Here is a 288,358-nt window from a genome sequence, read left to right as displayed (position 1 = left end):
GTACCAAAACGATTCACTGAAAAATCTTCAATTACATATTTCAAATATTGCTAGTCTAATGTTTCAGCGATAGCTCGGAAAACGACAGACATTAGCTTATTTTGTCGAATAAATTTATTTAGTTTTGCTAGGATTTTTCCATATTATGTAGGTACTAGCGCAGATCCACGATAAATCACGAGATATTATACTTTATTTATTTTTATGTGACACCTTACAAGAGCGCCAGAATTGAAATAAAATAAATACACATTTCAAATATAGAATTATTATTAAATAAAGGTTACTTTATCGCTTGGTTCCCACAATCAGTTCCAATTTTGAATTTCGTAATATTTCACATCCTCATTTACAACCGTGAAATTAAATTTAGCTTGTTTAATTTTACAAATTTGCATGAATTCGACAAATTAAAATTTTGTCACAGTTGTCGGGAAACTATGACCATGTTCTTAATATTTGGTCATAAATTAACAAAAAAATCATAGAAGTTGTATATAGTCAACGGTTTCCATGGTCGAGAAGTAAAGCACTCGACTAGCAAGCTGGAGGTTTCGGGTTCAAATCCTGGCGTGCGCAAGTAAATTTTATTTGATTAATTTGTGTTATTTCACAATTTACTCATTTCAAATAATACATTCCATATTTGCGACATGTTCCAGAGTGTAAGATACTCTAAGTATCGTCCTGGTGTAGGACCATCATTCAGAATTTAAATATTGCTTGAAATGGCTTTAGCTGGGATTTGGTGACCAGAACTGAATAGCCAGGTACTTTCCTCCCTGAAATGATATATAATTTCCTCCTTACGTGTCCTCCTCCTCGCCCACTACCTTCAGCCTCACAATATACCCCAATTGGTGGATACCATAGTCTCACTGGCTCAGACGGTTGGGAGCAGTTGGGACTCTTGTGCGGTTTCACATAAAAAAAATATATAATTGTACATATATTTTTATTCTTTAAACTTTTGCGAGACATAATTTCTTAAAATTCTTGAACAGGAAAGAAATATTTTGTTGAATACGTAAATATTGTTTTATTTGTTGCTATAGTGGGGAATACAGATTTTTAAATGAAATGGGGTAGATACCCACAGACATACTTTTTTATTGATCATTCTATAATCTGGATTGATTGGATTCATTGGATTCTTTGAATTTTATAGCATTGTAAAAGTAGCATATTCTAGGCGGTGAGGGATGCTAAAATAGACATTCAATGTATAATTCATCTGCTGTATATGTTATGTGTAGTTGAGTAAAATAGCAAATATTATTTCAGTATTCAGTACAAAGAAACCATCCATTTTTACGAGTCATAACCAATTTAGACTGGTTCTACTTTCAGTACACAGTCCACGTACAGTTCGAAAGTACTATCTATAACATTAATACTTTCCCGATGAACTTGAAACTATCGCTTAAACTTTTCAGCTTTTCGCAAGACAGTGCTGAAATAACTCAAAATCAATTCAGAAAACAAAATCCAATAATGGGCAGAATTAATTCAATTCCCATCCGCGAGGAATTAAGGCAATCAAAGGAGAGGGTTGTTGGGAGGGTGGATTGGGGATCACTATGGGTAAGTCCGTTGGTAGGATGCAGGTATGGGTACGAGTACGAGTGGGAAGGTTTCTCAAAGCTGTGGATATTTTCGTGCAGGTTTAATATGCAGTCCAGGTCCAGACAGATGCAAATGGATGCTGGGAATCAATTAAAACAATGGAGAAAACCTGCGGGATATTTCAAAAGCTGTGCAAATGGGACTGGGTGTGACGTCAAGATTCTTCCTAGAATTAGCACTTGAATTACTGCATGGAAATATTAATTGAAAGCGTTGACGTGTAAATATTCCTATTTTCCGTGCTTAACTTTTACACTTCAATGGTTTACGTTCGATAACGTGTTCGAGTAGGTATTCAGTTTTGTTTTGTCCGGATATTTATTAATAAACTTTCGTTTTTATCTTATTTCGGGCTTAAAGTAACAGATATTAAAAAAAAATATTATTTACAATTTTTGTTTTATTACTAAACTAATGACCGGTTGTTACACAGAATTTGAACAATTCATCAAATCTGAAAGTTAATATTAACTTATGTAAAAGTTCCATTCAACTGTGTTATTATTTCATTTTTTACATTTTGATTCATAGAATTTGAACAATTCATCAAATTTAAAATATGTTTTTCAAGTATTGTGAAGATTCCGTTCAAGTTCTGTTATTATATTATTATTGGCAAGTTATTTCACAAAACTGAAATAATGACAGAACTTGAATAGAACCTTCACAGAACTTTGAAATCAACTCGTAGTTATAAATTTTAACGGTATTTTGGTCTTCAGTGATTTTTTCAGTTGTTTTAATTCACCTAAAGGCAACAAAAAAATCAATAGGTATTAGATAATTAGGATTGGGTGGGGGGAGAGCGTGGTCCATTTAATCGGATGAACGTCCAGTAACAACATGTGAAATAATAATAAATAAATATAAACAATAAAAATACTTTTTGCTCCAAATAACGTCAGGAATCCCTTGTTAAAGTTCGTCAAGTAAGTCCCTTAACACGTATGTTATCTGTATATTAATTTGGTTTGCAGGTAATATTTTTTTTATTTTTTTTATTTGCCAGAGTTAAAATCTAATTACTGCACATATTACTATGTTATGTTTTAAATCTGTGTTTGTTTATACTGCACGTTTAATTTTGTCAATTCTTATTTCAGGTCATTAACAAATTAAGCTACTGAAATAAAGTACCTTGGTGTAATTACACACCAACATATAAAATGGAACAAACACATATATGTGAACATTTTATGCGCATTATGAAATGTATGTACATATTTATTAGATTCAGAAAGTTAGATAATTTACAAAAAATTATATTACGCGCCAGTGCAGTCAATAATTCAGTATGGAATTATTGGAGAGTACATATGAAAAAATTGTAAACTCTGTAAAGGTGGTACAAAAACTAATTATTAAAATTATTTTGGAAAAACAACCTACATTCCCTTCAGCAACATTGTTCAAAATTTTCCGAAAGAGTGCCGAAAAAACATCTATAAAAAAGACTCATTATTACAAGTATTCAAACAGAATACATTGAAGCAATTAAAACTTAATCATCAGTACACAAATATAATACTCTGTTTTCTACACAAAAAATATAATTACAAAGGGATAAAATATTTTAATAGTCTTCCCGAAGAATAAAAAAAATTAACAGATTTGATATTATTTAAGAAAAAACAATTCAATTTAAAAAAACTGAACACGATTAACATCATTAATGAAATGCAGTTACTTCATGTCGAAGTATATTTATATTTTATAATGTTATAAACTCTATGATATTACTTTTTACTCCTACACCAAACTCAAGAGCTAGTTCTGTTCACTGGTGTAGAAATACTGAAAAAAATTATTTATCACTATTTTGATCTTATGCCATTCACTGTGTATTTTTGTAACAATATTATTTTTTTATGTTATGTATTTTAAGAGAATCAATAGGGAATTCTCTTCACACCAAAAAATCACTTATTATTAATTATTCATATGTAGAAACACTTCAGACACAAGAATACATAGTTTTTATACTTTTCAAAAATCATTTATTAACGTTATAATGACTTTAAAAACAGGCGCTAACGAAATATTTCAATGCAGCTAAGAACGCCCGGTGATTGGTCAAGCGTTCAAGGGCGAACGATGACGTTGCGGTTGACCGGCCTGAGTAGATCCTGCAAACCTATTCGCTTTAGCTGTGTTTCGCCATTAGGAAATCGTACCGTCATCTTCTCGCTTTATTTTCGTTCCCATTTTGCTGTTAACAATCAGTCTTTATCAAGACTTCTTTTATTAGTTCCGTGTAGGTCTCTTTTTGATATTTCATTCGTTATCATTTAGCCTAGTTTATTAGTAGAGACGATTTGTCCCGTATTATTGTTGTGCGTGCAGCGTGCTAGCTAGATTTGCGATGCCGAAGGCCGAGCAAGGATTTCAGAATGCTACGACCTACACGTATTACACGCAACAAAATAGCTGTGCAGTATAGATTGACTTCGTGTTGCTTCCAATAAAAAACTAGGTCTTTACACACATTCTTTGCTTCATTCACATTCATACATCGTATCTCACGTTTTATATGTTTTTTTTATGTAGAGTATTTTGTTCACTTGATTGTGTCATGACTTCCTCAAACGTCCCCGACTTCTTTACCATTCATATTCACGTCATATATTCGCTTTACACTCCTTTCTTTGTTCATTCGCACTACATATCTAAACTATCATATCTAAAGCATCCCTTTTTATTTGCTTTCATCATCAGCCTTGCATTCTTTACAAAAAAGTTATGGTATTTGTTGACGCTAAAATTTGTGCAAATATTCCTATCAAAATAATTACGCGACGAACCACTTTATTTTTAGTTATAAAATTTTGAAATTTGTACCCAAGTTCAAACTGCGCATATATATATATGGTTATTGGTTATGTAAGAAATTTTTCGTTTTGATAGACTCTGATAGACTTTAATCCACGCTTTCCTTCTCTTGATATCCACTGGCACATGTACAAAGTGTTTCTCTGGAGTAGATACAGTTGTATTTGTACACAACGGTACAAAACACCACCTCTTAGGAATCCGTTTATTTACATCTACAATCTACATCCATTGCGAATGAATGACAGCTAACGTCATGTAAGGTAGGTTGGGTCAACACATTTGTTTATTTACTTTTATACATATAATACAATATTTAACTGCAACTTGAGGTCAAAAAGTGGTAAAATAAATAGTAATAACTATGTGGATTGTAAATATACCACAAACACAACGAATAACACTTAAAAGGGAGAATAATGCGAGATGCAATTCATCAATGCGTTGATCCCCTTGGTTTAACCAGCAACAAGCAAGACAGGCGGCGATGGCGGCAAAGGTGTGACGTAGCACTTGTGACGTAGCGGTCAAGATGGCGCATGACCGTTTTCAGAGCCGAAATAGCACGCAATTTTTAAAACAACTACAAAAAATTGAAAATGCATTTAAAAAAAAAAGAAAAAAAAGAGGCACATAATAAAATAATTATCTTTATTGAAATAAATTATTTACAAAATGCACGAGAATTCCCTATTGTGAATAAATAATAAATTCGAATACTTTTTCGAAATAAAAAATAAATTTAAAAAATATTATTGGAGCCCATGATTTGGTTGGAAAATTTACTGCAGCAAATTATTTTCATATGGTAAAAACTCATAGCAGTCACCTTCCTTCCTAAAAGAGTAATCGTGTAATATTTTGTTTGTTATTTCATCATAGAACAGAACGAAACGTTTTGTTGCCATCCATTAATTTTTGTTTTGTGGTTTCGGAATCGACAAGATTTCATGGATTGAATGTGACTCTTTTATGTCATAGTTATTAAATTTAACTGTTTTTCAAAAAACCACGATATTCCTGAGGTCGCTAGTAACAAATGATTTACATTATGAATGCACAAGAAAATTTAATAAATGATATTTTTTTTATAAAAACAAAAATAAATTGTATTTTCTAACTTTTCGCAAAAAAGATGGCGTTTTAAATAAATACATAGAAACAATCTAATGTACATTAGGGTTCCTAGATATTAATTTTAGGCACTCTTTATTCTATGATTTTAGGTATGTATATTAAACAAAATAAAAACACTTGTTTAACTTTTAAAACTTCAAAATATGAAACGAAGTTGCTAAAATAACCGAGGATGGTTTTCTCCCGTGTCGCTATTTGGGACGACTAGAGACATCTAGCGGTGAAAATACCTACCTATACTCTCAGAAGAAAACTTCGATACTTCTGAAAGAACATGATTTCCAAAACTTTTGTAGGAAAAGTTATATCGGCTGCTTGTTGGGATAATATTTAACTTTACGGACTTTGATACAAACATAGATAAATTTCTCTAAATCCTTACACATTTAAGGGAGGCTTTAATAACGAGCTTAATAAAATACGTGTATTTCAATATTCAAACCTAAATATTTCACTATTCAAAAAATATTTAATTTACGATATATGTTAATGATTATGACCGTAAGAAATTCGAGCCTAAAATAATAAATATACTTAAATTGTAACATTATACAATCCCAGCACTCATTAGTTCTAAAACGAGCGTGATAGCTCAAAATAGATAATTAAATTGAAACAAACTTTTATAAATTAAATCACTTGTTACGACTAAAATTATATTTTATTAAATATAAAATTAATATTTCAGTAGCAACCACTGAACAGATAAGCCGATAGAAGTGTGCAGCGGGCGTCCCCGTGAGCCGGAAGTAAGCAAAATTAGCCCTTACTTCTGTTGAAATCGATGAATATTTTCCAATAACGAAATTCTTTTTTGATCAGATAATCATTTTAATATGCCTTTTTCCAGGGGTTTGGGAATCGAAAAGACTTCCGTAAATTAGCTATAACAGTTTATTTTGCAAATCAGTATAAATTACGCTTCTTATAATTATGCGTTCAGTGCTAGCAACACATTTGCAACAACCGGCCATCCCGCCTAATAGTGAAACAGCAATGGCGTCCGTCCGGCACGGTCCGGCACGGTCCGGCGCGGCGCTGACTGGCCCGGCATATTGTATTTAAGTCCGATGGGAATGAAGACATTCAGCGCCGTGTTATTGAAGTTTTCCCGCCAAATGCGCGCGTATACCCCATAGACACATTCGTGGAAAATGTTATGATTGGGTAACTGAAAAGGCCGCAGAATACAGATGAAATTTGTTCAAAATTGCTTCAAAATCACCTCACTGAAACTGGCTTTTCAGAATTGAATCAACGAATTGTTCAATTTTTAATCAAACATTTAAGATTTTAAAGATTTTTAGTGTCTTCTTATCAAAATATATTATATTCAAATAACGTGAAAGTTTTTATTTTTCTCTTTTATTTTGTTCAAATGTTTTAAATATCATAAGACAACGTTTTCAGAACGAGATTATTATTTTTTATTGTAGTATAATTATGAGTTACATTTTACACATGTTATTTACTACACAAAATATTACATTTAAGTGCATTCTTGGGCACATCAGAAAAGGGGAGATGTTGTGTCTGATCAGGGGAGCCACGAGTCTTACATTGGTAAGTAGATAATTTTGCTAATTTTTGTTATTTGTTTTTGGGGTGCTATGCCGTGTTGCGCTAACTCCTTCTTTAGCCAACGTTTCGGACAGCATTGCAGTGTCCATCATCAGGGCTAAAGAAGGAGTTAGCGCAACACGGCATAACACCCCAAAAACAAATAACAAAAATACTTTTGGCCGTGAAAATCTTAAATCAATTTTGCTAATACTTATTTATAAATGTTACAAAGTTATAAGTTTTCCTTTTTTAAATTTAAAAATGTGAATTTTACTTAAAAATGATAATTCCTATCACTTTAATCATTTTAGTAAGCTTACAATGGGCCAATTTCATTGTATATGCGTTTTTCGAAAAAAAAAACTCTGAAGCGCTATTTCTCCCGATTTAAGTTTTGGTCTGTTAGATAAAAACGAACTAGAGCGAGTACCATGAATTACCAGTTTGTAAAACAAAGATAGGTTCTACAAAGCAGTTTTGCAGGTGAGTTATGAAATCACCTTCGATGATTTCTACGTGTGATATCCAATCCTCGGTGATATTTTCATCGTTTCCCGTAGTCAATAGTCATGTTGGTAAGTACAGCATAGCCCTATTTCCTCGTGGGTCGTGAGTATCATTTTGTTATTTGTATATTTGTACACAGCTAGTAAAACGCACCGGTGACGGCCACAGATGTATTTAGGAGCAAACGGTCAGGAAAAGATAGGCGAGGTGGATTCTACTCCTGAATTATAATGAATTATATTTGTAATAGGAGAATATGACCGAGACTCCGATATTTCATACAATATATTTAAGTTTACAGCATAAAAAAATTATATACCGGAAACCTTAGAAAATAGGTACAGAATCTATTTGTAGTAGAAGTATACAAATTGTGTATTATTGAGTGCTGACCCTGACAAATCTCGAAAGTGGCAGTCACTTAAACATGCAGATTTTTATGGAAATTAATATCGCCAGTGACAAAATTAGAAACATTTATTTATTTTCAAAATCTAAAGACGAGTTGTTTCACAAAATTTGAACAATTCATCAAATTTCAAAGATAATTTAGCCATGTGAAAGTGCTGTTATTATGCCATTATGGGCCAGTTGCTTCAGGAAAACTGAAATAATAACCGAACTTGAATAGAACTTTCGCCGAATTTGAATAATAACTTTGAAATTTGATGAATTGTTCAACTTTCATTTTCAGGTCCTGTGAAAGTCCTATTCAAGTACTGTTATTTTATAATTATAGGCTAACTAGCCTAAACTGCTTGACAGAACTGAAATAAAAACGGAACTAGAAAAAATATTTCGCAGAACTTGAAAATGAAATTTGATGAATTGTTCAAATTCTCCGAAATAACCGATGTTTATTAATTTTAAAGTACACTTTGCCTCAGTGTTCCAAGTTTAAATTAATATTTAATAAAATGCGTGAGTATATAGATAATTCTAAAATTCAGGTTAGTTTTAAAGTATCTATTCTTCGAAGTTCTCAGTCTTCATTTTACAAGTTATCCGAATTGCTTCACTGTCGACATTCGTGGCTCTCGTCAAAGGCGTAAGTAGATATTTCTTAAAAAGCTGAGCCTGACGGACATTTCCCGGCAAATGAAACGTGGCAAACTGGAAAACTTTTAATTTAAGTATCCAAGTAATATTATCTAAAACATTGAGCCACTAATAACGTTCAAATAATAAAGTCTTTCCCCCGCGCGATAGCGGGTCACTTCTGATTAAATTAACTGGAAAAATTTGTACAGTTCTCGACTCTGTCATAATGCAAAACTTTATCTCGCCGTCAGAGCTTTTCCAGGAAGCTTCTAGGTGGCTTCTCTGGGCTATAATATAGGTAGCTACTGAAGCTACTGTAGCTAGATGGAAGGGTGGAGATCTACTCACCTAGATGGCAACATCGCTACATGGCTAGATGGAAGGTTGTAAAATTCAGGAATATAGACTCACCTACAGCTTTGAAGCGGAAATGTGTACAGGTTGGGGCGAAACGTTTGAAAACCTCTTGAAATTGTATAGAAAATTAAAAACTATATATTTAAAAATGCATTTTTTGTATGGTCGGTTACAAATTTACCATGAAAATTTTATGATGTTTTTAGATTTTATATCAAATAATCGAGACATCTGACCCATAAATTATATTTTATTAAGATATTTACAGAGGATATATTTAAATACAGGGTGCCTGGGGTAAAGTAATAGTACAAGTAAAAACGATTAAGAAAACATTTTTCGAAATTCCAATGTTTTGATGTGGTTTTTAGGCAAAAAAAGTTGGATTGTTTATACGGGAAAATAAACATTGGAATTCAGAAAAAAGATACATCCATTTTTACTTATACCATCATGTTGAATCGCCTCACGAAGTTAGCGCACTTTACCTCCGGACTCCCGTATTAAATCATCATATTAGGCGACTGCCTGTTTGATGGTAACCAATGGAATATAGTTATTTTGTTTGAAATCCATAGTAAACATATGGATTAAATATATAAACATGCTGAAAATTGGAAAAATTATAATATTAAGTAGAAAAGACATTCATAAGGATTAGATTACATAAATACACTAAATATATTTTTTAGTTTTTCCAATATTCCCGGTACACTAACGTATATACACACATACACAAACACACACGAATATGATCTCCATATATAGTTAGTAATAACATAGATCATTGTAGAAATTTATTATATATTTGTACAGCGCCCTTGAGGTGATTTTGCACAAAAACGGCGCTATACAAATCATCCAAATATTATTATTAATATTATACTCCCACATACGTACGCACACATAATACATATATACGTAGTCTTTTAGCGTAATCCATTTTCAAACTAAAGATGTGCATAATATGTTGCTATTTAATTTTAACCAATGTTAACCTTTTGCCTGTTAACATGCTTTAATATCAAATATTGTCTAAAAATCATAGACAATATTATATTTCGAAGCCGTCAGAGTTAGTTTCTAAACCGATATTTAGCGCGAGCAATTTCTGACCTTGTTTTCATACAGTTCCTTTATACATGAAGGTTAAAATCGCTTGAAAATCCACGTTGTTTAACATAGCACAGTTGACAGGAAGGCTTTTCTTAAGATGGTTGAATCCATCGAGATATTTTGAAAAAAAAAGGATATTTTTTTTTTTTTTTACAGTATTACCGCACAAGAGTCCCAACTGCTCCCGTCTGGAGCCAGTGAGACATGGCAGTATGGCATCCCCAATTGGGGTATGATGTGAGGCTGAGGGTATTGGGGAGGGGAGGGAGATGGGGAAGAGGAAGGTGGGGAAGTACCTGGCTATTCAGATCTGGTCACCAAACACGGCTAAAGCCATTTCAAGCAACGTTTCAATTCTGAATGGTGGTCTTACACCAGGGCGATACTGAGAGTATCTTCCACTCTGGAACGTGCCGCAAATATACTATATATTATTTTAAATTAATTAATTGTGAAATAACACAAATTAATCAAATAAAATTTATTTGCGCACGCCGGGTTCGAACCCGCGACCTTCGGATCTGTAGTCAAAAGCGTATACCACTAGACCACGCCGGCCGTCTATGGCCGTCTATGGCCGTCTATGGCCGTCTATGGCCGTCTATGGCCGTCTATGGCCGGATATGGCAATTTTTTAAAGTAAAACTAATTGGAAAATCTTTCCACTTTTAAAACAGTTCACATCTTGTGTACCAGTCATTTTAATTATGTTTGTTTCTAAAATAATGAAAGTAAATAACATCTGGAAATCAAAATATTGACATTCAAGATTTAATAAATAAAGCTAAAAAAGACAAATTTATTTGAATTTATAACTTAATCAATCGGACTATAAAATTGAGTCTTCTTTTCTGGAAATTTGTATAATTTGTGCCCCCGTGTACACAATGTAGGTGAAATGGAGGTGGAAGACGAAAAAATGTAGGCGGTAGAGTTGTGACGGAGCCCCATCAGCCGGGCAGCAGTTTGTATGCTAATGTGGCCCCACGGCGAGGGGGCCCCCATCCCCTCCCCATCACAAGGAGTGCAGGGGTACAAAACAAAGAGATTTGTTACATCGTAGGGTATTGTAAGTAATCTTAATTATTTTTGTCCTGGAGCGTAATTTGAGAATATTGTAGTAAACAAATTTGCAGTTTCGCGTGAAACAATATTGATAATAAAAAAAACTCATATTGATTTACATATTTTCTTACAGTAGAATGTGAATAAGATATAGAGTTATTTGGCGTCTTTCCTCTCTGCCTTAGTTATTTAGTTAAGTATACATATAAAATCCTTATGCTACGTATACATACGCGAGCCGAACTGAACCTCAACTTATGGGAAAGGAATAAAGCAACCGCAAATGGCGCGAAACGCCGCTTGCAGTTGCTTCGTTCCTTTCCCGTAATTCTTGGCTCAGTCGGCGTTTCGGTTCGCAAATGTATACTTATAATAAGAGAGCCTGTTGTGTTGGGGGGACTAGGTTTTGGACAGAGACTTCTATACCTCCACTTTACGTTTTTAAGTAGGGTTTTTTCAGTAACTTCTAAGACGATGTTTATAATACCAGTCAGTTCTTTTTCCAATAATTCCTTAAGCCAAGATTTAATGGACTTAGTAGTTTTTTTTTAAAATAAGTTTGATACTGGGTGGAATTTTTTTCAAAAAATCAAACGACTTTATATAGAGTTATTCCTTTACGTTACACAAAATGGTTAATTGTCTTCCAATAATTTATTGAAGTTGGTTAGTTACCACTTTCCCAGGGCACAATTCTAAGGATTTAAAATTTTCTGAGTTTGTTCTTAGGATACTTATTTTAAGCACTAAGTGGATTTTTTCTATTTATTTACTTTATTTAAACTAGAAAAAAGTTAACTTGTTTATAACATTTTTCGTTTCTTGTATTTATTCCTATTTTTAAAACAATATTGCCATTCAATTTAAACCTTTCACAATTTTAATATTTACCCATCTACCAGAATTTTTCGTTAATTCCTTTATTTTTTAATACAATCTGTTTAAACAATTTTACTCTTTACTTTTTTAATGTCTTACAAAATATTTTAAAGATAATGATATTTATATTTGTACACCGTTAGCGAGCCAACTGGAGAATGCATTCAATGAAATAATTTAGCCCGACACTCCAAGACAAATATGAAAGAATTTTTACGGTGCATTATTTTTCAGAAAACGAGCAATTTAGGAGGAAATAAACAAATAAAATTTCGAATTAACTAAATTTTATTTGAGTCCGCAGTGCGATCTCTAGCGGCATGTTTATAAAGTAAAAATTAATGTTAATTTAATTGCTGCGAGAATTGCCTGCGAGACGCAAATGCAAACATCTTTCAAAACGCAAACATTCCTTTAAAAATTCAAACCGATCTCGCTCCGGGCATAATCCGCATTTATACTCCCGCTCTCCCTCTGTTCTCCCGGCCCCATAGCCGTGACGCAAACCGCCATCAAGGGCGCAAACCGCTCCGGATGGATGTATGGAGAATTGCTTAGATACAGACAAAACGGAGCAATAAAAGTGGAAAGTTATGTCTTTTGGCTAAATGAAAAACAATATTTTAACGAAGAAAAAGAGATAAGTTCACACAGGGACTGTGCGGGTAACCGCGGTGAGGGAGACGCAAGAGGAAGCTGTTTCCATCTCTGTCTTTGGCTTGCGCTAAGCCAACAGTACCAACCTACTGGGATTGGAAGTGGGGGTGGGAGTGGGAGTTATCCGAACACATTGTGACATATTTACTATTGCTGGAAATTTCCAAATTGGCTGGATACATTTTATACATCCGTTGTTAAATTAAAATATTTTCATTTCATGTGTGAAAATGTCGTGTAAAAACCTGAAAAGCTTAAAAAATATCAAATATAGATAATATACACAGACATAGGAATTAATAGACGAGAAGATAAGGGCGAGGGGTAAAATCAACTGTTGAAGAACGAAGGGGGTTAAGCTGACTGTGATTCGTCAATAAATCAATCTGACAGTAAATAGGCATCTCGCATTATAATATCACCATTTAGTTCTTAAAAGTAAAATCTGCCTTTGAATGAATAGACATTTTTACATGGGAGCGCAAATTACTCGCCACGTTATGAACTAATTTGCGAAGTCCAAATTCGGCAAAGTAAATTTCTTCTGTTTGCAGAGTCGTAGTTAGTTTCAGAGTATTTAGTTAAGACACTTTTATAAATGTTCATAATTTACTTCCCAGCAACCCACCAGCTTTGTGTTTCGCGTCCAGACGTTTCTCGATGTGATAGTAACAACTGATTCATATTATACGATGTGAATATGCTTAAAATAAAGTAAAATAATGCTTATATATGGAATGTAATACGACAATTGGGTTTATTCTCTTTTTCACATCTATTTTTACAAGTTTTCATAGTACAAGTCAACATTTTGCCGTGTTATTTCGTAAAATGAACCGATGATGCCTCGACCATAGTTCGCACAAGAATGATGACGTCACGTTTTCAAATTTCACTTGAGGCCATATGCGAGCCCAGCCGGCTCAATGGAACCGGTATGGGGAGTGGGGATAATACGCTTTTAATCACTTAGGGCAGGTCTACTAATATTCATATGTCTATGATAATATATGTTAAATTCAACAGGCATAGTTTGCCTTATTGGTATTATTTATTTATTTTTTGGAATAAATTAGTGAGTAAAACTTCAAATTATAACATTTAAAAAACATAAAAATCAGAAAAAGATGCGGTCAAATCTAGGACTTGAACGCAAGACCCTTATCTTGCCCCGGCAATCCGCTAATATTATCTTCGATAATTAATATATTATTTGTAGTTACCTAGCACTTTCAGTTTCAGTATGTTTTTTTTGCAGAAAAGAAAAACACTTTATTACGTACATATAAATTTAGCTAAAAAACTGATTTGCCAAAGAATACTGTTTGTGGATAGGTGCCACACTTACCTAACAACTTTATTATTCAAATAGAAAATTACAACCAACAGTATTCTATGAAAGACCAAAATTGCAAAAATTAAAGAATTTTTTTTTTAATATTCTTGATTTATTATTTTATTGAAACTTTTTTTTACATATTATTACAATTTACAAGAACTCTCTCGACTATCATATATAATATTTTAGGATCTTCCAAGTATCATGGTAGTCGTACGTGGATTATAAAAATGTAATAACTATAATAATAATATTACGTAGAAACAAAAAAAAACTAATACGTTAATCATAATAAAAATTAAATAGAAATTCAACTGAATAATTACAATACATATTTTATAGAAAATAGAAATAAAAGCATTTTAGTAATACTTATTAAAAAGTAACTGTATCAGACGTAATCGTGACACACAAGACTGTAGATAGGGCCGGTGATCCCAATCTGTGGAGGCGTAAGATGTCTTCCTTCAGTGGCGTGGAGGGGTAGAACGGGGCCGTCTCTGATGCCGTTGTAGCTGGTCCGAATGCTGTTTTTGCGTCCTTGATGCTGAGTCCGGGTCTGGTCCGAAGGAGTAGGCAAGTCCGTGGTCCAGGGTGAAGCGGGGGTCAGAGTGAAAGAAGGCGAGTAGAAGCAGAAGACGGAGCGAGGTAGAAGGCAGAGCAGAGAGAGAGGTGTTGAGCTGGTGGTGGTTGCTGGCTATCTGACGTTTTGAGGGCATGTTGCACGTTTTATAGGGCACCGGCGGGCGCGCGGACGCTCACACGGGCCCACTTTCTCTTTGATTCCTGGAATCCGTGAGCCGTGTAGCGACGCTATCGCGGCGCCCCCCGGGCCGTCTACCGCCGCTCGGCCGGTAGTTTCGGTTTCGGTAGTTTCTTTGTTTGGGCACGATCCTCAGAACCGTGCCCGTGGGACGTAATGACGGCGTACCACCGGTCATTTGTGACGCTATGACGGCGCATGGCGCACGGCGCGGCTTCCCACTACGTTTTGGCACGGTTCTAACAATCGTGCCCGAATTAAATTATGATTTTACCAGCTCTCACAATACTTCTCTGCCCGTATACCTCTAGCCAAGCTCCGACGTTCATTTATTATAAGATCACAAAAACATTTTACATCATTTTACAAACATTTTTCACACATCAGCATTTTACATTCTTCAATTTAACAACAGGGCATATATAAAATTTTAATATGGGGCGACTGCGGCCGAGCCCGGAGCAGTACGTCCGTTACACTCCCCCCGTGGAGCTCGGCTACACCCTTTTTCGGGAGGCGTGCTGCGACTTGCGGGCGCGGCGTGGTCCCTGGCGTCCGGTCCCTCTGGCGAGTATGTCTCGGTGGCGAGTTCGGTGGGGCGGCGTCGGGACAGGTCCCCGGTGGCATGGTCCCCGGCGGCATGGTCCCCGCTGGCACGGTCCCCGGTGGCATGGTCCCCGGTGGCATGGTCCCCGGTGGCATGGTCCCGGGCGTCGGCAGCGAGGCCGGTGGGGCGGCGTTCGGACAAGCCATCCTCAGCGTTGTCCCGGCGTCGGCGTCGCGCCGGGTGATTTGGCCGCTCTCTTCCTTCCGTACCTCCCGCGACACGATAAGCGGCGCGTTGTCTTGGCCGATCAGCAGCCTCGGCTTTACTGATCGACGGCCGGCCACTGTTTGCTGCGGGAGGTCTAGGTCTGTTACGGTGTGGGCCGTCACCGTGAACGCGTCTCCGTCGCCGCGCACCGACAGTTTCACCCGCCGGGACGTAGCATCGGACGAGAACATCCCGTTAGCGCCCCGAATTTGCAGGCCGCGTACCGGACCCGCGGCTCCAACGATGTCTGCAACATCTGCCTCGACTAGGGTTATTGCAGAGCCCTCGTCAAGCAGCGCGTGCACGGTCGCATGGCCTCCGGGGCCGCACAATGTCACGGGAATCACTTTCAGTTGCACGTTTCCCCCACTTTCCCAGGTGTTCGTGACTGTGGGCGTCTCGGGGTCACGAGTGTGTGCGTCATCATGCAGCAAGCGATGATGCGGGGCCCGACACGTGCCCACTCCGCAGTTGGTCCGGTACTCGCACCTTTTCGTCTGGGGCACACCATCCAGACACTTAAAACACAACCGTGCACTTTTTACAAGCTCCCAACGCGCACTGATTGTCTCTTCGGCGAATCGGGGACACTTGTAGAGTTTGTGTGAATCGTCTTTGCACAGTGTGCACCAAAATTCACTGCGGGGTTCCGGCCGCTCGTCGGTCACGTACACATTTTCACGATACGGGCGGGCGGCCCGCTGCTGTTCGACCGAGCTGCTCGGCCGCGCTGCTCGGCCATTGTCGGTAAGGCCCGACCGCGGCACCGCGTTGGTCAGCCGCTTCAGGAACGCGGCAAGCTGCACCACGGTGGCCGCGTGCGTCTGGTCGGCCACCTTACCCAACCACAAGAGGCGTAGGGCTAGCGGCATCTTCGAGGCGATTTCGCTGAGGAGGGCCGGGTTGGAGAGGTAACCACCTCGCAGATTTCCCAGCGAAGCCACGATGTTCTGCACCGTGCCCGAGAACTCAACCAGAGCCTCGGTCGATGCGTCCTCTTGTAGTCGGGTTAGCCGTTTTATCTTGTCGAACATGACAGTCGCGACAGAGTGCGCGCCCCCAAAGCGATGCTCCAGGACGTCCATGATTTCCGGCACCTGCGCCGGGTCCAGGAGGAGAGGGCTGACGGCTTCTCGTGCCTTTCCCTTCAGGGCACGCTGCAGCCGCATCAGGTTCTCGGCCGCCGTCATCCCGCAGGTGGCCGTCGACTGGAGGAATTGCGCCTTCCAGGCTTGCCACTCTATGGCGTCGCCAGCGTAGGGTGGCAAGTCCTTTGCGCTGGACTGCCGGGCGATGAGGGATGCCATCCGCTCATCTTCGGGATGGTAGCGAGGTGTGCCACCGGCCTGGGACTGCCGGAGGGCGTCGGCGAACATGGCCGTCACCTGGGCGAGAGGGACACTCCCTTGATGCACCCAGTCTCGTGTCTGCCTCGCTGCCTCATCCGCTCGGTTGCAGGCCCCGTATCCGTCAGCGGGGGGCTGCGAGTTTCCGCTCGGGGCAAATGCTGGAAACTGTGTAGTAGCTTGCGGAACAGTGGGCTCTCCCCCCACTGTGTAGGCAAGGCTGTGACAGGGGCCGCTAGAGGGCGCCGCAGTCTGTGGCAGGCCCACCCGTGGGCCAGTGGTTCGCGCCTCCGCTGCGTACCCCTGACTAGGTACGCCCGGGGGGGCCGGCGTCGGTCTGTAATCCAGCCGCGGCGCAGTGGTTCGCGCCTCCGCTGCATACCCGAAGCCATGGGTGAAGCCGCTAGATGGCGCCGCCGTCGGTTGGTATTCCGCCCGTGGTGTTGTAGCTTGCGGAACAGTGGGCTCTCCCCCCACTGTGTAGGCAAGGCTGTGACTGGGGCCGCTAGGGGGCGCCGCAGTCTGTGGAAGGCCAGTGGTTTGCGCCTCCGCTGCGTACCCCTGACTAGGTACGCCCGGAGGCGCCGGCGTCGGCGTCGGTAGGTATTCCACCCGTGGTTCTGTAGCTTGCAAAACAGTGGGCTCTCCCCCCACTGTGTAGGCAAGGCTGTGACTGGGGCCGCTAGAGGGCGCTGCAGTCTGTAGCAGGCCCACCCGTGGGCCAGTGGTTTGCGCCTCCGCTGCGTACCCCTGTCTAGGTACGCCCGGGGGCGCCGGCTTCAGCTGGTATTCCACCCGTAGAGCTGTAGCTTGCGGAACAGTGGGCTCTCCCCCCACTGTGTAGGCAAGGCTGTGACTAGGGCCGCTCGGGGGCGCCGCAGTCTGTGGAAGGCCCACCCATGGGCCAGTGGTTTGCGCCTCCGCTGCGTACCCCTGACTAGGTACGCCCGGAGGCGCCGGCGTCGGCGTCGGTAGGTATTCCACCCGTGGTTCTGTAGCTTGCAAAACAGTGGGCTCTCCCCCCACTGTGTAGGCAAGGCTGTGACTGGGGCCGCTCGGGGGCGCCGCAGTCTGTGGAAGACCCACCCGTGGTGCTGTAGCTTGCGAAACAGTGGGCTCTCCCCCCACTGTGTAGGCAAGGCTGTGACTGGGGCCGCTAGAGGGCGCCGCAGTCTGTGGCAGGCCCACCCGTGGGCCAGTGGTGTGCGCCTCGGGTGCGTAGCCCCAGCTTTGCCCGGGGCCGCTAGATGGCTGGCTTCCGGGATAGGCTCCGTCGGGTTGCCAGGCTGCAGGTGAAGCGGTCCGCGTGAGGCCCTTCAGCATGGCGACAAGTTCTGCCATCTGTCGGGCGTGGTCGTCCTGCAGCTTCTGGGTGCGCCGCCTCTCAGCTCTCAGCTCGAGCTGCGCCCGCCGGAGCGTGTCCTCGCTGGAAGCCTCGCTTCTTGACGAGACGTCGGCCGCGGCAGGGGGCGTCTGTGGTGGTGATGCGCCGGAAGGACCAGGCAGTAGGTCCGCTCGGGGATCAGAGGGGGCCAGGGGGGCGGTTGGCCGGAGTCCGGGGGGCGCGGCTGTGGCCGCCCCGGTTGGTGTGGGATCATCGCTTCCCTGCGATGAATCCCCGTCAGCGCTGTTCTTCCCAGAGCGCAGTGAAGGTGACATGATTTCCACAGAAAGATCCGGCGGCGAAGGACCACTTATGTATCAGACGTAATCGTGACACACAAGACTGTAGATAGGGCCGGTGATCCCAATCTGTGGAGGCGTAAGATGTCTTCCTTCAGTGGCGTGGAGGGGTAGAACGGGGCCGTCTCTGATGCCGTTGTAGCTGGTCCGAATGCTGTTTTTGCGTCCTTGATGCTGAGTCCGGGTCTGGTCCGAAGGAGTAGGCAAGTCCGTGGTCCAGGGTGAAGCGGGGGTCAGAGTGAAAGAAGGCGAGTAGAAGCAGAAGACGGAGCGAGGTAGAAGGCAGAGCAGAGAGAGAGGTGTTGAGCTGGTGGTGGTTGCTGGCTATCTGACGTTTTGAGGGCATGTTGCACGTTTTATAGGGCACCGGCGGGCGCGCGGACGCTCACACGGGCCCACTTTCTCTTTGATTCCTGGAATCCGTGAGCCGTGTAGCGACGCTATCGCGGCGCCCCCCGGGCCGTCTACCGCCGCTCGGCCGGTAGTTTCGGTTTCGGTAGTTTCTTTGTTTGGGCACGATCCTCAGAACCGTGCCCGTGGGACGTAATGACGGCGTACCACCGGTCATTTGTGACGCTATGACGGCGCATGGCGCACGGCGCGGCTTCCCACTACGTTTTGGCACGGTTCTAACAATCGTGCCCGAATTAAATTATGATTTTACCAGCTCTCACAATACTTCTCTGCCCGTATACCTCTAGCCAAGCTCCGACGTTCATTTATTATAAGATCACAAAAACATTTTACATCATTTTACAAACATTTTTCACACATCAGCATTTTACATTCTTCAATTTAACAACAGGGCATATATAAAATTTTAATATGGGGCGACTGCGGCCGAGCCCGGAGCAGTACGTCCGTTACAGTAACAGTTTCAATATCGCCCTGGTGTAAGACCACCATTCAGAATTGAAACGTTGCTCCAAATGGCTTTAGCCGTGTTTAGTGACTAGATCTGAATAGCCAGGTACTTCCCCACCTTCCTCTTTCCCTTCCCCACTTACCTTCAGCCTCACAACATCCCCCAATTGGGGATGCCATAGTCTCACTGGCTCCAGACGGGAGCAGTTGGGACTCTTGTGAGGTATTCACTATAAAAAAAAAAAAAAAAAAAAAAGTTAAAATAATTGATAATTTAATCTCAAAACTTAATACAATCTACAGAAGAGTATTTATTTTTTCTAATATTTTTAATATTATCTGTGGAAAAATCTATTCACATGATTATTTCTAAGCCAGTTGAAAATGCACTGAAGAAGCTCGTGGCGTAGTTCTGTCGGTACATCCATCTTCTGCGTGAATAAAAACTAAGTACGAATCCATAACGGACATAATACAATACACAGTAAACACAAACAGTATAAGTACCAGACTAGATAGCAGAGGTCATCAGACAGATCGTCCCCCGTCTGACAAACATTGACAATAACAATAATACCATCGAGCAAGTTTCTCCATTCCGAATAATGTATAAAACATTAGAGGCCATTCGTCACATTTATTATCCGCACATTAAGGCATCCGAGATCCCGCATTAAAAAGCGTCTCAGTCCTGCACAGGGCATAAACTTTATGGCTTTATTACACTCTTTGATGAATCGCGCCGGGACTCTACTGGGGGCAGATTAAAAAGATTTTAAATATATCTCGTCGGGACTCCGCCTCCAGGAAGATTACATAAATATTGGAAAATACGCCGTTTCCTGTGTAGTAATAAATATACAGCGACAAATATTGTAATTGTTAAGAAGTATAACAACCAAGTTGTCCGAATCGGTAGGTACTGGCGATAAATAATCGGAAGCTAATTTCTAATTATAAATACCGATATTATCTCCAAAGCAATTTTTATCATTACGTAAAAATACATTAAGATGACATGTTCAAATTTACTAGTGTCTTATCCCCGCTTTTGCCCGAGATTAAACACACTTTTAGTGTCTTATCCCCGCTTTTACCCGAAATTAAACACACTTTTACAAGTGTCTTATCCCCGTTTTCGCCCTATATTAAACACACTTTTACTATCTTATCCCCGCTTTCGCCCGAGATTTAACACACTTTTACCTATCTTTATTCGGATTGAACAAGTATATAAAAATATATGAAACAAGCAGTATGACGTCTTTTGTTGTATGTATATGTAACTTAACACCAAACTTAACATAATTTATTTGTATACGCAACCAAGGACCACTCGACCACGACAGTTGTCATGATTTTACATTGGATGCCCAGCCGAACACCGCTTTATCTCAGAGATAGTCATGATTATACATTGGATCCGCAGTCAACAACCGCTTGAGGTAGTTATGATTACACATTGAATCTACAGCCAATGACCGCTCATAATTGGATGAATTGTATAAAGCCGTTTTTGTGCAAAATCACCTCAAGGGCGCTGTAAAAATTTATGTTGTCATGATTATCTATACATTGGATCCGCAGCCAAGGTCCGCTTGACAACGGAGATAGTCATTACTATCACGACAAACGCAGGTGCATGAACACGTGTTCCGATATATTATGAATGTACTAAAAGTTTATTAGGAAACGGCATGCTGACAGATTTTAATAAATCAGCAATACTAATTTTTCTCCATGCAGGGCTCGCTCGACCAAGGAGTTCATCATGATTATAAATTGGATCCGCGGTCAAGAAATGCGCGACCACGGTAGTCGTCATAATTATATTGATTATTTATTGTACAATTTGTATAGCGCCGCTTTTGTGAGATATCAGTGTATCATTGTGAGATATCACCTCAGGGGCGCTCAATCTTTTTTTCATTAAATAATTTACGAAAGTGAAAAACTTCAATAAAAACAAAAAAAATAAAACCAAGTTAATGTCCGCACATTGCCACCAACGTCACACATTCAACAAGATTATTGATAAAAATCATCGAAAATTCCCTCCCTTTCAGGGAACGCCATTGTCTGGAAAAGTAGGGACGAATGACGGAAGATTAGCGGAACATAACGACGATGCACACTATATCATGAAATCATTTATTTTATTTCAGAAAACAAGTTCACACATTTCCCACACGTCACACATTCACAAAGATTATTCCCCAAAAGTTCCGAAAATTCCCTTCCTTCCAGGGAATGCCATTATCAGGAAAGGTGAGGACGAAGAGTGACGGGAAATAACGACGGTCCCGGTCCCGGTCCCGGCGATATGTAACAATTTCCCCGGGCAGTTATCGCTGAATGATTCCGTGATACCGACGGAATATACCAGTATTTATTAAGGGTTTTTTCAGCTCACGGCATCACTACTGGTCACTGGTCGCTGGTCGCCGGTCATACTGACGACATTACATAAACTTGCTAGATTACAGCTGGGTACTGGGCAGAGAGGAGATATCACTTCGTTACAGGGAATTTAATTCTATACGTAGGAAGCTGTTCGTTTTTATATCTCTTTTTGATGACTCTAGTTGGAAATTTATTTCATTCAGATTGTGCGGAGGTTGAAATGTAAAAGTCCATCTTGAAAATATTACATCTTATGAGGTCGACCTAAACGCACTAATTGGCGAGAAAATAGTTTTTTATAATGATACCGAGTTTCAGTTGCTTCCCACTGTGCGAAGCCAGTGGAGCTATGGCATCCCAAATCTCAGTATGATGTGAGTATGAAAGGAGTGGGTAAGGGAAGGAGATAGGAAAAGTAAAGAGACAGGGAGGAAGAAGGTCGAGACATATCTAACTATTCAGATCTGGTATTTACCTCTGGAATGTGTGGCAAATATAATATATATTAATTCAATGTGAAACATAATAACATTAACGGTTTTTTTTAAACTAAAAAATAAATTCTTGAAAATATTCGTTTATGGAATACTGTCAATTTTGTATGCACTTGTATAAGTTTTAGACATGCGCACACTTCCCTGTCATCTCTGCGGGAATGGCGTAATGTTTAGCTCCTTAATTGGGTACCGAAATTCGGACACGAGAAACTAAAACTAAATAATGTTTTAGCAAATATATTATAATACCTCATCCTTCGTGGTAGGTAGATACCATATTCACCTAGTACATACGCAAGGCATCAAAAGAAAATAGCCAAAGATGATTGCCTCGCAGAAGGCCATAAGTCCATTACTAACCGGACAGGTCTAGAGAGAATTGATGGCAGTCGTCATCGCACCGTCACACCATCACATCATCACATCATCACACCATTACACTATTACACTATTACACCATTACACCATCACACCAACCCCAGTAATGCGGAGGATAGAGAAACCAACTGGGAGATATGATTGTATCGGTTCAAAAAAGATTTCATCCCAACGTCTTACGTTACAATTTTCTGGGAGCTTTGTCGCAATCGTCTCTATTTCTTTTTACAGGGTGTCGATTATTGGTAGCCAACTTATCCCATCATATTGTTAACCGCTCTTGTCTATTACGGTGGCTTAATAGTAAAATAAATAAAAAAAAGTTTAATTATATTCTATTTGGCATACATTTTAAAATTATTATTGTATGAGGAAGTTAAAAAAACGTTTCCAGTTTGTAAAACAATAAATACAACAAACAAACAAAACATTTTATTTCTTTATATTTTATGTTATTGATTTTATTATTAAGAAATAGTTACCATACTATGAAATATGAAATTTGCCTTTAAATTGACACTTTTACAAATCAGAACTTGTTGTTTCAAAAGAACTCGAGAAATTATCTTTATTTTTTATTCGACGGGTTAGAATCAATTACAACATCGGTATATATACATTTATATGGTATATTATTTATGTTTGATATCGCACAAGAGTCCCAAATGCTCTTAACTGTCTGGAGCCAGTGAGACTATGGCATCCTTAATTGAAGTATGTTAGGCTGAAGGCAGAGGGGAAGTTGTATTGTTATTGATTCAGTTCATATATTTTTTTTTATTTAATTCTTCTATTTTTTACAATAGATCAACAAGTTTTAGATGTTATACAGTGTTATAATGGAAAATAAAATATAGCCTTTCTTCGCCATAAAGAGAAAAGGCTCCTATTTTTGGTGAGGGAAGTCTAGCAAAATTATATAAAGTTATGTAAGTAAATAAACATAAAAATTGTAAATAAATAACAAAAAATACATGAAAGTCATAAAAAAATAGATTTAAAGGAAGGTTGTTAAAATAAGTTATTCCTAGATAAGGTAGGCATTTTGAATGTGCTTGGTGTTTAGTTTTGGGATTTTCATGTTTTTCTGATATCTTGCTTAACATATTTATTTATTTATTTATTTATAGAATACATGATAATACAATAATACATTTTCTTACATGTGATACATTAAATCACCACACTAGGCGACTGCCTGTCTCGTGGCGACCAATGGTATATAGTTAGTATGTGAGGTCTAGTGTAATTTAATGTATATGTAATTTAATTAACAGTTTTTATTTAAAAATGTGTTATCTTGAATATTTTTATATATATTTTGTCTATTGTAGATACACTAAATATTGTTAAAAAAATGTTATAAAATATAGATGGTTTTTCAAATCTTTGAACTACGGGTATTTTAGCTGGATTTAAAATGTCGCCATATGTATTATATTATTTAGTTTAATGAATTTTAGATCATTTATATCTTTATTATTTTTGTCATTTAATATAAATGCTGCAGACGTATTACTAGGGAGATATATATTGATTATTAATATTTTTTGAAATATAAGTACGTTTTAAACGTTCTGTGTGCGACTCATACAAATGAAAATTTATTTTTTTACACATTTTTCATTTTAATATAAATAATTTTGGGTTGGACCGAAAAATATGTTATTTTTATAACCTGTCATATAATAATGTGTTAACGATGATAATTATTTGCCAATAAAATAAATTTAATTAATAAGTCCTTTTTTTCAATAGAAAAGTAAAAGCAATATTTGAAAAAAAAATCGTTTTTGGGGTATACATATTCTATATTGCACAAATGTAAGACATTACCATCAATCAGAGTGAATGAACCCATTCTAGGAGTGCCTCCAATCCCTTCACACACATCTCGGAAACTCTGGCGATCCGTTCCGCGGATCCATTTCCTCGGGCGCCTGACAGGTGCGGGATTTAGTGCCCGCGTGGAGTGCTCGCCACCCGCGACCCGCACGTGCTCGCACCTCGCCTGCACCCCGCACCCCGCACTAACCACACACTAGGCGCTACTAAGAACATTATCAAATATGCAAGTATAGGGCACCTTGCTTGCGAGATGTACAGATATTTTACAGATCTTGGAAGCTATATATAGCATGATGATATCGGATTTGATGTAGGCAAATATAGGGTGCGCCATAAGTTTTCGCATTAATGAAAACTCAATAAAAATAAAACTACTAGACGTGTAAAATAGTACGCTTATTTTCGTAAAAGTAGATAAATAATGGTGTCTTCTAAATATTAACCATCGCACCGCTGGCATTCCTCGAATCTGAGAGAAAGATTTTTAAAAACTCTTTGGAACATGGCGCGCAGGTTGTCGGCGAAGAATATTGGTTTTAAGTTGAAGTGTTGTGGTTGGTTTATTTTTGTGAACCCGATTTTTGAGATAATCCCATAAAAATAGGACATATACGTGACATCCAAGTAAGGGCTGCGGGGAGGCTATTTTGATAACAAAGCCACCCAAACCATCACTTTTGAAAAACATGGAGACTTTGACGTTTGATTGTAGGGTTTTTCTTGCTCGACAATCTGCATTTTTTATTAACATAGCCGATCTGATGAAAATGGGCATCGTGTTTTGAGATAACACAAGATTTTGTAAAACTGGGGAACTTTTAAGCATTGCTTCATCAAATATTTTCCATAAAATCTAAATATTTGGTTCAATATAAATTAATAAAAAAATATTTCACCAACAAATGAAGATATAATATGTCTCGACACCATCTAGTGAGAAATTTAGCACTAACAAAACCTTTCCTACAAAAATAAAGTTGGTTGTTTACAGGTGGAAAAAATATAATAAGCAGTAATTGTTGATTGAGGTACTAGTACATATTGAATTATTTGGCAGGTTGGAAATAAACCGACATATCTCAGCGGTTTCAGAGCACCTGACCGGACATCAGAAGGTATGGGTTCAATTCCCGATGGCGGCATTTATTTTTAATCGGGAGATACTTTCAATTTGTATTGATATTTCAGGCGACTAATTATTGCTTATAATTATTTGTTATCCAAAATATTTGGTTTGAATCCTGAACAAATTAGATCTTGTAAGGGGTGTTATTATAAAACCTATTTTAACATTCGACCTAAAGATTCGGTTATCATCGCTCTGCCTGTTCTATTGCCGTCCTGTTTTTTCTCACTTTGGGTTGAACCGGTCGAATCGTCTCGAACTTACGGATTCATTTAATCAATAATGAACATGAAACAGGCGCCGAAAATCACGTGGGAACCGTTTTTCCTAATCTTTTTTACACTGAAAGCGCGGTGTTAGGTACTCCGTAAGTCAAAAAAAATCCAAGAACCGAGCAATTGCAAAAATTCATGGTACAAATCCTTTTGTAGCCGTTACATATCTAGTATCAAGATAAAATGTATGTATTTGTGCTTTTTGAGGCCGGTTAATAGAACTTAGTGTGTGTGTTTTTTTTAATAGTCATCAAAATCTTTTTTTTGTTACATTATTTCGTATTTTATAACAGATTTGTAACGTTATTGCTGTTTCAGCTATGAAGAACGTTTCAAATAGACAGTTTACTTTTTCAAAATAAAATTATCAACGTACTTGGAAAATAATGATAGTTCTATGCATGTTGACACCATTGGTTGTTAAATCTTTCCACACAGCGTTCGAGGCAGTTCACAACCATTCAAAAAATGTTGGCAAACATAATCAATTGTGACCTTAATAATATTTCGGGCTAATTTTTATTTATTTATTTATTTATAATGTATTACAAAAAACATGGTAAGTAACACATTATTCCCAATGAGTTGAGATAAAACTCTTTATATAAATATTACTCATAATATTTATATAAAGTTCACTCTAACAATATAGAAAGAGTTCAGCACAAATTTCTTAGGTACGTAAATTTTAAGCTCAGAATTCCAATTGATTATATTAATTATGACAGTATGATGAATCAATTGCATCTAATAACACTGTCTGACAGGAGAATTATTTCAGACCTGGTTGTGTTACACAGAGTCATTAACAACTTAATTGATAGTCCTGCCAAAATAGGACAAAATATAACTTTTTTTTGTATTTCTTGGGCATTAACTATGTAACAATTTCTAGACATTTTTGTTTTATTGAGTTTTATTTTTCAATGTATATTTGTTACTTAAATTTCTACTTCGCTACCGGTTTTGATACAACCGTGTCATTAACTAGCAATCTTAAAACTAACTTAAATATTATACAAGTACAGAAAGATTTAGATTTTATAAGGTGAGTGGGGTGATTTTGGGGGTCGGGGGAAGAGGGGGGGAGAAAGGTGGGAGGAGTCAAGAAAACAGGGAAACATTGTCAATAAAGGAGACTTACAGGGTGCTATAATCTTGTTAACTAAATTAATTTTTGAATTTATTTTTTTGTTGATTTCTAAGGTTTCTCAAGCGCACAAATTGAAATATGTATTAACGTTTGAATGTTTAAATTTAGTTTTTTCTTTGTTGAAGCTATTGCCTGTCTCTATTTAATGGTTAGTAAACTCCGAATAATAACACAAAATTTAACATTATTCTGCAATACATACACAACCAACTATCAGACACACTCACTGACCAGTAGGATGCATGATCTGGGCAACAAGTATGGGGGTACTATTTATATATTTATTGACTCCATTTATAGAATCAATCGTAATCTATACCAGCACTTTGTTGAATCTTACAAATTACAGTAGCGTCGGTAATGTAGTTTTAGTGATTTGTCTTATATGTAGTATTTTTCTAGGTTATCATATTGTATATTACTAATATTATTTTATATTCACAACCATAAAAATCAGTAAATAATTCAAACCTCTCAGGATTAATCTCTTAAATTTATTCGTAGTATATTTTATTCAAAATGATATCTGGCTTCACTTTTGCCTGTTTTGTCTAACAAAATCCGTCCATCCCCTAGTCACAGCACAGCACCTACCTTGGCAGCACTCAAAGGGTGCAAAGGTATCGCGTAATTATACACTTTGCCCAGTCCACTCCGTTAAAGGCCAACCAACCAAAGTAGATAATTATAAACCCTCATTCAAATAGACTCATACGAAACTGCTTGCGCCAACGTGTTTGTTAGCTTTTGGACTAAAAACTTTGGGGGCGCGGGTGCGATGTTTTTAATAAATATTTGTAAATAATTTAGATGGACTGTAATGCTTTTGGTTATACTTTAATACATTAAATATTATGTATAATTAATAATTATAATTATTAACAGATTGTCCAGATTATGTAGAATGGTCAACTCACGTCAAGATCTTGATTTTTTTGGTATAAGTCAGATTTTTTTTTGTCGCTCACTATGCAATTGAGGATATTTTGTATTACTTTAGTTTTAGCAAGGTCTTGACTTGACTTGACACTTCTTTTTTCATATGTTTTCCCTGTTTGACTCTGCCTTCATATACCATCCCTTACTCTTGCATTGTACATTGTCCCAAATCGCGTGTCGCTTTGTAATATATTGAACGTAAGTCCGTTAATTAATAAATAAATATAGGATATTGGAATCAACGACTACATCAATCAACGTAGGTACTCTCTACGCGTTTCACTGTCGGCATAACGGCGGAAAGGGAATTGTTAGTAGGATATGATCGACCAGGAAACAAATGAATTTGGTGAAATGTGGCTTTTCAATTGATTTTGAGATAATGCGAGATTGCGAATTGAACGATTAGACGAGCGGCGCACTTTTAGCGGTTTGATAGCGATAAGTAATTAGCAGTAAGCGGTGCGTTGCGGTTTTTAAGGAACTTTTGTTCTGGACGGCGACGTAAGATGAACTGGAGGTTAACAAAATACTTTCCTGACGTGTGACAAAAATCAAGTAAGTGCACCTAATTTGTGCAACTATACCTTTGTCATATCAACGTATGGACTTTTATCAATCTCAATAATGCATCTTTTTATTTTAACCTTACGCGTTACTACGCTTATACTCGTAAATACTAAATCTTATTGGAATAACTTTTTTAATTACTTTTGAAGGTTATATTTTATATATTACTCCAATGTAATTTTAATCATTGAAGAATAAGATAATACTAATAAATTTAAACGAAACGTAAAATGACACAGAAAATAAAAAAGGTAACGGTCAATAATGGGAATCGAACCAAGAATCTCTTTCTTACCGGGATAACGCAAAGATAAGAATTATTAAAAGATTTAATAAGACAGAGATCCTGGGTTTAATTTACAGTTGGACAGTTACCTTTTTTATTTTCTGATCTGTTTCATGTTCCGTTTACATTTATTACTTCAATGATTTATATGAATACGAGTCACATCACGTATATTATTAATTCAATTCAGTTTTACAAGAAAATCACAGGAAAACTTCTTAAAGGGTTTTTTGTAATAATATAATAAATTTTAAATAAATAAATTGCCATGATCGAGAATCAAACCTTGATCATCTGCTTAAAGGGCAACTACGCTGATCAATCCACCATCCTATTGCAAGAACGGCGGCCTAAATACATCGCATGTACTGAAAATAATAAGATGAATGTATTTACGTAAGTGCACACATCCGAAATTATATGTTGAATGTGTGAGATATTTGCATTTTTTTAAATACATATTTTAGCTATTGTTTTTTTTATTTTATTTGAGACACAAACAGGACATTTAAAGTACATTCTTGTGGTTAGTATAAAATAAATTTACATTTTATTTATTTATTTATTTATTATTATTACATTTATTACATACAAGATATACAAATAAAAAAGGAAGCTTTGACTGTCCAACTAGGAAGTTTCCCGTTTTAGGACAGTCAAATTGGCAGGTTGCGTGTACATAATTCCAGGTAGGTACATGTAAAATATAAAATAAAATTAAAATATAACATATAAATGCAAGAAAGAAAAATAGAAAGAAAATATTTTTTTTAGGAAAATACAATTTAGCAGTAATAAACAATAAAATCCAGATAGTTACATGTAAAATATAAAATTAAAATATAATATATCAATGTAAGAAAGAAAAATAAAAAAAATATTTTTTAGGTAAATACAAAATACAAAATCGAAGAAATCAACTCAGACTACGTTTTTTAATAATTTTTCGGAATCTGTCCTACCTAAGTCTAATAACCATTTAGTAATTTTAGTACCGAAGGCTGATAATTCACATAGTTTAAATTGAGAGGGGATTTTGTTGTATATTTTTGGTCCCAGGTATGAGAAAACTTTTTGATAAGCCGCAGTATTGCTAGTTGGAATAGAAAGGTCGTTTCTGCTCTTACTTCTGGTTTGATGATTATGATCGACTGTTATCGTTTTGTTTTAATAATATAAATGTCCCTAGACTAATGTGTCTGCAGCAATCACATTTGCACATTCACTGAAGGAAAAACAACAATATCAGTAAAAAAAATTTACAAATTACAAGACATAATAATTTAAAAAATATTTTTAAATTATGTATATAAAAGAAAATATTAAACCATCAAAAATCAACAAACAATATTTGTTTTTTTGGTACAGAAATTGTGGAGATATCTCTTCAAACAAATTATATTATTTACTAATATATCTATGCAAGCATGTGTTTTAGCAATATCGTTGTATGGGCGAGACATTTTAGATATAGGATTAAAATAACCAGTGTTATTGGTGAAAAATTTCGGTCCAAAATACGTTAAGGTTTCTAGTGAATTTGGGCCTGGCGTTTAACTTGATTTTATGGACTATGTTTCTATGAACTTGATTATTCACAATTTTGTAAAGCATTAAGAGGTCATTTATGTTTCGTCTTTTAACTAGACTCTCTAATTTGAAATATGTAAGTCTTTGTTCGAAACTGTCTAGTAGATGGTAGACACCTGATCGATAAGACAAAATCCGTGTAAATTTTCTTTGGACAGATTCAAGTCTAGATACCTGTGTGATATAATGTGGATTCCAGACTGTGGACCAATACTCAAGAACACTGCGGATTAACGAATTCAATAGAATTATTAGGCTATTAGAATTCTTGAACAGTTTAGTTGATCTTACAATAAAACCAAGTAATTTAAAACTATTGTTACGTTGTTGTGTATAAATGTTAGATTGGGTTTTTAATTCCTACATTAGCGTTCATTTTTGTTTAAACAAAATTATTCCGAATCAAGAGAAAATGGTTAGCGGGGGTTTGTAAATACGGGCCGCGGCGCTGGAGTAGAGTGTGGGAGTGGGCCGGGCTGGCCGCCCCAAGTAGCGATGCCGGTTCGGAGGAGATTCGTTTAACGCGCGCCGGCCCGCTATAAATTGTCGTTTAATTACCCCTGGCAAAGCGTCACATCAGCCGCGTGACAGTTTTATGACGATTTACGGCGGCATTTCGACGCTCCGGAGGATTGCTTCCCCTCGGCGAGGCGGCGAGGCTCGCGGACACGTCACACAACCTTTTTTTGCTCGATATTCTAATAACTTTTAACAACTCCCTCTTACAAATTTTCATAGGAAATATTTAGTTTTACTTTAGTGGGAGTTTTTCAAATGCAGCCTCATTATTTTGATGGACGGTCAAATCGGCAATCAGTACCATTTTGATTTTTTATTTGCGGTCGCCGTTTAATGTTCGCTCTGTTTGCATGATTTTTGCAATTCTACTCCTGGGTTTGGGTTTTCAATAATCAATGCAATACGAATAGGTATGGTATTTACATATGTATTTACGAATTAAAAGTTTTTATGTATTATTAAAAAAATATATGTAAAATGTCCTTTTTTCTCGTAAACTTGATCTCGAAGTTTTTTCTATCATCTTAAGCATGTGAAAAATCCTGAAAGTAGCAATTCAAACGCCTTAAAGTGTCACCTACAGTAAATAGTAGCAAGCGTCTCGACGTCCCACGCACGGCGTCGCGAGCCCAAGACGGCGCAGGGCTTGCGGCGTAATACCGCCATGACTGACGGACGAGCATGCATTCAAATGGCTTGCTTTAGCCGCGACAGGGCCGTATCTATCTGCCGGGGGGGCGTCTTACCACCCCCTCCTGCCGCCCAGTCAGGGGAAATAAGACCATTGTAAAAAGAACGGAATTTAATAGTAAGTCGACAATTTATGGATGAATCGGAAGAATTTCATATTAACTTTTAATGAAAAATTAGTTAGTGGGCAAATATGAACTGGAAGGAATTTGTGATTTGATTATATTTATTAATTTAATGCTTTTTTTCAAAGACGCCCAAATTTTCATACTTATAGGCTCTAGAAATCTTGTTTCTATAATACGCATGTATTTCAATCAAAGGTGCTCCGAAGAACTAGCATCACTAGGTTCCAGTGCACAGCTAGAAGACTCGCCAAACTGACGTCCAACGTTATAAATTTAACATTTCCCTCTAGGAACGTAGGAACGGGTCGTTTTAACCTTGGTGTTTTCTCTACTTACTAGGTACTCCTAGTGTTGTCTTTCCTTTTAAAAACATTTACATACATATATATTTTTAGTAGAAAGCAGTCACTCTGAGGTTTGACGTAATAATAAAAATAAAACAATTACTTCATAACTACGGCTTGTTATTTATTTAATATGAAAAAAAAAATAAACTTGTACCCTGAATATGCCTTTCTGCTAAGCGAAACCGGTCGGTAATAGCAAATTAAATTATAAAATTCATGGTTATAAACAAAGAAGTTGTTTTATTTTCGTACATATTTAATAATTTTCTCTATCTAATTATTAAGATCCTCCACAGGGCAGATCCGATTTTTGTATAGACCATATTACGCGCTAAGTGTACCTACATTACCTTAGGATGGAGATAATATAAAAATGAAAATTGATCCCCAAATGTCTCCTATTGACAAAAAAATAAATAAATACCTCAGCGTCAGTTCACATAAAAATCTTTTCTAATTTATGAAATTGTGTTACGTAAGGTATTCTTAAAATTTGTCTACTTTCTTTCCGTCGGACAATAGCCTGTAAAAAATCTTCACTTGCCCATTTAACAGCACGAAGACGTAGCCGTTTGTTTCTTTATTCCAGAGGAACGAGATACGCTGGCCACTTTATTTTCAAACCCCCTTTGCTCTCTATTCGCCTCAAATTTTCGAGCAACTCAGCCATGACCAAATTTGATGTCATCAGCAAAGGTTTCATAATTTAAACACAATTAACTTTAATGATTAGGGGGCCAAGATGCGAAAAAAACTGTAGAGAAAAATTGACTATTTTTAAGTCGGTCTTGTAAAGCAAGAAACGCGGATAATGAGTTACCCGAAAGCTCTTTATTTTAGGGCTGGTGTGTATTTTTCATGAAAAGCTGAAACACTTTTGTTTATTCTGCGGTCACACGGCCCGCTTTTCCCGGTACAAATTGATTTCGTGTAACGAACAGCAGCTACATCGTCATAATTTTTCGTCTCCCCTTTGTCATTTTGAAAATCTACTTTCTTTATACGTCGATATATTATAAATGATGTCGGGAGCTTTTGTGTCTAGTACTGTCGCAGGTGAGTTTTAAGGCTTGTATTTTGTTGTATTATTTATTTATTTACGGGGGATTCTTCAAATATGATAAGGGGCATCCCGCCCAAATCTGTAATCTCGCGTCTGCCGAACGCGCAATAAATTAAAATTATCTCCAGCCCACCCTTTCCATCGTGAGTGACATAAATCAGTCTTTATTGTACGGCTTGATGCATTTAAATTTTTATTACCTTTGTTGCATTATCGTAGTGTAGGGAGAGTTTGCAATTTGAATAGATTAGCCATTAAATGACTTATGTGCATTCAAATGACGGTATTCTTCCCATTAGCCATAAATAACGATACAAATTTCAAATGAGTTCGGGGGAATATTTTATCAATATTTTTTGAAATTTTAGGGAACTTTTAGCAAGGAGAATAAATATATGCGACTACTAGCGATAAGTATTATAATAGTATTCATAATATTTGTATTAACCTTATACCTAAATCGGTTATGTAATAATATGTATCTTCACACTGAAATTGAATGACTGTGCATTATTTACATTTAACGATTTGGAGAGACTAAGTTATGTAACTATTTAACTTTTCATAAATCACGAAATGGTCTTAATGAGTGGAAAAAATAAATTATACATACAATCTCGATCCGACGATAATGTCGCTACAAATTTCGCAGCAAAGAAGGCTTAGCCCCCTCAGGGGATGTTTTAAGGGGATGGCTTCGAATTCAGCTGACGGGGTGGAGCGGAGGAGTGGCGGGGGTGGTAGGAGGCGGGGGATGTGAAGCATTCCATTAAATAAGACACTGGGTAAATTATCCCCTCCCCCTCTCTCCTCACGTCAGGCCGGTTGATTTACTCGCGGGCACTAAATATCGTCCTCAGCGACAACCAGTCTTCCCATAAAGAAGGATCTGTTCCGGAGGGTTGATGGCGCTGGGGGTGTGGGCAGGAGGATGTGGGGTGGCGGATGGGGTGAGCTGTTTCATGGAAAAAATAATACTATAGTAGATTAAATTAGGATAACAATCGTAATTATTGCAGCGTAGGCAGTGTATTAGATAGTCGTTAAAAATCCATTTCATAGTATAAGTTATGTACAAACTTGTAAACCTCCTACTTTTTGATAACTGTACCCCATAAAAATAACAAACAAAATATATTTTTCACAATAATTACTTAATTCAAGTTCAGTTCGGTTTGATTTTTTCAAAAATCAAACCGAATTTTATTTGTAAAACCCAATTTTATTTACATAAAATTTGTAAAATTTTATTTAGTTTTATTTTATCTAGATTTCCAAAATCTACCGTGATGATAATTCGCAAAAAAAATATTTTCACACTAAAGAAGAAAATATTATAATCATTATCACGACAAGTTTATACTCATTATCACGAAAAGATTATACTCATTATCACGAAGAGATTATACTCACTATCACGAAAATATTATAGTCATTTTCACGAAAAAATTATACTCATTATCACGACAAGATTATACTTAATATCACGAAAATATTATACCCATTATCACGAAAAGATTATACTCATTATCACGAAAAGATTATACACATTATCACGAAAAGATTATACTCATTATCACGAAGCTTGTTATATTATTTGTGGGGCACAAAAGTAAAATTTCCAAATTTTTAACAAAAAATCATCATTAAAAATGTTAAGGAAATCTTATTACGAGTTATTCATTATTGAGCATTTAAATATTAACAGGCGTAAGAAAACCCTGAACGCCAAAGTTAATATACAATAAAGCACGTCAAATTTTAACATTAACCAGATTACGGCCTCTTTCGAACCGGCGTTTCCTATTTTTTCCAAATATTTACTCGTGGCAAAACGGCGGCGTCGTGAAAAAAAATACACAAAATGTTAATGTGAACAATTAAAGCCTTAACCCTCCATCCCCTCTCGGAGGGAGTAGTCTGGAGGGAGAGAGAGGCACCTTTTTCCTCTCCACCAGTCCTCAGTCCTCAGTCCTCATAGTGTACGATAATCGCGGCCCGAATCAGGGAAAATAGCTCCCGCCGCTTGATTTATATGTACAGTTTATTGTCGCTCATTCCGCCCAACTGACTTTTATGGATGTTTCTTTTTTCTCCGAAGGCCCATCCCCACCGCTCCAAAACCACCCAAAAATCCAGCAAGACTTCGGCACCGAAAAAATACAGTCCTTTTAACCATTCCTAGATATTTTACCGCTTTGAAGCAGGAAAAGTTTTGCTTTGCGCGCAACTGAGCTTGCTTTTCTATTTGTCTCGCAGAGAACGGGTTCTTTGTACGTTGTATATGTAGGTTCATCTTGGCCAGCCTTTTCGTCCTACCTATGTTTTACTTTTTCTTTTCGGGGTGGTTTGGGTGCAGGATTTATGGGAGTGGGAGGGGGGATGGGGGGAGGGGTGGATGGCGCTGGATGGATTTGGGACACGAGGATTTGAACAACGACCGTAGCCTAAATAAAAAGCAGTATTAACCGTTTCGGGCTATTGGCCGCATCCTCCTCCTACCCCCTGCCTCCTGCCCGCCTTCTTCGGGAGTAGAGATCAACATTGACATACTTCAAAAGAAAATTGAAAAAGTTTTGTCTAAGACAATAAATAGGTTGCTCTTATGTCAGAATTATTATTGTCTGCCTTTATATTTTTAGCTGTATTTCACATTTTCCATTGTTTTAGTTGCCGTCATAACACATCAACAGAAAGTGGGAAGATTTTATTTGTTAACAAAATGGTAAAATACAAATAGGTCAATTATTGAATTATTATATAATATAGGAGAGATTTTGCACACTCAATTATACAAAATACTGTTCATAAAAATTTTATCTTAGCTGAGCATCGTAAGAACATTAATTATAAATCATTATGATTAATATTTGTATTTTTGATAACCTCCAATTCATTCAAATTTTAAATGAAAGTTTAAAATTATACCTATCATATATCAAATAATTCAATAAACGGTTTTATATTAAATCCAACCGAGAAACAAGAAATGCAAATGTATCACTAAAATGTTAAATAATAATTGAATACGGTAAGGAAAATGCGTGTACACGTTCATTTTCTCATCTCGTCACAGTTAGTCAAAATGTCATCAATCATCTGTCTAAAAAACGCCGCTCCCGATTAAGAGCAGTGAAAGGAAAACAAAAAGCTAAACCTCGCGGGTAGGTGGGTAGGTAAGCACTCCTACTACTAGCTACGCTCGCGCTACAAGCTCTACGCTGCTCGCTCTACGCCAGTGTTCCCGGGCCAGGGGTAACTTGCGGGGCGCGGGCACCAAGGGGGCATTCCACAGGTGGCCCATAAACCAGACATTCGCATATCACTACACAGGATTGATAGACCTCCAATCTGACAGCCGAATAACGACCTCACGGAGACGTATCACAGAGGCGGTTTTCCCATACGCTCAACTCTCGGTGTCAGTCTAATGGGGTGAGAAACACCAGCCGTCTGTTGTGTCAAGTATCTGACAGTTTATAAAACTTGTTACGTCATTATGAAGTCGGGCGAATTGCTAAATTGTTTGTGATGTTAAATTTGACTTGTCGCTCCCCCCAGCGTCAACTTGTCGCTCACTAATAAATTATTCAGCTGTTCTCATGGTGTGATTTTATGCCCCGTCGCGTGATGAGCATGAACCGCGATAATGATTATGTTTGAATTTGTGAACAATACACCTCACTTATATCATTATAAAATAAACTAATAATGTTTTTAATAAAACTGAAGAAATAATTAATTCAATATTATTCACATTACTTGAAAATGTTTATTAAAGCTTATTTTAAACTTTTAAATTTACAATTGAATAAATTAGATATTTGAGGAATGATTTCGGCATAAGAAGTTGGGAGCTCTGAAAAGAAAAGTTTACATTGTTTAACAACTTACAATTATAATCTGAGTAATAATTCAATGGTTTTAACAGAATTAATTATTCCAAAGTAAACCCCTAAAACTAAACCATAACAGTAAATTCCGAAGGTAACATTACAAACCCATTCAAGCATTTAATAAGTTGAGGAAGATTATCTTGTAATAAGGCACTTAATTTCAAATACGGTTAAATAAATTAATGTTCTCGAGGAAGTAAAATCATATCTCATTATTACGGCCCATTTAATTTGCACATTTAAGAACACTCAGGTAATAAAAACTTTCGTGATTTAAGGCAGGGAGACCTCATAACCTCTCAGAGCACCGCCACTATTAGATATTATCTCCGTTCTCAGAATTATACTCTCGTTAATTAAGTCTCCTATTTTCTTTTGCAGCTTCCATCTTCCGCTCTCTCGTGTGGCCGCAAACATTGTTATTTCCAATATTCAAATATCAATTAATATAATAATGCTAAATCTAAGTTTTTTAATGGAATCGAATTCTCTCATTCAGTATTTTATATTTTAAAACGAGAAACTATATTAATGTATCACCTTTTTAAGAGATTGTTTGTATTACTAGGTAACGAATAAACTGACAATGTTGGAATTTGTCTAACCTTCATAACAATAATCGGAAAATGTTCCGCTTACAATAGCAGCAGAGGATTATTAACCAGTAGAAAAATGTATGAATGTAAATACTAGCTGAAGTGTACCCAGCGTTGCTCTGGTACACGTCATACATTCTTCTTACGGTAACCGGATAAATCATCACAATGATAATTCATCACATCTTTAAAAAGTTATATAAAGTCATGAAAAGTGATGAAACAAAAACTTTATTAACTGGGTTATGTTGGTTAGGTTAGGTTAGGTTAGATTAGGTTAGGTTAGCTTAGGTTAAAAAAAATTTCATCGTTTCTAATTACTTTATATCACTTTTTAAAAGTGTGTTGAATTGTCACTGTGTTGAGTTATCATGGAACCTCTTCTTACACCTCTATCTTCGTTCATCACGCACGCCTACTTTTATCGAACAAGGATTTGATTCACTTGGTCGTGCCATGCCTTCCTTTGGCGTTGCCCACTTCTTCAACCATTCACTTCCACGTCATACATTCTGCTTACATCATTAGCTTCCTTCATCACGTACGCCTAATTTTATCACAATTAATTAATATTTGATTCATGTCTCCTTCGGGCGTCCCCGACTTTTCTACCATTCGCTTCATATAGTATCATGAAATCAATATCGTTACTGCCAAAAAACTACACTGTTTATACTTTAATTAGGCCCAGTATCTTATTCCAGTGTAGAGATAATGCTTCTGATAAGTCTTCCTCTAGCGTCCCCGACTTCTGTTACCATAACATTCAAACCACTCTATTATAAACACTACTGGCACTAATAATCGAAATCTGTCCAGTAATGTTTGAGTCTACAATGCGCAGAATACGGACAATGTATTTTATTTATATAATGATTATAGTGGATAAAACAGAATACGATAAACTAATAGATTTTGTTAGGATAGTTTTGTTATTTTCATTTACTTTTGTTCAATGTTCTGTTTTGCATTATTTTTTGTCATGGAACCATTATTATGTAACTGGGGGACATTTTCCATGATTTTTCAATCTCCAAATTGTAGATCCGTATCAAGTCGGATAAAGCAGGGGCGGCTTACGGAATAAAAATAACAATGTGTCCTCGGGCGCCACACCGCCGCAGCCGCGGGCAACATTATAATAATTCATGCGCTAATAATGAGGTAGAGCAAACGCTAATTATGGCGTGAATTAGGCGGCGCTCCGTGTAACTGCCGTCTTGGGAAACGTTAAACGCTCCGCGCACAACCAACTTTATTATCTTCCCGGTTATATTTCATATCCAGAGACTTGGTCCGGACCTGCTTGGCTGCTTTCTGCTTACTACCGACCCACCCCTTAGGGTTGCAGGTTACAGACCCACTTTTGGCGATATCTCAAACTTGTCTCAAATCACAAACCTCTAAATTATATTAGGTAATTCATCCAATTTCATTTTTTTCTTAACTTTTTTTAAGTAGGTGCATATATATAACAATGTGGATTAGCAGGATATCAAACTACCAGTGAATTTTTTTTAACCATGCATAAATATTTAATTCACTTGACCGTGCCACTTAATAAGCTTTAAAATGATGAATACCCATAAACATATGAATATTAGTAGACCTGCCCTAAGTGATTAAAAGCGTATTATTCCTCACTCCCCATACCGGTTCCATTGGAGCCGGCTGGGCTCGCGTATGGCTTCCCGTGAATCTTGAGAATGTGACGTCATCATTCTTGTTCGAACTAGCGTCGAGCTATGGTCGAGGCATTTTACGAAATAACACGGCAAAATGGTTGCTTGTGCTATGAAAACTTGTAAAAATAGATGTGAAAAAGAGAATAAACCCAATTGTCGTATTACATTCCATATGTAAGCATTATTTTAAGCTTTTTCACATCGTATAATATGGATCAGTTGTAGAAACATATACTATCACATCGAGATACATCTGGACGCAAAATACAAAGCCGTTTGCATAAGAATCAGGGATGTGCCTTCGCCTTTTGCGCTTTAGGTACCACGTGTTAGGTACGCGCTTGTTTCGTATGTACGGTACTGCTGGAACGAGAAGGAGTGCATATCATGTAATGCGCTAGGTTATACCGAGTGGCGATGTGTGATAGAAAATCATGTTTTTTGTTTTTAATTGAAAAAGTGTCATCGGAACGCAAAATGATGTCCAATTTTTTACTCCAAATACTCTTAGGAATCGCTGTTAAAAACTGTGTGTATTATTTCATTTGTTTTTTTAGTTGTTTTACATTTCTTTCTTAAAGATTTCAATATTTTATTATTAATTGGAACATAGCGGTTGTGACAACCCTCCAAAATTGGTCGAATGTAGCTTTTCCCAAGTGTGCGCGTCGTTGTTACTGGGAAGTAAATTATGAACACTTATAAAAGTGTCTTAACTAAATACGTAAACAAAATATTCGACTCTGAAAATAGAAGAAATTTTTTTTGCCGAATTTGGACTTAGCAAATTTGTTCATAACGTGGCGAGTAATTTGCGCTCCCATGTAAAAATGTCTATTCATTCAAATGCAGATTTTACTTTTAAGAACTAAATGGTGATATTATAATGAGAGATGCCTATGTACTGTCAGATTGATTTATTGACGAATCACAGTCAGCTTAACCCCCTTCGTTCTTCAACAGTTGATTTTACCCTTCACCTTTAATTTCTAGTCTATATATTCATATGTCTGTGTGAATACCATTATAATACCATTATTCAATACCATTCATTCACGCACATTGTCATACCTGTTGTTTCTACATAATCTGCTAAATAATAAAATAGATAGTCCCGAATTGCTATCCGTCATTGGTTTAAATGTTCCAACGAGGCGTACCAGGCACACTACACTATTTCATATTGAAGCCAACAATACCAATGCAGCAAACAATTCAGTTATTACTCGCGCAATCACAACATACACCCATTACGAAAAATTACTACATTTAGACATCTTTCATGATTCCTTTCTAACATACAAAACTAACTTATTAAATTTCTTAGCATGACATATTTCAAAAATATTTTCACATCATTTTTCAAAACTCCTATTTATTAACAGTCAATTACAATTCGTGAGCTTATTATAATTCTTGTTTTTAATTCATTTATTATTTATTATTTTTATTATTATCCTCACACTTCCTTCCTTTTATAACAATCTCAGGCGAAATTACGTAATGATATTTTATGGACATACGTAATAGGTACTACAACTATGTAATAACTAAAAATATCTAATTGTATCTAATTGTACTGTGTATGTCTTAACAAATAAATAAATAAATAAATAAATTACCTTTATCCTCCTTACTCATTAAGAATAGCGTGTAGGCGCGACGCGACACGGCAGGGTAGAGCGACGTCATCATGGCAATGTCATCATTATTGACCAAACTATTATTAAAAAGTTATTTTTCACATTACTTCAAGTAAATTTTATAAAAAATCATTTCTGTTGGTAATTTTCTAATACATGTTTTAGTCTAGGAGATATAATGGCTTTAGTAGAACCCTACAATTTCAATATTTGGGTGGCACAGCGGGGGGAAGCAAGCGGGGAAGGAGTGGGGACTTTTGAGAAAATACTCCCTGTGGCAGGTACTATTCACCTGCAAAAATTCAGCTTACCCTAATTTGTTCCAGTTCAGTGCGTTCATTGACTGGGCTATAAGTAATCTCGCAATATCTTCCCAGCCTTCTTGTGTGCAAAGATACAAAAAAGTAATTTTCGTATGAAAAATACATACTAGCGGAGAGTGCACCATCCAATAAAATTTATTTTATAACTAGATATACCCCGCCACGCGTTTCTGTTGCTCAATCTGTCTGCGAAGATAGATAACAATAGCGCGTGTTGCATTAAGTCTAAAAGATGGCGCTATTTTTTTATAACTAACATTTTTTTAACTGTCACGGGTTACAAAAAGCATGTTCACAGGTGAAATCTATAAATAATATATGTATATATAAAAACACACGCGTATTTCAATGCAATATTGTGTCAAATTTTCAAAGCAATCGATGAAGAACTTTCGTTGATTTCACGTTGATTTTCGTTGAACAAGCGAACATTTACATTTCTACTTATGTAGAAGATAGATAGATAGATGACAACATACTGTAAACACAACGATTTTTTCTTTAGAAAACGTTGCTAGCTGTTTTTATCGAATATTTCAAAATAGCCAACTTATTATTATCTTCAGCTGATTGTTGTGGCCAACTGAATCTACGCGTACCATCGATGACGCGCATAATTCCTGGAAAACGAAAAAATTACGTCAAATATCTGTCGCGTTTTTTTCTATTTTCTTTTTATGGTTCGGTTTTCTTGGGGTAGGCACAGCTTTTTAGCATTCATGAAATGCACATCATTGTTTTTTCTTATTTTGCACATGCCTTACGTGTTTAGGTAGCTCAAGGCGCGAGCGGGAGCGGATTCCAGCGGTTTTTCAATTACTGACTACGCACTGGGTAGGCACTGCTAGTATGTAGTGTGTGTCTACTCCTACTACTATCGCTCGCTTTAAAATACTTCGTTTCAATTTCTGCATCTTTCCCGGCACACAGCAGTAATACAAACAAATAGCGAAGACGCTTTGCTCGATCCACTTTTGCCCGATAGGGGACGTCAAGATATAATTGGTTGCTTCACGAACAGATCACAATTTATTATTTCTTTGTTCTCGTTCGCTTCTATCTTTACATTAACTGTTTGATACAAAATTATTATTCAGAGGTAAGGAATGCAAGCGTTAGAGAGAATTATTATTTCACAAGGTATGATAATTATTATAATTGTTGCAGTTTTCTAAAAAAATGTATGTATTTTGCAGCATAATAATTAAGTATTATCTCTGTAAAACCTCATTTTACATAAATTGACAAGGTTTAAAAAAAATACTGATTTAAATTAAAATTTTCTTATGAATTTATACACATTGTAGAAAAAAATCTTCAAATAATTATTAATGTTGCAGTTTTCTCAAAAATTGTATGTATTTTGCAGCATAATAACAAACTAACTAACTAACCATCGCGCCGTTTCCCCGAAGGGGTAGAAAGAGAGGACGGACCTCATTCACATTCATACATCGTCTCATACATAATCTTCTATTATTCTGACTCTTGACATGGCCCGACTCAAGTATCTGATTCACTTGGTCGTGCCATGTCTTCCTGGGGAGTCCCCGACTTCTGCTACCATTCACATTTGCATCATATATTATCCCTACACTCCTTTCTTAGCTCATTCGCTATACATGTCCAAACCATCTAAGCGTCCATTCCTTGATCTTACCCATTACGCTTACATCAGCCTTGCATTCTTTGCGGATCTCTACATTTCTCACACGATCATACATGGTTTTACCACACATACGCCACGTATCTTTGTAAAACATCATTTTACATAAATTAACAAAGATTTTTTTTTTTTAAATTATTAAAATTAAAATATTCTCATGAATTTATACACATCGTCGAAAAAGTAATCAAACCGCTTATAGAATCCATATTATGTTTATTTATTTTTTTTTACATACGCCTAAAAAGACTTTTAACATAAAAGTGATATATTTATTTATTGTTTTTGTGTTTAATTCGTAGAACTCCATTTAATTTTTTTATAAATTTAATTTAGATTAAATTTGATAATATTATTATTAAGTTCTGCAAGTGTTTTAGTTTTTTATTATTGTGACAGCTGTTTCGGCTTACAAGGCCATTTTCAAACTGTGGTTAGTCCACATTGAGACGACGTTTTTATACTATTTCAAATGTAAATTTTGAAGGTGCATACATTGATTTATTACTGGTTACACCGATGACATGATCTATTGTTGGTTAAACCAATCTATGTTTTCCCCTCAGTAAATGGTAATGGGTTCTTAATTATTTACTAATGACTTTATTGCTATGAATTATTTGGGTGCATTATACTGCTTGGGTTTTGTGAAAATACTGAGAAGTGGTGAGTAAATTATTTTCCGTACTTTATTAATTAGTGTTAAATTTGGGTCATTCGTTCGTTTATTGATTTCTAATTGTTCAAGTAAATTTAATCTAATGCCCTTTTTTTCTATATGCAATGGTTTAGGACCCTTGTCTGAAAATGTGTTTGAAAATGGCCTTGTAAGCCGAAACAGCTGTCACAATAATAAAAAACTAAAACACTTGCAGAACTTAATAATAATATTATCAAATTTAATCTAAATTAAATTTATAAAAAAATAAAAGTGATACGTTAAATCATAAATATACAGTTAACATAGGAGAAAACCTATGTTATACATATAGGAAATAATAATTATATAGGAATTAGGAAGGTTTTTTTACATTAATCCCACACAGAAGGCCTTGAGGAAAATTATTTCCTTCAGGGCCTACGTCATTTTTGAGGATGGTGTGTGGGGGTATTTTTAAGGAAAAGGAGGAGAGGAAGTTCTGAGAAGGAAAAGGGTATGTAATTATAAAGTAGAAATAAAATAGGTAGGTACGAATTTACAAATATAGCTGAAGTGATACAATAGAGATTACATAACATTAAAATAAAAGATATACTAATGTAATGTAAAATAATAAAAAATCGACTTTAATTACCAAGGCTATGGAATCTGTTCTCTATGTGGACGAGTTAGAGGGAAAATTGATACGAAATAGTTCTTTACGAAATGGAACACTACTTCTTGTATTTCTAATGGGTATTTTGTGCATGTATTATTTTGTGCAAAAAGATTAGGGAGGTCGATAACAATATTGAAATATTGTGAAGAAATGTTTAAATGATACATCAAAAATTATTAAATTGAACAAGGTTATTTTGAGGAACTCTCTTTTCGGGTTCTACATAATAATAATAATAGTTGGATGATTTGTATAGCGCCTTTTTGCAAAATATCTCCTAAAGAGCGCTGTACTTAGGGTAGGTACACCCTCAAAACATATACTGCCTTACTAATAAAAACACATTTCCCAAACATTAAACGATGTTTTAGTTTCACGTTGAATGAAAACTGTACAATTTCTGTTTCGAACTTTTACTAATAAAAATATGTCTTTAACTGGCTGCGAAGGAGCTACGAGGATCCCGTCTTGAAAAAGTTAGCTTATTTCTGATTTATTATTTTTTCAATTGACTGGTACCTCTTAAATTTAACACGAATTTCGTGAAACTGATGTTTTTAATAACTTATCACGTTTAGGTAAATATAAAATCAAGAAAACAACGTTTAAATTCCGCTAACAATTAATCCAGTTAATTAAAATGTAATTTTTTGGTTATTCTCTGGGAATAATTTAATTTTTTTTTCATTGTATAGGTATACGAGATAAAAACTGAGGTGAAAGTTTTCTTGCATATTCAAAATGCAAGGAAAAGTGAAGTGAAAATGAAAGGAAAGTGTTTTCTAAATTTCGTATTTTCTACAATTTTTTACTTTTGGAGTGAAAATATGTGGTTTTTTCAACGTTTTGAAATTAAAATATTTCGATTTATAAATATTAATGTATATTTCAAATACCAAAATCTAAAACGTAATTTTTATCTACTTTATAAAATGATATTGGTTTTAACGACATCTTTAAAAAGAAGAAATACTTAGCATAGAACCTTCGAAATATTCTGAAATTCGATGAGAAATTTTTAGTTTATACAACAGACAAACAAACCTCTTTGGCTGTGTAAACAATGTATATGTACGTCCATGAACTATTTTACGTCCTTTTCTATTTTACCTTTCTATTAGTAAGGTTTTTACTTACACGGTTGTTTTTCAATTGTATATATTTATTCACCACGTTTATTAGTGTAAGGCTTATAATGTAATGCTTAGAGACACCCATTCAAAGCTTTAATTTTTAAGAAATGTAGCATTAATTATTGAAATTTTATAGCTTTAATTTTGCGTTTTATATCGTTTATAGCTAAATAGGATAACGTCAAGGAATGGGAGTCGGCAAGAGGGGAAAAACAATTAAATTAGCAAAATCACTTGAAACATGTTTATTGTATTATTGATATAAACTCAACGTGGCACATGTTTCCACAGTAGAGTATGTCATGTTCGTTCTACGACCTGTCAATACAAGATTATAGCGACTAAAAAATCTTTCTGCGTCAACACTATTCACAGGGGCCCACACAGTCATCAGAGCTGTCGCAGCAAATTCTCTGTGATTTTTACTAATGCTTTTTTTTTCTTTTTTTATATTTACTCCACACAGGAGGCCCTGAAGAAAATAATTTCCCTCAGGGCCTATGTCATCTTTGGGGATGCTGTGTGGAGGGTCTTTTTGTGGAGAGGAAGGAGTGAACATGGGTCTTGAAGAGTCCCATGTTGTAGGAGGGAGGAAACACAGAGGCCGGCAGTTCGTTCCACAGCCGAGCTGTTGAACTTAAGAACGAATCGTAGAAGCGACCCCTTCTCATGTGACAAGTGTCAACTGTGTACAAATGTTGGGCGCGCGTTTGGCGTGTATCCCGACTACGCACCGGTGCCGAAGGGATCAATGACGCTAGTTCCTCAGAGCATCTTCCATTGTAATTTTTATTTATTTATTTATTTTATATTATAGAAACAAACAGTACATGATTTACAGAGATGAAACAATATACAGGAATAAGATACTTCATGTTGTGTACCTATGATATGTTTCCTTGGAATGTCTGCTAAGTGGTATGTTTATTCCTTAATTACCAGGTGACTTGTGTAGTTTATAGGTGTGTGTGTGACGTGTATAATGTATGTGTGAGTGTTTGTGTGTGTGTGTGTGTCTGTAATAATATAACTGTCTAATACCGATAGAACAAGGACAGCATACCTACCTGACGCCTGTGCTCTAAAGATTGCAGTCCGTTTGTTAAGATTGGGGAATCTATCAAACGGACCGCCCGTTTCTGCACAGAGTCAAGGGTTTTTTTCAGGTATTTTGGGGCTCCAGACCAGAGATGGCTGCCAAATTCGACAGTAGGGCGCACTTGCGATTTGTACAGGGTGAGCAGTTGTGTACTATTAAAGTATCTGCGGGCCCTGTACAGTACGCCCAGCTTCTGAGATGCTACTCTTAAATAGCTTAATTATGTCTACAGTGACTCCATCCTTCACATGCTCTACAAGCTGTTTTTGAAAATAGCTGTTACCTTCCAGGAATTTACTGTCATCAACAGATTTGAATGTTGGTGCAAGCCTACTTTTACTTGCTAAAAGAATAGCGTCTGATTGCTGGACATTCCGACATACAATCGCAGGATTGAACATTTTGACTGCGTGCCCAAAAAATAGATTAGTGCTGTTGTCTTGACGATTCAGCATATGAGATACCAGTTTCACAGAACTCTTCTGACAACTCTCTCTTATTTGAGTTTAGACAACCTGGTTCTTTACCTCCTGCACAGCCTTTAAGGTTCGCTAAAAACACCATTTATCATAGTTAATGCTATGATTTATTTATACATTTTAGGAAAAGTTGACAGCAAATCTTTAATTATACAATGATACAATAATAATATAGTTAATTATGCCAATTATGAACTTTCCACTGATGAATAGTTAATGGTAAGGTGTACAATGTCATAGAGATGTTCTCTTAAATTAATTTCTTCTTTAGTTAGAAAATATTAAAATAAACGAGGGTGAGGGGGGAGGAGGAGGAAATATAGGATAAGGATTAAGGACGGGAATATATAGGAATTAAACTTCTAGTTTGAGTTTTGTTGATTATTGAGTTTTTGTTTTATGTCGCGTAAAGTAGAGTTAAAAATGTCAATATGGTAATAATTTAAGTTAAATGAATGTGTGGATCTATAGATAAATGAGTTTTGTTTGGAATTGGTCTTACACTGAGGGAGATTAAAAGTAAGCGACTGTCTGCTGTTGCGATTGGGAACATGGAATAATAGGCGTTGAAGAAGATCAGGACTATCGATTAAATTGTGTGTAATTTTAAATAACATTACCGAATCCGCTATATTTCTTCGGAAAGTTAACGTCTGTATATTGAAGAACTTTGCAGAGTCTTCATTACTAATATGAGATCGAAAAGAGCGGAAATTAAGGTATCTTAGAAATCTATTTTGAACACTTTCAATTCTATTTTTATGTATTGCATAGCCTGGGTTCCACACTTGTGATGCGTATTCAAGGATACTACGAACGTATGAGAAATACAGTGTTTTGAACATAGGTATGATTGGGTGTCTCTAGTAATGCTTAATGTAAAGGGAAAAGCCAATTTGTAGATATCGTTTTATATTCTTTAAATAATAGATACATACTGGTTACAAATAATAATATAATATACCTACAGCAACTGTTGTAAAGGCCACTACTGCAACCTTCTGCTTTTCGGTCTTCAATACTTACTTCTGCGAATATTCTATTTTGCCACTAATTTTATGCAATGACTTTTCAAGTCATAAAGTTTTTTGATGTTTTGGGAGAAATGCTTTCCTCTGTCGATTTAATACATTATTGAATTTTTCGCTTCATTTCAATGACATTCTAAAGACCATTGAATAAATAAATATGTATATGAAAAGAGTAGAATTAAATTATAGCTAAGCGCCTACATAATATGATAAATCTTTGCATGTTACCATGCAAAGCCAAATACTTATCTCGGTAAAATTAGTCTAGTTAGGACGTGATGGTGCTTGGATCTCTATTTATGCTGAAAAGAATTATTCGTTCCATGTATTACAAAATGTTACGCCTCCATGCATACACATCGAGGAAAATACTGTTATCTTTGCAGACATAAAATTCAAACGCGAGTGTAGGTTAACCCCGCGGGAGAAATCACGACCTCCTCACCTCGACTGCGGCCTACAGAGTGCCGCGCTTAAGTAGGGATGCACCCTGCCACCGCTACCGCCATGAGCCATTGCGGCACGGGGGCAAACCGGGGAAGCAACGGGAAGGGTTGTTCGCGCCAACGAGCCGGAGAGAACACCCTTTGCTGCGTGGGGGAGGCTAGATTCTTATCTCGAAACGACATTACGCAGTTAGCTAGGGAAAGCCCCACGGCACGGGCAGGAGGCAGAGCAGCTACACTCGGTTCCCATAACACGGAGAGCTCATCTCATGAAGGAATATATATGCGCGGAGCTACCCGGAGATAACGTCTAGGTTTTGAGTGACAGTGGCACCGCCATCTTGAGGTGAACGGGCCGAGCCTCGCATACGAATTGCCTGCTTTGCCTGCTTTCGGCGCTCGCTGCTCCGTACTGCGATACCAACTGTCAGCCCTGTGGATATTTATGGCCGAAAAACGAATTTGCAAGCACTACCACAACCCGCACCAAAACGGGGAATACCTAAATGAGTAAAATATTTTATGCGCATACACGTTATTTTTGTTCATCATGTTTGATATTGTTCGGGAATTTACGTTATGCCCAAGTATATATACATATATTTATGTATGACAATCTGAACGCTGGATGAAAATTTACACTTTTATATCTCTCTTATTCCCTCGCAGTATGCGCACGCTCCAATGCTTTAGGTAGGAATGTATAAATGTATATAAGTATAAACGTATCACTTAGATGCATTTAAAATCTCCTACTATCATCACAGTAAGCGGAAAATGTTGCTTGTGTCGTGATGTAGGACTAAGCCAGCCGAGGAATTGAACACTTGACCGACGCCTGGTCTAAAAAAAAAATTTATATGCAAATTTCATTATTACCTATTCGTCACAAGACAACGAAGAAACATAGTGCTATGACTAGTTTCTTACAAGCCCACAGGCTTATTTATTCTGAGCCGGCGATCTTTGGATACGATACATCATAATGTTTTTAACCAATAGCTATAATACCTACTGTGACCGCCGAAAATTCAATAATATTACATGAGAAAAAACTTAAAATAAACGAATATTAATAAATATGTAATTTTGTATTATATTTAGAGTAAATTCGGCTAATATGGCACACCATAAGCGTAATTGGTAATAAAACACGTTGTTTACGAAATCATAAAAATGTTACAATTTTTATCAGCAAACTAACTAATCAGTCATCAATTTGTATAAATAAAAGTAAATTATAATAAACAAAGAACAAAAAAAAATCATAGGAAAAAAAATGGTCGGGTATGTCGGGCCCGTCAGTGAGCCATATATATCGTTACTGAAATTAAATCAAATTACTTTACAATTATTTTCTTTAAACTCGCAAAAAAATATGTGTCTCTGCTCCAGCACGTTCTTCATTCATCCAGACTAGGGAATGCAATCCCGGTATACCGGGATCCCGAAATACCGAGATCCCGCAGACATTTAGCGGGACTAATCTCGGTCGAAAATTTTGCGGGATCCCGCTGGACTGGCGGGATTACAGAGAATCACCTTCAATTCACTTACAATGCGCTAATGACTATTGTGCCAACCAGCGTGGAAGCTGAAGGAGCTTTTTCAGCCGCTGGCTACCTTGTGTCCAATATCAGAAGCCGTTTATCAGATGACACAATTAATACTTTAACTTTTTTAGGAAGCTATTTCCAAAATAATGTTTAATTAAACTTATGATGCTCATTTTACAAGAATATTGTGTGAACGTTATTATTGAAATTTAAGTTTCAGTTTCAGTGCCGGCAACCGGGCGTTTATTTTATTGTCATTTGTGTACATAGATTTCTTTTGCCCACCTCACTAAACAAAGTCTGTTCCGAGGCGGGTATGTTATGTAAATTTATGTCTTATCTTATTCTTTGCCAAATTATGACTTAAACTTTACCTATGTCTGACTAAAGGTATACCTATTAATAAATCATTTAAAATGTCCCAAAGAACTTGTTTTATTATAGGTATAAATTTAAAACTCTAAAAACAAGGTTGGTAGATCAAGGTATTAGGTCTTTATTATACGCGTGACAGCTGTTTCGCCCTCTGAAGGCATTATCAAACTATACATTTATATTATTTGTAGATAGGTATTTAAATTTCAATTACTGATTTCTTAATTGATTTCTGAGTAAAATGTTAGAAATTATTGATGGTTATTACCCCAGTAAAGTTTCCCCAATTACTGTAATGTTTAAGTTTGACTGAATGTCTTTATGTTAGTTATTCCCAAACGATGATTCATAGGGTTATTTTAATAGCATAATTAAGTAATTCATAGTGCACTCATATTTGCACAGAAATGCACTCATATTTGCATAGAAATTAACAAAAACTCTAATAATCCGGAAGCTATTCTAATTAATGAACAAACAAATATAATTCGTTCACCCCTACTAGATATCTTCAAACCTAGTGCAAACCTACAAATAATATAAATTTATCGTCTGTAAGTGGGCTACCCACAGTTTGATAATGCCTTCAGAGGGCGAAACAGCTGTCACGCGTAATAATAATTACACTTTTGTTATATTTTAATGTCATTGCTTTTATTATACTTACTTCCACTGTAAAAAAGTGAATTAAAAAGGTAATTTAATGAATATTATGATGTACAGTACGTGCTCGAAAGGTGGGTGCTCTTAAAACGTATATCTGTTGGAAAATATTATTTTCGTACGTGACAAAAGTAGGAGTACGTAGGTAAACAAATCTAAACACAAAATGCTACAGGCAGAGTAGTATGCCAATGAAAGCGCCCACACACTATTAATATGTATTGCTACCTGGTTTACTTCCTAAATTTCTCTACTTTTAATTAAAAATACCGTATGAAAAGCAAACATGTAGATACCTACAAGATGTAGGCGGGGGTGTGGATGTGGGTGTGTAAGTGGGTAGGTAGGTGGGTGGCGGGTAGCTACCATCTCCCATGTCTGACGCTTCCTCTTTAGTTAACTGTTCATTATTTTATCAGCTCCAAACAATGTTTGATCTTAACGGCCACAAATCATTTCAATTTTTCCCCCCAGAGCCTCCCTTTCATCCGCCCGACAGGGTTGCCAGAAAGAAAAATATGGAAATGGAGCTTGCAAATAAACATTCTACTATAACAACCCTACAGATAACTCAACAACCTACTACGTAGAAAGGTACAAATATAACCTAAAAATTAGGAAAATGACTGCACTTTTATGCTAACGAATAAATTATCTAGAATATTATTGTCTTCTTTAAAATAATTTAATTTCTTTAATTAATGTTGGGTTTGCTCACATCATGGTGTATGCTAATAATTTTACAAACATAACAATTGACATTTTTAATTTGGCAAACAAATCTTTGAATATATATTTTTTTTAATTTATGTGCATTCGAATACAAAGACATACTTTGTTATTTTCTTTTTAAAATTAAGCATATTTTAATCGCAGTAATATTTTTTTCAGGATTATTTTATATGCCTACTTTAAATGTTATGTATCTTATCCGTCTGTATAATATGTTGCGCTTGAGTATTATTCGCATTGCTTTATTTTACAGTACTGCATTTTTTTTCCATTGCAGAAAAAAACAATATTTGTGAATATATCAAAGTGCCGCCAGGTACATTATTATTATCTTGGGCCGTGTATTGATTAAAAAATATCATTTAACATCCCCCCCCTACCCAAAACCTTCCCGAACCGGAATCCGGAACCAGTTTCTTTTTTTCTCAGAGAGTTTCTAGCCATAATTAGTAATGTAAATGAAAATTATGCATTTTTAATACGACCATCGGAATCCGGAAAAAGTCTTTAAATGTTCCAAGTATTTTGAACTGTACTACTCATTGGTACAAATACTTTATTGCTATCGTATAATACGTTCTACTCTACTGTCGAGGCAGGCGACAGCCCTAGCGGGATTAGGTATGCGATAGGGTGAGATGGGTAAGGGGATGGTCGGGAAGGATGGTTGAGGCGCAGAGCCGCTTGAAGGGCACTAAATTTTGTCACGTCTGAGACACTATCGCGTTATATCGAACATTTAGCTAATTTATGACTAGTAATTAAAGGGTAGAAGGCGACTTGTTCCATTGCATCGCTCTTTCTGGCTCGGATTTTGATCTGACCGTTCTATATTTTTATCCCTAGGTAGATGAGTACCTACCAGGGTTGTCGCCAGCAAGCTAGGGGGGGGCAGCTTAATTTTTTTACAGAGCTTACAGGGAAGGAACAAGGAGTCAGAATAAATTAGACATATTTAAATACAAGCTGACGTGTCGTGTGACCTGCCGTCATAAGATGTTATGAGTTATATATACACATACTGAGTTTGGACCCCCCTTTTGAAAGCTGTAAACCAGAAAACAACAAACAAATATTTGTATCTATTATTGTGTTGAGGGGTTCGTGGAAGATAGTGCTATGCCACCTAATTGTGATTTGACGATACATGAGCATTTAAAAGTGAAAATATATTTTTTAAATTGTGTATTACATCACGAAAACACACTTTTACAAATGAAAAAATCTTATAAAAATTAAATGTGTAAATTTATTATTAAAAAAACTTGTAGATTGCCTACAAAGATATTAAAACCGGATACATAACCGGAGTTAGTGACGAGAGCGAAGGGCGTGGAAAATTAATTATGACTCTTAAAAGGACACGGAAAAGCGCCGCAGGTGAAATATTTCTATGGTAGATGCTTACGTGGTGTGAGTGAAGGGAGCTAAATATGGGTTATTACATTCGCAAACACACAAAAAAGCACCACAGGCAAAAAATATTTTCTAGGTAGAAGGACGAACCAATTTTTTTAGAACCCTTTCGGTTTTTTATTTTTCGGAGAATCAGTATCCCAACAATATTTACACCAAAATCCCTTAGTATTTTGGTATCTTTTAAAATAGAAACCTTTAAAACATATCAGTTAGTAGCAGAGTGGACAAATGCGTCAGATTCCCACACAGGCGTCGCGAGTTCAGCTCCTCCATCATTGCACCATTGTCCTGTGTCCTTAATGCAGGGTCTGTGTAGGCGCAATTGGAGCCGTCGCGTCGTCTCAATTCATCTATATTATGTTGAATTGTTTCCGCAAATTTTCTTTAAAAAGTGCTTTGATTCCGACGATGTCCCTAAAATTCACGGTAATCTTTATCGTTGGCTCTCTTCTTATATCTCCAACCGTAGTCAAATAGTAGTGGTTGCTGGATTTAAATCCGACTCTGTTGCTGTTACATCAGGAGTTCCTCAAGGCAGCCTGTTAGGACCATTACTATTTAATATATATATCAATGATATAGGCCACTGCTTTTTATACTCGCAGACTATCCTATATGCAGATGACATGAAAATTTTCTCACCTATAAACTCAATCGAAGACTGTCACAAGCTGCAAAAGGACTTACAACGTTTAAACGCGTATGTTAATGCCCATTGTCTGGAATTAAATATATCCAAATGCTTCATCGTACGCTTTACTAGAAACAAAAACATATTTATACACGAATACTCAATTAATCATCAGCCTTTATCTACCACATCAAAAATTAAGGACCTTGGGGTTATACTTGATAGTAAACTGAATTTCAATAAACATACTGACCACGTAGTCACTGACGCATCTTCTATGCTGGGTTTCATAATCCGTTCCTGTAAACAATTCAAAGATATTACTACCTTCAAAACACTGTATTTCTCATACGTTCGTAGTATCCTTGAATACGCATCACAAGTGTGGAACCCAGGCTATGCAATACATAAAAATAGAATTGAAAGTGTTCAAAATAGATTTTTAAGGTACCTTAATTTCCGCTCTTTTCGATCTCATATTAGTAATGAAGACTCTGCAAAGTTCTTCAATATACAGACGTTAACTTTCCGAAGAAATATAGCAGATTCGGTAATGTTATTTAGAATTACACACAATTTAATCGATAGTCCTGATCTTCTTCAACGCCTATTATTCCATGTTCCCAATCGCAACAGCAGACAGTCGCTTACTTTTAATCTCCCTCATTGCAAGACCAATTCCAAACAAAACTCATTTATCTACAGATCCACACATTCATTTAACTTAAATTATTACCATATTGACATTTTTAACTCTACTTTACGCTACATAAAACAAAAACTCAATAATCAACAAAACTCAAACTAGAAGTTCAATTCCTATATATTCCCGTCCTTAACCCTTATCCTATATTTCCTCCTCCTCCCCCCTCACCATCCTTTATTTTAATATTTTCTAACTAAAGAAGAAATTAATTTAAGAGAACATCTCTATGACATTGTACACCTTACTATTAACTATTCATCTGTGGAAAGTTCATAATTGGCATAATTAACTATATTATTATTGTATCATTGTATAATTAAAGATTTGCTGTCAACTTTTCCTAAAATGTATAAATAAATAAATAAATAAAAGTGTACCATTTAAAGCAAAAGTTCTGAAAATACGGCAAGACTCCTGCATAATACATTACCAATATTTCTTCCTTCCACTTACAGTCCTAAGACATAACAGTCGTCGCATTGCATTTTCAGTCCGCCTATTGAAAGCATGATGGCCTGGCATAACCCAATGTACTGTCATATTGTGTTTTGCAAAAGATTCGAGTTCAGCTCTTTATAACCTCCCCTACGCCGATTTACACTAAATCAGTGAAGAACTTCTAGAATTTCAAGATGGCCGCCGATATTTCGTATTTTAACTATAGGTTCTAGATTTTCTGGAATCAAACTCACTCCTTTCACCTAACCAATATGGCTTTAGAACTAAACTAGGTACTGATGATGCTTTATTTAATTTAACCAAAAACATTTATTCTTACCTGGACTCAAACATTAAAACTTTAACCATTTTTTTAGATTTAAAGAAAGCCTTTGACACAGTCAACCATAGAACTCTCTTAAAGAAAATATCCAACATTGGAATTAAACATAATCGCACAACTCGCGCCTACCAAATTACGATCCTGCAATCTACACTACTTCTTAGCTAAGCAGCTAACCTGAACTCGAATTTTAAGGCGCAGTTGCTCGCGCCTACCAAAACACGATCCTGCAATCTACACTACTTCTTAGCTAAGCAGCTAACCTGAACTCGAATTTTAAGGCGCAATTTACGTGAGTAACACAACTATACCATAATTTTAAGGCGCAATTGCTCGCGCCTACCAAAACACGATCCTGCAATCTACACTACTTCTTAGCTAAGCAGCTAACCTGAACTAGAATTTTAAGGCGCAATTTACGTGAGTAACACAACTATACCATAATTTTAAGGCGCAATTGCTCGCGCCTACCAAAACACGATCCTGCAATCTACACTACTTCTTAGCTAAGCAGCTAACCTGAACTAGAATTTTAAGGCGCAATTTACGTTAGTAACACAACTATACCATAATTTTAAGGCGCAATTGCTCGCGCCTACCAAAACACGATCCTGCAATCTACACTACTTCTTAACTAAGCAGCTAACCTGAACTAGAATTTTAAGGCGCAATTTACGTTAGTAACACAACTATACCATAATTTTAAGGCGCAATTGCTCGCGCCTACCAAAACACGATCCTGCAATCTACACTACTTCTTAGCTAAGCAGCTAACCTGAACTAGAATTTTAAGGCGCAATCGACTCGCGCCTACCAAAACACGAACCAGAACTCGAATTTAAATCGCCAACAATGCACAAAAATTGGAGCATATTTGAGCAATTTTGATTTAGTAAAACATGTTGTACCACAAGGAACTGTATTGGGGCCGCTACTCTTTCTAATATATATAAATGACTTATGTAATATTAATATACCTGGTAAAATTTTCTCATTTGCTGGCGATACTGCAATAACAGTCCAAAGAAAATCATGGGATGATACAACTAATAAAGCTAACAAATGTATTACTATTGTCAAAGAGTGGCTAGATAGAAACCTATGTTATGATTCGCACATAGCAACAGCTTACTGCACAGTTGAATATATCTACACGTGGCCGGAAATCGAATCACGTACTAAAAACATGTCAACACACTAATACATACGCAGGAGTTCGCGACGTCTCTGCATGGCACGATCACGCGGGCTAACAACCAATCAAATGGCTAGACTGCAAAGCGTGTCCATATAAGGATATACCCCCACTACGCGCGAACAGTGGCAAACATGAAGGAGAAGCTCGCACCCAACGCGGAGCAAGTAATTGCCGCTAGCCACCCCCGCGCCAGTTCACCGCCGACCCCGTTGAGTTCAACACGATGGAGAGTTCCGAGTTAGCGTTTGCTGCCAATTGCGCCCGTAAATATGGACCGGCCTGATTATGTTTTATAATGTGCCGCATCTCTAGTCCCAGTTCACCACGTCAGGACAATCATCAGCCAACCACACCGTCATGGATATGATTGTGTCATATCCCTGGGCCGCGGCCCGTGCACCCGCCGCCGCCCACGTGGTTCCAACAACGGCCCAGGCCGCCTCTTGCCGCCTGACGCCTTTTGCCGAGAGCCGTCCAACAACGGCCCAGGCCGCCTCTTGCCGTCTCTGCGCCGCCCTTCGCCCTGAGCCGCCTACCGCATCCGCCCAGGCCGCCTCTGCCGTTGCCAGCCCGCCCACGGCCGCCCACGCTGTCTGCCTCCCCCTTGCCGTCCAGCGCGGTGAGCGATAGCTGCCGCCCTTCGCCCTGCATCCGCCTACCGCATCCGCCGTAATTTACACGTGAGCTAATAATGTACCTTTGTCAATCAGAGCCTATAGAGTCAGTAGATTGCTCTAGTATAACAGTCAGGCCTTAAAAAGCTATGTACCTTATGTATAACTGTCTGCTTATCCTTTATATGTAACAATAAACATGTTATATCTCAACAACCTATTTCATTTGGGAGACTGTCTAATATCCACCCCTGTAAGGTTATAGTTTCAAGCTCTACCGGCCACCTAGTATGGCGAGGGTTATTTGTATAACACGATCACTTGATAACATTAACCGTCCTAACTCACCTATGTACTATTTTATAGCTATAACAGTTATAAGGTACGTAACACTGGCGCCACTTGGGGCCTTTACTCACTTATAACTCACTTACTCACTTATAACTATCTAAGTTACGACATATACGGAAGGTATATGTAACACCTACTTACCCTAAATTATGATAAAACTATTTGTATTCCTTTCTATAACACACAGAAGTCGGCTCCTAAAACCAATCTTAATTTGAAACTTCATAACGTAAATTGTAACCCTAACACATTCTGTAACTCACAAGGGGATGAAATCTGGAAAACTTATTAAGTATTTAGGTGTAACTATAGATTGTCAACTTAAATGGACCAGCCATATTGAAAAAACTGTTAACAAATTGAGATACCTAAAATATATTTTTAAAAGAATTAGTAATGTAGTAAATATAAAAACCATGAAACTAGTTTATGACCATAGATATATGAATATTAGTAGACCTGCCCTAAGTGATTAAAAGCGTATTACTCCCCACTCCCCATACCGGTTCCATTGGAGCCGGCTGTGCTCGTGTATGGCCTCAAGTGAATTTAGAAAACGTGACGTCATCATTCTTGTGCGAACTATGGTCGAGGCATCATCGGTTCATTTTACGAAATAAGACGGCAAAATGGTGACTTGTACTATGAAAACTTGTAAAAATAGATGTGAAAAAGAGAATAAACCCAATTGCCGTATTACATTCCTTATATAAGCATTATTTTACTTTATTTTAAGCATATTCACATCGTATAATATGGATCAGTTGTAGAAACATATACTATCACATCGAGATACGTCTGGACGTGAAACACAAAGCTGGTTGGTTGCTGGGAAGTAAATTATGAACATTTATAACAGTGTCTTAACTAAATACATAAACGAAATATTCGACTCTGAAAATAGAAGAAATTTATTTTGCCGAATTTGGACTTCGCAAATTTGTTCATAACGTGGCGAGTAATTTGCGCTCCCATGTAAAAATGTCTATTCATTCAAAATCAGATTTTACTTTTAAGAACTAAATGGTGATATTATAAGGCGAGATGCCTATATACTATCAGATTGATTTATTGACGAATCACAGTCAGCTTTACACTCTTCGTTCTTCAACAGTTGATTTTACCCCTCATCCTTAATTTCTAGTCTATTAATATTCATATGTCTGTGTTTATGACTTACTAGTTCCTTCATCTCTTTCCTATGGAATGATTGGCTGGGGCGGAACATTCAACAATCATGTAAAACCACTAGAAATTGCCCAAAAATCAATTATTAAGACAATGTACCAAAAAACTAAATCCTATCCCTCTAAACAAAATTTCCAAGAAACTGAAATTTTGCACCTTAAGCAGACCTACAGTGCTCAATGTCTTAAATTTATTTACACGCGACCAAACAACTTTATTAAAAATTCAAATCGTGCCAGCCAACGACATGGCGCTTGTGAATATGCTGTTCCTCACTGCAAAACCAGGTTGGCCCAAAGGCATATTAGTTTTATTGCTCCAAAAATGTATAATTATTTATGTACAACCTTTAAAAGGGACACATGTGTAAACCTTCAATCTTTTAAAAAGTACATCAAATCTTGGCTAAAAAACACTGAACTAGATATTTTTCTCTTATAAGTTTTAGCAAAGCTATCTGTAGCATTTATATCCATGGAGAGATTATTTTTTTATCATTTCACATACATACAAAACAGCGGATATATTTTATTGTTTGTAATGCTTTGTCTGCTAATTCACTTTTTAAGATATCTTCTTTAAAAACTAGTATTTACCTTATTTTTTTGTGTTATATTAAAACTTTTACATATTTCATGATTTAGTTTCTTGTATTGCATCTCTACAGTAACTCTTTTACAATAACTTAAATTTATATTTGATATTGTATCTCCACTTAAACCATGGAAATAAGATAAAAATACTTATAATACCCACACTCAGGCTTCTCCTTCGTGGGATTTTTTTTTAATTATGTACATTTATTACAATATTTTTTATACATTTTTCAATGTTTTATGTAACTACCCATGTATGTATAAAAAAAAATTCAATAATAAATTGATAAAAAGTTCAGCTCCTTACTTATTTTTCCCGTAGGTACCAAATTTTAACCAAATCTACACAGAATTCTGGTAATTCGTAATTGTGCATTTTGCTTAGTATTAGAGGTCAGCTCCCCCTAACCTCCCATATGCCGATTTTGAACGGAGCAAAACAAAAGCGAATTTCAGGATGCTTGTGAATTGCAAGAAATTGAGAAATATATACTTTATTATATTAAGTCTATCAAATGAGTAATGGGTTTTATCAAAATTAGTTTCATGGATTTTTGAATATATTATGTATCGTAATACATTAATTTTTTTTTTTTAATTCATATTATGTTTCAAATTTTGATAAAATTTTATGTTTCTGCACATTTTCTTTTCTTTGCTTTTTGGGTTAAAGGTTTATAGATATTTTTCATATTCGAGGAAATTCCACTGAGCTTATTTAGGGAGAGAAGATGTAAACCTTGTTTACGCCTTTAAAGTCTTTGAAAGACCCGTGATATAAGATAGGGGAAACAAAAGTCCATGTTACATCCACATTTAGAATGTCTTCTGCATTGCACCGGTCAAGAAGGGATTAATGACGCTAGTAAAGTTCATCGATGCACATTTCACTGCAATACTGGTGAAACAAACACAGCATTTCCTCATGTCATCTCTGTTCCAAAGGTTGCAATCATATATATATCAATAAGTAAGGCTTAATTATGAACACCGACGTAAATTTAAGATTTTTTTCTTTTTAACGGTGTAGGTACCTAGATATCATATTTTAATTTCGTTTATTACAACATGAAGTGCTGCAAAGGGTTGCTTCTTTACAAATTCAGATAGAGTATAAACAGATTTTGTTATAAATTCCAATACAGTAGAAATAAAAATAAAAAGCTGTGTTAACAAATATATATTTTTTATTCGACATTCCTTATATGATAGCACATATTTACAAGAATTAAAACCTAGAAATTTGTATTGATTATTCAGAAAAATAAAAACAATTATTATACACTAGCACAGACCTGTGAATAAACACGTGAAAATAATAATAATAAGAACGGGTTGTTTCGGAGAATTTGAACAATTCATCAAATTTCAACGTTCATTTTCAAGATCTGTGAAAGATTTTTTGAAGTTCTGTTTTTATTTCAGTTTTGTCAAGCAACTAGCCTACAATGATATAATAACAGAACTTGAATAGGACTTTCACAGAACCCGAAAATGAACGTTGAAATTTGATGAATTGTTCAAATTCTCCGAAACAACCCGTCCTAAGAGTTTATTCCAGAATGTATGCAGGGGTAGTTCAATGCAATACATTCCATATTTTAAAATAACAGACAAATAATAAGAATACATAGATAGGAAAAAAAAAGGCGGAATAGAATTATAAAAATTATAAAAAAAGTGTGCAAGCAGCCGTTTATGGAGGATATTTGAACATCTCCCGTCTCCAGAGGGTCTATACACGGTGTCCGGAAACTCGTAGTACAAGCGGGAAACTGGAGAATCTACACCACATGGGGAACCCAAAAAAACATAAAGTTTTTTGATTTGAGCATTTTCAAAAAAAAAAAAAAAAAACCAAAAAAAAATATTTTTCGGCTATTTTAGGGTTAAAGTTTTTTCTGGTGTTTAGGGTTGAATAACAGATGTTTTAACCCTGCAGAGCAGAAATATTTTATGATTACACCGGGTTAAATGAAGGGTGATTTCAAAATAATGCTTCAAATCCGAGTTTCTTCATTTGTTTTACTTTCAAATAGTTTTAATTAGTTGGGTACTTTGATCTTCAGTAATAATTTATAAGAATTTGATTAAAAAAAAAAAAATAAAAATAAAAAAAATAAACTTCAAACTTGATTTACTCGATAACGAAAGCTCAAATAAAAAAAAAATATACTACAAAATCGACTCCAAATGTGATGTAGATTCACCAGTTTCCCGCTTGTACTACGAGTTTCCGGACACCCTGTATTACAATAATTGTAGATATGTGAAACTGAAAGTATTTATAAAATTTTACCTCAGAATCACATTGCCTTTCAAAACAAATATTGTTTATAATATAATTACATTTTTTGTTGACTAATTACATCAACTTCATAAATTGACCTATCGAATGAACACCATTAGTCAAAAATTTAAACAAACGAAATACACATTTTAAATATAGAATTATTATAAGTAAATAAAAAAATCTGATTACAGTTAGGTATCTACTTTATCGTTTCTCTGAGTCACAGTCACCAGTTCCAATTTAGAAAATTCCAAAGCTAATTTGAGTTCATTACGCAAGAATATTTCAGATCACAGAGAAACGAAATTAGTATATGTATTTAATAATATAAATAAGTAAAATTGAAAGTGAATCAAAACTTGAATAGGACTTTCACAGAACATAAATATTAACTTTGAAATTTTATGAATTGTTCAAAATCTGTGAAACTACCCTTCTTAAGATTTGTTAATAGTTAGTTACTTACAACTAAGGACGGGTTGTTTCGGAGAATTTGAACAATTCATAAAATTTCAACGTTCATTTTCAAGTTCTGTGAAAGATTTTTTCAAGTTCTGTTTTTATTTCAGTTTTGTCAAGCATCTAGCCTATAATGATATAAAAACAGAACTTGAATAGGACTTTCACAGAACCCGTAAATGAACGTTGAAATTTGATGAATTGTTCAAATTCTCCGAAACAACCCGTCCTTAGACAAGAACATAATTCTAAAAAAATTTCACTGACAGACTTGGCTGATCGCAATGACCAAGCGAAGAGCGAGTAAGCACAGAGTTGATTATGCAGGTGGAAGAGGTACCTACTCGACCAAGTCATTGGGCCTTACTTCTATCCACTGTCTCACCTGAATCCATCGCCCACTACTAGGCCATGTTCTGACTGTACTGATCACATCAGCCGAGCACTCGGTAGGTGTAATTCAGGCATTAGAAAATTACACTTACCTTAATTTTATCTGTACTCGTATGTGGCTTAAGTACGGGTAAGATTTAAAAAAAAAACTAATATTTTATTAATATAACTAAATTACTTTAAAAAGCTAACACAATTTTTAACTTATCTGATAATATGTCCCTTGGTAAAACAATTACAAATATTTATGTATTTTCATAATAGCTATTTAGTTATTACCTACTCAAAATAGCGTACGCATTACATCTGTAGACATTTCTGAAGTAAAAAAATCTGTCAAGGTCATAGGCAAAACGGTTCCATGATAACTCAACACAGTGACAATTCAACACACTTTTAAAAAGTGATATAAAGTCATTAGAAAGGATGAAAAAAAAATTTAACCTACTCAACCCAGTTAATAAAGTTTTTGTTTCATCACTTTCCATGACTTTATATAACTTTTTAAAGATGTGATGAATTATCATTTTGATGATTTATCCGGTCACCAGGCAAAACAGCGTTACCGCCACCATCTCGACAACTGGAGACATTCAAATAATTATAATTTCTGTATAGGCACCAAAGATTATTAATCATAATAATTAACCAAATTCCTTTTTGGATTCAATTGAGAAAATTATTTTTTAAAAACCTTATCCTGTATAATTTACTGATTGGTGCTTACGCTGTTCTGCAAATTATGGTTCGATATATATTTTCCACAAGCAGTTGGGAAAATTAGCTCTTCATAATTTAAAGCAAAATGTCTTTTAAGAAATGTTGTCTGTATTTACCTGCTGACAAACTGCAAAAGCAGTTTAGTAAGTTTAAATTGTAAAATAAATAAAATTCAAAAAAAGGATATGGGGAGGAATTCCAGTCTCATGACAGCCCAGATATGGGCATACATCTCTTGACTATCTTGCTAATTATTAAAATACCAAGTCTGTAACTGTACTGTAGTTCTGTAAAAGTACAACCACTTAAAAGATATCTGAAACAAAAACCAGAATTATGTTTTTATTTGTTTCATGCAATGATGTTCTGAAGAGATGGTTGAATAATTCGTAACACCAATATTCAGTTGAATATTTGCCAATACATAATCAAGAGAAAAAAAAGAAGCAATATGACAAATCAGGCGACGGTGCTTCTCAAAAAATAAAAAATGCTCAACGACCAGCATCAGTTTAACTTGTAACTTTACAGCGAACAGAGTCTTAAATTTGAGCGCTGGCGCGACATTGACCCCAGATCGGCATGTTCCCGAAATGATTTTTTTTTTACCAATGTGTTCTCAATTAATCACTGACATTAAAAAAACCATTGAAAATAACATCCGAAGCTTACTTACTCGGTAATTACGCACAGAACTGAAATGTTCGGGCGCGCAACTATGCTGCTGTATCTAGGCGAGTTTGAAGGCGTGCAAAATCAGGTTGTTTGTGTACTTATTTAACAAAAAAAGTATTTTTTAAAATCACTTAAGATATTCTTTAAGATATGTGCTTTATTTAAATAACTGAAAAAATATATTTCTTTCATAAATTATAACTGTTGCCTTGGTTCAAAGTTTACCTTTTTTTTCTAATTTTTTGCCTTTAATGGAGTAGGAATAAAAATCTTCACGCTAATTTTAATAGGATATTATTGCTGTCTTTTTTGTACACGGAAAAAAAAATCACCACCAACTTTAGCCAGCCACTCCAGTAATTGCATTTTTAAGAAATGATTGTACTTAATTTTCGTCAATTTTATTTCAGAATCCAATCTTTAACTCCTATATGTGAAAGAAAGATCAACTTAATGTAATATTTTGCTCTGCGTACCATCAAAAATAAAATTGAAAGTAATTAACCACTAAAAATATTGCTGTTATTTACATCCAGAGCGTAATTACGTTGGTTTATTTATATATTTGCATTTAGTTGCAGAAAACAGATATAAAAGAGGGAATTTCCCTCTTATTATTTAGTTGTATTTGAAGGTGTGCCGAGTTAAGTTCTTAATGTGTTTATCGTTGATTCAAAGTGAAAATTTAACCATGGATAATGTTCTTCAAGGTAAGTTATTTACAATGTATATTATTGTTAATATTTAAATACTTGCTCAAAGTTATAAACCCATATTTTTTATGCAGTTTATATTTCATTCGGTAAACCTTTAAGACTTTTTAACTGTTTCATCAGTTTTAGAAGTCATAATTAAAATAGTTTTGACCGAATATATAATGGAAAAAAATGTAAATTATTGAAAAAAATATCAAAGACGATCAACCTCAAATAGATTTATTTATCTTTTCAGAAAGCGGCGCTATCTCACGAAAGGAACTGTTTGATATCATCCGGGAGGAGGGGTTCTCTATTGCAAGACCATCTCAAGCAATGATTACACTATTAAATAAGTATGTTTGTGAAAAAGTGGGAATTTTCTGTGAATGTGATGTACTTGAAGTTTTCCTTAAAAGAATTAATGTCTTTGCCATGAATTTATCGACGCGGTGGAAATTGAGTCATTATGTTGCGAAACGCTTTTTAATCAAATTTTCCGATTGGCTTGATGCGGATTTCCGCACTCCAGATTCTAATGAATCAGAAGAATCATCAAGAACCCCATCACCTAAGCCGTTCGCCTCCATCACGACAAGACATAAACAAAGAAGAGTGAAACCATTAGTGCGTAAGTTTGGTGCACAGCAGCTGTCTTAGGCAGCATCAATGAGTTTGAATTAGTCAGGAAGACGGACTCTGGCTCAAGTGGTTAAACAAGAGATAACGAGCACACCAAAGACAATAAAGCGACTGAGAAGTGCTTTCAATTTAAAATCACACAAAAAAATTAAATCGTACACACCGGAGGAAGCACTTGCACTTATAGCGGATCTAAACCTAACCAAGCACCAGTATGTTGAACTTCAGAAGGGTGCTAAAGGTAGAAATAATCTGTTGTATCCTCCGTACTATAAAATAATTATTGAAAAAAAAATGCTATGCCAATAAAGTTGTGGTTACAGAAACATTGGCAGAAGTGAATCTTCAAGAACTTCTTGATCACACGACAAAGCGTCTCGCTCAAGCTAACGACGAAGTTTTAAGGCAACAGTCATCAGAGAAATTCAACATGAATTTTCACGATTTAAAAATTATTTATAAGTGGAGTGATGGAAGTGGTGGTCATAGTTTATATAAACAAAAATTTTATGAAGATGGGGCGGACAAGTGCTCTGACGCCGATATTTTGATGACATCCGTGGTTCCTCTTCAATTACATATCGAAGAAATTTCCACTGGAAATAAAACCGTGCTGTGGCAAAACCCTCGATCATCCTCCACAAAATTTTGCCGGCCTGTAAGATTCCGATTTACTCATGAAACTGCAGAGACCACGAGAGAAGAATTCGCTTACGTGGAATGGCAAATATCAGAACTTAGGCCTACAAAATTAACTGTTGGGCTTAATGAGTTCCTCGTTAACCACATGCTAATAAAAACAATGGTGGATGGGAAAGTTTGTAATTCATTAATGAACAATTCTTCAGCAGCAGTGTGCTACATATGTGGGGCTTCTCCAAAAACGATTTGGCAGGGGTCATGGCAAGACCTTGCAAAGAAGACGCATTCTATTTTGGATTATCAACTCTGCATGCTAGAATAAGATTTTTTGAATGCCTTTTGCACATATCGTATAGGTTAGATGTAAAGAAATGGCAGGTTCGACAAACTGGAGAAGAAAAGATGTTGTTCCAGGTCAGAAAACAAAAATTGTCGACAGGTTTCGTACAGAAATGGGTCTTTTGGTTGATATTCCTAAGCAAGGATCAGGAACAACAAATGATGGCAACACTTCCCGCAGGTTTTACGCAGATCCGGAAAAGTCTGCAGAAATAACGGGCATCGACAAAACCCTTATACAAAGGTTTTCTGTAATATTAGATGCAATTTCAAGCGGCTATGTAATGAATACGGTCGCATTTGGAGAATACGTTCTACAAACGGCAAAATTATATATAACTTTGTACAAATGGTTTTATATGCCAGGTAGTATTCATAAAATTTTAATACATGGGGCGGAAGCTATACAGAATGATTTTGCCCATTGGGCAATTATCAGAAGATGTGCAAGAGGCTAGACATAAAGATTATCGAGCTTACAGACAACACCATACGCGAAAAATCTCCCGAATTAAAACAAATGAAGACCTGCTTTACAGACTGATGATGACATCTGATCCGTTTATATTAAGTATAAGAAAGATAAGTAGAAAACAGTCATCATCACTCTCAAAGGAAGTCAGGGACTTATTAAAAACTTCGCAACCTAATATTGAAACATCTTTTAAAACGGGAGATTTTTCGGACACTGATAATTAGGTCATAATATTTACTGTATTTTCGGTTTAACCTATTATTTAATACTTGTGTTATTATATGCAAATATTATTTAAGGTACATGCATTACTGAACCATTCTATTTAGCTACTTTGTGTTTTCCTGTTATATTATTATTATGCATATGTCATTAAATGTCAATTATATCTTTAAGTACGTGCCGACTATAACATTTTCGTAAATGCATTCAATTTACTTTTACACATTATTAGCGGGAGTTAAAATATTAGTATAGGGCGAATTACGCTAATTACCCTCATTATTAAACTGTTATTCCCCACTGTCTGGAAAATCCTAAGTATTATTGCAAAATACATCAATTAATAATGTTGTGCCTAATGTTTGGGTTTCTCCTTCAATTTTTATCAGGTTCGGTGTCATTAGAGATTTCAATGATAGTAAGTTAAAGTTAATCACCTAAACAGTTTACCTAAATAATTATAAACATAGGATTACTACTGGAAATCACATTTTGTATTTATGTTAAATTAAGTAATAAATATTTAGTTTTCAATATATAATTTATCTGTTTTTTTCAAAGAATTATAATCCATAAAATTATTTAGTTTTCACTGTATTTTTATTACCTGTTTTATAAAGAATTATAATCTATAAAATAATTATTTAAAAATGTTATTATCTGTTTTTTTAAAGAATTATAATGTACAAAATTGTTTTTTATTATCTGTTTTCTTAAAGAATTATAATCTATAAAATACAAACTTAGCGCCCAAGTTACACGCTACTTTGTATAAAAGCATTAAAATCATTATCAACATTTCAACTAATAATAATTAACAAAAAATAAGTGGTATTCCTTATTAATACTTTAAAAAAACATCAATGATGCCAAATGGTCGAACGCCGAGAGCGATGTCGCGCCAAATCATCAAAATTGCCCACTGTGCAGCGGTCTGAAAATAATGATGTTTTTTTTCTATGAGGTGTTAAAGTTATATGCAATATTCTGGTTCCAATGAAGTTTTTACATAATTCAACTAAACCATTTAAAAGAACTCTGTAGCGCGCCGTTTTTACGCTTGCCACTACACCATCTCTTTCCCCCGTACAGCGCCATCCTGCTCACCCACCCCTAAGCAAACCCGGATGCGCCGACGCCTTCTGCGCATCTCCCACCCTCGAGCCGCTACACCAACCCCACCCCGCAACAAGGAATGGGCTATATAACAGGCTGCGCGCCCTAAATTAGTCAGTTCGTCTGCAGCTCGCTCTTGGCTAGTACGCTCTCTTAGTTGCGCTTCGTCCTCTGGCACGACCCTCTAAGGAGTATTCTACTACCATAAGTAAAGCCCCAACCAGACCCTCGACTGCTGCCTTAGTTGCGCTTCGTCCTATGGTACGACCCTCTAAGCAGAACCACAGTCAGTTTTTGTTGTTCCCAAAGCCTAACGGCAAGGTTCCCTCCGATCCCTTGCTCAGTTAATTAGTGAATTGATACATTGTGACTATTTTTACCATATTATGTGATCTGTGAACTTACTTACTTTAAATAAATAACCTTTTACCAACAATTGTGTTATAAAACTGGCGCCCAACTTAGTGGCCAGACACATAAAGTAAAAAAAAATTAAAATCAGTGCATCTACAAAAATTTCGTTGCTACCACGACGAAGTCCTCGTTTCACAATGCAGGCCAAGGAAAGTGCTGGCATCTGCTTCACGCAGGAGCAGTTCGCGGAACTAATGAACTCCATGAAGCGGATGCAGTCGGAACCAACACGTACGGGTACATTCACCACCTGTACGGCACGCTTCGATGGTACCAGAGACAGGAGTGCGGTCGAGAGTTTTATTGCCGCCGCATCCATCTTCAAGTGCGCCGAGAACATCGAAGACGCAAGCGCTCTGGAAGGATTACCACTGCTGCTTACGAAAGACGCCGCCGCTTGGTGGCTCGGCATAAAAGGAGAAGTACGAGACTGGGAGAGCGCAACGACCCTCCTCAGGCATGCTTTCGCCCCTAAGAAGCCAGCGTACAAAGTGTACACAGAGATATTTTTATGCAAGCAAGACGCATTAACGTCAACCGATGTGTTCATTGCTAAGCAGCGGATGTTACTCGCGGAGCTACCACCGCCCAGCCATCCAGAGAAGGTCCAGATAGACCTAATATTCGGACAACTGAATATCCGGATACGAGACAGAGTGCCGCGCGAAGCGATCAATACCTTCGCCGAACTACTACAAAAAGCCCGTGCAGCGGAAGAAAGCCTGTACGAGAGCATGAAGACCGTCCCACTACGCGCGATGGAAAACCGAACAGACGGCCGCCTACGCTGCACTAACTGCCGCAGATTTGGGCACCGTTCCGAGGAGTGCCGTTCCCGCTACGATACAGGAGCGCACGTAAAGTACACTCCTCCAGTCAAAAAGCTGGAGACACCCAGTGATGCGAAGTTCGCATGCTACGGTTGCGGTAAACCAGGCGTGGTAAGAAGCAAGTGCCCGCAATGCAGCCAAGGGAGAATAGACACCCCTCACCCACGAGCCGATTTTTGCTCGATACATGAAGTAGGCCTTCCCCGAGCGAGACCTATACTACACATCGGGATTGGAAACTTCCTGGGCACTGCTCACGTAGACACCGGAGCAAAATTGAGCGTAGCATCAGCTGAGCTACACCGGCGGCTAATCGCTCAAAATTTCAAAACCCAGCGAACCATCATGGACATCGTATTGGCAGATGGTGTCCCTAAACGTCAGGAGGTCGAGACAATAGCCGCTACCTTGACACTAAGAGGCCGACAGATACCCACCAGCTTCATCGTGCTCCCAGGAGGACACGAGAATCGAACACTCCTAGGCGTCGATTTTATCGAAGACGCGGGGATCGATATAAACATTCCCCAGCGCGCATGGGCATTCACGGACAGCCCCGAAGTACGGTATATGCTGCATATGGAAAATGACGCCATACCACCAAACCGAGGTATTCGACAACGTCAAAAGACTGGCGAGATAGGAGAAGTGAGAGCACACAAACTCCCTAAGGTTTGCCTACCCGCCCCACCAGTACAGGACAATGAATGCGAGATCTACGTGTCGCCGTTCATGAGTCCTCTCTCACAGACACCGCCTAAGGTTCGTCTGCCCGCTCCACCAGCACAGGACAATGAATGTGAGATCTACGTGCCACCGTTCATGAGCCCTCTCTCACAGACACCGCCTCGCACTAACATTTGGGCTAAGATGATAGCCCTGAATGAGCTGTTTCCCGAGGACGCGATGGAGGAAGACGCCCTAAGGGAGGTAATGATACGCTCCTATCGGCTCTTCGATGACTCCCCAAGAAAACCCAGAAATGAAGTGGAATTCTGTGCCTTGGACGCCGAAATACTAAGCCTCCGACCAGATGAAGCCACCCACCTTATACCTACCCAGAGGGACCAGCTGGACCGCCTGCTGTGCGACAACGCCACTGTCTTCTCGGCCACCCTGTCATCTACGACAAAAATTGAGCACCGAATCGAGACCGGACAACACCCGCCGATTTCAGTAGCCCCTTACAGGCTCTCGCCAGCCCGCCAAGCAGAACTCCGCGCCGAGATTAACAGTATGTTAACCCAAGGGATTATAGAAGAAGCAGATTCACCGTGGGCCGCACCTGTGGTTATGGTGCCCAAAAAAGACGGAAACAAGCGCATCTGCATTGATTTTCGCCTTCTCAATGCGATAACGGTACCAGACGTGTACCCCCTGCCCAGAATGGATGACCTGCTACACTCGGAAAAGCAGTCAAACTTTATGTCTACAGTAGACCTACGATCTGTCTACTGGCAGATCAAGATACTGGAGAAAGACCGTGACAAGACGGCCTTTATAACCCCATTCGGACTCTACCGCTTCTTGAAGATGCCATTTGGACTTCGCAATGCGCCCGGGACGTTCCAGCGCATGATTGACCGACTTAAGATCGAGCTAGATGAAGTCAATATCCTAGCATACCTGGACGATATAATCATACTTTCGCCCACCTTCGATAAACACCTCGCCGATCTACAACAGGTGTTCACCAAACTACGAGAATTTAATCTCACTGCAAATCGAGTTAAATGCCACTACTGCTGTCCAAGCATAAAATATCTAGGACACGTAATAACCCCCGGAGGAATCAGCACCAATCCGGAGAAGATAGAGGCGATCTCTAAAATGAAGGAGCCAAACAATGTCAAACAGCTACAGACATTTCTTCAGACATGCTCCTGGTATAGGCGATTTGTACCCGAGTTCGCCAAAACCGCCAAGCCACTCAGCGACTTGATAAAGAAAGACGCCACCTGGAAATGGAAATCCCCACAGCAGAATGCTTTCGACACCCTGAAAGCACTACTCACTAGCGCCCCCATACTACGACAAGCCGATGGAAGCAAGGAATTCATCATAAAGTCGGACGCAAGCAGCTACGCAATAGGAGCAGTTTTGGTCCAGGGGGAGGGACTAGAAGAACATCCGGTAGAATACGCGAGCCGCCATGCTACTACAGACCTGGATCTTCGACGGGACGTTCCTCGATCCAGAGGGGGAGGATGTAGCGCGCCGTTTTTACGCTTGCCACTACACCATCTCTTTCCCCCGTACAGCGCCATCCTGCTCACCCACCCCTAAGCAAACCCGGATGCGCCGACGCCTTCTGCGCATCTCCCACCCTCGAGCCGCTACACCAACCCCACCCCGCAACAAGGAATGGGCTATATAACAGGCTGCGCGCCCTAAATTAGTCAGTTCGTCTGCAGCTCGCTCTTGGCTAGTACGCTCTCTTAGTTGCGCTTCGTCCTCTGGCACGACCCTCTAAGGAGTATTCTACTACCATAAGTAAAGCCCCAACCAGACCCTCGACTGCTGCCTTAGTTGCGCTTCGTCCTATGGTACGACCCTCTAAGCAGAACCACAGTCAGTTTTTGTTGTTCCCAAAGCCTAACGGCAAGGTTCCCTCCGATCCCTTGCTCAGTTAATTAGTGAATTGATACATTGAGAATACAAAACCCACATTAGTTTTCCATGATTTTCTGTTGTCATAAAATTTTCAGAACATTGCAACTTTTCAATCGGGTCACTGTTTCAACCTTCCCCAGCATTTGAAACTTTAGCCACGTTAAGAGAAAATTTCAAGGTCATAATAATAATATACAGATGGTGAACAAACACCTCTGGGTAAAAGTCTGTAAAGATAACTTTACTGTTTTTATATGTGTAGTATACTTCTACTGCACAGATGACAGCGAAAATAGACGTATTTTCTATGAACGTTTAGACAATAAAGCCAATATATTATTAAATAAGAATATAATAATTTAGGGTGATTTCAACTTGAATAATAAACCCGAAGACGTCTTAACTGATTTTTCATATTTCACAAACTCGAATGGACTGACTCAGTACAATAAAGTGAAGAACAGTAGCGACAACATTCTTGATCTTATCCTTAGCAACATAAATGTGTGTGACGTGATGAGAAGCGAGGAACCACTGGTGAATGAAGACCAGCACCACCCGACGCTGGACATTTCCACGCGACTATCAAGAGCGGTTCGGTGCAGACAGCGACCCCGCCAAAACGTTCGCCGCGCACCCCGCGGGCCCCCGCCTTCGCTTCACAATTATAATTTCCACAAATTTAATTATAAGCGAGCAAGCATAGAACTGTGCAATAATATTCTATCGCATTTTGATTGGACATTCTTGTACACCATCAAATCTGTAGACGAAGCAGTGAAATATTTAAACAATGTACTGTTCAGTATTTTTGAATTATGTATACCCATTAATAAACCCAACATCACAAACAATGTATATCCGATATGGTTCAATAAGAGCATTATAGATAAACTGAAAAGAAAGGAATCGCTCCAAAAAAGATATCCATTGCACAAAAAGCAATCCTATTATCTAATATTTTCAGCGAGTAGATCCAAGCTAAAATCTGAAATCAATTTTGCTAAAAAACAATACATGAAAAATGTTCAGAATGGGATCAAAGACGACATAAAGTTTTTCTGGAACTATATTAGGTCACAAAAAGTTAACCCAACCTCACCAACATGCTTGATTAACTTTTACTAACCCTGACACAATTGTTAATAAGTTTGCTGACTACATATCTGTACCCGAGAAGCATACGGATGCAAGTCCAAAAAGCTAAATGTTCAGGAGAGCCAAAATACTTTTTTTTCTGTAAGTTTGGTCTCATAACTTCTGCGGATATTCATGATAATTGATTTTTATTTTTTATACTATTGAATCAATTAATTTTGTATTGAAAATGAGAAAATAAAATTATATATTTTATATGCAAAGCCTAAAAAAAATGTTTAAAAAAAAGCATTATGGACTCGAGTCCTTCTGCTTCAAAATGAAATTGAATATTTTGTTACGACACATGGTGTATTATAAAAGGATCAATGTTGAAAACTTCATTTGGAAGTAAAATAATAACTATACACGGTGTCCGGAAACTCGTAGTACAAGCGGGGAACTGGAGAATCTACACCACATGGGGAACCCAAAAAAACATAAAGTTTTTTTTTTTTGAGCATTTTCAAAAAAAAAAAAAAAAAACCAAAAAAAAATATTTTTCGGCTATTTTAGGGTTAAAGTTTTTTCTGGTGTTTAGGGTTGAATAACAGATGTTTTAACCCTGCAGAGCAGAAATATTTTATGATTACACCGGGTTAAATGAAGGGTGATTTCAAAATAATGCTTCAAATCCGAGTTTCTTCATTTGTTTTACTTTCAAATAGTTTTAAATAGTTGGGTACTTTGATCTTCAGTAATAATTTATAAGAATTTGATTAAAAAAAAATAAAAAAAAAAAAAAAAAAATCAACTTCAAACTCGATTTACTCGATAACGAAAGCTCAAATAAAAAAAAGTTATACTACAAAATCGACTCCAAATGTGATGTAGATTCACCAGTTTCCCGCTTGTACTACGAGTTTCCGGACACCCTGTATAACAGGTAAATATAAATATCTATTTTATTTAATTATTATTACAAATTATTGGTATTTTCCATATCTTCGTCATCTGACAGAAGATACTCTAGCATACTGGCCTTATGACTTAAGTTTTTGTAAAAAAAAAAAAGTGCAGTGGCTCTGGTACCCACTGTAACATCTTTTGTAGATCACCAAAATTTGGTGTATTTAATGCAATTGGATTTGTATTTACCTGGGGCAATACCTCCGGGGTAACACATCGACAATTCAACACACCTTTAAAAAGTGATATAAAGTCATTAGAAACGATGAAAAAAAAAATTAAACCTAACCTAACCTACTTAACCCAGTTAATAAAGTTTTTGTTTAATCACTTTTCGTGACTTTATATAACTTTTAAAAAATGTGATGAATTATCATTTTGATGATTTATCCGGTCATCGCTCAAAACACCTCTCCTTTTTCTTCTATTTTAAATTCAGTTTCCTGAAAACAATTTTTATACAGTAGCGTCTCCAACACATTTACGTCAGCTCGTAGCCATAATATCGTTGGTATTAGGAAACCCTCACCATTCATATTCTTCTTTCGATATACAAAAGGAGATTGTAAACCATTTTAAAGGGAATTTAAATATTTTAAATTGAGTGTACAATGTACTAGGAGTGAGCGTTATTTAACGTAACTAGATACAATAACTAGTTTCGTCGATGTAACGGAAATAACTAGTCTCGATAAAATTACAAGTAGTTATTTTTGTAAATGCGTTATTTGGTGTTGGGTGTGATGTAAAGTAGTTTCGGCCGTTTCGCATGCGACCGCGTTTCAGTAACGCCGCGTTTCGTAACGTAACGCGGTAGTCGGCGCCGTCGGCGGGACGGATTGTTATTTGTTATGCATATGTGAGACTAGTTTCGGTCGTTTCGCATGCGACCGCGTATTTCCAATCTCTGCCGCGTTTCAGTAACGCCGCGTTTCGTAATGTAACGCGGTAGTCGGCGGTATTGTTATGTTATGCATATAAATCACCATTAGTCCTCGTTTCAGTCGCCTACGCGTTTCGTTGCTCTATCTATAACACTTGTACACATTTTAATATTGACAGTTATTTTGAAATATTATTATGTTATTTTTGCTTATAAATGTATCTTATGTAATAAATAAATAAAAAATAAATCTGTTTGTATGAGGGTGACGACCGTAATTATAGAAGGGTAAGCAGAGAGGATAGACCGCTTTTATTACCTCCAATGTTTTGTTTTACATTGAAAATAATTAAATAATTTTAGCGCGACTGAAACGTGAAAGGGATTGGAAATACACCTCCCGGGCAGCCGAGCGAATACCGCACAAGAGTCCCAACTGCTCCCGTCTGGAGCCAGTGCGAAACAATTTATTTTTGGGGTATACCATGTAGCGCTACCCCCTTCTTTAGCCAACGTTTCGGACAGCGTTACAGTGTCCATCATCATACCGCACAAGAGTCCCAAAAGCTCCCGTCTGGAGCCAGTGCGACTATGGCACCCCCAATTGAGGTATGTTGTGAGTTGTGAGGCTGAAGGTAGTAGGGAGGGGAAGGAGATGGGGTAGATGAAGGTGGGGAAGTACCTGGCTATTCAGATCTGGTCACTAAACACGGCTAAAGCCATTTCAAGCAACGTTTCAATTCTGAATGGTGGTCTTACACCAGGGCGATACTGAGTGTATCTTCCTGTATAGATAATTTAATAGTACACAACTGCTGCCCCTGTACAAATGTCAAGTGCGCCACACTGTAGAATTTGGCAGCCACCTCGGGTTTGGAGCCCCAAAATACCTGAAAACAACCCTTGACTCTGTGCAGAAACGGGCGGTCCGTTTGATAGATTCCCCTATCTTAACAGAACGGATTGCAATCTTTAGAGCACAGACGTCAGGTTGGTATGCTGTCCTTGTTCTACCAGTATTTCAATGGAAGATGCTCCGAGGAACCAGCATCATTGATCCCTTCGGCACCGGTGAATAGTCGGGAAACACGCCAAACGCGGGCAAACACATGTAAGTACACGGATGACATTTGTCACGCGAGGACGGGTCGCTTCTACGAATCGTTATTTGGTACAACAGCTCGACTTTGGAACGGTTTGCCGGCCTCTGTGTCTCCTCCCTCCTATAACATGGGTATCTTCAAGGCCCATGTTCACTCCTTCCTTTCCTCAAAAAGACCCTCCACCCAGCATCCCCAAAGATGACATAGGCCCTGAGGGAAATTGCTTCCCTCCGGGCCTCCTGTGAGGAGTTAATATAAAATATATATAAATACATAATTTAAAAATTTCTCGAGTGAATTCTAGTACTTTACGGCCGGGCGAGCGAAAATTCCCGAAAAGCGGGAGTCCCCGTCTCTGGGAAGCGACAGCGAGTGACCCCTTTTTGAATTTAAAGTTAAAGTAAAATAATTAATAATTTAGTTTGTCTTGTCTCGTCGCAGTCGTTATACCTACTTGTGTATAATTTTGAGTACTTTCTTACGTTTATATGTTATTTTGGTGTTTTATGTAAATTTAATGTAACGTTTCTTTGTTATTATGTAAATATAATTAGTGTGGATTGTAATGAGTCTAAATAAAGTGTAAATATAGTGTAAATAAAGTGTAATATAGTATAAATAAAAACTTATAAAATCTCGAGTGAATTCTTGTACTTTACGCCTTTACGGCCGGCCGATCGAAAATTCCCGAAAAGCGGGAGTCCCCGTCTCTGGGAAGCGACAGCGAGCGACCGCTTTTTGAATTTAAAGATTTTAAAGTAAAATAATTTAGTTTGTCTTAGTTCATCGTTATTCATTATACCTACTTGTGTATAATTTTGAGTACTTTCTTACGTTTATATGTTATTTTGGTGTTTTATGTAAATTTAATGTTTCTTTGTTATTATGTAAATATAATTAGTGTGGATTGTAATAAGTCTAAATAAAGTGTAAATATAGTGTAAATAAAGTGCAATATAGTATAAAAAAAACTTGTCGATAGTATAAAAAAATAGTATAAAAAAAATGTCTCGAGTGAATTCTAGTACTTTATGGAACTTTTTTCAAAAACTAGATAATGAAAAAAAAGCGAAATGCAACAGTTGTGGTGAAGTTTATAGCTTCAAAAGTTCAACCGCGAATTTGAAAACACATTTGAAGCGAAAACACCTCCATGCGTATATAAGCATTTGTACCGCACAATCAACGGCAAGGACCCCAGAACAAAGTCGTGGGCAGGAACCCCCAGGCGATGTCCAACCTCAGCCCTCGTCATCCAGCTCCGATGCTGCGTCAGCTTCTACGTCCACTGCTGCAAGTACCATACCCATATACCGCGCTGCGCAACAGCGCATTGATAGCTACGTAATTGGAAAAAAAGTAACACTAACTAAAAAAAGACAAATTGATAATGACCTTGCTAATTTATTTATAGATAGTTATCACCCTTTTTCTTTAGTAGAAGAACGTGCTTTTAAAAAATTTGCCCGACACATACCTGGATACGAGTTACCATCTCGAAAAACTGTCTCTAACATTCTCATTCCCACATTATACCACCAAACAGTTCTACGAAAAAAAGAAGAAATAAACGATATTGAATTTCTATCTCTAACAACAGACTTATGGACGTCTCGGGTCAATGATGCTTACATAGCTGTAACGGGGCACTATATAACAAAAGATCTTGTTCTTAAAACATTTTTATTAAAATGTGCAGAGTTTAAAGATATGCACAGCGGTGCGAATATTCAAGCTGCATTGCTCGAAACGACCAACGAGTGGAATGTAACAAATAAGATAAATTTTATTGTTAGTGACAACGCAGCTAACGTCAAAAAAGCCATAGCTGATATAGGGTGGAAGCATTACGGATGCTATGGCCATACGTTGAACTTAATAGTGCAAGATGCCCTGAATTTAGTCCAAGCTTCTTTGGATAAAGTCAAAACTATCGTCCGACATTTTAAGACAAGTACAGCAGCGCTAGAAAAATTATTAAAAGTGCAATCACAGGAAAAGCCGGACGTGATACCAAAGCGCTTGATACAGGAAGTACCAACCAGGTGGAACTCTACGTTTGCTATGTTACAGCGATTTGTCGAACTAGAAAATCAAATATGTGCCACTGTTGCAATTCTTAAAAAAGATTTACCAATCTTAACTGTTGAGGAATGGACAATGTTTCACGAACTGTGCAAGGTTTTAAAACCTTTCGACGAAGCTACGAAAGCTATGAGTGGCGAAGATTATATGACAGCCAGTACCATCATAGTCATGACACGTTGTCTTAGAGAATCATGTAATCAACTGCTTCTGGAAGGCTTTACTCTAATTACAAACAATGTAATTACTGCACTTCGGACAGGCTTAGATAAAAGACTAGAAGGTGTTGAGAGAAGTCGAACATTCTCGATATGTACAATTTTAGACCCAAGGTACAAAATGAATGTATTCTCTGACACTAATGAGGCAGAAAAAGCAAAGAAAATGCTGGAAGAGATACTTGCAACTGATATAAGACGGCGACATGGAGAAAACCAACCGCAACCGCAACAATCCACTTCAACCTCAGCTTCCATACCGGTACGAGATAAATTTTCACCTTGGTCCATTTTAAGCAATATTGTCGGGACGCAGCAGCAGCAGCAAGTAGGCACACCTTTGTCGTGTGCCATCAAAGAAGTAAACTCTTATTTGAAAGACAATATTCTACCAATGTTTAACGACAGTGGGAAATTTAACTGTCCATTGCAATGGTGGCAACTTAACCGTCACATTTATCCCAACCTTGCTATACTTCTGCGCAAGTATGGCAACATAATGGCAACTTCAGTTCCGTGCGAGAGGATATTCAGCAAGACAGGGCTCACGATTAATAACCGCCGCACACAATTGAAGACAAACAAAGTTGCCCAATTGATGTATTTAAATGTTAATTTAGATCCAAAAAGATTTTTGTTAGAGTCATAAACTCTTTTAGTCATTAAATAAAAATAAAAATGTAAATAATTTTTATAATATTATAAGACTTACAAACTATGTGTAAATAGCCAAACAAACAAAACAAGTGTAATGAACAAACCAACCAAATAATTATACAGTGTAAATAATAAAAAAATATCAGTGAAAACGATGAAAAGGTGTAAATAAACAGTAAATATAACGTGCAAATAAACTGTAAATATCAATAACCATTGTATATTATTCGTGATTAGTCGGAACTAATTAATTAATTAGTCCGACTCGGGAGACACGCCAAACGCGGGGCCAACACATGTACATGGTTGACATTTGTCACGCGAGGACGGGTAAGTGAATGAAAATAACTAGTTACAAAAATAACCGTTTTGAAACAGGTTACGCCGACCAAGAAACTTGTTTCGTTACGTTTCTTGAAAATGACGTTACGACCCACGTCTACAATGTACTGATTATTAGTTTTGCAATATCTGATGAATTGTTCCCAGTCGTTCGGTAAAAATATTTAGAATAGGGTAGTTTTTTTTTGCCCTTTCAATCGCTGAATGGACAGAGTCTACTTCCAGGTTAGTGTGACCACGTAATACAAATTTATGATGAATGATCTTGAGGTTTTTAATTTTTTGTAAATCCAGCCATACGTAGGATATGGTTATCGTTATATTTCTATGTTGACCTGCACAGTTGTCAGACCTTACGGTTATTTCTTCAACATTATCCCCCATATCGCTGTATATCCACTTTAAGAGGCAAGAAGCTACTTCATTTACCCCCTGTTTTCCATCCCTATATAGTCCATTCAGTAGTATAATGATGAGGTAAGTTAAATGTAAGTAAATAAATAAATAAGTGACATGGTCAGGTCTTCAATAATAATATCACCACCTATGTTTCCATCAGTGTCTTCAGAACAATTCTGTTACTTGAGCCTCGTCATCCATTCATACACGGAAATACTCTTTTTCATAATTATTTATTGCTTTCCATACTAATGAATGACAGCTCTGAGCACTGGGATTGTTGTGTTTAGTTCCACAGAAAACAGAAATTAGAGGCAGAAGGACGCAAAATGGACTTGAGTCCACATTCGAATGTTTACTTCATGGAAAGCGTAGTAATGTTAGAGGCAGAAAGATACAAGTCCAATGTACATCTTTATGCTTCTACGATGTAATGGTTCTTGCATCCTTATATATTTTTGAAATTCCATAAATATTCAAGATAGGGCTTGCATCTTTCTGCCACTAATGAACATGATAATTTACTTCATGTCTTCATCAAAAACTCATTTCTTCAAATTTTGGACTTGCATCCGTATGCTTCTCGGGTACAGATATTTTCATTCCCTCTATAGTCAAGTAACCCCGAAACTTGAAACCAATTTCCCAACAGCATCACCCTGGAACGTTGGAGATATCTCACTCAGATTGACCAACATCCAGGAAATAGAAGCTTGTATCCGGAATCTCCGACCTGATAAGGCTACTGGTCCAGACGGTATTCCTCCTGAAAAGCAAAAGTTCTCCCAGACTCGTCTAACCGAGTCTGGCAAAAAAATATCCAAAATCACAAATTCAAGGCAAAAAGAAGGAAAATTCATTTTCCAAAGGTCACGTTGTCTTTCCTGCGCCCACCGACTCGTTCCGCCGAGCCTACCAGCCCAATACAGTCCACCACTACTGTGTACAATCCCTCCAATTACACTGGCGTCACAGCCTGCTGGAACCTACCTGCGCTCCCCGACCGCAACCATCCTACTCTGCCCAGCGACCTACCCGTGCTCCCCGCCCTACCCTGCCGCAACCCTCCTGACCAGCACAACCACCCACAGCTACATCTAACTTCTCCAACATGGAATCATATTTATTGGAGCTAGAGAAGTTAGATCCTCCGTTAGACGCCCTCCAGGCGTACATGAAAAACCGCTCCTGCACACTGACCAGTACCTATCCCCGAAAGGACCCTCGCTACCGCCAACCGCTTCCATTCCCTGGCCCCGCCCTCCTCTCAGTCAACAAACTCGGACACTGTAACAACTGACGGAGCAGACATCATCACAAACACCAACACCACCCCGACTCCCGCCCGACGTCCCGTAAAAATCCCGCCCATCATTCACTCAGAAAAAAATTGGAACACCCTCAGGAAGAAGCTGGAGAACGCCGGTGTGCGCATCTTCCACGCGAAAGCAATTCCGACGGGCGTCGTTGTCCACACCGCCGACTCCTCCAGCTTCAGATTGGCCACCAAGATATTAGAAGAAGTACAAACTGAGCTGCACGAGGACAAGACCACGAAAGCAGTTCTAAGGCCTCATTCTCACGGGAGGTTTTTAACGTCCGTTAAAAAGGCGTTCAAATAGAACAAACGCATTACCAAGTATATGTTCATACGTCAGCGCTTTTGAAACGCGACGCTTTTTTATCGAGCAGTGTTGCATTTTGAGCGCTGAGCGTTGGGCGTTAAAGGGAATAGATCATATGAAACTTCGTATTATTATTCACATGAGCGGTAAAAAAACACCGGTGCTTCACTCAGTACGCCACGCGCCCGCTCGGCAACCGGACATGTTTGTTTTGCGTTTATTTAGCAGATCAGCGCGATACAATGTCGTGGGTTGTGGATCCAGAAGTCTTAATAATAGAGGTGGAGTCTCGTCCACTTCTATATGCAAAAACATTGCCGGATTATTCCAATAAGATTATGAAGAATAATGCCTGGGAGGACGTAACGAAAAAACTCTCAGAGAACTGGGAAACCCTCACCAATGAGGAAAAAAATAATCGATGTAAGTAAATAATGCACTTTATTTATTTTTATCAAATATTTAGGTACATTGTTATTTAATCTTAGTCACCATTTTGTCTATTGATGACTTGATATTGCCACGGGATAGAACCTTGTGGCGATGTAAAATATTTAGCGAAATAATCACATATTTCCAGACCAGTATGGTTACTTCTTAGACCTGTCGGTTGGAGACTATTATAAATAACGTATTTATAGTGTTAGTCGATTATTATAAACAGTGGCGGCTCGTGACTTTTGGGTGTACTAGAGTGCTAATATTATAATAAATGGCATTTCTGATGTTGTTATAGCTGAATGATAATTATTTTTTTTTTTCGAAAATCGATTTTTTGTATGAAGATTTTCAGGAAATTTCAGTATAGCCGTGCGCCGCACGGAATTCCTGAAAATCTTCATACAAAAAATCAATTTTCGAAAAAAAAAAAAAAAATCGTTTTCAGCTACAACAACATCAATTAAGCCATTTTTTGTAATATTAGCACTCTAGTAACCCAAAAGTCACGAGCCGCCACTGATTATAAATACGTTGTTGCACAGTCAAGCTGCGGTTCGGATATGGTCGTAAAACATGTCTAGATAGGGCAAAGGCTTCATCGCCAATTAATACAAATGGCATATTTTTCCCATTCCGATCATTTGGTAAAGTTTTCGGTTCTGGTAAATCGATTTGGCCCGATTCTAATTGTCTGTTAAATGATGTATTTTTAAAGACGTTTGAGTCATTAGAACCGCCGTAAGCTCCTACTTCGATGCAAGTAAAACAATAGTTTGCATCACAAATTGCCATTAAAATTATAGAAAAATAATTTTTATAATTATAGTACAGTGAACCGCTTTGATTGGGCTTTGTTATTTCAATGTGTTTGCCATCTACAGTCTACAGCCCCGATCACATTGGGGAAATTAGTGCGATGGTAAAATTCTTCGGATATTTTCTTAAAGTCATCCTTTGTTTTTTCTGGCATATACATTGGCTTTAAACAATCCCATATTGCGTCACAGACTTGTTTAATAATGTAATGTATAGTAGATACTCCAAGTAAAAACTGGTAATGTAAATCATGAAAATTGTTGCCTTATGCTAAAAATTTGTAACAAACGAATGGCTCATTAATACATATATTTGCTTTTTAGGCAAAGATGTACAAGCAAAGTGGAAACACGTAAGGGACAACTTCCGACGAGAATATCAAGCCCAAAAAGATGTTACATCAGGCCAAGGTGCAAAAAAGAGAAAGAAATACAGATATTACGATGAATTATTATTTCTAGTTCCACACGTTAAAGATGCCAAAACTTCTGGAAACTACAGCACTGCAACAAATATAGCAGAGCAAAATATTGAAAGCCCGTCAACGCCGAACGGCAAAAATTCACCAGCTGGACCTTCGACTGCCACTCGTAATGTTCCAGAGATTCCAAAAAAGAAAAATAAAACGAAATCATCCTTTGAGGAAGAAGTTCTGAAGGCCATCAAAAATGAAATGTCAGAAACGGACGAGGATAAAACATTCTGTTTATCACTGGTTCAATCACTAAAAAAGATGGATGATGATAATAAAATGTTGGCCAAAATCGAAATATTAAAAGTAATTCGCACTTTCTCAAATAGGTTGCTTAAGACAAACTACAGTCAGCCTAACCAATCACCAAACATTGAACCATATTTCAATATTCAGACTCAAGGTCATGATGTGTATCAACAGCACCCACAGTCCGAGTCCAACTTCGTCTATACTCAGACTCCACAACAGCTCTCACAGCCAACATTCACTCAAGCCCATAATATGTATCAGCAGCACTCAGAGTCACACCCAACACTGTCCTTGCATCAATCTTCATCCGTTAATCCTGTACATCCATCTAAAGTAATTAGGATTCTAGAGAATCGTCAATATCGCCCTGCTAATTCGACTGCACCAAGTTCTAGGCCACACTCCGCACAAAGCTTTTTTACCACTTTCAACCCAAATATTTGCCCATCTCCATCCAACACTGACCAATCAAGTTCAATAACTGTTCAGAGCCCCTTGACCAATATAATTTCACCAGAAGAATTTTACTTATCTCCAGATGATTGTTAAATTTTTATACCTAAGTTTTTAATAAATATAAATTGTTTTGTAATTTTGTAATTATTGTTTTATTTACCTCAGTGTAACAGCTAGTCGTTGAGCAGGTGGTATCGCCAAACGCATGTTGGTATCTTGAAGTGTTATTCGAGGCCCCACTATCGTCAACAGTTCGTCAAATGTTGTAATAGACATTCGAAAATAACTAAAAAATTTATCAGGGTGTTGCCTCAATTCTTCATACAGTGTCACAAACTGCCCTTTCAAGTATCTCAGTTCATTCAGAGGATGAACCCAGAATGCCTTTTGTTTTCTTTTTCGTCTTCTAGCAACACAAATCGCTATTGCTATTAATTTAGCAGAAACCATTTCCACGTCTTACGGAAGCGAGAAATGAAACAAGAGTGATTTTTAAGCGTTCGTATGAACAATCATATCGAGAACGTTATAAAAGCGCCAACGCCAAGTTTTAACGCTACGTTTTTTAAAGTCCCGTCCGAATAACGCCTAAAGGGAATCCCGACCCAGATCTCGGAGGAGGAGATTCTCCTAGAACTCCAAGACCTTGGTCTCCCGGCCATCTCCGTCTCCAGGATGAGGTCGGGCCCCGACAGAACAAACGTCCCGATTGTCCTCATGCAGCTATCACACGGCGAAGAAGGACGCAAAATATTCAACATGACATACATATTTCATCTAAGAATAAAAGCAGAATTCCTCGATCATAAATCCGCCCCAACACAATGCCACCGATGCCAGCTGTTCGGCCACTCCGCGAAAGGATGTCATCTCCCCCCCCGCTGCGCGGGGCCTCACTTCACCGCCACCTGTGCCAAGCAGCGAGATGACGGCCCGGCTACCTGCGCAAACTGCGCAAACTGCGCCGGCTCTCACCCGGCCAACTATAAAGAATGCCCCAAACGCCCACCACCTTCAACATCCATGCCCTGTCGAACTGAGGTACCTCCCCAAGTCACCTTCACCTCCCACCCAGTCCAACCATCCACATCCTATGCCCAGGCATTAAACCTCCCACCCCAAATCCCCATTCCTTCCTTCATTTTTGAATGAGATGTCTCATTATGGATTCCTTAATTATATATTATTTTTTTATCAATGAATAAAATGTTTATTAAATATGATGTACGTGAGTCAAAATTAGAAGGAATGTTTGCAGTATTTCGATTATTATTAAAGGGCTTGCAACATCAGCCAAGGTCGCGCCTCGGTAGAAACCTCTTGGTAGAGATGGAGTATTTAGACAACAGATTACAATCAATATTTAAATCATAAATAATATTGATATTCACAGGATAGTATACCCAAGTTGAAGGTATCCATGTACGAGAGTCAAAATTAGAAGGAATGTTTGCAGTATTCCCACTATTAAGGGCTTGCAACGTCAGCCAAGGTCGCGCCTCGGTAGAAACCTCTTGGTTGAGATGGATTATTTAGACAGTCAACAGATTACAATCCATATTTAAATCATAAATAATATTGATATTCACAGGATAGTATACCCAAGTTGAAGGTATCCATGTACGAGAGACAAAATTAGAAGGAATGTTTGCAGTATTCCCACTATTATTAAAGGGCTTGCAACGTCAGCCAAGGTCGCGCCTCGGTAGAAACCTCTTGGTTGAGATGGATTATTTAGACAGTCAACAGATTACAATCCATATTTAAATCATAAATAATATTGATATTCACAGGATAGTATACCCAAGTTGAAGGTATCCATGTACGAGAGACAAAATTAAAAGGAATGTTTGCAGTATTCCGAGAGTATTTAGACCGTGAACAAATTTCATTCATATTTAAATCAAATTTAAATAATATTGAAATTCATAGGATAGTACACCTAAGTTAAAGGAATCCATGTATGAGAGTCAAAATTAGAAGGAATGTTTGCAGTATTCCGAGAGTATTTAGACAGTCAACCAATTGGAATCCATATTTAAATCAAAAATAATATTGATATTCACAGGATAGTACACCCAAGTTGAAGGTATCTGTGTACAAGAGTCAAAATTAGAAGGAATGTTTGCAGTATACCGAGAGTATTTAGACAGTCAACAAATTGGAATCCATATTAAAATCAAGAATAATATTGAATTTCACAGGATAGTGTACCCAAGTTACCTTGTATCCATGTATGTATAAGAGTCAAAATTAGAAGGAATGTTTGTAGTTTTCCGGGAGTATTTAGACAATCAACAAATTGCAATTCATATATAAATCAAAAACAACATTTGAGTCCAAAATAGAAGGAATATTTGCAGTATTCCGGGAGTATTTAGACCGTCAACAAATTGCATTCATATTTAAATAAAACATAAAGGGTCTGTCATCTAACGTTTTTTTTTTCAACTAGTGCTTATTTCGTGAATGATAACACTTAGCTCATGTCTGATTTGACAGATAATTAGTGTTATCCTTCCGCTGAACGAATATGGTTGTGTATACGCTTGAACAACGCTGGGAAATATTGCGACATTACTTTGAAAATCATGGTAATGTTGCAGAATGTGTGCGAAAATTGCGTACGGATTTTGGAAGAAGAGAAGCACCGTCAGCTCCGTATGTTCGTTATCTTGCGAAAAAAGTGAAAGAAACTGGCATCCTCATCGATAAGCCAAAGCGTGAAAAGCCAAAAACAGTGCGTACACCCGAGAATATTGCTGGTGTGGCAGAAAGTGTGCGTGAAGCGCCATCAACATCAATTCACCGTCGTTCTCAACAATTGAACATTTCGGAGACATCATTGAGACGAATTTTGCATAAAGACCTTGGTATGACGCCATACAAAGTCCAATTGGTTCAGGAGTTGAAGCCAACTGACCATCAAATGCGTTTTCGCTTCGCTGAGTGGGCCTGCGATCGACTTACAGAAGATGCCGATTGTCATCTTTGTCAAAAAATCATCTTTTCCGATGAAGCTCATTTTGATCTTGGCGGGTATGTAAATAAGCAAAATTGTCGCATTTGGGGCACAGAAAACCCGCACGCATACATTGAAAAGCCGATATACCCAAAACGAGTCACTGTTTGGTGTGGATTTTGGTCCAGAAGCATAATTGGGCCATTTTTCTTCGAAAATGAGCAAGGAGTGGCCGTTACAGTCAATGGCGATCGTTATCGGGCCATGTTGAACGAATTTTTGTTCACAAAAATTGAAGAGGAGGATATTGGCAACATTTGGTTTCAATAGGACGGCGCTACGTGCCACACAGCCGAAGCTACACTCAAGTTATTTGGCGAACCCTTTAATATTGAAATTCATAGGATAGTACATCCTTAGTTAAAGGAATCCATGTACGAGAGTCAAAATTAGAAGGAATGTTTGCAGTATGCGGGGAGTATTTAGACAGTCCACAAATTGCAATTCATATTTAAATCATAAATAATATTAATAGTCACAGTATGGTACACCCAAGTTAAAGGTATCCATGTACGAAAGTCAAAATTAGAAGGAATGTTTGCAGTATTCCGAGAGTATTTAGACAGTCAACAAATTGGAATTCATATAAAAATCAAGAATTATATTGAATTTCACGGGATAGTGTACCCAAGTTACCTTGTATCCATGTACGAGAGTTAAAATTAGAAGGAATGTTTGCAGTATGCGGGGAGTATTTAGACAGTCCACAAATTGCAATTCATATTTAAATCATAAATAATATTAATAGTCACAGTATGGTACACCCAAGTTAAAGGTATCCATGTACGAAAGTCAAAATTAGAAGGAATGTTTGCAGTATTCCGAGAGTATTTAGACAGTCAACAAATTGGAATCCATATAAAAATCAAGAATTATATTGAATCTCACGGGATAGTGTACCCAAGTTACCTTGTATCCATGTACGAGAGTTAAAATTAGAAGGAATGTTTGCAGTATTCCGGGAGTATTTAGACAGTCAACAAATTGGAATCCATATAAAAATCAAGAATTATATTGAATTTCACGGGATAGTGTACCCAAGTTACCTTGTATCCATGTACGAGAGTTAAAATTAGAAGGAATGTTTGCAGTATTCCGGGAGTATTTAGACAGTAAACAAATTCGCAATTCATATTTAAATCAAAAATAACATTTGAGTCCAAAATAGAAGTAATGTTTGCAGTATTCCGGGAGTATTTAGACCGTCAACAAAATGCATTCTTATTTAAATAAAAAACAATATTGAAATTCATAGGATAGTACACCCTTTTTCATAGTTAACTTTTTCGCCGCTATGCGCATCAATTCATGCGAAAATAATTTGTGCCCCCAGCGCTACGCGCATCATATCATGCGTTTGACTTTAGCGACTGTATACTACGTAAATACGCGACGAATTTAGCAGATAACTGAACCAAAAAATAGTTCAATCCTTTATCTTACTGACATCTGGCGTTTGCTGGTTAAAATATAATAAATTGTTTACATAAAACATTGTGAAGGCGATGATTCATTAAATCTTCATTCAGTCATTTGAATGTCGCGCCGCTGAACCGTTGTGTCATCCATAGTATTTCTTAGGTGATCCAATCTGCTTTGATGGACTTACGAGTCGATGTAAAATATTGACCGATTTCTATTTTGTGAATCTTTTTAAGTAATTTATTTTTCTGTGGTACATTAATTTGTGATTTTATTTCTAAATTTTGTGGACAACCTAAATTGTAATATATCTGTCTATATTTATAGGCTTACCGTTTATATATCAAAATTAAACTCCCTTAAAAATGGCAAACCGCAGTCTTACGGAAGACGAAATTTATGAAACATTTTTAGACATTGACTCTGATTTAGAAATAAGTGAAGATGATCAAGATATACCAATTACTGAAGAAGTTAGTGACAGTGAAATAAACGCCCCCGGGACAAGCCAAGATCATGACTCTCGTACACCTAACTTAGACTATACCGTAAATGCAGACTCCTTTTCTTCTTGGACCTCTGGTCCATTTATTCCAATAGTTCATGATGATTTTGTGTCAGGTTTTGATCCAGACACTTTATTTTCTGGTAATTCACCGGAAATTGACTTTTTTGAATACTTCTCGACCACCATAACACGGGCATGTGCCTAGCATGGTGGTCGAAAAATCCTCAATGCATGTAACAAACAATTTCAATGAATAAAAAACTTAAAAAAAAAAAAAACAAAAAAGAAATAGTGACAAAAATGGTGATCGAAACTAATCGATATTATATAGCCACCATATCAAAACAAGAACCTTCCCAAAAATCCAGACTTCCTAAATGGGTTGACACATCTGTCGAAGAAATGTACATTTTTTTGCACTGTTAATGACTAGAAACCGACATCTTACTATCGAAGAACACTGGTCCACTTGTAACGATTTGAAACTACTCGCCCCGGTGTCAAACGCTTGCAAGAACTGATTAACTTAAGAAGCGTGCAATTGTGAACACAGCGACGGCCGGGTACATAATCATAGACATCAGAGATTGCAAGCCAGTTCTAGGGAGATGGGACAACGGTCAGGACGTGCGTCACGGAACGGATTCCAAAGAGGTTTTGCGCCATTAAACACGTGAGCGATTGTCATCATGCTAATTTAGATTTCACAACATGATTTACTTAATTTATAAATTTGTTCTTCACAAGATGATTGGGAAGAGCTGGCGCCCTATGTAATCAAAGCAAGTTTAATATTTGAAATGTGAAACTTATCCTTTAATTTTAGTATCCACAGATTAGCATATTAGAATTGTAAATTCGCATCACTAGTCAGATTTAGTTTAACGATCTGAACATGCCCTGATTTTAATAATAAACGTAGAGTCTCTTGCTATTTAACTTGGTAATAATGTAATATAATAGATGATAAAGTACTTTGATAAATAACCTCAATAAATTTTGTTCTTAGCATCCACACTATTCTTTAATTTCAGATTCCCTTATTTAATATTGTGCAACACATGAGATATATGTTTACACACCTTTCAGAAATTTCACACCAATAAATCGCGGTACACACTGACCCATTGCTCGCTAGTACAATTTTCGGAAAAACCATGTCTAGGGATCGTTACGAAATTATATTGCGAATGTTACACTTCTCAAACCCCGGCACACAAATTCATGGTGACCGACTTTACAAAATTAAAATCCTAACTGACCATACCTGAAAATTGTTCAAAAAAACTTTGATACCTTATGAAAATTTATGCATCGATGAGAGCATAATTGTTTTCAAAGGGCGTTTAATTTTCAAACAATATTTACCATTCAAACGTCACCGGTTTGGAATTAAAATGTTTGTATTGTGTGACATGAAGACAGGTTTTATATTAGACTTCATTATTTATTGTGGTGAAGGGACTGACATAACTGACTCTGAATGTCTCGGGGTTTTGGGGGCTGTAGTAACGACACTACTTCAAGATTATTTAAATAGAGGACATAATCTTTTTATTGATAATTGATACAGTAGCCCTCAACTATATGATTTTCTCCATACGAACAAAACCAATGCATGTGGTACGGTGCAGAAGACACGAAAAGGCATGGCAAAATTTAATAAACTTTAAAAGGGTGAAATGAAAGCACAACATCATGGACCTCTGTTGGCTTTAAAGTGGTGCGATAAAAGAGAAGTTCAAATGCTAACAACCTTACATGACGACTCCATGGACATGATGGGAAAAGTTGATTGGAAAACTCGTCAACCAATTATGAAACCCAAGTGCGTTCTAGACCATAATAAGTGTATGGGTTCTGTTGACAAAGTGGACTTGATGTTAAGTAGTATTAATTGCCTGCGAAAAACAATTAAGTGGTATAAAAAAGTGGCCTTCCATATTATTGATCTATATTTATTGAACTCTCATATAGCTTTTAAATCAATTACAAATAAAAATGTTAGTTTAGCAGATTTCCAATTACCCGTAATAAGACAATTGTTGCAAAAATATCATAAAACTTCCCAATCTGAGCCTCATTCTCGCTCTTCACACGATTTACCTCTGAGACTAACTGCTAAGGCATTAGCAAAACATATGCCCCACCCAATAAAGGGAAATAATTCTCAAAAACTTCACAGAGCCTGCCGAGTGTGCGCCATTTCTAAAAAAAGGAAAATGTCCCAGTATAAATGCCCAGAGTGTGATGTGACATTGTGTGTGTGGCCATGTTTTAGAAACTACCACGAAAAACAAAACTTATAAATATTTCTCCTCGTGTTAACTTTTTATTAAAACTTTATTTGTTAGTAGATATAATAATAAAAATAATTGTTTTGATGATATCGGCGCAGTGGTCCAAATCCCATCAGACCGGGTAAGTAACTACTATAAACAATATAGCAGTGTGCATGCGTATGGCGACAGTTCTTGTTGATTTCTTGTGATGCGTCACGGTTTATAATATTATATCTGTATCCTGCGGTTTATTGTTTATTTATGTGTTTCAACAAAGTTCAAGAGCATTAATAAAGCTTTTAAGATAAGCAAATCATAAATCTGTCAAGAAATAAGAGATTTATAGCTGTTTAAAGTGGTAGGTTTTGATTTTCAAAGTGAGTACCGCGTACGAGTGTAATTTTCGGTACATTTGATCGCGGTGAAAAGGTTAAAGGAATCCATGTAAGAGCATTGATGTATATACACTAGATCGATAATTACCGCGTCAAAGCATTGCCACTGCAATTTAGGCCACAGCCAACTTTGCCGCTAACGTCAGTTCAGTGCTCAGTGAGACGCCGACCGAGTTAAACCGAGCGACACGCCGTCAAAACTATTTCCAAAATGGGTAAATGCGTCGTTAAAGAATGCAATTCAAGGTCACAAAAACATAATAAATCAAGCGGAATTACTTTTCACTCGTAAGTTTAATGTTTACATATTCACATTAAGTTAAAAAACGCTAAAATTGGAATAAAATATCGAATACTATAAATATAGGTTCAGTGTTGCCACTAAAAATTCGTTTTGGTTTTCCCACATTAATGGGAGAATACATAATTTATGTAATAAGTTACTATGGAGGTAACCTCTGATTTTAAATATTTTTGAAATAATATTAAATTATATTTTAATCTTCGTACAAAAGAATTCTTTAATCTTATTTTAGTTTATTAATGAATAATCCAGTAATTATATTTTTTTACGTATTTTATATTAATAATTTTGTAGTGTACCTAAAGATCCAGCACGCCGTGAGAAGTGGGTGGAAATTATTCGATTACTTAGAAAAGAGACAGACTGGCTGTCTACTAAATCTACAGTCATTTGTTCGAAACACTTCCGGGATCAAGACAAGCTAAGACCAAAAAGCGATGGTGGTCATGTTTTTTTGTCTAACGAAGCGATTCCAATGCTTTTTGTAAGTAAAGATTTAATAATATGGGGACCCGAAGATGCCCTTTACTCAAATGATGTAGAAAAGGTGCAAAAAAAGTTTATGCGATACCTCTACATGCGAGAGTTCGGATATTACCCTTTATTGTATCCCTCTGATTTTCTTGCCGGAATGCTGGGGATAGAACGTCTAGACGTTAGGAGAAATATTGCAATGTTGGTGTTAGTGGCGCACAAGCTGCTAAATGGGCACATTTGCAATCCAGATATTCTGGAACGAATTTCTTTTTATGTCCCTGATAATTTCATCAGAGCTAGACAGCACAGATTATTTATTTTTCCAAGGGGCAGGACCAACCTACCAATGATCATGCCTTTGGGAAGAATAACTACTTTGTTATCACATTTCTTCTGTGATTGACATTTTCAATTTGAACCAAAGAGAATTTAAGATGGCAATAAGCATACTATTTAACAAATCTGGTTAATCAGATAGTATTGATGTACTTACCCATGCAAATAAATGTATGTACTTACTTATTATAAACTGTAATTTATAAACTGTTATTTGTGAAATGTAAATGGATTATACTGTTTTTCACAATAAATCAATAAAATAAAATTTTAAAAAATACACATTAACACTAGAAGAATTTGTAAAGACAAGATCGAGAAGACGAGAATTGATGTTGTACACATGGTTTTTCTGATGCAGATTTAAAAAGTTCGACATTTCTATAATTTCATGGGAGCCATGATTGATGTTGTCCGGACTCGAGGACGCGATGTTCTCAATGTCTCATACAATATTTGGGAGGTTGTAGTCACCCATCAGAATAAATGTAGCATCAGGAAATTTTCTTCGCATAGTTTCAACTTCAAGGTGGTGTATAAAGCGCAGATGCCGACTAATCTAGAAGATCTGCAAGATTTGGTCATAAATAAAGCAACAAATATGGAAAAAAAAAAAAACAAAACGACATTATGGATCAAAACAACAAAATTCTAGTGCTATATACAATTCATAAGTGCCCAACATGTAGATTTCCTGGCAAGAATACGTGACTTAGAATTAAAGAATGACGAGCTAACGAAGAAGAACTCAGTCCTGGAAACCAGGATTGTGTTGGAGAACTGCATCGAAACTCAGGAGAGGGATCTTAAAGCCAACAATGTAGAAATCAGAGGCATCCCGGAAAATAAAGGAGAAATTCTGCAAGACGTCATTTTTAATATTTGTAAAGTAACTAAATCCTCCACGCAAACAAAAGACATTGATGCTATTCATCGATCAGAAAGAAAGAGCAATAATATTCATCGGTGACCGGATATATCATCATAATGATAATTCATCACATCTTTAAAAATTTATATAAAGTCATGGAAAGTGATGAAACAAAAACTTTATTAACTGGGTTAAGTATGTTAGGTTAGGTTTAAAAAAAAAAAATTTTCATCGTTTCTAATGAATTCATATCACTTTTTAAAAGTGTGTTGAATTGTCACTGTGTTAAGTTATCATGGAACCTATTGATCCAAGAGAAATTATAATTAAATTCAATCGAATATTGCTAGAGAAAAGCTGTTAGCAGATGTAAAAGTTTTCAATAAAAACAGCCCGAACATGGAAGATAAATTAAATACCTCGAACATCGGTATCGCTGGACCCTGCTCGCATTCTTTTGATCAAATTATATATCAATTTGTTCTGTATAAATTCTATGTAATATTTCTCCTTCAAATCGGGTTATCTCTTCTATATTATTTATTTATTACCGTATCGGAACAGACGTTGTCTAGTGAGAAGGGTAACTTACCTACAAATACTGTCAAAAAAACTTTTTTTTCAATACAATAAACGACCGGGTTGCCGGCAAACTATAAATAAAAATATTATTTCTTCATTTGTGTTAAAACTAATGTTATATAAACGCAATTTAGAATGTGAAGAATTTTATCAATTTCCAAATCTTTCATCAGTGGAAAAATGTGATAACGACATTTTGATCTATTGTCAACATTTTGAGGCATTCCATATTGATTTTAATAACCGATTTAAAGATATTCTCACAATGAAGATTCCCGATTAGTTATCAGAACCATTTTTAAATACTGATGAATCGGAATCGCACTTAGAAGAGGAATTGATGAAAATATCGACAAATAGTGAGTTAAAATTTAAATTCAAGCACGGATACCAAGAGTTCTGATTACAAAAGCAGATACCCACACTTTATTCTGGACTTATAGGCTGTGGTTAGAAAATTTTTGATTGCATTTCCGTCATCATACTTGGTACAACGTGGATTTAGTGCAATCGCAAGTCTTTTAACTAAAAAAAGGAACCGACTGGAAATAGTTGACCGCGGAGCAGAGGCGGTCCCTGCCTTAGTGCATTTGTGCACTGCACTGCCAAACATCGATATACGTCAGAAATGTAAATTCGTATATCCACCATCCAAGAATTCCCGCCAGATCATTATAATATTCTTACCAATCAAAGTTTGTACGAGGATTCCCGCGCATGCGAAAAACAATGTAATATATCAACCAGTGCATCTTTCGCTTTGCCGAGACATGCCATGTACCTTCTATAGGCACTGTCTCTAGAGGCCGGAACCTTGAAATGAGCGAGACAGGTAGAGACCCATAACGGCTGTTGATGTGTTAGAGCAGTGGAGATAGAAGATGGTCGGTGCATTATCGGCGCATGCGCCGAAACATCCAGGTCTATATCAAATACCTTAAACATGCGTTAAACGTTTGGAATGCATTAGTTAGGATTGACAGATTTCGAACTAATTAACAATGTTATAATATTCTAGCGGTACCGGCGCGATCTACATATCTGCAAACTTGACAGTATTCAGTATTGGCGATTGACGCGACGTTTTAACGGTTTTTGCGAGTTTTGCTCTGCAAAAAGCTTTTTAAAAATGAGTGCTAATGAAAACATTGCGGTTAACATTGATTTTATCAAAAGTAACCGAAGTTTATTTGAAAATAAATTGTTTTTGAAAAATAATGGCCCTCCCAAACCATTTCTGAACATAATACAAGTTTGTAAGGTTAAGGAAAAAACTGTGAATAGAGCATTTAAAAAAGAACTTTATTCAAAAGCATTTTGGCTTTGTGGATGTGATCGTTTAAACACATTTTTTTGTTTTCCGTGTACAATTTTCGAAGGTGATAAATCGTGGAGTGAAAGTGGTGTAAATGATATTGCTCATTTTACTGAAAAAGTAAATAAACACTCATTGTCCCAAGCACACATAAATAACGTATTACAATTTAGTTTGTTGGGACGAGTTGATATACGATTACAACTTGATGTTGGTTTTCGCGAATCTGTTAAACAATTTAATGAGAAAGTTCGCCAAAACAGATTGATTTTGTCCAGAATTATAGACTGTGTTTATTTTGTGGCGCATTTGAACTAGCTTTAAGAGGACATAACGAATCTGAAGATTCTACGAATAGGGGAGTGTTTCGTGGTCTGATAGATTTTGTAGCTGAAATTGATTCGTCTATGAAGGATCATCTTGAAAAAGCTACTGTGTTTAAAGGCGTTTCTAAGACCATTCAAAATGACTTATTGGACGCAATATTACGTGTTTGTCACGAGAAAATTTTGCAAGAGATTTCAGAAGCCGATTTTTTTTCAATCCAAGCCGATAAGACCACTGACGTCTCTATATCAACCCAGATGGTTTTAATTGTACGATACGAAATGAAAGGAGTAATATATGAACGGTTCTGGAAATACCTAACGCCCAGAGACCAAAGTGCATCCATCCATCATGAGACCAAGTTATGACGGGGCGAGTGTCATGAGTGGACATTTAAATGTAGTCCAGGCAAAAGTAAGAGAGGTCTATCCATATGCACATTTTACCCATTGTTATGCACATCAACTTAACTTAATTCTTGAAAAATATGTTTCGAAAAATATACATGTGAAAAATTTTTTTGCACATTTACATAGTTTTCCAAATTTTTTTTTCTAGCTCAGCAAAACGCACCGCAATTTTAAATGAAATTGTGTCCAAAAAAATAGAATCAGTCCCCCAAACACGATGGAGCTATAATATTCAAACTGTTTCTACTATATTCGGTCACAGACTCTCATTAATACAGTGCATGGAAAATATAACAAATTCATTGACAACAGATACTTATACTCTAAATCAGGGGTCTCTAAACTTTTCAGCCGGAGGGCCACATTGACTACTCCAGTGAGTTCGGAGGGCCAAAACTGTTTTAATTTCTAGACACCCATATTTTTGTCCACGGGGGGCGGGGGGGGGGGAGTAAAAGTAAAAAGTGGAGAATAAAATTTGTAGGGATCATATTTCTTCATAAATCATTTCACTCCAATCTCACTCCAATCCCCCAGATATGACGTGAAATCCGTTAAGTTGGCAACACTGCGCTTACGTTAGTGTTCAATTACTAAATTGTGTTGTATTGTATTGTCACAACTGCGACGCTTGCGACATCTCGTGGTTACACGCGGAAATAAGTAGTGGTAGTACCCTATATCCATCGCTAGCGGCGAGACCGGCGATGTCAGTCCACCTGGGGAAACCGAATGAAGCGGACCTGTCTGTTATGAAATAAGGTAGTGCGTAACTCCTTTAAACGTGTTTTTGTGTTTTTAAAAGACATCTGTGTAACAGTTTTTTGATTAGACTGTTTTTTTGGTGTGATTTACTATGGAAAGTATGGCAAAGAAGCGAAAAGTAGACCGCGAGTGCAGAGCATTCAAAGATCAATGGAACTTTCAATATTTCGTAATTAAGTCCAATAAGAAAGCGCTATGTTTGATTTGCAATGAAGCCATAGCCATTCTCAAAGAGTATAATGTTAAACGTCATTATGAAACGAAACATTTTCAAAAATACTCACAATATACGGGAAGTTTGCGGACAGAAAAATTTGAAGCTTTGAAGCGTGGATTAAAATCGCAGCAATCTTCGTTTACGAAACTCAATAATGAACAAGAGGCTGTATGATGAATCAACGGATGTGTCAGATACTGCTCAGGTGTTGATTTTTATTCGAGGAGTGGATAAAAGCTATGAAGTGTATGAAGAACTTCTTGATATTGATAGTATTCACGGCACAACTACTGGTAAAGATATTTTTAAGGGTGTTGAAAATGCCATTATTAAAAAGAATCTTCGATGGAAAAACTTGAAATCTATCACAACTGACGGAGGAAAAAACATGTGTGGTAAAAATAAAGGAGTAGTGGCTCTTGTGTCAAAGGCTGTAGAAAATGATGGTGGTTCAAAACCATTAGTCTTACATTGTGTCATTCATCAACAGTCTCTATGCGAAAAATGTTTGGATATGTCCGAAGTTCTAAAACCAGTCATATCAATTGTTAATTTCATCAGATCCACTGGGCTGAATCACCGAGAATTCCGCGAATTTATTAAAGAGATTGGAGAAAATGATTTGCCATATCATACTGCCGTACGCTGGCTAAGTTGCGGACAAGTCCTTCAGCGCTTCTTTGAACTTCGATCAGTGATCGAAATTTTTTTGAATGAAAAGAATCGCCCTCTTACCGAATTGCAAAATAGCGAATGGCTGTGGAAGTTAGCATTCTATGTCGATTTGACAAAACATATGAACGAACTGAATTTGAGATTGCAAGGAGAAAATCAGCTTCTCCCTGATTTATATACTAATGTCAAATCGTTCCGGCAGAAAATAATGCTGTTTCAATCACAATTAAATAAAAAATGTTTCACACAATTTAAAACATGTGAAATATTTAGCCACACTACTGAGACTGAGTTTCCTGTCGATTTTGCAATCAGAGCTTTGAGTGCTTTGAAGATAAATTTTGATACTCGTTTCTCAGACCTTGATATCATTGCGAATCAAATCAAGATTTTTCAAAATCCTCTTGATATCGACATCGAAACCTTGACCCCGGAACTTCAAATGGAAATTATTGGTTTACAATAATTAAGAACAAATTTGAAAACTCATCTTTGTTGGAATTTTACAAGAGTCTTCCGCTGGCACAATTTGATAATTTGCATAAATTTGCTCGTGGGCTATTTTCTGTTTTTGATACTACTTACTTGAGTGAGAAAACATTCTCCAAAATGAAGTACACAAAGAATGTTTACAGATCTAAGTTAACCGATGAGCATCTTAAAGCTCTTTTAATAATTGCTACCACTAAAATTGATCCACAACTACAAATTATCGTCAGTGGAAAATCACAATTACATAAATCCCATAGTATTTTATATGTTTATGTGTTTATACTCGTATGTTATAATGTTTTTATATGTTTATGTGTTTATACTCGTATGTTATAATGTTTTTATATGTTTATAAAGTTAGTAAGATTCATTACACTTATTTGTTAGTTACTATGCTTTAGTGAGTCTTCTTTTTTTTAAATTTAATATAAAACATTACAGGTTACATTTTGACGAGCTAAAGAGGAGCTCTTGTGCCTGATAAGGGAGCCACGATTCTTACTTAGGTTACACTTTATAATATATTTTGTATAAAATATTTATTTTTTAATGTAAGTTTTTTTTGAAAAATTGTTTAATTTTATTTATTTGTTCTGATTGGTTGAAAATACAGCGCAATTCAGAAGGAAGGTTATTATAGTTTTTTATAGCTTGGTAAATATAACGGTTGTGCATTTGTGTTGTTTTAAAATTTGGTGTAATAAATTGATTTCCATTTCTCATTAGTGTGTAAAATTCTTTATTATTTTTTTCTTTACACATTTTAATAATAGAAGCTTGCTTAAATATGTCATCGACATTTGGTACTGGAAATAATTTAAATAGTGATTCTGTTGAGAAGGTAGATTTTTTTAAGGATTACTTTAATTATGGTTCTTTGTGAAACTTTTACTGAGTTTAGATTGTTTTTGTAAGAACCTCCCCAACCTAAAATTCCGTAGATAAGCAAGGAGTGAACAAGCGTATTCTGCGTATTATACTTATCACTAAGCTTTGCCTAGCATGTAAATAAAACCAAGATACTATCATTCTGAGTTTTTTATCCACCTTATCACAATCACAATTAAAACAATAAGACCAGGGGGCGATTTTGCCATGTATCGTTTCGCGCGTATATTGCATCCAGAAGGAGCGTGAAACGCGCGAGCATTTGGAACCATTCCTTGTCACAATTTTGCCGCTCCATTTCCCTTGATACGTGTACTCGCTCTGCAGTTCCCGCGTAAACTGGACGTAAGTCTGGCGAACTACACACGATTTGCGCCCGTATTTTTCGCGCGACACTTGTGGACGCAATGTATTGGTGCCCAGTACCTCGCCAATGAGCATATATATTCGCACGAAAAAATTCGCGGTGAATTCGCCCCTTCTGAGTAAGGTTTTAGCCATTGGTTGTCGCGGGCCTGATTGATGAAAATGGTCATAAGATGTCGCAGGCCGGATGGATGACACTGGCGGGCCGGACACGGCCCGCGGGCCGTAGTTTGGAGACCCCTGCTCTAAATCAAGCTGAAATGCTATTACATTATCTAAACGACGAAGAGTTCAATTTTTGGCTTTCTTTTTTTAATGATGTATTACCACACTGTGAAGTACTTTTCAAACAATTGCAAGGACGGTAAATTGATACTATCCAAGTAAAATCGTTCATTGAAAACTTTGAAAAGTGCATTTAAAACGTTAGGAATTCCTTGGATAGAAGAGTGGACCCACCAGCAAAAAGGATACGACTAGAACGACCTTTTTCTGCATTATGTGCAGAAGTTTGCGATCTTATAACAGCCGGAATTACTGACCGTTTCAAATTCACGCAGCACTTGCTAGCCGCAAAATTATTTTTTACTGAAATGTTCCCTGTGTACAAAAATAATTTCCCGGAGGAAGAGTTTAAAGTGACTACGAGTGTGTACGATTTTTTGGATAAAGTGAAACTTCGAAACGAATTACGTGTCCTTTACTCTAGAGATGATTTTGCGAATGCTGACGGAACAATATCAATTTTACAATTATTTTACAAGTGTAACATGGTGGAGTACTTTAGTGAAATAGTGAAACTGTTAAAAATAATTTGTACTATTCCGATGACAACTGTCGAGTGCGAAAGGTGTTTTTCTACGTTGAAACGTGTAAAAACATTTCTGAGGAATACTATGTCCCAAGATCGTCTCAATGCTTTATCAATGATGAGCATCGCTTCCAGCAGTGCAATCAACCCACGTCGGAGAGGTCGACCCTCAAATGAATCGCAGGAGGAACCGACGACGTCTAGTAGGCATCGGGCGAGACAAGTCAGACCTGTTGATGATGTGAGGTTTGGTGGTTGGGGGCATTTTCCTGAGTATGTTGAAAACCCATTGAGGTGCAAACACTGTGTCAAAGGCATTATTCAGGTCAAATGCCAACGGTGCCAGGTACATCTATGCTTTACACCTACTCGCAACTGCTTCAAGGACTTTCATGCAAGGCCTGAGTTCCAACATTGACCAAAATCTTTTTTTTTTGTTTATTTCAATTATGTTTCTTGTTCACTATATATGTTTTTAAATATTTCATTAAAAATGTTAATTTTTAATAATAAAAATACTTTTAGTATGTATTTGTAGGGAGTATATTTTCCGATATAAATAAAAAAACTGCCCTTTGATAACTAATGTTTAGTATTCAACCTAACATAGCATAACTTCTATTTTTGTATCTTTCATAAAATATGTTAATTTTCATTAAATAAAATCCATTTTTGTATGTATTTGTGGTTATTATTCTTTTCCCATGCAAATATAAAAGTACCCTTTGAGACCTAATGTATGTTCAACCTAACATAGCATTACTTCCAAAACTTATAAAAAAAAAAAATAAAAAAAAAATTCAAAAAAATTATAAATAATTCCCAGAGTTGTAATCAAGCCTCAAATATTTTTTTACACTGCCAGTTTTAATTTAGGTCTGAAAGGGTTAAGTTGGGGAAAATGATTGAGTTGGCCGACAGTCGTTCAGATTTCAGATTTTCCTCTGCAGATGCAAACTGTAACAATAATAACGCAAGTCGTTCTACTTTTAATAATGCTTCATCCAGAGGAAATAATAGGAATAATTCTTGTAATCCTAATTTAAGACCAGATCTTTTTGCTAACCAAAATAATTTGAATAATCCCAATAATAGGAGAGTTCGGCAATCTTTTGATTTCAATTATCGTAGCCCGTCTAATGTGAATTCTAGGGAGGTGAGATGCTTTCGCTGCGGTCGCCTTGGTGTTAAGGCGCCTTCATGCAACTGCCGGCGTTCAAAAAACTAGATGCCATGGGGGTCCTGTCTGCGAGCGACAAGTCGACATCGTTCGCTGACATCACCTCTAGGCACCGGGTTGCGGTGCTGGCTGAAACCAGAGTCTTTTTCGAGAACCTTTGGACTTCGAAGGTGGTGCGTGCGGCCGACAGGGATGGCCGTCCACACATCATTTTCCGGGTTCTGGGATCTGAATTCTCTGGCCTTCTTGACACTGAGTCACATGTCTCTATTATTGGCAACAATTTTCATCGTCAATTTTTAAATTTAGGTTTGAAACTTTCTAATCTTGGGAAGTTCTCTCTCACTTCTGCAACGGGTCATACAGTGATGTGCGTTCATGAAATTGCGGTTCCAGTAGTTCTCGGTAACATTGAGAAATTATTCAATTTTGTAGTTATGCCAGAGATCAAATCAAACATCATCCTTGGTTGCGACTTTTGGAAAGTCTTTAATATTTGTTCGAAGGTCACGAAATTAATGACTCCCGAGTCAGACAAGAATTGCGTAGCCGAGGTGGTAGGCCTGGATAGCTACGAGAATTTAAATTCTTTGCAACAATTGATCTTAAATAACGTTATTCATGAATTTGAATCCTTTTCAGGAAATCGCTTGGGTAGAACGTCGCTTGAAAAACACGTCATTGACACGGGTGATTGCCCGCCAATCAAACAACGTGTTTATCCGATATCTCCTCATTTATTGCCGGAAGCACACAGAGAACTCGACAGACTGTTAAATCTAGGTGTAGTAGAACCCATCAATAGCTCGTGGAATAATCCCATTGTTTTAGTGCCCAAGAAAAATGGTTCGTTTAGACTTTGCCTTGATAGTAGAAAACTTAACGCGGTCTCGAGACGTGACGCCTATAATTTACCGCTTATATCTAACATTTTAAATAGTCTCGGAGGAGCACGTTATCTCACGACTTTAGACCTAAATGATGCATTCTTTCAAATTCCGTTAGAGAAAAATACAAAAAAGAAAACCGCGTTCACTATCCCAAAACGAGGCCTCTTTCACTTTGTGACAATGCCTTTTGGCCTTCATGGTGCGAGTTCTCGGATGATGAGGCTAGTGGACAAGGTTTTGGGTCTGGAATTCGATGGGAAGGTTTTTTGTTATCTTGATGACATCATTATCATTAGTTCTACTTTTGAAGAACATATTGAACTTTTAAGACGGGTTAAACAAAAGTTACAAGCTGCGGGTTTGACAATTAACGTGAATAAGTCAGTCTTTTGTCGTGATTCCCTTAAATACCTAGGATTCGTTATTGATAAGGATGGTTTGAGAACTGATCCAGAAAAAGTAAAAGCAATAGTTGACTTCCCCATACCAACGTCGCAAAAGAGCTTGCGAAGATTCATCGGTATACTCTCTTGGTACAAAAGATTCGTCTTAAATTTTTCGTTAATTGCGGCACCTTTGCATAATCAACCAAAAAGGTGTTTTCTGGTAAAAAGTTTGTGTGGAATGATCAAGCTCATTCTGCTTTTACCAAGTTTAAGAATATTCTGGTCAATGCTCCTGTTCTTGCTTGTCCCGACTTTAGCAAACCATTCACAATTAGTTGCGACGCATCCAACACTGGGCTAGGCGCGGTTCTTTCTCAATCTGACATTAATGGCATAGAACACCCCATATCCTTTATTTCCAGAACACTATCTGCACAGGAGAAAAATCACTCTACAACCGAGAAAGAATTAAATGTGATGATATTTGCACTCGAAAAATTTAGAGGTTACATTGAGGGATCGCCCATTCCGGTTAAGGTTATCACAGATCACTATAGTTTGAAATGGCTTACGAACTTAAAGTCTCCGTCGGGGAGATTAGCGCGGTGGGCTGTTAGACTACAGCAGTTTAACTTTGAAATTATACATAGGAGTGGTAAAGACAACATTGTTCCGGACGCACTGTCTCGTGACCCTTTACATGCTGACTTGATTGATCACTCCTTTTCCACTTCCGACCATTGGTATTTAAGTTTGAGAGAGAAAATTTTGGCTAATCCGGGGAAATTTCGAGCGTGAAAAGTTTGCAATGGGGTTATTTTCAAACACATTCCGAGCATGGAGGCACTACACAGGTCTTATGACTGGAAAGAAGTTCTCCCTAAAGAGTGTAGGAAAAACGTCATAATTCAACATCACGTTCCGCCTTCATGTGCACATTTTGGCATAGTGAAAACTGTTAATAGAATTATACAAAAATACTATTGGCCCAAATTGGCAGCGGATGTCCTTTGTAAGTAAGTGTCACACTTGTTTGGGATACAAGAGCTCAAATTTGTTACCTCCTGGTCTCATGGGAGATCCTAAACTTGTACAACGCCCGTGGCAAATGATAGCGACGGACCTTTTAGGTCCTTACCCCAGTTCTTACAAGAAAGGTTATACATACTTATTAGTAGTTTCAGATTTCTTCTCTAAGTATACAAGACTTTTTCCACTTAGAATAGCTACTGGTAAGGTCATTGCTGAAACTCTGGAAACTGAAATATTTTATAAATTCGGTGTACCTGATACGATTATCTTGGACAACGGTCCACAATAATTTTTTTTTAAATTGATTATCTAATTCTTATGATGAATTTATCTAATTTTAAAATATAATAGTAATCTGTTATTATTGGAGTTGTTATTTAAGATTTGGGGAAAGTTCTTTTGTAATTTTCATTTGAGCCAAATTCTTCATTTTCTTTGAAACTCCTTTTGACTTGCAGTTGGGGAAGTTTGTTATTGAGCTCGTAACAAGTTTTTGCAATTGCAGTCGGTTTCATTAATTTGGTTTTGCTAATTTTAACCTATTTTTCTTGGGTTTGGGTCTGGGGTTTTAGTTTGTTTCTCTTCTGGCTCATAGATGGCAGTCTGATAGATTTTGCATTAGAGTGTGATTCGGCTTTCGAGCATTGTTGTCTTGCATAATTTAATAATAAAAATATAAAATAATTATCAATTTATTTTTTTGGGCGCTTAGTTTCACTTAGACCAGGGCTGTCCAAACCACGGTTTAGATTATTGCGGCCCATTGAACCTTTTTTTAACCGACTTCAAAAAAAAGTCCGGTTCGGTTACACCGACTACAAAGAGGTCTGTAGGTATACCCACTGCATATAATAATACTTTATTAACACGCTTTTATATTAACTTCACTTGTATGTTTGTTTGCTTGCTTGCTTGCTTGTTTGCTTGCTTGTATGTAACTCTCCTGCTGCCTTCCTCGGCCCTAGTGGTAGCCGTTTCTCAGGCTCCCTCTCCGGAATAAAAGTTACCTGTTAGAACCATAGTCGGTAATAAAGAAACTACCATTAAATAAATATAGTTTAAAGAAACTAAAAAAACACGCTTTTGTAGCATACGAAACTAAAAAGTGAAAAATAAATATAGTTTAAAAAAACTAAAAAACACGCTTTTAAATAATATCGAACTAAAAACTTCAAAATAATTTTTAAAATAAGCTTAAAGCAATAATGAATGAAAAATGATAGTATTATTGTGAAAAAGCGTCGGGCGCACGATATACGAAAAATATGGCACAAAGCGCCCACGCTTTTTAACAATAATACTATCATTTTTCATTCATTATTGCTTTAAGCTTATTTTAAAAATTATTTTGTAGTTTTTAGTTCGATATTATTTAAAAGCGTGTTTTTTAGTTTTTTTAAACTATATTTATTTTAATTAAAAATTGCTTTAACTTAGTTACTTTATTTATTTCTTGTTACATTTTGTATGAAAGCAATTATTATTCAGATTTTAGTTCATTATCTTCGTTGTTCGAAGTTTTAAATACATTAATGAGCAAACTATTTTTCTCGCGACGAAATTCAAACGTTTTGGGTATGTTCGATCACGTCGCTCACATCACTATTGACTCGAGAATTCGGGGAATTCCCCGAACTCAAAATAGGTACCTACCGCGCATCGTTCATTGGGCATTTGTTTGTCACTTGTCATTCAACACAATGAAAGTTTTGATTGCGCAAGGTTACTCTCAGGTTATTAAAGACTTTTACATTATTTTAAAGTTTGGTATTACGTTGTTCGCTTTGTGTTTGAGTATATTGAACTTTTCATCATGTCTACAAAGAAGAGGAAGTTAAGTGAAGAAAATCGTACATTCAATGCGAAATGGGAGTTAGACTACTTTATCTCCAACAATAACAATAAAATTCAGTGTTTGATTTGTATGCAAGTTTTATCTGTAAGTAAAGAATATAATGTTAAGCGACACTATACTTCTTTACATGAAGAAAAGTATAAAAAACATGTCGGTGAAGCAAGAAAAGTTATGGTGGCTGAGTACAAAAAAAAACTAATACAGCAAACAAGTATGTTTTCAAAAGTAAGTACTGAGAATGAACAAAGCTTGGCTGCCTCATATGAAGTTTCATTACAATTAGCCAGAGCAAAAAAACCATTTAGTGATGGAGTTTTAATAAAAAAATGCGCAGTTGAAATGGCTAAACGCTTTATGCAGCCGAAATTAGCGGAAAAGTTTGAATCTGTTGCATTATCTCATCAAACGGTGGCGCGACGAATAGAGGACATGGGTAATTATATTACAAAAAAAATATGTGATTACTTTGTAGATTGCGAATACTATTCAATATGTTTGGATGAAAGTACCGACTAGACCGATGTCAGTCAATTAATAATCTTTATACGTTGCATTTCCAAAGATTTTACAATCACGGAAGAAATGCTGGATTTAATACCATTTCATGGAACAACTAAAGGCAGTGATATATTTGAAGCGGTTAACAAAACTATAGTAGAATATGGAGGATTTCGTAAGTGTTCTTGTATTGTGACCGATGGGGCAAAAGCTATGACCGGGACAGTGACAGGATTCGCGGGACTTCTAACACAAAATGGCATTGATTGCCCGTTGTTGCATTGTATTATACATCAGGAAGCCTTGTGTGGAAAATCTTTGCGTCAAATGAATGCTTTGAAAGTTGTTATAAGGATAACCAATTTGATTAGAGGTGGAAACAGGGCATTGACACAGAAAATTTAGAGACTTTTTAAGTGAAATCGATGCAAACTATGGAGATTTACTATTGCATTCGGAAATCAGATGGCTAAGTGCTGGCCAGTGCTTGCAACGCTTTTTCGCCTTAAGAAAAGAAATACCTTTATTTCTAAAAAATGAGATATCATCTGACACTTCTGAACTACAAGATAAAATGCGAGATCCTCAGTTTCTGGCTGATCTTGCGTTTTTAACTGATATGACGCAACACTTGAATGAATTAAATTTAAAATTGCAAGGTAAAAACCTCAATATAGCCAACATGTACGGAAATGTGAATGGATTCAGAAGTAAACTGAAATTGTTCAAAACGTCTCTACAACAAAATGATTTTTCTTTTTTTTCAAGTTGTAAAGAACATTATTTAGAGATGAAAAATTTTGAAGAATGTAATTTTTTGGACCACCTCAAATACATGGACGAAATAATCGTCGAATTTGAGCGGCGTTTTGCAGATTTAAAAAAAATTGAGAGTGATATAGCTCTCTTTACTCATCCATTAACGATCGCAGTTGCGAGTGTGAAGATTGATTATCAATTGGAACTGTGTGATCTGCAATCAGACCCCTTTTACAAGGGCAGAACAGAAACAGGAATTGATTTTTTTAAGCTCCTCGCTGAACGTTTCCCGAAACTGACGAATTTCGGGCAAAAAATGGGCTCGATGATGGGCAGTACCTACCTTTGTGAAAGTGCATATTCAACAATGAAGTTTATTAAATCGAAATACAGGTCTTCATTGACAGATACTTCACTTAAACATGCACTGCGCCTAGCTACCACTAGTATTGAGGTTGATGTTGACAGAATTGTAAAAGACAAATTAATGAAAAAGTAGATAATAAAATAACGATATTACGTATTATTACCAGTATTTTATTTTTATAAATATTTTGCGGCCCACCAATGTATTTAGTCTTTTTTATTGGCCCTGGGTCCCATCTAGTTTGGACACCCCTGACTTAGACTGTTAGTTTTTTTTAGCAACCGTTAATTAATTTTCTAGCTCTTGGAAATTTTCACACACTTTGGTATTCGAGTTATTCTAGGTTTTATTATAAATCATTCATATTTCTTTTCATGACAGTAATCCATAATGTAAGCTTTAGTTTAGTTCTCAATTCAGACGCTTCATGATAGTCAATCTCCTTCTACATTCTTCATACTTCATCACTTCAAGACCTTATCAAGATTATATTTCAGGGATGCAGCTTATCAAGATTATTATACTGCAAGCAAGCGGCCTGTTATCTTTGATTTCATAGTTGAGGCAATTCAAGATCTTTTCTCATTGAGGGTAGCATTCTCATCAACTGGAACTGTCAAGATTGATCTTACTGGACGCGTCATGTCAGTAGCCGATTCATTGTTGGGTGGAGCAGTTACTCCTGGCTTCTGTAGCTGTCGTCTTGCTATCCGACTTACTATTGCAGTGGTCCAAAATTACTACCCTGCGCTTTCGAATTTCTTTGCGGTTATCAGAAGAAGTTCAACATTCTGGCGTCGCTAGATCTCCATGGCTTTGCTGCTCATCTTGGTGTCATCCATAGGCATGATCAGGTCTTGCTTCTGCCCATAACCTGGAGGGCTTGGATCTTTTTTTTAAAGGAATTAAGAGTATTAAGACACAAAGAAAAAAAGAAAAAATTGTCCTTTGGAAATTTTTTTATACTGAGGAAAGGGGATAATGTAGCAGTCTTGCTATTTAGTTCCTACCGAAAGCGGCTGACAGGATTCTCAAGTTGCCGTTTTGATTTGCGAGCTACGGTGTGAAGAGCGCTGTGTATGGTTTCAATTTGTTCTGCCAGTTGTTGCGAGATTCTCGGGGACACGTGACGGTTGGTGAAGCTTCCTAGCCTCGGCGGACTTAGGATTTTACTTCCAAATTGAGATTGACATTTATTCATTAGTATCTTTAGGGATTACTTTCATAATTAATATAAATTTGTTCAGAATAATATGATTCTGAGCTGGCGCCCTGTAAATTCTTTATACATCTTTATTTCTGTTCTTAAATTCAACTGTCAGGACTTACATTTTATGTCATCTATCGAGGTTAATTTCTAACTCGACACGCCATGAGAAATAATGCTATTATATTGAGTCTCATGCTAAATATAATTTTTCTAGAGCAATATGTGTGGTTAGAGTTTAACCTGTCCGGTGGTATGACCGTACAGGTATGGTGAGAAAAAAATTCCTCGTAAGGAGTATGACCGTACCTGTACGGTTGCGCCTAAAATTAATTAATTATTGAATTTCTTCCGGAAAACCGATAGTTACTGCCATTTAGGGACAATTTGTCATAACTTGCAAAAGTTTTTAGCGATTTAGGTACATTACCAACGGAGTTATTCACAATTAAAATATTCCGTGACGTCACCGTCTGGCAGTTGGTGGTAAACAACATTTTTATTGCGAGCTTTATTGTTTGTTTTTACACTGAATAACCTAATCATCTTGCATTAAAAATTACGTCACGTGTTTGTATGTGAATATTTATTACATATATTGTACCGACAGTGTTTGTTTTCAGTTTGAATACAGTTTTTGACAGTTTGAACAAAATTCAATAGTGAATCTGAGTGCTGTGAACTATTTGAAATATTATTCGTTATACTGTTATTATCATTGACATTTTATTATTATAGGTTATTAATAATTTGGACAGTGTTTTACTGGGATTTGACTTTGTGATTCGTATTGATAACTTAATAATTGGTATACAAGTCCAGCCCTGTTCGATTTCCTGCATAAACATAAAACTAATGCATGTGGAACGGCTAGAGCAAACCGAAAAGATATGCCCAAATTTGTTAAGGAGAAAATGAAAAAAGGGGAAATGAAGTCTTTGAATTCGAACAATCTCATGGCGCTGAAATGGCACGATAAAAGGGATGTACTTATGCTTAGTAACATACATACAGATGCAATGATTGTTACTAATAAAATTGACTTCTCCACGGGAGAAAATAAAATAAAACCAGAGGTAGTTTTAGATTATACCAAGAATATGGGAGCTGTTGACAAGCAGTTCCAGGAAGTCTCTAAAATGGTATAAGAAAATTTTCTTCAGATTGATAGACATTGGAACACTAAATGCTTTCTTTTTGCATCGTATGAAAACGCAAAAGGTTTTATCACTGAGCAAATTCCGGGAAAACTTAGTGTCTCAAATGATCGAAAAATATCACACGCCAAGGCCGGCATCACCTGGAGGAAGGAGAGTAGTGGATCAACCAACTCGCCTTTTAGGAAAACATTTTCTCTGTACTGTACCAGAAACTGCAGCCCAAGGAAAGCGAACTCAACGACAATGCCATGTGTGTAGACATACAGCAGTTCGAGCTCAAAAAAGAAGTGACACGAAATATATGTGCACCGACTGCAATCTTGCATTTTGCGTATATCCATGTGTCGAAGACTACCATACGAAAAAGCAGTATTAGTTAGTGAAGACAATTTTATTTATAAGATAGTGTACATAATAATTAGAATAGTGTTATTGTTATCGTAATTATTGACTGCATATACATTGTGTACCTATGTTGAATTTTTATAATGAAAATACAATAGTGTAAGTGTAAATAATAATACTGTATGTAAGTGTGTGAAAAAAGTTGTTCTTCCCCCTTGATCCTCTTGGCATCATTAAAATTGTGGTAAATGAATCTGATTTTTATTAAGTAAAAACAAAAATCTGCTCCGATTTCGATGGTTGGCGATTTCTGCAAAATTGTTTTTATTTTTTCCTTCTAAATAGCTTAGTATTTGTTTTTCGTGCTAGTTTCTAAGGATTTTTTTATGATTATTTTATACTCTACGAGGTGGCATTTATTTTTTTCTATATTTTGATTGTTGAAAAAACTCCCTCCAGCGGGACCGTTTTCTTTAAAAAAACTCACCACCGGACAGGTTAATAATAAATGATAAAGATGATATTAGAGTTTTATTTAACTGGTGCACACAATATTCTACCCACATATAACATTGAGTTCCCTTTTAGGTTATTAATAATATTGGTAAAACTCATTGTTACAACCTCAATCACACAGTTATCCACTGTTCAGTAAGAAACACATGCTGAAACCATTTATTCCACATCGCACACTCAAAAAATCTCCCGTACCAGGCAAGACAGCGGGGCTGGCCTGGTGTTCCATGATGGAGGCTACAAGCGATAATTTCTAGTCAGAATCCGCCTGTGACCAAATCACTCTCCTATAACTTTGTAGAGAATATACATATACGGCCTATACAAAAGTCTATGCATTGAGGGAATGGCTCCTGTCCAAGTTGAACAATATTTCTTTACAATGTGAACTTTACCAAGGTGAGGTCTTCTTTATCATAAATTTTTCATCATAATATTTATCGAAGTTCGTCATCCTCGCTCACGCCGTGAATGACCACCATCACACAGTTATCCACTGTTCAGTAAGAAACCATTTATTCCACATCGCACACTCAAAAAATCTCCCGTACCAGGCAAGACAGCGAGGCTGGCCTGGTGTTCCATGATGGAGGCTACAAGCGATAATTTCTCGTCAGAATCCGCCTGTGACCAAATCACTCTCCTATAACTTTGTAGAGAAAATACATACACGGCCAATACAAGAGTCTATGCACTGAGGGACTGGCTCCAGTCCAAGTTGAACAATATTTCTTTACAATGTGAACTTTCCCAAGGTGAGGACTTCTTTGTCATAAATATTTCATCATAATATTTATCGAAGCTCGTCAGCCTCGCTCACTCCGTGGATGACCTTCATCACACAGTTATCCACTGTTCAGTAAGAAACACATGCTCATACCAACTATTCTACGTAACAGACAAAAAATCTCCCCTGCCAGGTAAGACAGCGGCGATGGCCTGGTATTCAATGGAGGCTACAAGCGATAATTTCTAGATGGGAAAAATCTCCCCTACCAGGTAAGACAGCGGCGCTGGCCTGGTATTCAATGATGGAGGCTACAAGCGATAATTTATAGACAGGAAAATCTCCCCTGCCAGGTAAGACAGCAGTGCTGGCCTGGTGTTCCATGACGGAGGCTACAAGAAGCGATGGTTCCTGTGCGGAATGGTCAGCATCACGCGGGTGACTAAATCGCTCTTGGAAAACTTCTGTATGTCTTCGGAGATTACATTGTATCTAGAATACCTTATAAACCTCAGCATTACACAGGGCTACTTCCCCTCTAACCTAAAACGGCTTTCGATACAATATCACACATTAAACTAATTCAAAAACTAGAAAAAATCGGCATTACAGACAAAGAGCTAAACTTTTTAACTCAATCCCTGCCATTCACGCGGATCGGCGTAAGAGCATTCGGTGCCACAACTGCCATTTACGCCGTACCACGTAAATCGCGAGTATGAATGTTTCAAGGAAGATATTTCCAAATCCAAACTCTTGATGGGGCTACATATTATTTCATAAATTAATATGAACCTTTTCCCAGCGACATCTACAATAAAAGTTGATAATTTATATTGTTTATATTACGCAAAGCAGCATCCAAAAAAGGTTCACAGATTTCTTGGCGCAGTTGTTTAAATCTCCCGCTAACGTAACGTTGTGTGTGTGGATATCACGTGGTTCTTATTACATTAACAGTTGCGTGGTTCTAAAAGTTTTTTTAATGTTCGGCGGAAATGTGGACTGTTTTTATTCCTGAATTGAGAATTTAATTTGTTTTATTTAAATTTAGTTTGGTATTTCATTTTGTGCGTGCTGTTATACAAACATTTTTGAAACAGAAAGAAACTAATTTTTAAATCCCTAAATATGTCAAGACGTGATCTCAGTGAAATAAAGATAAGAGAATTCGTCCTCGAAATTAAGGAAAATTAGGATGACTCGGATTTTATAACACAACTTAGTGACAATGAAGATGAACCTCAGTCAATGTGATGAACCTTTGATCTTGAAGAAAAATTTGCAAACTACTTCAATCAGTGTTATAGCCAGACAAAATCTAGAATATACCTGAACTGAGGAGACCTGGAACATGAGCAAAATCGGTCTTGCGCTAACCTGCTAAGAGGAAGTAGATACCTAAAGCCTGACAAGGCTGCAGGCCCAGACGGAATATCCCCCTAATATAATTATTTATAATAAGTCATAGACCGTTCATTCGTCATGCACTGAGCTATATTTATTTATCTATTGTTTCTTTACATTGTATCTTTTTTTACGTTAGAATTTTTAACCTCACTAGGACAAGCCTGCGTTGAGGTTAATAATTTATATTTAACATATCGACTGGTTTTTTCATGTTGGTACTAAAATAGAATTAAGTAAAAACGCCAGCAGCAGTGCGTGTTTGTACGCGGTTTGGCATTTTCAGCTATTCCAAAACTGCTGCATTTAATCGCAGTGCGTGCACCCACCAAGTCCAGTTTCAAAACTGGAGACATGGCTGACATAAAGAATTACAGACCTGTAGCCATACTGTCTAAGATAACAAAAAAACACACATTGCCAACATTTGAATATGACGTGCATAATTTTTTTTGCAATTAAGTACATTGTGTACTTAATTCCTGCCTTTGATCCCTTTATAGAATAAAGAAAACTAGAAGTGCCTTCCATGCAAATTTGAATGGAAACAAATTTCGCCACTGTACCTTTTGGTTCTAGACTATCTAGCACACGCTCTGTCTCTCTTACACTTGCCTGACATCGTATATCTCCATCCCATTTGAATTTTGTAATCACGGTGATACAGTTTTGTATTGGAAACACTTCGACATGACATTTCTTGTGTACTTCTTTGCTCTATGCTTCTAGACGTGCCTTCGGTGCAGCGCGTGCAACGTTACAATTTTTACTTGATACTTTGCACTAAGGTGCAGTTTTTTAAATGTTTTATGAGTAAGGTTCTAGGAAGTGTGTGTGTGCTTATATGTATGGCAAACCAGTAGGAAACACCTGATATTTCAATGAAAAATAACTTACTAAAATAATGGTATAATTTCCCTTTGGTCTACTTCAGTGATACTCAACCTTCTTTTTCTTCAGGCCACATACATATATTCGCATACATACATATAGGCCGCATCACTACTGGCGTGATGAAAAAAATCATGAAACTCCCCCCCTTTTTTAAAACATTTTTGAGATTTTTAACTTTTCAAGTCTTATAAAAGAGCCACTAGGAAAGGTATCATTAAATGTTTTGTGCTTCGTAGTATAATGACGAAGAATGTTATATTTTTACACAGCCCTAACGTTTGATCTCTCACTCTCTCTAGCATAAGACCCGTGTAACAGAAGTAGAGGCTACGCTCCACTTCTCCCGGAAACCATGTGATGCTATTGAAGCGTCGTTTGACAGTTCAGATTGTTGTTGTGTGAAAATGTCTGAAGATAAAGTTATCAAGCTGTGTTGTGTGAAGGGCTGTAATGACAGACAGTCCACTCGTCATAAATACCTAAAACACGGAAACTATGAGGAGAGAAGGTTCCGCGAATGGGGAGAATTGACAGAATGGAATACATATCCTACCCTATATTAGCGATATGCGTTCGTTTATGGCTGCCATTTCTCCATCAAAAACAAAAAGCCCAATGGATCGCTTCGAAGTTGCGCACTGCCGACCGTAAATCTTCCCGGCATTGGTAGTTATCCGGATTTATGGCAATATCCCGCTGTCACGAAAATACAGGTGCGAATATCCCATTGTTTGTCTTCAGTGTTCCATGTAAAGTGTAACTTAATTTCACCCCAGAATTGAATTTATATGTCATGCAAGATATAAATCTTTACTTGAAAAGAAATAATACGCAGTGTTTAGTTCACGAACTTTGGTTAACCAGATAAATACGTTTATTCCAGAGCTTAATATCTTACAGGGTACCAGCGGTATGGTTCCTTCTGCCAAAAGGATCAAGGAAGATAACAAGGTAAACATCTGTTCTATGTTACTTGAAAAGGAATAATATGCTATGTTTGGTTCACGAACTTTGGTTAACCCGATAAATACATTTATTCCAGAACTTAATATCTTACCAGCTACCAGCGGTGTGGTTCCTTCTGCCAAAAGGATCAAGGAAGATTGCGAAGGTAAACATCTGTTCTATGTTACTTGATAAGGAATAATATTCAAAATTTTGATCATCCAATATGCAGATCTTTTCTTCCTTTCCTTTGACCACTAATATCAATTTTTTTTCAGACATCAGTGTTCCTGTGGGACCCAGCGGCAGTAATTCAGTCGCCACACGGAAAAAGATACTTCCCTGCGTATGAATATTTATATTTTTTTATTTTATATTTTATCGCGTGAATACAGTGTTACATTACAGAAAGGCTTTGCCTTAATTACCCGACTAAAAACTTTTCTATCAATGCTCTGGAAATTCATTATGTTGTTGAGTATGTACTTAATCATAATTGTGAAAATTTACATCTTGTCCCCTTAATTAACGAAACTATTACCAAATATGTGTGTTTTGATTGGATTAATTGTGGGACACATAAAAAATAATTGGTTGATGCAATTGTTAAATTCACAACTTTCTAAGTACAATGTAAAAGCAGAAATCATTCAAAACAGTGTTTGTTATGCTTAGTTGGGTTGCTTTGAAAAATGAGTGTACATATTCTAGTTTCTAATAAAAACCCAGGAGCCTATCCTGTTAGAATATAATAGGTCTATTTTTCTCTTTTCCCAATTCCCAATCAAACTTTTGTCAAATCCAGTCCTTTTTCTTTCACAATAACTTATTTTAATATATTTGGCAAAGGTTGAGTCCTAAAATGATTGGTTAAAGAAAGACAAATTGATAAAAACTATTAAATTGTTTTGTGATGAGATACTGGCAGCCAGTTATTTTCTCGGAAGATAAAACATTTGGAAGATGTAGATTATTAACAAATATTTCATTATGGTTTAAAGTTTACTAATATTGAAAACGAAATTTCAATTTTGTTGGTACAACTCATTTTTTTCAGATACTCATTTTTGCTACCTTTATTAGGGCATGTTGGTGCGGTATGTATTAAAACCATAATTAGAAAAGCCTTTTGTCACACATTCCGTGAGTCGGTTAATAATCCATTTATTTATTTACTAATCATTTACTCAATATTTAATTAGAAATATAGTATACATTTCATAAAAAGATGTTTAAACAAATATGTTCTTAATGTACGATAGAATGCATGTATTTTGAATTCCCGCCGTGATCTGACTCTTACAAGATGGCTTCTAATTCCTACGGCAATGGCCGCCAGGTTGGCTATCTAGCCCACTATGGGTGTTATATATCATTGACTGTGCCCTTCATCATTAATTCTTTTTTTTTTATTGCCAGTAACCCGGTCGTTTATTGACATCGATGGTTATTTACAAATCATGTGCGCTACCCGACTCACTAGACAATATCTGTTCTGAGTCGGGTAGCAGAAATCATTGGTGTGCAGATATGAAGACTGTATAATGGACCAGACTCAATGAGGAAAATGGCCATCCTACGTCATTTAAAATATTCCAAATATAGAAAGAAATGGTTGTCTTCATTATAGTATATTGTTTTTTTTTATTAATTACTCAACGTCCTAATGAAGGTCTTTTAACACCTTCTTTAAAATGTTTAACTTTGTTCTTCAATATTCTTGTATTTCTTGTTCTGTGTTCTATATTGTTTTGGTACATATTTGAAATGTGTTTTGTGCTTATATATCCTAGCATTTCCTGTTTCTGTGCTAACCACATTATTTTTTAATTAACTTATTGACTAAAACCTCAAATTGAAATATTTAATCATTTAAAACAATATTAGCGACTCAAATGAATATTTAAACCAGAAAAAGATTCAGTTACAAACTTGGTACACATTTAAAATGTGTTTTGTGCTTCCTGTTTCTGTTATCTTAGTGAAATAATTTAAAAAAAAATACTTCACAACATATAACTAAGTTTTTCATTTTCCTGGTAAACAGAGAAATGTTAACATTCAATACTGTCGTAGAAAAGCACAATCATTGGTTGAAAATGTTTTTCCTTTTAAAGTAAAGGAATTCAAGTGATTTTAAGCTATTTTTACGACAGCCTCGAGATGACAGATTTTCAATTTACAAAGCGCCGTCCTGAGAAAATGTATTGTAAGGAAAGATACCTTAGAGCTCATTTTCGCAGGACCGCAATTTGTAAGTTGGAGCCTTGTCGTCCTGAGAGAATCTGTTATTTGTTACATTTATTTTTAAAATAATATTTTAGGCTGATGAATGGCACAATATGATCTTCCCTAGGTGCCTACCTAGGGAAGATCATATTGTCTATGGCCACGCCTTTTTTTTATTGTTTCGGATACCTTGTCTATGAAACTCAAATACTGTAATGACGTCATCGGTTAAATAATAGTGGACAAAATTTCTCCCTACAAAAGCTCGAAGTTATCAATCTAGTGATTGGTTTATTTATGATGACAATCCTTTTCGGGTTTCACTATCTGTGCATCAACGTCGAAACGAATCTCAAGATATGATAATAATAATAATAAATTCTTTATTCCAGGATGTGGGGAGGTTAGTGCAATCCCACACATCCCATAGAGAAATGAATGCCTGATTTTTTAAAATCATGGTCCTGATAATAAATGTGTTTAGGGCCGCACATAAAAGCTTGGCGGGCCGCAGATTGAGTATGGCTGGTCTAATTCAACCAAAAAAGTAGAAGAATACCTAGATTCATTAAAAAAAGTTTCTGGGCAGTAATGGGTTAAATCGGTCTATAACAACTACGTCCAACTACTTTCTGAAATTGTGATTGATTACAAAAATAATATCTATTGAATACTTTGAAAATTTGTAAGTTTATGGTGCAACGTTATTAAAAGTGCTAGAGCAGACCTTTGAAAATCACTGGATATTATAATTCCAATTTTGAAAAAGACAATTAAACTAATTTTTTGTTAAAATATTATATTATAGATAGGTAGCTTGTTTGAATTCTTCAAACAATTCCAATTTTGAAAATGACACTAAATTCAAAGCAAATCCGAATTCCAGAGTTACGCAGGACAGATCTAACCGAAATTAGTATTTTTGATGTCTGAATGCACCACATAATAATATGTAAAATACCTATACAATATGCACCTGTTTTTTTATTACTAATGTTTATTGGGGTCAGCAATCCGTCTAAAAACAGCCAGGAATTTGTCTCCATTATTTCTCGATACCTTTTGCCCCTCTTCCGTGCTGGCAAAAAGCTTCTCCACGATGGGGTCAGATTTCTGAAATGGTAAGGATGATGGTCAAAAATTACATGTAGAGAGTACCTAAACCCACCGATGCGAGATGTCAAATATTAAGACAGGTCTTCATAGGATTTTTTCCTATCTAGTATTTTTATTATATGAACTAAAATCCTTTACGTTTTTATCTTCTGAAAACAATTAGCAAAAGTAAGAATCTCTATGATAAAAATACTTACAGATTCCTCTTCTGAAACCTCCTGGAACAGCTCATGATCTTCGAAATGTAATTTCATCCATTCGTGTAGATCTTTAACATCCGTTATTGTGTAAACTATTCCCTAAACAAAACAAATTAAACAATATTAAAAATACAGTCATAATTGACAAAAACAAATATTACACACAACTATGTAACTAGTAAGGTTTTTATTAATATGAAATTAATATTATTAATTAATGGTCAGTTAGGATTGGTGAGAGGGTTAATTGGTTACTAGGCTTAGTAACCAGTGACGACATGTGGAAAATTTTTTTTATTGTTCTAAATTTATATTAAGGCGATGCCATACGTAGTAATGCAAAATCATGTGTTTTTGGTTTGAAAATTTGGTCGCCTAGAAATGTTTCAGATGCTTTAATTAAATACTGCGAGTAGAATACATCTTGACCTTTGAAATAATCGAGTATTTTTTAGATAAGTCTTTTTATAAACCCAGAAAAAGATAATAGGCCCAGAAAAAGATAAGGCCTATGAAAACCGCTTTAAAGTTCAAAATCTCCTACTTACGAACCCATTTTCGGTTATGATTTTATTGTATAATGTGGCAAATTAAGTTATTTATAAAATGATCGAAAAAAATTAAATATTTATGCCTGAACATCCACAAAATAAAATAAAAGGCACTTTTTGGCCATGTTTTTGTCTTGCATAAATCAAAACAGGCGGATGGTTTTAAGCGGGAATTTAAACCTTATCGCCATCTCTACGTAAGGGTTGTTAATGATAGCGGCTCAATTTAAAATATTACACGACGTAGTGCATCGCCTTAAAATTATGAAAAAAAAAACCGGATTCGAAAATTCGATTTTACTCCAAATAATTTCAGCAATCACTGGTTAAAGTAAGTCAAGTACGTCTCTTGACACCCTGTATAATTAACTAGGGCTTGATTAATTCTTTGATTTGACAAGTTTTTTTTTTTAATTTCCTTGCTGTGTTTTTTTAAGTATATTTTATTTAATTATAAAATTTAACATTTTATATCTAGTGTACATCTATTCTAAAACTTCTGAATTAAATTGTAACATCTCTCCTTCTATTAAGTTTGTGTAATATGGTATATGTACATTGTAATTGGACGTGGTCCGTTAATAAATAGACATTGTCAAAGGCAAAGGGTTAAAGCCGTGATAAGATTTTTTCATGATAAAAGAATGTAGTTACAATTTTTAATATTGTTTTCTAATTAATATGGCATAAGATTACCAACTAATCCCGAGTCGAATGATCCTTTCGCACAATCAATTTGCCTTGTTGACGTGGACTATTGATGTATAAGGTAGACCGGGCATCTTTAGTCCCGTTCTCATGACAGAGAAATAGAGATGGTCACTACAGTTCCAGTTACCGAAGACTGATGGAACTTATTCTTTATACGGTTACTTTAGCAACCAGTTCCTGGTAGCGGGCAGGTTTATCTGTATGCTAACTGTTAATATGATCCGATTTGGATACTAGGTACAAACAACAAGTACTGTTGAGCACTCAACAATGGCCCTGAACATCAATCATAGTGATTGATGTTCAGTAGACTGTTCAAGCACTAAAGCGATACTATGATTTATCCATACATTCTATACAGTTAGTTAGAAATATGTTTCCAATGACTTTATGGATAAAATATAAATAATCATAGTTTTTCACAAGACTATCTATAAATTGGTATCCAAAATCAGCAATCAAAATCACCAGACTAAAATTATACTCACTCCTTCAGCCAAGACATAGGCGTATTCCGCCAGCAGCCACTTGTTGATGATCCTCCACTTGTGCTTAGCTTTCTTGAAATGGGGGTCGGGGTACAGGAAAAACATTTTTGTTAGCTGGAAAGTTACATAAAACTTGATTAGATACAGAAATACTCGTTGTTCAATTTTGCAGGCTACCGACATCTGTAGTCTAGAAATTTGAAGTTACTACGTTTAACCAAAATGGTGTGAGTCCTTGCTTAGAAAATATTGTCAATTTGGTCGGTATAGCAGGTTTCATTTTTACTGCTAGACATCACGATGACAAGTGATTTATTTACATGTGGTGGTTTTTGAAGTCTTTAAAAAGGCTCGCATTATGTGTTTTTTCGTTCTTTTCTCAACAATAACTCGATAATAAACAAGCTCATAAGTCAGAGCGATCGTAGCAGTGTTATTCGCACAGTTCTTTATAAATATTATACCTGTTTCAATAGTTTGAAATAAACGTAAAGTTGTGTCAAGAAGACCAGTTTTTATTCAAAAAGGATCACCCCCAATTTTTATCATTTGATCCTTCAACCGGATTACGATCAGGAGATTGTATGTAAAAAAACAAAGAACCAGCAGCCAAAAGGATACAAAATTGATTGAAACTGGAAATCATTAAGGAAAGTGGACCACATCGCAAATCTGAGATAAGTATTCAGTGCTTTCCTTCCTATCATCCATTTTATGTTTATTCAGGTCTCATGTAATTTAAACGAGATTAATCTTAAATAGAGTCAATATTATAAATAAAATCACTACCCACTTGAAAATAAGAATATAATATTATTGAATAGTGTTCTCAAATAGTATTGTCAAGGTTGTCGTGGTATTCTTTCAAACGGGTGTTTGCTAAAATAAAATAATTGTCAACCGATATTAACAAAATATAATTAAAAATGGAAAATATGAAGTCATTAATAAACAAACGCGGCGTAATCAAAGGAAAACTAACCCGATTCGCGGATTCCTTAAATGCATTGTCGGTAAATGAAATTAAATTAAGATATGAGCGGGTGAAATCATTGTTAGATGAATTCGAAGCAGTTCAACAGAAAATTGAAATGTTACCGGATTCAGACGAAATTGAAAATTATAGTCAACGAGAAGCTTTCGAAAACCAATATTTCTCAGTTTTGGCAACGGCCAAAGGTGCGATCGAATCCGTCGATCAAAGTAAGGTGGAAATTAAACTACCCAACCTCCAATTACGGGAATTTCATGGCGATCAGAAAAATTGGGTTAATTTCGTCGAAACCTTCAAGACTTTAGTCCATAACAATAGTACTTTAAGCAACGTACAAAAATTCTTTTATTTGCAATCAACTTTAAAGGGAAACGCATTAAAGATAATTGCTAATCTAGAAATTTCTGAATTAAATTACATTTCCGCTTGGGAATTATTAAATGAACGTTATGCAAATTTAAGAACTACCGTTCATAAACACATCCAAGCTCTATTTTCATTAAAAGACATGAAACAAGAAGAGCCTGTAGCATTGAGGTATCTAATTGATGAAACAAACGTTAGTTTAAAGGCATTACAAAATATCGGGGTCAAGGTAGATCAATGGGATCCATTGGTTATTTATATAATATCAAATAAATTAGACGCAGCTACCCGAAAAAATTGGGAACAATATACATTACAAGACGAATTACCTACGTTAAAGGAATTCTTAAAATGTTTATCTGCTAGAGCCCAAGTATTGGAACTGATGAACGCTTCTGAGAAAAAATTTTCTAGCTTACATAAAACACAACTAGGCAACAATAATTGCAAAAAAGATTCATCAATATTTTTAGCGGTAAAGGCTAACAACTGCATTTATTGTAACGAGAAAGGTCACCATATTTATTATTGTAAAAAATTTCTGAAATTAAAATTACATGAGAGGATTGATGCTACGAAATCAATCCAAGCTTGTTTTAAATGTTTAAAGGTGGGTCACCAGGCACAGAGTTGCAAGGCAACCTTTTCTTGCAGGCGTTGTGGCAAAGATAATCACAACACCTTGCTACACAATGAGGTACCTCTGCGGGAGGCCTCCAATATGGATGCTGATAACGAGGTTTCAGTATCGAATTTTTCTGCATCGGATAAAGCAGAAAAAATAATATTATTGTCAACTGCCAACATAGGAGTTGTGGGTAGTAACAATAAAATTTTTAAAGCCCGCATTCTGATTGATTCAGGGGCCCAGTCAAATTTTATGAGAGCAGAATTTGCTAATAAATTAAATTTACCATGTGAATTGATAAACAAACCCGTTTCTGGGATCCATAATAACATCACTCACATAAAAAAGAGAATTTCAGTGGAGATGAATTCGCTTCATACTGATTATAAAAGTGAAATATCATGTCTGATTTTACAGGAGATTACAACAAATTTACCACAAGTGACAATGGCGAAAAAAGACTTCAAGTTACCACGAGGATTGGAGCTAGCTGACCCGAACTTCAATATAGCTGCACCCATCGACATCCTGTTGGGCGCGGAGAGCTTTTGGGAAATCCTAACCAACGATAGATTGAAACTCGAATCGGGACCAACACTTCAACGTACGCAACTAGGATGGATCATATCAGGACCAATCCACATGTACCCAAAGCAAAGGCCTGTATCAGATTGTTGTAATTTATCTATAAATAAAATAAGTCATCAAATAGAAAAATTTTGGAAATTGGAGGAGATTAATCCCACTAAGATTCTAAATCATGAAGAAAAGGCTTGTGAAGCCAGTTTTGCTAGTACTCATACTAGACAAGACGACGGTAGATACGTAGTAAGTTTACCGCGTCGAGCATGCATTGATCAGCTGGGAAGTTCATTGCTCACTGCTGAAAAAAGATTTAAAAATTTAGAAAGAAAATTTGTGTCAAATCCCGAATTGAAGACACAATATATACAATTCATGCGTGAATATGAGGAATTAGGTCATATGGAGGTGTGTGACCAGTCAAAGGGGGATCGTGAATCCTATTTTTTACCTCATCACGCTGTAATAAAAGAATCAAGCACTACTACTAAAGTGAGGGTCGTTTTTGACGGCTCCGCCAAAACTTCAAATGGAATTTCTCTCAATGACGCCTTGATGACAGGACCTGTTATACAAAAGGACTTATACACCCAACTATTGCATTTCAGGAAACATCAAGTAGTACTGACGGCTGACATCGAGAAGATGTACCGCCAGATTAACGTGTGTGAAGCGGACCGTGACCTGCAGAAGATAGTGTGGCGCGAGTCGCCGCAGGAGGTGCTCAAGCATTACCGTCTGAAGACAGTCACATATGGTCTGGGGCCTTCCTCTTTCTTAGCCACTAGAAGTCTACGGCAAATTGGTATGGATAACAATATAAATTTTCCTAGAGCTAGTCAGGTCATAGAAAATGACTTCTATATGGATGACTTGTTAACCGGAGGAGATGACATGGAATCCTGTAGAGAGTTAAAAGAGCAATTAATCAACCTCTTTTTGTCTGCGGGGATGACCTTGAGGAAATGGAGGTCCAATGTCTTGGAGTTGTCAGCCGAGTCGGGCCAAGCTAAGATTGCCGAATCAGGCAATTCTGAAAAAATTATTACTGACAATCCAAAGACTGAGAAAATATTAGGATTAATATGGAATAATGAATCTGATTATTTTTCTTATGTAATAATGAAACCATCAAGTCGAACCGAGAGTAAAAGACAGATATTATCTTGCATCGCATCAACCTTCGATCCATTAGGTCTTCTAGGACCGATTATAGTTGTAGCCAAATTGATAATGCAGAAGTTATGGCAGTCTAAAGCAGCGTGGGATGATCCATTGCCTAATGAAATATTAGCACCCTGGAGGTCCTACCTTCAAGAATTAATTCAACTAAATGTGTTGAAAATACCAAGAAAAATTATTTGCAGGCAATCTACATATCTACAACTACACGGTTTTTGCGACTCATCTGAGAAAGCTTACGGAGCCTGCGTTTACATGGTGTCAGTGGACCATGTCGGTAAGCGGCATTCACATTTAATAACGTCCAAATCAAGAGTGGCGCCATTGAAGTGTATTTCCCTGCCCAAGTTGGAGCTTTGTAGTGCTGTGCTACTGGCGAAATTAATTAAAAATGTAAAACAAGCGCTAAATATAGTGGAGATCGACACACATTATTGGTGTGACTCCATGATAACGTTGTGCTGGCTGAAAGGTCAACCTACGAGATGGGCTACTTTCGTTGCAAACCGTGTAGCTGAAATACAAGAACTTAGTGATCCAGATCTATGGAGACATGTATCATCAGCCGACAATGCAGCAGATATACTCTCAAGAGGAACCACTACAGATAAATTGATAAATTCTGCAATATGGTGGAATGGACCAAGTTGGTTGACCGAGGGAGTCAACGCTTGGCCTATATCAAATATTTCGTGTTCAAACCCTCCGGAACTCAAAGGCAAAAATATTCTATTATCCACAGATATTCAAGAATGGGAGATATTTGAAAAATTCTCATCATTTATTAAATTGAAAAGAGTTACTGCGTATGTATTGCGATTTGTCAATAACTGCAGAAGTGTTAAGGGTAAAATTTCAGACAATTTAAGTGTGGCTGAATTGGAATCAGGTTTGAAATGTCTATTGAGATCAGCTCAAATACACGCCTTTCAAAAGGAATTGAAAGAATTAAAAAACCATGGCATCGTCAACAAGAAAAGTAATTTAAAATCTCTTAATCCCTTCTTACATGATGGTCTAATATATGTAGGCGGTAGGTTGAATTTGGCTACGCATTTATCTTACCAACAAAAACACCCAATTATCTTGCCGGCTAAACATAAGCTAACTGAATTGATAATACGTCACTACCATTATGTAAACCTACACGCAGGACCTCAAGCTTTGTTAGCTGAAATACGATTAAAATTTTGGCCCATCTTTGGTAAAAATACTATTAAAAAGATATTACATAAATGTATTGTATGTTTTAGATGTCGTCCCCGAACCGGTCATCAAATCATGGGAAATTTGCCACCCGAAAGAATTACGCCGAGTCGTCCTTTCGCTATCACCGGAATAGATTACGCCGGACCAATTCTAATTAAAAGTGGGACGCTGAGGAAGGCTTCCCTCGTAAAATCGTATTTATGTATCTTTATTTGCTTCTCAACCAAGGCTGTTCACTTGGAATTAGTTTCGGATTTATCTAGCAATGCTTTTTTGAACAGTTTAAAAAGGTTTATATCCCGCAGGGGACAACCTGAAAAGATCTTTTCCGACAATGCTAGTAATTTTAAAGGAGCTAGCAGCAGGCTCAAAGAGCTGTACACCAGCTTGAGGGAAAACAACGACAATATTCAAAATTATTTAGTGAACAGAGGTATTGAGTGGAAGTTCATAACCCCTCGAGCCCCTAATCAGGGAGGTTTGTGGGAAGCAGCAGTAAAATCAGCAAAGTTCCATTTGTATAGAATCACTAACAATTCTTCATTAACATTTGAACTCTTGTATACCTTAATTTGTCAGATTGAGGCCTGTTTGAACTCCCGTCCATTAACTTCCTTATCCGACGACATCCATGATTACCAACCTCTTACCCCAAACCATTTCCTTATAGGCACTGAATCCTGTATCATTCCTGAGAGAGACGTCCGGGCGATACAGGACAACAGACTAACTCAATATCAGAGGATCAGTTCGCTAATCCAATCTTTTTGGTCTAGATGGAAGCAAGATTACCTGATGGAACTACAAAAGAGGACTAAATGGCAGACCAGCACTCAACGGGCACTGCAAAAAGACGATCTGGTGATTTTAAAGGAAGATCATTTACCTCCACCTTTATGGAAAATGGCCCGAATTCTGCATACACACCCTGGAGCGGATGGAGTAATACGAGTTGTTACCCTAAAAACACCTCAAGGAGTCTTTGTGAGGCCCATCACAAGGATATGTCTGATGCCCCTGGATTCAGACACTAAACCTGTAATTGACGTCCCGGACCTTACCAAGGATTGATTATGTACATTACACTATGATGCTTATCTTCTCGACTCCACCTTGGATGGATCAAGCAGAAGACCTGAGAAGAAAGAAGAAAAAAAAAAGGAACAATAATTGTGTTGTGTTCAGTGTGAACTATATTATTTGTGTTATTGAACTATTTAAATATGTAAAAATTAGTATGCAGACGTGTGTAATTTAGTCATTTTTGAATTTTTTTTGGTTATTTAATAGGATTAATAATTTTCTAGTTATTTTTAGTTAATTAATAGAGTAATTCAACAGCATTTATACAGTTAAATTTATAAGTTTACCAGTAGGGCATAAAAAAAAGGGGGTTTTATTTTGTTAATTTCTGCTATTTTGAATTATTTTGTTAGTATTTTTGTGGTATATTTAGATTAAGAATTTTTTAGTTTATTCTGTTTGTTTTATAGTTTATTTTTAAATAGATTATCATTCAAAAATTTAGTGCAATTTTTGAATCCCGCCCCCTGGCAATATGTTCAATTTTGCAGGCTACCGACATCTGTAGTCTAGAAATTTGAAGTTACTACGTTTAACCAAAATGGTGTGAGTCCTTGCTTAGAAAATATTGTCAATTTGGTCGGTATAGCAGGTTTCATTTTTACTGCTAGACATCACGATGACAAGTGATTTATTTACATGTGGTGGTTTTTGAAGTCTTTAAAAAGGCTCGCATTATGTGTTTTTTCGTTCTTTTCTCAACAATAACTCGATAATAAACAAGCTCATAAGTCAGAGCGATCGTAGCAGTGTTATTCGCACAGTTCTTTATAAATATTATACCTGTTTCAATAGTTTGAAATAAACGTAAAGTTGTGTCAAGAAGACCAGTTTTTATTCAAAAAGGATCACCCCCAATTTTTAACACTCGTTACATAGTAATTATTAAATGTATTGATAAAAAGAAAGGTGACAAAATCCAAATCAACCCTAAAAAAAATCTACATCGCCGCGACACATGCAACCTAAAAATACATATTGCTCTCTTTCTTAAGGCGGCTTAACCAGCAGGACGAGAATTCAAATTTCGTTAAAAGACGGTCTTGCGATCGAACGTTTTTTAGACCGAGACAGAAATACCGAATTCATTCCGCTGCGAGCCGTATACTCGCGCGGCTGATGAAAACTACAGCATGGTTCCGATGAAATAACAATTATTGTTGTTGAAGTTGTAACTTTCTTCCTAATAAGTAGTTACATACATATTTGTAAATTATACGTCGGAGTGCGTAAACATAAATAAATACAAATGCAGTTTGTTGACATGGTAGATATAAAATATGTAGGTATATGAATATACATTTAAAAAAAAATTCAAATATTTGTTTAATTTGTTTTTTTTTTTAAATAATTTACATGAGTTTTCCAAAGGTGAGTATAGTATATTAAAGTATAAGTGGATAAACAGGTCTTTAAAACACGCGCGATTTTTCGAGCACGACGGCGTAGCCGAGTGCTCGAAATAAAGCAAGTGTTTTAAAGACCAGTTATCCACGAATACTTTACGCTATTTTTTTTATTGGTACACTTTGAAAACATAAATATTGATATTATTATTAAAAATTTGGAAATAAGAACTATTAATGAATTCGTGATGTGACATCACAATATCTTGTTGTCATGGAAATGAAAAACACAAACATTAATTTGCAATCTGTCACATAAGAATAATAGTTGGATTTATAGTAAAAAGTTGACATTTAGACTTTGTTGATTTGTTGATGTTGCCATGGTAACTTTAAAAAACGCGCGTTCCATAAAGTGCGATTTAAACACGCTAGAGCGTACTTTAAATGAGTAAAAAAGGGCACCAATAAAAAAAAAATCTTTTGTTTTACTTATTTATTCGTTTGTCCGAAAGGTATTACCGTTAAGTTTTTTTCTAATACCTATCTTATCTTACTTATTACTTGATTTGATATGTATGACATTGAAAAGAGGGTTTATTCCTTACAACTGAAGTAGTATATACATTAAAACTAGGTTTTATTTCGTACTATTTTCTACGGTACCTACCTACATATGTTGTTATGCGATTGAATAATATTGTATCGCTTTCATGTATTTGTTTTCATAATTAACGGAGCGACCTGACTCGTCTAATGTCGAAATGTTATTAAATTCACGAGGTAAATTTCGATTGAAAAATCGTAGGTTAGTATGTCAAAAATAACCTCATGTTTTTTCTTAAAACAAAAAGCTCAATTCACAATATGACATTATGAAACTGACAAAAAGTAACACAAAAAATATTAAATAAGTTGAATTATACCAATGTAATAGTGAATTGGACAATAAAATAGAAATTATGAACAAAAAAATGATTTGAATCGCACATCATGAATCGAAATTCATTTGGTTCGTTGCACTTTTTGACCACCAATCACAAAAAGTTTCACCTACTTTGGCATAAGTTTCAACATTTATACATGAAACATCGATGTCAGACATAAACTCCTGATAGTCCATAGTTGATTCTTTTCCCTGGAAATTAAACAACACAAAATTATCGCCAAATGTTATAAAAAATATATGCTTATTATGACTGATTTTTTCGAACGACCCTGTAGCATATAAGTACGTACAATGTACACGGATAATTAAATATCACTAACCTTTGTTTTTTTTTAAATATATCTCCCACGTACGTTTTTGATTTCGTAATTTGTGTTTTCTAATAAAACTTTTGTTCCAAGGATATTTTCCTTCCCATTTTTAAGCGAGGAATTTCTTTAAAATGTTATTAACTAGACCGGCGTGGACTACACGTCCGCTTGCCGCCCCGTCGCGGCGTGAATGACAAAATTTGGTCTTGTGCCGAGTTAATAAAAATGCACAAACGCGAATCGAAATTAATTACTATTATATACCTTAAGAATATATTTTTTGGTCATAAATTATTTCTAATGTTTCAATAATGTCTTGGTTAATTATTTTTGTAAAAAAATCTGAACTATACCAATTTGTAAGACCATAAATAAATAGTCCAATTGAGGGATTTTCGTCACAAAACGCGTGCTCGGATTTATTTATTAGTAATTTTATTTGAAATAAAAATAAAATTCTTATAACTACTTCTAATAGATAATTTATAGATTGTTTATACTGTATTATTATATGATTTGAAATATTTGTTGTATAATACAAATTCACCTTTGAAAATGCAACAAATCTGCGCATCGTCCAACGGTAACATTTTATTATGATATGAAAATAATATTATTTTTCAAAATTTAACAACTTACTTTACAAGATAAAATAACGATCTTTCGAAATCAATTTGTGTTTTTTTATAGAAAAGTGTCCATACGTCTAAAAGTGGCCTCAAAAATGCCAAATTTCAGGTCAAGTCTACCTATTTCGCCTTAATGCTTTCATTCTCAGCCAACTCAGTCATCGGTTGAAACTCCCACGGGACACATGTGTTGTCTTACTTGGGTTGTAATGTGCACATAGTGACTACAGTGACTCAGGCATACAACGCCCACAACACATTTATATTGCTTGATCTCTTCAGTGATTGTGAATAGTATAAAATAAAGTTGCTATCCGCGTCTGTCTGTTGGTGCGCTTCTAAACTAAGTAACGAATTTTGATAGGATTTTCACTATCATTTAGAGAATTTCTTCCGGAAGTTTTATATATATATACAGGGTGTCCGGAAACTCGTAGTACAAGCGGGAAACTGGTGAATCTACATCACATTTGGAGTCGATTTTGTAGTTTATTTTTTTTTTATTTGAGCTTTCGTTATCGAGTAAATCGAGTTTGAAGTTGATTTTTTTTTTTTTTTTTTTAATCAAATTCTTATAAATTATTACTGAAGATCAAAGTACCCAACTAATTAAAACTATTTGAAAGTAAAACAAATGAAGAAACTCGGATTTGAAGCATTATTTTGAAATCACCCTTCATTTAACCCGGTGTAATCATAAAATATTTCTGCTCTGCAGGGTTAAAACATCTGTTATTCAACCCTAAACACCAGAAAAAACTTTAACCCTAAAATAGCCGAAAAATATTTTTTTTTGGTTTTTTTTTTTTTTTTTTGAAAATGCTCAAATCAAAAAACTTTATGTTTTTTTGGGTTCCCCATGTGGTGTAGATTCTCCAGTTTCCCGCTTGTACTACGAGTTTCCGGACACCGTGTATATATATATGTATAAAACTTCCGAAAGAAATTCTCTAAATGATAGTGAAAATCCTATCAAAATTCGTATATATATTTATTTAATAAATGTACAATATATTTATACAAAGTACAGAAAAGAAGATAGAATTCACAACCTCAAAACTTTATTCCAAATCATTCACAATCCCGAGCAACACCAGGTACATGTCAGCTAGTACTAAAATAAATTCAATATCTGCGTGTCTGTTTGTGCACTTAGTTCTTCTAAGCTATGCAATGGATTTTCACTATAATTTAGAAAATTTCTTCCGGAAGGTTTATGTATATAATACATCTCTAAATAGTATAAAACAAAGTCGCTATTCGTGTCTGTCTGTTTGTGCATTTAGTTCTTCTAAACTAAGCAACACATTTTGATAGGGTTTTAGATATCATTTAGAGAATTTCTTCTGGTAGGTTTATATAAGTACATTATTTGTAAGCAATAATTATTAGCCTGAAACACTTATATAAATTGAAAATATCTTCGGAGAAAAAATAGTAGAGCACCTGACCGGCAATCAGAAGGCTGAGAGTTCAATTCCCGTCGGCGGCATGTACTTTTTCTAGGAAGATTTTTTCAATACATGTGTTTCAGTCTAATAATTATTGCTTAAAAATAAAACATTATCCTTTGTGCTTTGCATAAAAAACTTGTCTCTTAAACATTAGTTTATCATTAAAAATAGGTTTATATATATATAGAATACATGCATATTATATTTATAAAAAGTACATAAAATATGTGCAAAGCTGGGTACAAACGGACTAGTTTTTTATTTTTTTTTATTTATTTATTGATTTTCGGGTAATCAACAGTTTACATTTATTCCAGTTTGTACATAAGTATTATATAGCCAAAATAACACCAATTATGTATTTCCTCCTTTTGACTTAACCTCTACTGAGACAGCGTAATAAGTAAATTTAATTTGTAAGAAAGGAATATGAATTTAAAAATTTATAGAAAACAAAATATTATATAAAACGAAAAATTACAAAACAAAACATTTATCAATACATTTATTGCAATGGAGAGAGGTTGTAGATATAAATCAAATCATTATAGAAATATAAACAATAAAGACATAACATCTTGGCCCCCTGCTTTTTTCTTATATTCATAAATGACCTTGGCTCGAAATTAAACTGTGATTATGCTTTTTCACCGATGATCTTAAAATTTTTCGTAAAATTAAGTCTGTTACCGATCATCTAGTGCTTCAAAAGGATCTCGATACACTAAATAACTAGTGTACTGTCAATGATATGCAATTAAATGTTACATTTTAAACTTTACTCGAAATAAGGTTACAAAGAATTTTTCCTATGTCATTTATAAGGTTATTACACATTAATGACATTAAGTCCAGATCACTTAAAATGATGGGATTTATTCACAGAATAACTAAACCTTTCAAAGATCCTCAATCAATTCTAACCCTTTACTATGCCTTTTACTATCCCCAAAGATGACATAGGCCCTGAGGGAAATTATTTTCTTCAGGGCCTCCTGTGTGGAGTAAATATTAAAAAAAAAATAAAAAAATTTAAAAAAAAATGCCTCAATTAGAAGTAAACTTGAATATGGAAGCACTATTTGGAATCCACATTATTGCAAGTATGAAAACATTATAGAATCGGTTCAAAAAAAATGTTTAGACTATTATCTTTCAAATGTGGACTACATGACCATCTTAGATCATACGACGCACGTCGTGAATACTTTAAGATTAATACACTTAAAATAAGAAGGCAATTGACTGACCTAATATCTTTGCATAAAATTATCCACGGCCATCTAGATACCTCATTGTCTTAGCAATATTGAAATAAATGTCCCCAATTCCCAGTGTTTAAGATACCATAGCATTTTTGTATTAATTAATTGAGTGTGCTGAAATATATAAATACTTAATAAGATTGAGTGTGCTGAAGTATATATTTTTGTCGATAATTTAAATGAATTCAGAAAAAAAATTCTGCTATTGTTAAAAAAATATGTTGCACTGATTATATTATGTATTACTTGCGTCTCTTACTTTTCTGTAATATTTGTGTTTCATATATATTTTTTATTTTTATTTGTTTTATATTCTTTATTTAGGTATATGAAAATTAATGTGTCCTATGGCTGAGTAGATTTTGGTAATTGTTGTACCTATTTGTATATTAACTGAGTTTTTATAACTGGATTGTTCTCACGTAAGTGAGATCGTCTGTAAAAACCTAGTATAAATAAATGAACATTATTCACAAACCATCAGAGAAATATTCTTTTATGTACCTATTGTATTTGATAAGTTCGCAACTGAAAATAGACTTAATTATAGACACCTTTTGAAAATGAAATTTACAATTCGCTAGGGCTGATGATAAGATAATGGTGCAGAGCTAGGGATTTCAAATCTGGATTTGCAATCCTTAGGCACAGCATTCCTCAGCTGTAAGTTGTTAAAAAAAAAACAGAAATCAAATTCATATTGAATCAAGCTGCAACACATAAAAAAAGCATGTAGTTCAGAATTCGAATGTCCACCTAAAAAAGCACTCTGAACTGTCCCGGAAAATATTTTTTTTTAAATCAAAACGTATCCGCAAATAAAAAATTTCCATGGGCGATTAAAATCTAATGAAGGTGATTAACAAATGCAATTGATAGCAAAGTACTCACTTGTCCCTTCTGGAAGAAGTTGGGGAGATATTTCATAGCATTTGTCCTGAGAACAGAAATATTTTGATACTGCCCGGGATTCTGTGACCGAAGTGCTATGATACGGTCATTCACATAGTCAGAAACTTTCACCCTTATTTCCATTCCAAGCATTAGCGTGTCGGGGAACATTGTTGACAGAGTTACTGTAAAAATTATTACACCACAAGCGTTACGCTATTTATAATATTACACGGTTTACGACTTTACCAAGTCAAAAAATATGAAAATGTGGATCAAAATAGCCGATACTTATTTAAGATTCCTAAAGATTTTTTAGAAATTAGGATGAAAGTAGATATCCTTATATTTTATTAATTTAAAATGTCTAATATGAATATTAATGTATTTGTGTTATACAGAAACCGATTATTTATTTTTAAAAAAAATTTAAAAAACTATTATTTTTCATAATACATGCCTTCCAGTTTCAACACCATTTGTGTTTTTTTAGGGCAAAAATAAATAATAAACCATCATCATAACACAGAGGCCCCTAGCATGGCGGTTGAAATAACATTCAAAATGTATCATAATCCAATAAAAATTTTCTTTTAAATAAAAAATACAAAATAAAAATTAAAAAAAAACCATTGGGTTTCTGAAAACACAAAAATGCGGGTAAACTTAAAATTATTCATAAACTGCTCGTTCACAGATGGTGCTAATTTAAATATTAAAAAAAAAAAACACTTTTTACAAGTTATGCTTCAAAATATTAAGATGAATTGTTGGTTTGCGCCTGTACATACAGAATGAGTAAATAATTTTGTTCTTACAAAATCTCAATTCTTTCAAAAAAGGGAATACAAATACTGGATTGAATCACTGATTAGTATAATATAAAATGATTCATCACAAACTTAATACTTTCATAACATATTGATGGGTAAATGTATTACCTAACAGTCCGCCATAGCCACATCCCACATCAGCAAATTCAACTCTCTTAGCAACTTTTTTTGATTCATCACTGTTTAGTATGTCTGGATAGAGACCTGACCAATCGAATTCCTCAGGTCTGTGTGGACTGTAAAAAAATAAAATAATGTTAAAACTATATAATCTTATTTTTCACACAATATTGTGGGGTAATTACTACAACTAGGTAGGTACGAAATTAGCTTCTTCGAGTTACACACAAAACCATCCCTTTTTTTCCTCTTCAATATTTGTTTATGGATTACGTCAGCATACACGTATGCAACATCTCACTAGATAAGATTAGTGGGCTTTACACATATGCTTTGGAACAAGCTCCTCGAGCAGTGCTCCAGACCATGCGCAGAAAAGACACCGTTGTGTAGACTACACGAATTTTGTCAGTTGCTAATCCGGAGAACACATGGCAGCATGCCTCCTACTTAATATATTCTGACATTTCCCGCATGCTACACTAGTGCCTCCTAATGGCGTGAGTTGTGCGCCTTGGTTTTCTTTCATGAATAATAAATGATAGAAATCGAAAACAAAAAAAATTGGTAACCTACACACGAACTCACTTCTTTTTTGGACATACATAAAAAAATATTGAAGTAGCTTATTACCTCTGTCTTTGACGAGATATTACAATATAATAATATATCTAAAGTGTTCTATATTTATTAAACACTTGTAAAATTAAACAGCCTAGTGTCTTTATGGTGAGGAAAGGCTATTTTTGTTTTATATTATAACTGCATGTATAAATTGTAAAAAATACAAATATTAAATGAAATAAAATAAAAAAATTAGAGAAATTTTCTTTAATTTCATGTTTGTAGATATCATTGTATATCAAAAACTATTTGCTAGGATTTAATGAATTCCTATTATATTTCACCAACTAACCCATCAAAGTTTTTGGAAGAAATTGTGTCAAATTATCAATTTGGTAAACTTTCAGGATTGATTATGTCAAAACATGGCGTGAAGACGTGACGTGGCGTGACATCAAATAGAAATATATGTAAATTTTCGGGACCGCTCGCCACGCAAAATGAGATAACTACAAAAATGTATTATTTTCCATTTACGGAAACTGAAAAACAGGATGTTTTTAAATAAAATGTTCTATTTTCTGTACATGTATCAAAGCTTGAGGTACATAATTCGGAATGTAGAGATTCTGCGTGTCTCGGTAAAGTTGTCTGCATCACACAGGCATTTAAAAAATGAAAACAACACTTGATTTCAACTTAATTACTAAAGGAAACAACGATGAACTTCGAACAACGAATAGAATTCCGCTGCACGCTTAATATGCAAAAAAATTATATTAAACTTGTCGAATTTCGCTGCAAGCTTAATACGCAAAAAAAAAACCTTATAAATAGCACTCGGTTTCAACTTAATTTCTACAAGAAATAACTAATTATGTGGTGGGAGATGGTAAAAGATTCATTAAAAATCCATTTTTTCTGAATCAAAGTTATGTTTGAAGCTTAGGAAATATGCATAAATAAAATTTTTAAAAACCCAAAAAAAACCTATTTTGTGAACGTTTACTTAAACCCTGGACTTAAGTTGTCTCTATTAGATATTTAAATGAAGTGTTGTTTTTTTAAAGAGCCTTCGCATGCAGCGGAATTCGACTACAACTGACAACTAACTAACCATCAAGCCGTTTTCCCGCAGGGGTAGGCAGAGAGGACGGACCGCCAAACAACTCGGTCTTGGCACACACTCCTTGCCTCATTCACATTCATACATCGTCTCATACATACTCTTCTATTGTTCTGACTCTTGACAAGTTTACTAAAATAATAAATACACGTTCGAAACAACTATTTCAGTTGGAGGAAATGTAAACATGCGCAAGATAGGTTTTTAGGTTGTCAACTTGGGTTATTTTAATAGTTTATGCGTATTTCCTAGCCTTCAAATATCAAAATATCTTTGTTACAAGTCATTTGTAAGATTTAATAATTATGCAGAGGCAGCTTCATACTTAAAAATTGATTCATTGAGTGTAAGGAGGCATCATAAGGATGCACTAGTCCTGTATAAAGTAGTAACAATAATATTCAATGCCCAGAGTTGCTAAACAAGATTCCATTCAATGTACCTGCGCGTTCAACACGCTCTTGTGTCCTGTTCAGGGTTGATCAAAGCAAAACGAACTCTAAGCAGAATTCTTGCCTGAACAGACTATACAATAATTACAATAGCGTATTATCTAAGGTTGATATTTTCAGTTGTGAACTTACCAAATACAAGAGGTCCATAAAAGAATATTTCTCTGATGGTTTGTGAATAATGTTTATGTCTCTATTTTTATATCTCTATTATGATTTGAATTATATCTACAACCTCTCTCCATGGCTATAAATGTAACTAACTAACCATCACGCCGTTTCTCCGCAGGGGTAGGCAGAGAGGACGGACCGCCAAACAACTCGGTCTTGGCACACACTTCTTGCCTCATTCACATTCATACATCGTCTCATACATACTCTTCAATTATTCTGACTCTTGACATGACCCGACTCGAGTATCTGATTCACTTGATCGTGCCAAGTCTTCCTCGGGCATCCCCGACTTCTGCTACTGTCTAATATAAATCTGGCATTCTATATCACGTTAATTTGAGATTAATTGCGACTTACAGACGTACAGACATTGAAACCCGAAGAGGATAGTCGTTGTCGTGTCAACATCAGATCTGGTATAAGAGTGTTGCTACTGCACACGCTAGATCTATCTCCACTTACGTAGTATCAAGAATTGTTTGTTACTTATAGAAAATCCCTGGCACCTAGAAACAGCAACTTTAACACACTTAGCCACATTGGGATATGATTATGCAGTGCTTTTTGATGAATTTATCGAATTTAAGAACGATACTAATCTGAAAGCTATTTTTGAAGAAAAAAGAGAGGGGAAGGAGTACATCCATTTTTTGGGAATTAGTTTCTGAAAAATACAAGACTGTCAAAAATGTGCCTGCCTGCTCCTCACATTGTTTGCATCAACATATCTTTGTGAGTCATCATATTCCAAAATGAAATATGCAAAAAACGTAAACAGGAATCGACTTACTGATTCTCACCTTGATGACGTATTGAGGGTAGCATGCAGCAATTATAAACCCGATATGTCTAAAATTGTTGAAAATCCCAATGTCAAAAATCACACTAATTTCAAAATAAACGCTCGTTACTTTTGAGTTTTATTTTTTTCACTATTGTAATTTTTAACGATGGGTATGCTGATAAGTGATATTTACTATTATTATTCTGTTTTGGTTATATTTTTATAAATCTCAAATGGTTTTCCAAAAAAACGGGGGTGGTGGGTTTCATGATATTTTTGTCATACCAGTATAGTGTTGCGGCCCGCATAGCTTTACAAACATATGAATGTGGCCCGCAGAAGAAAAAGGTTGAGTATGACTGCTGTAGATCATCTATACCAAGGCTGCCCAACCTTTTTAACAGTTGGGCGAAATTGACGATTTAAAAATCACTGGCGGGCCACTGACTACTGCCGGTTCCTATTTCCATGGGGGGGGGGGGGTTGTTAGAGAATTTCTATAACATAATTCCCCACAAAAAAAATTCTAAATGAGTGCTCCCCATAAAATATTTGAAATCCATGGGGGGGGGGGGGGTGGCTACAAGATTCCATTTCGGACGCAAAAAATATTATATCAAAAACCGGTGTATTTTTGTTTAAAAAGCTGCATTGTTTGTTTTACCGCGGGCCCGCGACACTTTTTCAAATTGGCGGTTTTTTTTTTAAATGGTTCACGCGGGCCACTTATAATTCGTTCCTATTATAATTTGTGATTTAATTCTAATACCTTTTTTCCATGTTATTTCCTGTTACAAAAAATTGCCCCTTTAATAACGCCTGCTCGCGTCCCCTTTAGAGTTATATCCCAGTTTTCAAGTAGTTTGTGGGCTACGCTAGGTTTGTACAGACTGGTTTGTGATTTAATTCTAATACCTTTTTCCCATGTTCTTCTGCCTACTCTAACCCAAACTAAAAACCTAACCTATTTTGTAAAAAAATATTATTATTATATGGCAACACTTTTCTTTTTTTGGTTGGCACTACTGAAATTTCAAAAGTATATAGTTATTAATTTGTCATAGTTGATAAACAAAACATGGTTTCTATGTATCGCGTACGAAATTTCAAAACCCTATAACTCAGTTTAATAGTGCCGACCTTCCGAATTCTTACAGATTCGGATTCCCCAGCCCTAAATTAGTCTAAATCAAGTTCAATTTAGGTTATTCGAGTGACTCCCCTAAACCGAATTTATTCCCAAATAGTTGTTTCCTGTGGTAATTGAGTTGAAACCAGGTGCTATTTATAATTTTTCACGTATAAGCGTGGGACGGAATTCGCCAAGTAGAGATATTGACGATATTGATATCCTCTTTAGGATCTCCCCTGTTGAGGATTTCATTTATCGTATTAGTCAGTACCTATAACATAATTATTATCATAACAATGTGAGAGTCGCAAGTGACACGTTGGAAAACTTAGGTGTTACTTACTAATCGAAACAATGATCAGCGATAGGATTCGAATGTGCTCGCTGCCTGTAATGCTTTTTTTGCGGAAGAGAAATTATATCAGTCATCTTCAATTACTTCGATATAAAATATCAACAAGATGCACAAACAAACCGAAGAAAGTTGCCACAATATTTATGTTTCTCCGACAAAGCGGCGACAAACGCGACCATAACGCATGTATAACACGACGAAATACGACGCACAATCGCGGCCGTGCGCGGCCGGCAGCTGGCATCAAAAGTCACAAGTCAAATATGAGTCATATTAACACTTTATTTTTATTATATTTACATATGTTTGTTTAAATAATATAAAATATTAATGATCGTATTACAATATTTAAAAATGAAAACATGATGTGTATAAAGTATAAATACAATATTAACTTGGCATTGAGAGTGCTCACTTTGATGTCATTTAATTGTCTACGAAAATTAGATATATCAGCGGGGACCGGGAACCAGTGATGTCATACCTAAAAAATGTATTTCCCTAAATTTCAGAATGGGCTTTTGTATATAGTGATTGGTTTATTTATGATATAGATATTCTCGATTGCTCAGTTTTGGAATGCCCACAATATTTTTTTGAATCCATGGGGAGGGGTTTTGCTAGATAAAATCAGAGAAGCATAATTCCCAAGAAACTTTCGAGGAAGAATGATTCCCTACAATATTTTCCAATCCGTGGGTAGGGTAGCTAGGAAATTTGAATGGAATAATTCCTCGCAATATTTTCGTAACCTCTAAATCAGGGGTCGCCAACGGATGGGTGGGCGCAGAACGCAAGATTGTCGGATGGTTGGGGCCAAAAAAGCACTAGTTCACCTATTGAGAACCAATGCAAAGTGTAATGAAAATTTGATTTCCTACCAATGTATCACTCATCAAACTGTGCTTTGCTGCAAATTCAATCCTAATCTCGAGAGAATAATTCAAGAAGTGATGAAAATAATAAACTTTCTTCATGCGAAATCAGCACTAAAACATCGTGAATTAAAAATATTTTTTGACCAAGTGGATGCTCAATATGACGATCTGTTGTTGCATAATAATGTGAGATGGTTAAGCAAAGGCTGCGTTTTACAACGATTATTCACCATTTTAGAAGACTTGAAGACATGTTATTTCAACATTGATCAGACGTCAGCAAATGCCTACTTGTTTTCTTAGCGATAAAGAAAATGTAACTTCCATCGCTTTTTTATCAGATATTTTTAAACACATCAATGATCTGAACCACTACAAGGCAAAGGCAAGCTTGTATGTGAGCTCTTGGGAGAAGTAAAAATCTTTTTGCGAAAACTCGATCTTGATAATGAACACCTGTGCTTTCCGAATTTAAAAAATCAGCAGTGACACCGAGCTTGACGTCGGTCAATACAAGGCGTTCATTAAGGGTCTTAAATCAGAATTCAAAAACAGATTCACAGATTTTAAGAAAATTGAGAATGAAGTCGAAATCCTCAGTAACATTTACTCACTGCATCCCGGTGATGAGTGGAGCAATGAAGCTGCAAATATTTTTGGGAGTAATAAAGCTGCTCTGCAGATGGAAATGATCGATTTCCAAAAAAAGCTGTTTTAAAACACCAAAAACACGAAGTTTCTTGTCAAGAGTTTTGGATAAAATTTGTTTATGGTAATAAATACCCAGAATTAAAAGAAATAGCCTTGAAACTTCTCACTTTGTTTGGGTCAACGTATGTTTGTGAAGCAGCATTTTCCAAGATGAACTTCATTAAAAATAAATTCTGGAGCAGACTTACCGATGAACATCTCCAAGACTTAATGACAATAGCGTGCACAAACTTCAGTCTTCAGTATAATGCATTATATAGGTGTATTACATTTGTTCTACTTTTTAATACTTGTTACTTAGTTTGGCTTTTAAATTTGTTACTTAGTCCTGCTTTTTATATTTCAGCCTACATTCACTAAATACTTGGTTGTATATTACCAAATCAACCATCTGTGAACATTTATAATTGGTCTGTTTCTTTTGCATCCTCCTTTGTATATTACATTAATATTAAGACTGTTTATGTTCCTTAAAACAAATAAATAGTACATTTTATTATTTCAATTGCTAAGCCGGGGGGGGTTTGTTAGGCTTTTTCCCTTCCGGACCGAGACGATCGTGTATTAAAAAAAAACTGACCCCTAATGGAAGTAATTGGTGACCCCTGATCTAAATCATTTCTTCATTATATTCAATTTAAAATTTCCCCTAAAAATTTGAATATTTTGTAATTTTCAGAATATTGAAATTTCCCTAGAATATTTAAAATTTCCCATTTAATTATAATGAAAATTTTCCTAATAATAATAACATGGCATTTATATAGGGCAGTTTAGTGTCATTTCACTTCAAGTGCGCTTATATTTGTGTTTGTTCCCTTTTCCCTGAAAAATATATTGAGAAATTTCTCCAGACATCACATCACTGCAAGGCATCAAAGCTAAAGAATAATAATGGGTGTTTTCTTGAGTAATTGTGGGCAGGGTTGCCTTTGCCAATGTATGCATATGTTCTAAAATATCCACAAGAGATGTTCAAAATCCCCAAATTGGGGAGAGCAAAATAACAATTCCACACAATTTTATTTACCTGCAAAATGAAGTAAAATTCTCTTGATTGCATTTATTTTTATTATTTATTCATTTTCGGATTTTCTCTTTCGTTCGGGCTTAAAAAATAGAAATACGAGCGGTACCAAGGGTGCGCTGGGCCAATAAGTGCAAGCAGGCAACAACATATCACTTTACACATAGGGGTTGCGAGTGAACAGCGGGATAAAAAAGGGGAGGGGGGGGAGGTGAATGAAGTGCGGGGGGGTAGGGTTTTGGGGGGGATATTTTTTAGGGATAGGCCTGTGACACTGCAACAAATAATCTGTATGGGCTAGGCCTAAAAATATAGAGTATAGCGTGGTCTGACAGGCATAAATGTGAACATAAATATTCTGCCATTATCTCAGAACACACTTTTTCACATAATGCTGTGTTTCCGAAATGGGCTGAATTTATTCTGCAAAAAAAGTTGTTCTGGAAAAAGTGTTATTTTGTACCGACGCAATGATATTTCATAATTACAATGTTCACGTATTGGCATTACAAAATAATTAATACGTACATAAATGAAACAAAAGTATATTTTTCCTTTTTTTATTTACTAAAACAATATAAATAACAATGTTTATTTTCTTTAGCATGTACGTAGCAGATAACCAAATTTCATCCGTCCCAGCCAAAGGGAACAAGTCGGAAAGCTTATCCATACGAATCATCAACTTTTCCTTGCCAAATCCATTATCCTAACTAATTAACATGTTTACTTCAACTGGAGAGACAAAATTGAACCCGTCTATGGGCCCCTTTAAAGTCACCAGCAGATTTGATGATACCGACTGTTCTAAGCCATAAGGGCGTTAGTTCGAGATCGTTTCTTTTCAGTGATTTTTTTCCGTTTAAATGAGAGCAATTTTTAGTAATTAGATGTTATTTTCTTATTTCATGGTCGAAATGACATAATAATTATATACCTACATACACAACACAGTTTTTGCTTTCATAAAAGTAATGATTTGTTACCTGTCTGACGTTTTGGCTTGGAACAGTCAATATGGCTTAAATAGTCTGTTTTGCACACATTGGTCAAAGAGTCACAACTTCTTATATAAACCGATCAAAAAGTTGACACCATAAATGCCACCATATCAATTTACGTAGCCATCATCAGCTGGCGCTAAAGCCCCAAACTTTCAGACTGCCTGCGTCTCTCTTCCTTTCATTGGCTTCCTTGTCATCACACGCGTAAGCCAGCAGGTAGAGAGAGGGATGCCAAGCAACTGTGAATGTTGCCGCTTGAACTGGTATATCTGCCACCTTTTCGCCTGATAAAATAAAAATAAGAGAATTTAATGAACAATTAAGAACAGTTATTTCAAAAACATTTGTCAGATATGTATACATATCCAACTTTATTCTTTGGATACGGAGAAAAATTCAATGTTGAATTTAAGAAATATAGGACCAATTTTTATTTTGAAAGTGTAAAAACCTATCTACAGTAGAACCCCGTTAATTCGAGCCCCGATAATCCGGAATTTTCGGCAGAAAAATATCCACAGAATTTTTTTTTCATACAAAATTGTTTTTCAATACGAAATTCGTAATTTATTTTTGTCCGCGCATGAAAATTTGTTTGTGTAGTTCGAAAAACGGAGCAGTAAGCACCGAGAGGCTACTACAACAGCTGGAAAACCAGACCCCTCAGCTGAACACAAAAAAGTGGATGGTCCACGACTCAGTGAGTAAGATAGATATCGTCCGGAATAAGGAAGGCCACCTTCACGGTGCGCTGTCCCAACAAAGAGGAGCGTAAGTAGGGTGAGTGACCTAAGGATTAGACAAATGACTAAAAACTTAAATTTCGCTCAAATAAATTTGCATCGCAGCGGCTGCCTTGCTCAGCAAGAGAGTCACCCGGGACAGTGTGGATGTCGCGTTGATTCAAGAACCCTGGACTTACAGGGGAAGGTCAGAGGACTAAACATGAACCAAGGGCTACTGTACTACAATGACTCGGGAGACAGACTTAAGGCTTGCATCCTCATTAGCTGGCACACTGCTCCACGAACACTGCAGCAGGGACCTGGTGGCTGTAAAGCTTCATGTCATGCTGGATCAAAGAAGCAGAGAAGTAGTGGTGGCATTAGCATACATGCCCTACGACTCTGCGGAACCACCACCTTAGGGGAAATAACAAGACTAATCCAGGACTCCGGGGAGAAGGGTAGGAACTGATACTCGGAGCTGATGCTAACTCGCACCACATTGTGTGGGGGAGTACAGATATCAACAAACGAGGACAGGACCTCCTGGAATACCTGATGACAGTGAACCTTGAGATTCTCAATAGAGGTAGGGAACCCACCTTTGTTATAAGTAACAGACAGGAGGTGATAGACAAGACTCTGGGAACTTTGAGAATCTCAGGATGGAGAGTGTCGGATGAACCATCCCTGTCGGACCATCGAAACATAGAATTTAAACTAGAGGGAGAGGAAAACAGAATGGGGACCAACACATATAATTCGAAAAAATTAGATTTTTACGAAAATAAATCGTAAAATATTGTAAATCCGAATCTAAAAGACAGCCGTGGTGGTAGAACGCCAAAAAAAATATTTTTATGTGTTTATGCATCATCCTAATTAGTTATTATTATTTTGTCAATCTGAATCGATTTACACTGGAATGTCGTATTTTTTCCAATTTATTTCGAATATCTGAATTTCAAAGGGCCAGCCGCGTCGAAAATAGGATGAAAAAATTCAATTTACCCAGAAATATATTGTATTTATACTAAATTTTCTTCAAATATCTAAGTTAAAAGATCCGGCGCGACGGAAATCGGCCGCAAAATTTCGATTCATGCGGAAATATGACGTTTTTTTACGAATTTACTTCAAATATCTGAATTTAAAATGCCGGCCGCGACGAAAATCTGCGAGAAAATTCGATTTACGCGGAAATGTATCATATTTTTACTAAATTTACTTCGAACATCTGAATAAGGGTCAGCCGTGACCAAAATCGGTTGCGAAATTTCAATTTACGCGTATATGAAGGGCCGACTGCGGCGGAAATAATTCATATTAATACGAATTTGAAGGGGCGGCCGAGGAACGCGACTTTCGACGTCTTTTTTTTTTTCCATAAAATTTCGAATTACATGGGAATTTGTCAATTCGAAAGTTGATGTCCCGTGGGATTTCGAATTAACGAGGTTCTACTGTTTATGTTAGCAACCTATCTATTAGTGCAAAATGCAGTGAGAAGCTCCGTTAGAGTTGCATTGAAAATAGTTTAAGATACCTGCAGTTTTTATTTGATTTTTAGATTTTTCAATTTGTTGTAAATTATTTGATATGTTCAAATTTCATATTTTTCTTATAAGAAATTTTTTTTAAATTTTTTTGTTTTTAATACGTACTTAGTATAAAAATCCTTATAAAGGAATATTTGAAATTATTTTTGGATAAATAATAAACTTTTACATCTACTAGTAAATTACTGAAGCTTTTGACTTTATTTTATTCCACCATTTTTATTATCTGAAGGTACCTACCTAAATAGATGCATTTTACCTCTATATATCTATTTATATAAAGAAGAATGTCTATGGCGGGCTGACACCGGACAAGAGGCATGGATTTGATTTGTATACAAATCTGCAGTTTTGTTCGGAGGTTGGTGAAATTTTGTACACTCGATCTTCAAAACAAGAGGAAGGTCACTAACTGAGTCTGTCGAAAAACTTTGTGTAAAGTTTGGGCAATGTCGCCGGGAAGTCCCGAATACGAAGTGATACATAGTATAAATTAGGTGAGAGATTTCACAAGGAAAAGATTAACTGATTTTGGTGTAAAATTTTTACATTTACTAAAAATTTACTAAAGCATTTGACTTAATTTTATTCCACAATTCATATTAAAAATCACGGAAAACTTCAGCAGTCACTGCGACAGCACCTGGGCCTCTATGTAATTATTTTAACACCTGGGTCATTGAGTTTTAAGGCTACAATAACCCCACTTGGTTCGTACAATGGGACTCTCTGAGTGGTGTTCAAATAAACAAAATAAAAATATGTGCACACTTATGTGTACATCGTATGAAAAACAGTTACCTGTTTCAGTGTCCCCAATGTCAATAATGAGATCTTCACTTGCCGAGGCCAGAAGTCTGCCATCGAAGCTGAATGAAAGAGTTCTCACCGGCCATTCCAATCTAAAAACAAGCAAATAATAACATATATTTCTAAATAGTATAAAATAAAATCGCTATCCGAGTTTGTCTGTTTGTGCGCTTAGTTCTTGTTAACCACTATCGTTTTTTTTTTTCACTATCGTTTAGAGAATATTTTCCGAAGGGTTTAAATATATAATACATGAATATTTTATTTATAGAAAGTAGAGAAAAGTCGATGTTTTATAATCAAGTTGTAAAAATATATTTTTGGGCACTACATTGTTTGATGTAATATTAATTTTCTTATAATTAAATTATACATAATATGTAAATGAAATCCTCAGCACGGGAGATCCCAGTGAGGATATCATTATATCTATTTGTTACACAAAAAAAAAGATAGTAAAACACTTATTATTATTGTTAACGCTGGCTAAACCTTGTGAGATACGTCAAAATAATGAACTACAGAATTGTATATCTTAAAAAGGCCTACAGAAAAGTCCGCGATGGTCCGCTCCTAAGGATAACCCCCAGCACGCCGGGTACACGTCAGCTCGTTATAGTATAAAAATTTATAAGGATATGTGCTATTTAATATATCTGTGTTTAAAATTATTATGCGCAGGGGGAAATGTTAAGAGACGCACTTGACTTACTTTAATCAGTGATTCCTGACATTCTTTGGAGTAAAAAATGTTAATGAAATTTTGGTCTCCGGTGACATTCTTCAACAAAAAACAAATCAGTAGGAATTGGACAGCTAGGGTCGATGTAAGGGGTTGGGTGCTTATTTGGATGAGTTACCAGTGATGGACATGTGAAAGAATTTAAAAAAAAAGTCACTGAAAACATTTACATTTATATATTTTACTTGAAATAATGTCAGGAATCACTGGTTAAAGTAAGTCAAGTACGTCCCTTAACACCCTGAATAGGCCATTAAAGAAATCAATTTCGCATGATTTTAGACGTTACTTTGGCATTTTTTGGGGTAAATTTTTAAATTTATATCCAAACCCGCTATAGTTTTTGAAGTGCTGCTACATTGAAGTCCTTTACCTGAGGTAGTCCCAAGGAAGTTGTCACTGAACCAGTGTACAAAGCGATCGACATCACTTTTATCTTTTGTATCACCTAGATGAGAAATGTATTTAATCCATCATTTGTTTTTTATTAATAGAATTATAGCTCAGGGTGTTTATTGTTTTCAAGTTTAATTTGTAGAACTCCATTACACTTTTTATTTCTTTTATATACTCAATTAGACAGACAATATGACAGTTTGATAATGCCTTCAGAGGGCGAAATAGCTGTCACATGTAACAATAATTAAATAGCAGAACTTGTTAATAAATAAACTGTTTTTATAAATTAAATAATAATATTATTGAATACTTAAAAGAAATTTAAATTACCTTCTGAAGACCCTAAGGCAGGCTAGTTCGTCCACATCCCACAGGGAGACAAGAGCGTCAGCAGAGCCGGTGGCAAAATACTTTCCTGTGGGATCGTGTTCTATGCAGATGCAGGTGCCCGGGTGAGCCTTCAGCACCGTCTGGAGCTCTAGACCGGGGTAGCTGGAAAATAACAAAACAATTGTTAAAGTTAACTTTTGTTATCTTTCTGAACATGGACTGTCTTGACACAAGTGACGTTTTCACATCTCCACCTACCACTCTACGTCATTCACAGTTCAAGCATCACGTCTCTGGAACGCAACCACCTTGCAACCTTCTTATGTATGGAATGCTCTCGCAATAACCATTTTCAGGATAACCTAAAAAGGTTTTTTATCTTCCCACTAGTGAAATGTTAATTTCCACTCACGTTTTCAAGTTGAATTAAGTTAATGTGTGAGAGTTTATGGATATGAATATCTGTTATTATATTCTGATACATATGTATTAGTACTGAAAGACAAGGAATCAAAAAGAGCTTAATATTACTGTATCGTGGATATTTGATCAATTAAAACAGTATTACCTTAAAATATGTACGCATCCCTGGCCATTGGTAAGGAAGAACAGGTCCGAGGTATTGTTCCAGGAGATCTCGTTGACCTCAAAGTTGGACTGCTCCTCGGCGATGATCTTGTGGGTCCTGGTGTCGATGAAGGAAACCAGGTCCTCCTTATTGCCCACAGCGATGGTGTTCCCATCAGGCGACCAGGCAATGTTGATGTTCTCGCCTTTGGTGTTGATGGTGGCTGCACATTTTTGTAACCTGGATGATTATTATTGTAAAATATCATTAAACTGGCACTGATGCAGGGGTAGTGCAGTCCATAGAGCTGTTAATAGTGCCCCAAAAAATAAAATCTATGGAAATTCAAGATCAAAACTTAAGTGGTGAAAATGATAATGAGTAACCCAATTACAACAGCACGCGAAAGAATTTTGTGTTTTATTATTATCTTTGATCATTTTATAAAATACCTAAAGGGCACTTTACGTAAGTATTTGTAAATTGTGAATGTAAATTACCTGTAACAAATGTCGAACTAAATGGCAGGTTATTCCAAGAATGTGGGCTAAGCGCGCTATGACCTTAAACTTTGCAACATTTATATAGAAGCATTTAACCAGTCTGTCAGACAGACCAGCGTATCCCACATGGAAAGAAAATCCAAGTATGATGGTGCCAGCCTGTTCAGTACTTTATAAACAGTAGCACAAGTTTGTAAATAAAATAAGTAAATCACCTTGTGTCCCATATCCTGACAGTTTTATCTCCGCTGGCTGTGCTGAGCAGGTCGGGATGAGAGGCATGCCAACATAGCTGGTCCACCGAGCCAGTGTGGCCTCGGAAAAGGAACTCTTGGCTCTATAACAATATTCCAAAATTATTTGTATTAAATGAAGATCGCAATCTCCACCAACAACTACTTTCACAATAGTAAAGATTTTTTATTTTTTCATCATAATTGTTAGTATAAAATATTTCTGCGTCAAGCCATTGACTTGATTTAGAAATTTGATTGTTGATCACGTAATTGTAATTTTAAATGCAGTATTTTCCATTGCCCCAGATGTAACTAACTCCATTGAGAACTTCCACCTTCAACCAGGCCCTCGGAGAAACAGAAGAGGGGGCGGGTGATCTGATTTTGAGTATCCCAAAAGGACAGTTCAGAGCCAGATTCGAAGAATGCTTCAACAGAGAAGAAGAGAGTTGCCCAAAAACAGTCACACGATCAGAACAAGACTGGGGAATATCACAAAGGAAAAATGGGACACGGTTCCAGGTCTACCCTTCAAACAGGAACTAATCTGGTTCACAGGTGGGTCCAAGATGGAGGGAACAGGAGCCAGGGTCTGTCAGCAGGGTTCCAAGAGGGAGCTTAGTATATCTCTAGAAACACTGTGTTTCAAGCCGAGATGAAAGCCATCTTAGCCTGTGAACAGGAGAATGTACATACAGGGTACAGGAATAAGAACATAAGCGTATGTCCCGATAGCCCTAATGGCACTGTAAAGTAACCGGCGCAACTCAACACTGGTGATGGAGTGCAGGACTATTGCTGAAGAACACACTTGGAGGTGGAAAACACCAACAGTTGCAGGAAATATGAAGAGGATGAAGATACTCCGATTCACTGTGTCCCGCTCCGTTGGGAACAAGGCTCAGATGCCTGGGAAGACACATTGTAGAACCAGAAGACATCACCACCAGTCACCATCAGACCCAGCGGCGTAGCTACCTAGGGGCTACGCGGGGCAGTGCCCCGGGGCCCTCAAGCTCAGGGGGCCCTCGAATCCTTACCAGAAATCTCGATCGAACTGAACTTTTGGAAATTTCTCCCATTTTCAAAATAAATTTGACAGGTTGCAACTTGCAACCCACTTTAATCATGACAACTCAGTTGAGAGAAATTCAAAAGTTATGCCTAGGGAATTCCCCTAAATTCTTTCTGTAGGTTGGCAGTGTCGTAATTTTAAAAAGAAGAAACCCAGTGATGCATTTAAATGCAAACAACGCCAAGAAAGAGAAAAATTAAAAAAAAGAAAAATTAAAAAATTAAATTAAATTAAAAAATTAAATTAAAGTAAACAAAAATTGCCCAAAATTGACAAGTTTTTTAGTCAGCCTTCTGCAAGTACATCTGGCCAAAATATTTCTATTGATAGTGACTCAAATAATGTAGTAACTGCAGTGTTGGTTGAGAAGCCTACTGAAGAAGATTCGACAATTATTGCAGTTGGAGATACCTCCGCCGCCGATCATATGAAAGTGGATGATGTTTGCATGACACACATAAGAGCGGAGGGTTTGGAGGAACCACAGACCTCTACATTTTTCGAAAATGTGTACGAAAAATCTTCTTATGACTTGGGAAACTTCACGAACAAAATATTAAGTGATAACAAAAAACGTCAAATTCTTGATATGGGGCCTTTACAGCCTTCAGGACCTTTTCCGACAGACATCAACCAGAAAAATAGGTGTTTTTCAAAATCGTACTACTTTTCGTGTTCTAAATATGGGCCAGTTAATCGTTTTTGGTTGTGTTATTCCAAAATACTAGACGCTGCCTATTGTCAACCCTGCTGGTTATTTGCTTCACAAAGGAATAATGTTTGGTGTACGGGAATTCGAGATTGGAAGCATTTATCAGAAAGAATTAAACAACACAGTTGTTCAAGTGGCCATTCGGAAGCATGTGCTGTGTATGAATTTTGGAAAAAAAACGATACTAATACTATCAACAAGGAACTTGAAAATGAAATGAAAAAATCATTTTATAAACGAAGTCATTGATAATTTTGCGAAAACTAAAGCTAGGAAAAAATTGTAAAGATAATTGTTATTTAGTCAGTTGGTAGGCCCGACCTTCATATAATAAACCCTTGAATCTTCTCTATATCGTTTTATTAGCCAAAACTACACCTAGTATTAATTGTAATTTATGTTGTTACTGTTTAATATTTTTATTACCTGCCCTGCAGTCTGCAGTGCACATAATAATAATAATAATAATAATGTTTATTTCAGCTGGACACAAAAAAGAGCTAAGTAGCTTAGCATTTTTAAAGTGTTTGTATATTTCATATTTTTATTTGATAAAACCTAATCAGTTTACATAGCAGAGGGGCCCCATTTTTAATTTGCCCCAGGGCCCTTGGTTACCTAGCTACGCCATTGATCAGACCAGTGCTATTTAAAAGCTATTTTCTTCAATTCAAAATTAATATTTTACAGCTTTAGTATGGCGGCCGACTGTCATGTTGATAGAACTATAACCTACAATTAGTAATAAAATTACTTACTAAAGTTTTTTTAGCCCTTACTTTTATCTTTTTTAACTATCCAAACTAAGAATCTATATCGCAAAAAGGTTTTTCTAGATTTTTATGTTCTTAGTTTAGTTTTCTTAAAAAGAAATATTGTTTTGTTTTGGTAATTGTGTATATTCTGTGTGGTAGTCTTCAGTAAAACTTTACATATTATTCTGCATTTTTTTTTTTTGACAGAGTCTTAGAAAAAATTAATATTCATTAACGATTCACTTACCAATCGAGATCTGTCAAGTGTGAAAATAGCGACCGATTTGTCAAAAGAACCCGATGCCAAACGTTTTCCATCGCATGACCATCCAACTGAATGCACTTTTGAATTGTGTGCAAAGTATTCTCGGACCACATTGTGAGACTTGAAGTAGGTTTGGAGAGCATCTAATTGTTCAATGGGTTGCTGGCTCATTTTGGGATCTTTCATAGTTCAAAACAAGATTTGATTTACAAACATTAACCTGTATTAACCTCAACAACCCGTGTCGGCGAGCAAAATTCAGATAAAAAACAAAATAGCAGTGTTGCCAACCATATTGCCTATTTACTATTTAAAATATAGTCAGACGTCACCCGAAAAGGAGCTAAAAAAGAGCTAAAACCTTGTATAGCCTTACGGCCGTTTTACATGACACTTTTTTTCATCCAGTTTGTCTAATCGGGATGAAAAGGGGACCTGTTCTATTTTGGTAGTTAAATGAGAGAAATTAATGCGGTATTACCATTTTTCGTACATTTTAAGATGGTTGACATTATTTGACGTCTGTCACCTATAGTGTTTTACGTAACTATAGTAGTGAAAATGTTGCATATTTATTGAGTTTTTATTTAAAATATTAGTAAAAAGAGGGTAAAATTTCGATCGCGCTGGCCTCGCTTATTATGAATATTTTTAAGATAAAACCTTTAGATTCACCTTAATTACTGTACGACACAACTTTTAACCTTCGGGGAGGTGGAAAATATTGCAATAAAAATTTCAATTACGTAAATCTAAAATTAGCTTTCGTTTTGTGAAACGAGACCGTCCATTTTCAAACTTTTATTTGTTTATTGTCAGATGTCATTTTGTTTTGTTGGTATTTCTGTTACTATAGGACAAAACGAACGGCTAGATGTAGCTAGAGACAATCGCGCGGGCGTTTTTTTTAATGTTAAAAAATTCCGTCAAATTAGTATTTACCTAATATGCATGCATTATGTGCGTTGTGATTGAAATTTATTAGCTGGATTTTATTTTTTTACGTTCAAATTTTATTTAAGTAAACTATATCTGCGATGTTGAGCGGCTACGCTAAGTTTGTAATACAAAAGAAAGTGTCCCTTTTATAGCGCCTGCTCGCGTCAAGGCAAGAAAAACATCCCAGTTTTCAAGTAGTTTAGCGGCTACGCTAGGTTTGTGTAACATGGTTTGTGATTCAAAAGAAAGTGTCCCCTTAATACCGCCTGCTCGCGTCAGGGCAAGAAAAACATCCCAGTTTTCAATTAGTTTAGCGGCTACGCTAGGTTTGTGTAACATGGTTTGTGATTCAAAAGAAAGTGTCCCCTTTATACCGCCTACTCGCGTCAGGGCAAGAAAAACATCCCAGTTTTCAAATAGTTTAGCGGCTACGCTAGGTTTGTTGTAGTTTTATATATATATAGATATATATTTTATAAAGATATATATATATATATATATATATATATATATATCAAAAACCATGTTACACAAACCTAGCGTAGCCGCTAAACTATTTTAAAACTGGGATGTTTTTCTTGCCTTGACGCGAGCAGGCGGTATAAAAGGGACACTTTTTTTTGAATCACAAACCATGTTACACAAACCTAGCGTAGCCGCTAAACTATTTTAAAACTGGGATGTTTTTCTTGCCTTGACGCGAGCAGGCGGTATAAAAGGGACACTTTTTTTTTAATCACAAACCATGTTACACAAACCTAGCGTAGCCGCTAAACTAATTGAAAACTGGGATGTTTTTCTTGCCTTGACGCGAGCAGGCGGTATAAAAGGGACACTTTCTTTTGAATCACAAACCATGTTACACAAACCTAGCGTAGCCGCTAAACTAATTGAAAACTGGGATGTTTTTCTTGCATTGACGCGAGCAGGCGGTATAAAGGGGGCATTTTCTTTTTCATCATAAACCATGTTACAAAAACTTAGCGTAGCCGCTCAACATCGCAGAAATAGTTTACTTAAATAAAATTTGAACGTAAAAAAATAAAATCCAGCTAATAAAATTCAATCACAACGCACACAATGCATGCATATTAGGTAAATACTAATTTGACGGAATTTTTTAACATTAAAAAAAAACGCCCGCGCGATTGTCTCTAGCTACATCTAGCCGTTCGTTTTGTCCTATAGTAACAGAAATACCAACAAAACAAAATGACATTTGACAGTAAAGTTTGAAAATGGACGGTCTCGTTTCACAAACCGAAAGCTAATTTTAATTTTACGTAATTGAAATTTTTATTGCAATATTTTCCACCTCCCCGAAGGTTAAAAGTTATGTCGTACAGTAATTAAGGTGAATCTAAAGGTTTTATCTAAAAAATATTCATAATAAGCGAGGCCAGCGCGATCGAAATTTTACCAAAAAGAGTACAATGACATATATATTTCTTTATAACTGATTGTGAATGCGTATAACTGTTAGGCATAGTTCATTCGCGTGCATGTTTAATATTTTGTTTCTACCAAATCTCATTGTTTTACGTAATGTATTACGTGAAAATGTTTTATTTTATATTTTAAATATTAATGAAAAGTTTAATTTTTAACTACAATATGTATTTATACAGGGTGTATCGGCACGTACCCGACAAACTTTAACCAGCTATTCCTTAGCACATTTGGAGTAAAAAATGTTATAGGCACTTTGCTGTCCGATAGCATTTTTTTTTTCAAATAAAAACAAAAAAATTAAAAATTTCCGCACTCCATCACTGTCATTGGTATTGCTTTTCGTGTTCAACGGCTGTTATAAGCAAGTATGTCGAAAAGCGTCTTCGCTCTTTCGCACACACTAAATAATAATAGTTAAAAATGAGACGAATGGTGCCGTGCCATTTCGTTGTGATTGTAAAAGCGCGCCAATATAGATAAACTCGTACATTATTCAACGGAATTCGAATAAAATATTGCCAGATGGGTTTTCAAACTTTGACAAAGGTTAAAACAGTGGTGACATATGGTGAAAATATGAATAATAATTTTTTTATTAAAAAAAAACGTTACCGGACAGCAAAGTGCACATAGGATTTTTTACTCCAAATATGCTAAGGAATAGCTGGTTAAAGTTTGTCGGGTACGTGCCGATACACCCTGTATATGAATGTGTATTTACTGTTAGATATTGTAAATTTCGTATGTTTGATGGTATGACATTTTCTTTTGGGGAAATAATACACGAGAATTACGTATGTACAGTTGACTGATAGAATAAAGAATATCTATGTGCTTATATTGTAACATACTTTTTTAATTAATGAATAGAAATAGGGTGAGTGGCGACTGCCGTGTTTTGATAGTTCCACCTTATATATTACGAATATGAATATCGGACCGACCAATGAAAATCGTTATGACAAAAGGCTCAAAGACGAAGGGGTAGACAAAAACATCGATTGGGTAATGACAAAGATCGCAAATGACAGTGACAGATGATTTTATGAGTGTTATGTTCAAGGTGCTGCCATTTATTGACGATTTAGTACCTTCTCAAAATATTAATTCTACTCTGATGGCAACTATCATCATGAAATCGTCGGTATGAAAATAATGATCATGAAAAGCGAAAATATTTCGTGTGGGCCCCGATATGGGGATCGATATGAAAAAAGTATGGTTTACAGCAGCCATAAGTCATAAGACTGAAAATTCCTAAAGGGGCTGTCTACAGAAATTCTGAGGAGATTATAAACGAATTTTCATGTGTCCTGGGAGAGGGCGGGTGGTGAACCATATAAATTATATTCGTTTCCTGGTTCCTGGGGGGAGGGAGTGGCGGCTAGAGAAATTATGATGTATGAAAACAAAATCTCAACACGAAAATAACCTGTCCCAAAAGAAATAACTCTTAAATGTCATTCTTGTCATTATTTGTTGTTGAGTTTTGTACAAAAATAGGAGCTAGATTATCTGAAAAACGAACTAAGAAGCTAAAGCACTTTTTGAAGCAGATGGCTTAGATTTAGACCTAAATCTAGCAACATTATAGCAGTATAGGAGTTTTTTTTAATTGCCGGTAACCCGGGCGTTTATTGCAATAACATAATCAAAATCACAAACATGAAAGTAACCCGCCTCACTAGAAGATTTCTGTTCTGAATTGTTTAGTTGGCAACACTGCAAAATAGACATAGTCTCAGTGATGCCATACCGCGAAGATTAAAATCGACAAATTTTAATGAAAATATCATAGGTAGATTAGAGTAAAAGTCGACATGAATCGGTAGGTCGTCAAAATATTAATAAGATCTGTAATGATATACCCGAAATTAGATTTCTGGTGAAACTATTAATTCCGAAAACCAAATGAATAAACGATTTTCAAAAATTTGTTTTCGACGCAAAACATCATTTAATACGTTTAAAGTGTAACTCAACAAATCAAAACCCAATCGTGGAATCAAATAGGAAAACTGGATTTCTGGGATTCTTATTTGTCTATTCATCATAGTCATCAAATTGTACATTTACCTAACAATATATTTGCCAACATATAGGTTGAGTCAGGACCATTTAGAACTATTTTATGGGACCGTACTGAAAAAATCCCAGTGCACCACAATTCAAAACAGCTTACAAAAAAACGTTAGTTCACACGGAATTGAAAGAAACAAGTAATGGGAATTGTATACCTTTAGAGAATATTTATATTTTGCATTAGAGTTCTAAATGTAGATGGTGGAAGAAGTCGGGGACGCCCGAGGTAGACATGACACGATCAAGCGAATCAGATACTTGAGTCGGGCCATGTCTAGAGTCAGAATAATAGAAGAGTATGTATGAGACAAGGAGTGTGTGCCAAGACCGAGTTTTTTGGCGATCTGTCCTCTCTGCCTACCCCTGCGGGGAAATTGGTTAGTTATAGTTCTAGCAAAGCGAAAACAAATATAAATGTATCAAGTACAGGAAATTGCCTAACCTCAAAGGAAAGTAACGAACAGTCAGCACAAAATTTACTTGGTGTTATAGACGAGCATGCATATATCACATATTACAGAAAATAGCTTATGTGAATGTAGTTTAAATAATATAGTTTCATATATAAGTGGATTTGTTCGAGACATTTTCGAATATCATTAATATGTGAACAATGCTTAGATACATTCTAAAGATAACTCTGTAATCGTGTCTTATTGGGATACATAGTATTCCCTTGTGTATGTATAAAAAATAGTGATGGACTTATTTACCCTTCTAAAGATGTTATAAAAAATTGTAAGATCTCTGAAAGAATTGTCAGGCAACGCTTTTCTGAAAGTACCCGTAAATGTATGCCAAAACAACGTTTAAAAAAAGAAAATTTGTTTTCCAAACTTAAGCAATATATAAAGGAACCATGGCCTTTGGAATAACCATATTGGTTTATTGACGATGGCGATTGCTCGAAAGTACAATAAGTACCGATATTTGGTTACATTATATCACCAAGAGATATGTCAACAGATCTCTTTCAAATCGTTTAAGTCGTTAAAGAAATTAAGGTAAACTTTAAAAACTCTTTAAAAAAACAACGCTTGATTTCAACTTAATTATCTAATGGAGACAGTTATCAAAGTTGGGGGTTTAAGTAAACATGCACAAAATAGGTTGAGGGTTTAGTTTGGGTTATTTTACTATTTTATGCGAATTTCCTTAGCTTCAAACTTAACTGAGAAAACTTTAATGCATCTTTTACCATCTCCCACCGCATAAATTAGTAAGTGCTATGACATATTTTTTTGTTTTATTTACATCTACCAATTACTGAATAAAATTTTGAAAAAAATGCTCTATTCATTTTATTGTGAGATTTCCAATTCCCTGTCTCATCGAATACCCAAGTCGTTATAAGCATTAAATACAAAAATAAAATAGTTCATACTATACCAATTTGCATACAAATCATTTCAAAAGTTGATCATATAAGATGGCTGCCATGTAATTTCCCCTCACCCTAGATTTGGCTTGCCATTCATACAAAATCGCGCTAATGCTCTGTCCATTGCTTTTTAGGTCCACGATTATGACGGAGTACAACCTGCCCCGGTTCTATCCATAAAATTAGTGACTTATTTTCATGGAATTGTTGATTGTCTATGAATATTATATTTGTAATCAAAATCTATAACCTTTGCAAAAATTGACGTTTGCTATAGGGACTTCGAATTTTAACCATGCTAATTTGTTTACAAATAAACCTTAACTTTATCATATGACTTTCTGTTTATATTATAATTGTGATTCACGGTGCATCGAGGCTGATTATTTGTAAGTTACCATTTTATTATCTAAGACATTTTATTTTATTTATAACTCCTTGAAAATATGATTCTGCTTTTATCCCGCTACTGAATATCAACAAATCTGGTTTTATTAGGATTTCTCAGGTGCTTGTTATATAATGAACTGATTGAAGAATGATAAAATTTAAATCTTGTATTGAAGTCAATGTTATGGACAATAATTTATTATTAGTTGGCCCTTTCACAACACTTAGAGCTTTCAATGTCCTTTGTTTATTACTCTCGCATTTCACTCAATAGTCGATTCCATCTATAAAAAGTGATAAATCACTCCATTTCAAGTCGTCTGTAGATCAAATTGATCACCAATATTAAAGTTTTGTACAATACATATCAAACAGAATTTTTTTGTGCTTTTACACATTACCTTCCATGAGAATAAAATTGTGGGCTTGACGGGACACCTACTTGGCTGCTATTATAAAAATAATTTTGCTCCAATTATAGCATGGAGAGTAATTTTCAATTCCTAAACCGTAATATACATTGAATATGCCGGTGTAGCATTGTATGAGTAGTGATTAAATGTTTTTAAAACTGATGCCCTTGTACCTACATACTATAGAAATGTAAACATATGTACAATCTTTGTATTATCAAAGGAGTTGTGATAAAGTTGTACTTGGAATTGCATTTGCAAAATGGCACTGTATTAAATTGATATTCCTGAAAGAAGTTTCAGAACACTAAATGACCGAAGTGACAAGACTAGAACAACATGTGTTTTAATATTTTAGTATTTCAATTTGAATATCATTTATATATTCCTTGACCTATTGCTTTGATTTATTTGCAAATGAAAGTTACATAAGTGGTATTGAATGCCCAGTTAGAGGATGGTTAGAGTTAGAGGGATCCTCAAACCATATATACATATAAATATTAATTCTTCAATATTTGCAAATTTCCTTTGTGGCCTCATTTTAATTAACCCAAGAAACCTTTGGCTTTGAAACATGGTCTAAACAAAGTTTATTATTTCCATTTTATAATATAATAATTTGCATTATTATTTTCGGTAAAAATCTCTTGATCGAAACAAGGATGTCGGCGTCCACCACATATTTGAAATTCACCTTCAGGAAAAACGGTTTCTGCCGTGCTGTGGTCTAAGACTTATTCCTTCCACAATATAATCAACTGTGCAACATATATTAAGGGTACTCATACTTCACAATACATCTATTGGCGTTATATTAAATTTAATCTCCTGCATAATTAACTGTTACATGTACTAAAATTATTTTTTTTACAAAATGATAAAATATTATTTAAATTTTTGTAGTACTAACATAATATTAAAGAAGGGACAATTATTGTCTTTACTCACCGCACATTTTTATTGGCTGCTATCTTTATGTATGATTGCAAGATTTCACCCGAACTAAATGAAATCTAAACAGTGTCCTAGTTATATCTTATTTAAATTTTAATGTGCGACATCTATTGACTTATTCTGCAAGATTAATATTTTATTTTTAGAATAACTTAATCAGTAAAATCTCAATTTGTAATATTTAATCATTGAAGACAATATTAGCGATTCCTAAACGAAAATTTGAAACAGAAAAATATATGGTCACATTTTAGGACAATGGAAATAAAGACAATGTTGTTAGTTCTTATTCGAAGTATGATACAGTTAAAAGGGACAATCAGTTGTAAAGGCACACACGGCAGATGCATTAAGAAATAATTTTTAAAACAGTATAAAAAAGGCAAAGGTGTGGACTTCTCATCTCAGAAAGCCATGGCATGTTCAAGGGGCGAGTTGAGTATGTATGTATGTGCATACATGTTTGTGGATGAAGCAAAGACAGAGGCATGTGACATTCCATCCTCTCTTTCCGAAACAGGAAGCAAACATAATTGTTACTTAATCACTCATAACATGTGATGCTTACGAAGAGTATAAACTAAACAAAATAACTCAAATGTTATCTGGAGAGATAATAATTATCTTATCATGAAGCACAACATTTTGCAAAAATGAACAATAATGAGGGTAACCAGTTACTACTCAATGTCATGGTTATAAAGTAAGATTCCATGTTTGAAATAATGATAATTGGGATGTATTTTGTTACAGAAATTTATTGAAGCGTTGCATTGGGTGTGGGTCGAAGCTAAGGAAAGTATTTATGTGTTTATTGCATTGTGTCAAAGACCAAGTATAATAAGACTATTCATGTGTTGGCATAATATTATTTTTAATTTTTACTCTAGCCACCTAGGTACTAATCAAAATGTCAACTTATTAACGTTTTTTCTTAGCATCAAAATATTTATTGCACAAAATTATCATGTTATTTTATTTTGTACTTCAAACAAAATTATTTATTTCACATAAAAACTTTACAGCGCTAGTACATATTTTATTACATAATGGGGAAAAATAATAATGACATTTAATGTGATTTATAAGTAGTACAGTACTAGTACATATTTTATTACATTATAGGGAAAAATAATAATGACATTCAATGTGATTTATAAGTAAAATACATTTATAAATATGGCAGTATTAATAATAAGTAACTCTGCAGGTGACCAAAAGAAGAAGTAAACACACTGTTTTTTCTGAAGTGGTGTTGATTTTTTTATTATTATTTTATTTATTTATCTTGGTATCAAAATATATATTCGATGGGTTTTTGCTGTTCGTCTCGCTCACTAAGAGGAGTTTCTGTATCGGGATAGACATAGTACATAAATAATTTAATAATTTTTTTCTTCAATGTTTGCAAAATCGCTTTGTGGCGTGATTTTATTTTAAATAAAATCAATAACGTTGTATTCACCACTATTTAATCAAAAATGATCGACATGTTAAAAAACCAATGGTTTCTTCGTCGGGAAAAACCATGGATAGATAAACTATAATGAAAACTTAAAAAATTAGAATAGACAAACAAGTATAGACAAGTATGTAAGTATATATATACAAATACCTATTGAAAAAACTATTAGAATGAGCGTTGATTAATTAGTTGTTATTATAAAAATAATAATTATATGAAATAAATAGTATCATAAAATAAGTAATTATTTCATTTATTTATTTATTTATTCATTTTTTGGGAAATCAACAGTTTATATTTTTACAGATTGTACATAAGTAAAATAGCCAAAATAAAACCAATTACGGATTTCCTCCTTGTGACTTTACGTAAGACAGCATTAGAAGAAATAATTAAATTTATGAGAAATGTGAAGTTATAATTATATAAAATAAAAGAATTGTATAAAATAATAGAACAAAATAATACAACAAAAATAACAAAAAGAAAGGGGAAAAAAAAAACTAAAATTTATATAAAATAAAAGATTATCGATACATTGGTAACCATAAGAATACAAACAATATTGTGCATATTAGTTGGTATGTAATTTATTTTAATATTGTTCAATATGTTGTAGAAGACGTCAGTTGCGGATTGAGTATTCAGATGGTTTAGATTATGATCCCAATCAATTTCGTTTAGTTTTGTGTTTATCATTGAATAATCTGCTTTTCTAAATTGTAATACTTGCTTTGTGTTAGTTTTCAGGTTTTTATTTTTATTTTTAATAGGAATTGAAATTAGCAGTGTTTTATGATAAATATCTTCTGGTACTAATGAAATGTTATTGTGAGTAATTTTCAGTTGTATGTTACTTAGAGCTAAATCAAGAATGCAATTATTTATATTATTACTCTGAGAGTTATATTGTTGCAGATTATTAAATGATAAAAATTCTATAAAGTTAAAATGGGCGGGATTTAATGAATTGATGGGTTCAGTGTACATATAATCACAGTTGTCATTTATTGGTAACCAAAGTAAGTGAGGTAGGTTGTAGTCTCCCACTTTAATGAAACTGTCATTATTGTTATCCGTCATAATCTGTGATACTTTGTTAATGTGAGAAGTAATATTTATAAGATGTATATTGTCAGGTGGGATGTACGAAGTACATATGTGAATTTTTTTACCAGGAAGTGATATAGTTACCCATATGTCTTCCGCTTCAGAATCCCATTCTAGTTTTTGATCAGAAATTAATTTACTTTTGACTGCAATTAAAACTCCACCACCGCGATTTTGATTGAGGTTATGATTGATAGTATAATTCTAAAGATTCCATTGTATTAAGTATATAGTGCAGTTAATATAAAGTTGCTGGAAAGTTAGTTGATGGAAATATTGTATGTTTTTAGTTTTTCTAGATCATTATAATTATTTATGCAATGGTGATTTGTGTTTTCATTAAGTCTTACATAAATTTTACAATTTTTGATCCAACAGAATTTGAATTTATTAATTTTGGTAAACTCTCTGACCTTTTTGTAGAGTACTTTGTTTTTATGAGTTAAATGTTCATTTATATAGATCCGTTGTTTTCCATTAAAGTTAATATCCTCTGCTGTTAGGCCCCTTCTTGTCCGGATTGCTGCTATGATTTCGTCTTTCTGTTTCCTGCCCTTTAGTTTTACTATAATATTCCGCGGTCTTCCTTCAATCTTCTCCTTGGGGGTGACTCGGGTGGCGTATTCAATGTCGTCGCTTACTATATTTAATTCTGAATAGATCCTTTTGATAATCTCCGTCAGGTTCTCTTGTTTTTTTTTCTGGTATCCCAATGATCTCTATGTTATTAATGCGTGCGTGTTGTTCGTTAGCATCCAATTGTTTTTGTAATTCTTTAAATTCATTTTGTATTACGGCGTTTTGTTCCAGAGTTTTTTCAAGGTTGTTGTTATTTTTCGTATCAATTTTTTTTTCTAGAGTTAATATTTTATTTTTTAATTCCTCGATTTCTTCTTTATACTCGTTTCTGATGATTTCCAGAAATTGTACCTTAAATTCTTCAAACTTTTTGTCAAGAAGTTGGAGGAGTTGGGTGTCCGTAGTATTTAGTGTTTTTGCAGTTGCTCGTGTAGTCATTTTGGCACGAAATATTAATTAGTATAACTTCACTTCACTATTAAAGCTATTAAAATATAGATATTTAGATTTTAGCTAGAATTTTTTATTTTATTTTGAGATATTTCAAGAGTGAAATAAAAACACGACAGCTGTCATTGAATGTTATTGTTACATTCAATGACAGTTATGTGTATAACAGAAACTTAAACAGATTTAAGATGCATTATAATTAGGGCTGCCACCTCTCCGGGTTTGACCCGAAGTCTACGGGTTTGCATGGTGCATGTCCGGGCTACGGGTTTAACATCGATATCTCCGGGTCAGACCGGGCGGTGGCAGCCAGAGGCGGATTTGCAGTCTTGGCCGCCCTAGGCCCTAAGGCCCCAGACCATGTAGCCGCCCCTTTCTCAGTACCCATCATATTGACCAGGAGTATCCAAACTTTTCAGTAAGTTCCTAGGGTCAAAACCGTTTTAATTTTCCTGCCATTATCATTCATGGTTCATGGGGTGAGATTTGTCCAGGTCTTGGCGGCGGATACGTCTGCCCACCTGCTGCGTGGCGGGCCGGATCGAGAGAGACTTGGTGAGGGAGGCCTTTTGACCTTTCCAGCCGGACTATCTTGACCCATCGCCTTGCACCGCAGTTGGAGGGATGTCTTCATACGTATGTCACTCCTGGACACACTAATCCCCAGATTCCTACCCACCCCTCATACATTTTCCTTTTCAGAACTTCCTATCCTTCCCTTCCTTAAAAAGACCCTCCACACAGCATCACCTAAGATGACATAGGTCGTGAGAGAAAATATTTTTCTCAAAGCCTCCTGTGTGGAATTAATGTAAAAAAATACAATAGTAATCACGCGTGAACTCGTCAATTGTCCATTTGGCTGGATCGTCGCTGATTTCGCACAGTTCCTGGTCCGGATAAGGCTGCACTCCTGGTACTAGTGGAACATCTTTGGCTTCTTCCTGTAATCCACTTGCCACATCGATAAAAATATCTGCACTTGAAGACACTAAAGAAACATCAGTTGACATAACACCGCTACCACTTGGAACGTCGCATGTTGGATCAATGACATATGGTTTTCCAAAGAAATAGTCTAATTTCCGCGTTTTTTGAATTACATCCTGTTGTTTATTATCTTTTTCTTAAGCTCGCTTGCGATACTCAGCCCCACTTAACCTTTTCTTTCCATCCATATCTAATTATGCGAAATAACACTTTTTACGTGAGGTATCGCCACGTCCTGTAAAATATTTTGATTTTTGTTAATATTGCAGTACATACACGTCGCGTCGCGAATACTTTTAATAAATTAGAAAAACGCTCGTCCACTCGCTGCAATTGTTGTACGCACACTGGCATACTGACCACTGCCGGCACTGACTGCTGTCGCCTGTCGCGAGCGGGTGCGTATTTCCAATCCCTACGCGGGTTTGTTCCTCTGGAACGATTTCGGTCGAAAAATGGACAACGGACCACTTTTATTTTTCTGCGATTGATTTCGGTCCAAAAATGGACCACATTTCCTAGCATTCGTAAAACATTTATTGTAATTATTTAAAACATTTTCTTGGCCAGCCGTTTATTTTAACACGGAGCTATTGCATATTGCAATAGCTCCGTGTATTTATATTTCTTAAGTACAATATTTAGGTACTTAGGAAGTAATTTCTTGTTATCATCTGTGACTTTTTTGTCACGATTGGCCGCCCCTAATATCTGGCCGCCCTAGGCCCGGGCCTACATAGGCCTAAGGGCAAATCCGCCTCTGGTGGCAGCGAACCAGACGACCATCACGGCCATAAATAAACCACTCTCTAGATCGATATCTTCGGGCTTTTTGTATGGCCCCATTTTGTCACCCCCTTAACCACAGACGACCACAGATAAAACGGTCGTTTGGTCCAGACAGGTAAATATATTGTGGACCATAAAGAAATCTCAAGGCCATTTAAAAAAGTGCAAACATAGACAATATAACTGCACCCAGCTAACATCGTTCATTCACTAGCCCAAAAAAATTATATTTTAAAAATAAAAATATTGGAATGCAGGAAAAGGAAAATAAAAAAAACCCACAGCTATGCACACATCAAAATACTTTTTATTTTCAAAAAGACAATGGACAGTAATACAAAACAGGGTCAGTACAACCGGTGTATTGAGCATTGATTTATCATTGAAGTAGAAGATAATACTAATATATCTAAACAAAACATGAAACAGAACAAGACACAGAAAAATAAAAAGTAACGGTTTCAACTAGGAATCGAACCCAGGATTTCTGTCTTACTGCAACAACTTAATAGGATTTAATTTGATCTTGCACAAAAATACAAGAATATATACACAAAATACATATTCAACGTGTTGAAAGATATTCATTATGTCAAGTAATAAAAAAAGAATTAGAGGCAGGGCCGTCCCTGTGCGGGCGCAATTAGAGCAGTCCACTTCGGGCGCTGAATTTCCAAGGGTGATAATACCTAAACCAACGTAAGATTATCTTTCATAAAAACCACGCTACGCATACATACAAATCATCAAAATATAATTGATTACAGTGATCGCCTATCTACTACCTAGGGCCTAGGCATCTACTGGTTTTGACAAGGAGCGCTAAAATTTTACTTGTGCCATGCGCCATTTGGCTCAGGGCCGACCCTGACTAGACGAACAACAATAGTAACCCCTTTTGACTTTTACATGGTATAATTTAAATCATAATACAAAAACCATAATATAAGAAATAAAAATCGTGTACATAATAAAAGCTTGTAAAGAAATATAGCTTGTAAAACAACAAAAGATATTATGAAATAGAAGTTAAGAACATGTAATTAATATTTCTATTTTGGATACTGACAATTCGTGGTGGAATCCATTATCTATAAAGGTTTTCAGCATCATTTAGAGAATTTATTCCGGAAGGTTTAGATAAATAACACATGCATTGACACATATTGATAAAAAGCAGAGAAAAGTCGATATAAAGATTATTTTTGGCCGCTTACATTGCTAACGCTGGCGAGACCTTATGAGAATATCAAAATAATGTACTACGGAATTGTATACCTTAAAAAGGCCTACAGAAAAGTCTGTTATATATATATACAAATGTTATACATATCGCAGTTGCCGTCTGGTCCCCAAAATCTCCAAGTGCGTCTTCTGTTTCCTGGGAGAAAGGGCTGCCGTCGGACCAATGCAGCTCAAAATGACCTTCGTCTTACCTAGAAAAAGACAAAATTTGAGACCAATGATTACACTATTCTAGTATTGTACACATATTTAATAAATTTCATGGATAAAATTAATTAAAAATATTTTCAGAAAAGGGGGACATGGTGATGGATTAATTCAGTGCTGAACTTTTGAACTTTCTTGTATGGGAAAAAATAGGGTTTTATGCAGTTTCTGCAGAATTTGTAGGGAGCGAAAACAAAACTTCTTGAGCGAGTTTCACTGCAATATAAATTAGGTGTATACCTTCAGAATATTCCTTCAAATGAGGATTCCACACTGTTCAAGCGTACTGTAGGTGACTTACATCTTATAAATATTAGAAGAGTAACAAATTTAAGTGTTAATTATTATTGCCACAGCACTAGAAGTTATTCAAATTCTCCTGCAAGGGTTTCATATAATTTCCACAGCTTTATCGTCAGCAAACATTATGGAAAATGCTGGTTAAATCTGAATACTTACATTATGCAATTCTGGAGAGGCTTAAATGACCTTGTTTGATGTAATCGTGGCTTTGTTTAGCAGTTTTAGCATCCTAATACGTGGTATAGTATCGCGTCGGAATACGAATAGGTCTGAAAAGGAAAATTGATTAAATTATTAGCCAATGAAGTACATTTAGGAATCAGGAACATTATATCAAAGAACGAGAGGTTAGTACCTGTATTTAACAACGGGTTCGGGTCCTTCTTTCAGTTGGTGGAGATAGACAGGATATTATATGATGACTGGAAGATTAAGCGTTGCCGAGCATTCTTTTTTAATCCCAAAAGTACCGTATTTTTGCTTTGAATTGCGAAATGACACCCACAAACAAACGTATTTCTTGCTGCTTCTTGCTAGCACCGGATTATCGAATCCGTCTGAGCAACCTTTAACACAACACGGCATTAATTTATCACCTTGAACAATTCTAGCACGCAACATTATTTTTAGATGGGTTAGACGATTTTCAAAATACAAAATATTTACGCAAAAAACTTCAACTGACTTCAGCTTTCGAAATGGCGTCTTGGAAATTACCGTTAATTTTTATCGCAGCATAACACATGCTTAGTTTCTCTTTCTGTTATACAAGTCGCTATGGTAGAGAGCGAGAGATCAAACTACAATTTTTGCTCTGAGCCAATGAGATCTGAGCTTTCAGCCACAACAGCTTTGTCTATAAGAATTTGGGTAAAGGATAACTCCTCCCATCAGGGTTACAAGGTCATGCGGGAGTTATACGCCCCTGATCACGGCTCGGAGCGCGTGACTGTCTGACTGAGTGAATGCACGATGAATTTTACGGTGCCAAAATAATAAGAAACATAAAGTTTTTGAGGCCTTCTGATCAGGATCAATTAAAAAAATAAGCCAATGAGGTTCACAGAAGAACTCTCGAATACATACAGAAAAATTATGATTCTGAGGATTCTGTGTTCAAAATCTTATCCAAATTCGATCTAACAAGTGCAGTGAGTTACGAAGATACTGTGGAAGCTCTCGAATCACTTGGTTTGAAAACTGTCGACGAAGATAAACTTTACGACGAGACCCGAAAATTAAACCAAGTATTTCCTCAGTTCGTACAATCTAGTGATTCAACATTGCATGTTGATTTACGATGGGTTCAGTTATTCAAAGTCACCTCAACCTTCACCGAACTGCCATTTTTAAATCCCCATAAGCAATGGTTTTGTTGAACGCGTCTTTCCTTTAATGGGAAATTTGTGGACAGACGAGCGAAACTGCTTGTTAGTGGACATGTTGAAGGCAGAGTTAATTGTGAAGATTAATTGCAATATGAATTGCCAAGAATTTATGAAGTTTTTGAAGAAACCTGAGCAAGAAAAGACGCTTAAACAATCCCTTCAAAATGAAAAATATAGTTTTATGTGTCAAGCTGGTCCAAGTCAGCTTAACACTAGCTAGGTCATTTATATTTAAAAAAAACATAACCAATGGTAATTTAGCATGACATTTTGCCTTAATTAAAAATTTATACTAAAAACTTTTATTTTAATAAAAAAACTAAATTTCTAAAATCTCCGGGTCTACTGTTTTTGAAAGGTGGCAGCCCTAATTATAATTCCTTTTTTTTTCAAATCAATTTCAAAATTTACCCTTTAAGACGATCCTTTGCTGCCATTTTGGACTTTTTTTATATGGAGTGACTTGCTAAAAATTCATTGCTGCATATAAATACGCATACATTACATTATTAACCCAAACTAAGAACCTAATGAAGAGCACGCAAGAGTCCCAACTGTCCGGAGCAAGTGGGGTTATGGCATATGGAATTATTTATTTTTTCCGTACTTACGCAATATAAATATATAATGCCCTTTAAGCATTATTTTCTTTTTGTATATACGTACTCCTCCCATGAAAACGAGCTCCTGGAGCTCACCTTATGGAGTAGTAGAATAATTAGAAAAAAAAATATTTATTTTTCACAATGTTATAATTTTAAATCTTGTATTACATATTTTTTAATAAATCAAAAATATAAAAAATAGTATTACAGGGTCCTTGAACTGATTTTTTAAAATTATCCGATTATTATTATTATAGTTTTGTCTCATTTCTTTCAAGAAATGCATACAGATGCAATGTTGGATTGAATCATCGATGTACGGGCGCAAATGGATAATTCGTCTTAATATTTTAAAGCATAACTTGCAAAAAGTGCATTTTAATAAAAATAATTAAATTAACGCCATCTATGGACGCGTAGATAATAACGTACGTTACGTTTACCCTTAAGTATTTTGTTTAACACTTTTTTTTATTATCTTAGCTAATGTTCTTACCGAGCGTATCTTCATATCACTTATGATAACGTTTCCACTCCTAAGATGACAGACTAAGATTTACTTGTGCCTTGTGCCTTGTGCCATTTCTCTCAATAATGATATCTGATTTTCCATCACTTCTCAAATGTTCTAGTAACTAACAGGCCGTCGCGCAAGTAATCCCGTGTGTTAGATTATACTTCTTTCGATCGCTCAAGAAATCCCATGTGTTAGTTAGACAAAGCTTAGACATTTTTCGATCAATCGAGAAATCTCGTGTGTTAGCTTAGATAGTTTTCTGGCCCTCAAGTAATCCCATGTGTTTGACGAGACACTTTTCGATCGCCCAAGAAAATCCTATGTGTTATAGGTTATAGCTAAAAAAAAAATCCATCGGTCAATAAATCCCGTGTTCTAGCTTGAACATTTTTCAATCGCTCTAGTAATCACGTCAACGGTGTTTCGAGTAATTCTGTTCTAGCTTGGACATTTTTCAATCGCTCAAGTAATCACGTCAACGGTGTTTCGAGTAATTCTGTTCTAGCTTGGACATTTTTCAATCGCTCAAGTAATCACGTCAACGGTGTTTCGAGTAATTCTGTTCTAGCTTGGACATTTTTCAATCGCTCAAGTAATCACGTCAACGGTGTTTCGAGTAATTCTGTTCTAGCTTGGACATTTTTCAATCGCTCAAGTAATCACGTCAACGGTGTTTCGAGTAATTCTGTTCGAGCTTGGACATTTTTCAATCGCTTAAGTAATCATGTCAACGGTGTTTCGAGTAATTTTGTTCTAAATTGGAAATTTTCAATCGCTCAAGTAATCACGTCAACGGTGTTTCGAGTAATTCTGTTCGAGCTTGGACATTTTTCAATCGCTCAAGTAATCACGTCAACGGTGTTTCGAGTAATTCTGTTCGAGCTTGGACATTTTTCAATCGCTTAAGTAATCATGTCAACGGTGTTTCGAGTAATTTTGTTCTAAATTGGAAATTTTCAATCGCTCAAGTAATCACGTCAACGGTGTTTCGAGTAATTCTGTTCGAGCTTGGACATTTTTCAATCGCTCAAGTAATCACGTCAACGGTTTTTCGAGTAATTCTGTTCGAGCTTGGACATTTTTCAATCGCTCAAGTAATCACGTCAACGGTGTTTCGAGTAATTCTGTTCTAGCTTGGACATTTTTCAATCGCTCAAGTAATCACGTCAACGGTGTTTCGAGTAATTCTGTTCGAGCTTGGACATTTTTCAATCGCTTAAGTAATCACGTCAACGGTGTTTCGAGTAATTTTGTTCTAAATTGGAAATTTTCAATCGCTCAAGTAATCACGTCAACGGTGTTTCGAGTAATTCTGTTCTAGCTTAAACATTTTTCGGTCGCTCAAGTAATCATATCAGGTAGCTTAAACACCGTGATTGTGTCTCGAGTAATCCTGTGTGCTAATGGCATATTTTTTGTCGCTAGTAATCTTATTCGTTAGCACGTTAGGCTTCAAGCTGTTGTGCCGACGAGCTTATTAAAATAATACCTAAATGTTATGATCGCTTAAGTAGGTAATCCTGTGCCTTAGACGGCGAGTAAGTAATACCGACCATCACACTTGCAACTGAATCACTTTTAAAAGGTAAGAATCTATAATGTATTATTATTTCGTGTAATTTTTATTATTTATGTAGGTAATCATAATTTGTTCGTAAATGTTTAAAAAACGTAATTATTCGTGATATATCTTGAAAAGACTCGTATATATCACGAAATAATTTCCTACCTGTATTTGAAGCTTTCTTATATTATGTATTAGAGATTATTTGGCTGATGTTCAACCCGAGAATTAGGACGGGTTGTGTTTCACGGAATTTGAACAATTTCACAAAATTTCAATGTTGATTTTCGAGTTCTGTGTAGGTTCTATTCAAGTTCTGTTTTTATAATATTATTTAAAAGTTATTTCACAAAACTGAAATAATAACAGAACTTTAATAGAACCTTCAAAGAACCACGCCCTAAGTGTGTCGTTTAGTTGGTTCACTTTGAATTAATCATAAAAATAATACTCAGACTTCCTCTTTCTACCAGCACTGATACTATCTTCAATACTATCAACGTTATGGAGATAAAACAGCTCTTTGCAAGATCCATCTTGATTAATTTACACCAAAACAGCAAAACACTATAGAAACCAACTCAAACGATACACAATACCCGAGCCAAAAACAAAAAACTTCTTCAAACTCCTTTTGCTAAAACCACCTTTGGGCAAAGACATTTTAAATACATAGCTTGCAAACTATACAATATACTACCAGACACTATTAGACGAACAGAGTCAATGACCAAATTCAAACAAGAAATAAAGAAATGGATAACAAGTATTGGGCGTCCCACTATCACAAACATATGTAAACCAAATTACACGTAAAGAGTAACAACAATTCACGTACAAAATAAAATAATAGATTCAATAATTTTATAATAGCCCCTTTGTAAGTAATCTATAAGTACCTGAATACGTCTGTCTCGACACAGGTGTACCCTAGTGAGACAGATGTAGAAAAATTTATATAATAAAACTTTATATTGATAAATAAAAAAAAATATGGCAGTGGGAGTTACAATAATTGAGGAGCGTTTTCACAAAGAGATATATGTAGAAGAATTTTTTTTTCATAGGACAGTTAATCGTAATCTTTAAACGCACAATCAATTAACTGTAAGATATGATGAATAATTAGAAAACTAAATTAATTTGTGAACAGCCATCTTTATTTTAAAAAAAAGTCGAAATTTGTTACGAACAAAGTTACTACAGTAAAATTACCGTTTTTAATAAAAATAAAAGCAAACGTTTGCTTTATCTTTCAAAGTACTTACCTACCTCTAAAAAATAATTACAATATACGTACTTCAAAATTTAATAAATAATTCCTACCGGTGATACGTAGATACAAAAATGCATAATGAATAAATAAATAAAAAGTTATGGGGAATGAGAAGTAAAGCTTATTTGATATTATACAGGGTGTATCGGCAAGTACCCGACAAACTTTAACCAGCTATTCCTTAGCACATTTGGAGTAAAAAATGTTATGGGCACTTTGCTGTCGGTAACATTTTTTTTAATAAAAAATTTATCTAGATCTAGATCTTATCTAATCTAGATTTTTATGTACATGGATAATAACTTTTTTTATATAGTTTTGACGAACATCAAGTACATTAAATTGTTTAAAGAGCTCATCGCTAGAGAACCTATATGGTTTGCGCATATGACTTTAATTATTGATTTCTGGGCCTTCATAAGCGGATCTAGAATTGATCTTGCTGATGCTCCCCAGCCAATGCAACCATACATTAAGAGGGGGTTGCACAGTCCGAAATATATTTTTTCTTAGATCTACTTGTCTAATTATGTTTCGCACTGCAAAGAAAATATGAGTCAGTTTTCTTATCCTAGTTGTAAGATTGTCAATGTGATAATTCCACTTAAGATGATTGTCTATTATAACACCTAGGTACTTGATGTTTTTCACACATTCAAGATCTTCACAATTGCAGTTAGGTTCAGTATTATAGGAGTTACAGTCATGATTATGTGTTTTTATTGTGTGTGTTGTACTAGGTTTTCCCTTTATAGTTGAGATGAATCTCATGTTTTTGGTTTTAGAAGTGTTCAGTGTTAGTAGATTTTGGTTAAGCCATTGTTTTATCACATTAATTCCACTTTCAGCAAGTTTGTGTGTGTCAGTCCAGTCATCTCCTTCAAAGATAGCTACCGTATCGTCTGCGAATGTAATAATTTTTCCACCGATTGGTAGCTCGCACAACTCATTGATATAGATTATAAATACAAGGGGTCCCAGTGTGCTTCCTTGTGGTACACCAAAGTTAGTGCCTAGTGAGTTACTCAAAGTTTTACCTGTTTGAGTTGCTGGCTTCTACCTGCTAGGTAACTCTTTAGCCATTCGTATGTCATACCTACAATTCCTACAATATTAGGTAGAGTACATTGTCGGGTACGTGCCGATACACCCTGTATAGCTGAGTTTAAATCCGGAACATATTAGCTTACCGCTCTGCCACGGAGATCGTAAATGGAATCGGATGCCTGTTTCGGTAACCGAATAAAACAGAGCAGTGACAAAAAAGAACACCATAAATAATAAGTTAGGTTTGTTCTATTTCTTCACTTTTCATCAATGTTCTGTTTTGTCATGGAATCACCTGATTAATATGCTTTTCTTGAAGGTTGTGCCCGATAGTTTTGAGACTTGTCCTCTGCAGATAACGTGGACACTAATGATCCATCCGTAATCCACAGTCTAATCACGTCCCTGTCACTTAACATGGAAATAGTCCAGTGACAGGGACGTGATTAGAGAGTGGATAACGGATGATAATGATCCATCCGTAATCCACCCTCTAATCACGTCCGTCACTTGACGTGGAAATAGCGTGCCAAAACGGTGATGGAATCACACGTGATATTTTTTTACCTTCATGACGATAAGGCGGCGTGATATGCGATATGCCTTTTACGTATGTAGCTAATCGCACTGAAAATGATTACTTCACGGAAGATGTGAATCTCAGATTTTCATTGATAGGTTCTCTTTCATAGAAATTTATTACCTTGCTAATTTTCAAATCCTTCGTCCCAGAAGAGGGCATAAATGAAAAAAGTGTGGTTTGAGAAAATTTCAGAATATTTATTTATTTTAATAAAAATAAATCACTTTGTCACCACAATTTAATAAAAATAATCGGCGCGTTTCGACGTCAGGATAAACGTGTAATGAAAATGAATAAATATAAGAATAAAAGAGAAACAATATCGTACAAAAGTGATAGATAATTATGTTATTAGAGATAGGCATACAAATACAGTACGGGTGATTCAATCAGATATTGTATTTGTATGCCTCATAAAAGAATTGAGTTTTTATTAAGGCGATGCCATACGTAGTAATGCAAAATCATGTGTTTTTGGTTTGAAAAGTTGGTCGCCTAGAAATGTTTCAGATGCTTTAATTAAATACTGCGAGTAGAATACATCTTGGCCTTTTTATAAACCCAGAAAAAGATAATGTAAAGGCCTATGAAAACCGCTTTAAAGTTCAAAATCTCCTACTTACGAACCCATTTTCGGTTATGATTTTATTGTATAATGTGGCAAATTAAGTTATTTATAAAATGATCGAAAAAAATTTAATATTTATGCCTGAACATCCACAAAATAAAATAAAAGCCACTTTTTGGCCATGTTTTTTCTTGCATAAATCAAAACAGGCGGTGATGTTAAGCGGGAATTTAAACCTTATCGCCATCTACGTAAGGGTTGTTATTGATAGCGGCTCAATCTAAAATATTACACGACGTAGTGCATCGCCTATTCATATTGCGTTTGTACGGGCGCAAAAAAACATTTGTCTTACTATTGTAAAGCTTATTTTAATAAAAAATAATTAAATTAACGCCATCTAACACGTAGATTATAACAAACGTCGCGTTTAACCTTATTATTTTACTAGATGTACCCCGCCACGCGTTGCTTTGGCTCAGTCTGTCTGTGCAGATACAGAAATAATAGCGCGTGTTGCTTTTACGTCCAACAGGTGGCGCTGTTATTTTTTAAAAGCATGTTTTTACCTGTCACAGGTGACATCTATATAATATATATTATGAAAACACAAATTGTGTCGAAATTTCAAAGCAATCGGTAAAGAACCTTCGGAGATTTAAGATTTTGAACAAAAAAACATTTACATTTCTATTTATATAGATTAAAATAATTTTTTTGTAAGTTATGCTTTTTTTATGCCGCAAACACATAATAAAAAAATAAGTGTTTGCGGCCGTACGTACATACGCTTTACAAATGTAAATAAATAGTTTGGTCCATAAAAACAATACATTCTTTCAAGAAAGGCTTACAAATACAATATTGTACCGATGATTCAATCCAAAAATATCAGAAAAAGTTTATCAGATCTTATGTTTTTGAACTATTAAATAGCAAGGATAAGGATGATATTTTAAACAAATAGGTCTATAAAAAAATATTTGTAACTAAATTTCTACAAATTTTAATACCGAAGGAGCACCCGATGTGTTTGAATAATAGTTATTGTTGTGAATTTGGCAACACCATTTTGGAAACAAACTATTATTTTGATATTAACAACAATTTACTATTAGATACTTTGAAATTAGAACAAATGTTGATAGTCGATAATATACAATATTTTTGTAAAATAGCCATCTCTTAAATTTATTTTCCAATTAATAACTATATTCATATTATTTTTATTTTATTATTTAGACATCATAGTTACACATCGATTCTGTTCATATAATGTGTTTTATTATTTTATTCGAATTAATTGCCTATAGAACATTTTATTACTTATTATCTTTTCTTTTAATTAATTTGGCTCCTACAATACAACACGAATCAATTGTGATCAATAAAATGCAGACTTTATGGTTTACGGCATCGCATCTCATTCTTTTGTGTACTATTTTGTGTATTGGCTCTGTCATTTTTTGGTAGCCTAATTTCATTGCATTAATTCAATTAACAACAGATTTATAGACATTAATTTATAATATATTTTTTTAATATATTATAATATCAACTAATTAATCGCTCATTGTAATAGTTTTGCATGTACTTATTTGTTGTTACTTGTTTGTCTATTCTTATATTTATTAATTTTCATTATATGACGAAAAACCATTTGTTTCGAACTATGTATATCAGATCTGTATCCAAAGTTTGGCGAAATACACTGATAGAGACCTGAAAATTTCACTTTTTTGTGTAAAGTGGGGAAAATGGCGTTATTTTTCAAAAAACCTCAAACAAAAAATATTTAGGACGTATGAACGTGTTTCAGGTATCAGATAAAATGTTTTCAATATAAAATTTACCTGTGTTAATTTTTAATTCTTAATAAGTATTGTCTAACATTACTACAGATAGTCATAGATATTGATTAGCCAACTCATCCATCAGATGCGATGGATAAAAAGGATATATATGTATATCCTTAATAATTACACATCCTGTACCATTTTTCTTTTATTTTGTTCGTCGGTCTTTGGAAAACAAAATCAATCATCAATCAAAACAAAATTGTCAGTAAAATTGTTTTAATAATTTTCTTTCGTGATTTTTGTACTTTCTCTACCCATTTGATATTTCCACTCGCCGCCAGTCCGTCTACTCACTTTTTCTTGTCTTTTTTATCCTTGAATTCACTGTTCGGACATTTCACTTCTAAAGTATTATATTATCCATGTCCTATATATTTCATAACAGTCATTCATCCAAGCAGGGCTGTACTAAGCTTCTTTAATGCTGTCGCGCGAATAATTTATGTTATGCGTCCAAAATTATCTTGTGGGCCAAAGAAAGGGTTCAGAATGCAGTGGTACCAAATAAAATAAAATTGTAGACCCATTTTTTTTTTTAAATATTTAAAATCACAATAAAATCAACAAGAAACATCTTAACTTTTAAATGAGTTAAAGTCACCAAAGAAAAATCGACTACAATCAGTTTTTTTGGGTTTAATCAAGTTTTAAAATATCATTTAATTTTTTGCATGAAAAAGGTTAATTTTTAAATTTTCGGTTTCCCCAGCCAAATCTCTCAAACGGTGAACTCTGGTGCCTTGAAATTCTAGATTAACGCATCGATTTTTGGTCGCAACATACTTTTCATTATAAATGATACGCCTGAAACATAAACCTGAAAATAGGTCTATACTCTATATAGATGTTAAAATACCTATATCTATTTGAATTTCACTTTTGTTTTCGTGAATGAATGAATGAATGCAAATCTTGAAAGTGGAGATTAACCCACTTCCCGACATCCGATCAAGCTGAAACTCGGGAAATAGACTCGTTATCGATGACCATGCATTATTGGAAATATTTTGTTTATGTTTCCAATAAGAGGTGTTATTTTGATATTCAATGGTTTCGTTGCTTGTGTGGCACGTAGCGCCGTCTTGTTGAAAGTAGACGTTGTCCAGATCAATACCATCCAATTCCGGCCATAAAAAATCATTGGTCATCTCTCGATAGCGATCCATTCACCGTAACTGTTGCTCCAGCCTCATTTTCGAAAAAGTAAGGTCCAATGACTCTGCCGGACCATAAACCGCACCAAACAGTCACACGTTGAGGATAGAGAGGCTTTTCAACAATAACTCTTGGGTTTTCCTAGCCCCAGATGCGACAATTTTGTTGTTGACGAAGCCACCGAGGTGGAAATGGGCCTCATCACTCAACACTATTTGCATTTGATTCACTCAAGTGAATTTTAATAATTTCAATGCGTTGTTGAAGCGTGTATCGTTCCATTTTTATTAATGGCGTAGTTTCTACTTGTCGAATGTCAAAAAATTATAGCTTCAAAAGTAACATCTACCGAAATAGCTGGCTATTCAAAATAACACCTCTTATTGGAAAACCCTGTATTTTTTTTATTTGAATTCGATTCTAATCGTTATTTTTTATTATCTATTCAGTATCACACAACACTAACAAAAGGGTATCTTTAAAATGCTTTACCTGTATGTATACATGTATTTAAGTAAACTTAGCTCGTCGTCCCACTGGTTCAGTAACGGAACGTAATGGATACAAACTGGAGACCCTGCGTAGAAAAGTAAAGTTCACTACGGTTTGCAGAACAGTGATTGTGGAATCAGGGTCTCCGGGTTTTGTTAATTTCGTACCGTTTCCGAGCCCGTGGGACGACGGGCTAGTATACTAGTGTTAGTTTTTTTCCAAATTTCAATTTAAATTGGCGCCGTTGCTTGACACACATAATATCTGCCCTTATGGACACTCGGCCCTGCATCGACGGACTAATCAGACTCCTTTGGTTCCATTCTTAATCTCAATCTTATCTTGACATTCTTTGCTAATTTATTGAGAAACATACTTCGTACTAGTTACTACCACTTTACAATATTGAGGTTAATTATCAATGAGTATTTACTTAAACTCGACAACTTACATACATACACGGAGAGTACACTTCAACTACTTATCGTAATCAGAATAAATCAAGAGATGCAGTAAAACCTGCTTTTTGTGATAGCTATAAAAATCTTACGTAATACCCATGTAAATTTTTAAATTATTTGCGGTAGTAAATTGTCTACCTATTTATTCATTTTTTTCTTAGCCTCTTAATGAATAAGATTTATTAAAGTATTTTTCTTTCATTTAAAACAAATGAGCATAGGTATATGTACACATACAGTGTTTTTTTATCAATGATTTTTTAAAATAATTTTTAAATGTCACTACTACACAATAGTTCTGTAAAATTTTACTCGATTTTCCAACGTTTTTGGTGTTTTTTTTTCCAGAAAATATTTGTGTGTTTTTTAATACATCTATTTGAATGTTCACAATGAATTAATGCAAATCTTTGAAGCGGATATTAACTCACTTCTCGACATCCGATCGAGCTGACACTCGGCAGATAAACTCGTTGTTGATGACAAGGCATTACATCTATATATTTGGCGGTAATCACGCATACACGCTTGGACATATACGCATTTTTCTTAAATTGGATGACAATGACTGTATATATTCGTATGTAACTACGAATGCATAGCATATGCTCGGTTCCATAATAAGGTTCTATACTTGGCAATCTACTTGGTAGCAATCACGTACACACACACGGACAATTCTCTGAAATCGGATGACGTTACAGCAGTTAACATACGAAATAAATGTCGGTCCCACCCAATCGGCATTTGGCGAGGTTGGTAGAGTTGTTGACTCAAGTTCCTGGGTAGGAAGGTTCAATACTCATTCAAACTAAAAAAAAAAAGTTTTATTTTGTTTATGTTAAAAAAGACATTTTGTATATGGTAATTATGGTTTTTAATTTTTTTTTTTCATTTTGTATGATGAAAACTGTATAATTTTTTTAGGCAAAATGGTTAGATTTCTTAGGTTAAAAAAAGCCGAATGATAACTTTACCTTCTTGAGATTCGCAAAATATTGGATAAACGGGGAGGCACATCCCTGCCTTCCATCAGTAGTTTTTAAACTCATAGAACTACATACTTCAGAAAAAACGCTAAACGGTGCTTATTACTCTGAATGCAATTGTAAGGTTCGTTATACGTGATTAAACAAACCTTGGTTCTTCAAGATTATTGTATTGTAAAAATAATGTATATGGCCAAATGTTAGTTTACGTACAAAGCTACAAAATGTCAGGCATGTTTTCGTGACGCCTTCGGATCAAAATAGAAAATTTAAATGTTTTGTTTGAGATAAGAATTTTGTTATTGTTAGTACAAGCAATATCAACCTTGGAGGAATATTATTCCAAGGTATTAATTAACCTACAGGTGTTTTTTTAAAGAGCCCCTTGCTTGGGATGTGGTGTACTGGATGGATAAAAAATATTTTAATAATATTTGTTTTTGTTAGGAAGAATGATATGAAATTGAACAACGAATAAAAAAAAAGTGAAAGAACGTGAATTAAATCACGAGTCTACATTTAAACGGATTTGATAAACATTGGTATGCACCCAGTATCTTTCGGCATTTTTCGGGGTAAGAGGGGACTTCGGGTGGGTGTTGAAACAAGTTCGTAAAACTTTTGATGTGTAAAATCTTTTGGCGTGCATAGGGGCGGTAAAACTGACTCTTGCATAGCAAGCGTGGCAAGGTAGGACGACGCTCTTGCACGGAACGCGCTTCGTTCGGCTAGCTTCGAAAATCGTGGGCTCTTTCCGCCCGGCCGCCAAAACTCTGTACGATATATTTTCTTCTGTACTCTCTAAAATTGGCAATTTTTAATTTGTTGTTGTTATACTTCTTTTTGTATATTTTAATAATAATAAAATAGTTGTTTTATTATTAAAAATAAAAATCATTTTCGATGTTTCACATTTGTCAGGCATCCCGTGAGGGCTATTTTTTAACAATCACTAATACGTTCAAACTTATCCTCTTTAAAATGATTTCCTGTCCACTTTGTATCTACATTTTTGATGTAATGTGTATACCTTCTTACTGTTCATTTATTGATTTCTGGCATAAAACAAGCCTTGAGGTAAACGACAAACAATGTGTAAACAGCTGGAAGGCATGCGGGTTAGTTAATTTATATTTTTTGTGACATCACAAATACCAACTGACCAGACACAGTAGGACTTGCGGTATACCAATGTAAATTGAAAAAATATATTAGATTAAAGAGAAACTACAGTACAGGAAGATTAGGAGACTATACAGAACAATTAAGAATTCTTTTCTAATCCAGAGTGATGTTAATATCAACAACTGAACAATGTATACGAAATCAGTAAAATAATTACAATTCTAATTTTTGGCTTACTTAGCGGTGAATTCTGGGAGTTTTGCTTAAGTTTTTATTTTTTTATATATTCAATAATATTGTTATTTAGTTTATAAAAACAGTTTATTTTTAAACAAGTTCTGTGTAATTATTATTACGCGTGACAGCTGTTTCGCCCTCTGAAGGCATTATCAAACTGTGGGTAGCCCACTTACAGACGATACATTTATATTATTTGTATATAGGTATTTTAATTTCAATTACTGATTTCTTAATTGATTTCTGAGTAAAAATGTTTGAAATTATTAATGGTTATTACCCCAGGTTCAGCTCTCAAAAATGGCTCTGAACATATCTCTTTGTTCTTTGTTGTGTGCTTACTCAAGCACTACCACAAATTTCTAAAATCCTAAAACTTTAAATTCTATGAAATTCATACCAAAGTGTCCGAAAAAATGTGCTCTTTGAAAACTAGTGAAGGGACTTTCGAACGTTTTACCTGGTTTTAGAAACAAATTAGCTAAAGTTGTCGCTATTCTTGCCGACGAATATTTCCTGCAATATCTTTTGTTATGAAATTTCAGTCCCTTTTCTTTCTTATACCTACAAATTGATGTGTTTCACAAAGACTAGGCAGTTAACAAACACTTCTTCTGGTTCCTCTTCGGAGTTTGGCAATTATCAGGTAATCAACCCTGAAATAAATCCCATCCTTTAAATTCCCGACATGTCCCGACGTACCTTCGACAGTCCTTGCACCCCAAACATTAAATAAATCCTTTGCACGGCGACGTGAAATAAACTTGAAAAAACAAGTGGTGTGCCGCGCGCTACGTTTTTTAGTAATTATTTCACCCAAAGTTTTTTTCTTTTAGGGCCGAGTATTACCCTATTATTCTTCATTTAAATCGTTGGATTAAGTAGGAAGAACTAATCGAATACATGTACCCTTATTCCAAAACTTGTGTTCTCTGTAAAATTGTCTCGTCTTATGACCCACATGCCATGGAATGTTTTGTTTGCCGCTATTTAAAACGAGATTTATCCATCGAAAGGTTACAATAATTCGATGTAATATATTATCTAACATCATCAGAGGCGTGCCAAGCAATTTGCATTCCGATGGTTGCCAATTTTCATACATTTTCTACGAATTCAAGCGATGCCGACTGCAGTATCGATTTAACTATACGACTTTCAGGCATAATTTTCATAGATTTATTATAGAGATTGTTCGGTAAGCAATGGTTAGTCTATCAAATGTGGATGGGGGGGGGGGGACCCCAAGGCTGCACTGACGCACCAAAAGCAAAACCAAAAAGAATTTAATTACAAAATTGAATGTTTCATGTATGACCTATTTTTTTTCCAAAATAATACAGTAAGCTACTACTAAATGAAGGAGAGGAATTTCGGGGAAGGAAAAAAGGTACGAGGAGTGGAGAGGAATCTTATCGTCAGTTGGTCCAGGAGTGACGAACTATCCCGCTGCGGTGCAAGGCGTCAAGGGTCTCCCTCAACCAGTCTCCAGATCCAGCCCGCCACGCAATAAATTGACAGACGCATCCGCCGCCAAGACGTAGAAAAACCTCACCGTGAACCCAGGCATCCCTTCTAAGTCACCAAACGTAGCGAACCACTCGGGAGCGACCTATTATGGCAGAGGTGTTGGTTATCCAATAAATATTGTCCCAAATTATAATACTTACCTATGTTGCAAACGGTCAAAAAACTTGTGAATTACGGACGCGTACCTCAGGATATTTACGTACTTTATTGTTTTTAATAAGTTCTATCATAACTTTCAATTCTTTTAGACGCTACCTATTAACGTAAACAGTGGTTTTTTTCAATTATTGAAGTAAAGTAAATTAATATTTTCCACCGGGAAAACTATTTCCCGCGTTTCCTGTGTTTTTATTATTATTATAAGTATTAGGGTGGAAAAAAATAGAATTTCGTTCATCACAATTTTTATGATTTATTCAATGCTTGATTTCCGCGGAAGTATTTATTTTGCGTTTGGCGCGCTGAAACTAACATTGTGATATTGGCGACAAGATTCAGTAGAGTCAGTCCTCAGTATTGTTGATTTTTTTTATATGCAGTAGTACCTTGGCAGAAAAATCGGCCCATAATTGCCATATTTATGGTACAACGCCAAAGAAAATAATAATTTGACCCTTTTAGCTCCGCAGTATTGTTTCCACGTATAGAGCATATTTTGCGCTGATAACACCTTAGATAATTATTTTTAATTTTATTGGGGTACATTTTTTTGCTTTATTGTTGTAATTTATTTCTAATTCAACTTTAATTTATGTGGGTTTACTGCCAAATCACTATGAATACAGGTCAGTTATCTTGATAATTGATAACTACAGTTCAATAAACGCAAGGGTTCATAAAATAGTCATAAAAATATTATAAACCAAGCAGATAATAGAGCACAGTTGGAACGTTCATTAGGACTACAGTGGGCCGTTCCGAAATACGAATATCATCCCTGTATGTATACTAATTTATCCTCTTCTTTCAATTGGCAAACATAGCTCTAATTATTATTGTTATGATCCGTAACGTTTTTCGTAAATGATGTCCACTTTATTAATTAATAGTACCAATTCCATTTAAACGACGTCCCATTAGGTTGAATTCATGTCATAAGTCACGCTTGGTATCATTTATTAAATAGTTTATAATTCTGTATGGATAATGGATATAAACGCATACATATCGCTACACGTGTATAGATCACACCTACAAACTAACACTACACTACATACATCACCCTGTAATGACCCACTATGAAATATTCAATATCCGTAAATTATTTATTATTAATTAACACAAAAATCGAATTATATATTTTCTTCCTAATGCTGGGACACCTTTGTTAAAATACACCTATTTGAATTTCACTTCTGTTTTCGGTAATGAATAAATGCAAATCTTTGAATCGGAAATTAACCCACTTCTCGACCTTCGTTCGAGCTGAAACTCGGCATATAAACTCGCTGTCGGTGATAATGCATTTCTGCAACTTTTGGTGGCATTTGGCATTCACGTACACACATCTGCATTTCTCTGAAATCGGATGAATTTACAGCATTTAATATACGAAATAAATGTTGGTCCCACCCGATCGGCATTTGACGAAGTATCTCTAGTTCTTGGGAAGAAAGGTTCAATCCTGCGAACCATTTTTTTTTATTTCTAAAAGGCTATTTAAAATAGATATATTATAGTAAATAACTTTGTTTTTTGCTTTTTCATGATTCTTAAAAGAATCGTTATAAGGTGGGAAATTGTCAGTCGTTGTTTTTTCATTAAAATTTTCTATTATAACAATGTTTCTGTTTGTGATTCGATTATGGCCATCGCTGTCATAGGTAAATGAACTGATACATTTTAGTATTCACAAATTGATTACAATCTGGCTAAGGCCTTTGTACTGTGAAGTATTCAATCGATGAGAATTTCACCTTGGCGTGCTATTATTGTCTCGACTCCCTTTCTCTCCCTAATACTTAAAATTCAAATCCACCGAAGCAGCTTAGTTGATTTATCACTTTTTTAAATCGCCTACCTTATGTATTTCGCGTTTGACATTGTACATATTGCTAGACACAATTGGAATAGTCACACCGCCCATTCTTGCACACCTTGCCAAACTATTCAATATACATATAATATTTTTTAAATGTTTGTAAAAATATGCATACCTTCTTGATAGAAAGGGTAGGTTTTTTTTTAGTAGGTCTGAATTACAGAAAACATTCCCGGGTTACGAATAAGCTACCAATATTATAATGTCTTTCTATATATTTTTTAATATTACTGTAAGCGGAAAATGTTCCTTGCGCAATGATGAAGCACTTAGCTAGCAGAGGACTAAGCCCACGTTACCTGGGTGGGTATCCGAAGTTTAGGACCACTCGACCAACTAATTATTCTATCTCTTTTTATTAAAATGAATTTAATTAACTTCAGTGATGCACAGCCCCAATTTATTCATTTTCAATATATTAGCGCGCCGCAGGGGGTGGAGTCCTTCAGCTTGACAAAGTTCATTTTGCAGTTAGTTATTTTTAAAATGTAATAACGGTGCAAAGGTCCCAACTGTCGTAATAAACCAAAAATTAAATAAGTACTCACCTTCCTAAAATATTGCATCTCGTAATAACTTTATAATTTTTGGATAAAAATTTCTAAAAAATATATACCTTAATTCATAATTTAAATTTACAATTCAAATTTGATCGAATAATCTTTATTATAATTTTTGTTTCCAAACCAATAAATGCTGTCGTGTTTTTATTCATTTGAAATTTTAAAGAACAAGTCGTATGTTTGTAATTTTTTACCCTTTAATATGTTTAGATTTTTTATATAAAGCATCCAAAAATCCGAACGAATGCTTTTAAATAAGAACTTTTATTACGAAATATTATAAAATATTCTCTCAATTTCGTATGTTTTAAAGAGCCAAAAATATCAATTGAAGGGCTAACATTTAAAGATAATATCGTCGTTAAAGGATTGTGTTGGTATCACTGCCTTGGATTAATCTGAATCGCGTAGGGAGGGTTATTCCGAAACCGGTCGACAATTCAAATAAATTAAGTGTTTACAACACAGTCAAGCTGCAGCAACAATGTCAAACTTTTGATAGTAAAGTTTAGTTTCATACGTTTTTTTATTAATATTCGCTGCAGTGGCAAGTATCAACTACCTAACTTAAGCATTTACTAATTTATTTATTTGTTTACTATGATTTGTATTGTCATAATTATATTTCCTAATGTTTTCCCCACTGGGATTATAATATAATCTAATACCTATTACACTAGTTAGGATGTGTGCTACATTTTTTGTATGTCTTTAAACTTAACATTTGACAATGTAAATCTAAAAGCTAACATAGTTTGTTTTGATTATATTTATATTACTTGGACATTATACAGGTTGTCTCACTTCAATCAGTCTGTGTTTGGTTGTAATATGTTCTTGCTTGTTGGATGTAAGGTATGTTCTAATAGATGAACAATGAACAGTCTTAGTTACAAAAATTCCCTAATACGCTGCTGCAGCTCCGGTATAGCTAGCTATACGGTGAGGAGGGTTGTGTATTGTTCAGGTTAAAATATTTACTCATAATATTCATGCAAGATCTTTTTAGACTGGCATCACTAGACCACTTTGTTTCGATCCTCAAAAACACGGTCATTTTTTGCATTTCAACTTCACGTTTCTTCAGATGACATTTGCGATGTCATTCGCCCGGTCTGTTTTGAATTCCGTATTTGCTTTGGTAAATCGATATTTCGATTTAAAATATTCTTCTGAAAGTGTTGCCAATGGGTATTTTCAGTGCGCGGCTGATCGATAGTTGTGTAATCAAACAGATCTTTAGCAAAGTCCGCGATCTCCGTCTTAATACCATAGTAATAGTACGTTCCTAATCCTGGGGTCGGACGGTTTAAAAATCTGTCAGCCACTAATACTGCAGTATTACGGTCGGTATACGCAGTACGCACGCGCGTGATTATGTATAACGTTTTCTACTAACCTGTTCTTATTCCTCCGTATTATCTATTATGAGTAAGACGGTATGTGTATTATTTTTTGAGAGTATAAATGAGTATGGTTTTGGCATAGAGTTGTTTTAGTTATACACGATATTTAGATTTTGAATATTTGGTATGGTCAAGTTTTGATAGGTACTTAGAGTAGTATTTTCAAGATTTGCCCTTTTGTGTTATAATCAGGGGAATTAAAGTGGCGTTATTTGTATTTCCTCATCCAATTATTCCATCTTCTAATAATGATTGTAATGGCCGAGTGGGTTCTAATGAGTTCTCTTTTGTCAATAACATTACTGAATTATTGGTTTGTTCATTAACAATATATTAGTTTATTTAAAATAATGACATCCCGCAGTATTAATTCCCGTATCGTCATGTTAATAATTATTTTTATACAAATAAAATTTGGTGGGAATCCCAATTCGGCAGTTTGGCATAAAATACTGCCGTTTTGTGACCTTTGACTTTGTACCTCGAAGCCAAATAGAGTAGTCGAGTATTGAGCGCTCTTGAGTCACGTCATACCTTCTGCCAGCAGTGAATAGTGAGTGGTGAACCAGATCTGGCACATGAATCGATCAACTTGTGAGAACGCTGGGAATTGGGAACTGTGCCGTTTTATTACATAGTATTTGTGTCCATCGAGCTAAATAGTATGAATACAGAAACAGTATTATACAGGAGGTCAGAAAGTAAATATCGATATTTGAGAAAAAAAAAGTCTCACTGTACGACTGTGATTTTCCATGAGATTACTTTTTGTGTAGTAAATTTAAATTTTATGGCTTTCGTATTTCCTTAAAAAACAAAAGTTTATAAGTCCTAATTTGGGTGGTAATAGGTTATCGATTAATCGATAAGCTATTAATTAAAAAAATAAATAGTTTTTTTTAACTTAATCTAATATTCAGTTATTAATTACTACCAGAGAGGCGATTCCAGTTCTACACAATAAGAAATTGTCCTTAACCTTAAAATTCCTTATTCTGTAATAGGACCCGAATCGTTCCTCAGAGTTCATATTCTACACGGAGATAAATGATTACGGCTGATTTATTAAAATCCTGTTAAAAACGTGATGGCACGCCATTTCCTAACAAACTATCAGTACATTTAGAATATATCTGAAACTGAACACGTATTCATGCAGGTGCGCTTAACCTAATAAATTAAATGACGAAATGCGAAAATATGAGATTTTTTATGAATGTTCGGATATCACCATAACATATTCGTATTTTACCGACAGTTTGTTAGGAAACCTGTCAATTCATCCGTTAAAGACCTGCAGTCCCGTTTTTAACAGGAAGATGAATAATTTACTCAGATTTTTATAAAATTAGCAAAATTTTATATCAGAATGTTTTCTCCGTGTACAGATTAATAATTTATAATATCAAACTTGAAATTTTTGGTTTATTACGTTATATTTTAGCAAGGAAAATGGTAATTTTACCCAATTAATATAATGCTACTGCCGATTGCATTATGGTATAAAAATCATGTTTTTGATTGATTTTTGGGATTCCTCTGTTCATTAATACTAATAAATAAATAAATTATTGATGACATTCAATAAACCTATGTACCTTCAATACCTCCAAGCTTTCCGGTGCTCAGTTCTGCTTTTTGTTGTTTCAAAAATATTATATATAGTGGACCCCGCAATTCGTTATTGCTAATGTCTTTCACTTCTTCCACCATTCACTACTGTATACCACAATGTTACTGTTAAAAAACTACATTACATCGACTTTAACTCGACTCTGTATCTCATTCCGCTGCAGAGATATTGGGTTAAGCATCCTCAGGCGTCCCCGACTTCTTCTGCCATTCTAAACACTCCTAACACTAATAATAACAAACTTTCAGCGATATCGGTCGACTACTTTTCTAGTTTTGCAAGCACAACCATACTCGGGCTGAATTTTCATATATTAAAAAGATTATGTGATTGATTTCTCATTTAATGATCAGCAATAACAAAAATTACTTTGTTGTTCGTTTATGTCACTCCCTGTATAATATATTTTGCAGCGCGACTTTCAATATACATATCATATTTAGGTTTTGCGCATTGCACGATGTTTAATATGCACACGACATACCACACGCCAAATGCATTCGTTTTTATTACATGGGATATGGTAGGAATTCCACTTTTAATACTTTTCCACTACGAAACTTTTCTCATGAAATGTTGCTTTTCTGGTGGTAATTTCTTGAGTATAACTAACTTTTCCTATAAAAAATAAAGGTGTTTTTACACGGAGAAAAATGAATATTGCTAATCTATTAAGAATCTCTTCAAATGATTCGTCATCTTGTTAAAAATGGGATTGCCGTCCCTTAATGAATGCATTGATAGGTTTCCTATTAAACTTTTAGTAAAAGAGGAATGTATTGTCACAAGGTCGGAACACGTGTTCGTGAAACTCATTATATTTTCGTGCATGAATACGTGTTCCTATATATGAGAAATTTACTAAAAGTTTATCAGGAAACAACCTGCAATCCCGTTTGTAAACGGAATATGAATAATTTGAAGAGATTTAAAAAATAATCAGCGATACTTATTTTTCACCGTGTATACGCATTGTTTTCTGATATTTCAAACGATAAAACGGAAACAAGAATTAAAATAAACAGTGTGTATGGATAACAAATAATTATAAGCAATAATTAGTCATCCGAAATACTAATACAAATTGAAAATATCTCCCGAGTAAAAATAAATGCCGCCAACGGGAACCCTTTGTGCTATGCATAAAACCTTATAAACGTTAGTTTATCATTAAAAAAATAATAGTGTGTATGGAAATTTGATACTACGAAGTAGAAGATTTATTTATACGAAGGAAAGAGAATGTGAATATCCTCTCTTCTATTATTATTGGATAACTCTCATTATCATATTTCAGATTGTATTTATTTTTAGATTGATGTGGTTTTGCATAAACATATAAACTTATAAGCGATATAACATTAATTTTACGTTCAGATAGAAATCAAAACTGTATTAAACCATAGAAATACACACGCATAAAATATATGATATACCAATTTATCGTTACAAAATCGACTGCTGGAATTCCCAGATTTCAGTCGTCTTCCTTATCATTACATTTAATCGTAACCAAACAAGCTGATTTACCAGATGGTGTGATGTGTGACATATACAGTACCCGAACATAATATCCACCATAATGTTCGTTATTTATGTATTTTTGTCTTAATTTAAAATATATATTCAACGGCCACATTTATTGATTTTATTTATTAATTTATTCCTAACTGCACACTTGTTTTGAAACGTATAAAAAACAACACGTGACTATCGATAGCAATTTTTCGTTTAACGACTTGCTTTTTTATTATTATTAACTCGATTTCGATGCTTTTTAAAAGATATTTATGTTTACCAGCTGAAATCAACCCCGTAGCGACCGAATATCAATAAATAAAAGTTTTACCATAAAATGTGTTCTTTTGTCTGTGATAAACCACGCTATATTCTCGTGGTTTGGCCTATTTCAGCATATCGCTCGCTGTACATTAGGTACCATTTGGAATGTATGTAAGCCAGCCCCATTACTGTAGATATTTAATCTCTTCAAATTATTCATATTCCGTGTACAAACGGGATTGCAGGCTGTTTCCTGATAAACTTTGAGTAAATTTCTCGTATATAGGAACACGAATTCATGCACAAAAATATCATGAGTTTCACGTACACGTGTTCCGACGTCTTGACAATACATTCCTCTTTTACTAAAAGTTTAATAGGGAACCTATCAATTCATTCGTTAAGGGACGGCAATCCCGTTTTTAACAAGATTACGAATAATTTGAGAAGATTCTTAATAAATTAGCAATATTCATTTTTCTCCGTGTAAAAAATACCATTCTTTTTTATAGGAAAAGTTATACTCAAGAAATTTCCACCAGAAAAGATATTATTCATGATAAAAATTACGTAAGTATTAAAAGTAGAATGTAAAGCCAGTCCCATTAACAGATTTTTTCTAACATTACGTCAATGGCTTGTATCAAATATTTGATGAACATTCATTTGTTCTTAAAAACCAATTTAATCCTAATCGGCATGCTGTGCAGCAATTTTTTTTGCTGATGTTTTATTTAATTTTTTATGTTCTTGGTTATGATGCCATACTTTAACGAGTTCATCGATTAGGTTTTGCTTAGTGGTTATATATATATTTTTTTTTTCAATTCTTTCTTCACATTTGACCATAGATTTTCGATAAGGTTCATATCGCGGCTATTTCCAAGCTATGGAGCATTGGAATCTGCATATCTAGAAGATATTTTTGTTTCATTGTGGCAGGGAGCCTTGTCGTGCGTGATGTTCCATCACAGGATTAATCATTTTTGTGATTTATTTTTATTTTTTTACATCTCTTTTATAATTTACTCCAATAATCTGTACACATTTGTAGATTCTCCAGTATCACACTCCGTGAACCACAGCGGATCGGTTGCCGGATACCGTGTGTATCCGCATATGTTATAATTTTACGTCGTAAAGTATAAAGGTGGGCCTATTGCCAGGTGGCAACCAATCCAGATTTCGGTATTTTTATTATTTCGACTAAGTCTTTACAATCTGGGAGGCGGGTGTGTGTACCACCGCCCCGGGAACCATTTATTGGATAACCAACACATCTGCCATAGGTCACCCTAAGGGGTTCGCTATGTTTGGTGGCTTAGCAGGGTTGCGCGGGTTCGTGGGGTGAGGTTTGTCCAGGCTTTGGCGGCGGGTGCCTCTGCCCACCAACTGCGTAGCGGGCTTAACGTCTGTCACCCCCGGACCCTCAGATTCCTACCCAACTCTTATACCTTTTTCCATCCCAGAACTTCATCTCCTTCCATTCCTAAAAAATACCCTCCACACAACATCGCCAAAGATGACCTAGGCGTATTATTGTCCTCAGGGCCTCCTGTGTGGAGCTAATGTTAAAAAAAATCCCTGAATGTGTTACAATCATCACTGTGGAAATAAATAATTTTGATGGACGTAGCATTTTGTACATTCAATTATTTATTCAGTTGTTGTTATCTGTCGCTCATTATTATCTTTATGTATCAACCAACCCCACAGTGAAGGGTATATACTATATACGTCTAGATTGCGTGTCTCAAATAGTTACCGGTGTCTTTATGCGATCAACCCAAAGTTATGAAGACTTCGTAATAATTTAATTAATTGGACCAAACAAAGTGTTCCAGGGTTGCTCAATTTGAATTTTATGGAAGACATGAAAGTTACAAGCCACATGCAACTAAACACGTCTCAAAAATGTGTTTTACTGCAAAAATATACTACTGTATACTGATCAGAATTTCAAAGCGCCTATTTTTGAAGTGATTACTGATTGTGATTACTTGTTAGAATGATTAATTTACTACAGTACCCATATTATTGTCATTACTGATTAAAGTGATTAATTTACTACATACCTATATTATTGTGATTACTGATTAGTGTGATTAATTTACTACATTACCCATATTATTGTGATTACTCATTAAGAGTGATTAATTTAGTACAGTAACCATATTATTGTGATTACTGATTAGTGTGATTAATTTACTACAGTACCCATATTATTGTGATTACTGGTTAGAATTATTAATTTACTACAGTACCCATATTATTGTGATAACTGATTAGTGTGATTAATTTACTACATTACCCATATTATTGTGATTACTGATTAGTTTGATTACTGATCAGAGTGATTAATTTACTACAGTACCCATATTATTGTGATTACTGATTAGAGTGATTAATTTACTACATACCCATATTATTGATTTTATTTCTCTTGATAGTTTGAAGACAACGTGCTTTTGCCAACTTCCTAATTGATAGAGTCATTATTTTGTTGATGAACAAATTTTATTTGACTGTTCTAAATTACGTTAATTACAAAACATTTTTTTACTCAAATTCATTAAACTATCTTCGAACCATGATTTTATACATTAAGTACACATTATAAGTGCAAGTTTGACATAAATATAATATAATGACTTAATTGCCACTCATGTTAAGTATTTCCAATTTGACAGTGTATTTCCCCACATGGAATTAGCTCATCATATCAATCAAAAATTAATAAACTTACCAGTATATCTCTGAAATAAGAATAACACAATGAAACGAATAAACTCAGGAAGGTGCTTACTAATGTAATACAATTTTAATGAGGTCTGTTGTCTTATTTTGCAAACAAACATTTTATTTCGTCTACAAAACATGTTTTTTTAGATATCCAGCTCGCAATATCTTTTACAACGTATACGAATTCAGTGCTTCCTTTTAAATAATAATAAATATACAGTCAGGTATAATAATTTTATTTTGTAAATTGTGGTAATATTATTTGGTACTGAAACCGAACAATGAGCCATAATAGGATTGAACCTAAAATTAATGAATAATTTATTAAGTATTATGTCAACGAATATATTATTATCCTGTACCACATTATTATGACAGCGTGTTAATATTGGTTTATTATTATGGAAATTTGTACTGTTTTTGTATTTTTTTTACTAGAATGTTTACCTAAATAAATACATTAAAATGTGTAAACAATTATTTTGTTCATTCGACAAGCCTATATAAGCCTTTTAATGAATACTGGGTTTATATGTATGAGTTTAATGTTTATTTTAAAAATTGTATTCATATAGTTTTCTTATAGATACAAAATATTTTTGTTTGTTAATAAATCTCAAGCTGGGGAAACCACCAACAATTCGACACTAATAAATTGCACCTCGATAAATATCAACCTAACCTTTAACTTATGACCTATGATGACCTTTGACGCTTCGATATTTTGATATTATTTATTTATAAATAAGTTTCTTATTTCTGATTCCATATTTTAATATATAAAAATCACGTGTTACTGTGTTCGTACACGCTAATCTCCGAAACCGCCCAACCGATTTCAATGAAATTTTGTGAATGTTATTGTTGGTTCCAGGTTGAAATATATTATGGTTTTGGACCCAAAAAAAATTTGTAAAAAAAAATTTTTAAACATTTTTTCAGATTTTTCATTAAAAAATACATACCACCACAAATTTTAACTTCCTTACATAGAAGACGGTATGTGGCAGGACAACTTATTATATTATAATATGCATTCCAAATGGTTGAGTTAAATTGTAACTGATGTCTAATCTTAACACGTAATACCCGGAGGTTCAAAATAAAACACATGCGGCGATGGTGGGTCCAGATTGACCCGGCTGAAATGATGAAATTAAAAGGCTTTTTAAACAAAGTCACAAACAAAAATCACAATACTAGAAATGTGCCCGAATGGTTGACAACATCTGCGCGGGACTGTGAGAGACAAAGACGGAAGGACAGAGCAAGAGATAATATGCTGTTTCGTCGGCTGCTCGAATTCAACTGAGAAGAAATGGAATTTTTGCGTGTTTTTATACACAATTATTCTAATAACTTTTTTAAAACGTGTCCGATTTTAATAATTTTTGAGTCGTAGTGTGGGTAAATATTTGATGAAAGAATAGACAAGAGGAAATTAGCCTAAACGAGATATTTGCGGCAAAATATTTTATTTAAAAAACACTGGGTCAAATCAGACCGATCACCGGAGTCGAGGTGTTAATATATAAAAATTCAACCTGCGTATGTTTGCACTTGCAAAACTCGACAAGTAGTCAGGAGTGTTTAGAGATGTTAGAATTGTAGAAGAATTCGGGCACGCCTTAACGCAATATCTCTGCACGTTCATGAGATACGGAGTCGAATTCAAGTTGATGTACCTAATGTAACATTTTGAATTGCGCCCGAGAAAGACATTAGCAATAGCGAAGCATTGCCGAGGATCCACTAGTAATATTATAAAATATATAATTTTGGTGCACATATTATATGTATCCAAGTTTGTTTAGTAACCGCCAGTTAAGATAAGAATAATTACTGATACTATCGTATGTTTATGACTATAATACCGAGTACTTGTACTTACTTATACGTTGTAGTGTTAAACAAAGACCTCTGTGTCACCGTTGATGTCACTTCCGTGAAATAACCCATTACGTCCAGTTGCAGTGTTAATTATTGGCTAATCATTCCTCCTGCTAACAATGGCGACTTATTATCCACAGTCCGACGCGCAACGGTTCAAGCACGATTGGTTTGTTTTGTTCACCCGATCAAGTAACTTACTGCCGTTACGCTGAAAATTTGTATTTTCAAATGACATGCAAATCGGATATAATGAGCCAATAAATATAAATAGTTACATCAATAAAGTTTTGGCATTACGTTAGTTGCCGATACCATGTCTACCGGTATTGCAATATTTGATCAAAATAATAGTAATCATTTTACTAGACAGTTTTACATTTTAAGTTCTGCCTTACTTAGTATTACAGAATTTCATAGTTTAAATATTTATATTAAAATGTAGTAGCCATAGCTATTGTCCGCTATCTGACGGGACGAATAATTTATATATTATGCTGTTTATTTTCCGGCTGGGTATTTTATCGGGACCTCTGTCTTTATCGCGCCAGAGTCGATAAGAGGTTTTTACCGAGTTATTTCACACGAAGCACGCCGATCATAACATGCCGAGAAAGTGATTTCTTTGACAGCCAAACAAGTGATCGCGTTTTTCTATCAGAATTAAGTCAGTTTTATTCGTCGGCCTGAGGTCGCGGCGAGTACTAGTGCCGCCAGCCGCCAGCCGCCAGTGCCGGTGCCGATTGCCCAGCCCGCCTGCCGGCGTCCCGCCACGCGCTCCATTGTGCGGATTCTCCGTACCGTAGTCCGTATTACGAGTTAGCACTTTGTAGACCGCGGTTCGCTTTGTTTTGACAGCGGCCAACGAGTGAGGATTCAAATGAGAAACAACACCACTCAACAAGTGAAACGCGCGGAATGGAATTCAATCCAGAGGTTTTGCGTGTATGTTCTCAATCAGCAAGATGTGCTCGCAGTTTGTGCTCAGTGCTTGAATTCATCACACCGGTTTTATGTGCATTCTACGTTTTCGGGAATATTCTGTGTTGACTAGAGGTCTCCGTTCGGATTCCGACTGTGTATGAACTTTTAGTTCAAGTGTGTTTCTCCCGCAAGACCGAAGATGTCGGACGCGTCGACGAGCCTCTTGGGTACGAATTCAGATCCCGAGGCGGAGGGGACCCCGTCCATGGACCGGGCCACCCCGCGGCCTTTTTCCCGGATGCTGTCCAAGACGCACTCCCATTCGGCCAGCAGGGTCGACGGGGGGAAGTTCTCGCAGGTGCCGACGGAGGAAGTTGGCATCGTGGAGGCCGACGGGTCGGACGAGTCTGACGGGGGCTGCGAGCTGGAAGCGCTGCGGGAGGAGTTGCGTTCGCGACTGACGGTGCCGGGGCGGAGGGGCTCGGTGACGGCGCCGCCCTCTCCCAGCGCCCTGCGCCGCCAGCCCCGCTCCCCGCGCCGCGCCAACCTGCTGCACCTGCCCCACATGCCCCACATGCCGCACCTGCCCCACCTACCCCATCTCCCACAGAACCCCCTCAACCACCTCGTGGCATGGAGAGAGTTCAAGGAGCGATGGGGATCAGACAACGTCTCCAAAGTTCAAGAGGTACCTATACCATCTCGACAAGATGCATATTGTGAGATTAATCACCTTTTCCCCTTCCTCATTGCACAATGAACCAGTTTTACATATTATGTCTGCATAGAATGCGTGTTGTATTAACAGTTTTAATTTGTTACATGTCTTTGCACAGTTCCATGATATTTCATCAAAATGAAAATTCAACGCACCTTTAAAAAGTGAAATAGAGTCATTAAAAGTGATGAAACAAAAACTAGATTTAATAGTTATTTAACCTAGTTTTTGTTTCATCAATTTTCATGACTTTGTATCACTTTTTGAAGGTGTGTTGAATTGTCATTTTGATGACATACCAGGTCACCCCTTTGCACATAATATGGGGAGATGCGACAGACTGTGGTTAGATGTATAATAAATATTTTTTATTCATATTTTAGATCACGCGTAACTACTGTTTTTGTTTCTGACGCGTGTTTTGAGAATCTTAAAAAAATATATAAATACATATATATTAACCAAATAACCACTGTATGTATGTGTTTCGCAGAATCCCCAGAAATAATGGGTAGGTACATGAACATACTCCGGTAGGTTCTCCCATAGCAATGTAGTTCTTCTTTATTTGCACAACATAAACAAAAGTTTGGCTATCTTGAATAATGGCACTTTGGTTACGACATAAGGCATGTGCCTACGGCCATGCGATGCATTGTTCCCTTTTGATAACGAATAAACGCACTATCAGCTCAGATATGTGCATGCGAAAGTAAGTACCTACTCGTATGTATGTTTGAATTCTAACACACATTTCTATGTCTATTTGCGTATTGTATTAGTTTACCATATAAGATACTAATGGGCTATCTACATTTCTATTTGCAAATATGCATTGCTCCATTTATGCTGCACTTAAATCCTTTTGTTTGTATAGAACGTAAATTACATTATTAAGTACATGGATTTAACCTATTAATTCGTGTTCGTATTACAGATTTATTTGGCATCGTTTATTTTTTCCGTATAAACTCCTTAAGGCGAAGCTTAATGCCAAATAACTTTGATCAATCTTTATAAGGAATTTGTGTACATTATGATTAACATTAAATATATTTTAGATAAATTGAAGGTTTTTCTATCGCTTCGCTTGAGTAGAATATAAATAAAAGATAAATTACTCAATAAAAAATATAAATGCAAACTACTAAAAAAAATTTTTTTTCAATTGAAATGTATGAACGCATAATGGAAACAACTTTAAAAAAATACAGTATTATAGCTAAGATTATCTGTGACAGTTTTACTTGATTAACTTTTTTGCTTTCTTATAAAATTATTTACAAAATAAATAAAAAACAGTTTTTTTTGCTTGAAATCGAACGTTTCTATTTAGACTCCGTTTGTCAAGCAATTTTAAAGCCTATTACCTACGATATAAGGTATACCAAGAATATACACATATTTGGCTGGTAGCTTCCTTTTAAAAATAAAACAGTTAATGCCCTGTTCGTATCGGAATTGACGTCATTCTCTAGCCAATGGCAACTGTGACAACAATGGCGACCATTGAGGCCACTTTTTGATGCTGCAGCAGTTGCCTAAAAAGAAAAAAGATGCCTGGGATTTTTTTTACTCGCAGTGTGAACAAAGCATAATTACAACGAAGTCCGTACTTATTGTGTGTTTTAAATAGAAATAAAAATAATACCTTCCGTGTAGATTTTAATAGAAACCAATGTCACCACTGACTTTTTTTGGTTAAAACTCATTTGTACGCACTCTGTCTCTCTTACACTGACTGACATTGATGTTACCGTTATATTCGGTCGAAGTGATAATGATGAAATGAATTTCTGTATTTGGAATCCGATCGTTTAAACTTTTGTATCGCGAAACACGCTCAAATCGCATGTATCTATTCAATAGATGTTTTTCCAACACTATCTCCTGTGTTATGTTTCAAGGTCATCAAAATATTTGTGTTGTTTGAAGCGGTTCAAATCACATGACATTTTAAATTTATTCCTAATGAAATTTTATCGTTTTCCTGTTCTATTGACTTATTTAAAAGCGAAGACATACTGCCTCTTCGGCACCTTAAAATGCAAAGTATTGTAGATTTTCGAAGCTACACTATTAGGCCTGTGTGAAAGACCATTCGTGTATTGATTGAATTCCCATTTACTTTGTGTATAATAAAAATGTCGTTAAGACCACCGCTGTTACTAGGTTTCTTTGGAGAAGATCAAAATGCCGCCAGAAACTAAACACTGTCCTCTATGCTAATTACTTTTCCCGACCTTTTTTTTCTATTACATAATAATAATATGTTAAAATGATTACTTTTTTCTTCAGTGCCTACATATGACTTTGTTTTTTTATGAGTTGATATTATAATTCGATTAGGAATCGATTTTAAAAATCAATTTTCTTCATTACAGGTAGCTTTCTGGCTTATTTATATAAATAAAAAATGTTAATGTTCATTTGTTCAAAATCTTAAATATCCGAAAGTTTGACACAACGTTGAATTCACAGGTGACATCTATATAACAATATTATATAGATGTCTAATAATAATATGTTATTATATAGATGTCACCTGTGACAGGTAAAATCATTTTTTGAAAAACAGCACCATCTATTAGATTTTTATTTTATTTATTTAATATATATAAGTGGGTACAGGATATAATATGAGTACATAAAAAATATATTTATGTTCGCAATCTCACCAACGAAGAAACTGGTTCTTGTGCTTGGTGAGAGAGTTACACTAATTATAAGAAAAATAGAATATCATTATGCTATAAGTAAGTATATATATAATAGGAACAATATATAAAGAGACAACATCTAAATACAGTGGAGATGAGTATAGACTGATAATAAATATCAATGAAGGGAAAAACAGGCAATTATTTAGTTAATTATTTCTGAAAGAGTAACTTCAGTTTTAGTTTAAGTATGAATATCCTTTAATTTCCTTATTTCAATCGGAAGGTTGTTGAAATACTTTATTCCTAAATATTTATAGTTATTTTGCATTTGTTTGGTATTACATTTTGGAATTTTGATATTGTATTGATATCTTTTAGATAAGTGGGTTTCAAATTTTTTGATTATATTATCTTAATAAATTTGGATAATTGCATTTTTCTTGAATATATTTTCTACTCGGGGCACCCCGAAATCTGTAAATAGCGTTTCTATTGGATACGTGGGGGGTTTCTTGTGTGTTTTTTTATACAGCGCCATTTGTTGGACGTAAAAGCAACACGCGCTATTGTTTCTATGTCTTTACAGACAGACTGAGCCAACGCGTGGCGGGGTACAGCTAGTATTTAAATAAATTCGTAGCCCGTGCGCACTTTATTCGTTTTCACTAATTTTAACATTCATTTTTAAAAAAACTCTACCGAGTAATAGCGGCTTTAGCCCAGATTATTGAAAACTATTTACAAAAAATATAAATATATTACGGTCACAAAATACACATTAATGATAATTACGCCTTTTCAATCCATCTATAAATATGTATAGTCACAAGCCGCCGCGCCCTTGATTTTCAATAGTCATAAATATACCAATGCAACGTGATCACTTCAAAAGATGCATACTAACACGAAAATTGCATTCGTTATTGCTGAGTTATCGCATAATTTAATTTATGTGTACACTTGTACGTACAGGTAAATATTTCACATAATTTGGCTGAGATTTATAATAAAAATTGATTCATGGTTGTTTACATCTAATTTTAACATTTTTAACCCCTGAAGTTTCTTTATTAATTATAAATATTCATTGTACGCCTAACTGTTTCAAAGATTATATTTTTATTCAAAATATTGATACATCAAGTTAGAATGCTAAAAATAATCTACAACCTTGAATGAGATATTTTTGTAAACAAACCAAATGTTATTGATGATTTGTTGAGAAGGTCGCTTACGTGATGATATTAAGAAAAAAAATGTTTGAAACTTCAACTTACAATTATCAAAATATGTATCGTTTTTTAATATTCAAAAATCTCACTTGCATTGCAATTGTCATGCCAAGCGAAGTAATGATAATACGCGTGTTTTTGGTTTGAAAATTTGATCGCCTATATACATATACAGGGTGCATCAAAACAGACAGTGCATTTTTGATGGGCCGGTACATCCTACATGTACACATGTCCGGAGGGTCGTGCCGTTTTCAATTCGTTACCATGGTTTGGTCCGGACAACACCGGGGCTTCGCAGTCCGCACGTTTCTTGGAAATATCCGTTCTTTAGTCGCCACCCAGCAGGCCTTTCTGTTGTCCTTCAATCTTGCGTGCTCACCTGATTTGAGCATTTGCAACTTCTTTCTGTGGGGCTCCCTGAAGGAAAATGTTTTAAAACATCGGCCTCACACCTTGGAAGAACTCAAGGATCGAATTATGTAGGAAATCGCCGCTATACCCGTTGAGATGTGCCAAAATGCGGCTGAAAACTTCAGAAATCGCAATGTATCGCTGCTGGGGGCATCATCTTTCTGATGTCATCTTCAAGACTTGATGCATAAAACGGCACGATGGCGATGTAGCGAATAAAATAGAATTAACCCCATTTCTGTTAGTTGCGCCGATATTTTTAATAGCCTTGAGTTATATTTTTTTTAGTGGTAGGTGCACAACAAAAATAAAATTGTTATATCCACCGTGATGCGGCAGATTTTTAGTCAATAAAAAAACAGATTCATTATTATTGATCCACAATTAATAATACAGAACGTATTTGCCTATTGTGTCAAAGTGAGATTGATGTTTAATATGACCTCGTGCCCCAAAGAACTGTATGTCGGAATAATATATGTCTTATTTATCCCTCTCGTTTTACTATTATTTTCCTGTTATAAGCAGTTCAATATCATCCATTTGATAAGAAATTTAAACAACGTTTTTCTGATAACGATTATTCATTTAGATTTATAAGGAATTTGTTTTTCTAAGGTCTGCGATGATAAATTTGATATATTGATAACAAAATCATGACTGCTTAAACATTTTTGATTTGTATTCTTCTGGAATATACCTACCGGAGGATCATCAGGGCAATCTACGCACTTTTACAGTCCGTAATAAGTCTGCAGAACTGCACGCGTACTAGTCACGTAGGTTAAGTACACGCTTTCAAATAATGTAACGTTACAACTATTCATACATCTGCATCTGCACTAAGTGCAACGTAATCGAGAACTGACCTCATATTCATATTAATTGGCGGAACATGCCATGCACATTAAACAAACTAGAAGTCGGCCTGCATTTTGTGTCAAGGTTATGAAAATTCCCGCTTATCCCCTTTGTCTCATGGCTTTTAATTTATATTGATTCATCATCATCGTCACATTCACACAGCGATGCGCATAATCGAGATATCCCTTTCGAAATGTTTATTTCAACAATCGATTAAAATTCACTCGATGTATTTCTCTTCTGTAATATTGGTGCAAGTTCATCTGATGTGCCAATTGATTGTCTTCCTTTTTTTGTAGTTCGTTAAAAATTAAAAAAAATGGTAACTTGGCTTAAAATCTCAATAGTACAAAATCTGAATAAATGGACAATACCGTATCGTTCATCGAAGATTTTTTTGGCTATCCAATTTTGGAAAATACATAAATAGATTGCAGGTAATAACAATCGGTGTAGTCGTCTGTGTTTCTGAGGAATAAATTGGAAACTAATTATCAATGTTTTAGAGTAGAATGTTGCCCATCCCTACCCTCAACCTCTTCCTTATAATATTTTATTATGTAGGTACATATTGTATTTCACTCCCATTATTGGTCGTCAATATAATATCTGCCTTTCAGCCAACCCGAAACCACTCGATCATAAAACATCACATTTTAGTACATAACTAGCCTTTCCCTTCTTACATTACATTACATAATAGTATTAAGTTGGTGAAGGCAATCTTGTAAACGCTAGCATGACCAATATAATTTTCAAAATATAAAATTTGTGATATTGCGGGGGATTTATAAAGATTATGAGAATTGGGTTATGAAATAACCTTATGAGTAAATTATATTTAGCTATTTTATCCATGTATTGTGTTACACTTACATACATATACTGTCAATTTACTATGTAAAAGCCCGATAGGGCGTTTAAATAAAATAAATGATAATGGATGCGGCTGAAACATCCAATGTTCGACTCTTTCTAGTCCCCATTATATTATTATATCGTCAGGCAGATAAATATTGAATATAAAGGGTTGGTTTTAACCTCTTCCCGGGCAAATTATTTTGCAAAAAATCCATTTATTTTATACAAAAAATTATATATTTTTTCACTTTTTTAAGTTGTATTAAATTTTGTTTTTTTGTGGGTATTGTACGGTTTGCTACCTCCTTCTTGTGTGTTATCTTGTTATGTATATCTTGTTATATTATCTTCTGTTGTATCTTTCAGATGTGCGATGACGGACACTGTAATGGCTGTCCGAAAAGTTGGCTAAAGGAGGTAGCGTAACACGGCAATATACAATAAATACCCCAAAAATAATTCACTTAATACTTTTGGCCGTGAAAATCTCAAATCTTTCATTATATTAGTTATTTTTAAAATTTCTTTCACGCATATTTGCGTGATCGTCGTGCATGTATTCATATATTATTTTTTAGCAAGCAGTTCGCCGAACTTCTATACATAAAGAACGCTACTAAAATTGGTAATCAGCAAAAAATGACCACGCCAAAGGTTCTGATGAAAAAACGGCTACAATACGATAACTCAGCTTAAAATGTCAGTAATACAAGATCTGAATAAATAGAAAATAAGTAATCGTTCATCACCATTTCATCCTTTATTTGGCTATCCAATTTTGGATGGGACATAATTAGATTGTTTACATTTACCTCGTGTTGGTATCCCATTCAGTCGAGTGAAGTATTTATTACCAAAATACTATATTTTGGCCGAATGCCATTTTTTTCCTCCTATTTATTTTGGCAAAGCTCTTGTACCGTAACTAAAACAAACCCGGCTTGCTTTTAGGTGTTGGTGAGTCGACTGTGTAGTATGCCATTTAGCAACTTAACGAGTATTCCATCGTGTATTATCTCATACAGTCATAATAACCAGTTTCCAGAGAGGTCATTCTAGCCTAAAAGCTGATACCCTTGACCTTGCGAAGAACGATCCGATACTTGGAGTATGGTACATCCAACCTATCTAGGCCGCTGGTGTTATTTGGTTATTTCCCAAGTCAAAACATTAAACACGGGCTTTCCGAGATTAGACATGATGAATCCAAAATATGGAATTAAGTACCTACCTGCCCGATTATTTTGACGGTTTGCATTACGTCTCACGTCTGAGAACGTCGGTAGTATAATTACGACCGTTACTCAACATTAAAATCCCCCCTCTGGATCCTCTTAAAGTATCATTTATTAAATAATTGCTTTCGCAATGATTGCTTTTTGCGAACTTTCTCGTCGACTATTTTAATTTGGCCGCGCCTTTGAATAACTTCGATTTGCGACTGGGTGTTATTTATTATGTTGCCGTTCGTGGGATCTCTTCACACACACCTCTCGCATTAGAATGTAATCGGGCTAAGCATAAGTAGCTATACATAAATCAGTCACATTTTTACCGCATAAGCAATTATTTATCTAGGCCACTAAGACTGTTCTGTGAATTTACAAAAAAATAAATTTGTAATCGTTTGGTACAACAATTTTTAAGTAAATCGTTTACATACCTAAAAATATTACCTTTTGTCTATCAATGTGATTTTTATCAAATTGAATTCTGTCTAACGAGTATACCCGTTTATTATCCAAACTAATCTATAAATAGTGTAAACTAATGTCACTATCCGTGTCTGTCTGTTTGTGCACTTGTTCTTCTAAACTACGCAACGGAATTTAAGAGGAAGCTACAAGCCAAGAATGTGTTTATTCTTGGTATACCTTATATTGTAGGTAATAGGCATTCAAATCGCTTGACAAACGGAGTCTAGAAACGTTCGATTTCAAGCACAAAACTGGATTTTATTTATTTTGTAAATAATTTTATAATAAAGCAAAAAAAAGTTAATCAAGTGAAACTGTCACAGATAATTTTAGGTATAATATCTACTGTATTTTTTTTAAAGTTGTCTCCTTTTCTCGTTCATACATTTCTATTGAAAAAATATTCTACTCAAGCGAAACGATAGGAAAACCTTCATATCTTTATCTTTATCTAAAGCATATTTTTTTGGTATAATAATGTACACCAATTCGTTATAAAGATTAATCAAAATAATGATTTAGCATTAAGCTTCGCCTTAATAGGGGTTTCACTATCATTTAGAGAATTTCTTCCATATATATATAATGTATGCATATTATATTCATAGAAAGTAGAGAAAAGTCGATGTTTTGTAATTAAGTCGTAAAAATATATTTTTGGACGTTGACATTGGTAACGCTGGCTAAACCTTATGATATATCTTATAATAATGTGCTACTGAAATGTATATCTTTAAGGTAATATGTCTATCTCCTAAGGATAACGCCGAGCGACGCTGGGTACACGTCAGCTAGTAATATCATAATTATGAACATTGGCACCCTGTGCTTCATTTAACCTCACCTTTACCTTTAGTCACCCCCATCACTATTCCACGTGTTTTTATGGTTGCACTAAATAAACCAAATGTAGGCACCGAAATCTATTGAAAAGACAACCCTCAACTTGACTGGGCCAAATAATGGGCGTAAGATTTACATCATTTCCCCTTATTAAAATAATCTTTCGAGAATATTGGACGTTTTTCTATTTTGGGCTGAAAAAACTTTCCCGAAACATTGGCAGGGTGGTAAGCTAAGCACAAGCCATTCTTCAAAATTTTAGATCATTAAAAAATAGAAAATTAGTTAAATTACTTCACTTTTTACTAAAATTGGGCTTAGGAATCGCTGGTCTGTCGGGGCTCGTCCCGAATCATTATTTATTATTAGAAAGTGTAGTTTTTTTAATTATTTATTTTTGAATCCGGGGGGAGCCGGGCAACAACCGCCAGTAGGTTAACCCGCATATTATTATCTAGTTTGAAATATATTAATATTTTGCTTTCTTGTGAAACCCGTTTAATAAAAATAGCACTCACAAATTTACATACATACTAATGATTTATTCATATTCCAAGCAGCATGACCAAAGATATTATAAGATAATATCTTTGAGTGTAAGGAGGATATATGATGCAAATGTGAATGGTAGCAGAAGTCGGGGACGCCCGAGGAAGACATGGCACGATCAAGTGAATCAGATACTCGAGTCGGGCCATGTCAAGAGTCAGAATAATAGAAGAGTATGTATGAGACGATGTATGAATGTGAATGAGGCAAGGAGTGTGTGCCAAGACCGAGTTGTTTGGCGGTCCGTCCTCTCTGCCTACCCCTGCGGGGAAACGGCGTGATGGTTAGTTAGTTAGTTAGTTATCTTTGAGCATGACTGAATTATTGGCTGTCTAGTAATGTTTAAAAGTTCAGAAATAATTGCATGATAAGTCAGAGATAATCGTCCGTTGACTTGTGAAAAACAATAATATTTTATTATTAATGCAAACATATTTGTTTTATTAAAATTTAAATTCGCTTCTCCGGCAGGCTTGATTAAGTCATTGTTACTGTTTAAGCTAAATAACAATGACTTATCAAGTAAACATTTAATCATCTTTATGAATATGTAGACACTAGTTTCAATAAAAATGTATTTTAAAATTATTTACGTACGTGCCAGTTATAACGGGATGCAAGTATTATATTATCTAAATACATTATTCATAACTTACATTGATTGGGTTAGGTCAGTGGTCGGCAAAGTGCGGCTCCGGAGCCGCATGCGGCTCTTTGGCTCCTCGATTGCGGCTCTGGCACAAATGCTAAGGTCACTCTGCTGTTTTTAAACTCCTGAAATAATTCCTCTATTGACAAACACCATTTCAAAACACCATATGAGGGAAGCATTTCTCAGCAGATTTCAGAAGTTTAAAAACCGCAGAGCGGCCTTGGCATTCGTCAAAAATCCTCTTATTGAAATTGGTCACTTAGAAATACAATTGCAGGATTTAAAAAACAAGGAAATATGGAGCTCTAAATTTCAACGTCTTTGTATTGATTTGGAAATATTGGAGAGGAACAAATGTGATCTTAGTTCACAACACAAGTTGTCTGTTTTGAAAGACCTAGAGAAGGAAGACATGATCATTTTCAACGTCTGGAATAGTATTCCTGACTCTTACGATCAGCTGAAAAAACTCGCGTTTGCTGTTCTTTCCCTTTTTGATTCTATATATTCATGCGAACAATCTTTTCAAGCATTCACTTTATCAAGAGTAAACTGAGAAGTCGTCTTATTGATGAGAACCTGGAATCATGCTTAAAATTAAAAACAACAACATAAAAACCTGACTTCTGATATTTTCCAAGAAGATACAAGCACATTGTTCGCATTAAGTGTTTGTTAGTCATTGACACGATTTAAGTTTATGAATAGGTACTTTACTTTCATATTTATTATCTATCAACGAATAAATTTTTATTATGTGTGAAATCACGTTTTATTCAGTGTACCCGTAATTTAATGAAGGTCTAAAATTGTGACAAAGGTTTACTAAATTAAAAAAAACATATTTGGCTCTCAGAATTTTTTTGAATCGTTGTAATGTACATATTTGGCTCTTTGGCCAATATGTTTGCCGACCACTGGGTTAGGTGATCTAATAGTAATTTGTTTTATAGAAATATGATATAAGTATAAAGGCCTTGAATTATTATGTAATCTAATATTTAAATGATATTAAAATTTAAATGTCTTCAATATATATGTTCGATGCACTTGCAACTTGTGAAATTGTCTAAAATCTAGGTAAATTGTCTATTTCTTGGGTATTCGTAAAGTATACGTGCTAATTATGCGTATTAATTACTTTTGTTAAGTATGTAGTTATATAGTAAATTAAATGAATTAAGTTAAGTAGTTATATAGTAAATTAAATTTATATAGTAAATTAAATTAAAATAACCAACAAAACTATTTTTAATAAAAAATATCAATATTTTTAAAAAACAAAGTTTAATTTTTCAATTCTTTTATTTGTCTATTCTTATATGTCTTAATTTTCAGTTTACTTTGTATCCTGATAAGGAACCTTTGGTGTAAACAAAGTTGGTTATTTTAATTTAATTTAAAATGACGTCGCAAGGTAATTTTGTAATTATGGAATTCAATTAACAGTCTTCATATCTAATAACTTTGCTATAAATAATTGAGGTGCACTTGCGTAATCATTGTAAAATCTAGGTACTTATGTATGTCTGAGCACTGTGTACAAGTACCCACTTAACTTTGCTAGCTGTCAAAAGAGGAACTAACAAATGTACGAACTATTTTCAAAATCCGTAGATCTGTTACAACCAAAAATCTATTATTTAATAATTAAAGCAAAACACAACTGTTTATTTACGTAAATGTCATTTTTCAGGACCGACGCGACGGTCTCGTCCTTAGGATACAATGTATACTATTATGTCCAGAAATGTTTCCATCTGTTCCATAGGTTCTACCATATTTCGATAAATATATTTTTTTCGATTTTGCCAGACAGAGCCACAACAACGGGTGACAGGACACAGCTAGTTCATAATAAATTCAAAGTCAATCATAGCTAACCAAATACTCGTGTATATACCTCATGTAAATTAAAGTGTTATTTATCATACTGGTGTTATATTTGTACCTACCTACAATCTATAAATAATTATGTATTTACAAGTCATAAATAAGTGTATACGAAAAATAGATTCACTTGAATTTGTGAACTCGCTCTCATGACCCTGAAATCTGTTCCCGGTCAAATAATAATTTGTATTGAAGTTGACAATAACCTTGCCTATCATTGATAAAAATTTAGATACGTAATATTTTGACATCGAATGTAGGTTTGTACTGTTTGTAACCCTTGACCATTGTTTTAAGACTCTGTTTTGTACTTATTATGAAAATGTTCCCGTTTTTAAAGGTTACATTTTTATTTTCCGAGGCACGCAATCACGCCACTATGTTTTCGAAATGTTTTTGTTAGTAATTTAATAATAATTCTATTAGGCCTTTTGCTTTAACGCCAACGACATTATCTTGTGATCGCTCGCGATTAGATTGGGGCTCAAAGAGGCCGCCTAAATCATAGTTTCTATTTTACAATACCTTATTTGAGTACCTGCGTGCCACTTTTTATAAGTTGGTAATTAGATAATTACTTAATAGTTTTTTTTTATATTCCTTTCCTTCTTTACCTTTTCCAGCATAATTATTATTGTTAACTCATCTTACCGTGATACAGGCTCTCAATACCACCGGTAAATATATGTATACAAGTATATTACGCAGCGGCGGTTTTCTCTAAAGTGCGTTCGTGCTGTGAACTCCCTTGTAAACACTAAGAAAAGAAAAAAATTCAATTTTACCACAGCTTGAACAGCGCTTCGTCCGAAATTAATCCCATACGTGCGTTTCAAAATCAGCGCCTATGGGACTTTCAGTTGTAAGAAATAGCTCACACTAAACTTAGGCCCATTGTCCACGTAACCGCACGTCATACGCACGATTTCGTCAATTGACGATTACAAGACGAATGCTTGCATCTTGCGTAGAAACAATGAAATCTGTGTCCACGAAGCGGCAACGTCACGTCAGCCCCTCGTCATGCGTTCGTAATGCGGTGCGCGCGGCAACATGTCACTACTCGACCGACCGCATTGCAGTATTTTGTCTTTGTATCAGTGGTCCAACAGTAGAGACTAAATTTTGGTACGTATGTTTAGTCATTCGGTAAAATGATTGAAATACAGAATCATCTTCTGATAACTCTCTGGCAGCAACAAACAATCTACAATTTATATTTATTTCGATGTATGGATGAATCCAGTACTTTCTTCGCCTGTTTCGTCGCCTTCTAATAAAATTGTATGCTATAATCACTTCATCGTTATCACTTGACATTTTCACAACAAAATACGTGCTTTCTCGATGCTAGTTGAAAGAAAACTGAGACATTTTGTAACGTGACTGACTATTGCATGAAGCAGCGTGGACATAACAAATATGCAAAATACGCCTATCTTCATTAATTTGTAGGTTACATGCATCCTACAAAAGACGACTGTGTGGACAATGGGCCTTACTCGTGGCGCTTCGGTGGCAAACCGTGCATGTGTGCGAACCTTAGTAATCTGTACGGGTGCGCAGTGACTATCAGATTTGTTTCCACCAATTTTGTGCGGAATAGTATTTTGCAAGAATCAATAATTTAAGTAGTATAATAAGTAATTAGTAGTAAAATGAATAATTTATAATAAATTCAAAATTATAACATACGACATAGGTAAAGTGCGCTAACTTCGGGAGGTAATTAAACATGATGGTAGAAATAAAAAAGCCAAATAAGTTTTTCGAAATTTCGATGTTTATTTTCCCATTTATACCTGAAGAATACCTTAAAACTTTGAAATTTCGAAAAAAAATATGAATCTTTTTTACTTGTACTGTCATGAAGAATCACCCCCCGAAGTTAGCGCACTTTAACCCCCGGATACCCTGTGTAATTATCGAAATTACCAACATAGTATTTACAGATAAGTGAATTCTCCCTTTTTTAATCTCCTATTGAACTTCCGACGAGATTGACCACGATGATGTACGAGGTTTTTAAAATTGATTGTTAATGATTAATTATTCTTTAAAAAAAAGTTTGCTTACATAATTTATTTTTATTTCATGGATAACAAAACATTGTAAAAGCGGTAACAATAAAATTTCATATTTAAACTTTCTACGGGTAATCTAAAATATATCCACATCTCCTCCGAGGCAGTTAATATTTACTCCAGTAGGTTCTCTCAAGGGTTTCAACGTTGGTAAGTTTTTTCTGCACCTGCGAAGTATCCAAAGCCTGTGTTGGCGGCCTCGCGTGAAAAGAAAAAATCCAGAAAATGAAATCATATCTCAGCCAGGATATGAGGTATTAATAAACCGTCGTTCAGAAGAGTAAGAAATATTAGTAAATAAAATAAACATGTTTGATGTTACCTACCTATCTTTACAATATGAATAATTGACCTTCATTATTCTAATCGTCTGTAGGTTATGAATATTGTTGATTATGATTGTTTTATATCCTGTAGAGTAGCTAAGGTTATCGTTAATTAAATTGATGTAATATCACTAACTTAATTCACTTTGAGAAGGTGTTGTTGAAGGGGAATATAATAATTTGAAAAATAATTAATTAGATGTGTAATAACAACTGACCTTCATTATTCTAATCGCACCCAGATTAGAAATCAATCATATATTTTTTTTTATCTTCAATAGATATAGAGATTGTCGTAAATCATATTAAAAGAACATTGTTCACTTCGACAAGGTGTAATAATTAAAGACAGTATTCATTAGCTCAATGATATTATAATTATTTGACTTTTTTCGTAGATGATCTCGAATGTTCGATGGTAAATATATTTTTTTTATATCAGTGTTTAAATTCGATAGATCATTATGACATCAAATATAAGTTGGGTTGCAGTTCTATTCATGTTATAAGGGCCCGAATATGGATAGCGTAATAGTTAATCATTCAATATCTTATATTCTATTGGATTATGAATTTCAGAATGGTAATGAATTGTCAAATAGCTTGTTTATATGTCTAGTATAACGTGGAAATAGTCATACTGGCTTGTCGATATGTGACATTCTTGAAAGGATATGGAAACGTGAAGATTGAAAGGTACACGGAATATTTCGAAAACACAAACCACCTTGGTAAAGGGGTACCATTTCCCTGCTAAGTCCTCCATCATTGCGCAAACAGCATTTCCACTTATAATGATGATAGCATGAGTTTTTCAAATATTGTCATGTTATTTAAAAACCGAGAATATAACTCTTTCTTTAAATGAAATGTAAAGACGGAGATAATTATATTATTTTCCTTGAATCACTCTGAGATTCTTGACTATCGGCATCAGCATATAGTTAGTTCTCTTCTCCACCACCGTGGCTTTCTTCTTTTTTTCTACAATTCATGGCTATTACCATATATGCAGGCGCCGCGACCGTAAAAACATGTTGCACCAAAATGATGTTGCCTCCATGAAATCGTTTAGACGCATGCTACAAGCATAGACGACAAACTGCACGCGACGCGGGGAGTCTAAATCGGCATGCGACACTGGTCAAATTTGTGGCTATAGACGAATACCCAGAAACGGGCTAAACTAGGAAACATGTAGCACGCCTTTTATTTATTTGTTAATTAATTAACGGACTTACGTCCAATATGTTACAAAGTGACACGAGATTTGGGACAATGTACAATGCAAGAGTAAAGGATGGTATATAAAGGCAGAGACAAACAGGGAAAACAAGAAAATAGAAATAAAATAGAAGTGTCAAGTCAAATCAAGACCTTGCTAAAACTAAAGTGATACAAAATATCCTCAATTGCATAGTGAGCGACAAAAAACATTCTGACTTATACCAAAAAAAATTAAGGTCTTGACATTCCACAATGGTGAATTATAAGTATTAGTCGAGTGTTGATTGAGGAAGAGCAGTTCTTTATTTCTGAGTCTATGAGAAGTTATATTGAATGAGATGAGTTCTAGTAATGTGAGTCAATAAAATTGTTGATAATTTTAAAGAAACAAATGAGATCAGATTTTTTCTGACGGTCTTCTTTTGTCGTTTATTGGAATTGCGCCTTCGCTCGTTTGAATGTTAACATTATATTTGAAATATTTTATACTCGTAGCTCTGTAAATTATTATGTTGTTGTCATTTCATGTCTAATTAATTAGTTTATTATTTATGGTCTATTGTGTACCAACTTCCTTGGACTATGAATACTCATTGCTAGGAACTACCTCGTGTATCTTGACATCTACATTGTAATGTTTCGGCAACCGGCTGATTGAATTCAATTACCAGTACTCGTGTCTCTGAATTGAAACGTGTCCATCACTTCGTTTCTGGCATTCAGCTGTGCCGTATTCATGTTATGCCAAGTACACAAATCAATTCATAGTCAAAGATAACATCGTGCTTATTAAAACGATAAAAATCGATTACTCTTGATTCATATCGCATTCCAAGCACATTATACATGTAGGTTTCTACATCAATTCATTACACTTGGTAGCTGTATATTAGTGATGAGCAACCTTTTTAACTGGAGGTCCAATTTCTGGATTTTCAATATATTCGCGGGCCGCAGGGGGTACCTAAAATATATACAGCTTGGCGGGGTTAAATTCGCATTCGGTGGTGTTGAAAACCTAGTTATGTTTTCTAAAACTGTAATTTTTTCAATAAAACAATCATAGAACCAAAAACCGCAGTCGAAAAAAAATTATCTTTAAAGATAAACCAATAATTTCTGTCCATTTTATCATCCTGAAATGTTAGAACACATAAAAAATATTTGCAATTTTGGGCGGCTGATTCAAAATATGTTTGACAAAAGTTTGTTGCTAAACGCTCTCGAATTTTGTAATACACAATAATATTGATAATATAATAAAAATCTACAAATTATTCTAAATCCGGTTAAAAGCGGGGTTACAGGCCCTTTAACGATTGAATTATTGAGTTTCCCGATAAACTTTTAGTAAAAGACCAATCTATTGTCACGATGTCGGAACACATTCATAAAAAATCACATACTGTCATACTGTAGTCATAAGAAAAAAGGCAGCTTGGAATTTGCACTAGTCACATTCCTAGCTGTCTTTGTTTAATACGGCAGTACCTATATTACTCAAAGTCACTGCACTGCATGCATTTTTAACTTCTTTTCACACGTTTTGGAGCATTGATTTCATGCTTCTCACATACTTTTGTGTTGTACATACAGTATATTTAAAAAAAACGTACACAGATTTATCTCGCTCGTAGGTAGGTAGGTACTTGTAATATCCATAAAACTCGTAAGTTCGTGTTACCTGCCGCCTTGAAAGTTGATAGGTTGTGTTATTATTAATATTATGTACGTTTCCTTTGAAAATAAAGCACGTTGAAATTTGATACCTATAGATATGTGATCCATGGATTATTATATCTCGTTTTTTAAGGACTTCTTATTGCTTTATCTTTCTTTAAATGCTATCCTGTTGCCCATGAGACCATTACCGCCTTCTGGGTCAATGACATAACAATACAAACAGACGCGTTTTTGTTTCACAAAATTAACTAACAATGTGGCAAATAACAAACACTATTATGTTTCCAGTAAATTCTTAACTCAAATGTTGTTCATGTATGGACAAAGACAAAAATTCAAAAAAAATATTCGTGTATGAGTGAAATAGATGTAGGACCGGGCAGAGTAGACGTACTTAAAAGAGGCAATAGTTGGGCTAGTCAATTTACTTTACTACAGCAAATTGTTCAGATTCTCGCACACTCGTTCTCTCTTTCTTTTCATCCACAAGACCCTCATCTGAATGAGACGTAGGCCGATTTAAACGTCATTCATTGTTATCCATGTAAATATTGAGCTTTGTTATTTATACTTCCGTTTTTTTTAATTTTAAATAAGAGTAGGAGAGGGTGGGCATTATATTAATCAACTGTAAAATTAAAGCAAACTCTAAAAATAGTCCAAGTATCGATTCTCCTAGAATACTAGCGATCCGCAATTTACATAACACGCCACACTCGTATACTTTGTCTGGTGTCCGACCATTTAAACCAGAGGTTCCCAAACTTTTTTGCCCCGTAGACCCCTTGCCTGCCGAATCTTGAATTTTCCTGAAACTATTAACGTCCCATGTGATAATCATTTATTTTTTTAGTAAATACATTCCCTTCCCTTGCCTGCCCAACAACCGGGTGGCGGTATAGTTGCTCTGTCTTTACATTGTGCAGACAGGGGCACCCTTGTGAGGTATTACACAATACCAAATGAAAATGAAGCAGGATAAGCAACGGGAATTTCTTTCTGTAGCTAGCCCTACAGAACTGCCCCTTAAGTTCTTTGTCAGTGCTTATTCCGGGCAGTTCTTCTTGTCACATGATATCCGATTCTTCAACGTTGCATTTCCATAGTCAAAATGTCCCCAAACTTAGTTTTGAAGTCTGTGTGAAGTGCATTTAAATGTTGAACGTCATTATTACCCTGGGCGTTTTTCAAAAACAAGTTGGGGAACTGGGAAAATTCGCGGCTTCCAATATGCAATGTTTTGCTTGAGTATATTAATTCTGACGAGAAAAGGAATGTAGACTCTATTTATATACCTCAATTAACAACTTTACGAAATATAAAAATACAAATATCAAATAAGTAATTTCTCAGTCTATTATATTTGTGTTCGGCCTATTGTGTCATTTACGGAACTCCTAAATGTTGACTTGAGGTAAATGGGGTCCGCTCGTATGTACCCCCATTTGAATCTCGTGGACCCCCAAATTTTTTTCTCGCTGACATAGACCCCCAGCATACCGATATCGACCCTTGGGTGTCCATATAGACCACTTTGGGAACCTCTGATTTAAACTATTAAGTTACAAATTAATTCAGCAATCGGATTACCAGATAATTGATTTAAAAATGTCAGCAAATGAAGAATATTGTCAGCAATTTAATCAATACTGTCGGCAATATAATCAAAAGTACTTGTTGATACTAATCAAGTTATCTGCCTACGACAATCAAATGCATCATGTGACGCCATTGATGTCTGTATCTTATCAATCTGCGTACTTCATAATATTTCTAATGTTATTGTATCTTGTATAAAATTCATAACAAAATCAGGAAGATTAGGATACGTTATTAAATGCGTATATTTCCAAAATTTTGGAATATTTCATATATTATTCATCTATTACCTAATAATTATGTGCATCATAATATTATCAATGTTATGTTATCATTCATAGTAAGAACATAAATGTAAATTAATAATAATCTTAAGGCGATGCACTACGTCGTGTAATGTTTTAAATTGAGCCGCTATCAATAACAACCCTTACTTAGATGGCGATAAGGTTTAAATTCCCGCTTAACACCATCCGCATGTGTATTATTTTACTATCGCGAGTATTGAAAAAAAAAAATTGTTTAAACAATATTCACATTAAGGCGAAGCTTAGAGCTAAATCATTCTTTTGATTAATCTTTATAACGAATTGGTGTACATTATGAATACCAAAAAATATGCTTTAGATAATATGAAGGTTTTCCTATCGTTTCGCTTGAGTAGAATACAAATAAGAAAATAAAAATACAAATAAGAAAATAAAAATTTCAATAAAAAATATAAATGTTAACTACTAAAAAATTGTTTTTCAATTTAAATGTATGAACGCGTAAAGGAAGCCACCATAAAAAAATACAGTATTATAGCTAAAATTATGTACAAAATAAATAAAAACTAGTTTTGTGCTTGAAATCGAACGTTTTTTGACTCCGTTTGTCAAGCGATTTTAATGCCTATTACCTACAATATATGGTATACCAAGAATATACACCTTTTTGGCTTGTAGCTTCCCCTTAAGGGGTAAACGTAACATACGTTAAAATCTACATGTTCGTAGATGGCGGAAATTTAATTATATTATGAAAAGACGAATTATTTGTTTGCGCCCGTACATACAAAATATGAATATGAATAAATAGTCTTGTCCTTATAAAAACGCAATTCTTTCAAGAAAGACATACAAATGCAATATTATATCGGTGATTCAATCCAATATTGTATTTGTATGCCCGTCTGAAGCACATGCGCAACAAACTATTTACCTTTATGTTTTAAAGCGTGACTTGCGAAAGGTGGTTTTTTCATAAAATAATTAAATTAGCGACATCTACGACATCTATCGTGTATGTTCGTAACCTAAAAGATATCCATCTTGACTTCTAATAATGGGAAAAATAGTCATTTCGAAGTTGAAAATTATAGTTTTCAAATGAAACAATAATTGATTACTACAAAGTAAAATAAATTTGAATAGTATAGTATATTATTAGTATATTATAGTATATTAATAGTGTATTGCACACTTGAAGTGAAATTATACTAAACTGTGCTATATAAATGCTATGTTATTATTATTTTAGAATCTAAGGACGGGTTGTTTCACAGAATTTGAACAATTCATCAAATTTCAAAGTTCATTTTCAAGTTCAAGTTCAAGTCCTGTTATTATTTCAGTTCTGTCAAACATCTGGTCCATAAAGTAATAATAATAGAATTTGAATAGAACTTTCACAGAACTTGAAAATTAGCTTCGAAATTGTTCAAATTATTTAAAACAACCCGAATTATATTCTAACGACCAATTAAATTTTTATTTGATTGATGAACATGTACATATTTTTTTTAAAGAAAAAATGCCGTTTTATTTTTTTTTAATCGATTTTGTGTCATCAGTATTATAATAACTGGATTTTTCTAATCTCTGGATTAGTCGTAAGGTACAAGATATAAGTCTTAAACATAAGTCACTAATAATAATAATATTTGGCTAATTTATATAGCGCCGTTTTCGTGGAAAATCACCCCAAGGGCGCTGTACATATATATCTCTTATATAGTTAATAGTGACTTACATCGAAGACTTATATCTGGCGACTTACGACTAAGGCCTATAACTACTGTCTTACAGCTAAATGAATCCTAATTGTAAGCCAACTATATTCATTATTCAATACAACGCCGTTGAGCTGATTTTTCACTAAAACGGCGCTATATAATCAGCCAAATATGAATTATTATTGTTAAGTGAGAACATAGTATAAATAAATCAGTGTCCGACCCCCTCCCTTGTTGTTATGGATACTTGCTTGTCTATTTTATGAATACAATTCGACAGTCGTCTCTTAACTGAACCATAAAAAAAACTACAACAATATGTACATTATATTGGTTTTTTAATAAGAATAATCCATTTGCGAATTTGACTTAATTTAATTAGTATTATTACTAATCCTTATGAACAAATTAATAGACATTTGTACAGAATACGCTGAACTGCATAACTATACACACACCCAAACTAATCTATATTTAATTCCCTACTTTAGGAAAATCCACTGAAGAAATAAATTTCATGACATCCGAGACATGATTTTATAAAGTAAGTAGTGACATCTGTGGACTGCGCTCTGAAATGTTTGTCGAGTTGTTTAATGAATCAATGCTCACCAATCGATATTATTTAATTAAGGATGGAATGGTTTGAGTCTAATCCAGATGAACTGAGGTCGTCACAAAAATACCACTCACCTTTTCCTACGTCTAATCATAACGAACCATATAAATTGTACAACATGTGCACTCATGTAATGTGTACTCACCTACAATCATTTACGATAAATATACTTATACGGGTGACCGGATAAATCATCAAAATGATAATTCATCACATTTTAAAAACTTATATAAAGTCATGGAAAGTGATGAAACAAAAACTTTATTCAGTAGGTTAAGTTATATTTAATTTATTTTCATCATTTCTAATGACTTTATATCACTTTTTAAAAGTGTGTTGAATTGTCACTGTGTTGAGTTATCATGAAACCACTTACACGTGTTTTTTTTATTTTTTTATTTTTATATTTACTCCACACAGGAGGCCCTGAAGAAAATAATTTCCCTCAGGGCCTATGTCATCTTTGGGGATGCTGTGTGGAGGGTCTTTTTGTGGAGAGGAAGGAGTGAACATGGGTCTTGAAGAGTCCCATGTTGTAGGAGGGAGGAAACACAGAGGCCGGCAGTTCGTTCCACAGCCGAGCTGTTGAACTTAAGAACGAATCGTAGAAGCGACCCGTTCTCATGTGACAAGTGTCAACTGTGTACAAATGTTGGGCGCGCGTTTGGCGTGTATCCCGACTACGCACCGGTGCCGAAGGGATCAATGACGCTAGTTCCTTGTTATAATTTTAATATAAAATAATTATCGAAATAAATTAAAATGACTTAACCCATTTACGCCCAAGACTAAAGTAATCGTAGAAAAAAGAATAAATTCATTTTATGTAGTAGGAAATAGAGTTTTTTTAACAAAAATAAAAAAAATATATTTAATTTTTTTTTATTTACTAGAAAAAAAAGTGCCGTGCTCAAATGGGGACACTGGGCACATTCAGTATGGTATTTCTCGAAGGATGGTTTTTCAATACACAAAGTTTTTTTGCATTTTTTGCACTCCTCACGTGCCTTACTATGGCAAATAGTGCATCGCAACTGTTTTGTCAACTTCTCCGGAAAGTGGCCAAAACCATCAAACTGTAAATTGAGCACTACAGAGGCTGATGGGTGAAATTGTAGCTGGTCCATCTTCACGTCGTTACTAAGTATGTGTAGATCGAACAACTATGTAAATAACACCCACCACCACTTCTTGCCTCGTATTGAAGTTCGATACGTTGAAATCGACTGATCGGCTTGATCGACACCGTCCATGCCTCTGTTGTAATTCATAAATACTTGAGGAATATTTTCATCGATTTTCTTCTTTTCGATTGAGCTCGGAAGAAAATTATCGTAGTTTGTTCCCATTGTACAAACGCTGTTATCCAGCCAGCGAACAAACAATATTTTATTGACCGTGTTGAACCGGTCGTCAAAGTCAGCACGACTTTTCTTTTTCATCTCCTTGACGGGTGTGAGAGGAAATTTGCAGGTCCTACCCTCACGTACAGTTCCTGTAGCCAGATTCCCATAAATCCCGCAGCAATGCATAGCTAGTGAAAAAATTATCGAAGAACACAACATGGTCTCTAGGATCTGTGTTTAGCTTGTTCAACAGGTTTTTCACAACTCGTGTACTCAACGGCTCATTGGTGGGTATTTGCGACTTGCCGCAATAAATATCAAAATTGTAGCAGTAGCCATCAGCACTAGCGAGCATCCAATTTTTATAACCGAAGCGTACAGGCTTACCTCGAATAAATTGTTTCGACGGATGACGTCCAAAATATTTCACAATGGATTCATCTATTGACAGATTTGTGTGAAACACTCCCCATTGCATAAATTTTTTCATAAGAACCTCATAGGCCAGTGCAATTAGCGCCAAAAAGGGGGTCGCGATCGAAGTAATTCCGGTAGTCCCAATTTTTTTATATGTTATATAAACTGATCTCCTGATGTAAAATCTGAGTTTCCGACCTTGGCGCACCTGTGCTCGCGCCGCCATTTTGAAAAAACTGGCCGAAATCGGGCCAAAATCTAGTTTTTCCCAAATATCTCATTTCCAATGCAAATTTTGGCTAAAGTATCTTAACAAGTATAATAGAACATAAAATGACCTACAACTTTTGTTAAAACAAATTTCTTCTATCTCTAATAGGTACCGAGGTAGAAAGTCGTAAAGGTGCGTATATTTTTGAAAAAACAAGTTTTTTGCGTGACTAGGTTTGGTTTTTTATAAATACCTCGTTTCCAGTGGAATTTCATGAAAATTTTATTGATACCAATTATGTAGAACATAAAATTTAAAAAAAGGCTGTGCAGTTTTTATGTTTATATAGTTTTTTTTACCGATGTAAACAATAAAAAAATCTAGGTAGGTACGCAAAGAAAATCAATCACGGTTTATTATCACGTTATTAGATTTTTGTTTGCATTTTTAAATACATACATCTATAAATTTACTAGAGGGCACTTTGGTATGGGGGGGCTACCCCCCACCCTTCTACTCCTCCCCTCCGGTTCCCTTCACAGACAGATCCATCCTTCGTTGGACTGCTGGATTCGTTTATCTGCATAACATTTGTGAGGGTATCGAGTCATTCTGTGGGATTAAATCAGAAACGTCAGAGCAACATATAGAGATGAGGCCTACAAGAATTAGGAGGGATGATCGAGACGTTCAAACTCTCATTGATTGGTTTGCTTGCCATGAATCATTTCCTAAAACAAACGTGATTATGTCTATTAGCAGTGGCACAATCGGGGATAGCAAAGTCACTTGTCACATGGCTGAAAAGATGGGGAAATTAGCTATGTCTAAAGTTATCAACCAGAACTTTGGAAACCTACACTTAAAACGTAATGATGCGATAGTTTCTCTTGCGGCGGTGACCAGCAGTGTCAAAAATCAGGGTGTGACTATGGCAATAGATCCATTAATGCTTTTCAATATGAACTCTCTCCTGTACCATTGTCTCTTTTCTCAGAGGAAGGCATGCGCAAAGGAACGAAGTCTATATTTTATTCATCATTCAACCCTCTACCAAATAATACAGAACTGGGAAGCAGTAAAATACACGTAATTGATGGAGGATATTTACTGCACAAAGTGGTATGGGGTCGTGCTCAACCTTTTTCAGTAATTTTCCAGCAATATGTCAGGTATGCACGAAATCATTATGGATCCAATGCAGTAGTAGTATTCGATGGATACCCAGATTCTATGGAAAAGAAAAGCACTAAAGGGGTGGAAAGAGCACGGCGTGCCAGAGTTACAACTTCTGCTGAAGTTTTGTTTTTTGAAAGCATGCACCCACAAGTGCCACAGGAAAAGTTTCTGGGAAATGAGAAGAACAAGTCTCGTTTTATTTCACTACTCAGAACCTCATTTGCACGATCCCACATAACGACAGTACAAGCTGAAGAGGATGCTGACGTTCTCATAGTGAACACAGCAAATTCATTGTCATTTCAACATGATGTAGTCATAATCGTTGGTCAGGATATTGATCTGCTGGTACTCCTCACAGCTCTCTCACCTCCCAACGTATATTACCAAAAAGTTGCAAAAAATAAATCACCTAACGCGTTGTACTCGAACAAATGTTTTAAACACCTTGAAATAGTTGAAAACATTTTATTCCTTCATGCTATAAGTGGTTGCGATACAACTGGAGCTCCGTTCGGTCAAGGCAAACACACATTTTGTAATATTCTTCTCAAGAACCACTCAGTGAATGAACTTGTTCGTGTATTTCAAGACCCAAAAGCAAAGACAGAAACGATCACTTTGGCTGCCGAAAAACTATTTGCACTTTTGTATGGCGGCAACCAGAAATCAAATTTGGAAAATTTAAGGTAAAGGAGTAAAAAAGAACAAATTCAATTTATCCAGGCTACCACCCACCAAAGATGCAGTCCAGCAAGACGCTTCAAGAACATACTTGCAAGTGAAGACTTGGCTTGGTCACGATAAAGATCCGACTGAATGGGGGTGGAAAAAGGATGCTGTTGGGTTACTTACTCCAGTAACAATGTTGAAGGAAGCTGCACCTCAGGCCTTGCTGAACTTCATATCATGTCAATGCAAAAAAGGTTGCGCTGGAAAGTGCACCTGCAGAAAGGCGGGTTTGAAATGTTCCTTACTCTTCATTCATTGCAATGGCAACTCCTGCGAGAATGCTGTAGAAGCCTTTGTTGATGACGATGACGAGGAATATGATGACCCAGTCGCCACAAATTTGGGTGATGAGACAGATAAAGAAGCTATTCAGGGCCAGAAGTAAGAAACTATAGTCAAGTGCTCGTACTTCTGTCTAAACTGATCTACCATTAATTTTATTTTTTGTTATGCTGACAACTTAACTAATAAAGAAAAGAATGTCAATAAATGTTAATTTTACGAAAATACCAATTTTTTTATCTTTTTTATGTACCTTATCATCTTATTTGTATTAATAATCTTAAATGTATGTTGTGATTACGTTGATAGGCATGTCAGACCAAGCTGCGAGCACAAATGTAGTGGCTTGGGCAATTTTAGTGGTCTTCCCATTGGGAATGTATGGCGACCGATATGCTGAAATAGTCTATCTACTATATTTATATCTAGGTCTGACACAGGCATAATGATTGTTGTCAACGTATATGTTCTTAGAACAATAATTGTCAAAGAAAAATAAAATCAAGGAATGTCAAGTTTAAAACAACTAACCTCGGTTTCAATTTTTGGCCTGGTTTTGGTGGATTAGAGTTTGGATACGTAATAGAGATAAAAAATATAAATTATATACCTATTTCTTTAACGAAATTTTATTTTCTACAAAATTATTATCAATAAATTTTTCACAAAATTGTACTGGAAACGAGGTATTTATAAAAAACCAAACCTAGTCGCGCAAAAAACTTGTTTTTTCAAAAATATACGCACCTTTACGACTTTCTACCTCGGTTCGTATTAGAGATAGAAGAAATTTGTTTAAACAAAAGTTGTAGGTCATTTTATGTTCTATTATACTTGTTCAAATACTTTAGCCGAAATTTGTATTGGAAATGAGATATTTGGGAAACACTAGATTTTGGCCCGATTTCGGCCAGTTTTTTCAAAATGGCGGCGCGAGCACAGGTGTGCCAAGGTCGGAAATTCAGATTTTACATCAGGAGATCAGTTTATATAACATATAAAAAAATTGGGACTACCGGAATTACTTCGATCGCGAATCGCTAATTGCACTGGCCTATCAGCAAGGGTTCGCATCTTGAACATTTTATCTGATGTTTCAGCAGCTACAGTATTATTACAAAAATGTTGGTACTTTTTGATATCTAAAAATCTGTTTCTCGTCATTGCCTTAGAAACAACAGGTACATTACAGTCCTCGTCTAAAGACCAAAATAGACGTTCGCGAGGCAAAGTGTGATAACCAGATAGAGATAGAATGCCCAAAAATGTTTTCAACTCACCAACGGTAATATTGATATCATGTTTATTGTTTTGTGATGCATACAAATCAGAATATTGAAGAATCATATCGATTACTTCCTGATCAAAAATCTTCTCGAAAATTGAAACAGGATTTTTACCTTTGAGATCAGTAATTAGGTTTTTGCATCGTTGTTGTACATTATTCTCATCAAAAGGCATGTGATCGTAGCTAGGCTCGCATTTACGCCAACGGGGCCCAACATTGCATCGTTGCCTTCTAGCGGAATTCGACAAAGGCTCTTCATCAGAACTGTCCCAATCTTCTTCGTTTCTGTTTACAAAAACCTCCATATTTCCAGGAATATCTCTTGGCATGTCATTGTTAATAATATTGTCTTCATCGCCTTCTTCTTCGTCAGTGAGGATACTTGTTTCTGGGGGAAGAGTAACGATATCAAATTCAACATCTGAGTCCTCTTCTGCCATAATAGCATCAAGGGCCTTCTGGAGTCCATGATAGTTATCGCTTACTTCAAATTGCCGTTTTGACATATTTATGTGCAGTCAAAACTCTGTAAAAAAAAAAGAATATTTTACTCTTTATGTGCCCACTGTCCCTATTTGGGGACACCAACAAAAAAAAGTAGTTCACAGTTCAGTAAATTATATATTTTAACTTATCAAATTTTTATTCCAAAGTAAACAAAGTGTTCAATAAGATTATGTAGAAAAATTAAAAATTTACGAACGTAAACATATAAAAAAAATACTTACATTTGGTAATCACCGCGACTCTGAGATTCACTTTATTTATGACACTAAAATACGTTTTATAAATGGTGTTATCCAAAATGTTTGATATAAAATGTAAGACACATCAATTAACTCGACAATAATGCACTGTTAGCAAAACTTACCACATTAATAACAAAATGGTGGGTAGATTTGAAGGCGTCCTCGTTTGGGCACGGCAGGCGTAAATGGGTTAATAAAACTTTCCAGGCAATCCCCCTTTAGAATTATAGCATAGTATATATTTTTTAATAAAAATATTAGGTACCTACATAATTTTCACATTAAATTATAGTTTTTTTACATTGCATCCCACACCTATACATACAAGTACCTACCAAAGAACACTATTATTTCGTTTGTTTGAGTTTACAGAAAATATCTTCATTTGAAAATAATATAAATTTAAATTTAATTTTAAAAAAGAAAGACAAACATTCCCGGGTTACGAATAACCCAACAATGTTTGAAAATCAATGTATATATGTAATGGTTTTAAATTTAATGGAAATATTAAAAATATTAAAATTATATTATAAATACAGTCCTGATTTAATTAACCTCATTGAATTTCATATACCCACGAGAGATACTCTTTCTAAAATTTTGTTTAAATGCAACAATATCAGGACTGAGTATTCCAAACACTCGCTTGTACCTAGGTTGCATGAAGTTAGTAATAGATACGCAGATGTGGCAGATCTATTTAACTGCACGCAAGGTAGGTACAAGAGGGCTATGCTATCAAATCTTTTCAATCAATATTAATTTAATCTAACTCTACCATATTTGCACTATAGAAACTTATGTACTTGTATCTCTTGTTTACTTACTTACTTACTCTCTAATGTCATTTCACAATCAAATGCAACATATATTTGTAATTATTTTTTTAAAATATTTCTATGATTTTAACTGTGACATGTTATCATTGTTTATGGTATATTTATACCGTTGATATTAAATAAATAAATAAATATGGAATCAATTTTATAACGTAAAATAATAAAATATATATACTACGCAATACACAATACCATTACAATACACACTTCATATCACATAACTGTATCTCATTATATTTATTACTGTATTTTATTTTATTTAAATTTATTTTTTCCAATATTCTTTTTATTGAATATTATTAAATGGTTAAATGGGGGCCTCAGCATGGGTAAATCACCCAGTGTATCCCACATCATCATATAATGCTATAAAATATGTGAAGTTATTGTATCAAATAAATATAATAATTGAAAGCACATTACACTGGGATTCTATTAAACTATTTCATTTTCGTACCTATTATTTTTGAAGTGTGGAAAGTTTCATTTGCAATGTTGATTGCCGATAACTCGCATTAAAACTCAGATAAAATTACATACAACTCAATCTTATCGGTTTCCGCGACAGATATGAACTTACTTATACAGTTACAAAGTAATGTTGACAAGTGGAAATATCACAATATTTAATTAACCTGTATAAAATATTGCTTATAATTTATGATTCAATTCAAGGTTTTTACAGATACCAAGTAGGTAATTATAATTACAGTGTGATTTATGTATCTAATTTAATTAAAATAAATAACTTTTCAAAAGATTTAAACGTACAGGAATTCATACTTATGTCTAAAATGGCATTGGTGAACTTTTAGTTTTTTTAATGTTTACCCTCGAACCTTTACCGTCGGTATACTTTTTCTCTTATCAAGATTTATAATATGTTTCTGTGGTATAACTTCAACCACTCTGTACACTCACGCTGTGATGACTTCGATTTATCATAATTGATCAATGGATAATATATTTAATACCACCAACGACGTCAATCAATGCACTAGATTTATTGTGATCCAAAGGATTACGCTTTTACTGCCTATTATGGAGATTATTCCTCTGAGGTATCTAATAGTTTGTCCTGTTTATACGTAACCCGATATTTCCGTTTTTATTGTCGATTCGCTCAAGTGAATATCAATATATTGTAGGATGTGCCATGGGTTTTTCAAGAAAAAACGTCGTTTTTGCTTTGCATAATCGGAATAAAAGTCACCACAGGCCCTTTTTCATAGAAACGGCTGTGGGGCCTGTTGCATACAAATTTTTTAATTAGATTTACGGCCAAAATAACTACTGATTTATCTTTTTTAAATCAAAATATATGGCATGTATAAATGACGGATATGCATCTGATTTTCGATGTTTGCTATAAATGATTAAATATTGGCCCCAAAACCGGACACGGAATAGAGGACATTTTTCTGACAAAGCGGATTTTAGAGTGAAAACGTTCCCCTTAATCAATCAATAAATAAAACACTGTGTCAATTTCATTTTTTTCAAATGGATCCTCGTTACCTACTTAATTGTTTACGAAACGCGAAATTTTAGTTTAAAAAAAATTCTTTTTTTTTAAAGTTTTAATGTGGCAATAATTTTTTTTGTTCGACTGAAATTTTATCGCGAGTTGCCAGAACAGTGGTTTTCAAGCTTTTTAAAGGCGCGAACCCCTTTTAGTAAAAAAAAAATCGTCTCCCCGCGACCCCCCAGCCTTTATATCAGACTTTGCACTCGCCTTTTTCGTCCATTGTTGCGATGAAATATAGAAATAAACTAACATTATAAGATGACCACATTCTCTGTGTTTCGAACGAAAATCAAAGATTCGAAAAATTAGTCGACAAGCGCACCCTTCGCATTCATTTGTATTGCTTGGGTACAATTGTTATTTCTGTTAGTTCTTCTAACCTTGTTGCTTGTTACAATAATTGAAAAAATATACTTTGGTGATTTTATTTATTTATATCTCGCGACCCAGGGAGTCGCGACCTCCACTTTGAAAATCACTGCACTAGAAGATCTGTGACATGTGAAATTGATGTGCGCGTTCTCGTGTCACTTGTTTGTTGCAAAATAACGCATTCCTTCGCCGCCTTGGCCATCGCAAGTCGGACACATCCGTACTTTTCACGGGCAGAGTGCTGCATCACGCGTGACGTAGCAATGGCCATGGACCCACCTCGTTAAGTAATCGAGACCGAGAAGAAGATTAGAGAAATGGAGAGGTTGTATAACTTTGGAAGAATTGATTCTTCACGTACCTTGTGGCCAGTGTCGGCCCCATGCTAAACGGCACCTGGCGCGAGTAACGGGGTCGGCAGTAGGTAGTGAATAGTTTTTAAAATTATATACAATTATATTACTTCTAACTGTTTTTTATACATAACTGAAATGCCCCAATATTTTGTATTTATTAAGTGATAAATTGAAGATGTCCACTGAAGAATCCACATTATTATCCTCCATTATTGTTCTGTGCAATGAAGAGTCCCAGAATTCCTGCACTAAAAAACCGACTTCCAGTAGTCTGGTATTGATAGAACGTTACAACCCGTTACAAACTTAAAAAAATAAATAAAACGTAAAATTCACGGAATGAAAAGTATTAACGCTTAGCACTCATGGTGGTACTTAAATAGAGCGCCAGCCGCAGTGTGTGTTTGTACGCGTTTAGGGGTTAGCTGTTCCAAAACCGCTGCGTTTAATCGCAGTGCGTGCACCCTCTTAAATGATAAAACCATCAACATATTTTACAAAAATGAAATGAAAAGATACGTCTTTTAAGCTAACCGGACCGACTTCGTTGAAGAGAACTCTAGTGGATATAAATGGGTAGAGACAGGAGCCGTTGAAGAAGTTCATAACGGCGCTTTACGTCCCAGAGCGGGGATGTATAGCGCCGTTATGAAATCAAAACAGGAATGTTGCTTCTGTATAACTTATAAATAAGTAAGATTTACTTTATTTAATAAGGCAGGCAGAAAGGGCCTGGGAGGATAGGTACTCTGAAAACGATGAAGCTGGTATTATGGCATACCACATCGTCACTTAGTATCATGCTTTCTCTCCAGAATAAAAATATATTTTTTTTTATGATCCCAACATGTTTATCAATAAAGTAGGAAATTGACCATTCAAGAGGTTTGCATAGCCTCCTAGCGGTTATAGTTTTGATCACACGCGTTTATCTTTGTGCTGCGTCCCAAATCGGAAGTTCGATAATCTAAGGACTACTAACCGATATGGGTCAGTCGCCGGTCCCGAAATAAGACATAATATTGGACTCCCGATTAACCGGCCACCACGCAGTCCCGCGTGTACATCCAACGACTATTAATATATCACTAGGAGAGCTTCAATGACAACAAATGAACAAACTCAGTTTTCTTTCCGACACGCGCCGTGAATCAACGTCACTGTTCCGATCATCAAAAAATGTCATATTCCCAATTTTGACTCAATTTTCGCCGCCGAAGTATGACAACCTCTTATCTGTATTTGTTAGTGGTGCGTCACGACATTCCACTAAACAAAACATTGATGTTTTTTAGAAATTTTCAGTGATATATTTTTTTAGTTTTATTTCTGATTTTGCTATGTTCAGTTGTGCTTCTTCATATTAATTTAACAAACCACCTACTTCATAAAACGTTGCTAAATATTAAATATCAATCTGTAATAAATTAACTAGTGAACTTCTTATATTGCTTTCAATATTATTGAGTGTCCCCTGACTGGTGACAACAACCTTTGAGTCAGTTTACCAATAATATTCACCTCTCCCGTATCAGCATGATATGGTACCTACCATATCCGTATCAGAAATTGAATAAGATACTTGTCACCGAGTTTGATATTTCGACAAATAGATTCCACCCACAGTCAGTACTGCGTTTGTCTTCGCTCAAACGGGACACTGCGTTATTTGTGTTATAAATAAAATACTTCCAAAATATTTGTATTAGAGCACATGTATGTGGAAGCTGTGATTTTGAACTTCGCCCGTCTATTAATAAGAGAATATTTTCAGTGTTGTTTCGCCACCTGTCAGTTTCATAATCGCGCGTCAGTGAAAATGTGCGAAGAACTTCAAGTTGTTACTAATGGCAGGGCTGTGCTGTGACCATGACTTCGCCATGGGTGTTTCGTGTGAGGCCAGTAGCGTGTGGTTTGAGGAGGTAGACGACATAGTGGAAGACAGCGGAGGATGGCGGAGAAGTCGAGCTCCTCCAGGGAGGTCGACAGGCTGGTGCCCCTGCACCTCCCAAGGAGTTATGGGAGCTTGTTTCCATACTACCATTTTGTGAGAAGTACTGTGTCAAATATGCAACAGCTCCAACAGGTACTTATATATGAAGGAAAAACAAGGAATGTCAGTTAAAATCCCAAATTTAAGTCAATGGAAAAATGTCATCTAGTGGCATCACCTTGTACCTTTCACGGTGGAAAATTGTTTTAGAAACGACCATCGCTGTCAGTAGCTATGGCGGTTTATTTGGTCATTTTAATGATTCATAAATTCATGTTAACTTCTTGGTCTTTTAAAAGCGGTGCTTTTTCGATTTTCGTAATTTTAATAACATTTTTATCTCTTTAGCTACTATAGTATCATTCGGAAGATCCTTTCTCATTAATGGAGTATTATTGTCTCACTTACATAAATCTGTTTTCAAACATGAAATTATAAAAATATCGTGTTTCGATAATGTTGTTCAGATCACCTCTCAATCTATGAAATCAATTTTTTCTTTAAAATGTGACTTTTGTATATTTCGGTCTATTTTCCGTACAAAATCATTGGCATTCTCCGACTGAGTTACTCGTTGGATTTTCCTTTGTTCGCTTCGTTGTATATATTAATGAAATTTGTACCGACACCCATATATAATATTTTGCATCTGAAAAGTTTCCGTTAAAAAATAAATTAAAATGCGTCATGGCAATTTTCTCAATGGAAGCGATTACCCAGCAAACATCAGTTAACTTAAAGATTAACGATTATAAATTATGAATATCTTTGGTTAGATAAACCTTAGCTTTGCGGTTTCCCGAGTAAATATGCTCAAAAATGTAAATAGCTGTGAGTTTGCAAACATTATGTAGATGTGTAGTTAATTAACTGTGTTTATTTAGTACCTAGGTTTATTTACTCTTGCAACACGCGTAGGGTGCTTATTGTTATGAAATTGCTTCGTTTTTATTTATTAAGGTGATCACTGATTTTCCTTGTATTCCTCTGTTTTTCCTCCGAGAAAATCATGAATTTTTCAAATTGGAAGTAGATTTTTCAAATCTTTTATTTTTATGTGGGATTCTAAAACGCACGGGTCGCCTTCGTGACGTCACAACTAAAAAGTATTTTAACCTCGATTTAAATGGACCTTTACTTACCTGACAGCTGTATCTTTTAAGGAAAACCGTATGGAAATACCTGTTCTTGATCAATTTCCTGGAAATGTTTTTAAGTTTAATCTGCCGTGTTAAAAAATGATGGTTCTTGGAATTGCCTCAGTGCATTTCTTCTCATTTTGTCCCATTCGCATGCACCCAGGGCTAGTCCTTAGCCAAACAGCGCCTGGCGCTAGTAAAAACCTCACCTAAGTGTCAACTCTTTGGTTCCTTGGCGCCTTGGCAAGTCAGCGCCCGGAGCGAACTGCTTCAATTGCGCCTGCACAAGGCCGGCCTTGCATACACAGTTCAAAATAAGTAGAAGTCGCGACTCGTATCACGATGGTAGCAGCAGTAGCAACAGACGTAGCCCAAGTTATACAAATGGCTCCGTGCATTGTTGGTTCTGGGTTAAGCTAGAACCTTCGCAAATATGCATATAAAAATAGCTTTACGATACGACCGCGAATCTCGATAAAACTTTATCTAAACGAAATATTTGCCTTCTTCAGTCAACATCTTTGTTTTAAAACCTACATTGCGCTTGGTTAGCGAATGGGATATCTTTTTAATCAAATCTTCGGTCTTTTGGCTTCATGATTAGAGATATACTCCGGATCTTAGTAGCTGGCTAGCTGCCTCTAGCAGCAGTAGGAAGCGAGGAGTGCAGCCGATAGGTTCGGCTTGGGAATCATTCCTTTCGACGAAAAGGAAATCGCACGTTTTACAAAATGTTCAAACACGCTTCCTTTTCCAAAACCGTCCAGAGCCTGGTAAATATTATATCCAACAATTATTGTATTTAATTGGAATACCTTTTCTCCATCATTTTATAAGATTATACCCATCAATGGAATATATAATCGTTGACCAAGATAATACTGTCTAATGAATAAATTCCTAGTGGTTAGAGGTGTTGTCCCTAAGACTAAGATGCTGGGTTCGATTCCCAGTTTCAACCGTTATCTTTTTTATGTTATCTGTCTTGTTTTGTTTCATGGTTCGTTTGGATTAATTTAATTAGTATCGTATCCTTCAATAATTAATTACTATATTATTTTATTCTTTAGTGATGTGGAACAATACCGCACGCTTCAATAGATCTGAGTTTCTCAGTTAATTAATTATTAGATTTATTATTATTTCATTTACACGTGTAAAAATTGTTTTTTGACTTTGCTTTAACTACGGTGCGCGTTATTGCATTATAACAGTCATCTGTAATCTCTAAATAGTATAAAATAAAGTCGCTTTCCGCGTCTGTCTGTTTGTGCGCTTAGATCTTTTAAACTACGCAACGGATTTTGATAGGGTTTTCACTCCCATTTGGAGAATTTTTTCTGGAAGGTTCCCATATATATTTATAAAGTAGATAAAAGTCGATGTTTTGTAATCAAGTCGTAAAAAAAACTTTTTGGTGCTTACATTGCTAGCGCTGGCTAAACATTGTGAGATACATCAAAATAATCTACTACGTAATTGTATATCTTTAAACGGCCTACAGAAAACTCTAGGACGGTATATGTCTCTCTCCTAAGGATAACACTTAGCAACGCAGAGTACACATCATCTAGTAATATAATAAAGAAGAACACAAGAAATGCTCTTTGGGCATGCTTCATGATCCAAACATTTGCCTAATAGGGGCTTAAATTTCCAATACGAAACTGTGTTTACGAAATTCAAATTGGATGGAGATCTTCGATGTCAGGCGAGTGTAGGTGAGACAGAGCTCTGAGCTATTGGGCTAAAAGGAACATTTGATTTTATTCAAATTTGCATTTACGGTACTTCTAGTTTTCTTTTTGCTACCCCAATAGGTAACGATCTTTATACGCAGTAGAATAGTTAGTTTATCAGTTTTCATTGTAATGCAATATTATAATAATATTTAACATTTTTTACTGCAAAATTCAAAATTCAAAAAAATATTAATTGCACAAAAAGAGTACAAAGGGTATAGCTTATAGGTTACATCCTATTTCTTCCAGCTGACCCAACAAAACACATTATATTACATAACCCAACAATTACATGTTAACAAATAAATAACAGTAAATAAAAAAATAAAAACAAAAAAATAAAAATAAAAAAATAAAAATAAAAAAAATAAAACAGAGGTATTTAATTCATGTAAGGTATTCATTTAAGGTGTAGTGACATTTGTTTAAAAGAAATGTTTTTAGTGTTGATTAAAATTAAATGTGTCGGTTATTTGTTTGATGCTACGTGGAATATTTATTTATTGCCGGCCTAATGAGCGTTCATTAATATTATTACTCTTAGCCCGTCGCCCCACGTGTCGGTAAGCAATCACATGACACAACCAAATGTTGTAAGAGCTTGCGCAGAAAAGTTCCACCCTGAACTGCCCTGTAGAGCATTACCTCACGATGGAGAACTTGATTTTCTGCGCAATGGCTTACAGCACTCGGTTTATGCAAAACCTAGATCACAAGGCCGGGACACTGCATCAAATCAGCCTCCTAACTTGTATGGGAACCGCTAAAAAAAGTATTTTTATTTATATTTTTTAAATCAACTAAAACATTTTACGATATTTTAATAAATAACAATTATTTGAAAAAAAAATTGAAACGATATTTTTTTAAAAATCCCATACAAGTTAGGAGGATGCTTTGAATGAGTGTCCCGGCCTTGTGATCTATGAGGTTTTGGTTTATGTCGATTACTTACCGACCCGTGGGACGACGGTCTTACATAATAAAATTATTATGTATTTCATTACCCGACTCGCTACACGATGTCTGTCAATATCGCCCCTAACATACTCTTCTCTTACGTAGGTGATTTTATTTTTCTACACTATTTTTTGAGTAAGTAAATAAATGTAAATAATGACTGGCAATATATATTTTCAAATTATACGCACTAGCAAAGTATTTCCACGAAATATCAGTGTGGGGTGTCAAAACCACTATTATATATATTTATCGGCATTTAATTATTGGGAATTAACGTTTTATTTATTTTCTTATCTATGTCAAAAACCTGAATTATTAAGGACGGGTTGTTTCGGAGAATTTGAACAATTCATCAAATTTCATCGTTCATTTTCGGATTCTGTGAAAGACTTATTCAAGTTCTGTTATTATATCATTGTAGGTTAGTTGCTTGACAATACTAAAATAAAAACAGAACTTGAAAAAATCTTTCACAGAACTGGAAAATGAAGGTTGAAATTTGATGAATTGTTCAAATTCTCCGAAACAACCCGTCCTAATATTTCTACGAACTTAATTCAACGGTTCGGTATTATCGGGGTAATTTAATATAATATTAACGTTTTCCTTTCGTGGCATTAAAAAAACCTGTATTTTTTAAAGAATAGTATGAACAATAAATTTTATGATTTCTTTTTACATTGCGACGTCTTGCGATACAATCAGTGGCGGCTTGTGACTTTTTTTCACTCTAAAGCAGGGGTTTGGAACCTTTTCGCCGTCAGGGTCTATTTGGATGTTTGTACCCGTGGGCTGCACTTAAATGTGTGCGTGTGTGGAGGGGGGGGGGGGGGTCGGAATCCTCGATATGTACTACCCCATTTTACCAATTACCGATTTTGTTTTATTTTTGCATCATTCTCATTCGAATAAAAACATTAAAAATGCGTGACCAAATTCCTCCAATTTTTGCAACTGAATTTTAAAACTGCACTTCAAACACGAGAATGGTTTCCTTCTTAAATGCGTTGCAGATGAATCCACGATTGTAATTTCATCTCTTATTTATTATCATAATTTCTTATTACACATTTAATTTCTTATTAGTAAAGTAATAAGATATTAAAATTAAATTCTTAAAAAAGTTGGGTCACCTATTTATTTGTGTCTATGCTGCTTTCTAGTAACGTATGTACATACGCAAGTACCTGTCAGCCATGATATTCCTTTCTCTGGGTTTTGCAATATTGCCTTTAAAATGTATCTGAAATTCTGTGAAAGAAATCCGTTCTCGCTTAGATTAAAAGGTACTTTACCTTTAGCCATTATTTTGTGAATATTTGCAAAAAATCTGGTGCCCCGCTCTTTTTTTTCTGATAGTGTAAATAATGACTTATTTTCTTCTGTCCTCGATAAAGCCACCGGTCGCCACTGGTCTCGATGAGCTTGATATTGACTGAATGTCATAAGAATTTTCACCAATAACAACTTTCAGCGTGCAGTTACGTCCATCTTGGCATACTATTGGTACACAACATGTTTTCCGTTTCAATGGAATAAAGCTTTGCTTACTTTGATAAAAAGCCTTTCGAAAAATCCTTGATTGCACAAGTTCTCTTGGCGCAGGAGGGATGTTCGATATCTGAAATAAAAATTCCGAAAAAAATACGTATTTTAGAAAATGTAACCTCTCGAGTTATTTTTTCGTAGAATTGTGTTGAGACTCGACATTCGCCTTGGCTAAAATTTAAAATAAAAAAAACATTTCGAAACACAAAAGCCGTCATATAATATTTGTGATAGGTATGCATATGTATACAGGGTGTATCGGCACTAACCCGACAAACTTTAACCAGCTATTCCTTAGCACATTTGGAGTAAAAAATGTTATGTGCACTTTGCTGTCCGGTAACGTTTTTTTTTAATAAAAAATTAATTAAACATATTTTCACCACATGTCACCACTGTTTTATCCTTTGTCAAAATTTGAAAGCAACATCGCAACTTAACTCGCGTGTCGCTGCGAACGAAGCCCGTATTACATAATCCAGTACCAGAAAATAAATATTTTATTTAACAATAATGATTATTCACATTTTTCGTATGCGAATCACTGATTGTCTTCTTGTATTGTACACATCAGTTTTATTTTTGTATCTAAATTGTTTCACCTCTGGAATGCTCTGGTTTCACCTCTTACGCGTTTCACGTATTAAATAGTCTAATTTTGAAACTAAGAAACTAATTAGTAGATTTCCTGAATTTATAATCGAAGTCCAATAATTTTGAGAACTTTTAAAAACAATTTTCCTCACTTAGGTACTTATCAATAATAATAATTGGATTATTTGAACAGCGCCGTTGTTTTTTAAATCACCGTAAGTGCTCTGTCAAAATGTTACTTGCTAGGCTATCCTACAACGTATATTTTTTAATAAATTTAGTTATTTACAACTTCGCGGAATGTGATTTATGAATATTATTGCTTATGTTAAAAGCCTTCCAGAATTACCGGAATATAACGAGCAGCTTGACACACTTAAGTTTATTTCCACTAATTTGAAGGTACAAAGAATGTATAGTTTTAAAAACAATCCCGATGAATCAAAAAACGGTTCATATAAAACTGCTGCGCAACACACTCACACAAAGGAAAGCACTCACACAAACGTCATGACTGCATTGGACTGACCACCTGCAAATGAATGCTGCCAGATTGCTAATTTATTTACATAATAATTATTAAATTTTATTTAAAATATCGCAAATTTTTTAAAAAATCGACAATAAATTACAACTATAATTTAAAAAAATATTCTTAACCCCACGCTTTTTCGTAATTGATTAATTAATTCAGAATTTAAACGTTGCTTGAAATAACTAGCCGTATTTGGTGACCAAATCTGAATATCCAGGTTTAGAATTTAAGCAATGCTTGAAATAACTAGCCGTATTTGGTGACTAGATCTGAATATCCAGGTTTAGAATTTAAACAATGCTTGAAATAACTAGCCGTATTTGGTGACCAGATCTGAATATCCAGGTTTAGAATTTAAACAATGCTTTAAATAACTAGCCGTATTTGGTGACCAGATCTGAATATCCAGGTTCAGAATTTAAACAATGCTTGAAATAACTAGCCGTATTTGGTGACCAGATCTGAATATCCAGGTTCAGAATTTAAACGTTGCTTGAAATGACTAGCCGTATTTGGTGACCAGATCTGAATATCCAGGTACTTCCTCACCTTCCACTCCTTCCCTTAGCCATAAAACTTTCCCCAATTCAACATAAAAATTATGTAGATATATCGGATGTTATGAAATGCATGATAATTAGACCCCAAAATACTTAATTATTCAGGGAAATAAACCCCTGAGTCATCAGTTGGAAATACCAACGACATTAAGTGAAATTTTAAACAATGCAATAATAGGAATTAGCAAATAATAATTTACGACAATTTACTCGGAAATCAATAAAGCCAGGATAATAAAAATAGAAAGTTATCACTTACGTCGTCTTAAGTGGCTTCACCACAGTTTGATAATGCCGTCAGAAGGTGAAACAGCTGTCACGCGTAATAATAATTACAACTAGCAGAACTTGTTTATAAACACACTGTTTTTATAAATTTAATAATAAGACTGTTAAAAATTTTAAAAAATCTCTAAATTGAAATGGAGTTCTACAAACTAAACTTAAAATCAAATAAATTTATTGCGAAGGTTCAAAGTACTGTACTGTAATATTATATTAAATAATTTTTACGTGTTTAATTATTGTTTGAAGTCAGATTAAAGCGATTAAAAAACCCACCTGGCAATTCTTATTCGAGTTTCGTTGTATACTTACGTATTGGCGCGCTTTTACAATAACAATGGTATGGCATCATTCGTCTCATTTTTAACTATTATTATTTAGTGTGTAGGAAAGAGCGAAGATGGTTTTCGACACACTTGCTTATAAAAGCCCACACGGGACTTGAGACAGAATACGTGTGAAAGAGATGACAGTAGCGCGGCGTTGCCAAGTACTTTACCCCTATACTGGGGCAGTAACGGAGTGTGGAAATTTTATTTATTTTTTGTTTTTAAAAGAAAAAAAATGTTACCGGACAGCAAAGTGCCCATAACATTTTTTACTCCAAATGTGCTAAGGAATAGCTGGTTAAAGTTTGTCGGGTACGTGCCGATACACCCTGTATATTTTATTTATTTGCGTTATAAACAGTCTTTATACAATAATAAGAGTATTTATGTCACTGACCAATAAAATAACGACAAAACAAAGTTATGAGTTTAAACATTTCTCACTTCGCTTGTGCAATGGTGGAGAACTAAACTAGTAGATGATCACACTACCAACCGGTTGGCAATGATATTGGAAATCGTGTAATTTTCAAACAATAATTAATTCGCCTGCGGTGGCTTTTCCTTATATGCAGTCATACTTTCTTTAATGGGGGAGGGGGGCGTTGATGAACAATATATTTGAAAAGTGGGCGGTGAGCTAAATAAGGTTGGGAACCTCTGATTTAGACCGGCTCTTAGATGAATATTTTTGAATTGTAAATTTATTACGATCGTCTTCTTTATTTGCTAAATATTTATTTGCCTTTGAGTTGTTCTTACCCATATTATATTATAGATTTTTTCGTTAGACCTGCTAGTCTGAGCTAGTTATGTTTACATGGTTTGCCAATGAAATAAATGCAAATCTATAAAAACTAACGTCACTTTTAAACTCGACACTGAGTGGATTACCCCAGTGGGTGCATACAAATAAAGGGTGTCTATTTAATAATAATAATATTTTATTCCAGAATGTGGGGAGGTTAGTGCAATCCCACACGTCCCATATAGATATACTTTATTTTGTATAATAGATATAATAAATTAACAAATAAGGACAACTATGCAGGGTGTGGTCTTGAGTGCGCTTGGGCCCAGCGCTCACTCAGGAGTGGCGCTTGGTGCTGGTAGGCTGCGGTCACCAACGTGTTGGCGGAGGCCATTAACCGCATCCTGGCTCCAGTGACCCGGTGTCTCATCAGGCCGGCAAATCCATTCAGTCCTAGTTCCGTGAACATTGTCGACGCGCTGCTGTATCTTCGGTATCCAAATATGATTCTGCAGGCGTCATTATATTGTATTCGGAGTCGTTCCATCGAGCAAGTTCGGTAGTGACACCATGTCTCACATGCATACAGGCCAGTACAGAATGCGTTGAACAGTATTTTTCTAACGGTATTGCTGCATTTGCAAAATCTGTGGGCAAAAATATTAGACACTATGCTTAGGCTTCTCCATTGTCGTTCGATATCGCCATCGTCCGATAGGTCTTATAATGTGCCCCAAGTATTTCACGTTCGAACATGTATTTATTTTTGCCTCGTTAAGGTATACGGGGAGCATCTTACTTATATCTTGACTTTTTGCGTGGTGGAACGCAATCAATTCCGTCTTCTTCGGGTTGTACATCATATTATGCTGTTTTCCATATTCTTCACAAGTGTTTAGGAGTAATCTTAATCCCTTGATCGACGGAGCTAGGAGGATCATGTCGTCCGCGTAGCTTATATGATTCATACATATACTGTTAACACGACAGGCCGCTCTGATGTCCAGGCGACTTGACAACTCGTCCATGTATACATTAAATAGAATGGGGGACATACACCCTCCTTGCCTTACTCCTGACCGCAAATATATCGGCTGGGAGTATGTACTTGCCCACCGTACAACATTTCCCTGCTGGGAGTGCCATCGGGATAGTGTGTTTATAAATAAGGTATGTAGGTAGGTATATTCCTAGCTTTCAATTTATCCCATAATGTTTTATGACAGACCCTGTCGAAGGCTTTACTTAGGTCTAAGAAGCACCCGATACGGTAGTTTTTCGTTTCTTGTAGATTTCTATCATTTGCTTTGCAGTATATATTGCCATATTAGTGGATAATCTACATTTAAATCCCATCTGGTTATCTTTAGACATTAGTTTATCATGTATCTCATTTAATATTACCCTTTCAAATAATCTTGCAGTTATAGTTGTTAAAGATATTGGCCGGTAATTGCTGGAGTTAGTCATGTCAGGCTCTCCCGATTGAAAGTTCAATACGGATTTTCATTCTTGCATTTTGATGATGATTAAAAGCACTCCGTAGTCCTGAATATATTTTAGTCAGTGGCAGCCTCTAATAATATTGCCTTTTAGCTACGACTACAATGGCAACAATTTAGTGATTTTCTTTGGCTGTAATAATACGCCGGTCGCTTTTTTGTAAATATTCTGAAAAGATCAAAAGTGTACCGCTGAGCTAAATTTATGCTCAACCGCCGTTGGTCACACCAAAGTTGTACGTTTATGCCAAATTTTAAGAGGAAGCTACAAGCCAAAAATTTGTATATTCTTGGTATACCTTATCTTGTAGGTAATAGGCATTAAAATCGCTTGACAAACGGAGTCTAGAAACGTTCAATTTCAAGCACAAAACTGGTTTTTATTTATTTTGTACATAATTTTAGCTATAATACTGTATTTTTTTTAGTTTTAGTTTTAATTTAGTTGTTTCCTTTACGCGTTCAAATATTTCTAGTGAAAAAATATATTTTTTAGTAGTTTACATTTATATTTTTTATTGAGTAATTTATTTTTTTATTTGTATTCTACTCAAGCGAAACGATAGGAAAACCTTCAATTTATCTAAAGCATATTTTTTGGTTTTCAATTTCAATTCGTTATAAAGATTAAACAAAATAGTGATTTGGAATTCAGCTTCGCCTTAATGCCGTTGCTTTGTTTCTACCTTAAATCCTTAAAAAATGTTTTTAAATATGTTATTGGTAAGTTGCTTTTGCATTAAGATAGCTGGTTTTAATGCCAAGCCTCTTATATATAATATCTAAGAACCTGTATGATAGAATAATTAACCATAAGGAAGAAATAAAACATGTGCGTCAGTTAGGTTCATAAATATTTATAGATTATGTTTTGGATTTTTTATTTGTACGTAGTTAATTATTACGTATTATCCGCTTACTAGTTTTATCTGTCCAACAACACCGACTTTATTCTGTTTGTTTAATTTACCTTATCGTCGCTCTAGGATTTGCGTTGTATTTGTCTGTAATGTTTATATGCATTCTTTATCATCTCGGTCATAGTATGGTATATTAATTTACTTATCTAATATTCTGCCCGTGCAAGATCTAGTACCAGAATTCTCAGCCTTGATACGGTTTTATTAGGCTACCCACACATATTTTAATTATAGGCTCGTACAAACAAAAGTAAAATACATAATATACGATATAGTAAAACACAAGAAAAAGCTTCTCATAAAAGAGTAGTAATGAAATTATGTATGTTCAAATTGTTGTTTACCGTGTATAAGAAATGGATCCGAATCGAATAATGAGATATTTTTCATCCTTCCCTATTTCCATTTTTCCATCCCCAACATCCCCTTTGAAAACATTCCGCAACGTGGAATTCCATGGCTACGTAAAAAATTCGAGCAACGTAAAAGAGAATTTGATTTCAATATATTCGAATAACCGATAGTGAGATGACTAACGGACAACTTTTGTATGGCTGGCGTAGCGTCTGGCATTTTGTTATGAATTCCCCGTTTTTTTGTTGTTGTTGTGGTGTAAGGTAGGACAGGTGTCTTTTCATTGCCATAAATTAATTTGGGAAACTTTGTAGCCAAGATCTACGTCCCTCGTCGGCGATTACGGGCGGAAGTAAGCCACTTGCATGTATTTTAAAATGACTTGTTTCTACTAAGATTATGAAAATGTAGGAGTTTATAGTTTTCTTAATAATAAAATAAAAAATCCTTTTTTTAACTCTTGCATATAAAAATGTCCCCGGTCTCCTCCGATATTCTTTATTTATTTTTATAAAATTTCAGTTAATTTTTTTTTTATATAGCAACACTGAGGCTTCTGTCGACTTTTTGAAGTTAATATTTGACATTAATTCACTTGCCTTTGCAGCGTGCAAACGTGAGTGGTTTATTTATGGTGCAAACGTTGTTTTACGAAATTATAAAGCAATCTTTTGGATTATACATGGTTTTCCAATAAGAGGTGTTATTTTGAATAGCCCGCTATTTCGGTAGATGTTACTTTTGAAGCTGTAATTTTTTGACATTTGACAAGTAGAAACTACGCCATTAATAAAAATGGAACGATACACGCTTCAACAACGCATTGAAATTATTAAAATTCACTTGAGTGAATCAAATGCAAATAGTGTTGAGTGATGAGGCCCATTTCCACCTCGGTGGCTTCGTCAACAACAAAATTGTCGCATCTGGGGCTAGGAAAACCCAAGAGTTATTGTTGAAAAGCCTCTCTATCCTCAACGTGTGACTGTTTGGTGCGGTTTATGGTCCGGCGGAGTCATTGGACCTTAATTTTTCGAAAATGAGGCTGGAGCAACAGTCACGGTGAATGGATTGCGCTATCGAAGATGATTAATGCTTTTTTATGGCCGGAACTGTATGGTATTGATCTGGGCAACGTTTACTTTCAACAAGACGGCGCTACGTGCCACACAAGCAACGAAACCATTGATCTTTTACGATTGAATATCAAAATAACACCTCTTATTGGAAAACCCGGTACAATATCCATAATGAGTGGCTGGCTTAGAAGTTACGGTGATTAGTGGGTGAGGGGTAATACATAAGTATGATTATAATTTATATATGTAATTTTAGATAATATCAAACATCAAATAAGAGGTACATGATTAAGGTATGTTTAAGAACAAGAATTTTCGGCTTTTCAAAATTCTAAATAAATCGTTTATTAAAATGTCATTGCACACACCATCATTAGTTTTTACATATTTTACGTAAACCGTCTTATTGTTTATGTTTCAAATTGTTGGTAAACTTTCTCCTTTTATTTATTTTATTAATAATTAATTGTAAAATATTTGGATTACATAAAATAGTTTTGTCTAATGACGTTAAACATTAGAATGATCTATACCAGGGCTTCCCTAACTGTGAGTCGCGACGTCCCGGGGCGCCGCCGCGGGATCATCCCAGGGGCGTCGTGAGGCAATCTTTATAGCGAGAATATCGTTCCATCAGCACTGCAGCGTTAAGGGTTTTATTACCGTTTGCGACATCATACTTGTGTGAGACAGGTTTCTCTGCAGTTGCAGTAATTAAGAATAAGTACAGATCAAAAATAAATTTAGAGGCAAAGACGAGAGTGGCGATTTCGAAACTTCAACCTCGTTTTGAGAAATTATGCTCAGAAAAGCAAGCACATCCTTCTCATTAATACCAAAGAAAAAAATTGCTTTTTTATCTTTTATGTTTGCTTCCATTTTTGTTTTTATGTTGTGTTATTTATTTTCTAATAAAAAATTTAGATACTATTTGGAGTTTTTCTGACAAACTGTTATTAGGTAACGTACCATACTACATGACCCGTTCAGGGGGGGGCTTCAAAATACTACGCTTGGTACAAATGAGCGGCGGGGGGGCTTAGATTTTACGTACCAATATTGACAATCTGCAGTTAGTCTCTCGCTGCGTGGGTCCTATGCCAAAACCTCCTAGATCACAAGGCCGGGACACTCATTCAAAGCAGCATCCTAACTTGTATGGGATTTTACAAAAATTATCTTTTCAATTTTTTTTTTTCAATTTATTCTTATTTATTGAAACATCTTATAATGTTCTAATTAATTTAAAAAAAAATTATAATTTTTTGGAGATTCAGGTTGATTTGATTTAGTATCCCGGCCTTGTGATCTAGGAGGTTTTGCCGATGCTCGCCGTGTTGTCGTGTTGTCTACCCTATTATACCAATCTCTGAGGCGGGCTTAGAGCGTCTTCTACACAATCTAGCTCCGATCCCCTCAAGCAATCTCACCAATATTGTAGATATTTAGTGCATTGCGTGTTGGTATGGCAATAAATATTTGATAATGGAACCGCATTATTATCATACTCGAAATCCTTAATATTCTCCTTGTAATTCCAAGAATGTAAGGCAATATGAATAATTTCTTTTTTATTGTATTATGTAGGTACACACGGAGAAATCTTACCGACATAAAATATTGCTAGATTATTAAAAATCTGTTCAAATTATTCGTATTCCTGTTAAAATGGGACTACAGGCCTTTAACGAATGAATCGACAGATTTCCTAACAAAGTATGAGTAAAACGCGAATGTGTTATCTGAACGGCGGGTTCTAAATACTAATATTGTCATTATTCATTCATTATATTTACCAGGAAAAGAACACCTGGAACACCAGAAAATGGATTGCCATCACGTATTTAACAGGATTTCAATAAATCAGCCATACTCATTTTTCTCCGTGCGCTTTCATACCCTCTAGGGATTATTTTTCCAAGGTTTCGCTTACAGAATATGCCAACTATCTGAATACCATAATCAAATCGTTAGGCAGCAATTGATTTTAGTCTCACGCATCATGAAAAATGTCGAAACATCACAGCATTAGCTCCAATATCTACCTACAAACATTCTAGAATCTTTTGACTTGGCAATCCTTTCATTTTACCATCGAATGTGGAAATATACGGTAAATAGTAAATCACATTATTGTGAATAATTAAATAATGCAGTCATTGAATAATTGTGTTGATTTGGTCGTGCCGCGATGCACATTGAATCAATTAGTATGATTCAATATCAATAAATCATGTGCCATTGAACCCAGCATTTCTGATAACTTCTCGTTACACATGTGCACTTTCATGAAAATATGCTACAGTTGAATAATATTGATTGATGTATTATAGTACCTACGAAACTTAGTTTATTTTTTTAGGTTCGTTAACGTCATTAGGCGTAAAATAAAACAATAAAACTATTGATAACAGAAAAAAAGGGGTTTTTATTTTATATTTGACAAATTTGAACATGACTTATTTTATATGTGCTATAATAAATTAATAATTTAATTTGCGTCTTTTTTTGTTAAAAATCACTTCACGGGAGCCATCTTACCAAAATAAATGTGTAAATTTAGATTTATTACTAGTAGTTTTTTTTAATTAATTTATTATTAATATTATTACAATTTATTTTCTGATTAAAAGGTTAACGGGTGTAACTATTGTATTTAAAGAGACTAGTTACTACCCAACTTAGTCCGAATTTGAGCACTATTTTTCCTTATTGAATTTATTGTTGATAAATGTGGAACTTTCAATATGACTATAATTTCACAAATTATCTCACGATTCAAATGAACTTGTGAACTTCTTCTTCTTTCGTATGGTGGGGGGTCAGAGGGGGACATCTAGATCTGCGAGCCATTTTAGGACCTCAGGCGTCGCCATGTGGACCTCATCAATCCCGCCGGGGAATGAATGGAGCGGGAATTCGTTGACCACATGTTCGGTAGTCTGCACCGCACCACATTCACACATCGCCGACTCTTTAAGGCCCCATCTGTGCATCATGTGGGCACAGCGGCTATGGAAGTGAATACTTGTGAACTGAAATTTCAAGACAGAAAATTGGTGTAAATTTTATGATACGGAAGCTCATCATTCAGGAGAGTTTTGCTGCTTCAAACTTCCAACAGTTCCAACAGAATACCAAGAGGTTAAACCAAACTTTGGTATACTGCATATATCAAACCTCCCCCGCGTTCTCATAAACGACGCCCCTAACAGAAAGAGAGGTTACATATCACATTATACAGTTATTGCAATATTATCTTGTAATTTTTTCTATATATATATTTATATATATGTAATGTAATAAATAAAAAATACAGCAGCAGGAGAATAGATTGCCTATTAGATCATATGTCTTCACGGAGTCAGATTACCAATATCCATTTTAATGATAACGGATCTCTGGATGAAAACGATATTCCGGAAATAGCACTCAATGCTCCGAGCCTCAATATCTTTTTCTGCAATTATTTTTTTCTGGTATCCCAATTAATTTAACTGTAACCCAGCGCGAACTAATTTCTGTTTTGATGCAGCCATTAATAGTGTGTATACAAATTAATTTAACTGTACCCGAGCGTGAACCGATTTCTGTTTTTATGCAGTCATTAATAGTTTATTCCAATTAATTTAACTGTACCCGAGCGCGAACCTATGTCTATTTTCATGCAGCCATTAATAGTTTATCCCAATTAATTTAACTGTACCCGAGCGCGAATCTATGTCTATTTTCATGCAGCCATTAATAGTTTATCCCAATTAATTTAACTGTACCCGAGTGCGAACCGATTTCTGTTTATAAGTTCAAAGTTCTTCGAGGTATTGAACCGAATGATAACTTTTTTCTTATAATTATTTTAACATGTACAGTTTACGTCTTAAAATACAGTAGCATAAAACCTGGGCATTTATTGTATGTGTGGGTAATGCATTCGGTGCAATGTTTCATGACTAATGAGTGTTTAAATGCAAACTACTACTATCTACGACTACCGTGATACGGGTATGAGCCTAGAATGACCGAGAGAACTCAGATAAATTGTAATATGTAAAAAGTTCAATAAATAAAACATGTTGGCCGCTACTAAATCTAGTCAATCGCATAATGACCAAGTCACTCTAATTCACATGAGAGCTACATTCATCAAACCTGACTTGCGTCACGGACGAAAAAGCAATGAAAAAATGTGTTTTACTAAAATAGTATATTTAATTCTAAAACTTCCTCAATGTGTTTGACTAATTGGCGTTATACAGTAACTATGTAGCTCTAAATGAGTTTAGGGTCAGCAGGAATGACACGAATTATTATAGTAACTTACATACAGTGTACTGTAAACTATCTTGTTTAGTTTTGTGTACATATTTTTCACACTGTTCGAATCAAAAATCTTTGTTGTTGTTTTACGACGCTTTGAAAAGGGCATTTTTCGGTTCGAAGTTAGTCTTGAATAAAGTCATGTAATTAAACTTTCCGTTTCATTTTTAATATTGTTCGGAGTTCTTATTATTTTTTATTAGGATATTCTCAATACATTTTACTGTGAGTTATGTATAAGGTACTAAATATTAAATTATGCGTAGTTAAAGTATCTATTACGTATGTCCATAAAATGTCCAGGATGAATATTATTGTTCTTAATCCTAAGTAATGATGTATATATGAGTAATAATAACAAAAATTCTAAATAAGAAGAAATTTTGTGGAGAGGCGAATCGTTATCTACTATCAATAAAAGTTTGATGAAAAATTGAGTTCAAATAGTTAAATAAGCATTTATAGCGAAGAAATTCAATAAATTAATTTTGTATATTATCAAAGAATTGTGAAAAGTGTTAATATTTAAATAGACACTTATTTTCCAAATAGACTTTATTATTAATTACGTCATACGCGGAGAAAAATGTCTAAGTGTACTAAATGTTATTATTTAATTTGATACTTATATTTTAAATAGACTTTGTTATTTAGTGACACGCGGAGATAAACGAGTACATCTGTTTTATCAAGATACTGCTAAAAATAGATCTAATGGACGAGATGCGAAAGTATAATTATTTTTCTGAACACGTTCCGAATTCCTCCTTACATATTCGTGCTTTACTGATAGTTTGTTACGAAATTTGTCAAATCATTCGTTATGGACCTCCAGTCCTTTAACAGGAAAATTAATAATTTAACCAGATTTTTAATAAATTAACTATATTTCATCAGGATTAATAATCTATAATGTCAAAACAAAATGAAAAACAAAACTCTTTTCACAGTCAAAGAAATAAATAATTAATTCCATAAATCATTTTTGATTTATCAAACCGTACCTATAAAAATTCTGCAAATCAAATATTTACCAGTCTATAATAAAGCGCAACACGATTAACATCCCAAAAATAAATCCCTATAATATTTTGGACATGAAAATCTCAAATCATATCCAAAGTCTATGATCGTTTAGTGTGTATAACATTTAGTCAATGTCTATAACAGTTTAAAGTTTGATTTTGACATATGACTGATACTATTGCACGCGTTAATTTAAATTAATAATGCATTATACTTCACACCCGCATTATTTTCGTAAAATTAATAATAATTCAACCAAACCGAAAGATCTTCCAGCCTACCATCATTCCATCCATTTTCCTCGGAAACTGTTTATACCTAGATGTATTAAAGCCGCAACAGACAGATAATATTGAATAATCTCATTTCACGAATAACCTCGTTTGATGGTCTTTTGGTTCGTCTTCTCGATCTGTATTTCGCTCATATATTATATTAGCTTCAACTTCTCAGAATCGATTGACCGACATTGCGAAGATTCTGACCTAGCTTTATGTGTAATGTGTTTTGCTGTAGGTTATAAGGCTCTGGAATAGAACCTGGCCTTGGGGAACTGTACATGAGAATGCAACCTCTCATTGCAATTTGCATTCATTCGTGTGTAATTTTCCGCGATCATGTGTAGTCACAATAATCGACACAATCAGTATTTTTCGTAATATTAACTCTGATTCGGCTTTGAATGGGATAGATTTGCACGGTTGTGTAGTAGGGTGTATCGATTTTTAACTTTTTTTTTGTTTTCAAATTCCAAGTTGAAAAAAAGTTGCCACTTGGTACCACAACTTACCACAAAAAATTTTGGATTTTTAAAAAAATGTTTAGGTCTCCCGCACAAGGCCTAAAGTTTTAATTTTTTTCAAAAAATATCAATTTTTTTTTAAATTTTAAAAAATAAAATCGTAACTTTTGTGTTTATTCCAAGTTAAAAAAACAGTAATATTAGGGCATAAAAATAAGTAAGAAACGATTTTTTTTATAAACAATGGATTTTAGGTCTCCCGCACAAGCCCTAAAGTTTGTTAATTTTGATGAAATTTTGTAATTTTGTGTACATATATGAACCATGTTTTTTTAAGTTTAAACCACCGGAATTAATTGTACTTTTCTTACAGAAGGCATAAAATGAGACAATAAATATAAACATAATTCATATATACATATAGTAAAAATATATACCACATATATACTATATATATATATATATAATACGTTTTATATCTGAAAAAAGATAGTTGGACGGTGTAAATTGTATGAGAAAGGTGTTGAAAGAAACTAATGTTATTTGATAATATAAAACATATTATATATATATAGTATATATGGGGTATATATTTTTACTATATGTATATATGAATTATGTATATATTTATTGTCTCATTTTATGCCTTCTGTAAGAAAAGTACAATTAATTCAGGTGATTTAAACTTTAAAAAATATGGTTCATATTTATATGTACACAAAATTACAAAATTTCATCAAAATTAACAAACTTTAGGGCTTGTGCGGGAGACCTAAATTCCATTTTTTATAAAAAAAAATCGTTTCTTACTTATTTTTATGCCCTAATATTACTGTTTTTTAACTTGGAATAAACACAAAAGTTACGATTTTATTTTTTTAAATTTAAAAAAAAATTGATATTTTTTGAAAAAAATTAAAACTTTAGGCCTTGTGCGGGAGACCTAAACATTTTTTTAAAAATCCAAAATTTTTTGTAGTAAGTTGTGGTACCTAATAGCAACTTTTTTTCAACTTGGAATTTGAAAACAAAAAAAAAGTTTAAAATCGATACACCCTATTGTGTAGCGCCGGAGTCAACAGGGAACTATAGGGTTTTCCAATAAGAGGTGTTATTTTGAATAGCCCGCTATTTCGGTAGATGTTACTTTTGAAGCTGTCATTTTTAATTTATATACATAATAAAATAAAAGAAGTGATAAGTGATAAAAAGTGATGTGTATTTTGTGGCAAGTGTGTGTTTATGTATATAAAATAAATAAAAATTTAATTTTATACATAATAAAATAACACCTCTTATTGGAAAACCCTATATTAGGTTCACCCCAAAAACAATGTATTTTTCAGTTAACTCGTATTTTTCATAATGGAAATCACAATTAACACTTTGTTGATAACTTGTAATAAAAAAGGAAAATATTTTGTAATTCGAATTAATTTTTATTTCTTCTTTGAACATCATCACTTATATATAAATCAACCGGTTTCGGTTCAGCCTAAACTGAAAACGGTTGATTTTATGTTCAATAAATAAAAAGTGTTTAATATTTTTTTTTATTAAAAACTGTTATATTGTCTAACCACAAAGCGATTGTTTCCCAGAATAGAAAAATATTTTGTTAACGCGCACAATTTTTCTAACATATGGCAGCACTTTTCCACGATATCAAATGGATTTTGTTTGTAAATTATGTTTTGAAAAATCCATATATTTAATCCATTTGAACGAGTTTGGCGCAGTTCTGCATTTCGACTACTGTATAATATAATAAAATTTCTTCACCAAAAGAAAACTGTGGAAAAAGCTTTCGAAATTTATCTGCAATATTATCTACATTGATTTCAGAGTTATATTCGGCACTAATAAATGTTTCCATTGAACAAATAATAATGTTCAATGGAAGCATTTATTGCGGTCCGTACCTGATTTAGATCTATAATATACAGGGTGTCCGGGGGTAAGTGCGGTAACTTCGAGGGGTGATTCTACATATTAATATCAGTAAAAAAGATAAATTACTTATATAGGAAAATAAATATTCTGTATGGGAAAAAAGAAGTTGGATTTTCGAAAAAAAATATTCATCTTTCTTACTTCTACCATCATGTAAAATCACACCTTCCGAAGTTAGCGCACTTTACACCCGGACATCCTGTATAATAAATACTAAACATAAACAAGTTTAGCAAGCGCACCATACGGTCTACGAGGACCCTTACAGTGCTCTGGAATTAAATTAAACTGCATGTATGTAATATACCTATTATATATGTATATTTATTTATTCATCATTTCAGGCGGAAAGCGTCCGTCATATTATCGTGAATCACTTTGACATTTATCTTCCGGGAGCTATGAAAAGCTCACTACGAGTTTGAAATAATACGACAGTGGGCACTAAGCAATACTATTTAAAGTAGTTGGTAATTAACATATCCACATAATTATAGTAAATTACGGTTTCTTAATGTTTTAACCAAATGACGCAATCAGCGCTTTTTTGCATAGGTAAGTGGGAATATTATTTTACAGGTTGTGACCTGAGTTTCTAAAATAAAATGTTATCTGCTGAATACAAACATGTATTTGGCTAACATTTTTGACAATAATATTTTTTTGTGAGGAGTAGGTACGTAAAAAAATCCAAAAAGTAATTAATTAGACGTTAATCTTTTACACAAATTTTTTTACAAGAATAAGGTGTGTAAAAGCTGTTTGACGTGGATATTTACACGTACTCCTCACAAAAAAATATATTCAATAGAATATTGTCAAAAATGTTAGCCAAATGCATAAAAAACATTAATAACTTTTACTTTTTTACGTGTACAAACGCGGAATTACTTTCTGTTTTAATAAATCTCAAAGATTTGTGGTTCCAATCAAATAATAAATCACGATTTGAGTAAATATTCTAATTGGCTATTATATAGGTACTGTATTTTAACAGCCAGGGTCATCAGCCATAGGCCATAGCAAGTGGTATGATTGCCTTCACCTTCATCGTTACAAGATCTCAAATGATGGTTATAATACCTTGTGATTAATGGGGCTAATTAAAATTTTTAGTGTTCGCTCTAATACACAAAAAATATATTTTTATCTATTCTTCTTCATTAGATATCTATATAAATACATATACAAGGACGGGTTGTTTCAGAGAATTTGAACAATTCTTCAAATTTCAAAGTTAGAATGGGTTGTTTCGGAGGATTTGAACAATTCATCAAATTTCAACGTTCATTTTCGGGTTCTGTGAAAATTTTGCGAAACAACTGGACGATAATGATACAATAACAGAACTTGAATAGAACCTTTCACAGAACTTGAAAATCAACTTTGAAATTTGATGAATTGTTCAAATTCTGCGAAACAACCCGTCCTCAATGTTCATTTGTTCAAAATATTAAATCTCTGAAAGCTCTTCACTGATTGCTTTGAAATTTAGCCACAACGCAACGTGGCATTCGAATACGCGTATGTTGTTATATAGCTATATTATATAGATGGCACCTGTGACGGGCAAAAACACTTTATATTTTAAACAGCTGCATCTGTCGGATGCAAAAGCAACATGCGCTATTGTTTCTCTATTTGTACAGACAGACTGAGCAACAGCAACGCGTGGCGGGTACAAATAGTGTATGATAGTTATGTTTGTATGTATTTGAAATCTAATTTTCCCCTCTCCATCTATACCCTCCTTTACAGCAAATTCGGTCTTCGTAAAATAAAAAAGTATGTTATATATATCTAACGCAATATTATAACCTACGTAGGTGCAAAATGCTGTCTGCGATAATATCAATTGATCGATATAACATTTGATTTAAGAAACAAAAAACCCAGTGAATAATCAAGAGATATTATCCCCATTTCAATACAGCTAAAACTAATATGTCTAGTTATTCAAAGTGGGGTCGGGTTTTCCGTACGACAGAAGAAATTCTAGGAACCGTCAAACCAGACGATCGGCCTGTTATTTTCACAATGTACAAAAAATATTTTCCATTGTAATTAATTTAAATTTAAGTAAATCCTGGAAATCGTCGAAATATGTGACCTTATCAACTATCTTGACTCGGTCATCTTGTTATCTTCATTCAATTTTATTATAATAATTATTATCATTTATGCACATTGTTATTTTGAAATGTGTGTTTTTAAATTTTATGTTGTTTTTATGTGAATCAATGAATGAGCTCACGGCTGTCACGGTTCCTTGATAAATAAGTAAGAATGTTGTCATGGTTACTTGTATTTATGTTTAGTTTTTTTTCTGCGCTTTTTAGTCAAAATTTGTATGCCCACCCCACAATTATTACTGAGCTATGTTGTTTATTGTTTAGGGCTTCAGGGTAAACGAGTTTTTACGTTTACATTTTCCCTTCTCTTTATATTGTGGCGCAGCAAATGAGGGATGTGGTGTAAAAAGTTATTAAACTACAATATGCTCACATTTATTACTTTAGAATTTATCATAAACCAGCTGACGTGAACCCGGCGTTGCTCTTCTTTTCTCTTTTTTATATAAATATAATATCCATGTATTATATTTATATAAACCTTCCGGAAGAAATTCTCTAAATGATACTTATTAAACTCTGTTGTATACTTTATTTATACTGGGTTTTTACAGACGATCTCACTTACGTGAGAACAATCCACTTATAAACATACAAATACACATACAAAGACACATTCATTTTCATATACCTAAATAAAGATTAAAATATAAAACAAATAAAAATTAAAATTCAAAATTAAAAATATACATGAAATACAAATATTACAGAAAAGTAAGAGACGCAAGTAATAAATAATATAATCAGTGCAACATATTATTTAACAATAGAAGAATTTTTTTTCTGAATCCATATAAATTATCGACAAAAATATCTACTTCAGCACACTCTATCTTATTATACAGTCGACACATTTGGGTCAGAGGGCTAAAATAGGCGATATTATTTTTGAAAATATTCAGGTGAAAAATGCTATGGTGTCTTAAACAATGGGAATTGGGGACATTTATTTCAATATTGCTAAGACATAATGAGGTATCAAAATGGCCGTGGATAATTTTATGCAAACATATTAGGTCAGTCAATTGCCTTCTTATTTTAAGTGTATTAATCTTAAAGTATTCACGACGTGCGTCGTATGATCTAAGATGGTCATGTAGTCCACATTTGAAAGATAATAGTCTAAGCAATTTTTTGAACCGATTCTATAATGTTTTCATACTTGCAATAATGTGGATTCCAAATAGTGCTTCCATATTCAAGTTTACTTCTAATTAAGGCATAGCAAAGGGTTATAATTGATTGAGGATCTTTGAAAATAGAGGAACTAGGCGCACAAACAGACATACACGGATATTGACTTTGTTTTATACTATTTAGAGATAATTTAAACGCCTATAAAAGGTCTGTGTAGGTTACCCAGGGCTCACCCAACAATTATATTTTTTCCGAGTGAAAACTTGTATTCCCACCCAGATATACAATTAAATACATCTTAGTATAAATATTTAATACATACTGTGAACCACAAAAGGCATAATAAATATCAACGGTTACTTCTTTTTAAGATTGTTTGATTTAATGAATGGGTTTCTAGATTTTTACACCACAGCCTTCAAATGGGCCATTCCGACCAGTTTTTTCACCCCTGTGCTTCTGTTGTGTTACTGAGTAATGTCCTGTACATATTCTGGAGTCAAACACCTCCAGGATTCCCTTTGTAGCCAATCAGGAATCAAGGAATGACCTCTCTGGAATGTTGAACTCTCGTGCGAACATTTCTGTGAGATACTAAATCAGGATCGTAATAAAAACCCCTTTGTGAACAGAGCATAATAAATAGTGAAAAGTTGTGGAATATATGTATGCTACCAGTTTGATATAGGCGCCAAGGGAAGTTGACAGTGGTTTCCAGAGTCGTAAGATTTCAACGGAACGTGTTTTAAGTTTACAGTATCATTGTAGCACGCGGCTCATGACGTAGGTACAAGAAACTAGTGTTGCTGTGTTGCATTTATGTGACGTTTGCAGCATTTAACACATTCAATTAAGGTTATAATAATACAGCACCGTTCATGTTTTATTTATGATAAAAATATGCCCTTATACAGAATGTAATACGACATGGATACAATGGTTATGTTTTTATTATATAATTTTTAGTAAGAATATCGAAGGTAGGTACTGCATTTACTGTTTAACCTAGTGTTTTATATTAAAATTATTAAATGATCGACCTTTCAAACCTTGGCAAAATCATCATCTAATCATAAAACTTCAGGCAGGTGATATAATTGCACACATTAATGTGTCAGTTTTTGCAATTAGAGTTTCGCAATTGTTAAATATTTAGATAAATGGATAGGGGTAGGAATTTGCGATACTGTAGATGGGCGTGTTAAAAGAACCGCTAAAGTTTTTTTTTAATAATTTTAAACTTTCGTGCACGTCTTTGCAGCGCTACTGCGTTTGTGTGAGTTTTGTTACCTTCATAGCCGGGAAAGTAGTACGATAAGTGAGGTTACAACCTTCTGGAGCTGTAAAATGGATGACCGGCTCTTTACCATCCTCCAATTAAATAAACATTTGTATTCTTCGCACTGCAGTAGTCGAGTCAAAGCGTTTTTCTTGGATAAAGGTCACCGCACAATGGGCAAAATATTTAGAACTTTCCCCGCCGCGAACTTTATGGCACACTGCAGGTCTTACCCAGACTGCCTACGAGCCTATTCACATATTCAAGTTATAATAATAAGAAACTAGTAAAAGTCTAATTCTGCCCTTATTTATCAATTGAGTTGTACACAATTAGTTGGTAGTATTCCCTGTTAGCTCTGCTAGCCGAATGGGGGGCAGACAAAACTAGGCTCAAACTTCAACAGTAGATAAGTCACCACTGTCAATAGTTTCCGCGATAAGAAAATAACGCAAACAAATGCACCAGTGTCTTGGCAAGATCACACAGACACATTTTGAATTGACTTCTTTTAAGAGAAATATCAATTTATTGTCGATACATTGATGTCATTTCGGAAACAAGTATAATTATTATTGAAATAGATTAAGACCACTTTTAAGATAGTCACTACACACAGAAAAGTATGTTATTCAGTCATATTATATGCGTTGCACTTTAGTGACCATAATAGTATAATTTTATTATATCTACGCATTGTATGTATTTTTGTGTTAATAATAATTTGCATTAAAACATATTTTTATTACAATTCAAAAACAATTTGTTTGTAAAAATGCTTCACCAAAATAGTTATTTGTCGGTGTGATTTTTTAACCACTCTTAAGATACTATTTTTTTTGTAAGTTAGCTAATGTTTCGTTTTAAAAAAATATGTGAAAATTATGCAAAATACAGTAAACTAATTGTTTAATTTTTACTTAAATTAAATTGCATTCCTTGAATTGCATTTTGTAAATATCACAGAAAATAGAAAAATGGTTTGCTTTTATCAACTCTCTATTACTCAAACTTTCCAAATTGAGAAGCTATTATTTATAAACGAATGTAGACGTCTCAGGAATACATAGAACGATCGAGAGAATCAAACGGTTGTGTTGAGTCATGTCAAGAGCTCGATTAAAATAAGTGCATGTATGAATATGGATAAAGCAAGTAGCGTGGATACCGGGTACCGGGATACCGGGATGAAATATGTTGTTTTTCTGTCCGCCTTTACTACATAGTAACATTAATAGTTGCATTTTATAATTATGCATTTAAGTTGTAATTAAAATAATTTAATGAGTAGTGCACTTTTGTAGTAACTGTGTTTTCATCTGCATAGTTTACTTGTGCATTGAAATTAGTTATCAACGAAAAGATGGTATTGAAAGATTTATACATTATTTCGATATGTGCAATTTTGTATAAAATATTTTAATTGAAAACTAGTCATCTGAAATTTTATTAGTTTTTTTAATGGTTGAATACGTTGACGCTTATTAAATGCAAATACGGCTAATTTATTATAGATATTAGAGGTGCTCATGTTTTTAGGGGCTGGCAGAAAAAAATCCAAAAAAATATTTTTGAAATTTTAAATACGTTTTCCATTTAGATCTCACGTTTCGGCTGATACTGTTTAATTTTTAATATTTTCATTTGACTTAAGTATTAGATCTTCAGAAGTAGTGAGAATATAAATCGCCTAGAAAATATATTATACTGAGTACAATAATTTTAATGGTGTAGTAAGTTCAGCAGAGATAGTAACAGATGGTATTCTGAGATTAGTAGAAATTTCAGTTTGTTCTTACATGGAGGGCTTCCTGTCTAATTTAGGCAGATAAGACGAGTGCGTTTATTTGCTATCTAGTGTGTACCTACGCAGTACAGAATGACGCTTGAGAGTATTCTTGGTCCTGTGAAGTGTGTGAACTGCCGATACGCCCCTCACCGATGCTCTCACTCCAATCGATGCTCAGAGGAGGTAGGTAGCATAAATAAAACATATCGTCGAGTTATATTTCCTTTAGTTCACGAGGAGAGATCTTGAACAGACGTTCCGCGCACCGGCTAAAAAATACCACCGATTTGTATTCAAATTGTTAAATTTTATTTTAATTTTTGTGACAGCATGTTGTCCACGGGAATTGTGGCGGGATCGGTATCCAAAAAGTTAAATCTGCTGAGACGAAACAGTTTTACTCTCGTAGGTTGTTGAGGTTTAAATAGTTATTTAACCGATGGTTATTTTGTATACTTCACTTTCAGTTGACAGGTTGATAACATTGGTTTTCCGCGCCAAAAACCTGTTCCCTGTCTATTAGTCAATTTCTACGATTAAAGTAACAATACTTACCTACGGGAAATTTATATCGTACATAGTTAATTCTTAATATATTTCATCGACATAAAGAAAATGCCTCGTTTAGCCATTGCAAAATTAATACTATTGGTATGTTGTTTTTATTTGTTTTTATCGGGCTTACATTATAATTCTGGTGGGAGTGCTATTACTAAACCATATTTAAACCCAAATGCACTATCATTGTGGAATGCAGTTTATAATGTTTTCTGTTAAATTCAAATTAAAAGTTATATTTGTATGAAGTATCGTTGCATGCGACACTTTAGTGATATTTGTATGAAGTAACGTCGCATTCGACACTTCGGTGTTATTTTTATTGTTTATTTACGAAAATAGTAAACTCATAACGTTTGTGTTTTTAAAATTTGTTTGTAATGTGTTAAAGTTTTCATTCAAGTATACATCGGAAGTTTGTTAAATAAGTGTAAATGTCCAATGTGCTGTAATAATTAGTCCAAGTTCGCACACAGCCCTGGTTGGAGTTATGTACGCTTGCGCTCAAATTAAATAGTTTCGGACTCACCAAGTTTACTAATAATACTTAATTGGTCTCTTAATTCGATGTTTGCGGCGCTAACAAACTCTTCGCTTCGGAGGTCGATATATTTCTCTCCCGATTCGTTGTGCCTTGTGACACAAAAAATAAGTGCCACTTGTTATGTTAATACAGGTTTCAAAAATAATTTTGTAGTCTTCTCTTAATCGCTGTGGCATAATATGTGTTTCTCTTTCTGGACCGAAAACTTCATATCATATTACGGTGATTTGAACAAACGTGGCAATGGTTATTTTATATTATTGTTTTCATTCGCGATTCGTTGTGACACCAGTGGTTCTTTTCTGGGACAGTGTGATCGTTTTTTTTTTGTAATATTGACATGGTAGTAATTTACGACAAAATTACATGATTTACAAATAACTATTTGAAGGACCCTGATTTCTTAAAATTCCCTTCAAACGATATAAACTTGAAGTGCGCACTTGAAGTGAAATGACACTAAACTGCGCTATATAAATTCCATGTTATTATTATTATAAAATATATTTTTTTAATTTTCACACCATTTTTCACCACCCGACAAAATTATTCAATCTGGTTTTAGCATACTTTCCGCTCAATATTCTTCCCATATTTCAGCGAAGGGGCTTGTTTAAAGCACGGTAAAAACTAAAAATTTAATTAAATCATAAACTGTTGTACATAAATTACTAAACTACAAAGTAGTATAAATAAATAATAAATTGCAAAGGAGTACAGTCTTTGTACTTTTCAGGATACCTATCCTGATGGGTTAATTGGATTTTTTTGTAATCGTCTTTCTCAAAAAGATTAAAAATACCTTATTATAAAACTAATCCAACGTCCTTATTGCTTGTTAGGCCGTTAGGTGTAAAAATTGTCTGTTGCTTTTGTACCATTTGTTTTCCTAGGTATATCTGTTTCAGGTTATAGAATTCTTTTGAATTTATGCTAATTACATACACTTAATAATAAATGTATTCAGACAAACATTTTCCAAGTGATATCCCCTTTCAAAGAAGCACTAGTTCGCCGAAGTTTAATCGGGAAAGACGTAAAGTTAGGCGAGGGATGAACGCGAGTGAGTTCAATGTCCAACGACTCTGAAAGGAAGTACGCCCATGTGCGAAGGCTCATTGCCCACATCCACACCACCAGGAATGTGCCTCGGCCCCCTGGAGCCTCCGCGGAGGCCGGATCCGAGGATTACCATGGCCTCGAGCAGGGACGCGATCCGGACGCTCTTAGGCCGGCGGACAAAGTCCCCGAGGACGATTCCCCGGAAGGGTCACCAATCATGTTCGGGGAGCACCAGCATGATCGGCTATCGGTACTTTGCGAAGAAACTTCACGAAGCAACTCCACATTGGGAAGCACGGTATCTCTGGCAGATCCAGACGCGTCATTGGCTGTGGCCGCCGCCACCAGTTCACCGCCGACCAGTTCACCGCCGACCAGTTCATCGCAGAAGCCTGGCCTCGGGGCGACCTCGTACTCTTCGCTTCCGGCCACCTACCTCTCGGACCGGCGGAGTTCCAGTCACGATACGGCCCAGGAAACTAGGCAAGAGGAGGTCGACAGGCTGCACGTGTCTGGCCACAAGAGGAGCAAGAGTAACAGCATCTGCGTGTCGTCAGAGATGGGTCGGCTGGCTGCGGCCCGACGCTTGGGTGCCTCTTTCCTGCACCTGCACCTTCCGGGGGGCGAGGCGCATGCGGTGCGCGCCGGGCCCCACTCGGCGGGCGCGCATCTGCACATCCCCACCTTCACCATCACGGCGCCCTCCGCAGAGTCCGCGTCGCGCAAGCTCAGCAGCGCCTTCCACGGCTTGGGGAGCTTCGCGCTGCGCCGCCACTCCAACACGGTCAGTGGGGGCTGTAACAAACATACTGCTCCTGCGTGTCTTGAAAATATAATGTGCCTAACCAAAACATCCCGCAGTGCAGATCTCTCAGATTATAACACTTGATTTTTAATTGGGTTTTATAATCTGGGTAATTTGTGAAATTAAAGATTTGTCTCGTTGTCCACACTTATTTAGTGATTTTTAATGCTGAGTAGCTACTCACCGGTGTTCGCTTTATTTCATAACTTTGTGAAGAATGTCTGAATTTAGTTTTAGCGACTATTAATAGCATGATATTCCAATTATTAACCCTGCATACATTATATTAACGTATTTAAGTGTTTAAAATTCTATCAATTTCAACCATTGGGTTACTGAATAAACACAGATGTATATTTAACAAATAAGAATAATTGGTTCCAGATGAAATAACAAAATTCACAAGTTTAATTTAAAATTAATATTCGATGCATCGCTTGAATTCATCATTAATAATAATTTTGAACATTAAACAAATCTTCAATTTTTATTTTATCTTTGTTCTCATTTTATTTACGCTGTAGAAATAGATTAAGTGATTTTAATTTAATCTTAATTTTCATTTTATTTATGCCGTTGAAACCGATTAAGGTGAAATAACTATACCTATAGTAGGCGCATATGAAAACTTTTGTGAAAATATTTATTAAAAAAATAAAGTTTTCAATGTATGAATGAAAAAATATATATATTGTAATTTTTCATTGTTTTGTTTATCTCTTGGTGAAATTATAATGTATCAACACTTTAAATCTGCTGGTGCGGTTTTACAATATAGTTTTAAGCGTGGGCGGGACTTTCTGGCACTACACTCTTGATTGGTATTCGGAATATCTTGGTCAGAATCGTCAGATCCTTAGTAGTGTTTAGTGACCTTTCATCGCGTGTACAGAAAAACTTATAAAACATGAAAATACCACTCGTAAATATCGCAAATCTGAAAGAAGAAATCCTGTCTGTAAATGTGTCTTAATCTTGTCTTATCGTAGCGTTTTATCATGCGTGATATTGTTGATTTATATTATATTTAAAAAAAAATTATTGATTAAAAAGAGTCTGTTTTTCTTTTGTTTTTTTTTTCTGTGGTCATTTCAGAATTAAAGGCCTAAATGTAGAATGACCATGCTTTTAGAATGGTTTCTGTGACCTATTTACGGATGCGTTCGCGGATAGTTGATGGCACAGTGGATGTACTACTACAAATATAAAATGTGTTTACTGATATCTAGGAACCTATCTACTTGGTAATAATTATTTAGATTGTTATTAATTACATTTTCAATCCAATATTTTTATAGTGAAATAACTTATTGAGTAAAAACTCAAATTGTAATATTTAATCATTGAAGATAATATTAATAACCCCCAAACGAAAAATGTGTAACAGAAAAATCAGAAAAAGATTCTATCTAGGAATATATCATTCCTAGATGCGACCAAATCTTTTTCTGGTTTTCCTGTTTCACATTTTTCGTTTGAGATTTTCAATGTTCAAAGCGTTAATTTCAAGTGTTTCTAAATGTGTATTATTTCTCTTCGTTTTACGTTTCTAATAATTTCCTCTCGTTTTTTACTTACATGTTTGGTTTTAGTGTTATTTTTTCTAACAATTTTAATCATTTTAAATCCATAACTCCAAGAAAAGTTACCTTTAATAACTTCTCTGTAATTTACAAATATACGAGAGATTATAATCGAAAGAATAATGTTGCTTGTGCTTCTTTTTGATGACAAAATGTTAAGGTACTTCTAAATAAATCCAATTAAATTTATCATTATTACCTCTAAAAAAAATTGTATGATTGAAGTTGTACGCTTGTTTTATCAAACAAAAATCAATTGTATCTGATCATACTTTACTGCAAACAATGCAATAATGCCCTTTGAAAATTGGTTTAATTTTTGTTCTATTCCGTTGTAGTAAGATCTACATATAACTGTCTGTTTAATCTACTAATGTAATTTTTTAATTCCAGAGCCTGCATCGTTCAGAATCGATGGTTTCTCTCTGCTTCCGGACACTTTCCAATTTCATCACCGAAGACAACCTAGATGGCCTTCAATCCTTCCTCGTTAGTAAACAGATACAAATAGATGATCGAGATGAGGTAAGAAACTTTATAATAATTATCCTTTTTTATATCCATCTTCCTAAAGAAAACTCACTATGTATTTTTGCTGACCAAAATTTTGTGATTACCTGCCAAGGAGTCTTTAACCTGATCCAATGGAAGTATAGTAGAAGGAAAGGAGAAACGATACAGGAATATTTGGAGAGTCAGATTGGGTCAATAAACATAGCTAAAGATATTATTTTGTAATGTTTAATTCATTCAGAGTGATGTTATTTTACCAGGATGCCTCTGAAAGTATTTCCATTCCAGCAAATTTTACATAATTGTAAAATTAAAGGAATTTTCACTGAGCAATTTTTGATGAAATATCACCTCAAGGGCTCACTGAATATTGATTATGAATGAATAAAAATCCATTAATGTAACTAATTTCAATAATAACTAAATGTGTTTGTTTTCGTCCAGAATGGCACGACGGCGCTCATGGTGGCATCCCAGTATGGCCGTCCATCCATGGTGTCAGAGCTGCTGGCCCACGGCTCAGATCCCAGCGCAGAGGACAATGATGGATGGACCGCCCTTCTGCTAGCCGCCAAGCATGGGCGCACCAATATCTGCTCTGACCTGCTTGATCATGGCGCCAATATTCAACAAAAGGAAATGGTATACTCTCAATCAATTATAAATACATACCATACTTTTTTATCCTATCCTGTATAGACTCATTTCCATTCCCGATCACGGGTTAAAGTTGTCTTTCTGATTAATCACTCGAGTCATAGCTACCCAATTTTTTTTATTTATTATTATTTATCAATATTTACAAGGTAAGTTTGTAGGATAACGTAATAATACAGTATTTATTAGAATATTTATTACGAGAGTGAAACCACTTGTTTGTTAAAGAGGAAAGGTTAAAATAAACTTATTTTGAATTTTCCGCATACAGCTTATATGTTGAGTCACTAGCTTGATTAAGTTTCTATCAATTACCAAAAGAAGCCACTAATGTTCCTCTCATTGAATATTCTAGATTTTTACCGTTTAGTCTGCGTCTGCGTGTAGATGCCATTTTAAATTGTTTTCTAAAAATTGAATATCTGTTTACATGTTAAAAATTGCAATTTTCATTGTCTGTGACTATAGACATTTCTATTAGACCATAGAAAACGTGCAGAAATAATAATATTCAATATTGGCCAAAATAATTCAAAGTTGGGCAATTTCAGTAAGTAACATTTCACGCGTTTATACATTTTTGGATTTTGAAAAAAAAAAAATCATCGGCTTTAAACCAATGTAAGCAGTTTATATGTTTCGGTATTGATATTAGGCGGTATGATCTTTGGAATAAGCACGGCCGAATCCAAAACTGAATGCCCATGAACGGAATGAATATGTCAATTTTTAAATACGCTAAATCAAAGGTTCAAACGAGAGTTAAGGAGAATTAAATTTTTTAATTGTATTAACTGTTGATTATTTTAAGTACTGAATACTTAATATATAATGAGTCTTTGAATACAAATGATTTGTTGTTTTGTTTTACAGGGGGGCTGGACTCCTCTTATGTGGGCTTCATACAAAGGCCATGAAGACGTGGTCAGTCTACTTTTGGAGAAGGGCGCTGATGTGAATGCTAATGGAAACTATCACATAAGGTATGGTAACAAAAAATTAGTATTCCACTAAAAAAAATCATCTTCTAAAAATTTTATATTAATGAAACCTGAAGAAAAGTTTTTTTTATTTAACTTACCATACTAGGCTCATGCCCATATCGTGGTAGTTGTACATAGGTTACATTATTTATAATGTTATAATATAATACAAGCCGAGCATTATTATGTTGGTACATCTTATATACAGTGTTTTAAGGGTCGTACATTTCTTACTCCAAATAATGTCAGGAATCACTGGTTGAAGTAAGTCAAGTACGTCCTTTAACACCGTGCGTATAATATGTGAAATAATTACTATGTACATTGTAACATATTTTCTGTAAATGATGTAACATTATTCTTTTTGAATAAACATGTTATATTTTGAAGAACATAAATAATTTTTAAAACTAGATTGTAATGGTGTTTATTCAAAAAGTGATTGTAAAATGTAATTGATGTTTTCGATATGATGAATATTAAGTAGGTACATATTATAATAGTGAATAGGGTAAAACCGGAGAGATGCCACACCCATTTTGAAAGAGTGGCAATAAGTATTCGGTAAATATTGCAATTAAATGCAATGAATTATATTTTATTGTAAGTGCTCACTAATTATACATAGTAAAAAAATAAAAATTCCTCTAGCATTAAAAAACAATAAAAAAAGTGCGACATTTCTCTCCATTTTATGGTAGTGATGCCACCCCATATAGTATTAAATCACACATATCAACAAGTTTAAAAATCTGTACACATGTTAAAAATAAACTAAATCCAAGGTAAATTGTCATTGAATAATAATAATTGGATGACTTGTATAGCGCCGTTTTTGTGCAAAATCACCTCAAGGGCGCTGTAAACTTAACTTTACTTTACTATGTCTCCGATACGCACCATATATCTTACGTTTGTATGGGGGTACATCTTTAAATAAAAATATAGATACATAATGAGACAATAAATTTTTTTTTAAATATTATAAATTTGAATTATTACTCTGTCATCAGTTAGGTTTATGTTTTGCATAAATAAATTTCTTAAATAATAATTTTTTTTTAAATGTCACTGAAGTCAATTTTTGCAAATAATTTCGGTGGCAATTTAAATCAACTGATCAAACTGATTTCTCTCTATTCCGTAGCCTATATCGAATGGTTTTTGAAACATCACATTCAAAGATATTATGAGTGTGGCCTCTCTCCCCCCATGGTGTTTCTCCTGGTTTTACCGTAAATAATAAATTTTTCATATGAAGATTTTCATTATTTTGCATACGGGGTGAGAACTTTGAAGGTACACCCACCCTGTCCCACCCCGGTATAGGTGACTTATGGTCACCCCTTCGGAGCTCTCGCATGAATCTAATTTTTTTGAATAAAAGGCTCTACAATTTATATAAATGAAGCTAGGCCTTCAAAGTCGGGGTGAGAACTATTGTATAGTAAAACAATGGTATTGTAGTTTTGGTAAATAATGAAGATAAATATAAATGTATAATGGGACATTGTAAAAGCCTTAGCCACTATATTTTGTCATCTTGTATTGTATTGTCATTGCAAAGTGTTCTGTTATTCTCTTAGAAATTGATGTGAAAAGTCCATTTGTTTCAAAACAAGCAAAATGTAACAATACAGTTGACAATAAACTGCAACAAAAATGTTTTGTTTCTGGTTCATGGTCTCAATGTTACTAGGTTGTCAAGAAACATCTAATAGCGGCAGCTGACATAGTGAACTGAAATTATTTTTCTAACTGGTTTATATTGCGGAAGCTTTTTAAAAATAAGTAGTAGAAATGTATAAAGTGATGACTTACAATTATATCTGTCATTCAGAAGAGATGCCCGATCAGACTTCTAACCTTTTATCTGTTCCGACGTTTACATGTTTTCCCTAAATCCTTCCTTTGATAATGCATACAATTGATATTCATAATATCAACTGTGCTTGCAACGCGGATCCATAGACTACACGCGTGTGATGAAAGGTTAAATTATTAACATTTTTTAATTTAGCGGAACAGACAGGTTTATACATTGCTCTGTCTGCCTTATAAAGAAAAATAATACAATATAATAAGATTAATATAAAAAGAAAAAAATTACATACTTAATATAGTAATCCAACAAAGGAAATTATACATTTAGCAATTGTATTACTGTGGTTTTTTCATGTATAATGTAGGGGCACACTGTGCCACTGGACTCTTCACCTGGACGAGAATGTTTGGATTTCCGATTTACATACCGAATTTCGGGTCTGTTTCAGCTTTTGCAAAAATTGTAATCAAATGCTTGTCTACTGATAACGATTAGATCAAAAGCTGAAACGGGCCGAGAATGCAGATCATTCGTTTGTAAACACTCGTGCTGATCATCAGTTTGCAACAACCCAACCTTGACCATTAACAGCATAATTAGCAGTTTTAATTTTATGTGAGAACTGTCAAAATATGCAGTAATACTCATGGCAATGCACATTCAAATTTATAGATAGCTTTCATGTGCCATGTATATTTATTTATAAATAAATTAATTTATTTTCAGCTCATTAGTATGGGCGGCCGGAAGGGGGCATTCAGCCATAGTGGAGCGTCTGCTAGCAGCTGGCGCACGCCCAAACAGTGGAGACAAGTACGGCACCACAGCGCTGGTCTGGGCGGCACGTCGCGGCGATGCCATTGCCGCCAAGGCATTATTGGCAGCCGGCGCCACACCCGATCAGGCCGGCATGTACTCCTGGACCGCCCTGCTGCAAGCCACGCAAGGTAAACTTGTTCATTCTGGATTGAAGAAACAATAATACGGATTATGAAAAATTACTTGCTTACCTTTGAATATTTGGCTATTTTGTATAGCGCTGTTTATTTGAGATATCATCTGGAGGATGCTTTACAAAGCTATCAAAGCTCCTGTGTAGATTAATGAGGTGTAAACTGATGTTAACATATTTTCAGTCGCAAATTATCATCTCTGAAAAGACTAGATTTGGGAGATAAACTACTGACGAATGATAGAATTTAAAAACATATTGATAGTAATTATATTATAGAAGGCGAAAGGTACATTTGTGAAGGAAATATATTTATGTAATATTATTTTTGTTTACTTTGCAGGAAACCATATAGAAATAGTACAAATGTTATTAGAGCACAAGCCAAATGTTAACGCTTTAGATAAAGATGGATGTACGGCCCTCGCAATAGCTTGTAAGGAAGGATACTATGAGATATCTGCCGCTCTGCTCAACAGCGGAGCTTACATCAACATTCAGGTAACATATTTCCCGATACATATATGTATGTACAAAGAAGGGTTCAAAGGGTTAAGTACATAATATGTACTTAACTTTGAAAAAAACAACTTGTCTTAGTGTTTACACAATACCTATTATAAATTATAATTAATTGATTACCGGTGTCAGAAAATTTAAACACAAATAATTTATATCCCGACATGCGTACTGTTTATGTACTCCTAGATTTTTATTTGATTTCAGGATCGCGGTGGAGACACTTGCCTCATTCACGCTGTTAAGGGAGGACATAGAACTGTAGTGGAAGCTTTACTTAAGAAATATGCTGACGTTGATGTTTTAGGGAAAGATAGAAAGACTGCCGTGTATACTGCTGTAGAAAAAGGACACTTGGCCATTTTAAAATTACTTCTGCAATCCAATCCCGACCTGGAATTATCTACCAAGGTTTGATCTTTTGAAACAATATTTGTACAATAACATATGAGTAAATACTTCTTATTGATCATTGTAATTTAACACTTTGAATGAGATTATTCATTTTGGACTATTTGTCAAACCGTATTATTTACCCACAGTGCAATGACCCGTGTAGGAGTCACCTGCACATATTTTTTTTTATTTTTGACCGCACTGGATTTCAGGGACTTAACACAATTCAAGCACGTGAAAATACGGTCCCGTTCTAGAAAATGGGTGCTGATTTAACTTTAAATCGTTATATCTTTGATAATAATACATATATATTTTTTTAAATAGTAGTCACCAAACGCCAACTATAAAAGTACTGTCTGTAATTAAAACCTGCTTTGTAACACCACTTCATAAACTGAAGTTAAAGTCAGTTTTGGGCCATTTGGTGTTGTTTTATGGGTAAAAACTGTATGTATTTTATTACATTAAAAAAAAATCGTTTTCGCATAATTCTTCACAAAAAAAACAAAAACTTTTGCAGTTTTCTTCATAGTTTCCCTTTGATAAAATATTCTTCCACATAAAAGACAAGAATTTGAAGATGGGGAAGACTTGGTTCACATTTTAGTTAGGACCCTTATAAAGATACATATTGATATAAAATTGCCTTCTCCTCCATTCAAGTGGGAGCGGCGTAAAAGATATAACTACCCTTCCAGCTGGAAGTGTGTTAGAATAATTTTGCTAAATAAATAATTAAAATCTTGATTTTACATACCCTTTTTTTAGCTATACAACTGGTGTGACCATAATATAATGTTTCTGTTTTTGTATGAACTTCTTTCAGGATGGAGATACCCCTCTACTTCGAGCTGTAAGGTCACGAAACGCCGATATGGTGCAAGTTTTACTGGACAAGAAAGCAAGAGTTAATGCTGCAGACAAAAAGGGTGACACATGTCTACATATTGCTATGAGAGCTCGTTCCAAGGTACGTAAGATATCCAAAACTAACCTACAAATACAGGGTTTTCCAATAAGAGGTGTTATTTTGAATAGCCCGCTATTTCGGTAGATGTTACTTTTGAAGCTGTCATTTTTTGACATTTGACAAGTAGAAACTACGCCATTAATAAAAATGGAACGATACACGCTTCAACGATGCATTGAAATTATTAAAATTCACTTGAGTGAATCAAATCTAAATCATCTTGAGTGATGAGGCCCATTTCCACCTCGGTGGCTTTGTCAACAAGCAAAATTGTCGCATCTGGGGCTCGGAAAACCCAAGAATTATTGTTGAAAAGCCTCTCTATCCTCAATGTGTGACTGTTTGGTGCGGTTTATGGTCCGGCGGAGTCATTGGACCTTACTTTTTCGAAAATGAGGCTGGAGCAACAGTTACGGTGAATGGATTGCGCTATCGATAGATGATTAATGATTTTTTATGGCCGGAATTGGATGGTATTGATCTGGACAACGTTTACTTTCAACAAGACGGCGCTACGTGCCACACAAGCAACGAAACCATTGATCTTTTACGATTGAATATCAAAATAACACCATGAATGAATATTTTTTGATAATACAAATAATGTTTTTATGCTTCTTTCAGGCTATTGTGGAAATCCTCTTAAGAAATCCAAAGCACAGCCAGTTACTGTATCGGCCTAACAGATCTCAAGAAACCCCATACAATATAGATATGAATTATCCAAAGACTATTTTAGGGCAAATATTTGGTGCACGTAAGTCATTCTATCAAACCAAAATGATCAAATATATCTCTGCATTCATTAATATGCATGTACATATGTGTATAAAACATATCACTTTAATTTTTTACCTTGTTGAATTTGCAGGCAGACTGAATACAAATGAAGACAATGAAAGCTTATTAGGATATGAATTGTATAGTAGTGCTCTTGCCGATATGCTGTCGGAACCAAGTCTTTCCATGCCCATTACTGTGGGCCTTTACGCTCGATGGGGGTCCGGGAAATCATTTCTACTCAATAAACTAAGAGGTAACTTCCGACCCCGTTCTCTTGTCTCTATAGTCAAAAATTTATTTATTATTGTCGTAGTTATCAAAATAGACAAATTATTTTTCCCCCCTTTTTTCATAGTTCTACTCTTCACAGTATTCAAAATTAGAAAGATCTCACCAATATTGCCTTATGAATCTTTATGTTGTGTGGGCACCATTATTGTACAATGTTCCCTGTCTCTGAATTCATGGAGTTGGAATTCTAATTCCGAATTATTGAAAATTAAGGGTTTTCTTTCAAGGTTCGTAGAAAATTTATACTTAACATAGGGGGTAGAGCGATGATTGGTTAAAAAGTCGCGACGTTGCTTGAAATCTATTTTCCACAGAGAAATTTGAATATACTGCAATACAAGCGGGGTCGAGTGACTCTGGATGTGTGGTGTATACAAATGATTTATTCATAAGAAGTTGGCAATTATAAATACTAATTATTATTTATTAAAACTAATGATGAATTAAAGGAATAATTGCTGTGTTACTTCCTCATTGATGTGATGTAGATTCGGGATTATTAGCGCCTTGTGCAGTTATAAATATCAGGATACTTTTTGTCTGACAAATAATGTCAATTTTCCAAATTGAAAGTCTTATTTAACAAAATAACATAGGAAATATATAATATAACATGGAAAGTGTTTAAATAATCGAATAATAAATGGCACATTCAAGTAGGAAATAATCAATAACGACCAGAGTATTAATGAGGTGCGATATGAATAATTAATATTATGGACAATGGCCGACTGTCAAGCTGTCAAGCATAAATAAACCAATCCCTAGATGGATATCTTCGGGCTTTTTGTATGAAACAAATTGGTGTGACAATACTACGTCACACACCATCAACGAAGATAGAGGAAACTCAAAAAAAGGGGCGACCATAAACAATATAATTCTCATCCAGAGCCTACTTATTATTCTAAAATATTTTAAAAACAAAAATGTTTGAAATGTCAAAATATTACCATTTTTATTTCAGTGAGAAAATAAATTATAGATAAAGGTTAAATCATTAATGAATAAGGTAGAATGATGGAATTCTACCTAGCGTGATATAATCACGATCCAGTACAGCCTCACAATACGCACATTCCTGGCAGGAATACGCATACTGCCTGAAAAAGAAAATAGATTCATTTCTGCGGTGAAGTAAAATTAAGGCTATTACAAATTAGCAAATTATGATGTCAAAGCGTTGGCAACGCACAACAAACCACTCGGCCTTTTGCTTCCTATTGAGCCACAAATGATAGCCACAAACTGACGGACATCTCGCTAATATTGGATAAACAATATATTAAAATCCCCCAAACTACACGACAACGGTGTAGTTCGAGATCAAATATCAAACAACCATAGATGTACCACTCGGCCAGTATTCAGCTGTCAACAGTTTTTTCCAAAGACATTCAGAGTTTTTCGTTAGTGGATACAGTTAGGCAACAATATGACGTTACAAGCCATGGAGATTACCGTGTCTTTTCTACAGTTACAATTTTCGATCGGAGTTACACCCCCCTGCTGTCAAGTGACCTTTTGTTTCAAAAGTAAAGATGGTCGGTATTTTGTCCCAGTTACATGGAACCGGTTCCATTGCTTTCACTGGAACCGTCAATATTATTTCACAGAGGAACTGGTAATTTTTGCGACCGGTTTTTTTGAGGAATATTTATCAAAAATGAAAAATATTATAAAATTATAAAATTATAAAAAAAAAAACAAACAATTTTGAAATCTTTGAGGAAATAGTTCAATTAGTGATTATGATTATGTTATTGCAATAAACGCCCGGATTGCCGGCAATTACACAGCTTCCCTAGAGATGACATAGGCCCTAAGGGAAATTATTTTCCTCAGGGCTACCTGTGTGGATTTAATGTAAAAAAAAAATTCACAGAATTACTCTAGTCACCACTTTTTTTCTTTTTGAATACCCGTTTTCAAAAGTAAATGGATAAAGTACCGGCTAGACATCGGTGTTTTGGTAAGTGGAACCTCAGTGACAACCTATTTCAGGCACCAAATATCTCTAGTTTCGGGACTTCCTTTACCTAGCGTGTTCCGAGTTACGTCACGAGCCCGATGCGTGTATTTTCGAAAAGTGCTGTGTGAGTGAACCTTGTGTAAAAATTTTCTACGAACGTTGGTTTTGTTTCTGAAGTCAATTAATCTTTATTATTACTACTTGTCCTTTATTCATAGATTTTATATACATTATTCAAAATTAGAAAGAGCTCACCACTGTGTGTTGCCATAAAAAACCACCACATTGGGTAGGTACTGGCTATTTATACTTTACTCAACTTTTCAAGTTCATTAATTCTTATTTTACAATGATGTTTTTGTTGGAATATTTGATGATCCGATGCTGGCAACACTGCTTTTTGTTCTGTCTTCTTCTGTCTTTTGTTTGAACACGAGTATTAATTACGGTACAATAAGAATAATTATTGTATCATAGAATTGCGTTTACTTAATAACAAAACCAACATTTTTGAGTTTCAATTTTGGATTATTGAAAATTATAAGTTTTTTTACATTAGTTTGGTGTTATAATATGCAGAAAAGAGCCAACTAACTATGGTTATTTTTTTAATTTATTAAAAAAATCAATTGAGAATATCTCATTTGGCAAAAAAGATCAAGCCTGAAAAAAAAATCCCTTGGCAGTAATGCCCTTTTTAAATATTTTCATTTTGTGAAACTTGAATTTTACATTTTACAGAAACAATCCAGTGATGTCCAATTGGTCTGATTCCATTTAAAAACTTGTTTGAATAAAAGATCTAATCATCTTTCGATCCTTTTTGAAAACGAAACATCGCTGTGACCATTTTGCCTATAGAATTCAATGACTTTTTGATATATTATATATGGTTATAGTTCAAATGATCATAAACAAAATGTTCGTATACAAAATGATATTATCAAATGTCATAACTCTCGAATGATCATAATCAAAAAGATCACTAAGTCCTCCATCACAATACAAGCAACATTTTCCGCTTATTGTAGTGGTAGTAGGAGATTTTCAAATATATTCAGGTTGTTCGTAACCCCGGAATGTTTGTCTTTCTTTTTAACCCTAGACACCTAACGTTCGTGTGTACCCTAGTAAACATAACCATTCGTCGAATCGACAAAAAAATTTTTCATCAGTATTTTATCTATTTAATACTTATTTAAAATAAAAAATATTTTCAAAAAATATGAAACAAAGTTTATATTGATAAATAAAACTATTTATTTAAATGTAATTGGAAAATATATTTGTTTTTAAATTTTTTTAGTAAGGCACTAGGTATTTATAAAACTAGAATTGAGATCATGCTTAGAAAATTAATAATAAAGAAATAAAAATAAAAACAGCCTCTTTTCTTTGGCAAAAATAATTAAAAAGATCACGATCCCTTGTGTGAAAAAATAAAAAACTAGTTTTTTGAAGCGCAACTAGTGCAAAAATCAATTTTATGTTCACCACAAATTGCAGTGCTGCACTTTGAGCAATAAGTCTTCGTCATACGCCTTTTTTTATACGGACATAATCCACAAACTTTTCTTTTTCGCAAATTGGCAGTCTCTGTCGATCCAGGGTCATTTCTAGAGGTAGACTGACCACTTTGATCTTGAATTTCAGTGCTGACACGTAATATATCTTGTATTTTACTTTTTATGTGTGTTGGCATTGTACGAATTTGCAGTTGTATTTCCAAGGTGTTACAAGTTGTGAATGCAATTTTTTCATAAAATCACGACGATTCATTACATGTTGCCCCAATGTGGAGGCATTATGACAATAAATTATGTAACTGTTCGAATCGAAGACATCGCATCGAAGACATCGCAAAAGGAAGTCACATCTTTCTTTGCTCATACACGATACATATCTTGTACCAGAATACTCTGTGTTGAATATTTCATCGAGGTTCAGGTGATTGACAGTTAATACTAGAATACCGATGAGTGCTTGGACTTCTTCTTTACAAGTATCATTCCGATGTTATTTGTCCATATGTTTGTTTTTTTATCTCAATCTCCGAATTGGTCCATTTTACAATTTCTTCTAATATCTCATTAGTCATAAATTGCTCAAATAATAATAGCGGCTCAACCATACCTTTTACAGCACGAGTTGGTCCCCTGGCAACACGTACGATATTTACTGCTGCTACTCTGCACGAAGTACGCCCTTTGTTCGTAGCCCAAACGTGACGATTTTGACTGCGGATATTACTTTGTGTCAAGGTCAAGATACTCGATTGATTGCCTGAGTTCTCTTCCGATAGAACAGGTGGTGATTGTGCCTCCAATCGGTCATCCTCATTGTCCGATGGGTCATCTTGAACATCACTAACCACATCATCAACCTCCACATTGTCTTCTTGTTCACTGACAGATGACTCCTCTGATGAATTTGTGTCCTCTTCCATCAATAAACGTTGAATATTTGCAACAGACAGCGATTTTTGCGAAGCCATAGCGAAAAAACTGCAAAAAAAACGACAATAACAATATACCAAAAAGTCACACAAACCCTAACCATTCGTTGAAACGACGACTATGCGCGTAATATATCAAAAAATACTGCACTTACCCGCCGAACACGGCCACTCCCCGTAAGAGTTGTACGAGCACTGAGTTGGCAAGGAACGACACGATCATCCGCGCATGCGTTAAAAAAGGACAGCATATTTTGTGTCGCGTAATCATTGAATCGACGAAGGTTAGGTTTCTAGGGTTAAAGTAAAAAAGGTTAATGTAAAATAATACATATGATCAAATGATAATCACAATCTTTTTCATACAATCTTTATGCTTATGATCATTTGATTGCGATCAAAACATTATATATATATCCATTTCTGGGTTATTTTTTCAGAGGAAATGAAAAACTTTGCCCGCCAATGGGTGGAGGTGAGCTGGAGTTGGAACTGGGCAGTGGGCTGGGGGGTATTGCACGCGGCCATGCTGGGCGGACTGGTGGCCATAGTGGCCGGGGCCTCCTGGATGCTGTCCATCGCGCTGACCGCCCTTCTGTTTGTGCTGTTGTATGTCATACTGTTGGTGATGTGGTTCGCCAGTCAAAAGTAAGTAACAAAAGCCAACCAAAATTCAAGGGAAAATAGAACCAGGGAGAATATAGTTATCTTAGATTTAAAAAAAATTATAATTTGATGTTTGGAAGTCTACAAATACACTATTCCGATCGACACCTCCAAAGTGTGAAACGATTCCTAATTACTGATATGTGAATATTATTCTACTTTATTTTTTACTAATTATTTTCATCAACCTACCCATTTTTCTTTACAGATATGAGTGGTCCTGGCCTTATACTGTGATGTTAGCTTTAAGTCAAAAGTTTAATTCCCTCAAATTAGTTCTTCAAGTTGTTTTTTGTCACCCGCCTGGTCCACAGTGTTCGCATTCCTTACCCGCTCAACCTATAAGGTAAGAACTTCTCCATAACTTCAGATCAATATGTATATCTTTTAAAATACTTTCAATTAAATATACATGTTATGCAGAGATGTGCTTTATTTCAAATAAATCCATTTCAAACAAATGGGTATTTTCCATTTTGCATTTTAAATGCTTTTCTAAAAACCATTTTGCATTTTGCATTTTAAATGCTTTTCTCAATGCATTTTCCATTTTAAATGCTTTTTTGCAACATTCTTCCTACTATCTCCACTCATCTTTTTTTCATAAGCCCCAAATATCTGTCGTTCCTCAACCTCGCTATGAGAAATAGTTTACATTTGTCAAATTGCTCCCTGGTAGGAGCCCTGGCAATTGAGTGATACCATTACAAAAAATACTGATTCAAATACTGAACATGGGGCCATGACGCTGTAATATTAAATGTTAGATAGCAGTTTCTATGTTTTTACGTTGGCAACATTAGTCCCGCGCAATTTTTTTGTTGTTTCATAATCTGTAGTCGTGGTGTTTTTGGATTTACCATCATGTAATATGTTTGTTCTACATTGATGTCCATTATTAAATGACAAAACTGTTTAAAAAATCTATAATTATTTTAATTGTTTGACCTGAGAAACCATTTTGCATTTTCAATGCATTTTGAAAATAGGTATTCTGCATTTTGCATTTGAAATGCTTTTCTAAAAACCATTTTGCATTTTGCATTTTCAAATGGAAAAGTTTTGACCCATTTCCATTTTGCATTTCAAATGGTTTTGGGTATCCATTTTGCACATCTCTGATGTTATGTATTAGTGTGAGATTAGACTACATGGATATAATATGGCTATGTGCATTAAAAAGTTTTTAATCTAAGTAAATTTTTTTTAGATTTCATTTTACGGATCAGGCTAAAAGTAGTACTCAGGAAGGAGAGGCCTCTGTTATCCAAATGGTTGTTAGTTTATCAGAGGCCCTTGAGAATCAGTATGGCCGACTGTGCACACGGCTTTACAGGGCTTTCAGGCCCAAACCCATACGAGCCACTGCCGACTGGCGGTAAGAACCAACTTTTTACATTAAAAGTTTCAAAATTAGAACCATACCTAATATGCAATTTTGTTATGTTCCATTATCTTTGGATTAATGTTTTGAATGTATCTTTTCAGGTGGCGAAGAATATGTTGCATTCCTCACGTAATGACATTTGAACTGTGCTTTATATTTATTATATTAGCTATATCTGTGTTAGTTCTATATTTAAGAGATGGCCAGTCAGACCCAGTGTAAGTATTTCACTACCAAAAATAAAATAACTGCTTTTTACAAAACAAATCAGTATTTGGACATAATTTTTGTACATATGCCTTATCTAATCAGGCTTTTGTAGTTTTAACATCTATGCATTTGTCAAGAGGTTAGAGGTTTAATTCCCGCCTCAGCAAAATGATAGCAAGATTTTTTTTCTCATTTTTCTGAAGTACTGTCAGTCTGAATAATTTGTTTCTTTTCAGAAATTTAAAGATTCAGGAAGGAATTCTGATTGGGTTAGGGGCAATTTTATCCCTAACAGCGGTTGCCAATCTGTACACGTGGGGGCGTATAGGTGCCGCTCTCATATTTTCCCCGAGACAACATATAAAGCGAAGCGTGGATAGACAGCCAGAAGGGTTTCTACAAGCTCTCAGACCAGAAGTAACCCTTCTTACTGACCTGGTAAATTATCATTTAACGCTCTAATAGAAATGTTAATATCTACTATAATACCCACGCACAGGCTTTGCCTTTGTGAGATTTTTTTGCTACGTACCAATGTATTTTTATTTGTAACTATTTCGATGCTGTATCAAAAAAAAATTAAAGAAAAAAGAATATCACTTCATAGCCAAACTGTTCTGGAGTGAGATTCTAAGTAGATAAGATCCTCGGGTATAGGATGGTTCATAGTTCATATTGCTACCCTCGCTTAAAAATATATTCATTAATTTTTTACCGTAACCAGAACCCTGGCTGACTGAACAGATTTCTTTTGAAAACTACTGCCTTGAATCCATTATTGGAAACATCATCTGCCCATGATTTGGTGTATATGGAATTGCTTATATTTTACGTAAATTTCTTGTTGAATTACACATTTTTTAACGAAATCGTCAATATTTTTTTTTATTCTTCAAAGAAATTGTCTTTTCAGCGTCTCACCTTTTTAACGATACGAAAATACGCCCGTCACTTCTCTAAAAGGTTTTTCAAATCCGGTAAACCGAAACGTTCCTTCAGTTAGTAATTACTGCTTCTTTGGTTTGTCGTTGCAAAGGATTACCATGCCCAAGTTTTATCATGAAAACAATTTATGGAAAGAAATTACTTCGCAAACTTTATTATTTATATTTTTTACTTAATATTTGGACGTTTTAACACGTGCACTGGGTAACCGCCTCCTCCGGCCAATAGTGTGTTGCGGAGGACACTCACACACTTTCGCGTGAGTTTAAAGACAAGGGCTCCGTAAAAGTGTTAATAAGGATCTTATAATTGTGCGTTCACTCTACCCAAGTAAGATTCTCGACTCTGGACTCGGGCCTTAAAATAATTTGCACTTTTTTATAATTTTACTTATGAAAGTAAAAAATAATATTCAAGTTTACGAAAGTCGAGTGTTACACTAAGGACGGGTTTTTTCACAGAATTTGAACAAATCATCAAATTTCAAAGTTAATTTCCAAGTTCTGTGAAAGTTCTATTCAAGTTCTGTTACTTTTTCAGTTATGAAGAGCAGCTGGTCAATAATTATATAATAACAGAACTTTAATAGAACGTGTACAGAACTTGAAAATTAACTATGAAATTTAAACAAATCATCATATTTCAAAGAAAATTTTCAAGTTTGTGAAAGTTCTATTATTATTTCAGTTCTGTGAAGAAACTAGCTAATAATGATAATAACAGAAATGTAGAACTTTCAGAGAACTAGAAAATTACCTTTGAAATTTGGCGAATTCTTCAAATTCTGTGAAACAATCCATCCTATTTGAGATTCAGACATGTTTTATCTTTATTCCTATTTCCAGGCAAAGTGCTTAGATGCATTCACAGGTCAGCAAACTCGGTTAGTAGTTGTGGTGGATGCACTGGACAGTTGTGAACAGGACCGGGTTCTTATAGTACTAAATGCAATCCACACGCTCTGCTCTGACCAACATAGTCCCTTCGTCATCATACTGGCCATTGATCCACACATCATCAGTAAGGTATCTACACATTCCTATTTCACTGGTATACCTGTTACATGCATATCATATATTATATTGTTTTTCTTATTTCCTGGCAGGTTGTGTTAGCACAGGTCAGTTGAGTGGTGGTCCTTGCTAATATTATATACATTAATTAACTTGGTTTTATTGCCAGTTTGTTTGAGTTAATCCATTTGTAACTAATCTTAAGTGTATATGATTTTCATGGCCATTAGAAAATCCACCCTCATGTGTGCATTTTAATTTTATTATCAAATTATATTTTCTTGCAGCAATTTGTAAAATCATCCACTCATTTGAATTTTAAATATTTCTATTAGTATTTTTTTAATTTTTTTTAGGCTGTTGAAGTTAATAGTAGAAGAGCATTTTCCGAGAGCAACATCGGTGGCTGGGACTACTTAAAAAATATGGTACAGCTACCATTTTACCTCCAAAACTCAGCTCTCAGAAGAGTCAAAATCGCCCAACAAACATCGCAGAGAAAACTTCAGTTATCTGCTCTTTCTAGTGGCAATGATGAACTAACTGCTTCACTGCAAAGATCGGTAAATTTGTCAATTAGTAACTATAATGTGTTAATATTGCTGTCAAGTCAATTGCGTTCTCACTACATAGCATGTCATTTAATATATTATAATGGTCTTATTTATTTTCCAAAGGTTTCCGCCCGACGTCTTTCCTCTGCTTCAGAGATCATGTCCAGTCAAGAGAAACTGAAGGGACTCGGAAGCAGTGGCAGCACACGAGGAGCAAGAAAACTGAAGATCTCAGAGTCTGTGGCTTCTTCTATGAATTCAAACCTTCACAGAGTTGGACTCTCCAGTGGGCCGGCTGATCTTAACCGGTATAAATCAATCATCATCGCTATAATTGACATATGATGTAAAAAAAACTCACACCACATGTTATAACTTTGATGTGTGAATGACATATTGTGTAATTCTTTATTTCAGAGTTTTGCTAACCGATGATTACTTTAGTGATGTCAACCCTAGAAGTATGAGACGTCTTATGAATGTTCTTTACATTACCGGTAAGAAAAATTACACTTCGAAAATTATTCCTATAATTTTATGAAATATTTCTTTGAAAGGCGCATACATATAAGCATTGGATATCAGTAAAGTTTTGTTAAAGGGATGCTTGACAATAATGCCGCGGTAAGTAAAAACACATTGTCTTCCTTCAGCGTCTCAAAGAAGACACTACCGTGGCAGAATAAGTAGGTATATAATCAGGGGCGGTTCTTTCCTTAGGTCGATTGGTTTTTGACCCCCCAAAATTATAAGACTACAATAATAATAAATTATGTGCATGAAAACAACTGGTCTTATTCATAATTTATTTGAAATGTACCGCGAAAAATCAGGGCTGCTAGTGACGAGCAGTGACATTCATTGTCTCTAATAGAAGCTTTCATTCACAAGTATATACGATTCGCTGGGTCAATTTAAAGAATGTCCACAGCTTTCGCATCTTCTGTCCCTATGCTCGCCATCAGAGATGTGCAAAATGGGTACCCAAAACCATTTGAAATGCAAAATGGAAATGGGTCAAAACTTTTCCATTTGAAAATGCAAAATGGTTTTTAGAAAAGCATTTCAAATGCAAAATGCAAAATACCTATTTTCAAAATGCATTGAAAATGCAAAATGGTTTCTCAGGTCAAACAATTAAAATAATTATAAATTTTTTAATCAATTTGTTCATTTAATAATGGACATCAATGTAGAACAAACATATTACAAGATGGTAAATCCAAAAACACAACGACTACAGATTATGAAAACACAAAAAATTTGCGCGGGACTAATGTTGCCAACGTAAAAACATAGAAACTGCTATCTAACATTTAATATTACAGCGTCATGGCCCCATGTTCAGTATTTGAATCAGTATTTTTTGTAATGGTATCACTCAATTGCCAGGGCTCCTACCAGGGAGCAACTTGACAAATGTAAATTATCTCTCATAGCGAGGTTGAGGACCGGCTGATATTTGGGGCTTATGAAAAAAAGATGAGTGGAGATAGTAGTAAGAATGTTGCAAAAAAAGCATTTAAAATGTAAAATGCATTGAGAAAAGCATTTAAAATGCAAAATGGTTTTTAGAAAAGCATTTAAAATGCAAAATGGAAAATACCCATTTTGCATTTCCATTTGAAATGGATTTATTTGAAATAAAGCACATCTCTGCTCGCCATAGAATAAACAAAATGGCACTATGTCTTTCGTCTAAGTAAAAATTAGATACCGAAGAAAGCATAGGGACGCTTAGGTCATTTCCGTGAGGAAGACAGCACAATGAATATTATATGTTTTAAAGAGATGGTGACATAAACATATGTCGGGTTTTCATTTTACACGCTTGTCGTGTGTGGAACAATGGTTGTTTTTCAATTCGGGAAAGGTTTGGAACAATTCTTTATCTTATTGATGTCAAATGAAGCTGAAGAATGAAACAAAAGAAAAAAATTAAAAAATCATTGTGAAATAGACTTGCAAGTTTAAATGGAATTGATAAACATCGCGTCGCCTCGCACCATGGAACCAGCATACTCTTAGCTTCGCACCCAGTATCTTTGGATACTGCGAATGGACATTTCAAACCATATTTTTTTTACCATTTTATTTATTTTTTGGTGTGCACAACTACATTAAAACGTATCCTCTTTAAAATAATTTCCATAAGTATATGGATTGTGTAGTTATTTCTAATTTACTACAATAACATAATATGTATTTTGGGCAGCGGACTAATGACGTACCTACCTACAAATTGATATAGATAATAATATATGGGCATTTTTCACAATACCAAATAAAGATTAGTCAGACATATTTTTTCAAATGACCTACCATGCCTGGATCCCTAGAGCCGCCTCTGTATATAATATACCAACTATCAAATATACAGATCTGTAGACTACCCCACAAACAAGATGCAATTACTGACAAGAATAGTAAATCAAATTAGCTCTATAAATCCTTCACTCAAGCAACAACACTCCCCAACATCAATTTTATTACAGATCCAGTTATTCAGCAAACTGTCGAAAATTCATCATGCAAACAAATTTATACTTACTAAAAACAATCCACTCAGTTTGTAATAGTGTATGCTATTCCATGCATTATATCCATAAGCATTAAAGTCGTCTCTTGTGCGTTGAATGCTGTTGTCAAATAGATATTTAGAATTCAAAGACCTAGGCAGGCAGGAATGAAAATGCATTCGCGAAATTCGAATACTTTCCAGCTTTGTGGACACTGGATCCAAACTGTTGCTGGTTTCTGTGTGTACACGAGCATTGATAATGTATTTACATGTAATGCGACTCGCTCCGTGGCCGTGCGTCATGTTGTGTCGTTGTGTGTGTCAAGTCTCTGAGGACGCTGTTTCTGGTGTCTGTGTGTTTGCGATTCATAGATAAGTATCAGAGTATTGAGAATTTATATGTATTTCGACTCACTCTGTGCGTCTTGTCACTGTACGTCTTAAGTCTATTAGTAAATTGCAGTATTGCTGTTTACTGCTAGAAAAAATAAGTCCGTTTTTAATAAATTCGTTTTGAGTCTAGAATCTACAACACAAGGGATGCGGAGCATCAATAGCATGTAAGGAGGAACCGCGCCTGGTGCATGGTTGTATTAAAAATATGTGTACTTCCTCTTACAGGTCGATTGTTAAAAGCATTTCAAATTGAATTCAATTGGCACAACTTGGCTTCCTGGGTTAATCTTACGGAACAGTGGCCATTTAGGACATCCTGGATAATATTACATCACGAAATGTTTGAGGAACATATTGAAGACAGCACTTCGCTCAAACAGATATATGACAAGTAAGTAACAAACAACAATTTGATATATTATGCTGCTTTTCACCATGGCAGCATTTCTTTATTAATTTTTAAATATATTTCCTTTCAGAGTTCGCCCAAGTATTCCAATAATTCGTGAAGCTGAACCGTTGATGGAACTTGACAGAGATGAGCGAAAACTTGATGTCTTTCTTGGATTCCATCGAACAAGCCTACTTGCTGCTGATTTGAAGATCTTTCTCCCATTCACAATCAATCTTGATCCCTACATCAAGAAAGTTATCAAAGGTTTGTTTCAACCCATTCAAGGTGTTATATATTTCAGCAGTATCATTTTTTTATTTTGCTTTTTACCGAACAAAGTGTAAATCAACCCCTAAATAGATAATGCTTCTTTTTCAGATGAACAACAGCACTATATTGTAGATAATAGTGAAACACCAGTGGTAAATCCAGTTATACCACCTAAACCATACAGCAACAAATTCTACAACCGAAAACAGGTTTGCATTTTTTATTGACTGTTTTATTAGCTGTACATTTTTTAACGTTAACTGCGGAGAAGTCTATGTCACTTTTGAGGATGCTTCTCATATGACAAATGAAAACCGTTTACAAATGTTAACTGCTCGTTTAGCGTATTTCCTGACTATGCACCGGTGTCGAAGAAATCAATGACGCTAGTTCCTCCGGGCATCTTCCATTCAATTACGGGTAGAACAATATCAATAAATTAAATTGATTTATCTGCCAGTTTTAAAAGCCCATTGTAGAAATATGTTTGTTAGTGTCCTCTAGTTATTGATTAGTAAATTCAACATTTTGTATTAATCTGTTGGTTAGTTTGCACTGATGATATGCTGACAGATTTATAAACGCGTTTACAGTTTTAAAAATCTGTCAGTTATTGCTATCTTATTATCTGAGCAAATTTAATCTGACTTAAACTATAGCTATCGTAAAAATTACTAAACGAATAAGAATTTTGAAAAAGACCGACATTATTTTTCAATTCTTTTAAATAAGCTATTGTACACAAGTACTTTTTCCCTCCATCCTTTCTACACCTTCGATAAAACGTTGTGTTGTAATCGTGACTGTAAAATACGTACCCACAACCAAATACCCTATAATATTAATAACACTTCCAACTCCATAAAAATACTGGCAGTATCAACAACGCTGGCCGCTAGAAGCGCTAGTGCAACATATTGACATCAACATTTCTTTCAATGGCTGCAAATTGAATTTATTTAGTACTTGGTTGCGGTGTTTTTTGCTATTCCTAATTTTTATTTTGATCAATATATTTTTAAAAAAATAAGGTTAATTCAACAAAGCTGTGTTAGTTCTATGTAGTATTCTGTGTTCGAGTTGAAGTTATAAATCATCGTCAATGTTGATGTTCAAAACGCATTTTTGTATTTTTTTTTATGTGACACCTCACAAGAGCACCCCTGTCTGTACAGTGTAAAAGCAGGGTAGCTATATCGCCACCCGGTTGGGCAGCCTTGTGAGGCGGGTTAAGGTAGGGGCTGTAGGAAAGGATTATATGAAGGAGGAAAAACAGAATTTCATGTGTTTTGAATTATCGAATATATTGATTTACAATATGAATAAATTGTATATATTTTTTATACATCAATATTATTAAATATATTGAAATCTTTTTGTAAAATTTCTCACAATTATAGAAGTATTTTATTACATTTCTAAACCATCAAAGACAGACTTTTAGCCGCTTTAATATTTTTTTATGCATGTGGAACAACAGCAGTAAGGTCGTATGTAGGATACCTAATTTTTTTTTTGCTTTCTGTAAGTTAGGTGAAATAAAGAATATATTTCACATAAAATCCATTAAACTGTATGAAAGAAAACCAAGGCGCACAACTTATTCCGATAGGAGGCGCTAGTGTAGCATTCTGCCATCAGAATGTATGGGAAATGTCATAAGTTTGGAGGTATTATTGGGTATTTGCCACAACCATAAACAAACCACTCACAAATTGGTTCTAAAAAACCATAGATATGCCAATATACAGACAGTACAATTTTCATTCGGAGCCTACTTATTGTACTAGACACCAATGAAAAACTCAAAGTTTATTCCATAGGTCCAATGATTGAATAGTTTCCCTGCCTTTCGTTTGATTGAATTTAAATTTTTAAATCAGAACCGACTCGTATGTATTTCCATTAGCAACCATAATAGTACCTACCAAGCCCTGAATGAAAGTCGGAACCTGCTTTCGTTTAATATAACCTGATTTATTTTATTTTTAATTCAGCAAAGAGCACCAACTTTACCTCCAATATACGGGGGAGGAACTCCGGGAGCCTGGCCCGGCTGGCCCGAGAATTCTCCCGGTCCCCCCACTCCGAACCCCGCCCAGCAGCCTGTTGGCACATTTAATTATTCACATCTTCACGTATGTTCCTATTTTTTATTACGTATTTCATTTGCACTCATTATTAAGCAAAATCAAAAGTTCACAGGGTAAAAATGTTGGACACGCTTTGTGTGTCTCAACTTCCCTTCAGTTCTGGTTAAGATATTCAGATTGTTCTGACAATTTTGCAATTAGAAATTTTTTGTATTTGGAAAGAAATTGGGCTTCAACTACATATACCATTCACATAAGTTCTTCAGCGTGGATACTATTCGTCTGCCAGCACGTTGTTTTCCTAGTTTTTATAATGACTAGTCGTATATATGTATGTTCATATTATATCCTTTCAATTTATTATACATACCTTCATAATAATGGTTTTTTATGATAATTCCAGGGAGATTTGGGAGACGTCTGCTTGTCTAAACTAGGAGTCAGTGGATTATGCTCCATGGTTGAGAGGGAGTTACCGTCCGCCGCCTCATCTCTGGCTCCACTACTTAGACGTCACAATATTTCAGGAAAAGTTCTTCTCCATTGTGACTTGAATGACTTAAAACAGGTAAGAAAACTTAATAATGCAATTCTTTTGTGCTTACTATTTCGACATACCTTCAATCTTTTAATATTTGTGTCACCAGTCATGTAAAATCTCTAAAACTTGTCTCTACTTTCTGTGATTGTGAAATGGTTATATTTTCTGTTTGCTAGGTACTTGCCCTAAACTTTGGAGACTGGGAATTGTTTAAACTGTTGATTCTCAGTCTGCGGGAACTTGAATCAGGAATGCCAGTGATTACTGCCTCAATAATGCAAGGTCTGTATTCAGTACATTAATCATACAATGATATTTCATCACCATCATTCTTCACAGTAGTGATTTCGAAATATGTTTGTTTTTCTTACCAAATTAAATACATAATGACTTTATTATTTATGAAAAATATTTTTTTGTAAACCAAATGTGTAAACTTTTAATTTTAGAAAAAGAGCGCATGGAAAAGGAGAATAAACCCAGAATTATCCACGATCAACCTAAAAGTAAACCGTCCAATATGGAAAAACAGGTAAATTAGCATATCAACTTATACATTTATATATTACAGTGATTCAATGCAAATAGACTTACGATATAATTATTATTTTTTGTAATGGCCACACTGCAAAACTATGATGCTACTATTATTATTTGGTTAATAATAATTATCTACACTTACTACATATTACAGTAATTATTATAAGTAGGTAAGAAGAGTATTTGATATGAATTATTTTTTGTTATCTGCACTGTAACGTGGATAGAAGTTTGGGCAAGAATACCAGGAATATCAGGTAATTACATTAGTGCGGCATGTATCACCATTCTACACTATTTCACCGATTATGTATTATTTCTCTGCATGTACCTTCTAGAACCCATTCCAAGTGAGAATAGAAAATACAATCTGTAGCATTAATTATACACTTTCCACCTCATACTTTATCTTATTATTAAATTGATGTTTTACTTTATTACCTTGCAACTGTTACGATTTGTGTTGAGCGATTATAATCACTTGTTGTAGGTTACATTAGAGGAGCAAATGATATGCGGGGCGCTACAGACTCTCAACGAAGAAGCCCTAGAGGATGTGTTGCTCGGAGACCCCGTGGCCCCAGGTGAGCCCCTCTCTCCCCCCCTAGCTACCATCAGCGAGAATCACTCCTCCTGCCCCACCCCCTCCCCCCCGGCCATCGTGGTCCAGTACTTCCCCACAGACAATATGCCTCCCCCCGACCTACACGATTGCACTCAACTAAATGTAAACCAGCTCTGCATGAATAACGAATCCAATAGTGAGTTGGACGAGTTCACCCTGACACACATCGCACCCGGTGCCAGGGAGAGTGGCAAGGTCAAGTTCGAGAAACCGTCCGCCAACTTCGAGCCGACTGTCATCATAATGCCGGCCAACCACTGCGATCAGACCATCGTCAACATATCCTACGACGAGATGGGCGACTCGTCATATTAATATCATCATGTCGATTGTATTTCTTGCCAATGTTATTTATTATAGTTTTTAAGATTAGATAGCCACAATACTAATAATAATATTACAGTTTATAGAATATAATTTTAGATTAATGTAACAATAGAGACCTTATTTTACATGTCTTGCCTTTTTTTCTTATTAATTTATAACCCTATTTATATTTTATATGGATTGCATGTACGTTATAAAACCTTTGTATTTAGTCAAATATTATGTTTTTTAGTTCGTAGTTTTTAAAAAAATACCAAAAACAGTATTATAGTTAAACGTAAGGTGAGCCATAACTGAATAATTAAAAAATAATCCTTTATTATACATGGTGTCCTGAAGCTCATGGTACAAGCGGGAAACTGATGAACCGTATTTGGGGTTGATTTTATATCAAATATCAGCTGTCTATGTCTTCTAAAATCTGTCGAAGCGTAGACCCAACTCCTAGAAGTTTTTTAACCCCTTAGTTGCTAAAAAAAGAAGTGCTGAAAAAAGAAAGGTTGAAACTCTCAGATAGAAAAAAGAAATTTTTGTTCCATATGTGATGTAGATTCACCAGTTTCCCGCTTGTACTACGAATTTCCAGACACCGTGTATAATATCCTTAGGACCGGTTGTTTCGGAGAATTTGAACAATTCATCAAATTTCAACGTTAATTTGCGAGTTCTGTGAAAGATATTTTCTAGTTCTGTTATTATTTCAGTTCTGTCAAGCAACTAGCCTATAATGATATAATATCAGAACTTGAATAGGACTTTCACAGAACTCGCAAATGAACGTTGAAATTTGATGAATTGTTCAAATTTTCCGAAACAACCCGTCCTTAATCCGTTCCATAACCTGAGTTATTCATTCTTTATTGTTAATAATATTTAAAATAATGAATAATTATAAACATATCATGTATATATTTTAAATAATTTACTATACTCAATAAATGTTCAACATGATTTTACAATTATTGTAGGACAATTATAAAGGATTTCAGATTACTTACTATTCCAAGAGTGATTTAAATTAAGCTTAAAATGTTGTACTAAAGTTTATAATTAAAAATCTATGCAATAAATCAATTTAATCTTCTCGGATGAATATGCTATAGAATACCCTCAATTAATAAATTGAAGGTATCCTACGATCTGTGATTTTATTTTGCACCCAGTAGTCATTATTACCAGTTTCTATGTATTAAGTTTTTTGTTTATATTAACACTGTGATTAAATAATATTATGTACAACATATTAATAATATATATTTACATATATATTATACTACGTAGGTCCCATACCATGTAGCATGGTAGATTTTTCCAAATTTTTGTGATATTTGTGTTTGGTCTACAAATATGTATCTGTAATTATTTTAGTAGAAATTTATGGTGACCGGGTATGTCATCAAAATGACAATTCAACACACCTCCAAAAAGTGATATAAAATCATGAAAGTGATGAAACAAAAGTTAGGTTCAATAAGTTACATAAGTAACTATAACCTAGTTTTTGTTTCATCACTTTTACTGACTCTATATCACTTTTTAAAGGGGTGTTAAATTTGAATTTTGATGAAATATCAGGGAACCGAAATTTATATTTATCAAATGGACAATTTTAGTGATAATTTTAACCATTTGCTATAGAGATTTACAATTATTTTTCTTTGGGCTGGATACTTACTATTTGATAATGTTCCTTACAACATCTGTTGAGCCATTTATGCAAGTTCCATCAAACTTAACAATTAACATCACAGCAACTGGACTGGTGGCGCCCATATTCTAAATGAAACTATATATTTTTACACTGCATCGAACCTTGACTAAGAGTCAAATGGTTATACAATGTTGCAAATTTGCAATGAAATTTTATAGATTTGTGTCTTTCTAACAAGTTTTGTAAGTATTTTAAATGATAAACTGAACTTAATATATTTGGGATTTTCACAATCAACAATATAAAAATTCTGACACTATTTATTTTCATAAAATTGTGATATATCCTAGAATTAAAAGGGTTTAGTAATTTTTTTTTTAAATCTATATTTTTTGTACTACACATTATTTGATATTGCAATAAATTGTTAGTGCTTTATGTTGAGTTTTATTTTTGTAATTATTTGGTGACTGCATTATAAGAGCATGGTTATTAATTGGCTATATCAATAACAAATAAAAATAAATAAATTTACCCCAAAGTGCAGCGAAGACTCGGTGTACCATAAATCAGTGTGGCAAACATCATAAAGTATCGATATGATATTATTATTAGGTTGCAGTAGGTATTTTTTTGTCTATGGCAACACTTCAACCTCAGAAACAAGATAATAAATTACAATTCTTGTCAATTGTGGTCAATTAGTGATTTCAACGATGTTCAATAGTGTGTTCCAACACTTTTTCTGAGAGTAAATCAGTTTATTTAAGTTTTTGTGTTTAAATGCTCTTGGTAAGCATTTTCTCTCAAAAATTATTTGCGTTTTAACGCTTAATTAAAAAAAAAAAAGCTAGTAACATTATTATGACTGGTTTTCTAACTCATTACTAAGTTGGTAACTGCACCGTGTATGGTTCTTCTATCTATCCCTCCATCTTAAGAAGTCCTGATACCTTCTCACTTTTGGTTTTTAATAATAAGCCTACAACAATAAACATTATAACATGCACTGAACGGATAAACTGACAGAAGTATGTTGTTGGCGTTTCTGTGAGCACAATTGGGCAAAAATGACCAAACATTTTTAAATATTTACAGTAGATCACACTTCTAGGGTGTATCCGTTCAGTGGTAAAATGGCATATACTTATCCCTTATATATTTACACAGTGAAAAGTAAGCAAATGCTTGCAATAACAATCCAGATAAAATATGAATGTATGTCAAAGAAGCCTTTGTAAAAACCTACAAAATAAGGAGGTTTAACATTTCTAAACAGATACTGTTGATATTCAATGGCAAATTGAATAAACTTAATTACTTTTAAAATTAGAAAATAATATGCCTAAAGCCGTGTACTCATTTGCAAGCTGTAACTGTAACCATTGTCAACACAATAACCAGGCTCTAGTGTGTTCGCAATGTCCAGACCACTGTAACCGTAACTGCGTAGAGTGCTCTATGATTCGCAGCAAAATCCGACATCCGTCGGCTCGCCGCAAGCCACGTACACACTATGATTTTTGGTAACGGTTACTGCTCGCAGATGAGTAAGTGGCTTAAGTGAATAAAGATTATTATATGTGTGTAGAATTTATTTATGCATGAGTCTAAATTTATGGCATTTGACAGCGGAATTCATCGCATTCGTGACAAAATGGCTGATCTCATAAAAGTAAAATCACATGTCTAACTATTTTCTTGTTATTTACAGCGACAGATGAAAGTGACTCTCTTCAGCTGGTCCTGCTGGCTCCCGGCGCTGGCTGGCAAGCATCCTCCCCGCCGCCCTCGCTGACATCTTCACCGCAGCTTCCTCGCAAGATGGATCCCTCCATTCTCAAACCAAAAGGAAGCTTCAAACAGTCTTCATCTAAGAAGCATGTTTCAATTAATGAGAGAGGTTTGAGCTATGGTTCAAGTTACGGTTCAGAAACTAGTCTCAAAAATAACGACTCTACAACGGTTATGGTAAAATTCGAAGACGAGACTCAAAAATCTACTACTCCGCTATATTTTGTGACCCAACCATCACAAACTAAATTTGATTTTGATTTTAACAAGGCCACTAAGCCACATAGTCAGGATTCCATTAAAGTATTTAACAGCGGAAAAGAAAAGAACAACTCTCACCCGAGTCAAAATGAAGTTTCCTGGCAAATCTTACGAAATCAAACAGACATAGACAAATCAAGCATGATGTCTCAGCAATCCAACAATCAAGAGAATTATAGTCAAGGTGATATGAAAACAGAAAACTTGTATCGAAAGTCTTCAATCAGTGAAAAAGCTGAAGAGCCAGCAAATACAGTGAGAAGGAACTCCAAGTCTATAAAGAAGAGACCGTCTTCACTTTTACTCACTAATGATGATCAATGTCTCCAACCCGGGAAGGAATTTTCGACTCTCCGATCCAGATCAGCGGAAGACAGCACACCTAGAACTGACGGAGTTACAGATGCCATGACGACCGATCCTAAAACCAGAAATCAGTCTATTGTTCCTGAAAATGTCCAATCGAACAGTGTTGAGCTCATAACTCGTCTTAAAGATAAAATATTTAACAAAGGGGTATCCAGTGAAAGAAATACAAAATCTGGGGAGTTAGAAAGTGATGATGAATCTACTCCATTGGTTTCTTCTGAAAGATCATCGCCATCCATATCCATAAAGGGTCAAAGAAATATTGCCGAAGATAAAACTATTGTTTCTCACAGGCGTTCTTCAACTTCAAGCACTGACAATAGTTCTTCACATCATAGTTCCAAAGAGCCATCTCCTATTCAAAGAGAAAAGAGGAGAAAATTCGAAAGCAATCAATCACAAAAAGTGTTTTCCCCTGAAAAGCATGACTGTAATATTTCTGATGCAACCATTAGTGTAGAATTTAGCCCGAGTTCAGACCATAGTTGTTCCAGTGGTTCCCATGGATTCAATCCAATGGAAGATGGTAAAGGTGATATTAATTTCCAAGATATTTTGCCAAACAGTGATGAAGTGACTGTTAGGGAATCTATGTTGAAAAGATCAGAAGCTTCTAGTAAGAGGGAGAGTTTTGTTTCTAATAACTCAGCGAGTGTCGAATCCTTCAACTGTCTGCTGGAACCCCACAATTTAAATGTTCTTTCGCATGCAAACTCGAATGCAAGTTTAAAGAGTAATAATTGCTTGTGGCGTCAGGACGCTGTTGATGATCAGGATTGGAAAAATCCTGAATCATCTGTTTAAATTACTGACATAATATATAATATCAACTTCTTACATGCAACTCATATATAAAATTTATCTTATAGTTTTTCTCATTCTGGATTACTTAATTAAAATAATTGTAAATATTCTATTTTTTATGTACCTACTTAAAATGTTGTTATTAAAAAATGTAGAAGATTTCCAGTATTTTACTGCATTTATTTGTGATATTATACTTAAAAACCTTTGTTATATTATTGAAATAAATTACATCATTTGAGTTCGTTATATTTTTATTACTTTCCCCTTTTGTTACTGTTTTATATATTTATTATTATAAACGTGTATTCTAGGACTAATAAGGATGGAAAAATAAATATTTTTGTTTTATTAAATTGGAACATTGGAAATTGGAACACAAAATAACACATCTGCCCTGATGATGGACACTGCAATGCTGTCCCAAACGTTGGCTAAAGAAGGAGTTAGCGCAATACGGCATAACACCCCAAAAAAAAATAGCAAAAATTGGAACATTTATCAAATTTAGAAAATTTTATCAAAACTAAATCTAAAAAACTGTTACTGTTGTTTCAGAGACGAGTGAAGTAATCACCGAAAGAGTGAAATAATCACCGAAAA

At 35.1% G+C, this 288,358-nt stretch overlaps 6 protein-coding genes across 12 annotated transcripts; 3 read left to right on the top strand and 3 right to left on the bottom strand.

The window, feature by feature from the left end:
• The first annotated feature begins 80,808 nt into the window (after window positions 1–80,808).
• Window positions 80,809–84,797, top strand: LOC149421675 (uncharacterized). The gene is made up of 2 exons (XM_089635003.1): window positions 80,809–81,833; window positions 82,991–84,797. Exons 1-2 carry the CDS (start codon window positions 81,653–81,655, stop codon window positions 83,938–83,940), a joined length of 1,131 nt encoding a protein of 376 aa, XP_089491129.1. The 5' UTR covers window positions 80,809–81,652; the 3' UTR covers window positions 83,941–84,797.
• Window positions 84,798–117,145: 32,348 nt separating this feature from the next.
• Window positions 117,146–138,433, bottom strand: LOC149421673 (tRNA (guanine-N(7)-)-methyltransferase). Its single transcript, XM_089635002.1, has 6 exons — window positions 138,193–138,433; window positions 133,606–133,733; window positions 132,665–132,849; window positions 119,776–119,889; window positions 118,023–118,124; window positions 117,146–117,822 (listed from the first exon to the last, which is right to left on the bottom strand). Exons 1-6 carry the CDS (start codon window positions 138,276–138,278, stop codon window positions 117,700–117,702), a joined length of 738 nt encoding a protein of 245 aa, XP_089491128.1. The 5' UTR covers window positions 138,279–138,433; the 3' UTR covers window positions 117,146–117,699.
• On the top strand, window positions 121,657–126,368 carry LOC149421674 (uncharacterized). The gene is made up of 2 exons (XM_089634480.1): window positions 121,657–123,150; window positions 125,513–126,368. Exons 1-2 carry the CDS (start codon window positions 121,857–121,859, stop codon window positions 125,530–125,532), a joined length of 1,314 nt encoding a protein of 437 aa, XP_089490606.1. The 5' UTR covers window positions 121,657–121,856; the 3' UTR covers window positions 125,533–126,368.
• A 2,933-nt stretch (window positions 138,434–141,366) lies between the features above and the next one.
• Window positions 141,367–150,760, bottom strand: tex (THO complex 3 homolog tex). Its single transcript, XM_089634478.1, has 6 exons — window positions 150,486–150,760; window positions 147,676–147,797; window positions 146,958–147,197; window positions 146,390–146,551; window positions 144,910–145,010; window positions 141,367–142,108 (listed from the first exon to the last, which is right to left on the bottom strand). Exons 1-6 carry the CDS (start codon window positions 150,687–150,689, stop codon window positions 141,951–141,953), a joined length of 987 nt encoding a protein of 328 aa, XP_089490604.1. The 5' UTR covers window positions 150,690–150,760; the 3' UTR covers window positions 141,367–141,950.
• A 5,846-nt stretch (window positions 150,761–156,606) lies between these two features.
• Arms (Ankyrin repeat-rich membrane spanning) lies at window positions 156,607–287,981 on the top strand. 7 transcript variants are annotated; one of them, XM_089634999.1, is made up of 28 exons: window positions 156,607–156,746; window positions 258,469–258,600; window positions 259,033–259,230; window positions 260,119–260,228; window positions 262,780–263,000; window positions 263,349–263,506; window positions 263,732–263,935; window positions 264,750–264,893; window positions 265,518–265,650; window positions 265,765–265,929; window positions 270,835–271,042; window positions 271,269–271,406; window positions 272,271–272,438; window positions 272,549–272,665; window positions 272,894–273,095; window positions 274,448–274,627; window positions 274,972–275,178; window positions 275,293–275,477; window positions 275,587–275,666; window positions 278,312–278,477; window positions 278,566–278,744; window positions 278,859–278,959; window positions 280,748–280,888; window positions 281,247–281,411; window positions 281,561–281,666; window positions 281,834–281,916; window positions 282,415–282,508; window positions 286,242–287,981. In XM_089634999.1, the coding sequence occupies exons 2-28, from the start codon at window positions 258,490–258,492 to the stop codon at window positions 287,753–287,755; spliced, it is 5,478 nt and encodes a 1,825-aa protein (XP_089491125.1). In that variant the 5' UTR covers window positions 156,607–156,746; window positions 258,469–258,489; the 3' UTR covers window positions 287,756–287,981. The 7 variants fall into 7 exon arrangements, 6 of the variants coding, with proteins under 6 accessions (XP_089491125.1, XP_089491121.1, XP_089491122.1 ...); XM_089634995.1 differs by lacking the exon at window positions 156,607–156,746 and adding an exon at window positions 193,384–194,320; XM_089634996.1 differs by lacking the exon at window positions 156,607–156,746 and adding an exon at window positions 253,691–253,928.
• On the bottom strand, window positions 267,764–270,563 carry LOC149421671 (uncharacterized). The gene is made up of 2 exons (XM_089635001.1): window positions 270,550–270,563; window positions 267,764–270,443 (listed from the first exon to the last, which is right to left on the bottom strand). Exon 2 carries the CDS (start codon window positions 270,431–270,433, stop codon window positions 269,945–269,947), a length of 489 nt encoding a protein of 162 aa, XP_089491127.1. The 5' UTR covers window positions 270,434–270,443; window positions 270,550–270,563; the 3' UTR covers window positions 267,764–269,944.
• Window positions 287,982–288,358: the final 377 nt, after the last annotated feature.

This window comes from Hesperophylax consimilis, chromosome 8, assembly GCF_061612785.1.
Source record: "Hesperophylax consimilis isolate HC1 chromosome 8, BYU_Hcon_1.0, whole genome shotgun sequence".
NCBI classification, from domain to species: domain Eukaryota; kingdom Metazoa; phylum Arthropoda; class Insecta; order Trichoptera; family Limnephilidae; genus Hesperophylax; species Hesperophylax consimilis.
Note: the sequence above shows the minus strand (reverse complement) of the source record. Positions and strands in the feature narration are given on the sequence as shown.

Coding starts and splice junctions, on each gene's coding strand:
- LOC149421675 (XM_089635003.1), top strand. CDS start 81,653: ATGTCGTGGGTTGTGGATCCAGAAGTCTTAATAATAGAGGTGGAGTCT. Junction 81,834..82,990: donor TGAGGAAAAAAATAATCGAT/GTAAGTAAATAA, acceptor TTTGCTTTTTAG/GCAAAGATGTACAAGCAAAG.
- LOC149421671 (XM_089635001.1), bottom strand. CDS start 270,433: ATGGCTTCGCAAAAATCGCTGTCTGTTGCAAATATTCAACGTTTATTG.
- LOC149421674 (XM_089634480.1), top strand. CDS start 121,857: ATGGATGCTGATAACGAGGTTTCAGTATCGAATTTTTCTGCATCGGAT. Junction 123,151..125,512: donor TAGAAGTCTACGGCAAATTG/GTATGGATAACA, acceptor TTTTTGGTCTAG/ATGGAAGCAAGATTACCTGA.
- LOC149421673 (XM_089635002.1), bottom strand. CDS start 138,278: ATGACTGATATAATTTCTCTTCCGCAAAAAAAGCATTACAGGCAGCGA. Junction 132,850..133,605: donor TGGCTATGGCGGACTGTTAG/GTAATACATTTA, acceptor TAATTTTTACAG/TAACTCTGTCAACAATGTTC. Junction 117,823..118,022: donor AGGTTTCAGAAGAGGAATCT/GTAAGTATTTTT, acceptor TTACCATTTCAG/AAATCTGACCCCATCGTGGA.
- Arms (XM_089634994.1), top strand. CDS start 255,698: ATGTCCAACGACTCTGAAAGGAAGTACGCCCATGTGCGAAGGCTCATT. Junction 265,930..270,834: donor TCTACTCAATAAACTAAGAG/GTAACTTCCGAC, acceptor TTATTTTTTCAG/AGGAAATGAAAAACTTTGCC. Junction 280,889..281,246: donor TTAATTATTCACATCTTCAC/GTATGTTCCTAT, acceptor TGATAATTCCAG/GGAGATTTGGGAGACGTCTG.
- tex (XM_089634478.1), bottom strand. CDS start 150,689: ATGAAAGATCCCAAAATGAGCCAGCAACCCATTGAACAATTAGATGCT. Junction 147,198..147,675: donor GTCAGGATATGGGACACAAG/GTGATTTACTTA, acceptor ATAATCATCCAG/GTTACAAAAATGTGCAGCCA. Junction 145,011..146,389: donor TGCCTTAGGGTCTTCAGAAG/GTAATTTAAATT, acceptor GCTTGTTTTTAG/ATTGGAATGGCCGGTGAGAA.